Source organism: Bacillus rossius, chromosome 18, assembly GCF_032445375.1.
Source record: "Bacillus rossius redtenbacheri isolate Brsri chromosome 18, Brsri_v3, whole genome shotgun sequence".
Classification (NCBI taxonomy): domain Eukaryota; kingdom Metazoa; phylum Arthropoda; class Insecta; order Phasmatodea; family Bacillidae; genus Bacillus; species Bacillus rossius.
Window position 1 is genome coordinate 6,305,857 of NC_086345.1, and position 242,717 is coordinate 6,548,573.

At 37.7% G+C, this 242,717-nt stretch overlaps 3 protein-coding genes across 13 annotated transcripts; all 3 read left to right on the plus strand.

Moving 5' to 3' along the window:
- Window positions 1-6,874: 6,874 nt before the first annotated feature.
- On the plus strand, window positions 6,875-83,500 carry LOC134541407 (ATP-dependent RNA helicase p62-like). 8 transcript variants are annotated; one of them, XM_063384836.1, is made up of 14 exons: window positions 6,875-6,964; window positions 7,105-7,153; window positions 20,275-20,388; window positions 23,492-23,680; window positions 31,303-31,428; window positions 34,450-34,561; window positions 35,600-35,788; window positions 42,644-42,823; window positions 43,291-43,463; window positions 46,941-47,051; window positions 56,936-56,997; window positions 59,689-59,748; window positions 77,587-77,838; window positions 82,700-83,500. In XM_063384836.1, coding segments are annotated over exons 2-14 (1,641 nt in total). In that variant the 5' UTR covers window positions 6,875-6,964; window positions 7,105-7,151; the 3' UTR covers window positions 82,771-83,500. The 8 variants fall into 8 exon arrangements, with proteins under 8 accessions (XP_063240906.1, XP_063240911.1, XP_063240909.1 ...); XM_063384839.1 differs by lacking the exon at window positions 20,275-20,388 and having other exon boundaries at window positions 6,897-6,964; XM_063384840.1 differs by lacking the exons at window positions 77,587-77,838; window positions 82,700-83,500 and adding an exon at window positions 71,059-77,496 and having other exon boundaries at window positions 6,914-6,964.
- A 9,496-nt stretch (window positions 83,501-92,996) lies between these two features.
- LOC134541405 (uncharacterized) lies at window positions 92,997-157,163 on the plus strand. Of its 4 annotated transcripts, none has more exons than XM_063384828.1 (12): window positions 92,997-93,106; window positions 93,235-93,318; window positions 106,062-106,265; window positions 121,146-121,271; window positions 121,367-121,667; window positions 123,011-123,190; window positions 126,701-126,873; window positions 126,962-127,072; window positions 128,332-128,396; window positions 128,488-128,547; window positions 135,527-135,760; window positions 154,336-157,163. In XM_063384828.1, exons 2-12 carry the CDS (start codon window positions 93,290-93,292, stop codon window positions 154,959-154,961), a joined length of 2,109 nt encoding a protein of 702 aa, XP_063240898.1. In that variant the 5' UTR covers window positions 92,997-93,106; window positions 93,235-93,289; the 3' UTR covers window positions 154,962-157,163. The 4 variants fall into 4 exon arrangements, with proteins under 4 accessions (XP_063240898.1, XP_063240899.1, XP_063240900.1 ...); XM_063384829.1 differs by having other exon boundaries at window positions 128,335-128,396; XM_063384830.1 differs by lacking the exon at window positions 106,062-106,265.
- A 9,551-nt stretch (window positions 157,164-166,714) lies between these two features.
- LOC134541406 (uncharacterized) lies at window positions 166,715-207,357 on the plus strand. The gene is made up of 10 exons (XM_063384833.1): window positions 166,715-166,765; window positions 166,912-166,964; window positions 178,810-179,058; window positions 192,952-193,558; window positions 199,781-199,953; window positions 201,474-201,584; window positions 201,667-201,728; window positions 201,819-201,878; window positions 204,299-204,532; window positions 205,612-207,357. Coding segments are annotated over exons 2-10 (1,821 nt in total). The 5' UTR covers window positions 166,715-166,765; window positions 166,912-166,962; the 3' UTR covers window positions 205,935-207,357.
- Window positions 207,358-242,717: the final 35,360 nt, after the last annotated feature.

Sequence of the window (242,717 nt, forward strand, 5' to 3'; positions counted from 1 at the left end):
AAAACAAAAGAAAAGGATACACATGCGACTAAAATGGCACACTTTGTCGAAAAGGACACATACTCATCATGAAACAACCTGCCACACTGATTAAAATTCAATATTTTGCATTATGCACTTTTAACGCAATCATTCTCCTCATGATGTTTAGTAACCTTTCTTTACATAAATTCCTTGCTGCAATAACTACATGTACAATCTTTCCACAATGCTGTAGGAATCGATCCAGAAACCATATTAGCTTCGATGACTGTGGCCAGATGCATATTCAAATATTATGCCGTCGTCCGGGTTCTCGTGTTCGGGACTCGGCATGGTTACTAGCGGGAAGGCTGGTGTTTAATGATAGTGTATCCAGGAGGGCGCCAGGCTAGCTTTGCATCTAACCAAGAGTTGGGTCGTTGGGTGCGAATGCCCCTGCGTGGCCCGCTAGTACCGTCGACAGTGGTCGTGGTTGGAGGGATCCCTGGCTATTGACACGTTACGGGCCCTGCACAGCATAGCATGCTGATTCCTGACTGGGTTAGGGAAGCTCACACAATAACGTACACGGGTTCGGTTTTTGCACTGTCGTATACACATCGCGCACGGAGTGTGCGGAGTAGACGTTTAATTAAATTGAACAGTTACACTTGCAGTTTACAGTTACACGTTGCACATTGAATTTCCCTACAAAAGTTACACTAAATTGACACTGGGCGCTCTGATGCGCCGTCACTTATCTTAAATCCTCATGCCAGTCAAGGTTGAGGGGGGAGGTCGATTGGAGGGGACCGGGTACACACGGGGAGTTTAATAAACGAAAAGGGTTTGGATTATGACTATAGTTATCAGTAGTGAATCTCAGTGGAGACAAAAGATGAGGACTCCCCGTGGGACGCACGTCCACCCCGGTCCGCGAGTCGCTCGGTACTGGCGTTTGCCCTTGGCACGAGGGAAGGGCTCGGCATTCTCTCTTGCCAAAGTTTCTAAGGTTCTGTTATTCGGAAATTATTAAACTAACAATAGATTGAAAGTGGCTCTAAATTCATACATTAAATAATAAAAATTAACCTAGTTTGCAGATGATCTCTAATAATTAGATTTAACAAGTTTACATTAATTAAGTATGAAAAATACGAGTCACACCAGAGACTGTTCGTCACTTGTTGACTGCTCCGGTGGAAAATGATACACAAAAAACGGGGAGGTCATATTTACTTTACACAATACTCTAATTAATTTAGGCAGAAGGCCGCAAGGGGAACACTCACAAATGTATTGACGTAAATTCATACGTGAGTGACCCGGGAAATCCTACGTCGCACTTCCCTTGAACGGGGTTTTTAATAAAAAGTGATGTTACCGTTAATGTGTGTCTGAATTATCATGAACTGGGGTCGAGGTAGCTGAATAATTAGGGGGTGGTCTTTGATTCTACCTGTTGCACCGGTGTTCGCCTGACTCGGGTGGGCCATGGCTATGGGTGTGTTCCGTTAGCGGGGTCAAATACTGGAAGTTGCAGGTCGGGCTTTGGGGTGGCCTTCAGTCGGACGACGTCAATTACATTGAAGTCATATATTTAAATAGTTATTTATATAATCCCCTAGCGAAAGTTAAAATATTTGCATTTGGGGGAAAATTCGTGATCAAGTATTTCTTCTTTTCACCTACAGATGCCGCATCATGTAATGACTCAGAAAGTGGTCATGCTTTAAAAATAAATATTTTAATCCAGTAATAATAACTTAACATGTATAATAATACAAGTATCAAACATTCATAAGCAAGTGTTTTGTAATAGCAGTTGCTGTTTAATTGCAGATGTGGGATGCTCTCTCACAGTCGCAATAGAAGGAGGCTCTGCTAGGCTTCAAGGGAAATAGGAAGTGTCATGCATGATAGTGTTTCCCAGCTATAATTAGCACAGTTATTGACTGAATGATAAATATTTTTTGTTCAAATGCTACTTGATTGAGATATTAAAATTTATTATTTGGTAACAGTTGTTTACAAACCAAACTTGTATCCCTCCATCCATATCAAGTCTGATATAGATAAATAATATCCATGGAGAAGTGATGACTCAAGAATAACTAGAAGCATGCTGAGAAAAACACCAAAAGTCTTACAATCTTATACTCTTGGATGTACCTATATTTTAATGATTTGACGCCGTCCCCGTTGCCTGTCCTGGAAATTATGCTAATTAAATTACGTGACGGGAAATTTGGTCTCGAGGGCGGGGTTCTTTGCTTCGTGGCTGCAGGCAGGGACGCGTCTACAAAGGGCCCCCCGGGCTGTTATGGCCACCCAGGACGCCGTACTTATGAAAATAACACACGTGAAATTAATTGATTTATTAATGAAGCAAACGTTACAATCCTCCACGTCGCACAAGGCCCTGCACGTGACTGGCCGTATCATCGTCGACCTCCACTCCGCCTAAACGGCCCTCGATTGGCGGTACTGGTTAGTGTCTAACGTTATACCGGAGACTAGCACGTCGAGGGGTGCAGGTTACCCTGAGAGCTACGGAGACGATGACTCGTGAGAGCGGCAAATCTAGTGCTCAGCACGTGGTAGTCCGTACGATGCGTAGCACGGAAGATACATTAATGACTAAACGGGAAATTCCACATAACACTGAATTACAACACTAAAGTCACGACGAGCAAGTTCCAGGCTCGGGGTGGTTTCAGCCCCTCTGTTCAGGGGAATTATGTAATTCGAGGCTCGTCCTCATGGTGGCGTGGGCCACGTTAAACTGGGAACGGGCGCGGCGGAACCCGATGTGGTATCTCGTCCGCGACTGTTGCACATCCCAGGGAATGATGCGTTCTGAAGTTCAAGTTTCGTGTTAGGCGCTATGCCGCCCCGCGTGGGCAATGTCCAAGTTCTCCGTAGGGAGTTAGAATGGCATGAAGCGCAGGCACCTCGGCTGGTTACCTAAAGCATTATCAATTACGTAGCACACGTGAAAGACTCTTAGTCGAGTCGCACATTTTAATTAAGGACCGTACGAAATATCGTACGGCCGGTTAGGGCCGACCATGGAGCTGTAGAAAAGACGATTCAGTAATATTACCTATGGACGTTACATGTGGAATCTGGCGCGAAAGTTGGATGCTCCCCGTGCGCGGGGCTGCCGGCCCTGGTGAGTGCTGGAAGGCTACTGACGACTCTCCCAGGCAACCGGGTCAGGGAGGGGAGGAAAACCCGCGGGAAAACGACGGAGCGCGGGAAGATGATGCCGGCCAGTTTTGTGAACGGAAATATTTTACAATATCATTAATTAAATAACAAGAATTATTAGGCTCATTAAAAGTTTTAGTTTGTGTTTGTTAATTTAATTACATATGCACTGGATACCATATGTGCATCGCCACACCCAGCCGGGTGCTTTGTGCATCTAGCCGGCCGTGACATGTCACGCCGTTCGAGGCACTGCACTACGCTGCATGCGCGGGCGTGTTCGGCGCACTGACACTGGTTCAGGTGTTGAGGGCACATAATGGCCTGTGCTCTCAGAGGGAGCACCGACGGCGGCATCAGATTACAATTGCAGCCACTGTACCAGAACACTCTACTAAGTGCCGCGATCCATGCGACCTCTTTACAGTACAAAACCCGACCTAAAGTCTATAGGCTTGCCCTAAAATGCATCCATATTCCAACATAACTTTTCTACTAACATCCATGCTGGAGGGCCCACAGAACTGTGGAAAGACTCACGGTGCCATAGTAGGATATAGGAGCCCAACAGGGGAAAAAATGGAAGCATAAGATTCACACCCACAAATTACGAAGCGCGAACATTTCCGAAGTTCACCAAAATTTGCCACTCACTCATGCTACTCTGTCGTCATATGGGCTGTCTCGAGGTTGACGTGACTGATCGTTTGTGCCCGGTGAATTCTCAAGGGGTGTTCCTGGCCACATGACTGGAGACAGCAGTGATGGGTTGCTATTGAAAGAAAGTAACTCCAAAATGACGCTTATTTTTTACAAGAGAGGTAACACTTTACGTGATGCTACCCCAGCACTCAGCCCATATCGTGTCGGTGCTGGGACACGTCTGCGTTCTTATGACATGCAAGCATTACAGTTACGACTAAAGCAGGGGTGCGGCAGTGATAATGAGTGTCTATTTGTTGTGTTGCGTGAAGGTCCGCGGGTTATGATATGAGGATACAGTCTTATTGACACATCATGTCCGTGATGTAGAACACTGCAAACATTTGACGTTGACCCAAGTCTCTCCCCTGCTCATAAAGACCGTTATGCTGCGCCAACCCCTGATCCACCCCTGCCCCATGCAGTGTGTAAGTGTTATTGTGTTTAATTTTTAAATAAAACATTATGATGGGACAACATGAAAATACCTATATGTAATGAACTCTAGTGTTATTTATGTAATATTGACGTCGACCCAGGTGTCTCCCCGGCTCCTTCAGGCCGTTATGCCTCGCCAGCGCCATCTCTTGAGTGTGTTGTGCGACGCAAGTGTCGGTGATGTGCGACGTATGTTTGCTTTACAGGATATGACGTATTATTTTATTGTAAATATATTTTTGTTTTACGTTTTTGTACATATTTTTGCTTATATTTTATTTTAATTAATTTTGTATTGAAGGGTTTTGTATTTTGAAAGTTTTTAATTGTTCACCGGGCGCCAAGGCCGCGGCTTCCGCCTGTGACCAATCAGCGTGTTCCGCGGGCGCGCGGAGAAGGGGGGAGACGCGGGCGCTGAGGCGCGGCAGAAGAGTGGGAGGGCAGTCGTGGACCCGGCACGAGAGGCGACGGACGTCTTGGGGACGTCGCTCCGGGACGGTGAGGCAAGCGGGCGCTGTATTTGCAGAGCCACTAGACTTTTGCTGTGCGGAGACTTTTTCATAAACTTTGCAGTCGAGCTTGTCGTTGAGCAGCTACGGTCGCGAGTTTTCGTTTTACTTTTCGCACACGTGTGTTCTGTTGTCAATTCGGGCGAGTTGCGATTCTTTGTTTCATCCTGGTCATTCGCAGTCTTAGGTTCTGTGTTATTTTTCTTTTAATTTCTTTCTGGCCTGTGCAGAATACAGTCAGACAGACATCCTATCACGCGCGGGTCTTAAGGAGTATATTCTTTACCGTGGGAGTGATAGTCATCACGGGCGGGACGTCCCGTAATTTTCTTAACTGGATCAGTGCGCGGAACCGGGTTTCGACCCACCTCGAATTAGTCACAGGCGGAAACGTGGCAGCCCCATGTAAAGTGTTCGGGGTCTTGTACATAAAGGACCATCAAACTTTATTAGAATTGTTTTCATTTAATCTCTGGAGACTAAGTTCCTCGGCCACGCGGCCTGAACCCCCTCTCTACCGAACCCTGAGTAGCCGGCAGTACAGCAGCATTGTCAGGAACTAGTCGACCAGACCACGACAATATTATGTTTGTAATAATAATTAGATGTTTTTCATAAATATGTCAAATATTTACACAACATTGTCCACCAGGCGACGAAGCCGAGGCCAACACCCGGAAGCAACCGGGCGCTGCTCGTGTCGCGGGGTGGGGGAAGGACGGGCGGACGAGGGGCGACGTGCGGCAGGGGAGGCAGTGGGTGTCTGGCTACAGGACAACGCGGACGTGCGAAGAGGAACGGGTCGGAGAGCAGAGACTGGTGAGACCCAGCATGTTGAGTGGGGAGACCAGCGAACATTTTAGCACAACCAGGCATCTATTCGCCAGGCCAAAATGACGAGGGACCATTGAGACGAGTTCAGGACCTGCGAGACATACGCGAGTAGACTGTGCCGAGGGCGACGTAGAGTCAGGACTCCATGTGGTACATCGCGAATTATATCTGTAATTATTCATAATTGTAAATAAGGGTTTCAGTGTTAGGACTTTTTGTGTACAATCGGGCATGTCACCACAGCAGTGTGACGGACATAACACCTCAGTTGCCAACATAGTAACATAACTGCATACCGACTATCAACGAGAGGGAACAATAGCTAGTCTATCTTATGAACATATCACTGGACCACGGGGGCAGCCCACACTAGGCATCTGCCCACCAAAACACGTGCAGCCGAGCATCACTCTGCGGGTGCATGGGTGTTGTGCCTCAGGTAGCCCCATGTAAAAGACTGTGTGAGGAGTTAACTAAAAATTGTACCCGAATCTACAAACTTTTACTGGTAGTGTGGATAGGAGTTTTTTTTTTTCCCCCGCCACAAGGTCTGAACCCCGACCCTAGTACTGAGCGTGGACAAGCATCGCATGGGGGGTGAGATCTGCAACTACGAAAAGTATTAGGGTTTCATGTATGTGATTTAGTATTAGCTTCAGAGACTTTTTTCAACATGGAAACATCCACGGCGTCACTCGGGAAGAGACCTTCACTAGCAACGTAATCAGTGCTGCCACTGGAAGGGGCTGCATTCGTGCAGAGACATCTATCCAATAACAGAAATGGTGAGGAGTATGATAGTACTCTGTACCTCGTGCCAGGGCTATAATTTATCCGTGAATTTTTCATTTCATTTAATACGGTGTCCTGGGAAGCTCTAACAACCCAGGGAGTCCTACAGTCGACACTCCTCTGCCTACAGTCACGTGGCTGAACCGAACCCTGACACCCACTTATTTTCCTTATGGACTTGCAATTTACTACAGGGAGGCAGACAGAGTGGTGTCAATACAATTTTTGAAAGTGTGACACAGCCGTAAGTTCGTGTGCTTTTTTGTAAATATATCTGAGATAGTTATTCTATGAACTGATTTTTATAGTGACTTATATTTTTATTTTCTCTAGAGTCAGAAATCTCAAATATATATTGTTATAGTTTCTTTGTTTTAATATATAAATATTTTTTTTATATATTATACCGAAGGCAAAGGTTGATGACATCACCGGATATTGTAGTGAGGTATTGACGGAAAATAACCTTCCTTTCTTTCTTTGTGAGTGACCCTGCCGAATCGTGGCTGCCATTGGTGAATAAATAGGAATTTTCTAGAAAAATATAGATTTTTCCGCTATATTTTAGTAATAATTCATTTTTTTTGTGTTTCTGTGTTTTAAAGTGTACTTGACTGTTCTCCTAAATTAACGTATACTGTTCTATTTCCTATAGGTGCCACGTGAAGCCGAGTTCGCCTGACGTAACCCATAATTACCACAATGTAAGTTACAATGGATTTTATATTAGATGTATCTTTTGGCGAGTGAGTGTGCTAGTTAAGTTACTTACAGTGATCCAAATTTTTGGCCTAATCATAGCAATCTTTGTGAGCGTTGATGGGAAGTTGAATAAAGTAACAACGGCTCCGGCATTTGGAGTTTACCTTGCCACGTCCTTCAGAAGCGTGTAACTTTAAATGGTTAAGGGCTTACAGTCAGTTTCTTGTATTTCAATATGACAGCATTCTAGACTGGGTAATATTGTGATGCCGGGCTATATATTTTTGTTACGTACTTGTACTAATAAATTATTAAGCTATTTGTGTACGTACACGAGTAATAAACCAAACAAATTCGAGTGTAAAGTTATAGTGCTGTGTGATAAGTTTTGTATCTTTAATCATATGGTGGCCTGTGTTGAAGACCCTGTCACAATTAATTTAATACATATTAACAAAATGATAGTCCAAGAGTATGGAAGTACACTAGGCGCAATATAACTCCGAGCTTGAGCTACGTCGCACATGTGGAGTAGGGACTGCAACACGTGTGGGGGGTCGGGTGGATGAGGAGGGGGTATAAGCAGATACGGCGACCTTGCAAAGCAGGTAGAGAAAAGCAGAAAACTGACAACTTAACCACGGACGTTCATACTACCTCAGTTCTTTAAAGCCACTGACTGTTCCATCCGAAGAGTCTGATGTGTAAACGTATCTGCTGTCACTGTTTGCATCACCTAACTGAACAATCACTTTATCAATTTCAATGTCAAAACGCACATCCTTATCCCAGAATTCATTCTCGAGTGTCTTGACGTGATTGCAAATCGGTATTCAATCTTATGGACCCATTCGGTTAAATATCTCCTCGCAAAGTTGTTTCACATTTGCCAAATTGCAAGTAACATTTCTTGAAGCGACTTCTCCTTTAACTTTAGCCCAGATGCTTTCTATCGGACTCAAATCCGGATGATAAGGGGGCAGACGAAGTAATGTGTGGCCACTATTTACCAATAGTCTGTCTGCCGAGTACTGCACTTGCGAAGGTTTGTGCTTCTTTATGAGATTATACAAGTTTGGTTTGAGCATGTCGCTAGTAAACGAAATATTCTCCTTAACCACTGCTGCATTTCCGATTTTGTCGAGCTGGAGGTAGGCGTTTTATTTATTTTTAAATTGTGATAGGGAGCATTATCTATCACAACAACGCTGTTTGGTGGAAGATTTGGTATTAATGATCGGTGAGCCATTTTTCATAATTATCTTTATTCATGTTTTTGTGATAATCCCCTGTTGCCTGATGCGACTTCCACATTGCAAGAGCATTTGGGATAAAACCTTTTTCGCCACCTGCGTGAATCATTATTAATCTTTGACCCTTCGCAACAGGCATTAGTAAACCATTTAAGGACATATCACTCCACATTTTATTTTTTGCATGAGACGACAATATGTACGACTCATCCATGTATATAATTGTGCGTTCATCGTTTCTATATTGACGCATACTCTTGAGATATTCTATAGGTTTTTGCAGAATATCTGATTTTTCTATTAAAAGTAAGCGCTGCGATTTGGTTTTCTGCCACCTGAAACCTAGCTTCTTCAAAGTCGTCCTTAAGGTTGTATTGCTATCTTGGTAATTTATGTCATTTTTTAGTTTACGTCGTACAGTTTCGACAGTGCACACATTTTTCAAGTAAGTAAAAATTGTACACCGTACGTCGTACCACAGCTTCATCAAAGGTGTCAAGTTCGTGTTTACATGTTTTCTTTCGCTTCTTGTTGGGCGTCTCGAAAGATGTTCCTTCACCAGCTTCATTCCTCTTAGCCTCCCTTTTAATTGTTTGTACAGTCGTGAGAGACACACCCGTCGCCTTAGCTGTTCTCAGCTGTGCTTTCTCTAGTGAAATGGAGGGTTCCTGCAATTGCGCTTCATTTTTCATAAACTGCAGAACGTTATAGACGATTTCCCGTGTCTGCGAGTGCTGTTTTAAACTCTTAACTTGACAACACTGGAGGCATTTTATGTATAAAGTTGTAATTTACTGAAGTACTGCACTACATAATATGTAACACTGGCTCTGAACAAAAGTGACACACTACATGCACACAAACCTCAGATCCAAACTGTAAACGAAAACGTTTAGTAAGTACCACGGATGTGTTAACGAACGTATTCGTCGGATATCACCGAAGGACTAAGTTTTCTTTCACTCTGTGCAGTAGCGTGTAGCCCCGGTTATCAAGTTACGCATTATCGCTCGCCGCGCCACGTCTGCCTTCCCCAATGTCGTGACTCACATACACACTTCGATTTTCTAACCGTCACCCAGGCTCGGAGTTATGTTGCATCTACTGTAAACACAGATTTCACTCCCAATTTAAATATAAATCCTTATTTTTTTCTCTGACGCGATCAATAATAATTTTTTCATTACCTACCTCACAGTATAAAACCAGACAGATATCAGGATCTAGGCTGTCACTGAATTCTGTGGGCTCAGGTCTGGGGCCCTTTATTACATTTATACATTTTAATACTATATCGTCTAAATTGCATTTCCATGTGGTGATATTCATATAAAAAAATATTTAAAGATTTTCATGAGAATTTTTTAGAGAAGGAAGGTGATGATGACTTACAAGAAAGTAAGGTTAGCCTATTTGTTTCACAATACTTTAGAGTCATTCCATAAATCAACCAATGAAAAATTAATTTAGAAACTTCATGTTTCAGATTTATATGATTTTTTGTATTTTGATAAGAAGAACTTAATACATTATAAATCCATTTTTTATATATATATATATATATATCTTGAGTAGTTTTTTCGTATTAAATTTTTGAAAAAATGCCAAACTAGCCAATTTTAGCAATGTTTTGGATCACACAAATACCTGTATATTTCCAACGAATGGCGCTAGAAGGCTGTTGGACAGCTCATTTTAAATGTAATTGAATGGGCTTCAATTTTATATGTAACTTGACCAATGTCAGAAGAAAAAAAAATATTTTTAATTGTTTTCAAATTTTTAATATTGAATTTCTAAAAAAAACACCATTTTCGATTATTTTTTAAAAAAAAGTATGTTATTCCTACATAGGTATATCGGTTAGATTTGTACCAAATTCAAGGTGGAGAATCGATGGGATCATGAGTAAATAAAAATGAGACGTTTAGTAGGTGCTTAAGGGGGCATGGTAGATAAATAAATGTGTTAAGCGTCAGTTGGACGTTATAGGTTTTTGGAAGACAACATTGAAAAACTGCAAAACAACAATCCTACATAATTTTATTTGTTAACTTTATTAGCAGATGTCCCAAAATGACAATTCTCGAGCGTTGTTTCTTCCACAGCAATTAAATGTTCGAAGTTACCGAGGCAGAATTTTCGGCTTCAAGTAACCTTCAGTTTTTAATTAATGCATTTAGCTCTTGTTTAGATACCATGCCGCCTTAAGAAATAGTTGCAGCAAGGAAGAGTACCATAATTATTTTACTTCAAATTTTGACTTAGTAAAGTAATCAAATTGTATTGTTATAGACTAAAAAAATTTTTACAAAATATAAAACACGGATAATGAATCTTACCTTACATTCATCCAGTGTTCTTTGATTAAACATTTGATCAATATGATATTACAAAGCACTTGATCTTGCTGAACAGATGTAGCCTAAATTCAAAGCACATTATCTTGCTTAAAGGATGTAGCCTAAGTTATAACTGACAAAACATATAATTGCTTATGAAAAATTCTGTTTAGTATATATTTAATTATTTACAGTTTTCACTTAAGTTGTGGCATACTTCGTTCAAGCAGGCGTGATGTCTCTACAATCTCTTCTTTAGTGAGTGTAAAAGTTCTCCCAGTTGCTGTACAAGGTTCAACCTTTTTAAGAAGATCTTCAGTTCTAATGTCTAGTATATCGGCTCTTGGTGCTGGATAATAAAAGGAAGCAGCAGGTCCTTTGGGATGTAAAAAACTGACTTTAACTTCATTATTCTCATTATTTTTTGCCAATATACATGCAAGCCACCAAAAGTTATCATATTTCACAGTAACAAACCCAGATTCTACATCTTCCAACATTGGCGACATGCCTTCTGGTGATACAGGAGCTTCTATTTTTTTCTCTGTACTTAAAGAATACAGCTTTGATTCCATTTGTGATTCAGATATAGGTATTATAGCATGGATTTTGTGTGTTCCTTTGACAGTCATTGTGCCCTCAAAACGTTTTGACAATCTTTTTTGGTTCTCATTATGGTCATCAATGGTGCAGTACTTAAATTTTATTCCTGAAATGTTACTTCTTGCAAAATCATACAGCTGCAGTGGTGTCATGAATTTTTCATTATATGGTCTCTGTAAACTAGCTTTAGTTGCAAGTCTTTTCACAGTGCCTCCAAGACCATCGCAAGCACTTTTCCCAAATGATGACATAATTTAGGTGTTTTACTGCACCACTATCTTTGTAGTAAACTACAAAGGAATGAAGTGTTGCTTGGCTGTTAGTCCAATGGTAAGACTGCAATTCATCCTGTAGTACAAAAGAATAATTTTCAGCGAAGTCACACGTAACAAGGACTTCTCTTTCTTTCAAGTTTGATTTGGTTTCATTATAAAACTGCTTCTGCACAAGAGAAATGAATGAGTGGGTTTTCAATTTTAACAAGGCTCCAATGAACTCTTCTATAAATTCATCTTTATCTTTGATGAGTGTCTAATGTGGCTCTGTCTACAGACAACCATTGTTTGTATGTTATATGATCAACCATTTCATCTTCAAACTTAAGGATCAGAAAATTTTTCAGTTTTTCTGTCCCAGGGCATTCTTTACAAATACTGAAATAACAATTAGGTGATGGAGGATTACACATGATTTTGTAGAAGCAGTTCTGGTAATTTTGCAATGTTTCTTCATCTCCATCTAATACAAAGTTGTTCATTTTTGGATGCAGTCATCATCAACTTGACATTTTGATGAATAAGGCACACACAAACTGTATGGGTTCCACTCTTCCCTGCTAATGCAGTTTTGTGGCCTCAACTCGCAAAATTTTGAAAAGCCAATACAATTTGTTGGGTATTCCCCTTTAAACACATTATACATTTCATTAAGATTGATCAAAATCAGCCGCTTTTGCAGGTGAGTTTTTTGTTCTTCGTCCTTCCGAAGTGCAACAACATCTTTCTTTCCAGGCATTATCCTGCTGATATCATCCCTATTATAAAAGTTGGTGACAAGCTGAACTGTTTCTGGATTTAATGTTTTCCCTGGTTTAGGGTTGGGGCTTGAGAGACAACCTTTTTCTTTCACTAGTTTCTTCACGGCTCCAGACACATAATCGCTAACTCCAAACTTATTTACAATTCTTTTTCGAGTCCAGCTTTGAGGCAATACTGATAGAATCATCATTTTTTCACTTCTACTAGTGAGTTGAGAAAACTTTAGTTTTAACTGACTAATAATCTCAGATTCATCCTTTTGGTTTTGTGATTTTTCAGTATAACATTCTGTTTGAGGCCCAATTAATATCTTCTCAAATGTTGCTTTAACTTGTTCAAGTTTTTGTTTAGTGTAAGAATGACTTTTAAGTTTCTGTTTCTTGATCGGGGATTCTCCTACCAGCTCCAATGATTTATTTAAAAACTCTAATGATGAATCAGTATTTATATAATTACTGTCTTGTTTACTACTACTATCTGACATTACAACGTCCTCATCATTACTGCTTTCATGGTTTGAGTCTAAACATTTTTTAAACTGCTTGTTCAGTTTTATTCTACGCCCATCACAAATTTTTATTCCTTCCTCGACATCTTCAAATCCTAAGGAACACATCCAATTAGTTACATTTCTTAGCTCACCTGACTGATTATATCCTTTTTGTTTGAAAGGATTACAACACTTCACTGAAAACACTACCCAATTTATCTTTTCATCTTGATTAGTCATGGCGAAGTAAAACACAACACAGACTGCAACCACTAAACCTAACCTAACATAACCTAAACAGTACTTTTAGTGAAATGGACAAACTCAGCCACTCTTAGAGGAGTTTTGGAATAAAGAATAACTTTTATATAACTCTGCAAGGCCAGGAATTAATTGGCTCAGTATTTTCAAACTGCAAAATTGCATACCTACCTACTCTAAAGTAAGGTGTCAAAAACAAATATAGGCTACACAATTCATGACTAAACAAAAGAGCCTCATTAAATATCCAGTTATATAAAAAAACACATAGGTAGATAAAGAACATTGTTGTGCAGCAGCATGGAAATCAGTGCAGCCACGAATTTAAACACAAATTTCCATTGCTAGTCATTTAAAAAATGTTATTGGCCTTACCTGAGTATTTAGCAGACTTAGCACAGTCTACATTTCTTCTAAATTTTATTTAATCATGATCCCATCCCACCTTGAAATTTGGCACAAATCTAACCAATATGTAGGAATAACATACTTTTTTTTTAAAAAATTGAAAATGGTGTTTTTTGTTTTAGAAATTCAATATTAAAAATTTTGAAAACAAAAATATTTTTTTCTGAAGTTGGTCATGTTACATATCAAATTGAAGCCCATTCAATGAACTTTAAAATTAGCTGTCAAACAGTCTTCTAGCCCCATTGGTTGGACACCTACAAGTATTTGAGTGATCAAAAACATTGCTAAAATTGGCTATTTTTGCAAGTTTCAAAAATTTATGTAAAAAAACTACTCGAAAAAAAATTAAAAAAAAATAGATTTATAATGTATTTAGTTGATATTACTAATATACAAAAAAAAAACATGAAAATCTAAGGTGTAGAGGTAAAGGCCTCTGGTTGATTTCATATGGAATGACCCTTAACCATCCTTGGCTTGTAAAATTGTGATATTAATTTACATAAATGCCCATCTATTGCAATATACACAAACTGGCTTTATTGAATGTTGTAGCTGCAAATATCGTCAAAATCTGTATGTGTATATATTAAATGGTTTTTTCAACATTAACATTTTGAGGAAGTAATTTACAGTTTGTTCACAAGTCACATTAAAAATTACTTATTTAGCTCTGAATGTGAATGACATTCTGATGATTTTACACATGAATCGTGCAATAAGTGTCTGCTGACAGTCCCCTGGTTATAGCGATAAGTATTTAATATTAAGCACTAGTTGATAGCATGCAAGCAATTTAATAAGGGCAGTGTAAAATTTATTCTAGTAGTTCCACAACATTCTTACAGCGCAGTGCCGTATCTCTCACCATTGGGTGTGAGCCAGCCACCAGATCATAGGACCTGCTAGAGTTGTTTATCTGAAGTTGCTCTTTTATTGCGAGCTTCATTTTTTGTTCGTGCTTTGCCACCTACATGTCCCTATTTTTTATTGAACCAGTAACTTTCTGCAGGCAAGACTGGATTATGAAGTATTTATATTTTTAAAAATTTATTAGTTTGGTGATTATGTGGTTGGTTGAAATGTTTGTTGTATGCTTAAATTCATACTGAAGAGAAGTTTTGAAAAATATATAGTGCTAGTCCTTAATATGAGAAGTAAGCAAAATGCAGGATATTGTAAATTTTTGATTACTATGTAGTAACTTTCCAGTTATGTTACGGTCTATCTAAATGGTATATTTATAATTGAGTAAATTAATTCACACATTCGCATAGACAAGCGTTTCAAATTAATAAATTAAAAATTTTATTTTTTTAACTTATGACCCTATTAAGTTTAAAAATGTACAACCAATGAGAATACAAAGAAAAATATGTAACCTATTTATTATTCCTGAAAAAATGTGATAAATAGGAATTACTGTTGTTATTACACCATGTAAAATGGTAACCAAGCAAGATTCAATTTTTATTGTGCAACAGTGAAAACAACTTTGCTAAACCAGATTGTGGGTTTCGGAGAATGTTCTCATTATTGCTTTATGTAAGTGTTGAACCTCATGGTTTCGTTTATTAGAAACTAAGCTACTTGTAAAATAAATCAATTCCAGTTCATCTGTTACTTTGTTTTTTGAATGATCTGTCAAACGATATATACGGATGTTTAATACTTGTTATAATTAAGTATTGAATTCCGTTAAAAAATTTGTTGAAAAATATTTACACGGTGTAAAATACTTGAATGTATAACCATTAAAATAATGTTGCAAATAATTATATTCTCCGAATTCATCCGAAGGTTTTTACATTTTGATTCAAAATTACAAATCAAAAAGTGCCAGTTAAAAAAGAACCATGTTTGTAAACTAGTATTTACCTTAATACAATATCCAATATAAAAAATCTTAACTTTAATTGCTGAAAGTGATGGTATCAGGTATCCAATTTTATCCCTTGATTCTAATGTCATGAACCTGTATATTTTGATCCTGTGGTACATGATATGTGCTGATTGATTTTGTTTTCTGCATATTTTAACGCTAATAAAATGATTTTTCATAATCACTCATTAGTTGCTTCCAAATTTATAAGACTGCATAACCGTATTTTTGCGTGACTGCAATAGCATTTATGTAGTCCATTTATGATAATATATTTGCGCCATTTCTAAGCTTGAACTACTAATTTCAGGCTGCCTAGGTTTTCTTTTGCTACATGTGATCACTCCCACGTGTCTGGAAGATTGGCGTGATTTCTTTTTTCGATACAAGGTGGTTCAGGTTTACCCTAGCTGCAGTCTTCTTGAAGGCTAATGCATTATTTGAGTAATAACTTGGCTATTACTGGAGGACAAAATGTATTGGATTTATTTAAGAAGTTTGACTCCAAACATTTGTATATTTTTGGTACTTTACAATTGAGCCACTTTTGGCATGGCCCAAGGTTGTCTAAACTAATACAAAGGTTCTAAATATGCTTTTTATTTTCTCCCCACACCATATCAACACTAGATGGACAGTAAGATACAGCTATAAAACGGTGGGTAAAGTAGTCCTAAGTATACTTCCTGAAAAGGTTATAGGAGTATCACTGTATAATAATGGTGTGTTGATTGTGTTAGCCTTGACTGCTGTCATAATGCTTGAGTCACGGTAAACGTTGAACACTGCTATGCTAGACACGTGAATATTGTATTTAAAGGGCCAGGAATTTTTTTATTCAAATTTTTTTTATTCCAAGTCAATATTGTTCATAATTCACTAAACTGAGAATGGAAAACCAATTAGGTTGAGAAACGGTCTTAGTCCAGCCATAATGTACAGACATTAAGCATCTTTTTCTTTTTGAAAACGGTCTCAGCTACGCTAACAGCACACAACAGTAACTATATTAACGTTATTGGTGATGTTTATAATAATATTAGCCCATTCCTTGACCTGAAAATACAATTAACATTTACCTGGACTCTAGCATGTCGGTAGCCAAATTACCGCACAGGCGAATGTAAAATGGTTAATTACACGTGAACTTCTTGAAAATATATGAATGTGCCTCGATAGAATCATAAATATTAAAACAAACTTTTTTTTTTTGTGATGCACCTCTCTCAGCAATGGTTAAAATTTGGGGTTTATTGGTCGTGTGTTCTTTTTAAATTTTTAATACGTATAGTGGCTGAAGGAAACTTGGAATGAGAGAAAACCCACTGTCATGTTGGAATTAAAATAGTGTGAAGCAGAGAAAGCAATTTAACAGCAAAAATCACTACTGTGAATGTACGGTTTTTACCCGTAGGACAACCAAAAGTTGTATGTAAAAATTTATTCCTGTTACATATATGCACCAAATATAAAACCAGCCATTATGTTTGAGGAAAGTTTGTTTGGTTTAAATTTAAGATTAAATTGTAAAAATTACTTGTCTGTAAACATGTTTCAGAGATTTCATCGCAAATGAATTCAGTTTACAAAACTTTAATACTCCAATCCCTCAATAAACAACTGTGTTTCTATAAAAATGTTCGAAAATAAATTTCTCACTGGCGTTTCTGCCACCCCAGTGATGCAGTGTAAATAGAAATTATTTCTAATTGGGAAGTATGGCGTCTGTAATATTGTAATTCTAACATCATTCAGCAATGTAAATGGTTTTTCCCATTTGCTCTATCCATTATAACATTATTGGTGTTGACATACCAAGTTCCCATTGTGTGTGTATAAAACTCACGATTATGCAGGTTGTATGTATATAGAAACTCTTAATATCTTTTTTTCACTAGTAATGTTTATTGATTTTTTTGTGAAAGGTTACCAAAAAAAAATTATTTTTTTTAATTGTATCTCAGTTCTATTAAGCTGTGACCTTCGTCATTTACTTTCAGCATTTATTAGAACAATCTTAAGTGAGAAATAAGTTATCAGTTATGCATAAATTTTAACTTAAAAATTGAAAATGGCAAACTACGTGAATTATCATAACACCATTTAACTCTATCATTGAATAGAAATACTTAAAAATAAAATTTTCAGAATTTTATTTTCATTTAGCACATTTTAGTGCCTAGTCCAATACATTAGCACTAGCACTCTTTTATCGATTACAAATATATGTTTCATTTCTTACAATTGAACACATATAATTTCTTTGTCCCACGTCGCCAGGTTAACGACTTAACACCATTTAGTTCATGGTACTAATGTTGGATCGATTTAAACAGGGTGTCTACATTCTGAGTCAAAGTTTGAATTAGCAAGGGATTTTACTTAAAGTATTGGAAAAGTCACGTGAATTGCCCGGTGAATGTCATGCTCTAGTCTGTATTTACCTGTAGCGTGAAAGCAAATTGTGCTGGGGTGTTGGTATAACTTGCCACAGACCTGATCATTGTTATTGTGGCTGGCCATGTGAAGTCAGTCGAGCATGTGAGAGGGGTTAATGGCCATCAGCCTTGATTTTAGAGAAAAGCGGGAAATATGCATGAATTGCTGTTGTCGGGAAGAAACCTGGAATTATGATTGAATTACTTTTTGTCGCCGGGAATTTCATTATCACTCTGGCAGACAATGTCAGCTAGTTTTACAGGTTATGTCAAACCTAAACTTTTGGTGAATTAGAATTTTATTTGAAATTAAGAAAAGACCAGTAGTAGTTTTTACTGTTTGCTGATTGGTGACAGTTCTGCTTTTGTCAACACTTTGATTAATTTTAATAAACACTGCCATATTGAAAATTGGCTGTGTTATCTTACAGGTTTTAGGTGTATATGTAGAGTGAATATGATTTTAAATACATGCAAAGTGCATCCAACTTGTCAAGACGTTGCTTACGAGACGTTAATTTTACCAAATATTTTTTTTCTATTGATTGAATTTCTTATACAGCTTCCAACCAAATTTATGGTATAAATGATTCCATAAATGCCCAGCATATTTTTTCCTGTTTTAGTTTGTACAGACAAGCTACATACAACATTGGAAAATAGTTATAGTTTTTGAAAATTTTAATTTTGCCAAAATGCTGTTCAGAAGAGTTATTCTTATTTCTCTGCATGTCAATAGTGTTAAGTTATGGTTTTGTGTGGGGAAAATGTAAGAGAATTTATTTCCTATCACAAATTGTTTTTTCATACTTCACTGTCTCTTATCAGTACCGATAAAAAAATTTTTTTTTTACCATTTACATTTCAAGCTTTGTTTTGCCAGCTAAAACTATTTATTTAATTGAAAGCCATGGTACAATTGGGTGGTCCTCAGATGTAACCCTAGCTGATTCTGAAATTGTATGTACGAGACGTCACTCTGTACGTGTCGAGACGTCACTCTGTACGTGTCGAGATGGCCAACTGGTCATCAGCAAGCGGGCAGGGTGTGTGGATTCCATTCTCCATTGTTTCGTTATGTCATGAATGACATATGGCAAATCAAAGGTTTATCCAATGTACAAAGATGCAGTAAACACTGTTCGGGTTCATTGAAAATATGCATTACACTGAAATAAAACATATTAACAAGCAAAGTATGTTGTTAAAACATGCTCACTCACAAACTTTGGCTGGCTGAAAATGTGTTTGAAAGCATAAATTAGAGGGTTATTCACTTTTTTATTCTTTAATCATGTTGTATTTAATTTTGTTTAAATGTGTAGGTCTAATTAATTATAAAATGTGCCACAATTAGTTAAGGAAATGGCAATTTTATGAAAGCTTCTATTCACAAATAGAAATATGCAAGTGTTTGATGAGCACATGTAAATGTACATAGCCAATGTTTGCTTTATTCGAAAACTCAGATCTGGATTTAGAGCAGTAGCGTAACAAATTTTTGAATAGTTTTCTTGAGTGGTTCTTGCCTACCATTGATATCTTTTTGAAAAATAGCTTATGTTTCAGTAATTAGCAAATAAAGGCACTTAAGAAATTTTATCTGCCACATGACTCCATATTAATCATTTTTGGTTAGGTACGTAGTTTAGGAACTATCAGGGGGGTTCCCCCCCCCCCCCCCCTCTTTCAAAGGTTCAGGCAGCTTGGAAACAATTATAAAATTGTTTATGCGGTCTTTTGATGGAATATAAGTGTAGGGCTTGTGTCGTTCGTACATAACTTTATATCAGCATTTTAAATTGGAAAACTTAATTTTGTTCCTTGAAAACCTGGAAATTTGCATGAAATTCAAAATCAAAGTTTGGTGGCCACCCTGATGTAGAAATATTGCATAGCTTACAACTTATCAGATTTTGGCGAGCACAAAAAATATTCCGCAGTATTTTGCTATGTCTGTTTTATTCTTTATAGTGTGTCAATAGCATTGTTGTGCTAAATTGAACTAGTACATTTTACCGTTCGTTAGTGCTGCCTAATAAGTGTTTAGAGTTTTCTACCTCTAACTGTCCAGTTACAAAATCTCACAGTGTTATTTATTACGGGAACAGAAAAACTTGATAACCTCTTCTGGAATATTCTTTGTGTCCAACAGTGTTTCGTATGAAAAATCCTGCTCAATTAGCGGTTGTCTGGGGGTTTTGCCCGTCCATTAGCATATCACCTGTTGTCTTATAACGAATTGGGTCAAGCCCTATCCGTTCCATTTATCACGTTGGTTGTCTGGATTTTGTCTGCAATGATACAGTTAATGTTGCATGGGAGTTGGTGTAGTGGCAGTATGCTGTTTTCTGAATGTGACTTGCGTACGTGCTGGTCTCTGACGTGACCGTGTTGTGTTAACAGGATCTATCCTGTCACGCGGCGGGCCCTGTCCGGAGTTAGGCTGGTCACTGGTTGCATTAATTGTAATGTTGTGCGGGCTGCGAGCGCGGCTGTTTCTCGGCGACACTATTGCATGTACGTCAACACTTCACATACCTTACCGATTACCATTTGTGCTGCATCCCTAACCGATGCAGCCTTCAGTTCCGGTGGCTTTCCTAATAATATTTGTGCCAACGTAATATGATGTATCAAATTATTTTTTTGGGCTATCATTTGTTTGCCGTAAAAAAAAAAACATTCTGTTTCAGTAACATTTTCACCCGCTCCAGTAAATAACTTGTCAAAAATAAGTATAGTGTAGGCAGCACTGGCTGACTAAGCCACCGACAGTCTGTTACTTTTCTGCTAAAACTTTTGCACAAAAGGCTGCATCGGTGATTTTTAGCATCTTTGCAACTGTCTGTGAGGTCAAGGAAAACGGCTGACATCAGTCAAGTTGCCGTTTTCGAGGACCCTGTTTGAAGGGTCTTCAGGGAGTTAATTCTGAAGCAGTAACTTGATCATTGTTGTTCTTCCGTACAAACAAATAACCATGCACTAGTGTGCACCAACTTCTGGGAAATATAAATAACAGCTTGAGACTGCCCTTTTATATCGTGGGAAAATTATCTCTGAAAAGGATTTTGCGTTCTAACTTTAAAAATATAATATTGCATCCATTTTGTGTAACATTTGCATGTGTTAAATGTAATACATGCATCATTAGTGATAATCATAGTGTAGTTAATTTATATTTAAATATTTATTGATTCTGCATATCTTGGCGTTTATTGTAACCTGAGCATGTCTGACTCATAAAATTAAAAATTTGGTTTGAAAATTCACATTTTCTTGGCATACAAACTGGAAAACCTATGCTGTTAAAAAAATTTGTTACATGTCTAATATTGGTTGTGGAATTTCCTGTTTGGCCACTATATCCTAATTTATGATATTGCTTTTTCTCCAATAATAAATTCTGAATTTTTCTGTTATTTTGCTAATTTTCTGAGATTGTCAACCTCTTTTGTGAAATATTTAATTAAGGTAGAACCTTGATTAATTGGGCGAAGGTCAGCATGGATAAGCAAAAATCACGAATAATAGAATTCAAACATATTTAGGTTATACGATGCAGCAAAAGTTTGTGAGCAATTATACAAAAATGTGTAAGTAATACTAACACTGATAATTAATTTATATATATAGATTAAATTATTTGTAAGGACTTAAAGAGACAGTTTAAAAAAAATATTAATTATTTACAATTTGATATGCATACGTACGTGCAATTTAACGAATAACTTTCTTTGAATCAACAAACTGTACTAGTATTTCTTACTGGCAATTCTGGTTTGGTTTTTTTTTTTTTTCTAGTTTTATTTTTAGTTTTACTTCTTTCTTGTCCCTTCCCAATTGAATTACTCTTAATTTTTAATTTTTTTTATTCCCTTTCTTTCTTGTGTTCCTGTATGCTAGTTTAGTAGCTTAGTCTAATTGTTTAACTTTTCCATTTTCTCATTTGAAGTTATTATCTCAGTCTCTGTGAACACTGCATGAGTGAAATTCATCATTCATAGTATTTGTTTTCCATTTTAATTTATTTTAAACCATATGTTATATTTAGTATTGAAAAATTAAGTTCAATAGTAGATTTCAGCTTGGTAGATCATTCTATAGAATAGCATGTATATATAGTTTTTTTTTTTTTTTTTTTATGTTGTGTCTTGTCAGTTGGGGTCATATAACTTGGAAAAGTCACGGAATTTCGGTATTCCGAGATTGAAGCAACCCTTCTTATAAATGGAGATTATAATAACTTAATAAAGATTGGGTGGGAGACGTAGTAGTAAGGTATATGTATTAAAATAGGGTTGTAGCACACACCGGGCCGAGGCGTGTCTGACTGGTCCACAGGGGACTCTGAACGCCCATCCCTCTATTTCCATGGCACAGCTACTACATGTACTGGTAGATGTGAATGTGTGAGGGTACATCAACTTGTGGAGGTGTCTTCGGTGGTCTGACCACTTGTTGTCAGATCCCAACCTCTAATTTCCACACAGTTGCTTGGCTTCGGGGCTGTGGCAGCGTCGAAGCTGTGATCCAGAAGCCTAGCAACTCCGGGCAATGCTTGTGATCTTTATTATAGTTGTTTACTGTCTTGATGTATGGTGTATGAGATAGGCTACGATCATGGTATCTAGTGGCTTGTGATAAATAAGTTGCAAACTAATTTGTTCCGGGAGTCATGTGGCAGGCCTTTGCAGGTGCGCCAATTCGCAAACTGCTGTGATCACTACATAAGTTGGCACACTACATTGTAGCTGCCGTTTTCCTTTTGTGCAAATGTCAGACAACATAAACCTTGTCGAAAGATGGCTAATATGCCTCGAGCTCTTTTGTTATGTTTCACAACACAACCCAACTACTTGGCAACAAAAATAAATATTTAGTGTGAGCTTATTTGCTTCCATTTAAAATTACTTCCTCTGGTTCTATTCGTACATCTGTTTTGGTGTAATTTTTGGATTTTGCAATTGGGGCTGCCGCAGTGAAATATGCTTTCTTTCCTCGATCATCCACTCGGAATTACCTTGTGCTGACGTCTGCATGCCACGAACATCACGAACATGTTCCGTAACAAACATTAGTAATGTGTCGTGAAGTCTCCCCAGCAGCCTTTTGGTAGCCTGAATTTGGTTTCTGATGCCCCACTTAAAGTTTGTAGTATCATGTTAAATATAATAATGGTTTTATCTTTGAAATATTTGTGCAATGGGAGTGCATGACTTGATGTAAGTTTTTGGATATACTCCATTGCTTAGACCTTTTTCTGTTGAAGAAAAACTATAAAATAAATAAATAAAAATACCCAAAAAGGACAAAAAACACAAAATTAAGCAAAAAAATGCTATTTTTAAAAAAATTTTTATATAGTTTTTCTTCAACAGAAAAAGGTCTTAGCAATGGTGTATGTCCAAAAACTTACATCAAGTTAAATAATAATGGTTACCGTCATCTTCAATCTTTTGGAAATTATCTCTGTGAGTGTTTAACCTAAATATAGACATTTTCCTTTTAAAAGTATGTTTATGGTATTACATTTGCTGGTGTGTAGTTCTGCTTAGTAGTTACTTGTGTGGTATGCGAAAGCAGAGAGATATCTCTAGTGTGTGTTGGTGGTGTGTGGCAGGTCGTCCCGTGGTGGCAGTCGCTTCGGCAGCAGGTGGGGCGGGGGCGGTGGAGGGGGTGGTGGAGGGGGAGGGGGCGGCAGGAGAGGAGACGACTTCGGACAGGACCTGGCGGCCCAGACGTGGAACATCAGCTCGCTGCGTCCCTTCCTCAAGGACTTCTACGTGCCCCACAGGAACGTGCTCAAGAGGTGAGTTGCAGCACCTGGATGTTTCCATGAGTGGTCCGTTGAAATGTTACTTTTTTTTTTTTTTTTTTTTTTTGGGCTTAGCGTGCATTTGTCAGCGCACACAATTTTATTTTTTATTATCTTTGAAAGATTTGTGCAATGGAAGTGCATGACTTGATGTAAGCTTTTGGACATACACCATTGCTAAGCACATGTATGTCAGTAGAAGAAAACTACAAAAAACCAAAAGACAAAACACACAAAATTAAGCAAAAATTGCTGTTGTCAACAGGATATATACACCGCATAATATTCCATAACAGGAATATGGTCAACAAACAAAGAAAAATGGACTAAGGGAACAAAAAAAAACACAAATGATGAATTGAACCCCAAAAAAAATTCAGCACAACAGTTGAAACAAGACAAAAACACAAGATGTGAAGGGGGTAGTGTAAAGTTAAATCCAAGTTTGTTGGGTTGCAACCCTTGTCCCACGGCCGCCGTCTTGGAAAAAGAGGTTCAAATGATTTTTACGGTTTATCTACCAAACTATGGGTCTCGCAAAAAAAAATTAGTTAACATTTTTTGTTGAAAATAAAATTATCTACAACTTGTCCAGTACCTTTTAGTCGTAGAACCATAAATAAAAAAGTTATAAGCGAAAATCCAAAAACATTTGAGGAAAAAAAATCTATTTGTCGATATAACTTTTTTTCTAATCATTTTACAAAAACATATCAGACCATTTTTATAGATGGTGTTTTAAGGAGCAATTTTTATTAAAAACATTTTTAAATTTATTTATTAGTTAAATATGAATATAAATAATAATGATTTGCCAAAATCTAAAATCAAACCAATTACTAGAAATCTTAAGTATTTACAAGCCAACATTTAGCATTAAAATTATATTTGTATTTAGATATCTGTGGTAAGAGATGTTTGTTATCCAGATAATTTTACACAAAACTGGAAGATTTTCAGACTTGATTTACTCTCACATTAACTCACAAATTAATTTAAACCTTTTGATACAAACGGAACCAAATAAAACATAAGTTTTTCTTTCTTTATCTTGTGATGACTCGCTTAAAAGAGTTGGGTAAGACCCACGCTACAGTGTACCAACTGTTATAAACAAAAAAGATTGTTTAAACATTATCTACCAATCTGAAAGAAAAAAAAATATATTGTGTAACACCTATCTAAAATTATGTAAATAAATAATGGAAATGAAGTGGCGGGGTGGTTCCAGAAATATTTCCGCCTCATACATTTTTAACTGGAATTAATATAGTATGCTGGGTTTAGTGTTATAATTATATGTGCATGTATGTCTACAAAGAAAAAAAGGAAGTATTCTCACCAATGAAGCTCACCACTGGTAGTTTGTAGGTTTGTGGACACAGACACCCAGCTCAAGTGGAGTTGATGCCGTGTGGCTCGGGTGTTGCGTGCTCAGGGTGGCCAGCCAACCGGGAAATCGGGAAATACGGGAAATAGCCAGGATTTCTTAAAAAAAACCAGGAATACCTGGAATCAACCAGGAATTTTTATTAGAACCGGGAATTTTTTTTATGAAGTAACGATCACAATAACATACGGCTGTTAAATGAGAACGTTCACCACCCGTCGAAGCAAGACAGTGTGCTCGTGTGCTATATTTTGTGAAAGTTAATTTGTTCATATTGCATTTAAAAACTTTTGTAGTACGTAAGAAACCGTTAACAATTCAGACTTCCATACTTATTATGTTTCTGTATTCAAAAGCAACAGCATTTTGGCTGAAAATGTTGTTGTAGGATGGTAGTAATTTCTCGCACGGCATGTTGGTAGCACTAGTTTTGTATGTATATTTGTTTTTACTTTGCGCTCATGTTGTTGCGTCACGGTATCACGGATACTTTTCTCGAGTTTTTTTTAAAAGTTTAGTTGTGCGGGACGTTGTTTTGAATCTTTTAATCTAACATGTAATTGGCGCAGACTATCAAAATGTTAACGAGTTCGGTCACCACATACAATGACAAATGTACGGAAGAGTTTGAATGGGTGGAGAAAGATCCAAAGTGCGGGACAAACGCTATTTGCAATTTCTGTATTGTTAAAATCTATATCGGTAGCATGGATGGGAAGAACAGCATTAGCCAGCTACGCAAGAGGGGCAAAACACGTGCGTTTGGTGCAAGTAATTTTTGTGACGTGAGATTATAAATTTTTTGTTGGTGGTGGGTTTTGTTTTAAGCAAGTTCATTGATTTAATTTTTAAGCCTATAGTTAAGTTGTCTATTGTTTAACGGCAATAAAACATCATATTGTGTGTGCTTTGTGTAACAAAAATGCAAATTGTATGCAAATATTGATAAAAACCACCCTTGAAAAAAACCTGGAAAAAACAAGGAATTTTATTATCCCAGAAGAGTGGCCACCCTGGTGCTCTATAGCTAGAGACTGGAAAAATTCGCTAATTCATTTCGCGATAGGCTAAAATACAAATAGTTATACCTCAGTGCTGCCTCTGCTATTGGCTCACAACTCACCTGGATGACTGGGCCAATGAGAAACGCCCCAACAAAGCTTTATCGAATCACAGGCTGCTACGTTGGGACGTCTCACGAGACAGCAGCCAATGAGTGGGTGACATTTGACAGAGTGTTCGTAGAACTGTGGAGTTCATCCTGTAGGTCACTGAACCCGCGAATTTTTCCGGTCCCTATCTAGAGCGCAAATCGGGCTGATCCAGTGGAGATTGTGAATGCACATACATCCCTCTATTTCCATGGCACAGCTACTACATGTACTGGTAGATGTGAATGTGTGAGGGTACATCAACTTGTGGAGGTGTCTTCGGTGGTCTGACCACCTGTTGTCAGATCCCAACCTCTAATTTCCACACAGTGTTTGCTGTTCTGGCAAAATGTTTAGTGTTTCGAGCTTAATATGACCATATTTGTTGCCTGTGAAGCAAGGCTTCGCTTGTTTGGCCTCATTTTTGTGTTTATTATTCTTACCGATTTATTACTGTGCATAATTTTTCATTATGAAGCTGAATCTTCCCTGTATTTTTTCACTAACATATTGTGCACACGTGTGTTATAGGTTATTACACTTTTTACATAAGTTTATGTTATTGAATGTCATGTTTTTAACTTAAATTTTTTTGGATAACTGTCAAAATTAGAGCTGGAAGGGATATGGAGTTTTGGGCGGGGAAAAAATTTTTCCTACGGGGAACAGGTTGGCATTGGAATTATTTGATGTTACTACAAGTTTCAATAATTTGTACTTTTTATTGTCTAGTAATTATACATTAATGTGTACAGGTGATTTTTAATTGGTGCAAAATACCACGAATTAATGCTTCACCGCTTACACAGTCGTGGTTGCAGGTGTGATTGTCTCACACCCCCACAAAAGCATGCATTTCAAACCTGTCATGTCACTGTCACATCCTTGGTTCAGGAGTGGCATAAGTGACGCAGTCTTCAGGCAGTAGCTGTCAGAAGGGCTGGGGGTTACAGGGGTAGCATTATGTAACCGCCGCACAGCAGTGCATATGGAGGTTTTCCGAAAAAATTAAAACTTTTAGGTGCATGAAAAATTTAGTAGAGACCTTTTTCATTCATAATTAAATTTGCAATTAGTTTTATTAAATTCAATTTTTTCTCTACGGTGCACTGTTTTTAATATGCTTGAAAGTCGTGGAATCAAAATTTTTAATGTGAGCCTTTTTTTTTTTTTTTTTGTTGGAATTCGTAATAAAGGTTAAAAAGAATTTCATTTCAACTTCAAATCATTACAAATCACTTTATTTTTCAAGTTTTGTCATGAGGGATCATTCATTAATCACGTGAGGTTCGAAAGGGAGGGGGGGGGGGTCGAGAAAAATCACGAAATATCACAAGGGGGAGGGGGGTGTAGAGAGATATCACGTGTATTTATTTTTTCGTGCGATTTTTACCAAACCAAAAAGCGACGCGTGACCTTGACTCGTAGCCAGGCAACAATATCCCCGCACGCCGCAACATGAACCACCCGGCTCGGCTTGCCAGTCGCCAGTAAGACTGTGATTTTGGCGCAGATTACATGCGTAAATCACATATAAGCCTTTCCTTTATTATTTTTATGCCAGTGAGAATAAACACCTGCAACCTTAATGTGTGTCTGGACAGTTTTATCACTGTACTTAATTTTCCAGAATTAAATTAGATTACATATACTTAAATTTAAAGATATTCTGAAATTTTTAAAAATATTTTGTACCAAAAAAATACACGTGATTTATTTGGGGGTGGGGGGGGGGGAAGTAGTCTGAAACCTCACCACAAATCACTAGGGGGGAAGGGGGTTAAAAATTTGCTAAAAAAAAAACACGTGATTAATGGATGACCCCTGAACACAAAATTTTCAGGTGTCTAGTATTAACAGAAGGGAAGCATGTCCAAGAGCGAGTGGTATCGCTTTGGTTTGCTGGCTGGCCGGTAGGCTATTTAACGCACACTTGTCACAGTTCCTCGAAAAGGGGTTGTAACAATGGGATTTTCTGTATCTCAATGTCTTTTGTTCTGGTACAGCGCCAATTATTATTAATGAACGCCTCAAATGTGATACACTGGACTTTGTGCTGTGCATACATCTTGTATCTTAATCAGGGTGTCTACAGGTCACGAAAGTCACGAAAAAGTCCGGAAATTAATGTAAAAAGTGTAAAAAGTCACGAAACTTTAATAAAACTGACTTTTTTTTAAAATTGTTTTTGTTTATGTTTCGTACGGACAGACAAATTTAATGTACAGGTCTACCAACTATACATGTATTCGTAGTAGCATTTATGTGGGGTAATACCGTTGGGTAATACTCAGAAAGTGACTTTTTGCTGTTGGTTAACATGAACAATTTCAATTGGCTCTTCGACTTTCTTGGCTGTTACACTTTGTGCACTGGCCTTTGCTGTTACAAGATAGCGTAGTACATGGCTGTTCATCCGTGTGGGAAATTAACCACATGATTGAACGTCTCCGTGTACTAGGAAGCTGTATTTTTAACTGTGATACTAAAATACTTTTAACGAGCGAAGTTAGGTTTTTTGTTTGTAAAGTAAGCTAGAACTAAGCGTGTACAACTATTCGAAACAGCATACAGTGATGTGCCAGTGCGGTATTTGGCTTTATGACTAAACTTGAGACACATCACAAAAGCAATCTGTGTATTTTAGTGCTGTAAGTGTTACAAATCAAATCACGACGAATAATTTAACATGAAATTATGTACATACGACGTTATGATTAACACATTTGGCCTCTGCTTTATTATTATTATTGTTGGCGGCAGAAATTACAATCTGGCTAGGTAAGTTACGTTTGTTGACATTGTTAATGTTTATTTACTCTTTATTATGGTAATTATTTATGCGAAAGTGGAAGCAAGCGTTTAAACTCGCGTGAGTTTTAAACTTGTAAACAAACATTTTTTTTTATTTAACGAAACGTGACTTGACCATACATCAACCAATGCCATAATTTTCCGAGTTATACCCCTTTTATTTCAGTTTTACACATTAAATTTTCCTTGTATTTTACAAACAAATATGTAGTGATATTTCAGTTATATATAGGCCTATATGCATGTGTGTGCTACGAAAATATATTTTCTCTCTTTCATCATACATGTTTAGGATAATTATATTTTATTAAGACATTTTCTATAATATAAACACATGTACATTCCCGCCAAATTAGCATTAAACAAGCATTTGTGTTGAAAATATCTTCCAGATTGTGTGTATTATGAAATGTCTCGTGGGTGTTTCTGTGTGTAGTGGATAAATTGTGATTATAAAAATGCCTGGTAAATGTAGTTTTCGAAACAGCTGGTATGGACTGCCATATGCAGTCACCTGTAAGTTGTGGCTGAGACGCAATGAAACTGATACGAATAGAGCATTTTGCTGCATCTGCAGAACAAACTTTGATATTGGTCATGGAGGTGTCAACTCGGTTAAGACACATGAAAAGGGTAAATGTCATATTCAGTTAGTGAATGACTTGAGTTCAGGCAAACAATCCCTAATAACTAGTAGGCTTAAGCTTAAGTCAAATTTTTGTAGTAATGTGACAGATACTATGCCTAAACCATCATGTTGTGGGCTTGATGCATCAGATTCAAGTTTAGTTGAATCAGATTGAAACAAAAATTGCTGCGTACACTTTTACGCAAAAAATTATGTTTAGTGGTCACTAAGGTCCTGAAAAAGTCCTGAAATTGGTTTGCCAGATATCTGTAGATACCGTGTTAATACTTTGATTATTTAGTTTAAAAGTGGGATTGATTCGTTTTCAAGATAGGTTGACGTTTATATCATACCTGGTTTTACGTAACTTTTCTTTATTACTTGTGACTTATAAAAGTGGTATTTTATTAAGCTGAGAAAATCTTTCTTCCTGGAGATCAAAGTGGTATTTTATTAAGCTGAGAAAATCTTTCTTCCTGGAGATCTTTATAACAAATGTGAAAAATAATATGGAAGTTTAAATAACCTCTAGTTTGTTTACTTTTTAAGTTTTGGTAATTTTATAGTAGGCCGAGAAGAAATTGTCGGTGGTATGAGAAAATATGTTGCAATGTGTTTCACTTGTGTTTAGCTCTGTCCCTTTGTGTTTGCTTAGGTTGTTAATACAGTAACTTACACTTCATGAAGGTTCTACCCTGGTTATGCCTAAAAGCCAAAATCTTAGGAATTGGTGTATTGCTTTTACACATACACAAACCACCCCATTTTTACCTTTGATGATTTAACAACAGGTTTTTTGGTTCAATTTTCAATTTTACGAAAGTTATAGAGTTTATAGTGTGTATATTTAATCTGTATTTTGAAAGAAGAGCCTCTTTTCCAAATTAAAAAAAAATAAAACGGCTTGTTTATTTCTGTCCCCCTCCCCCTTATTTTTTTCTTTCAAACTTTTTTCTAAAAGGGCACTGTGATGCTTCAAGTAGTTCACTGTTATGAGTGATTATGTTTAGGTAGCTATATTAAGAATACTTAAAAATAGTGCAGAATATTGGTTAGGTTATTCTGTAATATGATTATTAATTATGTATTTTAAATTTACTTAAGGTATGTAACTATCCTAACCAGTCATCCTTACTATCTTGTAGTATTTTTAATATTGCTAACCTAATCAATTGTGTACATCATTTCGCAGAAATAATTTGTGTTGCAAGTTAAGCTACCATTCACACAGTGTCATAGTACTTTTAATATACCTATCCTAACCTCTACTTACCTGTAATCTTTTCATGAAGTATTATAAACACTCATTTCAAGGTAAATTTTTTACAACTATTTTTTGCACTGCTTCTGGTCAATTGTATTTAATGTTTTCTGGGGTCCTTACATATGATTGTATGATCTGTATGAAAAAGTGTCTGATGACATTTTGTGTATTTGTTCTTCTTTGCTGTGAAGTTATTCACTCATTATCACTAGATGCTTAATACAGATTTTACAATCTGAACAGTATTTTTTACGTGCTAAGACTATTTTAAAGTAAAATAATTCAAAAATTGTATAGTGGTTTTGGCTAGGACTTTGCGAACAGTTTGTCATTAGGTAGGTGACGATGTTGGATTGTGTGTTGTTTAAGACATCCGCACGATGTAGAAGACTACAGAGCTGAACGGCAGATCACGGTCAAGGGTAAAGACGTGCCCAATCCCATCCAGGAGTTTGCTGAAGGCAACTTTCCTGACTACGTCATGAAGGGAATACAGTAAGTCCAACATCACTAGTGCAGCAGAATTTAAATTTGTGATTTCTAAAGGTTTCACAGATAACTACTTTATGGAAGCACAGGAGTGTGTGTGCGCATAGGCTTCTGCAATTTTTTTTTTAAATTGAATATCATAGTATTTATGAATATTTAATATTTTTCTAATTAAATTTTTAAGTTGACAAGATTTCAAGGAAACTTATCCAAATAGTGCTACTTTTGGATTTTACATAAAACCATAATAAAGAGGTGTAGAGGGAAGAGGAAAGAGTAAGTTTTAATTTGAAATTTATTATGTTGGCGCAACGAATTATTAGAAGTAGTCAAATTATAACGACACTCGCAAAAATTAAAAAAAAAATCACTTGTATGTGATGTTTAATACAAATAACCTTTTTTCGTAATATGTCGAATCATTCTAAAACATGTGCAAACCGTTGTTTACAATACAAAGTGGTAAAATGTGCACAATGTCATCTTATGGTTGAGATAAGCTTCACAACTCGCTTGTCCTTCCAAAACACTACTCGGACATCACCATCTTGACGGAACACAATTTCTCCCTTTTTTAAATTGTTGGCGGTAGCAACAAGATCTTTGGGAGCACCACGGTTCTGACGAAGTGTTCCACGTGTGTGTGTGTGTGTTGACACCCAAAAGCCTTTTACTCAGACCTACACTATTGTAATAATTGTCCATGAAGAGACAATAACCTTTGCCTTTCAGGTCTCCCAAAACGTCAATCACTATTTCAGGAATAGTTTTGCCATCACCTGAATATGAGTAACAATATGAGTAACTGAAAATGAGTAACAATACCCACTGTCAGCCTCGCACAAAATATAGAGTTTTATGCCTTACTTGTCGGGTTTGTTTGCCCTCATCGATTGAGAGCATTTTATTGGGTGTGTATACTGAGCGAAATTTGTTTGCAAACAAATCAGTCACAGGTTGAATTTTGGTCAGTTTATTGGATGAATCTGCATTACTGTTGTCACTGAAGTGCAGAAATTTCAGAATTTGAAGAAACCTATTCAAACTAATTACATTACCAAAAAAAAAAAATGGTGAATGGTAAATTTCCCTCGTAGTCCAGTAGTCTGTTATTTTTTGTTTTTCGACTTGGCCCATCAACAACAAGAGGCCCAAAAACTGCCACATTTCTGTTTCTGTTACTGGTGTCCAGTTTTTGAAAAAGAATTAGTGGTTATGGTGCCCTGCACAAGAAACTGCTGTTCATAATATGAATTTGTTTGCGTGACAAACAACTCAATCAACTCGTCCGTGAAAAAAAGTTTGAGGTAACCAAAAGGTCTCGGAGGGGGCAAGTTGCCATTATTTAGGGGCTCTGGAGGAGTGATTTTTACATCACTCACTCTTGTAAATGGGATGTTCACAGGAAGTTTATCTGTTTTAGTCCAATTATCTGATGTGGAGCTGATTTTTGAAGTACTTTTTTTAACTTGTTTACTTTTTTTCGTGACTTGCGCGGCACTTGACGTACCGGGAACATCACTTTCATATTTTGACAATTCTGATGAACTTTCAGACTCTGTATTTTTCGTGAATTCGTAATCAAAAAGTTTGGGGTCACAATATGTTTCAAGTAAATACACTTTTCGTCTCTTTTTTGCGTACCATGATTTCTCTATGATTTTGGGGGGAAACTTTGAAACTGATCCAAGTTTTGTGTAGTTAATGTTGATGTAACACAAATAGTGTATTATTATTAACTGATGTGGCTAGCAGATTAAAAAAAATACTAATGTGAATTTTATCATGATACCCGGACAAACAAATTTGAAATTTTTACACTCGAAGCTTGAAATTATTTTTTGCGAATATTCAATTTGACCTTAAATAACAACACTTCGTAATAACAAATATTCTTTTCCTGAATATTTGACATGAGTTTGTCATATACCAGCATTCATGGGTGGGGTTAAATTATTTGAGCTATATAATTGACCTTGATGTTTTAATGGGACTTCATAATCAAAAATATGAACAATAAGTGATGTTTTAAACATATGCATCAAGAATTCAAAGTTGTAAAGGGGGGTGGGGGTTCTTCATTGTCTCACAAAATAATAAATGATTCAAAACACAGAATGTTTGTCATTTCAAACTTGAAAACCAAATACTATTTTATTTATTTCACCACAGCAAATACTGTGGTCACACAAACTAGAAAATACTCAACACCACAAAACATGCCCAATCCATGGTGATGGCCATCAAAAAAAAGTTAATGGCATAGTTTCAACACTGTATAAATCAGTAGTCACATTCAATCTAACACCATGTGCCACAGTAGCAGCTTCCTTGCAATATGTATTTGTGATCAAACAGACTTTGTGACAAAAAAAATTTAAAACTTAAATAATGGTTTATGATGCCTCATGAAATTCACAGAAATTATTTTTATAATATTACTGAACCAAAATACAATTTACCTGGCTGTGTTATCAATAAAGACTTGAATTTCTATGGTTTAAATATGTAAATAGGAGCTTATTTAACCACAAAAATGTTATCATATTACTGAACCAAGGTAAAATTTACCTGGCTGTGTTAGCAATGTAAACTCTTGAATTTCCAGGGTTTAAATATGTAAATAGATTATTTAACCACTTATTTGGTAATGCAGCATTTTAAAAAAGAAATAATGTTTCTTTGTGAAATTGATTGCATTGGATTTCACTGTATTTTTCTGTTTAAAAAAAAGGCAAATAGGAGCTCAAATGAAATATTGTATGGTAGTTCAGGTTAGGTAAAAGATAGGTTAGCTGAATGATTCAAGACAGAATTTTTTTATTTCATAATTTAAAAATTCTAGTGGTATTCTAATTCTTAATCTTACTATTCAAATTGGAACTTCATGTTCGCAAATAACTTGGTGTTCATAAACTGATATTCGCACAGTATTATTTGTTTAGGGATGCACTTGCAAGTTAATTATCAGTTAGGGGTTATTTTGATGAGCTACGCTGAAGGTGTCTGCGCATGGTTGTGTTTCAGAGCTGCAGGGTTCGACACTCCCACGCCGATCCAGGCTCAGGGCTGGCCCATTGCTCTGAGCGGCCAGAACATGGTCGGCATCGCACAGACGGGCTCTGGGAAGACCTTGGCTGTGAGTCGGCCGAGTGCATGTGCTGGGTGGGGTGGGAAACTTGGTTTGGGAAAATTTCAAAAATACAGTAAACATGCTTAAGAAAATAATGGAAGAATCAAACAAAGTGTGCTTCTAGAGCAGGAAAACTCATTAAAAGGACAATTGGGTCAAAGAGTGTAGGTTCTGAAAATATGCAGTGCCTAGTAAGTCAATGGAGGATTACAGTTTACTTGTTGGGATAGGAAATTTCAGCAAACCGCAAAATGTATTCCATTCTACGTAAAATGTGAATTACTATAAGAACTGTTGTATGCCAAATATTACTTTAAAAAGGGCTAATTTTTACATTTAATAACCTTATTCTTCCATTTTGGTCATTAACGGCAGCTAAGTAAGCTGTATTTTAATTCAGCAATACTAAGACTCTGTTTCTGCGACTTTTCGAGACAGGACGTCTGCTCATTGATAAGTGTGGCATTAATGCTGCTACTGTGTGCATGGTGTTATATTCATCATGGCGAAGTACCCCGAAAAATGGTTAGCTGAAAAATTTGACAATAAACTGTTAGATTTTTATTATTTAAAATTTAGACAATTTTTGTGGAAAACCCAAAAGTTTTGCACTTTAATACAGCTGTTTCCACTAGTTAATAGACGCTTTCTGGAGAAAATATTGTGTGATATGTCAGAAAAAAAAATTCCTAAACAAAGTTTTTCAAGTTTGTCATGTAGATTATATTTTCTTTTAGTTATTACATCTATAAATTAACACTTTGTGTAGATGTGCACTGCATATGCTAAATGATAGTTGATCAACTGCTTCATTTAGTTCATAACATGTGTCTTAATGATTTAATTTAAAACAGTATATTTTTTTTATTATAAAATTTGATGATAGTTAAAATGAAACGCCAACAGGGTTGTGTGGTGGTGGGTGAAGGCAGAGCGTGTCTCATGCAGACAGGGCTGTGCAGTGGTAGTGGTGGGTGAAGGCAGAGCGTGTCTCGCGCAGACAGGGCTGTGTGGGTGAAGGCGGGGCGTGCCGGGCTGTTGCAGTACATCCTGCCGGCCATCGTGCACATCAACCACCAGGAGCACCTCTCGTCGGGCGACGGGCCCATCGCGCTGGTGCTGGCGCCCACCCGGGAGCTGGCCCAGCAGATACTCGTGGTGGCCAAGGAGTTCGGGTCCACGTCGCGCGTGCGCAGCACTTGCGTGTTCGGAGGCGCGCCCAAGCACTCGCAGGTACCTTACAGCGTGTGGTTTCTATGGATCTTATCCAAGATATTACAGGTTTAAAATGCAGGGACATGGCGTTTGGGGCCGGTATATATAAAGACATCCTGCAGTATATTCGGTATAACGATTGCGCCGGGGCGGGTCGCACGCCGCCTGCTGAGCCGCAGCTTCTGCATGCGGGTGAGGTTCTGATTGATCTGGTGGATGGCCGTCAGCTTCGCTCGCTCCCGCAGCCTCCCGGGGAAGGCTGACCTTGCGACACACGGCGCCCGGCAGTTACTTTCTGAGGTTCCTGCAAGTTGCTTAGTGTGAATAGTGCAGTGCTCGGAAGAGAAGAAACAAAACTGTCACGTTGGCCAGCCTGCCTGAAAGTTGAGGAATTTTTCGGTTTTAACGGGTAGTCCCACCTAGCGCCCGGAAGTGACGAGTTTTCTACGGTCAGTTGTTTTTGTTATTGTTACCTAATGGTAGTAAAAATGTCATGTCGAGTGCAATCAATTAAAATTGTGCAATCGTCGGTTGGTTTTTTTGGTATAATGCCGCGCCATATTGTTGGTGAACAAACACAAGTTGTAACTTAACCAGTTGTTACAACTGGTAAGGAGCCTCAGTATGTGACTGCGGCGACTGCAGTGTCGGCCGGAACTCTGGTGAATCATTTGTTCGAGATCTTGTAAATGAGCATGTTATTATGAACACCTGTGTAACTTTACTACTGTAAAATAACATTTAGTACCGTAATCACTCACATAATGTCCGCAGTAATTTTACCACATTTATGGCCAAAAAAATGGGGTGCTGGCATTATGCGAAGATAAATACAAAAATACAAAATTTTGTGTCTTATTCATGGAACGCACAATTTCCCGCACCTTTACTTGAACCATTTCATACGAAACAGCACAGGCATTACTTCTTAATTCACGTATATAGTTTAAAACTTTAACTTCAAGTTCTGGGAACTTCCCAGCCTTGGGTCCGCGAAACGCACGCCGTGTTGCATTTGTTGACTGCAACTGTTCTTTTATTTTCCGCCACTGACGAACACTTTTTTTTTTCGTGCACTTCAAACTCCCTTTCAGCAGCCCTGTTCCCATGCTCTTCAGCATAACGAACAACTGTTAATTTAAACCGCGCAGTGAAGGATTTATATTTACTAGGGATGGGATTTTCGAATCTTGGATTCGTCGAATATACCGAATCCTATGGATTCGAGGATTCGTAGGATTCGAGGTGGGATTCGAAGTGGGTTTTTAAGAGTTTTAGGTAGTAATTGAAAAATTTTAGTGCTGGCCGAAGTTCGAAAATTTCGAACCGAACCGAACCCTTACGTTCGGTTCGGTTCCAAACCTCTTAAAATATTTTCGAAAAACCGAACGTTCGTTTAAAAAAAAAAAAAAAAACATACGTTTTTATAATTTTCTAAATCCCATTTGAGACCATTCACAAAACACAACAAAATTCAATTAGTTGTAATATTCAGACTTTTATCGCATAATCGTCGCCTCAACAGTTTCAAGCGCAGACAAAATAAAAATAAAAATTATTAATCGTCGCATAACTCGCATAGTTTTTTTACTTTAGATAATTTTGTATGCATTTCTCGTACTACGTAATATAAACTATCGTACAAATGCCAAAGGTATTGTATATTATACCTTTAACTATAGTGCATGTACGAGAAGTGTTGTAAAATCAGCAAAGATTACGTACCCCATACGTTAAACTAAAGCGCATGTACGAGAACACTCGTATTTCGGTAAAACTAACGTGATCAAGTTAACACAAGACAAATGCGGTAGAAAATGATTACGTAAATTAGGTACATATTTTAAATTACTGGGATGTATTTATTTTCTTTGGCCTTTTTGGTTATAACAGTCATGTACTGAAAATATTAATTTAATCTTGTTTATTAAAAGTACTGGTCCAGTAAATTTTACAGTACGGTACTAAGTTGACTAGCGTAGTCGCGGCAGCCATCATTATTTCTCGTGTTTTCTTTTTTCCAACGCAAATTTCTATAACCACACTTCTTACGTTACGTTTACAATATAATTGTTCTTGAGGTGATTTGCGATGAGCAGGCTTACGTCGTTTAAGTTTTCCAAATGGAGAAAAGATAATGACGACCCAGATGACCCAGAACCACCCCAAAAAATGTCTAAAGTTTCTTCTGACGAGCAGCATTCTTCCAAGAAAACAGCAACTGCAGTCAGCGGGTTTTGTAATGTAGATACAGTAGAACCCTGTTATAATGAATCTGAAGGGAGTAGTTTATATGTTCACTATAGAGGGGAAACTTTATATCTGGGAAAACTTTTATATTGGCAATACATACTCAAAAGCATAATCTTAACTACACATAGCCCTAAGCCAAGAAAAGAACGAATGAAAATACTCAAAGCAACAATTTTAAGAGCAAATGCAGATATTATTTTTAATACACTACACATGTACAAACTTTCTATTAATGGTTCTTTGACATCGGCATATTTTCCTTTTTTCAAGCATTTAATACTCTGTGACGTATTCGCAGCTTGAGAAAGAAAATTGTTCATCTTGTTTAATATTGTACTTAATGTGGATTTTGCAATTCCCAGTTCCTTTGATATTAACACGTGCAGGAAAGTGGTGTTGGAGTCTACCTTTTTAATAATGTCCAGTTTATCTCGCACAGATAATGCCTTACGTTTTTTAACGCGTTTTTCACCCTTTTTTATTTGTACGTATTTCTTATTGAAGCTCATTTGCAGCTTAATAACAAGAAATTCTTTTTACCGTCAAAAGTAAATAAACGAAAAATAACGAGCCTGGCACATCAAAGATCACTACGTATCATTTAGTATCACAGTTGCTAAAGCTGGAACGAAAATTTCTCACTTTCTATGGAAAAATTTAGTCCACAGAGTTCTATCTAGTGGTAGTCTTACGAACCTTACTCGATCAAAATGTCCGAAACGTGAACGATAAAAATGAGACGTAAAAATATTGAATTTGCTGCTATAATGTACATACGTATTTGTGTGGCGGTAATTTATGTTTAATTTTGATAACTTATTAAATGTACACGCGTTCGCTCATTCTTTAACTATGCAGGGAAAACTATTATTTTCACCAAACTGAGCACCATTTCTGGCTACACGTAGCCTACCGAGGCCACTCGATTACGACTTGTTTATAATATGAACAGTGGACAATCCAGTAGCATATTGCGGAGAAAAACGTTAGTGTGATCCAGAATAGATGTTTTGTGAAAATACTTGTAATTATATGAAAATATTTGAGATAAATGTGCATTATGTCGGCAAAATTTGTTCGTGGTACACGGGAAAACGTATCAACATTGACAAAAGTTGTGCGCTATATCCAATAAATTAATACATAACCTCACATCATTTTGCCGGGACCGAGACGGAAATTCACAATAAACGGGAATTCATTATAGGCGGGTTCACTATAAACGGGTTCTACTGTAGTTAACTTAATTCACATTCGACTTTTTTTAAATGTCCTATTAAAAAGTTTTACTTATTAAAAATGTTAGGTTATGTCTACCACAAAAATATGTTATGTGGCCTTATGCTGAATGTTCGTCATCTTTATAATAATATATTTTTTTAAATGAAGGTTGGTGTACACTGAAAAAGGAAGATAGTCTTTTGGAAATTTAGATGGAACTTCTTCATGAATTAAAAGTATATGATTTTCTCTAAACTGTTTTCTTTCCTTCATTATTTTTTGTATAAACTTTACTTATAAAATGTTTTGCAATGTTTTAATAAAGCTAAGCTATATAATGTTTTAATTTTACATATGACTGGAGAACCTTTCTTTCTCACCATTCAGTTAAAGACCAAAATGCTGGTGGTCGGTTCATTTTAATTCAAAACAATTATTTCTGTATGAGGTTCGGTTCGGCACGGTTCAAAATTTTTTTGCTATGGTTCGGTTCGAAACCAGAGAACTGAGGTTCATCCAGCTCTAGAAAATTGTATACTTAAACTATATTTTAAAGGTAACGGAAATAGCGCAAACATATATAAACTACGCTGTATTTTGTCAATTAGCATAACTACTCGATCATTTCCAACCTTCAATGATATAACATTGCAGAAAAAAACGTAACTTTTTTTTAAATAGTGTCTGTTATGCAAACATATTTTATTGAAAACATAGGAAGGATTAATTTAACAGAGAATTAGACAGATGAAAACTTACATGTGTGGTTTTTGAGGTTATTTGTCTCTATTTTATATCAGGCGTATACACTATGCACTTATTTTATAATTTTTATAAATACACATGTGCTTTTTTTTAATACATAGGCCTATGTATTTTTTTAAAATAAATGTGTGATTTTTTTAATAACGTGAAGTTTAGTGTGGGACTGGGATTCGAGATTCGATGACAAACACTGAGGATTCGAACAAGGATTCGGATTCGACCAAAATGTGGATTCGTCCCATCCCTAATATTTACCCATTCTGTACTCTACACTACAAAACTCGACGCGAAACTCATGCCTTGAACTTGCGTGCGTGTTGGTCAGCTGTATTTACCATTACCGTGCTTTGTTCAGTTCAACGAATTTCCCCACCCTTTCAGGACAGCTCAAGGTCACGGCTTTGTTTACAGAGCCGTCAACTTTCCATTCGTACTGCGTCCTTTAGGGGTGGCCAAAGTTGTGTTGCCCGCCGTAGACGACTGGTGCGGACATTATGCAAATTTTTAATTTTTCTTTTAAGGATATATAAATAAAGGGTGCGGACATTACGCGAGTGAATACGGTAAATACCTGTTCAAAAATTTTTGAGCGAAAACTCAATGCAAGAGCAGCACTGTAGGAGGGTCAGTCATTTCTACCGTCACAGCCTCAATATTCCTCGGCGAGAATCGCTCCCATAATTAACGTACTTGTAATCGCTTTTTCATTTTTATTTCTTAATTGACCAATGTTACCGTATTTACCCACATGTGGGTCACGTATTTTATGCTGATTTTTAGTATAAAAAAATGTACTGCGGCCCATATGCAAATTTTGTGTTTAGAAGATATATTTTACTGTATGGTTGAATATGTGCGTAAATAATTAACCTTTGTTTTTAATATACATAACTCCAAGGGTCAGTGCAAGCTATTTAATCACATCATCTCCACAGTCGCGTGAACTTCCATGAACAGGCAGTTGTAAATATGCCGTGTCTGCCGCCTGATGGGTCGAGAAGAGGGGAAAATCTGAAAATAAACCAGCCTGGAAGGGAGCACGTGTGTGCGTGTAAGGCCATATGGCACGTTGATGGTTTTCCCTCCATCTCTTCTTCCTGAATGTTCCGTGAACTGGCACCCACTCAATTAACGTTTCTGTCTCTACGCACAGGAGGCCCGGTAGGGCTCGCTGCACTCCGGCTGTGACCTTCGATTGTGATGCGGGGTTGAGCTATTTTCATTTTCAAAACAAAAGATATGGGTGTTACTTTTTGTATTTTTATAAATTCTTTTTTACCATCCATCCCACCAAAATAGTGTAATGTTAACATTCTGCATCTACAATAAAATAATTTGTGATAAGTTTGACTATCGATAGATGCGCAATCAAACTTAAATTAATATTACCTAAGTATGTACAGTAGAACCTCGATGATACGTTCCGGTTTCATACATTTTCCCGTGTCATACACCGATTAATTTTGGTCCCGCCGAAAGTACTATATTTACAATGGTTTACTTTCCCGGAACATACACTTATAAAATCATTAATTTCCCGTTTCATACGTTTTTACGAAGCGGAAAAGTCCTAAAATTCACAAATTATTTTGTCATATTCCTCCTGATAAACTATGTTTTAATGCTTTTATTTTGAAAAACGTTCACTGTTTACCTTTGCAAACGTAAGAAAATAACTTTATCGCACCATAGATATGGATAGTATCAGGAAGACTGTGCACTTCGCTAGTAGCATCTATGGCCAGCACCAAACGAGACTAGTGGCGCAAACTAGCAATGATTATGAAAATGGTGCAAGCGCTTTACCAAGGCTTGGATCTCATATTTTGTGCATTCATTAATCTTTGAACTGAATATACCCGTTTGTTATTGTTTTCTTACGATCGGATTGTTTTGTATTTTACGTTTCTCAAGTTAAAATTTTATTGAAAATTGTTCTGTTGCATAAAGTTGCTTGTAAAATGAAACAAACAAGCAAAAAGTTCAGATTTTCTTTTTACATTAGCCTAATTTTTTTTATTTCTAATTTAGGCTTGGTAACGTTTTTCCCCTCCAAGAAAGGACTTCATACAATTTTGTAATATCACTGTTTCTCATGCCAGCTGATTATGGACTGTATTTTACATTTCTGGTGGTTTTATTATATGTATATATAATGATGAATTTATATCTTTCATTAATATAATGCAATTATTTACACATTATGTATTTAATTTAATCTGACGTGCTGGTATGCTAGATTGAAAAGAAAAAAAAATTATTATTGCCATTCCCTTTTCATACACTTTCCCGTATCATACACCATTTTTGTGCCCTCCGTTGAAAAGTGTATGACAGGGGTTCTACTGTACTTGGTTCAAATCTTTGTAAGTAAATAATGAATATTATCAAGTTTCAAAATTTTCTAAAAAAAAAAAAAAAAAATTGTGCTTTGAATTAAGGTTGGGTGAAGTCTGTTAATTTCACTTGCTTTTTTGTCATTGTATATATTTACTTCCATTTCATTGTTTTGCTGTGTATAGCCGTACTGTTTGTGTTTTGGTTGTAATCTTGTCCGTGCAGATTGTCTAAGTGTCGGAGTAGCGGTGGGGAGCTGCGCGGAGGCTCACGGGGGTTGTGTTGGTCCGCCGGCAGATGAGGGATCTCCGGCAAGGGGTGGAGATATGCATCGCCACGCCCGGCCGCCTGATCGACATGCTCAAGACCAAGGTGACGAACCTGCGTCGCTGCACCTACCTGGTGCTGGACGAGGCGGACCGCATGCTGGACATGGGCTTCGAGCCGCAGATACGCAAGATCATCGGCCAGATCAGGGTGAGCTTCGACTGCGACCACCACAGTATTGTGATCTCATTGTGAGCTTGGAACGAAATATTCAAAGGAAAAACTTTCACGAGTTAGCAACGCATGCATGTTGTATTTAATTTTACACCGTAATCCATGTACAATATTTACCAGACTGACTTAGCACTCCTAATATTTATTCAGACCATAACCAGAAATATTTGTTTAAAGTAATCCTAGCGCTAAACCTTGAAAGAAAACGTGTGACTGTTTCAAGATCCTGTGTAATGTTTATGATGGACTTTGGTAATTATTCAAAACTATTGATCACCTCGAGATTTTATGAATGGTAAATGTTTAATTTCCAGCCTAGTTTATTTTGTGTTACAGTTCCTGGTGTTCTGCATTCTGCAGTTCTTGTTTCCGATAGTTTTCTCGTTGTTACTGAAGTGTACTCGTATGTCGTGCTTGCTGATGTGGCGTGTGGTGGTGTGCAGCCGGACAGGCAGGTGCTGATGTGGTCCGCCACGTGGCCCAAAGAGGTGCGCAAGATGGCGGAGGACTTCTTGAAGGAGTACTCGCAGATCAACGTCGGCTCGCTGGAGCTGTGTGCCAACCACAACATCGTCCAGATTGTCGACGTGTGCCAGGAGCACGAGAAGGAAGAGAAGTACGTCTGCTGTTTCAACCGTTGTGCTCAATTTTTTTGGATTCAATATTTCTGTGTCATCATTTGTTGGGATTTTTCGTTCTCTTAGTACATTTTTTTTTTTTTTCTTTGTTTTGTGGACCATATTCCTGTTACGGAATATTTTGTGGTGTTTATATCCTTGTTGACAACAGCAATTTTTTTGCTTAATTTCGTGGGTTTTTTTTTCTTTCTTTCAGCAGAAAAAGTTTTTAGCAATGGCTAGGGCCTGGAAAATTTCGGTGTTTTCAATATGCAAAAAGCGGTACTTTCAAATTAGAAAAGCGGTGGTTTAAAGTCTGTATTTTCGTTATGCAATGGAAATTTTACCGGTATTTTAAATGTTGACTAAATTGTGCAGTTATTGAATATAATAGTTTATATATTTAATAAACAATCCATGTACACTAGGAATAGACTAATATGCATAATAACAGCCAATTAAATCCAAAACAGTTACACAAAACAGACACGTTGCTATAGATGTTTGCAACTACAATTTTTTTTTTTTTTTTTTTTTTTGCCAATGCCACATGCTTAGCCGACTTTAGGTGTTTGTCAATGAAATCTTTTCTATCCCATGAAACTTTACAGTTGCAAAATTTGCACATCACTGTGCTATTGTCAGTACAATAAAACCCATGTTTCTGATACTGATATGCTCGTATTTAATGGAGTGGAGGAACACGGGGTTGCCACTTGAACAAACCCCAGCGCACAAATGAGAAGAAACTTAGTGTGAACTATACCCCAGATCAATTTTGAGCATCAAAACCATACACGAACACGGCTTATGTAAAAATAAGGTAATTATGCTGAAACACAAGACTTGGGTTAAAGGATACTTTAACCTTGTGTGGATCAAGTAGAAAACATTCGGCTATAAACGAAAGAAATAAGAACAATGCTATCCTGAAATGCTGTGACATGTTTTTGGAGTAGATAATCACAACGACAGACCGACAGGATGCGCTCCCACCCTTGCCGTCAGCGATGTTTATTTTGACAGCTCAAGCAATTATCTTTTCCAGGTCCCTTCGCAGCGTAAAAAAAAAAAGAGAGAAAAAACACGCTGACAGTTTCTCACGCAGAAGGTTGAAATAAGGGAGGGAATGTGTTGAAATGTTAGCTGTTTAAAAAAGGGGGGGGGGGTTGTTTTTACATGGTTTGTGTCTCTGGGAGGGATGAGCCTTAAAGAATTAGCAGGGGATGGGAGAGGTAAGCGTCGCGTCACGTCACGTATGACGTCAAGCCGCCGGGCGGGTAAGATAACATGACAGCTGAGAGGGGCTTTTCGTGCGATAGTGGAGGCGCCGAGCTCGTCTAGACACTGCCGCGTGGCCAGTCTAGAGGGGTGGTATCTATTTTTAGACGTCTTTTGTATGCCTGGCTGCTTACAGTACAGCTCTCGCCAAGATAAACGTGAACGCATAGAGCCCAACAAAGTGTAACAGACTTGTTTTTCAGCCGATTTTACTCAAATTTTCGACTTTCTCTGCTTAAATTTTTCATGTTTTCTCAAAAAACGGTCATATAAACGGAATGGACGCATCAGAGGGGCTCGCATCGGCGGGATTCTACTGTAATGGTACTTTTCGGGGATATATTCGCAGTATAATATAGAAATGTTGTGGTTTTCGTGAATGTACTTACTTTTCGCGTTTTCATGCGAAATTCGCGCGAATTTTCGCAAAATTCGCGATCGCGAAAAATTCCAGGCGCAATGGCGTATGTCCAAAAACTTACATCAAGTCAGCATTTTGTCATCATTGGTAGTCACAAGTATAAATAGTTTGTTGTCTGCTGCAATTTATAAATGAAAATTTTATGTTTTTTTTAACTCAACGAGCACTTTCTTGCAAATGGAAGATTTATTTTTACAATGTGTAATTATTCTTAATATTAGAGTTGGGCATATCGATATTTGGAATCAGAAAACTTGATTCTAAAGTTAAGAGGAGGATTTGTACCCTTTAAGGAATCATATCATATTTAGAGTGGTAGGTCATAAGAATTTTCATAAATTAGGATTTAAAAAAGATTTAAAGTACAGTCAAACCTCTATCTATCGTTTTTCAGGGGACCAACAAAAAAATTCAGTAGATGCGGACATTCAATAGATGTGGACTTCACTCTTAGATTTTGAAAAAAAATATTTCAACCTCAAAATTAGTGTCAGAAATATATCAGTTACTTGTCATTAAAGTTTAATCATTTGAAAAAAATAAAAATGGAAGCATTTTACTTAATTCAATTTACACAATTCAATTTACACTTGCAAAAAAAAAACATACACACAATAAACCTACATGGAAATTAAAGTCTTTTTCAATACCTGAAGTCTGAAATGTTTACTCATGCCATCAAATATAGATGTGTACTGAAGAAGCTGATTTTGCCAATATTTAGTTGAATCGGCATTTCTGCCTACTTCCGATATGCTTGTTAATTTTCGGCCGATATTACTGAAAAAACGTGAGAGACTGCCATAACCTAAAAATCCACGAGTACCCTTTTCACTTTTCGTAGTAGTACTGCATTCTTTCAGATTGCATTATTTCTTCGCAACATGTGCTAACCGTACATATAAATATTTAACATGCTTTTTTTTCAGTAATGTTCTTTAATTTTAATATGTCTTAAATAAATACGTACATTACCATCACGGTAAATATACATTTCGGTTGTTACGGTAACTATAGTGCAAATGTGGTAGCTATCGTGCTTCTGTAGTATTATGGTATCAACAAAGAATCTGTAGTTCTTTTTATGGTAATTATCGTAAGATAACAATTGGGTTTGTACTGTAGTTATGGTACATCATCCATATTTTTTCGTAGTTTGTTGTTCATTTGTCTTTTCTTCATGTTTACGTGCTCCATTACTCGGCTGCAGATTTAAGGTGATTTTTACTTATACAATCGTTACTGTTTTTATGACGGTTTCTGTCTAAGAAATGGTTATTTCTGCAAAATATTTATGGTTAAACGATCATTTATTATAATTTATAGTGACGGGACCACATATTTTGTACGATCAATGCGGACAAAACGATAATTCGAACATCGGTACAAGCGGACTTTTTTAACCTTAGTTGTATGGCAATTTTGGCGGGACCGTAGAAAGTATACGATAAACACGGACAATCGATACATGCGAGTTCGATAGATAGAGGTTTGACTGTAATTTGATTATTGCCACAATTGCAAAATTTTCTGTCCAGTAAGCTGACAATGTTTACGCAACTAGCATTTTTGACCATAGAGGAAAAATTGCAAGTTTTTTGTTGATTTTTATTAATTTGCTTAGCTGTCCTTGTCTTATCTTTTGTCATCTAAAGCTCTTGTTGGGCTTTTTTGTAAGAGCAGCTTGTACTTGCATACCTTGTTGGATGGTGGAGATTTAAGTGTTCAGTGTAGGGAGGGTTTTATTAATGCATTTTGTGTGAAAATGTTTCAGGCTGGGTAAACTTATTCAAGAAATTTCATCAGAACGAGATGCCAAAACCATTATATTTGTGGGAACCAAGAGGAAAGTTGAACTAATCACGAAGCTGTTATGCAGATATGGGTACGTAGTCACTGCAGTAATGTCTCACAGGAACGAACTTTGCGAAAGCAAAATACAAAATGGATGATTACTAAAAAATTATATTGTCCTTTAAATAATTACCTTTTTAATACAACCCAATGCAAATTGAATTATGTACACTTCACTCTGTTACAGCTTAAGCATGTCAATTTTTGAACACTGCCATAACTGTTGAAAATTACTGGGAATGCATGACAGGCCACTTGCTGGTTAAAAAATATTTTTATATATATATTTTTTTATTTAGTGCATAATATTGAGACCTGGAAAAAGTATTGCTTGAAGTATTTGCAAACAATTACTAAACCCTATTAATTATGTAAAAATGACTTTCAAAGTAATGTAATTATGTTTATGGGTGTGTGGCTCAGATTTCTTTGTGAATGATTTTATTCTAGAATTTTTTTATCCTGTCATAAATATGTGAATTTTTAGTTTTTAACTGCTGGGTTTTTTTATCGTAGAACCTGTACTTAGTCGCGGGTGCAATGGAGTGACTAGCTGTAGCACGTCCGTCTGGTTTGGCAACAGTGGAAGGCAGAGATGGTGTCGCCATTTGTTGGCTAGTGTTTTAAAAAAAAAATTCTCACCTGTTTCTACGTTTTTATGCATCAAAACTGCCGTGTGGGTTCTCAAGTTGTTCCGTGGCAGACAGTGCCAAGCTGGTAAGACAGATAACCAAATTGTGCCCTCATGTTGGCATAGCAATCGTAACCAAAAGTCTTATGTTCAGTCCTCTCACCCTCACTCGCAAAGCCTTGGGGGCCATGGCAAGGTGAAGGTTGAAGATGTTTATTTAAACCCCTCTCTCTCATTTCTCCATTATTAAGTGTATGTTTCTGTCGCTCCCTGTTATTGAGAAACCTAGTAGAGAAAAAGACTGATTCAACAGTTATTAGCTAACTTAAATTTACCACAAACAGATTCAAAATTACATTAGAACTGTCGTTCAAATGACAAGGCTTTATACCATATTAACTCCGAAATAATTTGGTTAATTTTACCAAAACTGCAGTGGGTGTCTCGTTATAGTTCCAAACTTTTATCTTGCCATTGAGAACAGCTTAGTTGAACTACGCATAGCTAGAGCCAAGATTTTATGGTGTTATGAAAAAGGACTTTTCGTCATTAAGAATTGTGGATTTCGTCTTTATCGTCATAAAAAATTAAAACACATGTAATAACATGTACACACCTAGCAGAGCTTCCTTGATCAATTGCTTCAATAATTCGTGGTTAGAGACTTAAAATATGCATATTAAACAATACTATGTTGAGAGTACATAAAAAATTAATAACTAAAATATTCAGTATTCTTATGCAGGTAAGTACTGTTCCTGAGTTCAGGAGAGAGTCTAAATTAATTGAAATATAAACTACAGTTAAACTTTTGTTCTATAAATGCAATATAATTAAGCTCAGGAAAAAGCCACCATTGTCAGCAGTTCAGCATTCTCTGGTTTTAGAGATCTTCTTCTGTCACTTACAACTACAGAATACTTAGAAAAAGATCTTTCTGAGTCCACATTCGTTGCAGGTATCCATATTAACTTAAAAGCAGCAGCTGCAAATTCAGGATAATCCGCTTTCATTTTACATAGTATGTCCACCATGTCTATATAGTTCACATGCGGTTTCTTCTGCTCTTGGGAAACCAGGTTTTGGAGTGTTATGTAGCCTGTTGCTACAGAGGTCTTCTGCACCTTGCAAAGGAAAGGTAGGTTCCCAATATGTTTCTGGAATTCTTTTTCCTCCACACGAATGTTTCCTACATTTTGAGGATTCATTAGCGCGCTGATTCCCAGAAATAGTTGACGAGATGGATCAGTGTTCACCAGATCAATCAGTTTTATAAGACTGAGTTTAGCTGTGTTCTTGAACTGCTCTTTAAGGGCTGCAGAGTTGACAGTTTTCATTTCAGCCAAAATGTCTTCAACATTTTCAGGAAATATTCCCTTAGCCAAGACATCAAGAGTAGTTTGCAGTTTTCTCAATTTTGTGCACAACTGATGAGCAGTAGGATACTTTGTTCCTTCAAGAAAATTAATTAGCTCTACAAAGGTGTTACAGTTTTGAGCCACAAATGTAAGAGTGGCCTCAAGACATTGTAACTCTTCCTTCTGGAGTCCCTTGATATATTTAACACCAGAGTTATCTTCGCTAAGCTGCTCAAAGAATTCCACAATGTCGTGCAGATGGAGTGCGAGGTATGATACAGATTCAAACCATGTGTTCCAACGTGTAACAACTGGCATGGGGAATAACTTGACCAGAGCCTTGTTTTCTCCATGTTTCTGGAGAAGAAATTGAAGGTATGCATGCCTCCTCTTTCTGGTGTTAAGAAAGGCCATCTTTACCTTACAAACGAAGAGGTTCAGTTCTTCCAAGTTGTTTTGCCAGATCTGCCCAACAATGTTTACTTTATGGGCCCAACATTGTATGTGGTACATGTGGTCACCAAATACACCTTCAAGGGTGCCAGCAGATTTTGTCATGTACCTGGCACTATCTGTAACATACGCAATTATGTTTTCTTCCTTGACTTCATATTTGGAGCATACATCAATCACTGCCCGAGAACAACAAACAGCATTTGCTGCATCAAGGACACAAGAAGCCCCTAAGATAACATCTTGTTCAGCACCTGGTTTCAGAATTTTAAACAAGATGTTGAAAACACAATTATTACTCTTGTCAGTGGTTTCATCTGCGAGTATGACCACATCTTGCCCCAAGAGCTATTGCTTGATTTCCACTTCTTTTTTCTCTCTAAGTAGGGGAATGTACTTTTTCCTCATCCAATCCGCTGTTGGAAGATCACCAGCACCACTTACATGCTTCTGCATCCATGCAGTCAACTTGCTGTTGTCAAGTTTCTCAAGAGGAATACCTGCAGCTACAAAGGCTTCAACAGTTTCGAGAACAAAATCTTCCTTTTGTTTTTTTGCGCATATTTTCGCCACTCCTGCTTCTGGGATAGAAAGCTGTCGTTTCAAAGTGCATGGAGATCGTTTAGCTTTTACATGTTTGTCGCTAATTATGTGCTTGTTTACCGTGTCCTTACGTTCATGCTCCAAACGGCAATTACAACATTTACAGAAAAGTATTTTTCCGTCACTGACATATAATCCCTCATTCTTAAACTTGTCAGCACGTGATGCCGCAGTAGCTTTCATTTATGCACGTCATTTGTAAACAAAGCCCGGAGGTACCAAAAACTAGTATTTACTGAAGTTGTAGCGAAAAAATAAACCGCGGGAAGCCTACTTTTTACAGGCGAGAGAGCCATATACTCAACCCGAAGTAAAAGTTAGGTTATGTCAGGTCAGTGAAATAAATGTTTTTATTTATTTTCCGGAAGGGTTGGGTAGGTAAGCGTTATTTAAAATATTTAATGATCGTAAAATAAATAAATCCTTGCAATATGGTGCTTTTTCATTAGCGATCTGAAAACTTCGATTATGTTACGATTTTGGCTCTCTCGCCTGTGAAGTGTGAAATGAAAATGAAGGCTTGACGGTAAACTGCTTATTCAACAAGCACACAAAATTGTGTTACAGTGAAATTTCATTAAATATCAAGTGATCATTAAATATCAATATTCGCTTTCATTTTATTTTCATACGTATTTATTTAATGAATGCAGTTTTTGTTCACGTGTATTTTTCAAAGGATACAGCAAACAAGGCGCTGAGATTTTTCACGTTGTTGTGTTTGTTAACTTGTTAATTTTAGTTTACGATCGTCAGTTGTTAATATTGCGTGATCTCTAGTGGCTAGATGAGTTTTAAAAACCCTAACCTAACTCTGATAACGATCTTTTTTTTGTTCGTGAAATCGTCAATTTTTGTGATATATTGTAATTTTTTAAGATGAATTATTAACGTATTAAATAACCACCACACTGCAGTTGGATGACGACCATTTCTTCTACAAACAGATACGGAATTTTTGTCAATCAACCAATAGTCGGTAGTTAACGATTTAAATCAATATTGAGGTGTTTATTTGTGGTTAGAAAACATTTCACATTTTTCGCGGTTTGGGATGAATTTCGCGTGAAAATTCGCGATTTCGCATAAAACCATATAATCTTGGCTCTACGCATAGCCTGTAAACTGTCACTTGTGCCTCTTTAGTCCAGGGATTCCTTAATCTCTGCTCAGGCGTGACAGACGAGAGACTAACATGTGAAAGGGGAGGTTATTTTTTCATAAAATCTCAATTTTCTCAAAATTTGTAACAAACTGGTTATTTTGTTGTATGGCTTTCTATCCTGTTTATAAATAACACAAAAACACATTGTGCTAAAAAAAAATCCTTAATTAGGTATTTTGAAGATTTTTTTATTATACTTAAATTCTTTTTATAAAACTTTACTTTTTTAAAGAAAAGTAACATCGTTAGTAGAAAAGGACGTTACCAAAATATTTTTGGATGAATGTTGCCACCACTGTATTTTCCCGCTTGTGATTCGCACATTTTATGGGATGTGTTACCTGTGTGTAAATAAATTACTGTGTTGGTTTTTGTATGTATAGCATCAAGAGTAATATAAATTGTTTAATTAAAATATCAGAGCAGTGCTTAAAAAGCATTATGAAAGGTGCCATTGTGCTATGTCTGTCCGGCTGGGTGTCAGTTCTCCCGACCCTCGTAAATGTCAAACTGGCGCTGTACACTAACTTCACGTGTCGTATTGTAACTGGTTTTTAAGACTCGGCTGTGATATTTTTTTTTTTTCTTTCAAATGCAACATTCCTTGGCAAAACCGCAGCGATTATTGGTGCTTTGAAAGCTACACTCCAGCTCCTGCACAAATTTCTAAATTCCTCGCTGACTGTAGCAAGTGTTGGGATATGTGGTACAGTGGTAGGAGAGATGGGTAGAGAAGGGGGTGCAAGTTTGCTGCCTCACTCCCTTCCACACAGTAAAGCAGCACATCAAGCAGACAAGAGGACGGAAGGTCAACGCCAGCACCTTATTTCTAGAGTCCCGATTATATGGTGAATCGCGATAAAACGAAATAACATCGAAAAACACATTAATGTGCGACAAAACACCGAAAAACACTTCAACACACGACAAAACACGAAAATAGGCAACATTCAGTAGCTATTATTATTTATTTAACATAAACTTCTCGTTTCCGTAGCATCATTATGGCAGGAATCAACTCGGCATGTTTTGAATTCCATTCTAGACCACTATAAAATGAAATACAGGTTGTATGTACAATGTCCGTGCTTTGTTTTGATTCTTCACTTCATAGAGTCCATAGATATATTCAATGCAAAGACGTGAAACATAGATTAGGCGGACAAAATCCCGGAGCATGTTCCAATAAGAATGGTATACTAGTATACTTGGCGACACTGCAACAGTACTCTAGCCATAGAGTTTTCACACATTATGCAAACATGTTAATCTATGAAAAGGAAAAAAAAACGTTATGTTATTTTAAATACAACAAAGGCAGTTTCGTGAAATAACTGAAGAATTCAGGGTATGTGCGATGCCGAAGCCGAAAGTATCACCTAGTGACAGAGCAGTAGAATTTAAAAGTGACAGGTTTTATTTGTGTGACGGTAATTTAATGTGTAGGTACTGTAACTGTAGACTAGAACATGAGCGCTATGATACTCTTGTAAAACACGTGGCAAGCGAGAAACACAAGAAGGCAAAAGTGAGTCTGAATTCTAGTTCGAAACGACAGATATCAATAGCAGAATCAGTGGAGATTGGGAAGAAATTTAAGAATGAAAAAGAAGAGTTTGTAGCAAAAACTACGTATGCATTTCTTTCAGCAAACATTCCAGTTGAGAAGCTGGACCATCCCAAACTTCGTGAATGGTTTGGTGAATATGTAAAAGGTGGTGGTGACTTACCTACAGCCGACTGGCTGCGCAAAAAGTATATACCCACAATTGCAGAACAGAAACGTCAAGATATTAAGGCAGCAATCACCAACAAACCAATTGCAGTTTTAAGTGGCGAAACTACTGACAGGGGTGGTCGCTGTGTTTTCAACGTTGTCTTCAAAACACTAGAGCCATCCACAACACAGGCTGTTTTCCTTGCTGCATCTGTTGTATTAGACTGTGCTGATTCCTCTTCATGTGCTCGTGCTATTGTTGACACTCTTCAAATGTATGAAGTGGATTACGCTCTTGTATCAGCATTTGTAACTGACTCTGCCAGGTACATGACCAAATGTGCCAAGACTCTTGAAGGATTGTTTGGTGACAATTTCAAACATGTGCAGTGCTGGGCTCACAAGATTCATCTGGTAGGGGTTATGTGGCAAACACATCTTGAAGAGCTCAACACGACTGTAGTAAAGGTGAAAAATGCTTTCTTAAATACCAGAAAGCTAAAGCATCAATACCTAGAATTTCTCAAAACAAAATACCCTGCCGATCCTACAAAACAAAAGTTGTTTCCACAACCTGTTGTAACCAGGTGGAATACATGGTTTGAAGCAGCTGTGTATTTGAATGTACATTTCAAAGACATTGTCGAATTCTTTGAAAAGTTCAGTGAGCACAACAGTGGAATAAAATTTCTAAATAAAATGTCTGCAGAAGATTTAGCTATCGTTCAAGTTCAGGCAATGTTTGTGGCAGACAACTGTGCACATCTGACTGAACTGATTGTCTACCTTGAAGGCTCATCCTACCCTACAGCTCATATGCTAGCTTCCAAAATTAAGAACCTTCAAAATAAGTTTGATCTCCTGAGCAAGGGTATTTTCTCATCTTCTGTAAATGAAAGTATAAGTAATTTATCCACTGTTGAGCAAGCAAAGCTGACACTGCATCTAAAGCTGACAGCCCAGAAATGTGAAAACAAACTGTCTGAACTTGTTCTAAATGACCCCTCAAGGAAAACATTTGAAGCAATTGATGGACTCTTCAATCCACGAAACATAAGCAGGATGAATATACACACTTCAGACTTTAGTCAGCACATCCAAAACTTGCCTAAGATGTCTCAACTTCCCACTGATGTGTTTATGGAAGGGTATCAAGTGTTCAAGAAAATAATTGAAGAGGAGCTTTCAAACCCAGAAAACAAATGTGTTGATATTACCAAAATTTTGTGTTCCTTGAAAGGTGACTATAGTGACTTTTCCAATGCAGGACTGAAGGCAGTCTGGTTCCCTACATCTAATGTTGATTGCGAACGTTCATTTTCAAAGTATTCATTAGTTGTTAGTGATCGTAGGCAGCATCTTAAACCAGAAAATGCTGAAAGTCTGACAATGCTTACATTTCAGTAAATGTAAATGGATAGTGATAAGCACAGAAAAAATACATCTTTTTGAGTTGCTGTTTTTGTATTGAGTATTGTTGTATATTGCTGTTTCTTGTAAGTTATAAAATGCTGGTTTTATTTAGTTTTGTTAATAAACTATGGTTTTTAACTTTTACTAAAAATAAAACCGATAACACCGAAATCTCATTTTTAAAACGAAATTGATCAAAAAATAACACCATAAAATCGGGACTCTACTTATTTCATATGCACCAATAAGCTGAGACACAGAACAGACTTAACTTGTATGTATGGAATTCTACTGTAGACAGATATATGAGTGACCCATATTTGAGGATGACCCAAATACAGGTGCAGCACACACGCAGGGGCGACCCTTCTGCTGGGAATATGGTAATAACTAGGGACCCCCAGAAAATGGTAAATAAAACTGGCTCATTTCGGTGTAAAAAAACGACAAAAGTGGTGCAAAAAATCGGTGTATAAATAAGCAAGCGGTGCTAAAAATCTGTGTAAAAATTTGGTGAGATACATTAAATTAAAATTGAAATTGGCAAACGAGGATTGTTTTGCTTCAAATTTTTTTAAATTTTAATATTAAACATAAAATGCACTCAGTTGGCAAACACTAAAAAGTTTTTAGTGTTTCTAGTTTTCTTCTTGGTCTTGACTCCTTTACAGCAACGCTGTGTTCCCCTAGCCTGTTCTATTCCTTCTGTTTCTAACCAAATGTTGGTTTTTTTAAAAATTGTGTTGTAATATTACTATGTTTTGAAATTTAAATAATCTATGGCATGAATAAGAAGAAAAGTAATTATAATTATTAATTACAGGAACAATAGTATTACAATTCATTAATTTAAGAAGATAATGAAGTGGAGAGACTGTACAATCCATTAAATATGTAACATATTTTGAGCTGAAAAACTTGGAACAGTCAAGCACTTTATCACAACAAAATATTAACATTGATCTTATTTTAAGAGTCGATATAGGTACCATAAACAAGAGAAAATACAGATAAACAAAAATTATGATTTCTTATGTACAAATTCAACACTTGATTTAAAAATAATTAATGTGTGCATTATAAAACCTTTTTACATATTGCACTACAAGTACTGCTACACTGAAATAAAATTATCCTAGTTATGTTTCCTCCCAAAAAATTGAGTTAAAAGTATTTTCAACATCTGTTTTGCAGTACCGGTAGTCGACGTTGATGCCGCACATTATTTTTTTTTTTTTTTATGAGTTGCGTTAGAAACGTGTTTTAGGCATGTGTCTCAACGCATCCAGTCCACACGAACGTTGCAAAACTTACACATTATCATCATCTTATCCTTAACATCAAATATATAAAATCGTTCCTGCTTCATCTCTCGTTCTCGATCGAAAACCGTAACTATTTTCGGCATCTTAACACAAAAATAAGCACTACTAACTAGATGCTTGGAAATTAATACCGAGCAACCGAGACGTCATAAAAAAACACTACTGCAAGCTGCACCGTAAAAACATTTATGCCGTAGTGGCACGCACACGAAAAAATATTGTGTTCGGCCAGAATGAAACTATTATGTATGCGTAAATATTGTGTTCGCTTCTGTGCTCTAGAATTTTTGAGAACTAATACCAACTACACGAAAATTGTGTTCGTAACGCTGCTACATAGCGGCAACGTAAATATACACGTTTGACGCCATGTTGGAACTACTATTGATTTCGTTACGCGATATCAATACAATCGATAGTAAGATTATTTACAGTATCCGACCAATGTAAACATTCTTGGTAACGGAAATTACGTGGATTTCGCACAAAGTTTCGTGTTTTGTGAAAAAAATAGCAGATTTCATGAAAACTGTGAAATAGTGCCCAATTTCGCGGTATTTTGTGTATTGCGCGGTTCACCATTTTCTGGGGTCCCTAGTAATAACATTTGAGACTGTAGACAATGTAGAAGTGGATAAATTTGATATTGTTGGTGTTTTGTTTCCTTTCGTGCAGTTTTTGCTGGGGTCCTAAAACTATTAACATAAACCATTAATGAATCTCTGATTGCTACGATGAATTTTTATAAATTAATTGAAATTGGCAGTGTTGTGTATTGGCTTTTAGCAGACTTTTTTTTTTTTCGTTAAACCGGAACATTAAAGCTATTATTAAATACATTTTTATTACATAAATTTAGCTGGATCGTTAAAATGAAATTCATTAACCAGGAAAATTACCATAGTACACTAATTTCGTACAAACCAATTATCATTTGTGTAGCTAATTTTTTTTATTTTCTTTTAACTGGCATTCATTAAGAAAAATTTTTACTGAAATGAAAATGTGTTGTGAGTATTTAAGTTTTAAATATTTACATCTCTGTGTATGGGGGGGGGGGGGCCATCAGTTTTCTATAATATTGTTTATTAGCACATGCTAATGCTTGATTACCTTCAAAGTTTTGGTTAGTAATAATGTGAAATTTCAAAGCCTTTTATTAGAATGAGTTTTATATATATGTGTGTGTGTGTGGTTGTAAGGAGGTTGTAGGGCTGATTTTATCTTACAATAAATTGTTTTCATTGCAGCTACCCTGCTGTGTGCATGCATGGAGACAAGACACAAATTGAGAGAGACCGTGTTCTAAACCGTAAGTATTTGTATATTATTTGTACTGTTTATATATATATATATACATACATACACACACACACACAATAGATCCTTATTTGCACGTACCCAGGAGTTTTGAATTCCCATAGTTTACTTTTTCTTGCACAGTTCAGCAACTGATAAGACTACACTCAAAATAATATTTCAGACAACACTATGATAAAGTTGTGAGATGAGAGAAAGATGAAATTCAAAACCCGGTAGCTGTGAGTATCAGTCCTGATGCACTTCAAAGAGCATCTTTTTTTCTTTTCTTTCCTTTTTAGGGCCCATTCAGGCGAGAGTTTTCGGGATGTTGAAAGGTGACCCGCCTGTCTTCTACTTGCATAGTTTGGGCAAAATTGGTGAGCTCCCGCTCGGACCCTCCCCTTGTATCACGGGTGCTAGGTAATTCTTAAGGAGAACCACTTTCCTGTATAAAATTAATTTAAATGTCCCAAATTTCCATCCCACCTTTAACCCATTTGCTCACTTTATTTTTCACTACAAACGCGGCCCTTTTACACCAATTAATTTAGTCCAAAATCACAAAAATTATCATGAGAAAAATTACTGGTTAAAAATAGTTTTGATTACAACATATTAAAATTTATTTTAAGAACCACTTATTTCAGAACTGTGCATTGATTAAATAAACATATCAAACTATAATTAAGATTCAATAATTGGTTTTTGTATGATAAATCTCAAAACATTCTGGCACGTGAAGTGCAACCACACAGCGCTTGCATTCCCACTGTGTTTCGCTCCTTTTATTATGAGCACTGCACACAACACAACGTCTGGATGGGTTTTGCTTGCCAGGATTCGGTGGAATGAATCTTGGGAAATGAGCCCAGTGGGCAGCTTGAAGCCTCATTGGAGTGTCACCCGCAGATCTGCGTCCCCGCCGTTGATAGTGTGGCAAAGTCAGTGATGCCATCAGTTCTTCCATGACATCAATTCTGAATGCACTGTACTTGGCCTTTTTTCCAGTAACTGACATCCACAGCAAATATGTGTTGTAAAGAGCCATGTCCATTACATAAAAGAAAACTTTTTTGTAACCTTTTACATACCACCGCATGATGGGAAAGGATGCTAACTGTTGGTCCTGCTTATCTACACCTCCCATCCAAGTATTGTAGTTGATTACAACTCTCGGCTTCATGACAGCCATCTTTGTTTTCCTGTCTACCTTTTTGTCAATCCACTTTACAACCCTCATACTTTCACTGTACCTGATCATACTTTTCCCTCTGTGCAACTTCTTTTTGAATTCAGTATCTTTAGGCATGTTTTTTCTGTTATGCCTAACAGTGCCAACAGCATTAGTTCCATAATTATGTAACTCTTCAAAAAGTTTTGACGAACTGTACCAGTTATCCACAGTGTGTGACCAACCCCTTGATATGGTTCCATTAGCTTCATAACAATAGCTTCACTGGCTAGTGTAGCTTGTTTGCCTTCTGTTTTCCCTGTGTAAATAGAAAAGGAAAAACAGTACCCAGTTTTTGAGTCACAAAGTTTGTATATTTTTATTCCAAACCTAGCTCGCTTTGAAGGGTTATATTGTACAAAACACAAACGGCCTCGAAATTTCATCAGGGACTCGTCCAATGGAAGGTTTTTCCCTGGACAATTTAGCTCAGGAAATTTTTTCCTGGAATAATCTAGCACTGGTGCTATTTTACACAAACGATCATGTTTGTTCAGAGCATTGTTGTTTTGGAAGTGAAGATACCTGGAGATGTCCAGAAACCTCTTCAAAGACATAACTTCACGAATGCCTGGTGTACGAGTCATACCTTTGCCACTCCAATATGAATGAATGCTGTGTTTTTTTGCTTGTGCCATCATAACACACAAAGTGAAGTATGCTTGTATTTCGTCATAAGTGGTGGGAAACCAATTAGAATTTGGTTTTACTGCAATGCACTCTGTGGCATAGTCATTGGTTTCAGTGCAGATTGACTGCCACAAATCATGATCAAACACTAACCGAAAACAGTCTAATTTTGTAGGGTTTGGTGGAAAATTGTGGGTGAGTAAAGCCACTGGATTTACAACAACATTACTGTGAAATGGTATTTTAGTTATAATTTTATTACCTTTTTCGTTGGACCATTCGCGAGAACCGATAGGCGCAGATGTGTCAGATTTTGACAGATTGTCGCCTTGGCCGCACTCTTCTAATTCAGAAATGTTCCCTGATGAAGAATAACTACTTTCACTGTCACTATCACTATTATTTGACATTTCCACAACATCAGAATCACTTTCATCCACCGCATTGCTAATGTTATCAAAAATCTGCTTACGTTTTGATCACATTGTCACGTGTCACCAAATGTCATCACAAAAACACGTGCGTGAATAAAAACAAATATATTTGTTTACAGCAAAGATTAGAATAAGACAACCACCAAAGCAAAGAATAATACTTAGGAAAGAGAGTAAACACGCATTCTAGTGAAAATTCGAAAAACTAAATTTGTAAAAAAAGTTTACAAATGCTATGGATTTTGGACGTGTCAGACCGACTCGTGCACGAAGGTCATTTAGGAATGCGACGGCTGACAGACCGATCTGTGCACGAATGGGTTAAGGAAAGGTGTTTTCTTGTTTCACCCCGAGAGAATGTGCCGTGTAATGGGTGCTTGCACGGGACGTGTGGGTTGTGTTGCAGAGTTCCGGGAGGGAAGAGCGCCGATCCTGGTGGCGACTGACGTGGCGGCGCGCGGACTGGGTGAGTGCTCGCCGTGCGCGCGTCAAGTTGCGGTGGGGACGAGGGGAGAGTCCCAGACTGTCCGTGCCGAGCCACACTGCCATATTTGCTCATGCCTTCCCGGCCACGCCAGGCTGCATTTTCTCCAGTTCTTACCGTCTGTAGCGCGCGCCGAGCTAAACTTTATGGAGGCTACATTTTCTCCAGTTTACCGTCACATTGGCTGTTCAGTAGTGCGCGCCGAGCTAAACTATGAATGTACAGTGAAGTTTTTTTTTAATTACTACATTCCTGATGCCTTTAATGGTCTTCGAATACTGCTATCTTTGGACTATCGAACTCTCAGTTTAGGTTAATTAATTTCCTGGTTTAAGCATTTTCATGTGCATGTACACTTGACAAACTGTTTTTTGTTTTTTCTACTGCTATGTTTAGGCATCGCTCTTCATGTCCGATAATAAATCCTTTTATCTGTTTCATACACCAGCTCTGAAACTACAGGCAGTACAGACCTGCCTCTGGTGCCTTAGCACGGAGGGCTTTAAACTTTGAACCATCCTTAAACTTAAACTGCCTCCTAACTTCAAGGGGACTTGCTTTGTGAGGGGTGTGATGCTCGCTGTTGTTTCTAGTTCCGTGTGGCCTCTGAGCCCAAGGCTCTGAGCTAGTGCAGTCTTTGCCTCGAGCATGGGGCAGCTGTGAGATTTAAGTGGTAACAATAACATTGTGTGGTGAACAAATTAAGATAAAGGTGTATTGCAAGTCCGTTACGTACATTCCCAGTAAGTTTCATACCTAAATACTAATGGTGCGCGGGTACTTGGTATGTCGAGTTGAGTTTTAACACTTTGAGGCACACAGAAATATATTAAAAATAAATTAGAATCTATTGTGTAACTTTTAGCAGACGTGGCAAAAGGAAATTAATGCAGCCAATGTTGCTTGTTCGTGTTAGGATTGCCAGATAGCAGCACAAGGCTTACTCACGCGAGGTATTTCGGCAATAACACTGAAACATTGCAAATAGCAACATTTTTTCAAAGTGGTATCATAGAAATACCACTACAAAATAAAGGGTTAAGTATTGGACGCAAGCCTAATACCGTATTTACTTGTGTACAGCGCGCACCACGATTTTGGAACAAATTCCAAAGAAGAAGAAAAAAATTTCCCATAAATAAATTTTAATAAAATTTTGTGGTACCTGTTAAGTAATTACTTATGAAACAATGATTATTTACATTGATGTGTGGTGATGTGTCAGGAAAATACTTAAAATTAAATACTCTTCCACCTGAAAGCGAAACTTTTGTGGCATACTGTACCATCTGAAACGACAAGGGCAAGCTAACTCTGCTGTGTAGACGGAAGATAATGAAGCGCTGTATCGTCACAACTGGTACGATGGCGGGTGAAGGGAGGGAGGCAGGCAGGAATGGGACTAAAACCATCAAGTAACCTTGACAGTTGACAGGACTAAACACCACCTCTCCCATCACATCACCGTTGCTAATCTGGCGCCGAAGACTAGGTGACTCAACCTCGCGCACGTGTGTGTGTGTGTGTGAGTACGAGAGACCAGCGGGCTGATTACGAACACCATCGACGACTAGCGTTATTCTTCACGCGGTAACGAAACACGTATCGCATTTGGTGATTACGACCCACCTTGCGATATGCGTTTCGTTATTTTCCACGGTAACGCTAACCTGCGATACGAATCCATGACGTCAGAGGACAAGCAACAATTGAACAATTAATATGTTCGTCGAACAGACTATTTTGTAAGTGAATCATGACTACTTAGTGTTACTGGGAACAAAATAATCTTTTTCAATGCACAATTTCTTAAATAAAGTCTTTAAAGCTTTTTTGCTGCCTTTTTCGTAGAAGTTTGAATTAAAAATGCAGTTAAAGATTTCGCGTCGTCATTGTGGCTAACTGCGTCTTGCCATGTAAACATAAACATCGAACGAGAAGCATGTTTAAACTTCAATAGAATGAAAATGAGGCCACTCTACAGGTTACAAAATTAAAGGAACAACTAATTACCACGAACCCGTGTCTGTTTTTATTTTACCTATTATTTATATGATATGAAGAATGGAATTTAAAAAATATTTAGTCAAGTTTGGTGTGCTTGTGTAAAAACATAACCTTATACTTCAAAGTTATACATATATGTGGTTAATGATATATTTAAGTGGTTATTAGCATACCTAATAAAAACAACACTTTTTAACATATTTCCAGCGGTGAGCTTTCTAGTTTATGTAATCTAATCAGTTAAAATTTTATAAATATATTTTAATACTCGTGTGCTTTCGTGGATTTTATATACAAGTGTTTTGAAACAATGTTTCCAAGATATTAGTACCATTCGTAAATAAAAATAATTTTGCTAATATTTATATCATAGGTCACTCAAACATTTTTTACTCCCTTCGTACACTTGGTAAAGTTTAATTACAGTAAATTATTTAAATTTGTGGTTTTCTTGATTAGAGTGCACATACCGCTATTAAAGAGGACACTGTGTTGAATACTTGTGTTCTCAGTTAAAATAAGCCTTAGAGTGGCACTGGTAAAGTTACTGCTGCCCAACAGAAATCATGGTGTGGTTTATTAAGAGCCACAGAGAGTTTGCAGCCAATTTTTCTTCAAATAATGAATGTGAAGCTTGCATGTATCTGTGGATTTAACTGGCAAAGAGGCTTAACAAACGTTTAGGGACATTAAAAACCATTACCATTGGCAAAATATTAGTTTTCTTATTATTTTTTTTCTTTAGTGAATATAGCGTTACAATTTTTATCTAAGCAGCAGCCTTCAATTACAATGGAGAAGATATGGGCTACTTTTTGTATTTTCATTTTTTGAAGTCTGTTTTAAACTCTTCTGTATGTTAGGTTGCATATTATAAGGATAAAATTAGGCCCATAATGTTTCAATTTAAAAAGATTGACATTTTAAACAGTTATTATGGAACAGTTCTTGAAAATTTGCAGTGTAAGAACAGTTTTTTTTATAATCTGAGGATATGAAAGTTCATTGCTATGTTTTTTTTTTAATTGTTGTTTAATTTAATCTCACCAATGACTTAAACAAGTGAAACTAAGTACTGTGTAATTAGAGTAAGTACTGAGTAAACAACTTTGTTTTCAAGATGGCATTCAAGTTGGTTAATGATCCAACATGTATGTAAATTATTAATATGCTGCAATTATTTTAAAAACTGTCTTGAAATATTCAATAATTTTAATTCTCCCTCCCCCCCTCTTTACCATTAAGATAAATTAATAGATTACTTTTCTCAGCAAGTTTAGAAATTAATGGTTTAATATGTAAAATAATATTTAGTTTGAACAATTTCTGATGTACATGCATACCAATTATTTAATCCATTTTTTTTAAATTCAGTAATGGATCAACATGATATATGCTGCAATAAAAAGAGCAGCTTAAGCAATAGCAGCTAAGATAACAGCTGGCAATATTATCCAAGTTATATTTCTGAGCAGCCTTGACCAGAGAATTATCCAAATCTTCGGTACAGCATCATCATTGGGAATGATGTAGATTCTAGAAGGTGGTTTTGTCCCTCAACCTCTGGTAGGCATTATATTGTGGTAGTCATGCATTTTGTTTATCCTATAATTTTCCAAATATATATTTGAAAATTAAATATATATTTTTTTCAATACTGGTATGCTTCCAGTTTTGTTGTTTGAGATTGGTGTAGTGGGTTTAAAATTAGAGTGGTGAAAATTAAGTAGTTAAGATACCTGAAAGTTGACAAGAGAGAAAATGGAGGTGTGCTACATTTAAAATGAAACAAAAAAATGACTTGCATGAACATGGAAGTGTTAATAGTTCATATTTAAAAAAAAAATTAAAGTTGTTCTACTCAGAAGTGTATGCAGAATTTTGTTACGAGGGAGGAAGGGGGATGGGGAGGAGGAAAGTGGTATAGAAGCACTTAGCCTGCTGTTGGCTTTAATTTTTTTTTGGGGGGGGGGGGGGGGGGAATATAAATTTTTCTTTTAGGTTTTTGGGGGAGGCATATATTCCTCTTCCCCCTGCATATACCCCTGGTAGGTTCATTATTAAAACAAGACCTCTTATATACCTTGTGTTTTCATAAGATAGCCAAGAAACCTTAGTTTTTTATGCATATTTGTTATAATGGCCATCAGTCACAATCAATTACATATTAATTTACTGTATTAGTCTTTTATTTAAGTTAAATTTTACTTAATATAGTTAAATAAGCTGTTCTAAGGCTTCATCACATATTTTAAGAAACATTTGATTTGATCTCTAAATACTAGGTCAAAAATTGCTTCTGGTTAAACTTTTATAAAAATTGCTTATTTTAATATTTACACACATCTAAGCACAGATTTAATGGTTATTGGTTATTCTGGTGATAAATATAAAGATAAGAACAGTGAGTGATGATAACAATTCATAAGATGCAGAGTGTTGACTGGGGAGGTGCAAGGAATGGAGCTGTACCAAACTTTATCGCAAGATGAATCATACTAAGTCAATATTTGTTCCTGAATTATCTAGCTAAATGCAATGTGTGTCATTTAATTTGTTTGTACTTGTCTCAGTCTCAATAAACATACCTACATTGATTCTAAACTTACAATAATAAAAATTAGTTCAAAATATTTTTTTTATATTCATCCACATGAAACAATGTCTATACTGTATACAAATGGGCTCACTGGCAACAACAAGCAGTTGTACCTGCTGGAACTTGCATTGATAGTCAGCTAGTCTAATGAAATTCTTCCATGTTAAATCTTGTTTACACAAAAAAAAAGTAAAGAATGGTTATATACAAGCATTGTGAAATCTTTGACTGGAAAAACCTTGATAATACTTTTAGTCAGCATACTTTATAGAATGTGTACTTTGTTATTAGCACCTCCTTTATTATAACTCTGCCTCTATGATACCTAGTGTAACCTATACAATTCATACTGGTAATGATCAATAGTACAATTTAAAAATAATAAAAAAAAAAGATCAGTTGAGCAGCATTCAAGAAAGATAGCTGGCAGCTGATAAATAACATTAAAGAAAGAATGCTGGCAGCTGATGAGAAGCATTGGGAATATGTGCTTCTGAAATGGCAACCAGCAATTTGATTAAAAATGCATCAAAGAACTTAAAGAAAAGTTAAAAGGCATGCTGGAGGCATGTGCTAAAATTGCCAATTATGAGAAAATATTGTGTTAAGAAATCATTTTTTGTATACAAGATTCCTTACAGACATGTGCATTGATTTTTTTTATTGGACAGGCTATTAATAGTTAATATTAATAATTGTTTAATTATAACCATCCATGGAAAAAAATTGAGATATTAAATAATACACTCTTTGTTAATATTTTTCGTTTAAAACCAAAACAAAGTCTGAAATTGCAAAATTTTAAATTAATAAACTTGTAAACATGAAGCAGCACACAAGCAATTTACCATGCATGAGATTTACTTGAAATAACAACCTATCATTAAATGATTAATAGTATCTATTTTTTTACACACACAAAAAAAACAATGGTTCAAAAAAGCCACTGCCAACTCTCTCAGGACAATGAGATCATCTGCTGAAACCAGAAAACAAAAAGTTAACATGTGTTTAATATAATATCCAAGTTATACTCAAAAGTAACATGGAAATGAGTGAACACTTATTTTCACAATTTCTTTAATAAATGCAACAAACTTGATAACAAAGTATTTATTAAATTGCATAGCTCGTTTCTTCATGTTTCTTCATTTTCTAAGGTTTTCCAACTGCTATGAGGGTGCAATCTGGCAATTCGAAGGGATTTTGATTGTTTCTTAACAATCTTCTCTGCCTTCTCCTCCAGTTCGATAGCTAGCAGAAAGGCAGCAAAGGCCATTGTGTAGAACCTGAAATATTTTCAAACATTAACTAAATTAGTGTAATATAGTTTGGTAGGCTACTAATTGTTAACAAGAGGGCCTGATTAATAAAAATAATTTTTAAGATGGTATTATTGAGCTAATATTCCTTGATGTAACACATAACTGCATTCATTTTTCTTTAATTTCTAAAAACAATTTTAACTTTTCGACTTCTTTTCCAACAATTCTCCATGAGTGTGTTGTAATTTTTCAAGCAGTTAAACTAGAAATATGCCATGTTAATAGCTTGTTAGGTTAGGTAAATCAAAAAATTTAGACATGAGAATGATTGGTTGGCTTAAGTAAGCTACATTAAAAATACTGTGTGATTTTGTGAACTGTTTTTTAAGTTATGATACCAACAAAAATAATAGGTATAAACTGTAGTGTGGTTGGTTAGGTTAGAATTAGCTGTGTTACAATATATAATTCTTAAAAACTGTTAAAATGAGTTCACAGTATATTTAATATAACTACCATAACCTAATAAATTGTCTACACTACTTTCAAGTATTTGTAGTTAACCTAATCAAACCAGCCATTCCCACCATTAAGTTTGTTAGATGAATTAAAAATAACAAAAAAATAGTGTGGGTCTGTGTGAATGGTTAGTTAAGTTAGGTTAGTTACATTAATTGTACTACAAAATATGTGTGGATGGTTGGTTAGGTGAGGTAAGCTTAATTTTCTATTAGTAAAACAATGTTACAGTATTGATAGCCTATGTTAATTATTGGAATTAATGTCTGAAAACTAATAAATAATTTTAAAAAAACATATGGACAAGTAGCTTTTCACCAGATTTACCTCATTATACAATATTTAAAATGTAGCTAACCTAACCAACTGTAGACATGAATAGGTTTGCAGTATTTGAAGTGTAGCTAACCACACATAACCAACAATTTAAACAGTAAACAACTTGAAATATCTCAACAGAAATAAGTATCAAGGTTAATAATAGGAACTCAAAATTACCATTTTCATAAACTTATTTTTATAATAAAGCCTCGCCTCCCCTACATAAAAGCTCGAAATGTTATTTAATAGAATCATCCTGTTTAAGGAGGGGAATTCATGAATAAATTATTCATCAAGTTATTTGTTTTATGATCAGCCCCACTTGTTAACAATTACCAATGTTAACACACTTAGGTAATAGAGCCAATATGTAAATGAATGAGCACAAATGAAAAATGTCTTGCACAATTGAACACACAAGGAGGCCGGAAATAGCTTTCTGAAACTAAATAGAGAAATATACAATTTACTGTCTGAAGTCTACAAGCACACAGATTAAACAAAAATGCATGTTGAGCAAATACCCAAACACAAAATATACATAAACAGCCTATTTGAACTATTTATAGCTATGTTGAGTTCATAACATGCGTGTAAATAATATCGCTCTTTAGGTTAGGATTAATTTGATAAGCTATGACACAGCATTTATTAATATTCTTCTTACCTACTTTGATCGTATTTAAACCACTTCATAATTATTCCACACAAACTATGCATTGAAAACAATGATTTCATGGTACAATTAATAAACAGAAATAGCATGTTAAGAATAATGTTCGCGTGTTAAATATACACACGCTAACCTAAAACAATTGTTTACGTTTAACTTCATCGCTTTACATCGTACTCGACTATATTTAAAACAATAATGTGCGATTATAATGACGTTTTTAGGACAGGAGGACATTATTTTTAAGAGTAATTATATCACTTACCTCACATTCGCTTCGTATCACCACTTGAAATGCTCGTGATATATAACGTAGCTCCGGTGCGATAAATATCACTTGAAAAGTGCGCTCGTAATCAAAGTTTCGATATATACCGCCACAATGTCATCAATATTCGAAGTTTAACGAAACAGGATGTGTTCGTAATCACGTTGCTGGTTCCTGCGATATTCTTCGCAAACCTTCGTTATTTATCGCAACTTATAACGCAAAGTGTGTGCTCGTAATCAGCCTGCAGGTTGTGAATGTGTGTGTGTGTGAAAGAGAGGCCTTGTTGCTTGTGTGTATGTGTGGGGGCTGGCCAGAAAGAAAACACACCCGGCAGTTAACGATTACCACTCCTCCTTCCCGCCCACCCCTCAACTTTTTTTTTTCCGTGTATAGCGCGCATCCTTGATTTTTTTTCTTTACTTGAGGGAAAAAAGGGTGCGCTATACACGAGTATATACGGTATTAAAGCTCAAAAAATTTTAGTGGTTTACTGTTTGGCCTAAGAAATATAACACATTCATAAAACATACTTTAATACAAACTCCACGAAATATAGGATTCTATACTACTAATTGTGAAGCTCGTACAACATTACCATTTTATCATTAACCGTGTAAGTTATTAAGTATTGAATTTGATAGCAATGGTGGCTGATTATACATAATCTTGTACTGCATTTATGATTTTTGTTTGGACGTATTTGTGGTCATTTAGCACATCGTCGTTTTATTTATATTTACCTAAACTGCAAATGCAAAAAAAAATTGATTGCTTCTATGCAAGTGCAATACTCAAATTTTTGTAGATATTGCTGCAGGAACAGCTGTTACATAAAATGGGCTTTGAAAATCTTTTTCCGCATAAATATTATTTATACCAAGCGTATTTAGAAAGAAATAAAGGTACAAATATGTGTCTATTTTACCATCTGCCTACCTGAAAATATTAATAAGCGCGTGTAAAGATAAATGGGTGAGTAAATTACGTTGTAACACCATAGTTACCGTACAAACACAATAGTTAACATAAAAGAACTATAGTTACTGTAGAAGCACCACAGCTACAACAGATGTACAGTAGTAGAGCTGTAGCAAACCGTATGTATTCGGTATTGAGTAACGGGTGCACTATCCAGTAACGAGTAACGAAACGTTACACGCGGCTGCATTTCGTTACTCGCATTTTTCGTATGTTTTACGCATGCTCACGCATTTTCAATGAATTTACGTTACAAAGAACAATGTTCGTTTATTAAGTAAAGTATAATTTGGAAATTCGTCCAAGTTTTTTACTGTTTATTAAAGGTATTATGTGTGTAGACAAAGTTTGAGATTGGAACAGAAACAACGTAAGAAAGTATTTTTTTACAAATTAGAAATATGTATGTTTTTGTTTTTTATTATCGCGTATTTTCACTTGGTTTTTTATCTAGTGCTAACTGCATAACAGCATATGGCTCTTACCTACAGTATTTATATTTACCAAATAATTTTACAACTTTATATTTCAAAGTAAAATAGGCATTTTCATTACAAAATATTTGTAAGTAACTTTTTCATATTAATTAAAACAATAGAATTAATTCTTTCAAATTTTATTATGAAACAAAAGACTGAAATATTTTTATCCAGTTGTTCTGCTGTTAAAGACTAAAATTTAGGATGTTTATTTGGAACAAAAATTGTTTTTATGAAATATTGTTAATATTCTATTTATTATTATTTACGCGACAATTTATTATTATTCATGCGGCATCATACTGTATGCGTATGCAATACGACTCGATTCGTTGCTATAACATAGCATGTTATATGGTATCAGAAGTAACGAGTAACGTAATTTTTTTTGCACAGACACTATAACTTTATTGCAGTTTTTAATATTCAAGTGTATGTATGTATATATGTGTGTGTATATATATAATAAAGCCGCTCTAATGAGATTTAATTGTTCTTCGTTAACACTCGATAGTGAGTAAAAAATACCATCATGAGATACTTTGTACCATGTGTACTTTTGTGCCATTATTTTCTAATGAGCTTAACGGGAGCATAACAAAGAAATTTCTACTACTTGACTCGAAAATACTCATGTTTTCACATGGCTTGAAATTAAAATATGATATTCGTGCACCTCTTACTATTCTCTCGACACCCTTAATTAGAAATTTTTAATTTCCAAAATAAAATGCATTTTAAAAAAGATTATGGTGACTAGTTTTACCATTCCAACCTCAATGTGTGTTTTAATCTGTTTCAAGAAAAGGGGCAACATTCATGTAATATAATGAGCAGTTTGTAAATCTTGAGTTCTTCTAAAGCTCTGCAACCGTGGGACCTGTTTGTGGGACCGGTAGTACTTCTTAACCTACCCTCAGATGATCCCTGAAAGAGTCATTAGCCACTCCTGGCATTTCTGTCACTGGCTGACTTTGGGTACCCACAGACGTGTGTTTGCATTTTGTGTGTGCTAGCTTGCCATACCTTTTGATATTTACAACTTTCCTATCTAACTGATTTTGTCGGAACTACTTCAGGGGAAAACTGTTTCTAAGTGAAAATAAGAGCACCTCTGAACATAGGTTTAGAACATTTTCATAATAACTTGATAATATGCAAGACTTAACTAAAAATTACAGGTTTAGAAACCGAAGATTTGTTGTTCTACAGTTAACTTTAATGCGTGAAGTAAAACTAAATTTTTATCTTTACATTTTCACATTTTTTGAGTGCATTTCTTTATTAATTTTGTTATTCAGTAGATTTGTAATAAATATATCATTTCTGAAACATAATTTTCTCAAGGAAATTTTTCTAGTTTCAATATTAATTTGGTGTTAACCCTTGTAGCCATAATTATTTGGCTTCAACCACATTTATAGTAGTAGATGGGAATTTATACCATTTTTTTGTCTTGTTAAATACAGAGTTTTATCGCATAATCGTCACACCGTTATTTTAGGACGTCAATTTCAAGGGAAAAAATTATTACATAAATGTTGCATCATATTTTTGGTACTGTTGTTACAGTCTGAGAACTTTGTTTAGGTAGTATATGTGACAATAAAGCACCGTGCAACAGCATTGTTTTCAAAATGGTCAGGAATTTTGGTGCTTATAATGGGAAAATGCAGTAATTACAATATCCATTTAAGATGTACCTGCGCACTTAAGTAAACATACTTTCCATGAATAGGTTTTGTGTTTATGAATAGCTTTACCTTGAAGAAAAAATACATTTTTTTCGCATAAAAATCACACCCCTACTTTTCAAACTTGATTTTAGTATAAAATGTGCTACGATTGGGCGATACAACACTGTAATGCCTCATAAAGGTCTTCCTGCAGTTTTTTACCTTCGTGTAATTACAACAACTATTTGCTTATTCAGCTTGTTTATGTAAAAATACTTTTGTTGAGTCTTTTTTACTATTACATATTTATGTTTCCTGTAATAACTACACTGGTTAGTAGGATTTGGTATTCATTTAGCTACCAATTTAATACTAACTACAAAATTATTTCTTACTGGAGAAAAATGTTAGCATTGAGTGAATATGGTGTGCATTAAATTGTAAAGTGTTGCCATTGGAACGGAGATCTTTTTAAACAGTCTGGGTTGTTGTTGTTTGTTTCAGAGGCACATGCGCGATGACAGTAGTTGCACTCAGGTTCAGTACAGTCAGTTTAAAATGACAAGTGCAACTTCTGGCAGTGCCTCTGCTCAATGTTGTAACTCCTGACACAACGACGCTTGACGCGTCAGCTGTCAGCTCTCAGCTCTCCCCTATAGCTGCTGGAGACCGTCCTCCAGCCAACCCCCACCAACTTGACTAATACTTGGTACACCCCTGTGCGTGCCTTAGCGAGGTGAGCATCTCTTCTGTGTGCATGTTCTGCATTGGTCTGTCTTTGTGTGCGTGCAGTTGGCCCAAACTGTGCTTTCTGCCATTCGTGAGGTGCATGGTTAGTTGAAGTATACACCCCACTGTCTTATTTTAAAAACAAAAAATTATCTATTTATGTTGTAGATTTGTGTTTGCAACACTTTCTACTGTATGCCTATATTTTTAACATTTACTCATCATATGGGAGGATTTGATGTTGCCCTATATAACCAGTTTCGATGTACTTCTTTCTAAGGGTGGATTGATCTATATATAATACAGTGAAAGTCCGTTGTAGCGAATACGGTCTATAACGTAAAGTCCGCTATAACGATAATTGCCATCGGCGCCGTCAGTTTTGCATATGCTGCGTAGGATAAAAATTTCTGAAATAACGAATGCAGCGTGGGCTCATTTTTGCTATAGCGATAGATTACACACTTGTAATTTTGCTCTAAAACAATGAGAAAACAACAATTTCCTTAATAAATGAGAAACAGCTTCGCACAATTCCACGCGTCCGGCAAATGAAACAACACGCATGATGTGGCCGTCTTGGCAACACTGCACAAGGTAGGGCCCCTCAGCGAGCATAGCTTGCCTCGCGGCGACAGGGCCCCGCTGCGAGCATTACTTATTTAGCATCACGCCGACTTTAGCCCGTAAATGAGCATAACTCGTATCGTAAGCATTGCGTTAGGTGTAGTTACGGGGAGTTGACGAACACGGAACTTGTCGAGCTCGTCTCTTCTAATCAAAATGAAGCGGCGTCTGAAGATGATGACAATAATGACGACAAACCAAATGACGTGTCTGTTCCGTCGAAAACGTCAATGATGGAGGCACTTTATACAATCAGTCGTTTTTATCAGCATACAAATGCTTCAACGAATGTTTTGATGAACTTCCAAGAGGTCCAGTCGTTTATTTTGTCAGAAAGTCTAGTGAAATCGAGGCAAACGAAAATTGATTCGTTTTTTTAAAAAGTGGTTTTTAATTTTGTGTTACTGACCAATTGTCGGAAAAATTATTTTATATAATTTGTATGGTTGTCCAACGTAATTAAAGATTTTTTAAAAAAAATTTTTGTGTTTGACATTTTTCATGGGTGTCAACGTGAGTAATAATGTGACAAATTTTAAAATAAATTTCACTACATCTTTGAGTTTACATATTGTTAGTAAGTAATTCAAAACTCCGCAAATATGCACCCGATATCATCAGCTTAGCGCACACGTCTCCAGACAAACCAGCTGCGGTCAAAGCGACAGGAAGCGGCCGGCATGTCCTTGCGTGACCCCGCCCGCCCGTCTCCGTGTAAACAAACAGCTGTGCGCTTAGCCACGATGTGCATGACGGCCTTATCACGGCCACGCGGTCTCGTAATTCGCAGTCGGCAAGTTCTGATATAGCTTAAAATGTTATTTTAGTAAGTTGTATGTATATTTCCTTTACTTTTGTGTGAATTTACACAGTAAAAACAAGCGAGAAAATAAAATGTTTTAAAAATGCTACAAAAATAAGATTTTTTTAAATTTTGGCTATAACGAAAATTCGCTATAACTTAAACTTTTGGCGCCGTTATATATTTACGTTATAAGGGACTTTTACTGTATATATATAATATAATATAATATAATTTTTGTGGGACCGGGGGTGTTCTGCTTGGTGGCATGTCCAACTGTGGCTAGCTTCTATTGCTTGAATGGAAAAGGGTAGTTGTAATTAGTCAGTGGTTAGCCTGTTGCTTGTATTGTGAACAAGTTGTAACTAGAATGTCGTAAAACTCTACGTATTAGACGTGTACAATGAACATTACACACACATTCAATTTACTTTTATTTTCAGATTGGCTGACACGCTGAAACTTAAGCTGTCTGGCGATTAGTAAAACCTCACCTCTACTAAAATTCAAGTCAAGTTTATTGTACTGGTATGGACGAATCTCTCTAATTTTAACTCCATGCGAATTTTGGAATGTGCGACTAGCATAAAATCATGTACAAATATTTTACAAACACTTCTTAGGGTAATTTCATGTTTACATTTTCACGGTTTTCTGAAAGTATGATTAATTTTACATAGTTGCAAACCCAAAAATGAGGTACTTTCATTCTATAATTTACAATTAGGAATCATTTAGGAATCCAAAAGATTTAGCACATCTTTGATACTCTAATTTACATGTCATGTACAGTCTTAATGACATTATGCTCCGCGGTCCAAGCAACAGTGCCTTAATTTTTAACTTCTGAATGTGCATTGAGTCATTTATGGTAAACTGTTCATTTATTTACACTTAGCATGCATTACATTTCCTGCTATGCGGATGGTAAACAATTTGCGTGATTAGCGTTTACCTTTTTTTATCGCATAATCGTTGCACAGATATTTCAGGGCGTCAAAATTTGAATAAAACAATCTCGCATAAACGTCGCATTATGTTTTTGGTCCCGCTATTAGATTCAGAGCGCTTTGTATTGGTATTTTTTCCGTTTAAAACAATGTATTTTAAAGTAGAAAACTAATATTTATTCGGACATTACCAATTATTTAACGGAAATAAACAGTTGTCTGAAGTGTAAATTTTCTTTTAAAGAAGTTTTAAAAGTTATAACCTTTGACTGCGTCGCTGCGGTGTACCGCTTTAAAAATGTAGCCAGCGCTAGTTGGCATCATTCATGTTTGGTTATGTTGCTTCCCGTATAGAGTGCGCACACGTCGTCGAATATTGATTTCTCGCTGATTGCATGCAACGTGCGCTCTCTGTCAAGTGCCGAGTTAACTACATTTGATGGCCAGCACTCTTTCGTGATAGTGTGTACTATGACGATAGTTATGCGTTAGTTCAGGCTTGCATTCGAGTCGCAGATTAGGGTATGTTATTCTATTGAAGTTGAAGAAAGGTTTGATGCATGACTTATTAATTCCAATTGTTTGGCGTGCTTTTGTATACTCTACTTTTTAAATAAACGTACTTTCCATGAATGGGTTTTGTTTTTATGAATATCTTTACCTAACAGAAAACTTTATTTTAGTATAAAATGTGCGACGATTATGCGGTAAAACACTGTATATTTTATGTTTGTTTCTCTTAATGACTACGTACTTAACCAATAACGTTCATGTGCGGGTGTGTAGGTTATCTTGAGAAATTTTCTTACTACAGCGGATTTGTTACATTCCATGTTGGCCCAGCCAGGCAACCAAGAATAGTGACAAATTTATGATACTAGAAAAAATTTTTCCTTTGATATATAATGATTTTGTAAAAACAATTGAGGGTATTTTCACCAACAAAGAGAAATTGTTTTCTTTGCTTTTTGCCATACAAAAGTTTTTTAGCTATACTAATATATAAATCCGTAGCATCTGAATGTACATTTTAGTAATTTTACCAATTTTTCATGATATAGTCATTTTATGACTTGCTGATCCCAATTCTGCAATTTTTAAAAATATTGTTTGACTGTATGTATGCATGCATGTGTATGCACTTAACAACTCAAAAATGGCTAGACCGATCATCCTGAAATTTAGAATACAGTAAGATCATGCAGTTGCGCAAATAATAGACTGGTTATATATCATGTCAATAAATCATTTAGAAACAATCAAAAAATAATAATATTATATTCATAATTTTTCTTTGTTTCCCAACATTTTGAATAAACATCTGTTTGTCAACTGTTTATATGACAAAAAAGACCTACAGACTTGAACTTTGGGACAATTGTTCCTCATGCTCATAAAAATCCACCACTAAGCTTTTTCCCCCCCTCCCCCCCCCCCCCCCCCTTCCCCCCCGAAAATCAACTCTAAAGTTGCGACCAGTTTATGAGATAAAAATAGTTCAGTTTGTTAATTACAGTAGAACCCCGATTTTGCGAACACGGATTTAACAAAAACAGCGATTTAACGTAAAGGTTTTCAGGAACCATCAAAAAACACCAATTTATTAAAATAATAATATAGATTTCCAAAAGATGAAAGTAAATAGTAATGGAATCTTATTAAAAATTACACTATGTGGTGTCAGTAATAGAATGGAGGTACTATATATTAATATGTGCCTTTGCATCATCTGTCCAAATACGAAAAAATAAAAAAAAATTGTTCAAATTAAAAACTCAGGGTGCTGTAACTGAATTGCGTAGGTGCGTGCCATTGCGCGCGCCTGGATAGATAGGCTGTCCGCGACACATGACGTCATGAAGGGTTTCTTTGTCCGCATCCCCCTCCCACTCTTCTATGCCTGGCTTGACTCACCACGTTATCTTCCAAATACGCCCGCATAGTAACAGTGCTAGCCAATAATCACACGTTTCCAAATATTCCCTTTCCCATCCTCCAGGTTTTTTCAACTTGTGACCACGTCACACCAATACACCATTATAATTATTCTCTAGAGGTGTAAAAGTAACGAAAAAAAGCATCCCTATATGTATTCGTTACTATTAACAATTAGTACTCGTTACTATCGTATCACGTTACATTACTCGTTACTTCTGATACCGCATAACATGCTATGTTAAGTTGCAGCAACGAATTGAGTCGTATTGCGTACGCGTACAGTATGACGTCGCGTAAATAATAATAAATAGAATATAAACAATTAACAATATTTGATAATTAACAGTTTTTGTTAACCAAGAAACAATTAAATCATTAGAATGGCTTTTTTATACTATCTCTTTTAAGATAAGAACAAAAAACGTGGAAATTCGCGATGATAGAAAACAAAAACATACATATTTCTAATTTGTAAAAAATACTTTCTTACGTTGTTTCTGTTCCAATCTCAAACACACACAATACCTTTAATAAACAGTAAAAAAACTTGGACGACGAATTTCCAAATTATACTTTACTTAATAAACAAACATCGTTCTTTGTAACGCGAATCCAACGAATATGCGCGCGCTTGCGTAAAACATACGAAAAATGCGAGTAACAAGATGCAGCCGTGTGTAACGTTTCGTTAATCGTTACTAGATGGCGCACCTGTTACTCAGTACCGAATACATACGGTTTGCTACAGCTCTATTATTCTCAGTAAGAGCTTTGTGCGCGGTGTTTTAGTTTTTGGAATACGTTTTTTATAAGTGCTGCGCAGCTCAGCGAACAAAGAGAGTCAGCCGGCGGCTACGCCGCGCCGTAACAGCAGCTTGACCGAGTACAATGACCGTTCTCCGCGTACGGCACGCTATTGACGGAAATTTTCCATGAATTTGCGGCCATTTTTTATTATTTTTTACTGTGACGCAATGTGTATGTAGCTCGTATTTGTTATAAACGCTGCAGGTTGCAACTGTATTTTAATAAACTTTAACGTATTTCTTACACTTTACATATTTTTAAACTTTTTGTATTTTATGCCTCATTTTTCACGGTTTCTGAAAATCTGTATGTACGACCGAGGTGTACTTACGAACCGGGGGCCGTACGAGCGAGATTAAAAGACGTTGAAGATGTAAAGTTGACGAAGTCTGAGATAGCACGGCAGCACAAGATATCAGCGTCGACCCTGTCTACGATATGGAAACGTAGGGACGCGATTATGAGTGCGGGGGTCATTGAAAATCGGTAAATCAGATTTAACGAAACATCGATTTAGAGTAAACATTTTCGGTAACCATAGCACTTTGTTAAATCGGGGTTCTACTGTATAAGACTTACAAACTTGAATTTTGGTTCCTTACACTTAAAAAAATCCTCCACACTGGTATTAGACGTCTATGCCAGAGAGAGTTCAAAAAGTTTTAAAGCTTTGGCATCGCTGGTGCTAGGAGGCGAGATGTGGAATGTTTGGAAATATGGAGGGGGGAAATACAGGGAAGGGTGGACAGCAGGCGAGAGCCAAAATCGTGCAAATCTAAGTTATTACATCAGTAGCAAACAGTGAGGGTAGTGCGTCCAAAAACAACTATTTTTTAGAAGGGAGGGATGTCCAATTCCTAATGCAGTAGAGCACTTGCCAATAGAAACTCTAACTAATTCCTGGTAGATTACCTTCAGTTTAACAAACATATTTCACTGTTCCTCATAACCTCAAAAAAAAGAATAGAGTATTTTCCAGTAGTTACTCCAAATATGTTGGTTTAGGCATTTTCGTTTGAAGAATAATGTTCCCTGCCACGTAGCTTATGTGTTCGCTTGCTGGTTCTAATGTATACATAAACAAGAAAACAACTAGTTAATTACGTATTAGTATTTTAGTGTTGTGTTCGCAGTGTGAAACGTGTTGCTCAGGTATGCGATTGTTCCCTTGCCTTGCAGACGTGGACGGGATCAAGTTTGTGATAAACTTTGACTTCCCGAACTCGTCGGAGGACTACATCCACCGCATCGGGCGCACGGGCAGGAACCAGGCGTCGGGCACGTCCTACGCCTTCTTCACGCGGGGCGACAGCCGGCAGGCCAAGGACCTGGTGGGGGTGCTGCGCGAGGCCAACCAGACGGTCAACCCCAAGCTGGAGGAGCTGGCGAGGTTCGGCGGGGGAGGCGGCGGCGGCGGCGGCCGATACAGGGGTAACTTACAGTCGTGACCATCTTGTCAATTGTTGCAGGCAGATTGATGTAAAGTTCTGTGAACGGTTACTACCGTATTGGTCCGAAAATAGGCTGACCCCTTCTACAGCACACTCAAAATCAGGGGAAAAACGAATTTTAACTAACTAAAATGTTTATCAGCAGCATATTACCACAGTAAAACTTCAACTAAGTTAGTATTTGTTGAACTGACAAAGTGTGTTATTCTTACTTACCAAAATATTTGATGAGAGTTGGTATTTACATAAGCATAGGCCTATTATTAAAATATAGAAATTGCAAATACAGATCCGGGGTACATGTTCAAAGAGCTGGATTCAGAGAATTTTACATCAATCTACCTGCAACAATTGACAAGATGGTCACTTACAAATGGACGGTCTCCGGGTAAAAGGTGACAAGTCGAGAATTCACTTTTTGCAGGAGAAACAAAAAACTCTTAGATAAAAATTGAATTTAAATACTTAAATATTTCTTGCATTATTCTTTTATTCACCAACATATTTACCAACACAGTTGCCAATGATTAAAAATGCATTACATATTCTAAGTATACTTATGAGTTTGAGTGACGTGTTCTCTAAAAAAAATCACCAAAATGTGACTTGTTACCTTTTTACCCGGAGACCGTCCAAATTATCTTGTCAGTTGTTGCAGGTAGATTGATAAGTTCTGTGAATGATTACTATATCATACTGATTAAAACTTTGATTTGTGTCTGTAGCACGATCTGGCCAAAAGCAGTCTTTCCATTCCTGTTCCTTAACGAAAGAATGTCCCTAGAGATTTTGTCGTCCAAGTATGAACTAAATGAGAACCAGAGTATCACCCGGTCCTGCGCCACATGTATGGAGCCTGAATTTCTAATAATAGATCCTGTACTTGCAGAAAAAATCTGGTTAAAACTTATCGTGTGAAATTGTCCTCCTTAAGCACTCGTGAAATGGTTTTTTGAAAGCTGTCGCACAGTGCGATCTGTCATGTGTTACACTTCTTGGTCCGTTGTTAGTCTGCTAGATTACTTGCTTTTCTCAGTTCCTCACAACTGTTTTAGCCACATATTCAAAGTTTTTTTCTTGTGAATGCAAATGTAGGTACTTCACTGCAACAAAACATTTTCAGTTCAGCATACCACAACACAGGGGAGCCTTGTTGAATGGACCAGATCTTAGGACACGTCACCTCACGCTAGTCCGGCAGTCTCACTCCCGCTCATGTGGGTTTTAAGAATCTGTCACACTAAAACTTAAACTAGTTTCTTTGAGGATACGTTCGAAATGTTATACGCTGAGATGGTAATGAAGATCCAGAACCTTAAATCAGAGTGGAGGATTTGAAACTGTAACTGTGGACACAGTTCAGAAGGCATGGCAGGGGATTGAACAGTTTAGACATCACCAGAGCTACGAATAGCGCACACATTGTAGGGTACTAAGCTGTGGTCTATAACTTTATTCTTTACTGAACATTTTATAAGATGCTATAAGTGTATTTCATTTAACACTGGTTCTGTAATACTGGCCATCATTCTCGAATATCCTGTATTTTGTGCCACAGATATGTGGTAAATATTACAAGAATGTAACATTTTGTTATAAATTATCATAAATATAAATCCTGAATTTATTTTAGCTTTGAAAATATCAATTTTTTTGCAAAATTGGTGTAGGTTTTAGATTATTTAATGGCTGCTTTTGCTTGTCACTTAATAAAAGAAAAGATTGTGCTAGTTATTTTGTAGTTTTATATGTATTTGCAGTAACGTAATTTCAGCCTTTTGTAGCTGTTGTTAAATAAACTATGTAGACATTCAAAGAATTGATTCTCGACATCTGATGCCTGTTGCAATGCAGACGAAACTTTGGTACAATCTACCACTTGCACATGACTCGGCCTCGTATTTCAAGATGATTAACCTGGTTTAGCCAGGGGCACATGCAGATAGTTGTTATGACTCGGCCGTGCACGTCATGTTGGTAACTTCATTTGTTAGTGAGTCATTTCTATTAGATTGGGGATATTATTGTACGGTTGTCACCATATCCCTTTTGCATGTGACGTTTCATCGCATGTTTGTGACACTGGAAAGCCGGGTTTTACTCTACTGTGTGATTTCCTTGTACTCCATGGTAGTTTTATTAAAACTATTTGACAGTGTGATGATCATAAAAACACCAAGCCTGTGCGAATATTTGAATTTTCAAATACGAATACCGCGTTTTCAAAATTGATTTTAGAATAAAATGTGCGATCAGATAAAGGAAATAACGTTTAAAAACGTCTTTATAAGAAAATTTACACGTCAAACTTCGTATTTTTCCGTTAATTTATTAAGTGGTAATATTAGATTTCTACTTTAAAATACATTGTTTTATATGGAAAATATACCTACACAAAGCGCTCAGCATCTACTAGTGGGGCCAAAAACATCATGTGATGTTTACGCGAGAAGTTTTTTTATCCCAATTTTGACAGCCTAAAATATGGTTGCGACGATTACGCGTGTGCGACCATTATGCCATATTACGCGGTAATTAACTATTTGTACTACAGTGTTTTTTTTTTTTTTTTTTCTCATAATTTTGGCAGTTTTATACAAAAATCAAATTTTAAAAGTAGGGGGGCAACTTGTGTGGAAAAATAAAATTTTGTTAGGTAAAGATATTAATTAAAACAAAACCCATTCATGGAAAGTACGTTTATTCAAAAAGTAGAGTATACAAAAGTACGCCAAACAATTTAAATTATTAAGTCATGCAACACAAACCTTTCTTCAACTTTCAATAGATAAACAAAAGCTGTGACCCGAACGCAAGCCACTTGAATCTCTGACGTGAACTAACACGTAACTATTGTCATAGTACACAATTACCACAAAAGAGTGCGTGCTATTAAATAGGGCTGTGCGAATGTGACTTTTTCAATGTGAATCAAATAATTGCAAATATTTGCGAATAGTGAATAATTTGCGAATATTTTCTAATTAAGTTCTAAGTATGAATCTGAATAATTACAGTTAAAATTTGGCATATTATAAATTGTTGTTTAAAAGAGTAATGTTCTTTAGCTTTATATACATTTTTATTACTCAAGTAACATGTAAATTTTTATGTCTCTTCTAATGTTTTAGTAATAAAACACAATCAGTGGTATAGACATGTCTTCATCAAAAGCCAAGCCTACACCTTGCCATTAACATTACGTAAATTGCAGTGCAAAAAGACCGGATCCAGGCATTGCCTCTTGGAAGTGACAATGTTCCCAGAAGCAGAAAAAGAACGTTCTGAACTTCACTTCTTATTCTGAAAATTAAAAACGGCAAAAAATGTTTATGAACGAAAACAGATCTTCGGTGTATGTTTTATTTTCCGCAATAAATAGTCAAGCAATTACCAATCAATATATCGAATAGTTTTTATTACAACTGCTCGTAAGCATGGTCAATATTTCGTTCTCAAAGTCTTTTGGAATCAAATGTGTCAAGGCAAAATAATTTTTAATGAATTTTGTTTATCGTGTCTTTTTAATTTTATCTAATTATTTACGTAACATTTTCGGTAGTTTAAAAAGCGATTGCGCTGGAGCAATTCTAGCAACACAATTCTCTGGCCATGGGCCGCTCTGCTGGCCATGACCACAAACGGACACGTTTTATTTTTTGCTGTAGCCATGATGGCAGCTGTGTTTACTTTACTATCGTTAAAAAAAAATTGTCTAGATTTGTATTAGTAAAATTAATAGAATGGTGTCCAAAGAGTATGTGTGCATTAGTTTTTAAAGGTTATTATTGAAAGCTGATGTGCTGGCATTCTTTTAAATAGTTTTACACTTCTATATGGTACATGGCTCACCCAAAAATTCTGCTAAGGACAACTGGATATATTAAATTAATTATGCTACACATCACGTAAAGTTTGTATTTAAATCGTAAGCATTTATGATAATTTTCACGCTACATTGGCTTTAACTGTTATCAGCATGCCCATTTACCTAACCTAAAATTTGATGTAAGAAAAGGTCCGCTTACAGTTCTTTTTTCTTCCATTAAGTCTCTCGGGAAAATGATTTTTCGAGGTTCGACATATTATTGTATCACATGTTTTGTCAAACAAAAGTAATATTTCGAAAACTTTCGAATAATTGAAATTTTCAAATACCTAATTTGGTTTCGAATGTGAATCGAATCAAATATTTGATTTGCACGAATATTTGCAATTTCGAGTATTTGCACACCCCTACTATTAAATGTAGTTCACTCGGCACTCAACAGAGATCGCACGTTGCATGCAATCTGCGAGAAATCAATATTTGACTACGTGTGTGCGCTCTATACGGGAAGCAACATAACCAAACATGAATGATGCCAACAAGCGCTGGCTACATTTTTATAAGCGGTACACCGCGGTGACGCAGACAAACAGGTTTCAACATGAAAGTGATACATTTTGTATATTCATATCGGAGACTAATTGTTAGAGACCTGAAAAATTCGCGGTTTTGATGGCTTTCAGGATAGAGTGCACATACCCCTGTACACTCTGGCAAATAACGCAAGTTCATTGGCTGCCGACTTGTAAGTCGTCTCAGCTGGTTTGTCTGTGATTCAAGCCTTTGGTTGAGGGTTTATAACTGGTTGAGATTCGTCCAGATGAACAGCAAAATTATCTAAGAGGTATATGTGTTTGACTTCACCGAATGAATCCGCGAATTTTGCAGGTCTCTACTTATTGGTCATACATTAAACTTAGTTTTATAAATGAATAATGTGTTTTCTAACTTAGTTTAATGCCTCTTTTTTGGAGGTTGATGAGAAATTGTTAACCTCACCTTTTTTCTTCAGGTGGTAGCCGTTATGGATATGGCAGTGGCGGCGGGCAAGAGAACAGATTTGGCAACCATAGACGTTTCTGAAGAAATTATGGTTATGATTTGTAAAACAACTAAGTGTTTATACTGTCTGTGATGTAATTTTGTAAGAGCTGAAGTTCTTGGCAAAGCAGTATTTTGCTGATGTGTAGTTATTTGGCAACATCTCATTCCAATTTTAGTTAATGTTAAAGAACACTCAATTCTTTTTAATGGTGAATTGTGGACACAATTATTTATTACTGTAACATTATCTTACTTTTTTCTTTGCTTTTTTTATTATTAGGTTTTTGTAAAATTAATTTACAACTTGCAAGAAATTTGGTTTCTATGACAGCACTATGTACTGCTATTGTTTACATATATAACTTAAATAATTGTTTGGATGTGATTATATGTGGCGAAGAAAGAAAAATTGTTTATTAAATTTTCATAGAAACTTTGAATAAACCATACTGTGCTGTGTATGTTCGCTATTTAATAGCCATCTGTGAATGTTCAAAATTCAAATTTTTCTGAGAATTTAATACTATTCCAAGTTTATTGAAGGTGTTGCATTTCTGTATTGTATAAAAATGTCTTCACCTGCACTTTTCAATATATTAATATGCCCAATCTATTAATTACCCATGGTTCATATAAATGTCTGCATGGTGAATCGCGGAATGGTTGGATTGCAGATGGCAGTATGATATGTTATGGTGAAATTTTTTGAAGGTTGAAAACAAGTGGACAATAGTGTGCACTTATATTAAAAGGAAAAAAAAAACCTGAACTTGCAGTTTTTACTATTAAAATGTGAAAAACTATTGTACACATATTTATATTTTCCCCCACTGTTATTGTAATCTCATTATAAACTACTTAATTTTGAAGTGTTATTTTTATATTCCTACTAGATGTTTTACTTGTATTTATCAGTATAGAGGAGTACTTTCATTATTAAAATATGGAATTTTTTTTTTCTAAGTATGTTGTAATTAGACTTTACTGTTTCTATTCAAGAATATTTTGGCATTTGAATTAAATTTCAACTTTAAAATATTCTCGGTTCCACAGGTCGTTAAATTTGCTGCTAATTTTACTGTAGGTGGGAAATTGTTCTTCGTACGGGTTTGTGACACTGAATAATTGTTCCTCTGCTAGAGAATTCAAAAAAAAAAAATTGTGATCATTTTTGTTTGCATGTAATTTGACGTGTGTCGCACAAGTCATAATTCAATATACATAATAGGTATTTTAACTTGTAAAAGTGTTACAGTTTAACATCTTATCTAGAAGAATTGTTTCTTTATCACTGATTTGTTACCAGCTTTGCTTGTGTTTTTATTTTATAATAAATAATAATTTAAATGCAAACCTATTCTGTCTGTTTGATCTAGGAATGGTTTGACACTAGTTCTCGGTTGCTGCCGTTCTCAGCATTCCAACTGGCACCGAGTGTGGCCAGTATCTGTCGAATAGTAAAAACACCTCAAGAAAACAGTTTTTCACAAACACCAATCTAGAATGGCTGAAGGGGATGGTTCACCCACTGAAAATCGTCACCCAGATCTTATATTTGTTGATATATTATTGTAGAGGGTGTCGAACTCTATATCTCCTCTCTCTCTCCCCCCCCCCCCCCACCCCCCCACCCTCCATCACTCAGCTGGTCTATGTAGACTAGGTAGTTTGGGTGTAGGAAACAATCTTTCGGATAAAGAGGATGTATATTGCTCCAATCTCTCTTAGGACAAATACGTGTTTAAAAGCCTTCACTTTCCTCCTCCCCCTCCCCCTTCCCCTTCAAACTGGACGCAGACCTTTTCGAGTGGCAGCGTTGCCAATTGTACCGGTTTTCCCCTCGCCCCCCTCAAGCCGTCAGCTCGGAGGGTTGGACGGCCTGTGCTCCCACAAATCTCCAAGCACTCTCATGCAAGCAGTGTGTATACATTGGAAACAAAACTCTTCCTAGTGGATTTTAAAATTTTATATAAATTATTTCATCAAAATGTAATAGAATTGCTAGAATTATTTATTGTTTGTAATTTTCTTGTTACGTGTCGGCTGTGTGTAAGGATTTTTATTTTTTGCATCTTAAAATTTCGGAAAAATCCAATGGGGGAAATGATTAAAATTCATTAACAATGACAAGTAAGCTCGAATTCAATTTTTACAAAACTAAATTTTTTATATCACAAAGTTAAAAATTCATACAATCGCAAACATTTTAATATTAATCCACATCTGTTTTCTTTATAGTTAATTGGACTTAACAGACATGTGTCTTAATCTATATTTATTACTTGATGAGTTACTTCGTTGTATTAGAGAAATGGATAACTATAGCATTAATCAAAAATACATTGTCCAGCAGAATTATAGGGACCAATAATTTGAAGCGTTGATGAACAAGCGCTGTGCTGATAGCTAGACTACTGGCGTTTATAAACAAGTAACGAAAAATATCAGGTTAGCGTAGTGCTTCTAACTACAATATGAATATGAAAGTATTACAGCAAATTTTTACTGCTGTGTTTAAGAATTGAAAGAAGATGAATACAACAGATATTTTCTAGCAATGAAAGTATATAAGGGTATACTTAAAAGTTGCATATCTGGATCTGTCGCTAATATAATTGTTTTAATTTGTCAATAAACCTTAAGAAGTAACAAACACAAGTTATGCACTACTGAAAATAAAATACAGATGTTACTTCTAACCACTTTTACACAAAATACTGTGTTTTATCGCATAAGCGTAGCACATTTTATACTAAAATCAAGTTTGAAAAGTATGGTTGCGATGTTTATGTGCAAAATATTTTTGGTTAGATAATGTTATTGATAAAAACAGAACCCATTCATGGGAAGTACATTTATTTAAAAAAAGAGGAGTATACAAAAGCACACCAAACAATTTATATATTAAGTCATGCAACAAAAACCTTTCTTCAACTTAAAATAGAGAAACAAAATCTGTGATCCGAATGCAAGCCACTTGAATATGTGACGTGAACTATCACCATAGTACATGCTTACCATGAAAGAGTGCGGGCTATCGAAATGTAGTTAACTCGGCACTCGACAGAGAGCATGCGTTGCAAGCAATCTGCGAGATATCAGTATCGATATTAGACTACTTGTGCGCGCTCTATATGGACAGCAACATAACCAAACACGAATGATGCCAACTAGCGTTAGTTACATGTTTATAAACAGTACACTGCGGCGACGCAGTCGATCAGATAAATGTTAAAACGTTTAAAAACGTCTTCAAAATAAAATTTACACACCAGACAACTTGGTATTTCCGTTAATTAAATGTAAGTGGGTGGCTATGCCCGAATAAATATTTGATTTCTACTTTTAAATACATAGTTTTATACAGAAAAAATACCTACACAAATCGCTCGGAATCTAAATAGCGGGACCAAAAACATCTACGTTAATGTGAGGTTTTTTTTAATCCAAATTTTGACGCCCAAAAACGTTGATGCTACAGTTATGCAATAAAACGGTATATAAGTACGTACAAACATGGAGCAATTAACATGTTTTTCTCTGATTTAGTGGATTATTATTTATTTTAATAATCTATAAGCCAACAGACAATTTTGTATTCAACAGTACACCGCATATTTATTCCAATTACAGAATAAATACAATAAGTAATAAAATGTTATAATCACCTTTTTAAAAATGTTAAGTTTTGTATCATTAATACTGGTTTTGTGCTGTGTAATTTGCATGGTAATATAAACTGTTAAACTCAAAAGTATCACGGATGAAAAGTAAATTCCCTGTACAGTTACTTTGAATGTGAGCACAGAGTTCTGCCTTTTTGAAGGGGGAAAAATTACATCTCCACAAAATAAATTTAACTTTAACTGTTGTGCTTACTTTTTTCTATTGGCTTTGAAATGTATTCTGGCTCTCTCGCTTGCTCTTCTCTACTCGTTCAGTAACAATTTTTGATGTCATGAACTAGATGATAGCTGAAATATTTGTTATGTTTAAAGTTGAATATAAACAAACTGATTTTTTTTTTTTTTTTTTTAAGGAAGAGACTATTAAAGCTGGGTTTACGATTGATTTACTTAACAATTATAACTTAACTACATTTACCAGTTTATGATTGACATGGAAGTCGTTAATTCCAACCAATCACAGCACAAAACACATGGTCGGCTATTGTTCGAAATGGAGAAGCAGGTTTGAAATAGGTTATTGACAAATGGGATATCTATTTTTCGAAATGGCTGATGATTGCAAATGACAAATATACGAATTCTAACCCAAAATACTGCCTCGCTCGGTCCAATAATAAGACATAAACTTCCGGTTGAAAGATTCCGGTTTGTTGTGATTGGTTGCTTCCCTTAAGTCTTAACGAAAAATATAAAATATAACAATTTCTGTTAAGTCTTAAGTCATCATATGGTTCGCACACAACCCGTCAAAATTCACACTGATTTTTATTTAAAATGTTTTGTCCTTTACTGTGCTATTTTTATTTGCAAAACCTTTCAAGATCACACCAGTGAAATATTCTGGAATAAGTACTAATTCAACAAGATTGACTTAAAAATAATAAAGAAAACAGTACATCACTTCATAAGAGTAAATCAAAAGTACAGCATGCATAGGACTCTAATATCGCCTGATGTAAAATTATGCTAAAACAATGTTATGGTTCTCTGTGAAACACCTGAAAACCAACTAGATGCTCATGAACCAGTCAAGAGAATATCCAGGTGTAGAGGGAGATGAATTTAACCCTCTTTCCTCAAGAAGTGGGATAGAAATTAAAACTAGGGGCAAGGAGCCATAGTTCAGAGAAAATGAGTAAGTAATCAAACACTTGTTTGAAAAATATTGTTTTAATGAATTATTTTTTGTTATTTCTTATTGAATGAGACTATGGACTTCAGCCCATCAAAGACGAATTCCGAAAAATGCCTCCTCCCTCCCTACTTGTGTATGACCTGGATATGCAGTTGATACCACTGAAATAATTGAGCATAAATCTCTTCTTCTGGATTTTCGAATGGCATGCGCACTGTTCTCGGTTTGAAAGTATTTACTTGTGGAATTAATAGCATGAGTTAGCCAATCTAGGCGTTGCGTCTCAATAATTAATGTAAATAAAAATAATTAGAGTGAAAAATTGATACGTTTTCGTCATTATGAAATAAAGTCCTGCTTTTTGTTAAAGTAGTCCACTGTGGTGAAATTCCCTGTTGTACATTTACTTGTGTAATTGGGTTTTTTCTGCTGTTGAAATATTTGCAGAAATATTCGTTTTCTGTATGAAGAAATCAACACTAAGATATTTATTTTGCTTATTGCTGCGGTAAGAATTTTGTCTCTGACTATTGCAAATATTCGTACATATTGCGTGCACTGTGTCAAAACTACAAGCTATTTTAAACCAAAATATCTACAACGAGACATTGCTAAAGGCCTACGCCCACGAGCGACTCAGTGGCGTGAACAAGCCACCGTGTGGCGCCACTCGGTGGCCCGTGGGGAAGCCTTCTTTTCACAGACGAGAGAGCCAAACGCCCGATCATGCATCTTCGGGTTTTTTTTGTTCATTGTAAATAAATATGGCGGTGTTGTTAAAAGGAAAGACCGTAAACAAGGCAACGGTATTTATCTATAGACCGCCATATTTTTTGTTTACCATGTGTCCGTGAATGTTTATTTTGGACAACTCATGAAAACTAATGGTCAATTAGGTTAGGTTAGCTAAATTATAAATACTTAAAAATATTGTGGACGATCGATTTGGTTAGGATAGCTTGACATCGTACCGACCGAAGGCCCTCAGCCCGCAGTACTGGCTCCTGCTGACGGAACGAACCCTCCACCCAGATGAGACGAGCGGTGTAACCTTGGCGCACGGAGGGAGTGTCCTCCCCTCCGCACGCCAACCCATGGGGCAGTTCTGATCAGCTCGAGGCCCGGAGCGGACGTGCGCAAACCGTGGGGAGCCTTCAAGTTTTGTCTCTCTGATTCTTCACGACTGGTAACTATAGTCATCACCAAATACCTTTTTCAACGCAATTCCCCACGCGACGCCGGGTCGGTTTTTTTTTCTACGGTGCAGGGATTAACCCGGCCGTCGCTACTTTCCAAGTCAAGCCACCGAGTCTAGGGGACACGCTGGGGCCGATTGACCCACTAACGGTTAGACGACAGAGCTAGCCTGGCGCCCTCCCGGAAAACATCCCAATTTTCACGTACAGCTCCTTAGACTCGCCGTGGGAATCGCACCCGAAACCCCGGCTGATGGCAAGCTACATTAAAGATACTGTGAAATCATGTAAACGGTTGCCTAACACTGGATAGCTACATATTAAAAAGTTATTTGCTGAGCAACCATAAAAGGATTTTACAGTATTTTTAATGTAGCTATACTTACCTAATATAACCAACCATCCACAATGTTTTAAAGTATTTATAATGTAGCTAACCTATCCTAATCGACCGCAAAATTTAATGCCACACTGGTTTATACATTGAGATTGTATGACGTATGAGTAAGTTTTCCGCCGTCCGGGATCTCGTGTTCGAGACCTGCCGTGTATCCTAGCGGGAAACTGGTCCTTATTGAAATTGTGTTCCGCGAGGGCGCCAGGCTAGCTCGGCGTCTAACCAAATTCGGGTTTCGTGGGTGCGTGGCCCACTAGGACCGTCGGCGAAGTTCGTGGTTGGAGGGGCCCCTAGCTGGTATCACATCACAGGCCCTGTGCAGCATAATACACTGATTCCTAGCTGGGATAGGGAGACTCAATACAATAACAAACACGAAATCGAGATTTATGCTGTCGCTGACATGTCGTGCATGGAGGGTGCGGAGTGGTCGTTTAATCAGGTGAACGATTAAAGTCGCAATTACACTTACATTACACTTGCATGGCATACAAGGAATTACCCTACAAAAATACACTTGGTTAAAAAATAGTGCTCTGACACACAGTTTTTAGTTTAAGCCCTCGTGCCAACTGTGGTTAAGGGGGAGGTTGATTGGAGACGGCCAATCCCGGAAATTGCTAATTTGGCAGCGCTCGTGTTCACCTGTGTGAGTCGCGGCCGCAGTTAAATTAGATGCAAACAGTGGCGTAGCTAAGGTGACTGGCGCCCCTGGCCAGACTTGAAAATGGCGCCCCCTCTTGGATTAAAACAGAGGGGGGGAGCATTCAGTAACCGCGAAACCGTCGCACAGCGCCCCCCCCCCCCCCTGCTCTGGCGCCCCTGGCGGGGGCCATCCCTGCCACCCGCCTGCTACACCTCTGAATGCAAAGCTTTACACGTAGCTGTCGTCGGTGCCTGTGAACTCGACATTTAATAGAAGTTCATTGGTAGTGGGAGTCGGCCCGTGCCGTAAGGTGAACTACCCCGCGTAATGTCTCATGCGGGGAGTTTAAAGTTAAGCAGCTGGGTTAGGCCCTACATCGTAAAAGAACCGGGGACGCACGGGGAGTTTGCGTAAACGAGAAAATAGTCTTAGGTTGATGACTATAATTACCAGAAATACTTCTCAGTTTGAAACCAAGGATGATGGCTCCCCGTGGAACACACGTCCGCCCCGGTCCGCGAGTCGCTTTGTACTGGTGTTTGCCCTTGGCGCGAGGGAACGTCTCAGCGTTCTCTCGCGCCAAAGTTGCTAAAGTTCCGTTATTCGGAATTTATTTCAATAATAATAAGCTGAGAGCAGTTCTAAATTCATGCATTAATTATTCTTCATTAATCTGATTGGCAGATGGTCTTTAATAATTACGGTTAGTTAATTTGTGGAAATTAAGTTTAAATGTTCAGAGTCACACCAGAGACTGTTCGTCGCTTGCTGACTGCTCCAGTGGCTAGTTATACAAGAAATACGGGGAGGTAATATTTACGTTAACACAACACTATAATTAATTAAGGCTGAAGGCCGCAAAGGAGGCAATCACAAACTCATTATGGCAAGTTCACATGTGAGTGATTCGGGCACTCCTGCATCGCACTTTCCTTGGGCGAGGGTTTTAATTAATACTTTAGTTACTATTAAATTATATCTGATTGTTAATTAACTGGGGTCAAGGTGTTTAATTAATTAGACACGGTCCTTGATTCTACCTTGGCATCGGATGCTCGCCTGACTCGGGTGGGCCATGACTAGGGGTATTTTCTGTTAGCGGGGTCGGATACTGGCGGGTGCAGGTCGGGCTTTGGGTGACCCAGTGCTAAGTCAGACTTCATTCAGCAGGCACACCCTGGGTCTCAAATACAAGACTGTGGGTGATGACACATTAGATGAATTTCCTAAATCATATATAGCACGATTCTGAATTCAAGAGACAAATTTAAGCTGCAGGTTTATCACGACCAATTAAGTTTAATCATATTGCACTTACTGTGTAATATAGGCTTCCCACGATGATACATCTTTGAAGTTGTAGCTGGTGAACACTTTTTTTTATAAGTAATAATGAAAGTATTGACGTGTCCCGGCAACAGCATCTGGTGCTGGAGTGGCGTGAGGTGGGGCGAAAGGCCCGCTGGTAGGCTGGCAGCTGCTCCTTGACTCTCGGATGTTGGCACTTTCCTGCCCTTTCCTGGGCCAGGAGTAGAGGAGGGGTGGAGTCAGGTACAGTGCGAGGAAGGAGCGTTAGTTGGAGCCCTAGAGCAAGCTCCCGAAGGCTGCTCCAGGGAGAGGGGGAAGTGGGGATCCTAGAGCGAGCTCCCAAGGGCCGCTCCAGGGGAGGAGAGTATAGAGCAAGCTCCCGAAGGCCGCTCCAGATGGAGGAGAGAAGAGATTCTAGAGCGAGCTCCCGAAGGCTGCTCCAGAGGAAGGAAGGGGAGAGAGAGGAAAAGGAGAGCAGAAAGCATTAATCCAAATTCCCAATTCCTGATTTATTTCCCCCAGATTTCTCTGGGGTAGGGATGTCTAACTAGGTAATTTTTTTTCCTAACCTAAATTATAACTAAGTGTGTTTGGGAGGGGTCTGGATTAGGGACAGACTCTAAGTGCATCTCAGGCCGAAGCCTATACGCTCTAATCATGCAGGGGTTAGCCATGCGGGAGAGGGTGCGTGCATCGTGTGCTAGGAGGGGATTGGCCAGCCATGGCAGCAATTGGCACCATGACTAACTCCCCTCACTGACTATTCTAGACTATAACTAGATAAGTTGGGCCCAGGTAAAACCTGCATAGACACAGGGAAAACCCTGGGCACTTACATGCAGGATGCAAAATTTCATGCATTAATTACATGCGGGTTGGCTACGGGAATAGAAGGATGGCTCAGGAAGAAGAGTTGAAAATAAATACTAAGCAAGGGCGGGCACTTGGTCATTTCTGTCCGTCTACCTAGGAATTTTTTTCCTAACCTAAATTAAAACTAAGTGCATTTGGGAGGGGTCTGGGTTAGGGAGAGACTCTAAGTGCGTCTCAGGCCGAAGCCTATACACTCTAATCATGCAGGGGTTAGCCATGCGGGAGAGGGGGCATGCATCGTGTGCTAGGAGGGGAATTGGCCAGCCATGGCAGCAATTGGCGCCATGACTAACTCCCCTCACTGACTATTCTAAGTTAAAACTAGATAAGTTGGGTCCAGGTAAAACCTGCATAGACACAGGGAAAATCCTGGGCACTTACATGCGGGATGCAAAAAATTCGTGCATTATTGGCAAGCAGGTTGAGTACGGGAAACAGAAGGATGGTTCAGGATGAAGAGTTGGGACAGAGTAGAAAGGAGTCTACCATGCGGGGGGTTGGGGGCTTGCACATTGCTGTGTGAATATACCATTATCTTACCAATGATTTACAATAAAACTATTGTTTAGCACTAACTTCTAAGATGTTTACCAGCATTGGGACATACTTTTGACCATAAGTTGAATGTTTATATTTTTTCCTTCGTTAATATTTTGTCATTTTGTATCAAATGTTTGTCGGGCGATTCCAAACTTTTACTTGAAAGAAATTAAGTTTCTTTCTTGTGATCAACTGCTCAATATCTTCACCATTTTGGGCTCTACGAATATTCCAGATATTTCTTCTCTCTGTCGCATTTTATCTACGCTGAAATAATATATATCTATTTTTAAGTTTTTATTACAGATTATAATATTTTCTGATTTATAAATTGTTTAAAGATTTATTGTTTATTTTTAAAATTTATTATATTTGAGTAGTTGTCTAGTTTTTTCACTAAAATTATAATGTTTACAATTATTTGCGTGTTGTCATGTAGTGCCATCTATTGCTTGTAGTGTAAGCTGTTATCCTTTTTATTGATTGGTTGCATTTCAGAATTTTTTCTTTCTTGTTGAGTTCTCATAAAATCAAGTAAAAGTAGAATCGCCATTATCGTTTTGTTCACCGGTGGTCTGGGTGTGTTTTGTGGTGTGTAGAAATATATAAATGAGTTCCATATTTAGCGTTTTAATTTGCGCAAGTGAACCTGTTTAACGATACTTTTTAATTTGGCAGTTGAGAAATTGGGCACTAAGAAAAATCGTTTTATTTTTCAGATTGGTGGCAAGTGACAGTTGACCAAAAAACAAAACGTGGAAATTCAGCTGTACAATGTACAGCAACAGTTTTGCCAATCAAATGTACGTATGCAGTTTATTGTCGCCCATATTTAGTTGACATTAGTAGATGTGAAGTTTAGATAATGGATTTGACGGGCCGCTAAGTATACAGTATACAGTTGCAATTATGCACCGCTCTAGGTTTGGTAATCTGGGTTATTATGTTTAGACATGCGTTTTGAGACTGCGTGATTTTAAACGGTTCCTGCAAGTTTCGTAACTATTAAGAATTCTGTGTTTTGACGGCGATTGTCATATTGTTGTCATATTATATAACAGCAGTATTGTTTTATTTATGCATTTAAATTGCCTACATCTTAGTTTTCGGACTATGGGGGCCTACGAATGTGTCTCATACCGGCATTTCATCACCGCCCAAACTATGGAGAGAATGGAAGTAAACCAAATTAAAATGAATTATGATACCCTAGCCATAACACTGCCACACACTAAACAAACAAAAACCACACAAGGAGAAAAACACAGAAATTTTGGAATTATGTATGACGTTAAGGTAAAAGATTCTGTAGTTAATGACCAAAATGTTTTGGGGATTTTGTTGGTTAAAAATATCCAATTAGAATTTGCTGACAATTTCTTATATATTAAATTTGAAACTACAGTAAGAATTTCATTTTAAATGCTATCTACAGACACACAGGCACATAATTGTTGTTAGTGCTACTGGCTAATTAATCATTTGCATAAGGCCGGGGCATAATCATCTGAGCATTATGCTTGGATAGTTATTATAATAATTAGCAGTTAAATGATACAAAACTACCATAGTGGTCTGATTACAAAGGATTTAAAATTTAATTACATTCCTTTGTTTTATGCAGTTTTAGCCTTTGCAAAATTAATATTGCTCTAGTTAGTGTGTAATATTTAGGAAAAAATAGTATTTACAAAATTAAATCATTGAAATAAAGGAATTTTAAAATAAAAGATTTTCTCTGTTTTGGAAAATATGCATTTATCTATGTATGTAGATTTAATTCCACACTGCAATTATAATAAAATAACATAGGCTGTATCCGAATACCTAGGGATGCGTCCATTAAGTTCACGTCCCTACATCCCTAAACAAATGCACCCACAATTTGAAGGATACATTCTAAAGGATGTACAATATCCGAATAGTTATACAGCTAGCACTGCCTGTTGGTTTGTCATTGTACTAATGTGGATTGGCCTTTTATATTCATGTCATCTAATGGTGGGCAAGTTAAACGTAAATGAACATTCAAATTTCTAAACAATTTCGGATGATTTAAATTATTGTTGGGAACTGAAATATAGAAGAAAATTTGAATCGGGCACATGTTGTTCCTACAAATCAAATTAATTTACTGTTTATGTGAATTATGTTAACATATACTTATAATATAAACATTTATAAATACCATAGTTACATTTTACGTGTTTATCTTCAAGTTAAAAATGCATTTTGATTAACTATCTCGTATCACACTCTCGTTTTCAAAGGGTATTGTTCACAATAACAAAGCTAAGGGATGTATGGACGTATCAGTGGATGTGAGAGTCGCATCCCTTAAAATCTCGAAATATGGACGCATGAGAGGATGCATCGACATCCCTTGTGAGAATTCGGATACAACTCAAAGATGGCCGCGTCCATTACGATGCACTATCTATGGATCCCTTAGCTAAGGGATCCATTAGGCCTTTATTCGGATACAGCTACAGTGTTTGGCACTTGTGAACACACACTATTTCTTATTAATTACATAAAGTTCTCAAATTATGTGGGTCATTCCGTCAGTAAAGTATTTCGTACTGGTTATTCTATATGTAATTATATTCTAAGGGGTGTATTCATGGTTTTCCTTGGTGATTATAAAAGCTATATACTAAGTGTAAATTTCAAGCTTTTGACATGATGATAAATACTATTGTTAACTACATGGATTAATCAAATGTAACCTTCAAGTATGAGACACGTGTAGTCAATCACTGTTTTCAAGAGGACAAGTTTTACTTAAACTTTAGCTACCAATCCCAGCGTGATATTAATTTATTATATGTATGTATACTATATTCATGGATTATATATAATACATGAATATCACTGAGGAGGAACACAGAGAAAACATCCAATAATAAATCAGAATTAATTTTTCTGTTTGTCATGTACAGGGGAATTCTGCCTTGTACGGGACATATACCTACATTAGTAAGATTGTGCTAAGAAAAATTTTTTGTATTGATTGAAATTAAGTTATTGCTAAAATAAAATTAACACAACCTGATATAGACATAAGTTAAACAAAATTGGTTAGGTGAAACAAATTAATGTAGTAAGGTCTACCTGTCTATGCTCCTAAAAAAAATTAAAAGTTAATACTGAAACAGAGTGGCTTTTTTTTATAAAGGAAAGAAAAAACCTATTACGTGGTTTTCACACACTTCAATGAATTTCCCCTGAAGGGATGGTTTCGTAATTCCTAATAGTTTGTGAAAAATAATAGTTTATAGCTTACCTTACTATACCAACATTGGACTTCCGTGGCTTTGTGGCATGAAAAGTAAATAAAAACAGGAATTATGTTATTCAAGTAGGTACTAGAGACGTCCCTAAATTTACCCTGAAAACATTGTTTCTTAATTCCTTATGGTCATGGAAAATAAGTTTAAAGCTTACATTACATATCGCACTGCTGCCACTGTTGATTGTTTACCAGAGTTCATGTATCTCTTTGTTTAGCACAATTGCAGCCAACAATGGAGAATGAAAAATACGCTAATTCTTTCATTTCATAAATCAAAGTTAATCCCTGGATCCTGATGGCATGATCCTGTTGGCTTGATCCTGTAGTACATTGCCACCAATGCCATCTACTACCTACACTTAAACCATTAGAAGTTGCAAAGTAATTTAGGTAAATGTTCTGTTGTGTTTCTGGTTCAATATTTGTGTTGGAACACAGAATATAAGTTTTGCAATTCCCAACACAAAAAACAGCTGCAGTAAATAAAAGAACACTTGGACAAGTCCACAAAGCACTTTGTATTTCATTTGGATACAACTGAAAGACAGTGCGAAATCAACCTGGAGAAACACGCTTTGTACTGTGTCCTTCAAAACCGATTACTTTTGAGGAATTTTTAGCCTTTACTCTCTGAACTCTTCCTATTTCTTTCATAATGTTCTTGGTCAGCCTTGTCTGTCTTTGCCCATAATTTTCTTCTTATTATTTCTTAATTCTGCACTCTTATGGTATTTCCCTCAATTTTTCAACTGAAAAGTACTTCTCTTCTCAGATTTCATATTTGGCACTGACAACCAACAAATGCTATTATTACACACATCAGTTAAAAAATAAATATATATTATATATATGTGATAAAGATAGGTAAATATGTTGCAGATTTTGGCTAAAAATTAATATTATTCTAATGTCCCATATGAGATATGTTTATAACAAAAAAAGTTGTTGGTTTAGATGTAATAAAAACATACAGAAATTGGGTACATATCTTAGATCACAGCTTTCCTGCAAAATAAAAATAAAATTACGCAAATACCATTTTGCAACACTAGAGATGTTCTTGTATTTACCTTGAAAACAGCATTAATAAATTCCTACTGGTTCCTGAGAAATTGCAGTTTTTATCTCGCATTTCAAAACCTGTGCATTGCTGCTGCCACTACCATTAATTGTTTATATGTATCTTTTTTTTTATGAACTTAATTCAAATATTGTGAATGGTCTATTGCTACATTAAAAACACTTTAAAACATTGTAGACTGTTGGTTGGGTTAGTGTATAGCTGCATTAAAAAAAAAAACTAAAATATTTATTATGGTTGCTTAAGAATTATCAGTTTAAGATGTGGCTGTCCTGACCTAACCAACCATTCACATTAATTTACAGTATTTTTAATGTAGCTATACTAACCCAACAAACCATCCACAGTATTTTTTTACGTCGCTAACGTATCCTATGAATCATTCGTCTCTATGCAATTCAAAGCACTACCTTAAATGAAATGTAAAAGAAATACTGTAAATTCAAATGGCATTTGGACAAACATCATATTAACTACATTTATTACAAAGCAGTACTTGTTGACAGGAGTTCTCCAAAGTAAACACACAAACCCGTATGAGTAAACAATAAATGGTGGTGACACCGTCCATGCACACGTATTGTAAGTTGAAAGTGTGATATATCAAGAGCTATTACGTATTTATTAATGCTGTTTTAAGGTTTGGAAAATGGTATTTTTGTAATTTTATTTGAACTTTGCGGAAAAGACGCGGCATGAGATATTTACCAAAAAATTGTTTTGTTAGCTGCATTGTAATACAGTTAAGACTTTATTAGGAAGATGTAATAATTTGTTCCCGATGAAACACAAAACAATCTACGTTTGTCACGTATGGGACATCTTCCAACAGAATTGAAAATTTATTTTTGTAGTTATATGATTTTATTAAATAATTCTAAACAAAAACACGCATGTCCACACCCTTTTTTTTTTAACTTAAATAAAAAATATACCTTCATTTAAGTGTATATACTTACCAAAGAACCTGAAACTAGAAACATTTGAATGGCAGGCACCTTGGGATCAGTAAAACAACTGTCCAGTGTGAAGCAAGTAAAAAAATAAACATTTTTGTCTAATATTATACTTTTAAAACTTTTTTACATAATATTCTGTCAACCAGGACTATTATTTTTTTAAATTCATAAAATTTCAATTTTCTTGGATTGGGATTTCTGATTGATGAAAACGTATTACAGTTTTAGATTTGAACCTAGAGCGAACTCTGTACTTAGTACTAGTACATGGCTTTTGGAAATGCTTATCACAATGTATGTTTGTAGCTATTCAGGATGAATGACGTACTTTAATTTGAGTATTTTTAGATTGGATATGTTTCGCTTGCAGTTGGGCTTTTCATCCGGTGGCAATAAGTCCTCCCCTTTCAATCACTTACCCCTCCCCCCCATATTCCTTTTAGTCTTCTCCACAGATCCCTTGCATCTCTCACCCCTAGCATCTCTTCATCCAGCCCATTCCATTCCCGCTCTGTCCTCCCTAGGAAGGAGTATGTAGTGGTAGTGAAATGCTAATGTTGACAGTGTCTTTGGGCCTTTATAAGTACAAATCATATCATCACTGACCCACCATAAGGTAATTAACATTGTGGCTGAAACCTATCTTTCAGTTGTGGATTGTAGAATATGTTTGTTACATAGGGAGTGGCTTGCTGGAGACTCGTAACGTAGGCTGCATGGGTGAATATCCGGTACTGAGTTTACGGGCGTAAACAAATTTGCATGAAATTTTTTTTTCTCTAGGCTTAGTAATTTTTATAAGTTAAGTTGCAAAGAAAAATCTGTAAAGTGACTTAAAATAGTTTTAATTACCTATTGTATGACATTGTAGTAAAACTTCATTTTTATTCATTGAAACCGGAGCTGATCTTGGATGATAGACGTCCGGGTTTCCAGTAGGTTTGGGGAGTCAGTATGACAATGTACATTCAGAAAATAATCTGTATTGAACAATCCTCCATTACCTTATACCCTACGCAATTGTCTGCAAACATTTTCATCTTGCCTTCCATTTCATCTATATTGTTGATTATTATTGTGATAAACAGATGCCCGAGCATTCCTGACATCACTTCCCCTTTTCATACCTTTCGTCTTCCACACTATCTGAAAAATGTCTTCAAAAAGATTTTTTAGTGTTCAGCAAGAGTTTATATTCCACCATCCTGAATGCCAACAGCAGCTCTGGAGAGAAAAGCCAGAAGCTTTCAGGGTTAGTTTACCTTGCGCCACTATGATGCGCTAGTGGCAAATCATGGCACACACGTATTTAGTGAACAACAGAGTCAGGAATTATGTTAACAGGTTAAGTAATATCTCTAATAATAGAAAACATTAAGTTTATCCTTTTTAAATTCTTATTAGAATTTGAAATATATCTCCTATATCAATAAAATTACCTATATTTTGTTAATGCCTACATAAGGAAAAAAAAATGTGCTCAAGCACTATTATGTAAACAGTGCAGCATGTGAATTTTAAAATTTTAATTTTAGGTTGTTAAATCTCTAAATGTTGTTCAACATCTATTTAAATAGGTTTCTAATGTATTTAGATACGTATTAGTACTGTAAAATAATTTTAACTTGTATTGTCTTGATTAAAATGGTAGTCTGCAATCACATGTACCTAATTGGAAAACAATTTTTTTTGATTAGCGCTCTGGTTTACTGGAACGAATTAGGGTGTTACTTTGAGGGTCGGGTGTTACAGTGTTCGTCTAGAGCAGTGGATCCCAATTTGTTTGTGGCCAGGGAACCCTAAGATCAACTTATCTTTTGGTGGAACCCCAACTCCTTCAAATAAGGTTTTATGACAATAATATTGTGCCATTCGTCCTGACTCACGGAACCCCTGTGACCCTTTGGGAACTGCTGTTCTAAACTGGAATTTTTTTTTCCCAACCCTGCTATTTCTGCACGCTGCGAAATAACTGGGAATAGGCTAGGACATTGCCAGGACTTGAAATTTTTAATTTATCATAAATATTTACATTTTTGCAAATTTAAATAAAAAATAAATAGTTAAGTAGCTTTGTCACACTACATACAGTCACATATAAAATAAAGAACTTGTATGGTTTCTGCATGCATTTGAAAGTGAGTGCAGAGCCTGAGTAGATAATACGTAATTTAAAAAACATTACTTTACTATACTTAACTAAAATTTAAAACAAAATATTTAAGTCCTTTTAAAGCCCATATACAAGTTAAATTTTTTCAGTTATTTTTTGAACCTATATTTTTATGAAAATGAAAAATGCTTTAAAGTGTGCCTTTATAATATTTAGTGTTAAAAAAAAATTACCACACTGTATTTGAAGTGATACTTAATTTATTTAAAGTTTTTTTAGAGGCGTGCTGCCAATAAAGTTGTGCTCGTGAATAAAAGTGAGTAGTAAATCTTGTGGGAGTCATTGTCGGCCTTAGCACTTTAATATTTGTTTGACATAGAGCACCTGTTTAGTAGTTTAACTTATATTTTAATTTATAAAGGTTTTGATGAAGCTGAAGCTGAAGCTGCTACATTCAATGTATTTTCATGTGCATAGCTTCGACTACCATATACGTATGTACTTGTTAAACGTAGCACTCGTTGCCACCTCTGAGACATTTATATAAATAATATTTTATGATAATTTCATGTCTGTGCACATATGCCACGTCTGTTTAACGTATTCAAGTAATTGAAATATGAAATAGTTACCAAGAGCATCAAAACTAGGCCTCACAATAAAATAATAGTTTCTCAACAAAAAATTTTGGCGAATGGTAGGATCATCACTTTAATTCCGAAGGGAGAGTACGTGTTCTTTGGACGTCTGTGATGAGACAAAGAGAGTGATTTTGATACACCAAGAAATGTCAACCATATAGCTAGCTAGGCGAGCCCATAAGGCCCTATATTTCTCTATGTAGTTCTGCCAATAAACAAATTAGCATTTATTATTCCTAATATTTCAGTGAAGTAGGTAAATCACTTTACTGTTGAGGAAAACTTGTCTTCCCGATCAAAACCTTTCAACAAATTAATGACTGAAAATACTGTATGTAAGAAAACTGTATTTGACTTTTTACTTAAACTGTGCGGCTGCTGATAGTGAAGTTGCTAGTGCTGGAGTGTGAACACGAAGCTATTGCTTCAGCCAGTTGGTAGTGGACAAAGATGGAGCAAACGAACAGTACGCCCTCAGTGTGACGGAGAGGAGGCCCTATAACGCTATCGCAGCGATGAGTGACAGGTGTACTCGGTGTACACAACCATGATGCAGGAGAGACTGGTTGGGGGAGAGTGTACAATATATCTTTATTATTTTAAAAATATGTATATTTAAAGTTCAAATCATGAAAATTGAAACTTTCAATTTAAGATTGGTGTAGTTGTATAGTGGGTATTGTATTGGCAGTATCGTTTCATTTTGATTTAATTTAGTTTGGTTCTCGTATACATAATTGGATGGTTTGGTATTCCCTTTTGAACTATACCTCAATCAAACACTCATTCTTTTATTAATTACACCTTTTCAGAGCTTGTCAGGCCATAGTGTCATCCATTCTTTCTCCTAGCACTGTTACTCCTTGATATGCGAGCTAAGTTAAAAATACAAAATTTTTCTTTCAGTAATGAGAAAGAGTTCAGTTCAAAACGTTTTCGGGCAAGATGTTTCCCGTGTGTGTGGCAGTCGCGATTCCTACAGGAACTCACACTGGAGACTAGAAGCTTGTTGACATTAGCTGTGTTGTCTTCAAAGTTTATGACTCAGGACTTCTAATTTATCTGTCCTATGCAGACATTGTTGGTGAGCTCTTCCCACGTACAGGAGTTTACAGCTGCCCACAGTTCCTGATCTTTGGTTGTAGTTGTAGAATTCTATCCAGCTGTAGCTCTACTGCCCAGCTGTAGCTCTACTGCCCAGCTGTAACTCTACTGTCCAGCTGTAGCTCTACTGCCCAGCTGTAACTCTACTGTCCAGCTGTAGCTCTACTGCCCAGCTGTAACTCTACCGTCCAGCTGTAGCTCTACTCCCCAGCTGTAGCTCTACTGACCAGCTGTAGCTCTACCGCCCAGCCGTAGCTCTACCGCCCAGCCGTAGCTCTACCGCCCAGCCGTAGCTCTACCGCCCAGCCGTAGCTCTACCGCCCAGCCGTAACTCTACCGTCCAGCCGTAGCTCTACCGCCCAGCCGTAACTCTACCGTCCAGCCGTAGCTCTACTGCCCATCCGTAACTCTACCTTCCAGCCGTAGCTCTACCGCCCAGCCGTAGCTCTACCGCCCAGCCGTAGCTCTACCGCCCAGCCGTAGCTCTACCGCCCAGCCGTAGCTCTACCGCCCAGCCGTAGCTCTACCGCCCAGAATGCCATATGAGGACTCCCCAGAGGTTCTAAAGACTACAATTCTCATCTCTACCCTGTTCCAGAACTACTTAAATTATATCTGGAAGTGTGTGAACTGTAAGGCCAGTATACCATCATCAATCACTACAAAACCATTCTCTATGTGATCTGTTAGTCATACCTGAGTTATTTATATGAGTCATAATTTTAATGTTATTGTAAAAGCATTTATATAAAATTACTATTTAAAGTCTTGATGTAGTAATATCCAAAAATATTTAAGTGTATTGTGAATGCATGTCTATTCAGCAAAGAATCAAATCTATGCAGAGTATATTAACACATGAAGTAGTGACTTTGATGCGTTCATTATGTTCAAGAAATAAAACTCTCACACTAGCCTACTATTTTACATAATTTAAAATGATAACTCCTATTCAAATCATCATTCTTTCATAGATACTATCTAAGTACTAACTCAACAGAACTTGTTACTGGGGTTAGTATCGTATATCTGTGGCTAAAATACAGCCCGGCATAGCATAGCAATGGTAACAAGGCTGTCCCCCACCGTAGAACACTATGACCCTCATGCAATGTTATCTATACGTCAGCTGCAGTTAAAATTTGCATTTAAATAATTCACTGTTCTACTATATTTAGAGAGATACAATGTTGTCACCATTGAATTCTTAATTATATTAAGGTTTGACAAATTTTGCTACATCATATTTAAGTTGGTAGAACATAATGCCTGAAAATTGTGACTAAACTAAAACTTAACTCGGCAAATATGAAAAAAAAAAAAATTAATAATGGAAATTTTGTTCATGTACCAAACTTTGTGCTTGCAAAATCTTCAATTTGGCATTTTTTTAATGTAAGTCCTGTCATAAAAAACTGACATTGCTTGCATTTAAGTTTAACTTGTAAATTCCTTTACCGCCATTTGGCTGGTTTGGACGTGAACCCAGCCCTCAAACGTGCCTAAGATGATGTACGTACTTGAATGCAGCACCTGACCAATGAACGCTGTGTCTCATTTGGAATGTTTTTGTTTTATGAAGAAGCTGCTAATCTAGAAAATCGCCCAATTGGAATTTTAAACAAGTTATAATAAGATGCTATCTGGAAAGGAAAATGCAGTTAATGTTGGTTTACAAAAAAAATCACGTTGGAAATGTGCTCGTGAAATGTAACCCGCCAGACAACGTCGCAGTGTTGCTACGTGGTGGCCCAGGTCTACAGCTGGAATCCTCCCGACAATCTGAACACCAGTGGCTCGGTTGGGGCCGGTTTTTGAAATATGTTGAACCATTGAAAGCTGGACTTACGACCTTTCACTGTACCAAAATAATTATGGCGCATATCTTCCCTTATTCAACAGCATTATTGTCTGTGGTGAGCTATTGTAATTTTCATTGGTGTATGCACATTTTTATTTGAACGGCTTTATTGTAGTGCTTCGCATTGCTTTATTGATTATGCTTCTTTGCTAGGTATGAGGTGTTACAACATGTGGGTACAGTATTGAATTTTTACAACCATTTTGTAGTTTTACTTTGGTTCACACATTATTTAAATTTTCTGTGTATGCATATGACCTCTTCTGAAAAGATATATGAAACTCATTTGATACTGTTTCTACTGCAACAGTTCTTCCATGCCTTTCTCTCTCTCTCTCTTTCTCTCTCGCTCTCTCTCCCTCTCTCTCCCTCCCCCCCCCATCTTTATATTCCACCCCATTCGTTTTTCATGTCTTATATAATTTAAAAAAAATATTGTTATATTAAGAAACCTTTATTATGTCCATATAATGAAAATTTAATTGTAAGTCTTACTGATGTTTTATAATTCTTAAACTGTTTGCTTGAATATAGTAACTAATCCTCGTTTCAATATATATTTGGCCTCAGTATCTGGTCCTAATTTTTTTTTTCCAGATAATATTGAAGAATATATACATAAATAATTGAATGAAGCATTAAAACACACTTTCAAATATTTCGGAGAATTCATTAACTTTACAAAAAATGTTCCTGAAATGACAGTTTTTAGGGAAGGCTCTGTTTAAAAGCAATATTACAAAAAAATTAATGAATTATATGCATTTCCCTATTTAAGTATTATATAACACAGAATTAGTAACAGTATGAAGTAATCATTATACCTTTTAATATTTTTTTATCATAAAACCAATCTTGAAATATGCCACCTTGGTGATTTTAAGCCATATGTACCTATTTATACTGTAAGACTGCTTAAATACGGTTCTACAGTCAGTTGCATAAGTTCCTATAATTTTGGATGCAAACAATTGGAATATTAATATAGATGATATCTGGTGAATGGTTCTGTAGGAGAAAGCTCACAATCTAATCTTGGATCACAGCCAGTGTTGGGGGGGGGGGGGGGGGGGGTGGTCATGGCACCATAGCTAAATGTTAACCTTAAGTAGTTGTATAATTGTAACAAACTAACAATGGTAAATTACTTGTAAAATAATCTACAGACTGTTGTTAAAAATAGTGGTACAAATGTTAGGGGAGAAGTCAACGCAATTAGATTATCACAAGTCATCTACAGCGTATTCTCGGAACTCAACCTTGGAAGTGTTCTGGGGGGCGGTGTGTCCTGTGTTACAAAGTGACGAAGTTTGCAAACTAGCCCCTTTTGGAAAGATGTTGGTGTAATTGCTGAAAGGTTCTCACATTTGATACGCTTCTTGTTGGAAAACGTTCTCGGTACAGTGTTTGTGCTTTTCTTGCATTGTTATCCACAAACCCAACGCGCATGTCGGACTTCTGTGATTTGTGTGCGCATCCATCGTTGAGACTGATCCGCACAGTTGTATTGTTAGCTAGAAAGCATCCTCTAGCATTTCACAGTTCAGTTCCTAGTACACATTGTATGGTGACTTGTGCTTGCCTAGCTATGTTCTATCACTACCTTATTGCGGTACTATAATTTTCGAAACACTATAAATCTTGGTGGCTTGGCGTCAGTGCATTTTAGCAACTACGTAAGATAAATTAGAGCTTTATATGTACATATTTAAATGTTTTATATTTGGATAGGTTAAAGTGCAGTTATTTAAGTCACTATTTCAAACAATGGACTTTCGACACAGTAACCGGATCTGCACAGTTGTATTGTTAGCTAGAAAGCATCCTCTAGCATTTCACAGTTCAGTTCCTAGTACACATTGTATGGTGACTTGTGCTTGCCTAGCTATGTTCTATCACTACCTTATTGCGGTACTATAATTTTCGAAACACTATAAATCTTGGTGGCTTGGCGTCAGTGCATTTTAGCAACTACGTAAGATAAATTAAAGCTTTATATGTACATATTTAAATGTTTTATATTTGGATAGGTTAAAGTGCAGTTATTTAAGTCACTATTTCAAACAATGGACTTTCGACACAGTAACCGGATCTGGACAGGTCATTCTGACAGAAAACGTGAAGTCAGGGATTCATTCAACCGCCAACTTCACATGTTCTGTTAAGAGATGGACTTGCCTGGATGCAGTTAGTGTGTTAGGTCTGTAAGAGTTGATGCAGTGTGCTAGACGTAGGTGGTGGGGGGTGCAATTTAGCAACCACGTAAGTTAAATTAAAGCTTTATTTGTATTTAAATGTTTTATATTTGGATAGGTTAAAGTGCAGTTACTTAAGTCAGTATTTCAAACAATGGACTTTTGACACAGAAACCGGATCTGGACAGGTCATTCTGGCAGAAAACGTGAAGTCAGAGATTCACATGTTCTGTTGAAAGGTTGACTTGTCTGGATGCAGTGTGGGGGGTGCTAGCGAGGCTCGTGGCCCTGTTCCAGGTACCGGGGGGCTAACCGGGAGCAGATGGGGTCTAAGAATAGGTACTGGAGGAGCCAGCAGGCTCAGAGCGAAGTAGTGGACCAGAAGCCCGGGAGCAAGGGCAGGCAGCCGGGCGAGAACCTCAGGAAGCCCCACTGGGACTCGGGCAGTCTGCAGCCGTTCCTCAAGAACTTTTACGTTCCGCACGCAAACATTCTCGGCAGGTGTGTGACCGCTCTCTCCACCTCCTGTCGGTACACGTGGGGGTCACGAACAAGCCGTTCCTGTCCATCTCTGAAAAGATTTTAGCTTTTTAACTAAAAATCTGCCCATTTCTGCTAATAGTATATCTGTTTTGTATGATGTTTAATTTTGGTAATTTTAATCTATAAAAAAATACCCTGTGATATAAATAAATGTTGAAAGGTCTGGAATTTGGTTTAGGAGGTATTGTAGACACCCTGGCTGTTGCCTGAATGGAAAAAAAAACCGCTGAACATTCGGAAGTGTTCGTTCAGTTTGAATGCACAGTAAGAGTGTGCAGTTGGAGCATGGTGGCATACTGCTTCCGTCCCAAAGTCCCGTTTCGGAGGTCTTGGGTTTGAGTCCCGGCTGGGCCATCCTGATTGTTCTCATGTGGTTGCTTGAAGTCTCTCCAGGCAAGTGCTCGGTTTGGTTCCTTAATAAATGTGATAGCATATTTTTCGCCTAATATTTCTAGTTGTCTCTTATTTCCGCCTAGTTCTCTATAAAACATAAAGATCTATACAGACACAAACTTTGTAGAATTTTCTTATCTTAATGTCAAAATATTGATTTTTACCAAAAAAAATATTATGTTACTAAAACAGATTAGGTGTGAAATCTCATTTTTTTGTAAAAAAAAAAATAATTCCAATCATAAGTATTTTTGTCAACACAAACTCAATAAGGATGTACAGTAATAATAAACTAAATATGTTATTGCAAAGGATTTGATAATAACTTGTGTTGTTGGGAATGTCCTATTTGTACATCTTAGTATCTTTATAAATCCTTAAGTTCTTTTATTATTACTTTGCACTTAAGTATCCTTTTTTTTAGTAGTGTTTTGAAATTCCTAAATAATCTATTTTAGCATGTTCTTTATCTACCAAGCATTGCTTTGTGAACACTCGAATATTGTTTTTCCTGAGGGGTCCACTACCCAAGGTTATTAGAGAGAGGTTGCCTCGATCACTTGCGCATCGTTCTGCGCATCGCGTCACTTGCAGACCCGGCTCGGCTTGCCAGCCCATCCGCTCCTATCAGCTACTTAGTTTACAAGCACATCTGCTCGTAATAACGAGTCAAACTACAGCGTAATGCAGGGAGAGTTATTGTTGTGAGGAGTTTAATTGAGAGTGCGTGTGTTATAAAATGTTGGTGTTGCTTATATCATAAGTGCACATGTGCTTCGTTAATTATAACTAGCAGGCAAAACGCCAAGAACACGAATTTAAAGTGAATTTGTTTTGTTTGGCTAAACGCTGTTGACAATTTGTATTTAAAAATTACAATGCCAGGTACGCGATGTACAGTGGCTGTGTGTACAAATAGTTTGGTAAAAACAAAATCTTTACCTGAAACAAATCATATAAAATAATCATCGATTCCCACGTGATGATCATCTGTTGAAAGTTTGGGTTCAGAAATGCCGACGTGATTGTGAGTGGAATCCAAAAACAACTTACATATGTTCAGATCACTTTACAGATGATGATTACGAGCACGATTTGAAAGCTGAGTTGTTAAATACATGCGCTAAAAGACGTCTTAAACTAAATGCTGTACCTTCATTAAAACTTGGAATTCCAACACCTGTAGAAACATTGGAAAGTCGTGTGCGCCGAGAAGACCGAGTTAAATGCAGGGAAAATAAAAAAAAATGTTATGTAAATTAATCATAGTTTCAAATGAAAATGTGAGGAAGAAACCTGTTCTTGTAGTCAGTTAAAGCATTCAAAGTCTTGTTCTAACAATGACTCTGTTGAAATGCTTAGGAAGAAAATCCAAATTCTTAAACAAAATTTGTTTCTTGCCGAAAGAAAGTCAATTTTAAATTTGGAAGTCATGAAAAAACTCAAAAAAGAAAACGTAAATCTTAAAAACAAACAAAAAAACGTTCTTCGTTAGAGTTCCGCATGCGAAATATTCTTTCAAGTGTTCTTTCAAAAAATTAAATTGACATTACTTTCGTTGAAAAAAAGAGTAAACTGGACCAATGAGGAAATAGCTCTCGCTTTAACTTTGCGTTATTTCAGTAAGCGATGTTATTTATTTTTAAAACAGAAACTTAACTTCCCATTGCCTAGACTTTCAACTCTTCAACGATGGGCATCTTCATTTGACATGAGAAAAGGTATCCTAGTAACCATGTTTGAATTTTTGAATGTAGCACGTTCTTTGTTGCTAGACTTCGAACGCATTGTTGTTCTTTCATTTGACGAAGTAAAAGTGAAGAAAACGCTCCAGTATGATGCAAAAGAGGATGAAACGATTACACGAAAAACTGCTCTATTCATGTTAGAAATTTATTTTTAAATATAACTTCAGTTTATTTATATTGCAAACATTCCCAAAACGTTTTAATGAGCTATGGCTACTTTTATTAAACACTAAGAAATTGATATTCAATTATTTCAAACATTATAATCTTGCTGAAAAATAAATACAAATAAACCATTTTGTTTACTAGTTACATGTTAATTATATTAATTTTTAAAAATGGATTCATCATTGATATTTTGAAAATTTTTACTGTCACTGAAAAAATATGTTGAAATAATAATTCATCCTTGTTTTCAGTCACAGCATGTTGTCATTTGAAAAGCATATCAAAACGATTATAATTAACAGTAATCAACAAAGCATAAATGAAATACTATAAGTATTGCGTATCAGACATGTGAAACGAGCCGAGCTGATAAGAGAAAGCCGTCAGTCAGCGGGTGTAGTATTACGGCTGGGAATGCGGGGCTGCAGATGACGTCAGAGCGGAGTGTCGGGCTGTCTACATTGTTCTTATGGGATCGAGACAACCTCTCTCTACTAGCCTTGTCCACTACCAGGGTACACACACACGGTGTGCAGAGCTTCAGAGTAAATCACGTTATTACTGTCCAAGATATCCTAATGGTGTCTGTTTACATCAAAACATTCATGAAAACTCTTGAGAGTGAATAATTAGTTACTTTTCTGGATTTCATTTGTAAAAATTTATTTTTAGGAGCATCAAAATGGCTAACAGTCGGTTTTCAGAATAATTTTTTAGGTGTGAGACCTTTGTTACAGATTTTTGAAGCACTCCGCAGAGATTTGGAATATAACTTAGTGTTCATTTCTCTGCTATACAATGTTATGGTTAAGCTGAAGTCTGGTAGTTGTCCTATGCACGACGAGAAGACTTACAATCACGCCACACTAACACACTTCTGTCTAGACGGGTCCCGTAAGTGCTGTCTGTGTGGTGTACAGATTTTTTTTGGTCAATATTCCACCAATAAGAAAGGACAGTACACCATCTGGGCTTGAACTCTGTGCCATACAGCTTCAGTAGTTTGATAATTGTGAGTTTTTATTTATTTTATAAGTTTTCTTGATTATTTTAACGTTAACTTGCCTGCCTGTTGTAATATCAATTTTTTTTTAATGCCAAACGGCACATTTTCTTGTTTTGCAAACTCTTTTTCATTTTTTATTTTTCGTGAGAATGATTGGTATGTGCACTGCCAGCCACTGTTGGCAGCAACTGAACATTGGCCGTGCTGGTGACGTGTGTGTCAGGTAGGAGAGGAACAGTTGCCTGTGTGCCGACCTTGATGTGCAGACTGAGTGAGCCATACACACTGTGGGAGGGGAGGCAATCAGACTTCATCTATTCTAATACGTATTATAAAGCTGAAGAGTTTGTTTGTTTGTTTGTTTGGTTGTTTGTTTGATCGCGCTAATCTCAGGAACCACTGGTCCGATTTTAAAAATTCTTTCAGTGTTGGATAGTACGTTTATCGAGGAAGGCTGTAGGCTATATTATATTATCAATAACATTATGGATCCTTACTAAGAGTCCAATTTAGAATCAAATGCGTTGGAGGGGGTTAGATACAACATGCAGTACACGTACAAAGTGTGTGTTGACAATGCCGCAGGCGCTATAAGTTTATTTCCTATTGCCTATTAACATTGTTGCCACGCACTAGATGCCTTATCATTCTTAATTTTCCCATACAAGTAAAAAACACCCGTGTGATATTAACAACGAAGCAATCAGTACCCTCATATAGAATACATAGATAGTGTGAGGTATATATGTAGATATAAAGACATAAATACAGATAGAGAGATACATAGATATATATAGGACTATAGATGTAGATAGAGATAAATATATATTTAGTGACATGGATAGATTATTTGTATATGTGTAACTACTTCAAACAAAACTGAATGAGGCATTGCAATGCATGCAGAGCATTAGCTAGATAATGGAATCTTTTCAATGTTAGTAATCCCTTATTTTTCAGTTTTTTTTTTCTATATTGCTTTATAGAGTCTAGATTACATACAGACCAGGTAAATAACTATACACTGGCAGAACGTCTGTCGGGATCTGAAAGTGATATTAATTATTTTGCACACTTGACATTCAAATTAAGAAGACAATTACTAACTACATCTGATCTCTAAACAGTTCCCCTTCACCCTGTGTTCAGCCCGGGCAATACTGGGTACTGCAGCTAGTAGTATATAAAGGTAGCATCGGAAATATTGAAGTGACTGATTGATTTCAGTGATGCTGACACAGGTAACATAGCAAAACATTTAACAGCCTGAAATAACTCTATTATACTAATTTCACTATTCACTAAATAAGTTGATTCTTTTATTAACTGCAGACTGATCAACTAAAATTTTTTTAATTCTTTGCTGCAACCAAGGTTGATTTTTTTTTTTAATGGGAAATACAGTGCTGGCAATTATAATGAATTTTTTGTGATTACAAATTTAGATGTCCCGTTTCGGAATTAAGCTACGGCCACACAGAGCGCTATGTTCGCGATGTTCGCTACGCGATCACAATATAGCCAGCTGCATCTCAGGTGCCACTGGCCACACAAAACTGTGTTCGCTATGTGCGCTATGTTGGCGACGTCGCCAGGTGTTTGGTTCTTGGCTATTTTTCTAAAACGTCGCTGACTTCGCGCATGCGCAGATAAACAAAAACATCTGTTTTCGCGCGGAATTTGGCTGTAGGTACCCACTTCAGTGTTTACATTATTAGTATAATGTCAACGGAAAATTTTATTGAAGAAGTAAGAAAATATCCATGTTTATAGAACAAATCAATAGAAGATTATAGAAAGCAGAACATGCGTGATAATGCCTGGGATTTGATTTCCAAAGAGGTTAATAAACCAGGTTAGGTGTAATTGCAATTTATTAGTTATTCAGTTAATGATCAAATTAAATTTCTGCTCCAATGCTTTTCCTGTAATTTAAATTCTTCTTCTCAATTTTATTCTTGATTAGCAATAATAAGCTATCAAACTGAATTGTATTTATTCTAAAGTTTTCAATAAATTTGGCCTCGTCCGCACGCAACTGCTTCATTAAATGATGAAATTCACCAAATTCATTTCTTTTGAGATTCACTTCATGAAACCATTTCTTTTTTCGTTTGCATACTGTGAGAGCCAACAGAATATCATCCTCGTCGGAATCATCACTCGAATCCCACGGCATGCGCCTCGCCGACATCGCAAACTACACTATTCTGTGTGGCCACCTCGCGCAGCAAACATAGCGTAACTTTCTGTGTGGCCGAAGCTTTAGAGTGGTTTTATTTATTACGTTAATGTAGAAACTTGATGACATGTCTGAAATTTTATGTCAGAAATATTGTGTGAATTAGTGTTTCGTACAATACATCTCCTAAAATAGTTTTTATAGATTTACAAATATCAAGTGTGTTGCAAACTTTGCAGTTTTTAAATTATTGAACAGAGCTTGTTTCTGTATAGGAGTTATTGTTAATTATTTTGTTGAGTAGCTTAGTAATCTGGTTTGTTTTATGCATGTTTTATTGTATGCATAGTTGTGATTACTGGTAGGTTGTTCCTTGTAGTTGGCAGAATTTGGGAATGACAATTTTATTAATTTTTGGGCATGCTTAGAAATAGTCACAGGGCAATACATATTTTTAACTTATGCCTACTATCTTTACAGCGACAGTGCTGCCAAGTACGTATTACTGATGTTATGTAATTATTACTGATCTAGTTATCTAGTTGCGTAATTATGGAGTGTTATTATTTACTATGGAAATAGGAAAAACTTAATGACACTTCTGAAATACAGCGTAAACCATCATATTGTACAGTAAATATATCTCACATAACTAAAAGGTAAAAACATTTTGAAAGTAGCCTACTTAACATAAATATAAATCTTGAAACTTATTTTTAATTTTTTAAATGTTAAGTGGTTTATAAAACTATATAATTTTTTTACTATTTAATGAATGGGTTTGGCTAGTTACAACTAAAGAATGAGTGATAATTTTTTTATAGTAGTATTTGGAATCAACTTGAATCGTGTTTATTTCAAGCGTGTTTGTTTTTTACTGCATGGCATTTGGCAGCACTGCAGTGATCAGTGCAGACCTATTGTTCACCAGCAGATGTACACCTCAGAGAATCAGGAATGCAGTAGCATTAACAAGCTCAGCTAACGCACTTCCCACTCTTGTATACAGAACATAGCATTTCCACATTGGGTCAAGAGTAGACAATCACTCCTTTTTTTATTATTATTTAATTTTTTTAATTTTTTCTTGTAAAAAATTTGGTTTTATAAATGTCTGCAAGGAACTTAAATAATTAGTTCAAACAGCCCACCTGGAGTAGGCCTGGAAGAAGAAAAGAAAGGGTCAGTTAAAGAAAATGAAACACGGATGTGACAGTATTACCGATGGTAATGTCCTTGTTGCTGTGATGGCGGATGACAGACTGGGCAGTGGTCAGGTTGTAGTGGCGACATGAAGATCCTGAATTACCGTTAGGTCATAAATTATTGGTGTATGAGAGAACTAACAACAATACAAAAATACTTCCAGCTCTTAATACCAAGTGACAATTAATAATTATGTATTCCGAATGGTAGTGTATAATGTTGCCTTCCCTAGAGATTAATTTGAGGGGCTTTTAGACCAGTAGCAATTGAAAACAAATCAGAGTGAAAGGCATGCTATAAAGTGTAAGAAGAAAAAAATTACAATTTAAATTAAATTTAAGTTGTGTATGCAGACTCACATTATCTACCTGCATTTTAGTGGATTGTGAAGTTAACATAACTATAACAAGGATGTCTGAAAGAAATAAAAGTTCAGAAGTAATTCTGGTTTGTTACTCTTTTAATGATTATTAGGCCTTTTTGACTGGTTTAAACAAATTTGCAAGCAGTGAAAACAAATAGCGAAGTCTTATTCTCTAGGAAAATCGTAGAAGAAAAACTTACCAGGTGCACATGATTTTCTTAGAAGATTACGTGCTGTAACTTATTGTAGTTGAAAAAAAAATGATGGGTAGTCCTTTTAAGTCGTTCCATGTGAAATCAACCAATAAAAAAATTAATTTGGGCCTTACCCCTTTAGATTTGGTAGTTATATCCATAGAAAAGTTGAAAAATACAAAAATTTAAATTTTTTGGACTATAGTTTTGTATTAATGTTATTAAAAAAATGTAAACAGCTAGGTTAGCTCAGTACCACGATGAGACCGTTTACGAAATTTCGATGGATTATCAGGACTGTCAACATCTTGTTCACATACTTTGAGACACTTTTCAAAATTAATTTTAAATATTCTACCGTTAATACCTGTAGGTGACTTATCTTTTGTGTTCTACCAAGCAAAGTAAACTCTAAATTAATTACTAACCCAGGTATTATATTTTAATGCAAGATTCAAGAGTGAGTTTGGTTACTTTCCTCATGCAAGGTTTTACAAGATTTTGCAAAAGTTAATTAAATTAATCAAAATCATTTCGTTTTGCTGTTCCTGCATGCAATTAACTTGGCGAATATTATGATTTTTAAGTGAACATGAAATAATGTAGGATTTTCAAGTGATAATGTTTTGATAATAGTGTGTGTAGTTTTAAGAAATTGTCTTGTGATATGTCGTCCATTCTCTTCACGTAATGAATGATCTAAAGTAATGTTATGAATGCCATTCATTCCTTTTGTCTTTCCGTGATCCAGTGTGTCTGGTTAAAACTGAATACATGTGCCCTTCCTCTTTGCTAACTAATGTGGCTTAATTGGCATGAAAGCATAGTAAAAATTAAAGATTATATTTATTTAAATTTCTGTAAGTGTCGTACACACATTTCAAATATTATGCAGCATTCCTTAGTTTTATGTGGTAGACGTGTTGCTGTAGTTAAATTACATTTCATCACAAGTGAAACATACATGTGAAATGTTGTTCAAATATTCCTAAAGATTATTGATCTTATAAAATGCTATTTAACTTTTTAGAAAATAGTTTGTTAAATTTTAGCAGGTTTTTAAAAATCTCAATTAAATGAATTAAAAACTCTGAACTTCTATGAACAACCAAAAACTTTATCCATATCCAGTTTTAGATTATTAAAATTTTCCACTGAATTATACCTTGCTTATACTCTATTCTAAATAAAATTCTATAAACATACAATTTTTCGTGTAATACAAGACCAGCTAGTGACATAGATGAAACAAAAAATGTTTTGATAATTTGTTTAGAAAATCCAACAATAGCAGTGGTATATTTACGGGTGTCGCTGGAGATATTTTTTCCAGACAAAAAAGTAGTTCTCATCAAACATCAAAGCAGCCATGTTTTGAACCTTCTTTGACAGCCTAAATACTGCACCAAATAACTTTTAATTCCAGCTATACATTCACTGACACCTTGAGCACAAAAGTCTGTGCACACTGAGTTCTCCCATGCCACCCGAACTCCTATCATATGTGAACTCTGGTGGACTTCAATGTTCAATGTGACTGAATAAGCATGACGTCTAAATCCACCTGTAGTCCGCTTTTGCAACATTTAAAAAATTGATACCGCACATAAACAGTCTCTATAAAAACTCGGAACAGGATCCCAGTTCATGTATGTTCAAATATTATTCATATTGTGTATCATTAAAGTAATTTTAAACATATATATGCTGAAAAATCAAATGGTAAACATGTATTGAGCGCCAGAAAATAGTATTAAGCTGTGTCCGTATAGTATATTGTGTAACTAAACACGACCTGAGACGTGGAATACAAAGTTAATATGTTGTTGGTGCGCATATTTTCTTGTCAGCATTATTTTGTTCTGTACAGAATTCTGAAGTGAATTTGGCTTGCACTTTTTCTTCAGAAAGTAAGTTGAAAATTTATATGTAGTTAACCCTTTCACTGCTATTGACGAGGGTAGGAGCTCACTATGGTGTTGTGTGTAGGTGTTGCACCCTCTGTGCTGAACTAATTTTTTATGAAATCATAAAATTGAGATCCTTCTGTTTGATCGCACTGGCAAAGTTAACATTTTATTTTATATATATAAATTTTATTTTTGGAATTTTATTATTTTCAATTACATTTTTTTAATTTATTTAAATTTTATAATTTTCAATTTTTTATTTATTTTTTTATTTTAATAATATTTTATTTTCTTATGTTATCTTTTATATAGGGACATATGTACATAAAATAAACCATAAATCTTAAAAATTTGCTTTTGTTTGGTATATCTCAAATCAAGGCACAATACATAGTGAAGCATCACAGGTCTTGCAGCAGTACCGAGTTTCCTTACGTTTCTTGTTCTTTGTGCATACTATACATTTCCTTGTTGGATTTTTCTTAGAGGTCATCTCTTATACTGATGGGAAATGTCTTACGACTAGTCTGGTTGGATGTTTTGTTTGATCGCCTGCCACTTTGAACAGTTTTTCTCCCTTTTGAATGTTTTTCGAGAATTTCTCTTATGAGAGCAAGCTGAAATTGGGTTATTGGTACATTTTTCCCTGTCACCGTTTTGTACAGAATAGTAAAAATACGATCCTCTTCAAAGAAACAAAAACATGATCAACTGGTAACAAACAATTTTGAATAACTAGTGGGCCTTCAGTTTACTCGTGAACAATTCAAAACAGCGTGAGTTTCGTCATTTCTGCGACCAAACAAGGTATACACAATAAGGTGTGAAAATATTTCCCGAGCTCGAAAAATACTAGGTAGTGATGTAAGTGCTATCTATGTTTGAACAAAAAAATAACTGTCCGAGTTATAAAGTACAAACCCAACACGATCGACTACAGTTCTCTGGAGCATGCACACGCGATGCGACACGTACACACTCTGTTGGGAAAGAAAACAGTTACAGTATCTATAATCTGAAACCTCAAATGCAGTCCACGAAGATCGATAAACACGACATAAGTTACAGAAACAGCCACTAGATAGTGTTGGTTTATAGACGTACTTATACGTCTGTAGCAGTGAAAGCGAAAGTTGCGAGACGAATATAGTCGTCCTTCGCACAGGCAATGCTATTTAGATAGGACGGATATATTCGTCCTTAGCACACACAGGAAACAATTTACGTACGAATATATTTGTCTGTAGCAGTGAAAGGGTTAAGTTATTGCAATTAAAAAAAGAAAAAGTTATGTATATGAGTAAAAGTATTACATTTTTTCATCTTATTATTCCTGGTTTTAGAAAACAATCTATTAGTAAGATGTGATTTTTCGTTGTGGTCCGGAAGATTTTAATAAATTTCTGACTTCATAAAAAAAAATTCATCACTTAACTATTGTTTTGAAAGTAAAAATGTTGAAGAAATTTTATGATTTTTAGTAGTTTTCGATGTTTGAAACCTCGAGCTATTAGTTGATTTTTGTTGACATCATTTTTTGTAATGAATGTATTTCTCTTAAATTATGTATTGTGTATTTAAAAAAAATCACTTTTAAACAAAGAATTTGTTTGCAATTCATGAGTATATTCTGAAGAGCAACACTAATCTTAAATTATCAAATTAACATACACTGTCGAAAAGCAAGCAAGGCGATACGATGGTGTATGTAGTTGTAGGCAGTCCCCCACCTTGCCGTGACCTTGTTCGCAGATGATGCAGCAACTGGACTCCAGTGCCTTCCCCTCCAACCCTCCCTTTCAGCCTCCCCCTTGCTTCTTCCCCTTCTCCCGAGACTGCAGTAGGTTCTAAGTACATCTTGCGGTGACTTCTAACACACGCACTTATACGCACACTTGGATAGAACCAGGTGTTAGAGGAAGGGAGGTAGTGGCACATTGGCCTTGGATGATGTCAGTCCTTAGTCTGAATATTATCTTTAACCCCAACTTTAAGAATCGGATATCGTGGTGCTTCAAAGAGCTCTTAGCTGGTGTGTTCCTAAAATTGATCTTGTTATACATTTAGGTATCCAAACTATCTGGGCTAAGTGCAGTGGTATTCTGTACTTGGGCCTTAATCGAGCCACTCGTGTTCAGATTCCAGCCACCAGGTCGCAGTACAGCGCTGCTGTGGCTCATTGTCACTGTCTGTTTTAGTCTCCTTTTTTCCTTAGCGGGCTACAGTTATAGAATGATTTTTGGAAGAACTGATCTGAATCCCGGGTGCAACGTATTAAGAGAATTTTTTTAATAGTTACATCTGATCTGTTATCGGGCACATCTATACGTTTTTAATTAGCTCAATTCTAAAAAAAATTGGTATAGTAGTGTGAGATTGTTGCAATTATTTTGTGAATGGTTGGTCTCCTGCATTTCATTCCAATTTTATTATTAGCTCCACCAAGAACCTTCCCAAAGGTGTGCCTGCCCATGATTAGTTTTAATATTGTGGTACCTCGTTTGAATTATACAAAATTAATATTACAGGTGTTTGAAATTATCATCTTGGGTGTACCTCAATTGAAATAATTGGAAACAAATTTAAATGTGACCACTTTTAATGTTTTGAGCAAAAAATGAAATTTAATCTCAACCAGTATACTATAATTATATAAATATCAGTCTGTCATAAATTGACTGCTAAGATACTTTAATAGTTACTAAGGAAAATTAGGGTAATGTTTACCAATCCCTCATTTCGCACACATATTCAGATTTCGCAAATTAATTTACTACAGTGTTAATGTTACTGCTCCAGCCTTGAATAAAGAATGTCTGTAAATTTCAGTTAGCACGAAATTACCACAGGCAAAAAAAAAAGTCTGGCATGACGTCACGAGGTCTGCTTCAACTCTAAACAACATGTGTACCATGGCATACAGTTAAAAGATGGTGGGGAGCGGTTTAACCTATGCAAGGGGGGAAGAGATGTGCGCACAGGTCAGACTATGCTATTTGCTGTTGTACAAACATCAGCTACAGCTAGTTCAGTTGTGGCTATTGGGTGTAAAGGACCCAATGTTTTTAGGTCTGTGCATATGGTGCCCGGTTGTACCTTTGTCGCCCAGCTACAGACCAGGCCGTGATCAACTTCAGTCTAGCCATTAGGAGCGGAATAGAATAAACAAACTTCTGCCAGTACTGGTAGATGCGCAAGCAGCTGTAGTTATAATCATGGCTTCATTAAAAGTATGAATGTTTGTTTGTTCTTTGGGTGTTCCTAAACCATTCATCTGATTGCTATGAAACTTTGTACACTTAATGCATCGTTCATTTGTTCTCTATGAAATTTTGCACACCTTACCTATGAAACATGATGAAGGTTACTGCATAGCTCCCAAATTTTAAAAATGAAAAGAAAAAAATTGGTTGTCTGTAAAGTTGGTTTACGGACGATAGTTTAACGTGACAGTCATAACAAAACATTGATGAAATGATTGCATACTTTCATGAATAAAATTGAATCATTTTTATTGAATTATCACTATTTTGTATGGAAACAAAGAAGGAATGAAATGAAATCTACAATTTAATTGATAAATTTACTTTTATTTGCACTTATTAATTCAAATATGTTTATTACTTTAACGAAGAGATTATTTTAACTATAACTTTTATACATGTTTGCTATTTAACATCTTCCAATCTGTGTTATTCTGTTAAGGATAGGACGATGATAGGAAAAGTAGGAAACGAATGGGAGTGTTTCAAGTTTAATGTGCCTCGAAAAAGTCAAATCGATGGTTGTTCCAATCGATTGGAAGAGAGATAGATGCGGCGCAAGCGTACAATGAGCGTAACGGGACACTTTCGTGCGTGCAGTCGGCGTTCATCGATTTATTAAGACGTCACGTCAAAAATATTATATGGTTATGTTTAACACTTAATAATTTAGAAAAAATCTACTGATAATATTGTTTTAAACAAACATTGTTCACCTGTGTGATTGTCAAAGAAAAAATCATTCTATCTTCTACAGCATTTTGTATGTGGCAGCTTTAGATTTCTTAAATAACTGTTGTTGAAATTCTTGCTCATTACTCTTTTGCACTGAAATATGTCACTACTACTGGATATAGCTTAGAATCTTCATTGCTGCCATCCGTAGCCATAGAAAATGTAATATTTTTCCAAATACTGGTAAATAATTTTGGACACTGCAAAAAAAGGAGCTTATTTTACTTGAGCTGCATTCTCACACAGCATTTCTTTTGTGTCTAGTTGGTCCTTTATGAACATTTAAATCCTTACTGCAAGATCATACACAAATAGTACGAAGGGCAAGATTACTTTCATTTCTTGAACGAGACGCCTGTGAAAACAGTTTGCTATTACATCACAAAAACACTTGGTTATATGTTTTCTTTTTCAGCTTGCTGACTATATATACAAGTATGTGTGTTGTGTGTGTATATATGTGTGTATGTATGTGTGTTGTGTGTGTATATATGTGTGTATGTATGTGTGTTGTGTGTGTATATATGTGTGTATGTATGTGTGTTGTGTGTGTATATATGTGTGTATGTATGTGTGTGTGTGTGTGTATTCACACACACACACAATTAGATACAGAAACAAAACTGAACAGCTGATTCACATGGAAAGGTTATTAAATGAATGATGCAATGAAAAAAATCATGGGCTTTACAGGAATTGGTGTGAACCAAGGTATAATATACAGAAAGGCACTTTTAATGTTTGAATAATGCCTGTGGCGATTTCGTGCTTACTGAAATTTACAGAGAAGCTATTCAAGACTGGGGCAGTAAAATTAACATCGCTCTAATTGAATTTGCGCAATCTGAAAACATACTAAGTGAGGGATTAGTGTATAGTATTTGTTTTGTAGACTTTGTGAGTAATGTTCAAATAATCAGATCACCTGAAGTTCTTGCAGTTTTTTGCATGATGCTCGCTCAAATCATTGTTGGGTTTTATAATTCTCCTCAAATATAATTGGGTGATGTCTTGATTTCAATTAATGTTTATTGTATAAAAACTTAGTCTTAAAGTAAAATTGGAGTATTTATTTAACAAAATAAATTATCAGTTCATGATACGGTAATGGAAGCGAGTCTAGCATCGTTGATGATTCTGTTACTATCCATTTTCCACTCGTGTTCTAAACAGCTTTTCTCCTAGACAAATTTTACAAATACTTAAACAAAATAAAATTTAGCTTTACATTCTCCTATAGCAAATATGAACATAGATTTCAGTATTTCTCTGCGCAATTAATTACGGATAAAATTAAACTTGATATCTTTAAGAAATGAATCAAAATAAATAATACAATTTATTGAAGTCAGTAGTACCCTGACAATATCTGTTGGAATAACAACTTGAAGAGAGATATCAACCAAATATGAAATATGGTTTCAAAAGTTTTCTTGACAATAGTTTGTGCGGTAGTCATTCCCAAAAATGAATTATATGCTTATAAATTAACAGGAGAAAATATTTGTAGCAGCCAGTCACAAATTATTTCTGGCATTCAGTTTCATTATTGGGCTTTTAACAAAGGAAAAAATTTTAAATCTAAATGATAAAAAAAATTTATGTCTGAACTGTTGAAACCAGGATAGTGTTGGTCGAGTGTCGAGGGATGTGTGTCGTGTGTGCGCAGGTCGGTGGAGGAGATAGACAAGTACCGGAACAGCAAGGCCATCACCGTCAAGGGAAACAACGTCCCTCATCCGAACCAGTTCTTCGAGGAGGGCAACTTCCCGGACTACGTGATGCAGGAGATCCTGTAAGAGACGAGTGTTGTTGCCGTGTGGTGTGGTGTCGGCGAGAGAGGGTCGTCGCTGACGCCCCGGGGGGGCTGGGGCCGGGGCCTGCCCGCAGGAAGCAGGGGTTCGCGGAGCCCACGGCCATCCAGGCCCAGAGCTGGCCCATCGTGCTGAGCGGGCGCGACCTGGTGGGCATCGCGCAGACGGGCTCAGGCAAGACGCTGGCCTACGTGCTGCCCGCCACGGTGCACATCAACAACCAGCAGCGTCTCGGCTGGGGCGAGGGCCCCATCGTGCTGATCCTGGCGCCCACGCGCGAGCTGGCCCAGCAGATACAGACCGTGGCGCGGGACTTCGGCTCCTCCTCGCTCATCCGCAACACCTGCGTCTTCGGCGGCGCCCCCAAGGGCCCGCAGGTCTGTCCCCTCTGTTTCTATACACCAGCTATGTTGGTACGAATGTTTGTGAAAGATACCCTAAAAACCAAACATTGGAGGCCCTGGTTCAATCCCTACGGCAGTTGACCCTCCAAATATATTTTTAATTGATAGTATATACATGTAGGAATGTTCCCTCCACAAAATATTTTTTTTTCCTACATTAGAATCACTGACTCGTTTTTATAAATCCACTTGTTTTTATACATCTTTCACTACTGCGTATTATTCTCGCAGAACCTGTATTAATGTGCTGTTGCACAGTTGTGTGTTTGGCATAGTGTATAGCTTTGAGGTTGTAATTACTAGCAAAAGAATTTTGGTTTTTTGGAACCTGAAATGAAGTGTGCCACTTTTTTGACACAATCGCAAATTACAAGTAGATAATTGTAAATCTGTTAAAAACTAAGAGGTAAATTCCATGTGGAGTATACAAGAGCACGCCAAACAATTTATATTAATAATTCACTAAACAAAAACCTTTCTTCAACTTTAAATAGAAAAACCAAAACTCTAACGCGAACGCAAGCCACTTGAATCGGTGTATTGTAGTACACACTTGCCACGAAAGAGTGCGGGCCGTTAAATGTAGTTAACTCGGCACCTGACAGATAGCGCGTGTTGCATCCAATCGGTGAGATGTCGATATTCGACTGCGTGTGCGCTCTATACGGGAAGCAACATAACCAAACATGAATTATGCGCTGGCTACATTTTTATAAGCGGTACGCCGCGGTAACGCAGACAATAAGATAAAGAAAATAACGTTTAAAAATTCTTTAAAAGAAAATTTACACGTCAGACAAATTCGTATTTCCGTTAATTAAATAAATAAATGGTAATGACCGAATTAAATTTTAGATTTCTACTTTAAAATACTTTTTTTTTATACGGAAAATATACCTACACAAAGCGCTTGGCATCTACTATTGCCACCAAAAAGATCATGCGAGTTTACGCGAGAAGTTTTTTTATCCCGATTTTGACGGCCTAAAATATGGGTGCGATGATTACGCGGGTGCGACGATTATGCGTTAAATGAGGGTACATCATTAAAATGTTTAAACAATGTCAAGTGCTAATTTTGTATTTCCTTATATCAAATGCTTCCAGGCTGCGTGTGTGTGTGTTTTTTTTTTTTTTTTGTTGTTCCCTTGAGAAATTCTGTAACAGGGTTCTGCTGTCTATATAGTAGCAAAGCCTTAAATTAACCTTCATATATTTACTGGCAATCCACATTTTGAGTACAATTATTGCTGTCAATTCTGTTTTGCAGGGTAGAGGGTAGTTAGGTAGGTATTTGAAAACTTTGGTGCTTGCAGGCCAGAGACCTGGAGCGTGGTGTGGAGATCGTAATTGCGACTCCTGGACGGCTGATTGATTTCCTGGAGAGAGGCATTACTAATCTCCGGCGCTGCACCTACTTGGTCCTGGACGAAGCAGACAGAATGCTGGATATGGGTTTCGAACCACAGATTCGCAAAATTATCGAGCAGATTCGGGTGAGTAATGTTTGTTACATGTAATTGTACGTGGCCAAAGTTAGAGATTAATTTGCAGAGGTCTTTGCATTAACTAGTGTAGCTGGAGGCAGTGGTATTTGCAAGGTCAGGTGGTATCCATTGCAGATACCTCCCCCCATCCTTATTTTTACAGACATTAACTTAATTTAAGAAGTAAAAATAAGTGGTGTTTTCTGGTTTATTTACTTAACGTTGTAAGTATATTTCCCAGCTGTATTTTCTGCAAATTTTGAAATTTCATCTGCTCAATTGACTAGATGTCTTTAGCTAGAGAGCTGAGCAAGCCTTCAGGGCCCCGTCTACCCGGGCACACACACAGTGCGCAGAGCTTCAGGAAAATCAACGCGATTTCAAACTACTCAAGATATCCGAGTGGGGTCTGCTTATGAAAAGCATTTAAGAGGTCACTGAAGGCCAAAAAGTACTTTTGATTTCGGATTAAGTTTTTAAACTTTATTTTTAGAAGAGTTAAAATGGCTAAAACGCATATTTTCAGAGTAATTTTTAGGTGTAAAACAACCAGTACAGATTCTTGAAACCACTTAAGGGACTTGCATTACACTTTTAACTTCATTTCTCGACCATATGTTACGGTCACCGCTCATATGCATGACGAGAAGACTGCGCGCTAGTCCAGAGGTGACACCGCGCTAGAAATACCATCGAGCGTTAAGTTTATCACCCCGCATCACTAACACATACACCACTGAAAAGGCGGGCCCCTTAAAGTGGATCTAAGATAACTTATTAATTTTCATTCAGAAAACATTTTCTCAGGTAATGTTAACAACAATCCTAAGGCTGAAGTCAGATTTGGTACAGAATCAGAAAGTTTGTATTGAACTACAAACTCTTAAAATCTTAAAGACCATTCCAGAGAAATTTCTTTTGAAACTTTGGCAGCTTCTTACTTGTTTAATCTCTCTGTGCAAACCATCTTGTAAAAATTCTTATACTCAAAGACCAAGTTTTGTATTAACTGTGGAAGATTGTGCTCTAAATTTTTGATCTGGTTTTTAGGCTAGAGAACTGAGAGACAAGTTGATACATTTTCCATGTCTTTGCAGCAAGTTTGATTTCTTAATAAAACCTCTTAATGCGTTCCAACAAATATCTTTAAATTCTTCATTCACATGAGTAGTTCCTTTTGAGTCTTTACTCCAGGCATCATTATTTTTCTTTCTGATACTTATTCTTTTTTAAAGGAATGCCCATCTCATCAAGTGTTCGCTGCAAACTGTATTCCACCATCTCATAGAAAAATCATTTATGCTTCTCTGGTTTTGACAGTTTATGAGGGATCATAGTGTTCTTCTATAGCATTAACAATCTCCTTAAAGTGAAACCCTGATTATCCGTTTTCCAATGGACCATGAGTAAAAAACGGATAATCCAGGAAATCCTACAATGTGGGAACACATTATAAAGTTATCAAATGCACAATGTATGTACTATTGCAAAAACTTTCAGTGAATCAGTTAGGTATTTCCATAAATTGACACCAGCAGCACACTATATACACTATCAATAGGGGCCTGTTCTTTTCGCGATCGCGATTAGACGACGATAAATGCGAAATCACTGTTAAATACAGAGTTTACGCGAAATCGCCATAACACAGCGTTTTTACACAAAATTTTGTATTAAAACGCGAAATCGCGGTGTTTTTACGCGAAATTTAAATACTGGTTAAAAGACTTGTCTCGTCAATGGTAAACAAACACCGCAACATAGCCGCCAAACGTTAATCATAAATGCACTAAAGCAAACAAAAGCTTACACACGCTCATGTTATAATGTTAAACCCAAAAATATACTGTAAAAATACGCAAATCTACTGCGTTTATTTTCCTTTCCGGCAAGACAAACAGGCGAAGTTTTAAAGCGTACGCACACCGCTCGGGGCACTGACGTCAGCTTGGAACAGCGACACCGGATAAATACAAAAGCAAGCAGATGATTGGGCGAACTGTGTTTGGAACAGCCTTATGTGAGTGGCCATATCACGTCAGCCGGGGGCGCTGGCATATAGTTGGAACAGCGTCGTAGTATCAAGAGAAATTATAAGATGAGTTTTCAACGGCATTTATAATTTCTAAACGCTCTTTAATGGTTTTAACCTCTTTTGTAGACCAATACATATCAATGAACCTTTACAAATTTCACACGTGCATTAGAGTTAAATGCGTAAAGCTAATTTACCGTAAACAAAGAAAATCTCGCGCATATACGGCCGGCCACGGAAACGCTAGGATGAACAATTTCGTCTATGTTTCTCGCAGGATTACGTGTTTACGTTGGGCTAGTATGTACAGTTATTGACCACGGTTATATTGTTGTGTCGATTATCGCACAAAGCAAGAACTATCGTGCGAGCGTTAGCTTTCGTCTGTTGTTTTATCGAAGTTGGTGAACTTGTTAGCAACAGCGTCATGCTCACTTTATTCGTTTTCTTTTAGTAATGGTCGCCATATGTAAATATTGGTATTGCGTGTCGTGTGGACACGCATAAACTGGAATATTTCTCGGGAATTTGAATGAGAAATCGGTAAAAAGCCTGTAAAGTTCAACCCGTTAAACCGGGTTAAAAAATATTCGTAAACGATGGAAACGGGATTTATTTAACATTGTTCTTGCGGGATTTTTTCGGGACCACGGACAATGAACAATAAAACCGGGAAATTCTACAATGCGGGAACGAATAAACGAGGTTTCACTGTATATACAAATTCTACAGTTTCGTAGTGAGTTTTCCATCTTGTATCTGAAAGTCTGTTGACTGTAACTCCAGCCTTATTTAAAAGGATTGTCGTGTGTGGAAACTGAGAAAAAGTAATACAGACTTTCTAACGTCCCAAGAAAGATCGGAGGTATAACAGTGCCTCTACAATGGCTGGAGTAGAGCTATCAGGAAAGATAACTCTTGACATATCAGAAGACGTTATAAATGCAGTTAGAGGATTGCATAGTCATTTAAAAAAGAAAGGGCTGTGAGCTAGATTTTTAAAATTATTTCTGTCATCGTTGTATACGCTGCAGATAGACTAAGATGCATGCTCTTAGAGTTTAGCACTGTTTAGTTTCCTGAGGTTGTGAGACACTAATCCTGCAAAACTCTGGTCATATTAGTGTGTGTAGTAGCGGTAGTTATCGCAATTTAAGTAGAAATACATCAGAAAGTAATGTGAACTCGCCACAACCCTGCACTTGTTTGTAAACAGTGAGAAGCACATGTAGTGAGTGTGGTTTGTGTACAGATGTATTACAAAAGTAAAAATTAACTTCTCAGATTTTTTTTTTTAGTGCAGAATAACATTTCTCTCCCCTGTGAAAAAAAATTTGGTGCTTGACTATCACAAGCAGGCAGTTTTGTCCGTCGCTGCTTCCTAATCCCTTGTGATCAGTGTTGGTTGACAGTGATGTGGTTGGCATGTTACTTGTCGCTGTGAAAGGAGCGGCAGCCGCGTGATTGGTGGCGTGGTGTTGCAGCCCGATCGCCAGGTGCTGATGTGGTCGGCGACGTGGCCCAAGGAAGTGCAGGCTCTCGCCGAAGACTTTTTGACAGATTACATTCAGGTAAACATTGGGTCACTGCAACTTGCTGCCAATCATAACATCATTCAGATTGTGGACGTGTGTCAAGAACACGAGAAGGAGGAGAAGTACGTATTCTTTCCGCCAGCCAGAGTTTTGCCTTGACGCCGCCGAGTGTCCGAGGTGTTGTCACACGTGAACTTGTTTGTTCTCCAGGCTGTCGAAACTTCTCAGAGAAATTGGAGCAGACAAGGGGAATAAAACGATAATCTTCGTAGAAACAAAGAAGAAAGTTGATGACATCACCAAGGCAATTCGTCGTGAAGGGTGTGTAGTATTATCATCATGTTCTGTTAATTTTCCTTTAATTTAAATTTTGGATTGGAACATACATTAAGTATATTTTTGCTGTAATGTATTCACTGTTACGTGTATTGTGACAGTAGTACTTTGAGGCTGCCAAATGAACATTTTTCTGCAACATGTGACAATTGCTGTGTGGTTTCTACTGGGAAACTTGAGAAAAATGACTTCAGTTTCGGGCAATAAAATGTAGCACTTGGCCATTTCATGTTATACTTCATTAGATACTTACTTAATTCTTGTTATTGTAGTAGTATTTGACATTGATATTTGTGGAACCGTAATTCCAAACAATTACTATTGTCTGCAACCCCTGCCCCCGCCACCCGCATCCCCAACAACCACCCCCACCCCCACCACCCCAACCACCATCCCAACAATACCACTCCGAACCATCTCCCCCCCAACAACAACCACCACCACCACCATCCCAAACTTCACCACCAACAACCCCCTCCCCCCAACAACAAACCCCCAACCAACAAACCCCCCCCCAACCAACAACCCCCCCAACCAACAACCCTCCCAAACCAACACCCCCCCCCCCAACCAACAACCCCCCAACCAACAACAAACCCCCAACCAACAACCCCCCCAACCAACAACCCCCCCACAACCAACAACCCCCCACAACCAACAACCCCCCCAACCAACAACCCCAACCACCACCCCCTACAACCCCCCCCCCCCGAACAACCCCCCAACAACCCCCCCCCCCCCCCCAAAAAAAAAAAACCCCAACAACCCCCCCCCCAACCACCACCACCACGAACAACCCCCCCAGCCACTACCAACTACTACTACTACTACTACTACTACTTTATAATTTATTGTCAAACCAGATGCTGTTTTGTAAAATGTTATTTGTACTGAACTGAATACAGAGAAGCACTATTGAAATAGAAGTTTTGAGAATAGTGAGATGGCACAGCTGTATAGTTTTGACTGGATTTATAGCCTTGGGGGGGGCTTATTGTTAAATCTCGGTCTGACACTGTGGTTTCTCGAGCTCTTGCCAGGCTAACGCTGGGCTTGTTCCTTTCAATGGGCCGTAGCCAATGTTCCTGAATTCTGGTTGTAAGTAAGTGTATTTGAGTCGGGCAGTACATGTGCTCAGAACAGCCAGTGTATGTAGTGTATGCACTTGGTGGTTTATTGTTAGGTAATATGTACTCATGTGCCTCCTTCATTCATGAATTTTGGGTCTTTTTTTTTTTTGTTAGCAGTTTTCCAGCAATCAGCATTCATGGTGACAAATCTCAACCAGAGAGAGATTATGTTCTCACAGGTAAATAGCACAAGTAATTAATTTGTGTGGGGTTTTCCACTGTTGATTTGTGAGCAGTTAATTATTTACATTTTTTTTTTTTTTTTTACAGATTTTAGAAATGGCAAGTCATCTATCCTGGTTGCAACAGATGTAGCAGCAAGAGGTCTTGGTAAGTTGTAAGATGTGTAATATTTAATTACAACCTTAAATTTTTTTTGTCTCCCATTTAATTTTAATCTATTTTTGTTTTTCATAGTGTGACAAAACCACCACAGGAACCAGTCTCCACTTTTTGTATTTATTTTTTATTTAATGTCAGGTTTTTTCTATGCCATCATACTATCTGGTAGAGTGATGCATCTAGGTAATTTGCTACTATGCCCACTGATATGCTGCGAATTGGCAGTTACTAGTAACGATCTTAAGTTTTTTTATTTGTTTTTGTTTGTTGAATTATCTTTTAATAGAAATTAAAAATACAAGGTTTTACTTAAGTAAATTAAAACGTGGAATCTGCAATATGTAGTGAATCTGACAGCACCGAAATTATATTGTTTAGCTGGTTGAGATAGTCTTCACTGTGAAAAGAACTTAGTGTTTGTTGTATTTACAAATTCATGTTAAGTGTGGAACTTTATTAAGCTTGATAACTTCTTTAAATTCATGCCTGTTTCATTAAGAGGACATGCTTTAAGATCTTGCTTCATCAATATGTATTTTATTGTTTATATTGTGTACAATGCAATTGACCAATATTCTAATGATTCTTGAATTCTCTATACTACAGAGACCATTAAGTTTCGCCATATATACTGTTTACTAAAATTTATTTTACTATTCATTCTAGAGGTCTCTTGAAGTAAATTTCGTGTCTACTGACGTCTGTTGTGATAAAATAGAGTTAACACTTAGACTTATCTATAATTACACAGTTTATTGATTCTTTGATTTCTGTTTATTTTGCAACAGAACTTTTGTATATCTTAAAATGTGCCTGATATAATTCCTGACTATTAGTAAGCTAAACCAGTACAATTCTTAATGGTAGACATAATATGGTTGTTATAATATATTAAATTACACTTCTCCGGGGTTATGACTTGTCATCTAAGTATATATGTGCATACTGAATTATGTATGTCCCTATATGTGTATTGAAATCCTATGTTTATTACAACCAATTTTTATACATTTTGTAACTTCTAGTTTAAACAATATAGTTATTATTGATCTATTATCCTGAATAGTAATCCCTATTAATGAATTTGTATATTAATTGGTTATTATAGAATGTAATCAGGGCTAGATTTTAAGGAATATTTTATCCTGCCCAACGGACAGGTGTAATCGAAAATTTGCCTGTCCGCCATTCAATTTGCCTGTCCGCTGTGTTACCCAAATAAAAAAAAAATTCAAAGTCGCTGAAAAAGTGAGAAAAAGGGATTTTTGCTATATTTTGCACCTATTTTTATCACACACTTAACATCCTTATTTAATCATAATTTTCAGACGAGTCTCTGTCTGAGTCACTGCACGAATTACTTTGCTGATTCTCTCTTGAACATCTTCGATAAGGAGGCTGAAAGGGTCGACATTTTCTCTGAGCATTATGATACCAGAGATTTATTGCTGGTGCTGGATCAAACTCACTTTCAGAAGGTGACTGTATTTGAACACGCATGAGGGCAGACAGTGTATCATCATTTAGACAGTTTCGCCAGTCTGTCTTTATAGACTTCAGTCTTTACAGACTTGAGCAGCCCGTAACAAAAACTGATCCAGATGATTTTTAATGCGTTTCGCAGACTTTGCAAAATATTTGTATTGTTTCTGTGTCGTAACGAAGCCAAAGAAACTCGGAACACCAAGACGTTGAAAAAGGTACAGGACCGGGTGATTTTTCATATTTAACATTATATTCTGACTTGTCCTCATCCGTTTTTCTTTTCTTTTCTGGTGGTTTTAAAGTACCAGTAATGAAATTCCACATTGTGTAACGCAGTTAATTAAATACTTAAACAATCGCCGTGACAAGATAAACTGTAAAAGATTACTGTGTCCTCTGTAAACAAGTAATGTTTATTTTTTGATGCAACAGTTGACAGGCGAATTTTCAAGCAGTCGCAGTCACTGCGGCCACTGTCAGCTGCATCTGGAGTACGCCGTGAAATGTTAACCACGCGAAAACGCTTTTCTGTTAACAAACTATGTTAAAGTAGAGCAAGGAATTAGTAAAGTCACGACTTATAAAGACAATAAATTTTTAAAAAATTATATTTTGAAAGTATACAACGGTAAATTACGTAATTGTTGGCTGCACTGCAACAAAATTAATATTAAAACATGGCAACCAAAACAAACATCATCGGTGTGAGACGTTTTGCATCTCTAGCATATGAATACGACTATGTTATGTGAATCATGACGTGAACGTAAGATTTTAAGAATTATGATTCAGAAGATTTCAGCACGGTTTGTACATAACCTAATTTTTTTCCCGCGGTATACAATAGCCAGAGTCGTCGGTCACAAAAGAGCAGCCATTATTGTTTATTTATAGATATTGTCAAAGACGTTTTATTTGCGGTCGTGGTCGCATAAATGTTATTAATCACCTCTGCTGCATTAGTGCTGCGAATAACCTCGGCGTCACAAGTTGCACCTGTCCACCGGACAGTTGCCTTTTTTATTTTGCCTGCCCGGACGAGATTTTGCCTGTCCCGGGCAGGCGGACAGGCGCTAAAATCGAGCTCTGAATGTAATATTTTTCTGTTTCATGTTTTACCATAGTGAAGTGCAAATTAAGACACTAGTTAGAGTAATTCATTGATTATTCCTTCTCACATTGTTGATGTTCTTAGAAGGTATACTGTACTTAACTGCAGAAGGGTTGCTGCTGCGTACATATAATTTTGGGCATAAAAATCTTAACATTTTCCCCATACGGGTCACACTCGAATATGGGTCGCACCATATATCTGTCTCCAGTAGAATACAAGTAGTCTTGATGGTTCTTGTCTCAGCTTATTGCCACTTCAGGAACACAGCACTGATGTTCATTCTCGGTTCTTCTCTTCCCTCTCCATCTTTTATGGTCACCTCTCACCCTCCCTCCCCCCAAATCCCTAGCACTAACAAAAAATTGGTTGTCTGTAAAGTCGGTTTACGGACGATAGTTTAACGTGACGTCATAACAAAAAATAGATGAAATGATTGCGTACTTTTCTGAATAAAATTGAATCATTTTTATTGAATTATCACTAGTTTGTATAGATACATAGAAGGAGTGAAATGAAATCTACAATTTAATTGATAAATTAACTTTTATTTGCACTCATTAACTCAAATATGTTTATTACGTTAACGAAGAGATTATTTTAACTTTAACTTTTATACATGTTTGCTATTTAACTTCTTCCAATCTGTGTTATTCTGTTAAGGATAGGACGATGATAGAAAAAGTAGGAAACGAATGGGAGTGTTTCAAGTTTAATGTGCCTTGAAAAAGTCAAATCGAGGGGGGGGGGGGGGGGGGCGCAAGCGGGGCATACGCCCCGAGCGCAAAGCTGTGGGGGCACCGAAATCACTTGCATTGTAATTCCTACTGCAACTGGTAACTGGTAAAAAGTTTTTTAACTTGCATTCCAGGAATGTCTAATCTGATTTACAATACAACATCTCAACATATTTATTTTAAAATACTCTGAGAAAAATGTTAAGTTCATCATTAACATAAAAAATTGTAAAGGGAGAAGTTAGAAATTTTTAATGCGTCCTCTATACGAATACAGTACAATGTTGTCAGAAAGGGTGGTACCACTGGCTGTGAGGAAGAGCATCCTCTATTTGCTATGATGATATCATCAAAATCTTTGCTGCAAAAAGGTCTCGCAAGTTGAATTTGAATCTTTAAAAAATATTTATGACGACAATTTAATGAACAAGTCTAGTGATTATACGGACTACTTTATGGACATAGTGGGTTCATGCATGGAAGTTACAGTATCACAGAAACTGTTACATGTAGGTACGGAAAATGCCATTTTTCCGTGGTGTGGTATGTACTTAAAAAGAGGGGGGGGGGGGGGGCATGAATCCATTCATGCCCCGGGTGCCAGAGATTCTAGTTGCGGACCTGGGCTAGAGGGGCCCTCCAGTTCTCGTTTATGTGTACAGTCTGGTGTTTTTAGCAAATTTCAAATATAAGCTTCTCTGTAAATATTTTATCAAGTCGGATATAAGTGGAACTAATTGTGCCGGAAATTAGGCATTTCGTCACCTTTTTTTAAATTGTTTCTATAATTTTAAAATTTTTTGGGGTTTTCTTATTTTTTTAAATTTATCTGGTTGTTAATGGGGGTGATTTACTTTTTGTTAGGCCGGTGTACGCCACGGATTTAAACTTTGTGCCAGTGGACCGAAGCCCCTTCCCAGGGGGCCAATCTGATATTTTGCTGTCTAATGTGGACATGGTCAGCCCGGTTGAAATTTCTCTCGCCTGCAGTCACGTCCCGAGTTTGTAATTTTAATTCCCTGCATGACCAAAACTGCATAGAGCAGCTTCTGGGCTGCAAGCGGCTACTTCTCAGAGAGCTGCTGAGAGTATTAAGTCTTTTCACGAACGCGTATCCCATGGACGGTTGTTCCCAGCTTCGTTGCGCCTTTTGTTTCCCCCACCCTTCCCCCGTAGTTCTGAGAAATCCAGGAGCAGTGACCTGACATGAACTTAGCCAAGAGACCTAAAGAGACCTCCACGAAACCTAGCGGCAGAAAAAAGCAACTTCACCCATGGTGGCCAGCGAGCTGAGACTACGCTCGTGACACCTGGCGGCGAGTCACCGCCTCCGTTAGTTCCCCTTTACGCCACCAGAGCGCAGCGCTGTTACGCCTTATGGCCCTATGCTTCTTCCTCCCGACCTGTAGAAGTCGATTGTTGGTTGCTTCCGGTCCTGCCGGTAGAGACCGCAGCAGTCGCCCTTTGGCGCGAACTACTGAAGTCGTGCGTACAACCACTCTGGCACCTTCGGAAGTTTTCGGCCTAGAACCGAACCTCCCCACTCCTTTGACCCAGGGCCTCACCGCCCGATTTAATTAGGAGCTTTATCCGCCATCGTGGCACTCAGTCCTTTGATCGCGGCTACTGACCATGTCTTCTCGACGTCCTCTGCGCTAGGAGGTTTTTCGCGGGAATTGCGATTTTGGGTGCAGAAGAGATGTAGTCAGTTGATCTGTGGGATGTGATCCCATTTGTTCAGTAGTCGGTCAGTAGTAGTAATTAGTTCAAGTCATGTCTCTAATTTTTAAGTTTTAGTATTTTTTTATTTTTTTTTCTAAATTTTCGATTTCGTTCGCGCATCCGCGTCTTCTCGGTCCGCGGCATCCTGATGTCGGCGCGAGACACCTAGTGAGCTCCGAACTCTATACCCTGTTTGGTGAGTAATCCGGCCTTCTCCCCCACATTCCCGTTGGTTGGCCTTTTGTGCCGACGGTGTAGGACTGTCTGGAAGCAGGTCTAATTCGTTTTGAATTTGATTTGGGTTTCAGACAGGGTCGAAGTGCTGGAGAGACAAATTGCTCCCAGCTCGTGGTCCTGCACCTCCACTGCGGGTCACGTTAGAAGAGATGTTTCCGCGACCCGACGTTATCTTTTGAAGACCCGGGTGGTAATGTAAAATCAACATCCCCCCCCCACTTTCTAGCTACGAACTACATTAATCGAATGAATAGCCTACCAGCGAACAGTGCTTTCCTCAAGAATATGTAGAATCAATAAAAATAATAATCGATGTAATAATTGGACAAATCAAATTTTGGTGTGATACTTATAAATTTTTGTTTATGTAATTGTTTGTTGGTAAAGTTGAGTATGTGTTGTTATACTAATATAGGGCCGGCCCTTTCTCGAAAAACTAAAGTATATTGTTAAGATCATTAATTGGGAAACTTATAAATGCCAAATCAAATGGAAAACGGAATTCATTATTTGCATTTTTAAATAAAACGGGGAACCTATAGACCAAGCTACTTGTGTAGTGTTAATTTATTTATGATATACCTTCTTCCCGTAAACGATCCACCAGCTCCCCAGTTGCTTGTGTCAGGGAGTTCCAAATTGTCTTGTTCTCCACCTCGTGCCACCTCTGGTCAATAAACTTATATTTCTTACCTAGCAAGTTTCCAAGGCTCTTTTTAATTAATTTAAAATAATTCAATTTTGAGGCACGAGGGGCGTTACATAATTAAAGTGTAATTAATGTCATGTTATAATTATACATGGCCCATTGTTTAGTAAACATGTCTTTTTCACTAAACAAAATTAATTTTTTACTCAAGAATTTCGCCAGAATTTCAGTCTCTGTCATCCAAGAATTTTAGTACTTGCTATTAAGTAAATTTCTGAATTCAGTTATGCTTTATAAACTGTTGAAATCAAAATGGTGTCATTGTATTTTTCTCTCTCTCTCTCTCTCCCTCTCTCGACTTCCCCCCCCCCCCCCCCCCCTCTTTTGGGTGAAGAAAAATTATAAAAAATGAATAGTTAACAAACCAAAATTAATTAATAACATTAAGAATTAAATGCACGCATGATGAAAAATAATTAATTCTGTTAATAAAAATAAAATAATTTTTGTAAGTAGAGCCAGTACTTTACGACATATGTTTTCCTTTCACCTGCTTGTCTAATACTACTTTGTAATCAAAACACTTATCTATATTCGTTCCTTAAAACTACTGCAAACAAATCCTTTTATTAACGTTGCTAAAGACGATTTCAAGTGCCCATTAGTTTACAACTTTAAAGTAAACACAGTAGTAATTAAAGAACCTTTTGGACCCACAAACAGCTGGTTAGCTCTTGAGTCCACATTAGAGGTTAACGGAGGGCTTAACTAAAACCTGTTAAAAGTGTTCGTTCAAGAAACAAGTATTTTATTAAATTAATGATACCTGTAATTAAAATTATTGCACTGTGATTTCTATGCCTGAAAATGAATACTCATGTTGTCTAATTTTTTTAAAATTTTAATTAAACTAGTTACTGTTGCTGTATTTATTTTTTAGCAATTGATTGTTCAAAAAATAAGTAATGTTTATGTTGGCAGTCAAAAAAAATTTTGTTGGCAGTCAAAAAAAAATTTTTCTTTCAGATGTTGAGGATGTGAAGTATGTCATCAACTTTGACTACCCAAACACATCAGAAGATTACATCCATCGCATTGGACGCACTGGGCGTTGCAATTTGACAGGAACAGCCTATGCATTCTTCACGCCAAACAACGCGCGCCAGGCCAAAGACTTGATAGCAGTGCTGGAAGAAGCTGAGCAGAAGATAAATCCCAAACTGGTTGAAATGGCTAACTTGGCTAAGAACTCTTTTGGAGGTAAGTGCTGATGAGAAATAGCTTAGTCTCCAGGTCTAACGCAATAAGTTGGCACCAGTAATGTCACAAGCTTTCTTTTAACGTGTTACGTAGTAATTTGTTGGTTGATTTTTTTTGACCTGTTTCTAGTGATGACAAATTGTCAAGTGCAGCAATTATTTTTAGCATGTTAGTATTTTCATGTGGCTTTACCGATATATTGAAACAGTGTATGTATGTTACTAAAGTCACAAAACAGTAATGAAACGTATTCACCGGTCTCGAAAAACACAACAAAAAAAATATCCCTAAATAAACGTGCATATTGTTTTTTGACGCTTCACTTCAGGTTGTTGCACAATAAACAACGTATTTAGCCATTTAGCCGCAGAAGGGTTGCCCCTGCGTGTGAGTCGTAAAAATTAATTTTCTCTGTAAGGGTCACATCATATGTCTGTCTTGAGTAGAATTCCATGGATACGAGTGATTGGCACATAAGAAATATTGCACGGTTGTTGACCCTCTGTCCTTTGTTTACTATGGCAGTGGTTAGGTGGCAGTCTTGCACCCACTTCTATATCTCCCCAAAACATACTTATGATCCAATTCCCGCACTTCTAACAAAAAGAAAAAGACATGCGAAGACTCCTTATTTTTTATCATTGTTTCCTTTTTTCTTTTTTTTTTCTTTTTAATTTTTTTTCAAACCATACCCTTGCCGTAGAGAGAGAACAGGCGGCAAGCTACTCTATGTCAGTTCATCTATAAAAAGTAGCACGCACATTACCAGCAAACTTGTGGTGCGGATTCCAATTTCATATTCCTGTGCTAATTTTCTCGTGGTTCTCAAAACAATTGCTGTACGCACATGTTTTTATATTGTAGGCGGGACCTTTGTATATTCTGTTATGTCTACAATATTCTAGCGTAGACATTTTATTATTCCTATTTCTTTTATTTTAGAAATCATAAAGTTTCAAAAAAAACTTCTAAAGATATGTTGAAATGTTTGGGTAAATCTTTTTTAATGTATAAGCAAACTTATTAAGCAGACATTTAGACACAGTTGCGCTTATCTAAGCTAGTATAGTTTGAAACTCTTAAAACATTACGTCTTAATTCTATACTATGTATATAGTAATAGAAAACACATTAAAATAATTAAAAATATATTAAGAACATTAATTATTTGAATGCTAAGATAACTATAAACGAACTATAATGAGTTATAATTAACAAAATTTTAGTGACAGTTGATGACTGACTACAGATTTTCAAATAATAAAATATGGGATATTTAAAATTATAAATTATTAAACAATTATTAAAATGGTTTCGGAAACTATTGGTGACAATAAATAATAAAAGACGTGCCATAAGCATCACGATTCGATTTTAAAAAGCGCGCTTATACGCAGATATATATATAATTTTATATATGTATGTATATATGTGTGTGTATATATATGTATGTGTGTGTGTGTATATATATATATATATATAATTATAATTATATATTAGCTTTTACCCGCGGCTTCGCTCGCGTAATCTCCTTAAATAATTATCAAAGATCATTGCAAAAAAATAAAATATGGTAATTGTTTTTTTATTGCGTGACTGGAATCATCAGTATTTAAAAATTCTAACATACAATTTATCTTAATAAACTGTCTACAAGCTTTATTGAAATATGTTTAACTATTACAAGAAAAAAATAATTTTAAATTCTACCATTTTAAAAAGTTCAAAGTATTAACAAAGATTATATAAAGAAGTATTCTGCCCCCATTATGTGATCCAAAAACTTGTTCCATTACATAGTCGAGGAGCATCTAAATTTTGTATAAGTGTAACTTGTACATTTAGTTTCATTTGAAGTGTACGTGAGGGTACACCCGAAAGTTCAAGTGAATTTAAAAACTCCGCGGGATATGAAGTGCTCTGTTCTGTATTCATGATTGTATCTATTAACAAATACTCTTTCAATTCCCCTTGAACCTCTTTTAAAATATAAGTGTAAATTTTATTAACGATATAAATTTTTTGGCACCAATATTGCTCTTGCGTACAACCACCGATCACTATTCAAATTTTGCTGCAAGTCCGGGAAAACTTGAGTAATTAGATCCACATAATTTTCACTAAATTACAAAATTCTATTGAAAGTAAAACATAACCTTCAGCAAAAGTGTCCAAAAACAATCACCGATGAAAATAAACAGAAACCTAACTTCAAAAAAAAAGTAAATTATTGCTTGGTGGTGACAGAAAAATAAAATTGAATAGTTGATTGACCGCCGGTATTATATTATTAAATTGGCGAATTATTTCATTTATTTATTGAAACGCCAGATGGCGTTGAATTTCATTAAAATTACTCAAACTCACAATCGGACGTTCATACATAGAATACCAATATCAATTTTTTTGCCCTTCAGAAAAAAAATACTGTTTTTTTTTTTTTTAATATGTAAAGTGTTCTCTGTCCTTGACTATACCCTCGAAAATATGCGCACAAAATTTCATGATGATCGGTTGTGTAGTTTCCGCGTGAAAGTGAAACAAAAAAAAACTAACTCACATCTTCATTTATAATATTAGTAAGGATAACTATAGAACGCTCGATACTCGACGGCCAAAGACGAAAAATACTCGCTAACGCGTGAAATAATAAAAAGAGAGGTCAAATGGTTCCGTCTCACTCGCACTGGCTAGTCACGACCGAGAGGCCTGAGAATAGCCGAAGACCCTTCGTTTGTGTTTAGTTCACACGTACACTAGCCCCACTTTTACAATTAACAGCTTTACTACTTTCTTTCCAATATTTCTCGCTCATGTTTGCAAATACGCAGATGGACCTGGGAACCTTTTTTATGTATTTTTTAATGCTCCACAACTTTTGTTTGAAACCCTTTTCTCCAAAGTCCAATTTCAAAAAAATTAGCACCATTCGATTCAGCGTCCTCGAATTACCCTTATATCAAGTTTTCAGGTCTGCTGGTAAAAAGTGCTTACTTTGCCTCTTGTTGACTGGCCTATTATGGGAACGAACTAATAGACAGTGTCTAAATCAAAAGCTTGTCATATAATTATACGAGGGTTATTTTTTTTCAACCTCCGATCGGCTGTAATAAAAAAACGGGAATGAATTGTGAAATTATTTTAATGTCAAAAGAAACGTACATCTTTACTCTATTTTTCCACATAATCACCGTGCAGATTGAGGCATTTGTCGTACCGATGCACCAGCTTTCCAATACCCTCTGCATAAAATGATGCCTCCTGCCTATTCAGCCACGTTTTACAGTGCCCTGCAGTGTGATTACAGTTTCATTTCTCCATGGCATGCCCATTAATCAATACCCTAATCGCTCGTACACGATTCGACACGTCTCGTAGTGTTTACCCCCTTCCACCAACCATGTGGAGCGGCCAACTCACACCTCAGTTGAAGATGGGAAGTGTTTGATCCTTACAGTCCGGATTTGGCACCGAGTGACTATCACCTTTTCCCCACGTTGAAAAAGTGGCTTGGAGGACGACGCTTCAACACCAATGATGAACTGCAGAGCACTGTTAAAACGTGGCTAAATAGGCAGGAGGCATCATTTTATGCAGAGGGTATTGGAAAGCTGGTGCATCGGTACGACAAATGCCTCAATCTGCACGGTAATTATGTGGAAAAAGAGAGTAAAGATGTATGTTTCTTTTGACATTAAAATAATTTCCCAATTCATTCCCATTTTTTTATTACAGCCGATCGGAGGTTGAAAAAAAAATAACCCTCGTATGTAACCTATTTGTTTACGGTATTCAATAATGAGTAGGTTCAAGTAAAATTATTTAACTTAAATAATTTCAGATATATTTACAGCAACTCACATACTTTTTTTTTTTCCCAAGCTTTTAGCACTGCTTTTGTGTTTTTAAGTGAATTTTAACACCGCTTTTGCTAATTTTTAATGACGAAATCTGAAAATTTTATTTACCACTTTCAGGGGGCCCTCCCCATAGGTATGGCATTTATATTTTTCCAGCAATTTATTTTTCTCATTCTCAATCTGACGAACCAAACCCATTTTTTTCATTTACTTAACTACTGGCACCCACACTGTTTCCAGCGTTTACTGTTTAAATGAGCGGATAAAAAGCCTACATAACTCACATCTTGTTCAGGGGTTACGTCTACACCCGCTGCATGATGATTTGCCAGCAGCAATCCCTGTTTTCCCAACTTACATAATTAGCTCACCGCCATTGTGCAGGAAACCAAAACTACAAGCACTGCGTGGAACTTAATTTTTCCTGAATGATTGTTTATATTGTGTTTTGCTCACACACTTAAGAATCTAAAGTCAGAGGTGGTAATGTGGCCTTTTCTTTGAGCCGTTTGGACAAGTTACTGCAGTGAATTTGGAGAGACCCAACCCTGGTCGTGTGTGGAGACGTACCTCATAACCAGGTATAGCAGTTTGTGAGCCACAGCATAAAATGTACGACCCATGAATATGATACAAATAATTGGAGTGATTATCTCTGAAAAGGATTTCCCTTATGACATTAAAATTGGAAAGTTTAGATGATAAAAGATAAATTTTGTGTTATGTTGAATTTTGCTTATGTTTAAAAATTACGCAGTGATATAAAAATGTAAAAAAAAAAAAAAAAAAAAGGTCCTGAAGAAAAAGTCCTGAAATATTTGCAGATTTATACATACTAGGGATGTGCCGATTCATGAAAAAAACCGATTCCGATTTGAACTGCCGATTCAAAGATTGGCCGATTCCGATTTATTCAGATTCCGATTATTTAATTAATTTCTGGTAAACATTTGGTACAATATATTTTTTGTAATATTTAATAGTATATGAAACTTATCTGTTAATGTAGATACATCATTTGAAGGCGAGACTTTTATTTATTTCAATTTTTCTTGTTTTACCCCAAATTATCCCTCCTCCCACATTTTACTACTTATAATGAAATTATTTAGTCCTTGCAGTGACATTTTTTAAATTGGCCTGGGTTGAATAGGCCTACAAAATATCAGTGTCTGCAGCATAGGAAAATAAATTAGATCTATGTAAAACACTATTTCCAATTATTTTTATTTTAAAATAGGTTGGAAAAATCTCATTTTCTAGATAATTACCAACTACCTAAAATTAATTCTTTATTTTGAAAACTAAATCAGTAAGTGTATCCGAACACTGTAAGATTCTTTTTCAGGAACATCAGCTTTTGAAGAGTTTGTGGCTGCAGTCTGTTACGTTTCTTGTCTGCTATATCCCCAGCAACACTAAACAGTCTCTCAGAGTTGACAGTGCTCGGAGGAATACCCAAGAACTTCCGTGCGACTGATCTTAGTTTCAAGTGTTGAGAATGATGCCAGTAGTTAAAAATGTCAGCACTAATTGACAAATTTGGTTCACTGAGATATTGAGTCAATTCATTTTCTGCAGCTTGACTTGGGGAAGGTTGATGACTGGAAATGTCAGATGCACTCATAAGCTCTTCGCAAATTGCCCACAAAGAAGCTTCTTCGACACTAGTGCCTGCAGTGTTTACTTCAGTTGCTTTGGGCTTTGGAATGTTGTCATTCAAACCAGTACATGTAATTGTCATTGCTTTTAAGAGCTCCTCTTTTACTAGTTTCACTGTATTCTCCTCTTGAAATGGTCTGCAACAAATAAGAAATGAGGTCATATACACCAGTTAGTCTAAAGTTTTAGATGCATTTAAAGGTTTGGATGTTTGTACAGCCTAGTTTTTCAGTTGCTGATAAATCTGAAATGACATGAATATGATGTAGTATCCACTTGCAACTGCATTATTTCAGCATGATTTCCACATGGGAAAACTGGGAGTCACCCAACCAGGAATCGAACCTGCATCTATGTTAATGGGAAGCAAGCCTATTATCTCTTTGACCACAACTGCCCCATGTACATGTCAGCAATAGGCCTACTTCAAAGGAATTGTTTGCATGTCAAGAATCACAAATAAAGGAAAGACTATTTGTCATCCTTACCTAATTTTGTAACGAGGATCAACAGCAGTTGCTATCAAGTAGAATGGGTCATCTTTAATATGACCAAATCTTGTATCAAGTGATCTTTTAATATCTCTCGCTATACAACCCAATCCTTGAATTGTTAAAAACTTCTCTGCTGCACACTTTAGGCTTGTACAGTAAAACCTCCATTAACGAATATTCTATTTAACGAAAAAACCCATACAACGAAATAAAATTTTGGTCCCGCCGAACTGCCATAAGATCAATGTTGTTTTAACCTCTAAATACCGAATTTTATTTGTTCCGAAATAGTGAAATTCCCTTTACAACGAACTGCCGCTTTTGAAAAACACGCAAAAATAAACATCTCCTACAAGACATCCACTATTTTTTTTTTTGCATTCACTGCTAAAAAAAAATACGTGCGTATAACCGTAAAATAATATGCACACATGTACTTTATTCAAAATGGCGGGTACATTTAGCGCTAGTGGCGGAAACCTCTCGTACCATCGCTCTGGCAAGACGAACTAGTATATTTTGCGTTTCTATGGTTAAAGATGCGCACACGCAAATATTTTTAACTATGGTATCTATGAGTATAATTTACGTTTTTTTCAGTTTTCACTGTTGTTTGTTTATTTCCACATGTAGTTACGGAAATCAACACGGTACTACTGTAAAATGAATTCTAATTCTAAAAAGCGGCGACAGATTGACGTTAAAATAAAATTAGAAATTTTAAATGCAGTTGATGAAGGTGGGAAAAAAAGTGATATAGCTTAATGTTTCGACATCCCGGCGTCTACACTTTTCGACCATATTATCCAACCGGGAACAGATCGAAAACAACGCTTCTCTGGTAGGAACAATTCGAAAACTTTTGAAAGTATGTAAAAATGATGATTTGGACAAGATACTTTTTGACTGGCTAATGGAGGCTAGGGCATCTAACATCAACGTCTTAAGGCCGATTTTACAATAAAAGGCACGCCAGGAAGCACTGGGGATGGGAATTGATAATTTCCAAGCATCAAATGGTTGGCCATTAAGCAAGTGTATTCTATGTCCTTTTTCATGTTTAATTCCTCATATCATAGTAAACAGTCAGAAAGACAGTTCTAGCCATTTATGTGAAGCTTTATGATGACTAGAAATATATTGTGCCAAACCTCCATTTAACAAACCCCTTTACAACAAACACAACAAATTTTGGTCCCTTGAGATTTGTTAAATAGAGGTTTCACTGTAATAATAGGTATTACATCTCCGAGTGTAGCTTTAGATGAGCTGAGAGAATGTGTTGCCTCATCAAATAACTTAAGGATCTTTACCAAATTTTCTGCAAGCACCCAGTCACTGTTGGTTAATTCTACATTCAAACTGATTGAGGCAGTGGCCACTGCAATAGCAGTGCGTTGCACGCACAGCCTCTGCAGCATGTGGAATGTGGAGTTCCAATGCGTGGGTTCATCTTGGATCAGTTCATGTTGAGGAAGTCCCAAGGATACTTGTGTCTGCCTCAGAACTTTGGAAGAATAGTTGAATGATGGAAGTGGGTCACTATTTTTTTTGCAATTTGACACAAGGTTCGAGACAGAACTCTTGATGAAACAACTGTCTTTCAATACAAGTTGAAGTGTATGTATGTTGCATGTTAAACCCTTAACAGGTGAATGTGTTGATGAAAGGGCCAACTTCATGTTCGCAGCACCATCCGTTACTATGGCAACTATTTTGTTGGAGAGCCCCCACTTATAAAACACAGTTTCCCAGTTTTCTACAACCAATGCTGCAGTATGTGAGGCACCTTCAAAAAGAATCACCTCCAGAGCCAGTTCTGTGAGTGCCCAGTCTTCTTTAATGAAATGGGCTGTAACACTAAGGTAGTCTTGTCCTCGGACAGATGTCCAAAGATCACTAGTTACTGCGATGTTTTCTGCACTTGCTAATTCATTCATGACTTGACACTTCAATTTCTAATACATATCTGGTATCACAGTATTTGCCAGATGCTGCCTTGTTACCATATGGTATCTTGGCTCTAGATGGGAAATTAATCTGCGAAAACCGATATCTTCAACAACAGAAAATGGTTGACTGTCAGTGCAGACCATTTCTGCTATTTTTTTGGTTATTGCCTTACTCCTGGGATCATCACTGCCAAACGTTTTTGTTTTGTTTATGATGGCCATCAATGTTGGTTGCCTTAGAACTCCAGGTGATGAAGCTGAAGCAGTTTTTACTACTTCTTTCTGTAAATTTATTCCTGGAGCTGAAGTTACAGTGGAACTTGAAGATGAAAGGGAAAATGATATGTGTGCACTACTACCAGCACTGAAACTGGGGACGCCAGGATCATCTTCACTTTGTGAACTTGATATAGGCTTAGTGTGCGACACAACACGGTTTTTAACAATGACGATGTCATGTTTCCTTCGCAAGTGATTTTGAAGATTTGTGGTACTGAATGTTCGTTTGTTTTTTCCACCTCTCTTAATACAACATTCGCACGAATTACAAATCGCGATCGACTCGTCAGTTGCTTTAACGGAAAAATAATTCCAAACAATACTCTTTGCCATCACATTTACTAATTATAACCAAACATTCAAACAGCAACTCACATTGGAAGCTTTCTATATAGATTTGACGTGAATTGTTTACGTTCGGAAGATGAATTTTATAAGTTTAGCACACTAAATGGTTTCGCCGCTAGATAGCAGTGTTGTTCAATCCAAGCACCACATTCATTTGTTTTAATATTTAATGCTTACATGGCGGTCTCTTGCATATTAATTTCAAAGTGAGAGAGTAATTTGTGTGTAACTTGTCAGTTCATATTAAATTCAGAATAAGAAAAGCCTAAATTTTATCTTGTAGTAGAATTAACCTTAACATCGCTTAAAAAAAAAACATAGTACCAACACATCTGCAAGAAATTACCGTTAAACTAATAGTTTTTCTTCACGTACGCAAAAGCAACAAAAAAAGTTCTAGAATTCTTATATTCTTAATGGAAAAAAATGTTCATTACAATTTCCGCAATCAAAACGCATTCAACTAAATACCAAAAAAAAAACTAACGTATTTGACTTACCATCGCGTTTACCTCCCATTCTCACCACTACAGCCGGGCATTTTTTTTTTTTAATTTTTTTTTTTTCCAAAATAAAAAAGTAAAGATATACTGCTGCTATGCCAGCGCACCTAGCGACAGAACTTTTTCCCGTGCCAAACTCGCCCATTAGACAATCCGTTTTCTTCCTAACCTGTAGTAGAATTAACCTTAATTGCACGCAAGAAACGACAGATTAAAATGTGTGAAATTCGTGAAATTAGTTTTATTTAAAATGAAATATTTTTTGTATTAATTTTTAGTGTACATAATTATACGCGATCATTGCAGTACAGGTTTTTTTTACCGCTGGTTAAAATAACATCGTTCGGCATTATGAGGTTTTGGTAATTGTTTGAGTGTTTCCGTTAATATAAATCTGGGTATCGTAGTGAAGTATGTACTGAACTTTAATTAAAAAATTATCTGTATAAACTAAATCTATAAATTATAATCGGAATCGGAATAAATCGGTCGTTTTCCGATTCTTTGAGAATCGGTGATTTACCTGAAATCGCCCGGTTCCGATCTCTTGCCGATGCATCGGTAACATCCCTAATACACACACTGTGAAATGCCTTAATCTTGCGCTGCGTGGCCCGGTGCACCTGTAGTCGGCACCCATCGTACTGCTCGCGTTTCAGTAGTTTCCGGCTGCCAGTGTTTCCAGCTTTCTCAGTTTGTTATTCCTGCTTCCTGTGGGATGTAGTTAAAACATTTCTTGGACACATTCTTTCGTGGTTTAATGGAGACTTATGCTCCTCTGTATTATTTTCGTTCTATAGGGCAGCTAGTTACAACTGGTTTCAAGTATAAGTGTTCTGTATATTAGTACTCCGCTGCCACTATATAAACATTCAATAATCCGGCAAAATCACATTTGTGGCTTGACATTAAAAAAAAATATATTTTTAATTTTTTATGGTATATTCATGAAATAGGGATTAAATAAGCTCATATTTACTTTTTTAAAACCTAGGTATTAATGCAATTACGTTATAACAGCAATATTAGAATCACATTTTCAGCTAATTTCCTTTAAAATCCGGACCCATTATGTATGTTTAGTTATTGTATTTCAAAGTTTTTGATTCATTGTGGAAATATACTGCATGTAAGCTACTACTGTATCGCATGGTGGTAGATCAATTGCAACTATTGATTTATACGTTATTGCAACTAACGAGTTTACTTTTAATGGCCATCGCAAAGGAGTGTCCGTATTTTGTGTTATAGTTTGTGGTTGTTGGCACTTATTTTTTTCCCGTGCTGGTACGTTTGACAAAACAAATTCAAATATAGGTAGTTTGTTTTCAAGTTTGAAATGTCAAAAATAGTTTGATTTTTAATTGTCCACTCAATTTTTTCCACTACTGTTTTGCTAGACATAGTCAAGTAACTTTGAATACTTGTTGCGTATTAAAATTCAAGTACACCTATCCCTCACTTAACACGTCTTCAGATTGCACGGATTTATTTAGCACGATGTTAATTTTACTGCCCCAGTCTTGAATAGCATGTATGTAAATTTCAGTTAGCACGAAATCTCCACAGGCAAATAAAAAAGTCTGGCATAACCCCACTGATTCTGCTGCAACTCGGTAAACAACAGATGTGCCGTGGCCTACAGTTAGCAAACAAAGGGGGGAAGAGATGCGCGCGCAGGTCTGACTACGCTATCGGCTGTTGTACAAACATCAGCTATGGCAAGTTAAATTGCGGCTATGGAGTGTAAAAGACCAAATGTTTTACGTCTGCGCGTATGCCGCCATGCCGTACCGTTGTCGCTTGGCCACAGACCGGGCCGTGAACTCAGTCTAGCCAGTGGCAGGGAATCCACTGAAACAAAAGCAACGTCTGCCCATTCAGCTGCCGGTAACTACGTGCTTGATCACTCATAATGCATTGTGTTCAAGTATTTGAGGCAACACTAGAAGTATTACGGCGGCGCGCAGATTGACATGAAGGCCACGCTTATGATTGTCGCGCTTTAGTTTTAACCAAGTCAACTGTGTAGTGTGCACAATATTCTTGTAAAGACGTTATTAAACTTTATAACCTTTATCTGTTAGTCTGCGTTGCCGCAGTGTACCGTTTATAAAAAGGTAGCCAGCGCTAGTGGCATCAGTCATGTTTGGCTATGTTGCTTCCCGTATAAAGCGCGCACATGTAGTAGAATATTGATATTGATATCTCGCCGATTGCATGCAACGCACACTCTGTGTCTTGTGCCGAATTAACTACCTTTGATAGCCCGCACTATTTTGTGGAGTGTACTATGACTATAGTTATGTTATGCGTTAGTTCAGGCTCGCATTTGGGTCACAATTTTGTTCTATTTAAAGTTGAACAAAGATTTTTGTTGCATGACTTATTAATTTAAATTGTTTGGCGTGCTTTTTTATATTCTACTTTTTAAATAAATGTACTCTCCATGAATGGGTTATGTTTTTATGAATAACTTTACCTAACAACAAATTTTTTTCGCATAAAAATTGCACCCTTTCTTTTTAAACGTGATCTCATTATAAATTATGCAAACATTATTGGATAAGACATGGTAAGCACTTTAATTTTTGAAAAATTAAAATGTAATTATACGGACAGTAATATCAGTTTCACTGTCGGTAAAGGATGGTTTGGAAAGTTACGCGACGTGAGTTGAAGGTCACGCCTGGGCGGGCAAGTCAGCCAGCAGACTGACTATTAAGTACATAACCACGTATCACCCGTTACGTGGTGTCGTATTTATCATACAAAGTGCGATAGGAGGCGTATAAATATTAATGGTGTGACATATTTATAGTCGAGTGTTATTCTATGCATTTATATTACGTAAAGTATATTTTCCTAGACAATTTTGGAACACATTAATTAAATTAGCCTTGCTATTTATTAAAACTAATGCTTCAGAATACGCAATTTTGAATAACATGAACATTTTTAGGTACAAATTAGTCGTGCTAAGTGAGGGATAGGTGTATTGTTCATGTTTTTGATCATGCAGTCCCGTGATATCATCTAAACTTTGTATTTATATCCCACAAATGACTTACTCAACAGTGTTGTTGGTGTATGGCAAACTGAGGTATGCTGTCAGGGTGGCCACCCAACTGGGAAAATTGGGAAATCTCAAATTAGCAGTGAATTTTTTTTGTGCAGGAAAATCTGTGAAAAACCTGTGAATTTTTGGAAGCCATTGGGAATTATCTGTCTAGCAAGTTGAAAAGATCTTAATTTAAAAACTGCTCGTCATTGCTACAAACTGCATCACTTATACCATTTTTGAATTCTGTTTATTGGCAACCCTCAGCATTTGAAATGCACAACAGTTGGTTCATTCACAACAGTCGCATAAGGTAGCAGAACGAATTGTGGCCACAACTAAAAATATGTACTCTTAGACATATTAAACACATAATAAACATTTATTTCATATTACTTACTAGTATTAGAGGAAAATATAAAAGTGTCTACCATCTTAGATCACATAAACAAAGAACACGGGGGGGGTTGTTTATTATGTTATGAACACTGTAATTGACACATTTTAAATATATAGTTACTATCAATCTTGATGACACTTAGACATTGCGACTGCACCGCCCTTGGAGAAACTCACAAACTAAAAACACTTCCTCCTTGTCACTGTATGAAATTTTTGGAATGCTACTGAGCAATTCTCAAAACCCCTGTAGTACAAACCCCGTTAGTGGACTAACAAGACAAAGGGCCAATCCTGTGGTCCAAGACATATGCATGGAACTGTATTACAATTAGGGAATCAAAAAGTTAATAAATAGGTATGACCATTCAGATTGTTAACTCTAACAAGTATTCCTTTAAGGCTGGGCTTCAACTTATTGTCAGCGACAATAGATTATAAAACAGAAACTGAGAAATTAATCCAGAAATATTTCTGTAAAATATGCTTTATGTTATTCCATTTTTAAATTTTACCATGTATAAATTATTTTAGACGTCTATGTAAAACAAAAATTTTATTAAAAATTTTAATTTAATGTAAAAATAAATTTACGTTAAAAGTAGTACTAAATTAGAATTTCTGAGTTTCGGTGACGCTTTTGCCCACTCACCGATGGACTGCCATTGTGATTATACACACGTCTTATATTTACTATAATGTGACTGAAAAATGTTATATAATTAACGTTTATTTTTATTTAATAGTAATGAATAGTATTAAAAATGTATATTATTGTCATGTTATAATTGCATGACTGACATCTAACAGGTGCACAAGTTAGTATATTTAGAAGTATTATTTCTGTGACAAAACAACTTATGTAATTAATTAATGTTGATTACATCGCATCACTGCAAGTCACTTTTGGAGAAAGAACTAATATCGTGGAACAATTAGGGAATCAAAAAGTTAATAAATAGGTATGACCATTCAGATTGTTAACTCTAACAAGTATTCCTTTAAGGCTGGGCTTCAACCAAATTCACTCCGGCCGCGGGATAGATATTTACATGCAAAACAAATTCCCGCGCGATTTCCACAATTTTTGTGATAACGGCGTCAAACAAAAACCATGTTGTAGATTTTGAAGACCTTAACAGCGCTATAGCTTCAAAAGTTTTAATTTTTTATTTCAAGATGGTGATATCATGTGATATAATATTCAAGGAATCATAGTTTTCAGGCTATTAATTTGATCGCTTAAACAGCTATATCGGTGAACATGTTATGACGTAAAATACTATACATATATACATTCTTTAATTTTTATTTTTATGAATGCACTAATTTCTTAGCATTACCTCTGTCTGCGATCTCTCGCTCTCAGCTCCACCCCAGCACTATCTGGTGACCATGATTCACAACCCCGACCTTGAAGCTTGCCCTTAAAGAACATGTAAATGCAACGGCTCGGCGCGAAATAAACATTAATAGCATCACAAAATACAAGGGGGGGCCAAAAAAACTGGACTGAGAGAATGCTGCCATTCTTAGACGTAGTAGAGAGTTCTCCCGCTAGATGGGGTTAGTAGATGCCTTCACTAAACAGCTGCTAGACAGCATCAGTTGTAGGTTAACGTTTGATCGTAGTATTGTTTTTCTCTTAATGTTCTCGTGTTCCACCAGCGAAGTTGGTATGGCAGATTTAAAAGAACAAAGATATTGTGTTTGAAATTTTGTTTCCTGCTTGAAAAATCTGCAACGGAATCTTACCAAATACTTAGTCTTTCAAGGAGGATGCTATGAACCGCACACAAGTTTTCGAGTGGTTTGGACGCTTTAAACGTGGTTAGATGAGTGTTGAATACCATGTTAGTTCTGGGCGCCCTTCAACATCTCAAAATGGTGAAAACTTTGAAAAAATCAAGGATTTTCGTTTAAGATTAACGAAATTTCGGAAGAGACAGGAGTGAGTTGGAGCTCGTGTCAGAGAATCTTGATTGAGGATTTGCAAGTGAGACGTGTTGCCGCTAAATTTGTTACTCTCCTTCTCAAACAGGATAAAAAAATATTTGATTGAATTTGAGCCAGGACTTGAAAAAAATTATTGAAATTGATCCAAACGTTTTGACCAGTCATTACAGGTGATGAGAGTTGGGGTTACGGGTATGACCCAGAAACCAAGAAGTGTCAAGCCAGTGGAAGAAAAAAGAAGACAATTGAGGTCGAATGTTAATACGATTATCATTGCCTTTTTTGATGTTCGTGTAATTGTGCACCGGGAATTTGTTCCCCCTGGCCAGACTATTTCCCAGCACTTTTATTTGGAAGTTTTGAGACGTTTGCGAGAGGATGTGCGGAGGAAACGCCCGGAACTTTGGCAATCAGGTGACTTTCAATTTGCTAAAACTTTTGACTTTGTAGAACCTCTATTAATCGCGACAGTGCAGGGGAAGAGTGTCAGGCAGCATCGGCTACCAGCAGTCGGGCTGCTTCACACTTCAGCAACCAGGCTGTCCTTAGAAGAGATAACAAGATGTCAACAAGGTTTCACCTTGAGTGTTGTATATTTTTGTGTATTGTTAATATGGACTGTAAAATGAAGTACACTCCGTAAACACAGCTGTCGCACAGTTTTGCTGAATCCTTTTACAGGTATATTGCTGCAGCAAATCAGTAGGCAAGTCCTATATATCGTAAGCCGGGAGACACATGATTTTCTCAAGAGCATGGAAGCATAAGTGAGATTTAATAGTGAAAAGTGAAGAAACATGCGGTACGAGGCGTACTTGATGAAGTTCTGTTTCTATGAACAATACATGTAATAAATACGCTATTTCTGTACATTTCAAAATGTTAGTACTGCCAAAATCCAAGCTGTACATCCAGTGACCTTGTTTCAGACGTAATAATAACAAACTTGCAGTCACTGTTGATTCCAAGCCGTCGCAGCGTGCCGAAGTGTGTCTTGAGGTGTACAGTCTGGTCACAATCGGATAAAAATCGCGGTTAAGTCGCAAATCGGATGGTAGTCGCGGATAAGTGGGGTTCTATTGTATTTGTTTTTGTTTAGTAACTGGATAAGGGCTCTATTTGCATATGTCACTAGCAGTTCTAACTGTCTTATGGATATTAAGAAAAAAATAAAAAATTTGGCTGGTAAAACAGGGGTGGCACCTGGACTTTTGAAACTCTAGTTTGTTGGACACCCTGACGAACTGTAGTAAGCCTAGGATAACAGGATCTCAAATATGAGGCAACCCCACCTGATAACCTCATCACTAAGGTGACTTTAAATTTAATGATATTTTTTTTGTGACTTAAAATGCAAAATTATTCTAAAAAAAATATGAAATTCAATTTTGGACAAGTTCACACATTTAATAATTTGTATTTGAATTAAATAACATGATACATATTTTTATGCTCTAAAATATATATTAAAATTTTTATAATTCTTTAAATAGTTGTAATCTGCAAGGTTATCATTTATAAAGAGGGGTTTTTTTTTTTTTTTTTTCATGAAAATTTTGTGAGGTTGATTAAATTGGGAATAGCTGTATTCATAAAGCCATAATGTACTGTGTGCCTATTAGTAGGGGTAGTCAAATTTCGTTAATGACGAAGTCGCGAAATTTTAAAAAAATCACTTGCACATGATGTGTAATACAAATAACATTACTTGGTCGTGATAAGACGTTAATATACTGCATTTCGTTTTAACGAAATTTGCTGTGATGCGCGAAATCTGTAGTTTTTCATGAAATATGACGAAATTGCGATATTTGCGCGAAATTAACCTAATCCCGTTGAATCATTCTGGAATCTGCACAAAATGTTTATTATTCCAAGAGGTTATAATGTGAGGTGCCATTTTTGCTTTTGTTTTTCTCTAGCACCCATAGAGTAGTGTGTGGCAATAAACATTATCACTTTAGCTACTGGTGGACAAATCACAGATGGCGTTGGTAGTTAAGAGTGTCAAAATGTTCTATGATTTTATTTTCACGAGTGCGTGTCTGCCGAGTTAAAGTTCTTTATTTCCGAGTGGATGCAAAATGTATCTCTTCCACATTCTATGATCGTTTTCCGTTAAAGTTTTTGTGGCATGTTGGTTATATTACCGTGGTCACTGTGAATAAACGTATAAAATTCCGAAAGTTGTGTTTTTTCGAAAGAAAATAATATGACGACGAAGGATTTTACGTGTTCAGTAAAGAAAAAGGCATCATGATGTGCAAGTCGACTGGAAAAGGAAAGACACGTGTGAAAAACACTGTAAATTTTGAGCATCGCACAAGGTGAACAAAGATAGGTGTCAAGCATCGGGTTCTGGAACTAAGCGTCAAGTTACTCTAGAATCATATATTTCACGAATGAAAATTATTACATCCAGAAGTACACCTACTCAGTCTCTGTCGTCACACACGTTCCTACGAGACGTAGAAGGCCATAAAACGACAAAAATCACATTATTTTGCAGACCACAAATGCATCTGGTGACGCCATCGTCGATAGGCCTTAACTCACCCTTTGTTCCTTTCTCTGAATCGGCCAAACACAGTCCAGAAAAATAGCGTCCCTTCCATATTAGCCAATAAAATCATAACTTTCAAAATGCTAATTGTTGTATCTGGGCGTCGAGCCGAGGCGACTGTTTATTTTCGTAGTTGTCATGGCAACGCACGAAAATAAATGCCGGCCAAGAGTGCCAACATATACATGAACAAATACTGCACACACAGTTGAGGCGGTGAAAAATGTAAACAAATTTTAAAAAAAAACAATACTCTGTACTGTTGAATAAGTACAGTGTTTTGGTGGGGACTAGTTTGCAGGAAATATATAATAGCTGATTTTCAGAGATAGTCGAAATGGACTTGAGCCACTAACATTTATGATCAGTTTCCGATTTTTTTGTATGTAATCTTGAGAATTTTAATTACAAATGCAGCGTGCTAAATTTTAGATGTACATGAGGCGCTTTAAAACATTGTTTTTGATAAATTTTGACCAAATAAAACAATAATTCCATCAATATCTATAAAATTATAATGACGAAGTAGTTATTTTTTCTAACTAAACAATTTTTTTTTCCACCAAAATTTTGCACCGAAATAACTCTTTTTATTCACCGAAATAGGCCTTTTTTATTTACTATTTTTCATTGGCCCTACCTATTAAGTATACTGATATAATTATACAGTAAACTCTCAATTATCCAGGCCCAATTTATCTGGTGATTAATTAGTTATGAACAATGGCATCGCTCCAGCGCATTTCTTCTCTTGCACGTTCTGTATTTTTAACCACCCTGTTATCGTGTAAAATAGCTGTTGGTCCGACCCTTGGAGTCACCCACCCGCTCAGATGTCACAGTTGTCACACTTGAAACCCAAGGGAAGCCCTGATTGCCTCTTCACGTCTCCAGTCGGTCTTTGTTTGGTTAACTGTGTCAGTGTGATCGTACATCTCTCCAGCTATTTTAGATTTCAGTTAACTAGCAATGTATGAGGAGGCGAGAGAAATTAAATACAAGGAAGGGGTGTCTGTTGCCTCCAGCAGACGGAGAAAGACTGGCGAGACAGCGCTGAGACACGGTACACAAAAGACTTTACTTGTGCTCAGGATTCTAGTGAAGACAAAAAAACATTTAGTGCAGCCCAAATTCGAGGGCAAGCCTTACACTGAAACACATTTTTACACACACACACACACACACACACACACACACACACACACACTTACTTTTTTCCCTTTTTTCTTTTTCAAATTTCATTTATCCTGACATTGTTAGGTCCTAACACAGAAGATCGGGAGTTTACCGTACTATTTATCACCTAAAATATTATTGTTTTGTTATCATCAGCAGACATTATCTAAAGCAACTTTTCGACTCATTTTGGTTTTGTGCAAATAGCTGTTCCATTTTGATTTGGGATGGCAAAGTAACAGTTGCACGTGCGCAGTAAAACACTAGGTCTACGGTGGGTCCGGGACAGCGGCCACGGTGACGGGCGGGCGGTGTGTTGCAGGCCGTAACCGCTGGAACAGCCGCAACAAGGAGGGCGGCAGCGGGCAGGCGCACGCGAAGGCCAGCGGCTCGCCCACCTGGAGCCAGGGCTCGCAGGGCGCGCGCTTCGCGGGCGTGAACGGCAGCGTGCGCGGCCAGGAGGCGTACAGGGGCGGCGGCAGCGGCGGGGGGTACCACTACGGCCAGCAGGGCGGCTACCAGCAGCAGGGAGGCTACGGCCAGCAGGGCGGCCACTACCAGCAGCAGGGGGGCAGTCCCGCGGGGCGCGCCTACGCCGGCCAGGGCATGGGGGGAGGCTACCAGGGCCACCAGGGCCACCAGGGCCACCAGGGCCAGAGGTTCAACAGGGGCAACCAGGGCTACGCGGGGGGTGGCAGCGGGGGCTCTGCCCAGCAGCACTCGCCACACCACGGCATGTACTCGGTGCCGCCGCCCTTCGTGCTGCAGCCGACCACCGAGGCCAGCATGCAGAGCATCCTCAACAGCAAGTTCTTCCAGTCGAGCCGCCCGCCGCCGACCAACCCCTGTGCCTACCAGAACATGGCCGCCAACCCCTTCGGGCAGTACCACCAGCCGGTGCCGCCGTATGCCTACGGCTACGGCCAGCCCGCGGCCGTACAACAGTAAGCCCCCGACCCAGCCTCCCCTTGCTGCGGCCTCAACAGCGGTCGTCTCTGCTTGCCTGCGTGTATCGTTTGGTTCTTTCTTTCATTACTCATTCGTGTAGCTTGTAGTTTCCTAAATATCTATCTTTCATTTTTTCATTATGGAAATTCGTACTGTAGTGAGCATTCACTTGCATTATATATACATAACCATAATTATATTGGTGTGGGAGTTGAACTTCCTCTGTGTTTATTTTTTTTTCATAGAATTCCTGTTCAGATGACCACATTCCACTGTTTTCATTTCTCGTCGATTAACTGTTTGTAGGATTACATAATATTTCTGTATGCTGTTGAGATGCACGAAACGTTCAGAAGGGGGGGTGGGTTGGGGGCAAACACCTTGTTTTATGTAATAGTAATTAATGTATAAGGCCACATCCTGGTACTAGCAAAGAACACAGATATTTGTATAATAATGTACATAGGAATGAGAAAATTTTTATATACATTTTGAATTCGAGGAAGGGCGTCATCCTTCTTGGAAATGTATATCTTTCTGACTCGAATGAGCTCTGGGTTCTTTGCAGCACCACGTATGATATCTTAAAAAAAGCGTCATCGGAAATTATCTGAAGCGCTACGATTATTTATTTGTTCCATGTGCTGCATGCGGTGACAATGCTTTAGTATTGTTGAGTTTTGTATTTTTTACTGAAAAGTTTGTCTTTTGATGTTCCTTAACCCCCTACAAAGATCTGTCCACCGTCAAGGGTCGTGTACATAGTAGTTTTAAAAGAAATTCAAAATAATGTGTGTAAATTTTACGAACCAAACCTTACGGTTTGAAATTCACACACTTGTACTGTGATATATACGTATTATATAGAATATTTATAACATTAAGTTGCAGTGTCCAAGAGAAAGGTCGGTAGAACCATCCTAACAACGATGCACAGTATTCTCATAAGGATAGGAATAATTGCGTAGTTTTATAGCGTGTGATATTTTTCTTAAGACTGACTGTAATTGTATTTGTATTCTGCATCTTCAAAAGATGTGCGGAAGTTAACAACACTTCACTCGGCATGTTTTCAAAATGAAACTGATTTTTTTATTATTGTGTTGATAGTTTCTGTTATGTTTGTAATTGTGAGTGAAATTTGCTGGGTGGACAATTGTATTAGTTTATAATTTTTTGTGTACGTTAATGGTTTTTAGAGATGCGGATAGACGATCTCTCTGCCAACCTTTCTCATGGTAGTGGCAAGCATTTCAACTGGAGTACAGTCTGCTAAAGGTTGTCAGTGAGCAGTGAGCGTGTGCCTACGGGGCACAGTGTTCAACACTTCAGTATGTAGATAGATTATTTTACTAAATTGGCAGTGCGACTGCTGGTTTCTGACCACGAGCATAGTAATTGCGACCCTTGTGAAAGTGATAGATTAATGCATCTTCCCGGGAGTCGAGGAAGTAGCCGACTCTTCTGTAGGTTTCCTTAAAGTGCATTTCTCGTATGTAATACAGTATTATGAAGAACTGTGTAAGGCAGTGTGTTGTATTGTGTAAAAAATCTTTCAGACTTGGAATTGGAAGATATTTCTCATTTCAAGAAACTGGCTTATTTTGTATACAGCATTGAAATGTGACGTAATTCCATTGAGAGTTAATACAAATTTCTGGTTTTAGTGAGATGCTATTTAGTTTTGGATTAAAATATTGCTAGTAACCTTTCTGCTTGGTGTGAATGCGAAATAAATTAGAAAAAGTTATTAGGAAGTCAGGTATATACCGGTAAGTCTGACAGGTTTATTTTGTTCTTGGTGTGTACTAGTTCTTATCTATTTAAATGTGTACTTTGTCTTAAGTTTCTTGACATTTTGTAATGAATGTAATTTTGGCTTGAATTTTAAAAATTCAAATTCGTGCAAACTATGCAGTTTGGAAGTATATTACAAATACTTGAATAATAAATCATACCTAATTATAATGTGTTATTTATTTTCTTAAGGTCATGTAACTTCTCATTTGCTTGGTGTTTGTAATGCAGTTGTTAAATGTGTGTCCATGCTTTTGGGTTTTTTTTTTTTTTTTGGAGGGGTTTGTTTTTAAATTGTATTGCTTAATTATGTTTTGAGTAGTATGAGCATCTAAATTGTAAAATATTTAATTAGTGTTTTGTGCACTTACTTCAAGTAAAACATGTTGAAGATTGCAAATATAATGTTTGTGTTCATGTTTTTATCATTGAATAACTCCCTCCAATAGCTTAATTTTCTAATTGATGATTTAGTTTTTGACTTAAACTACTCATGATATTTAATAAACTTGTCCACTGAAAAAATAGTAAAATGTGATTGTAACTAAAGTAATAGTTTGCAACGTGTGTTCAACCTACATTCGCTGCCTGCACACTCAGCCCTGTGCAGGATAGGTCTTTAATGTTACATAGTTATGCTCTTCCACTTTCACAATACTATAAAAAAAAAATACTAAAAAATAAATTTTGAAGCGAAAAATGATATTAACAGAGAAAAAGTTTAATGTTGTGCTTATAAGTTAACATTTAAACTACAAAAAACACTCAACCCTCAATTACATTTCTGCATTTATTTTCTACTAGCTATGGTACCTGGCTTCCCGTGGGCAGATAGTTTATTTAGGCAGGTAGGCCAATATTTTTAATAAGGGAGCTATTGCCACAGCTATGCATCATTTAATTTAAAATATCAACTTGTGGTCTGAATAGTGAATATTCAGCGGCTCTCAGCTGCAAGATACTCTGCATTAAAACACTGGACAAACACAGAAACAAAACAGTCAAAATGAGTAGAAATATTAACTGATCGACAAATCCAACCCAACTGCGAGCAACCGGTACAATGGCTGTTGCCTCAGACATGCAGAAGGTATCAACATTGCAAAAGCTCGTTACCGTGGATGTAAATAAAACTCGGATAATTACACTGCAGATCCATTCCACAGGAATCATGCCTTTTCCCAGGATACAAAAAGCCTATTTCACACACTGGCCCAAAAACACTGCAAAAAAAAATCATGTTCATCCGCTTTGCTCCGTTACTGCTTGAAAAGACAAATCGACAAATGAACTTTCACATTTATAATATTAATAGGGTTTGCAATTCTCTCTCTTGGCATAACAGCACAGTTTTGTAAAATAGTCTAATGCTTTATTTTTTTTTTTTTTTTCCGTGGAAAACTCTTAAACTTTCTCTCTTACGACTGTTTCAGAAACTTGTTTTTGAACTCTAGCACTTAGCACTAGTTTGTTAATTCTAATGTTAAGTACTTAAACATTGGCATAAATTTTTACTATCCCTTAAAGTATTGTGCCATTCAAAATATATTTTATAAAATGCTGTTGGATAAAGAGTTAAGTTTCTTGAAATAAATCCACAAACTTGATTATTCTTTAAAAACTATTCAGTTTTCAAAAATTGACTACTATTAAATTAGAAAAGTGGCATTTATAAAAGAAAAGATTTTTTTTATGCAGACATTCTGATGTGTAATATTTTGGAATTATATACATGGGGGATACAGAGCTGCCAACCATTACGGATTTTCCGTAATTATTACGGATTTTAACCCCGAATTACGGAATTACGGAACATCGCTAGTTTATTACGGAAACGAGGCTTTGTGCTGCATGGTAACGGAAAAATTTACGTTTCTGCTGTGCGTGTTTCGTGAACGCTGTTTGAATACTTCGGTTGGTTGCTCAAATAACGGAACTAGTAAGTGTGCGCATGTACGATGTACTGTCGAAATAAGTAAATTAATTCTCGTGTTTTCAAATAATAATGGGATGGTATTACGTCCGTTGTACGATACAACTAGTACATATCCTCGGACTTATCGTTTGAAGGCTACTTACATCACGATAATTTTTGTACGGTACTTTGGCTAACCTGTGTTGTATTAATTTATTTCTTGAAAGCCATTTTTTTCATCATAGTGTTTTTGTCCGGTTTTTGTCGTGTCTACAGACGTGAAAATTTTTTTATTTTTTTCGATAGTGTTGTGTTCTTCAGTGCCGGTTGTAGAAATGAAGCGTGTGACAGAATAATGTGCATCTGTGGGAAAAAACACGCAAGACTTCAGAACTTTCCACTTAAATATTCAAAAGAATGGCCATGATTGTCGTTTTCAAATGTTTGGAACGCCACGGTTTTGTAATGTATGCGCGTGTGACTTTTCGATTGCACATGGTGAAAGGGATGACTGTAGACGGCATATTGAATCAAAGAAACATGCAGAACATTTTAAAGCCGTGACTAGCAATAAATCTATATTTTCGTTTTTTCGCTACATCTGAAGAAACGAAAGTAACGAACGCAGTTATTGTTTACAAGTCCTTGTGTTTGTCTTGTTTGTTTACATGACATTTCTTATCGAACCAGGATAAAAGAAGCAAATAAAAAGACAGTTGTTTTAAAGTTTAACTTTGAATACATTGAATTGAAGATTCAAAATATCCAGTAAAATTATTAATATTTCTTACATATTCAGATGATTGTATTGTTCAAATAGATTTTTTTATGTATTAATTTGCATTGTATTCATATTTTTCTTTTTCTTTTGCATATTATTGTCGTTGTTTTATCTTGTGAGTGTGTTATAATGCCCCAGGAAAAATTTATCGTGCATGATTTACGCGTACTTTTTTCATATACCTAATTGCCATTACTGATGGGTGTGATTTGAGGTTGGCAGCTCTGGGGATATCAAAAAAGTAGCTTACGTTTCGGAATAAAAAAAATCTGACACTACTATTATTCACATTTGATAGTCTAACTCTTAAGCTACTTTTCAACATGATCCCTGTTCAAATTGAGGCATTTATTGTAGTGGTGCACCACTTTGCTGATGCCATCATAGAATTCGGCCGTCTGAGACTTCAACCACCTGTTGATTCCTTCCTGCAGTTCCACATTCTTATCGAAACATACCCGGTTTGCTAGCCAGGTTTTTGTGTGTGGAAACTGTGGTGGTCACTTGGCACTTGATTGGGACGATACAGATGACTCTTTAACACTTTCCATCCAAAACAATCCAATAGCTCCGGTGTTTGATTGGCAGAGTGCCGGTGTGCATTGTTTTGCAATAAATATCAGTTAAACTCTGCATTCTCTGACAAGTCATTTTAGATCAATCACTTAAATTTTTTTTTATGTTTCACAATACCTTTCAGAGTTTATTGTTGCGTGTTCGAGAAAATTGACAAGAGGTACAACTTTCATGTCCCAAAAAATGGTTGCCATGATTGTTCTTGATGACAATTGTGCTGTTTATCTTAATTTTCCGGCACAAAATATGAATTCTTAAGTTTAAATTTTCATTTTTAAAGAAGGGAACCAAAAAATATGTTGCATATTTAATTTAATTTTGATTCCATTACTGTAATCTCTGACGTAATCTTGTGCAACCCAGTGCACCTGTGCTTGTTCGCAGGCCCGATTAGATACTTTTGCTGACGATTGGTTATTGCAGCATCTCGGCCGCAGTTTGCATCACGTTTTCTCCCTGTAACAGTATGACTTTTCGTGTTAGCGAAGACTACCCCAAGCCCACCGCTAGCACCTTTCATTTCTCGGAGGCAAGCATAGGTAAGCTGTTTGGCAGCACATCGAGGAGCATATTGCAGTCCTCGGGACGGTCCACACGACTTTTCTCAGGCGACATATCAAGTTTTGACCCCCCCCCCCCCCCCCCCTTCCGTGGCTTCTTGGGAACTTAAACCCGGAGCATCGACCTCCAGTGAACCTGCGCAGGGTACGCACTTTGCCCTCCACAGGCGCCACGACGCTGCCACTCGGCCAGCCTGCCGCCACAGTAACAAGGCGACACCTGCACACAGGCTGCCGGGGCTAGGGGTGCCAAACTGCGGCGGGGTCTATCGTGGGCTAGGCCGGGCTTCTCTGGGTGGTGGGGGGAGGGGGGTTTGTCGTCGTCCCTCCGAAGGTCATAAAGCCCGGCCTCCACCCGCCAGTATTAAACCCCGCTAACGGAACGCACCCCTAGCCCATGTCACGTGAGTCGAGCGAGCCGTTGACGCCGGTGAGTGCTTTCACAGATTACGTCCAAATGCCAACACCACCAAACAGTTCTCATGCATCATAAATTGCTGTGAGTAATTAAGCGATTTTTAATTAACAGAACTACCCGTAATAGTGAAAGTGCGTTGTAGGGTTGCAGCGATTTTCCCCGTGAGAAACTGCAATTAATAAACGTCCCTTGCGGCCTTCCGCCAATAATTAACCACAGTGTTAATCAACCTAATTTACCTCCCTGTTTTTATATGCAAATAGCCACTGGAGAAGTCAACAAGTGACAGTCAGTCTCCAGCTTTGACTTTTTATTTTCGAATATAATTAATCTATTGTTATGTATTATTATAGGCCTTCAGCCAACTAATTCAGACAGATGTCATTAAGATACGAGTGTCCTATAAATAATGACTAATTATAATTATAAAATTGGAATAACGGCACATTATAAAGTTAGGCGCGTCATGATGCTTCCTCCCCTCCCAAGCCAGCACAAAGCGACAGTAGAGTTTTACTCACGGGCTGGGGCGAATGTGTGATCCCGTGGGGAGACTTCAACTTTTGTACTACTGATTCTTCATTCTGGTAACTATCATAATTCACTAAAACCTCTTTCCTCTCCCCCAATGGCGTAGCCAGGATTTGTGTATGGGGGGGGGTGTTAAGAAGCATCCCAAGTATTAAAGCGGCGGGTCCGGGGGTCCTCCCCCGGGAAAATTTGGATTTTAAGGTGTAAAATAGTGCTATTTTAGCAGTTTTCAGTACTTATATTTGAATATTGTAATGGTAAAAATTTTATTAATTTTAATATGAAATTTGTTTGAGTGATGAATAAGAAATGAATTAAAGATTTAAGGCTGGGGGGGGGGGGGGGGGTTGAACCCCTAAACACCTCCCCCCCCCCCCCCCCCCCGGCTGCGCCACTGCTCTCCCGCGTGCCCCAGTGGCCTTTTCCGGTGCAGGTATTATCCCGGCCGCTTTAATTTTTGCTCGTCGCGGAACAACGGTTCGCGACGCAGTCACCTTACGGTCCGGGCCGACTCCCGCGAACAGAACTTGGTGTAATTCGTCGAGCATACGCCTGCCGACTGCAAGCTTAAAGACTTTGCCCCTTAATATTATCTTTGTGAGCCCGGGCACGAAGCTATCTACAGTTCATCACGGGAGTGACCGTTAATCCACCCAAACTCTTCGTCGACCCACAAACCAATGTAGGGATCTTGTTTGCAAGTGCCGCAACGTAACATCCATATAATACGTAATTAATTATCAGTGCGAGTGTATGTAGTGCCAACATACTGTTTGTCCAGTGTAACTTTCCCCCCATCCACACTATGTGAGATGCGAAATTAAAAAACCAGCACTTAAGGGCGCGGTTACACGGGAGTCTGAACTACTTCAGGTGAACATGTTCAGCTGTTGAGTGCGGTTACACACAGTCTGAACATGTATTGTTCGAGGCCATTTCCCATTTAACTTAGGGCGCGGTTACACGGGAGTCTGAACTACTTCAGGTGAACATGTTCAGCTGTTGAGTGCGGTTACACACAGTCTGAACATGTTTCGTTCGAGGCCATTTCCCATTTAACTTAAACAGGTTGGCAAAGTAGTTCAGATCGACATATCTTCTACATTAGCCTCTGATTGGCTGTTTAGAATATAAACAGTCTTTTGCAGAAATTCAAGATGGAAAGTGTTTCTGGCACAAGTTCGAGTAATATTTTACCGAATGCAACAAAAAAAATCAACAGATAATTATATATATATATTTATATTTATATAAATTGATCCTAATTTTCTTAAAACTGAGATAGGTACTCTCGCTCAAAAAAAAATAAATAAGTTTAAAAATTTTACTGTGCATGTTGTTTGAATACCCGATTTGTAAAAAAAAAAAAATATTGAGCAATATAAAACACATTCCAATTGTGCTGATAATGCTGTATAAACAAGTGAGAAAATCACGCGTTTTCTGGATACAATTACAAAATAGAGATCAACAACACAGTCATTCGTTGACAGTAGACAATCGGTATTAGAGCTAAACACACTTTTCAGGAACTACAGTGTAACCGTACACTTTCGCGTTTGTAAACGTGTTTACTTAAACATGTTCACCTGAAGTAGTTCAGGGTCCCGTGTAACCGCGCCCTTAAACAGGTTGACAAAGTAGTTCAGATCGACATATCTTCTATATTAGCCTCTGATTGGCTGTTTAGAATATAAACAGTCCTTTGCAGAAATTCAAGATGGAAAGTGTTCCTGGCACAAGTGACAGTATATTTTACCTAATGCAACAAAAAAAATCAACAGGTTGACGTCCCTCGGCTTTAGGTCCCTGATTCCCCATTTACGTGATTGTCCTATTAAGCCCGTACTGCTCTCGTCGGTGAGGTGTGGGTCCAGGCCAACGTGACTGGGACCGGGTAATGCGGGACCTGGAGGGAGAGTTAGGTGAGGAGGGATAGTGGTAGGCTGTTCCAAGGATAACTCGGCACTGACGATTTCACGAGCCTCGTTTATTGAAGTTTTAGAACCTGCCGCAGCCTGGCGGAACCGTCGCGGAGCAAGCGCCCTTCCCGCGGTGACCCGGACTCCCGCAAGACCGTACTGTCCATTAACATGTCCCGTCACAGAGTGGGAATTTTCCCACGTAATACTGATCCCGATTAAGGTTACTCCACGAAGAAGCGCAACACGCGTGCGGTCCGTTACGTAACGTTTCGTAAAGACGACGAAGGTTCAGTGACCCGTAATTGCGCGTTCGCGTTCTGGAACTCTCGACAGGTAACGTACCTAACTCGAAAAACTCGTAAACTCAGTTAGATGAACGACTCGCGGAGGCAGCTCGGCTGCCGCGACAATCCGTGAACTTAAACGTACGACTGGCCACGAGCTCGGGGTACATGCCTCGCGAGCAGCGCGGAGTGGCGTACACGTCTGTCTCTGCTCGAGCCCTCAACACGACTGCCCTTCCCCGCCCGCCAGCGGGCTGGAGCCCGCGGGCTGCGGGGGAGGGGAGTAGAAATCGGCCGGCGTGGGAGAGGTCCTGCCCCGCGGCGCGCCAGGCTGCAATTACATACTAGCACGGCGAAACACTTGAGAAAATCACAGAATATTTACACAACTAAACGAAACATTAATCAAAAGCAAATTTACAGAATTAATAAATTACGATTACATTATTTACGTACTTGTTGATGCCCGTGACCATTTGGGAAAAATATACAAACACAGAATTATCTATTACACAAAAAAGGCTCACAGGCACGCTAGGGCGCACGCAGGTGCGTCCCTGGCCGTCGCACTTCACCGATGTTGCACTGGGGAAACAAGGGAGGTCGTTGACGAGGCATAACGGTCTGAAGGAGCCGAGGAGACACTTGGGTCGACGTCAAGGTAATTATATATACTTTTTTTAAATTGATACTGACCTTAATTATCTTAAAAATTAAAACTGTCGCTCAAACAGTAATAAAAAATAAGTTTAAAAAATTTTACTGTGCATGTTGTTCGAATTCCCGATTCGATAAAAGTATAGAGCAATATGAAAACACATTCCATTTCTGCTGATAATACTGTATAAACAAGTGAGAATCCCGCGTTTTCTGGATACAAAATAGAGATCAACAACACAGTCATTCGTTGACAGTAGACAATCGGTTTTAGAGCTGAACACACTTTTCAGCAACTACCGTGTAACCGTACACTTTCGCGTTTGTAAACGTGTTTACTTAAACATGTTCACCTGAAGTAGTTCAGTGTCCCGTGTAACCGCGCCCTTAAACACCGTTTCTTTATTTTGCAAATGCCTCCTGAACAATTAGGAAACAGTCCTCTATACTGTTTAGGGCCAGTGCGTATTAGAAGTAGGAACTCCCTCCCACCATCAACAGCCGTCGATCCTAGTGGAACACGCAGGGGCAAAAACCCACGACCACCTCGGTTAATCCTTGAATTAACCTGTCGCCAGCCGGAGATTTCCTTTAGAGCCACTGAAAACCACTAGGACCGCCCCGGGTCTCGATCCCGAGACCGCGGGTGACGGCAAACTATTAACTGTGAGAAATTAATAGGTAAGCAACTAATTATGTTAACCATACAACAAAATAAAGAAAATAATTATTAACAATAAAAAGAGTAATATTTAGACTCTTCGTTTTTATTTCTTCAAATACAATCCATTTTTTCTACTTCCTCTTGTTAGAAGTAAGTTTTTAAACGATGTTTCTCCATTGTGTACCTTTGAGTTAACTGTAGTGTCATTGGCCCACCCAATGCAGCTTCCTAGGCTTTTATAACCAAATAAAAATATATCTCTCTTAATAACACAAGAGCAGTAACACCATGACAGCCACCATCATCTCAGTCTGCAGTTTGGCCTGGATAGCTGCTTACCACACTTGGCAAGAATAAGGTACTTACATAATTATTGATATGGAGGGGCAATACCTGTGCAGCATGCTGTGAACATAGTACTGGACGAATACACTGACTTCCTAGTCAGGTGCGAGATGAAATCTGAGCCACAGAGGGGCGACACCGACAGATATGCGATCATAAAATGCGCGGGGGCACAGTGCAGCGGACAGCAGGGAGAGTGTGCCATTTGCCATGACTATGGTATCCTGAAGCACTGCACCTGAATATACTTGAGGGAATTCCTAAACTTCTGCGATGGTCTGTTCATGTGCAATGTCAGGCAACCAGTTTAAGGGATGAACGATCGGTACACAGTTTCCACGCTTTGGGCAGACCATTTATGCTACCTGAATTCGCGGGACAATCACACGAGCACATGCATGTGTTCCTGTAGGTCTGCTGGAACAGATTGGCACAGCATAATGTCCCGTTAGATGAGTGGGTAGGACGAGTGAGACAGCAGGTGAGGAGAGTCACGCAGATATGGTGGGTACAGACAGCGAGTACCAAATGAAGTGGGATCGGTTCGCGACAGCATTGGAAGTCCAGCGTTACTTTAAGTACCTACCTTATGTAGAAATGAGTTCTGTATAAGTTTGTAGGGTACTAGCAGATTTTAGTGCAACACACACCAAGTCATCACAAAAACTTTATTGTAATCTCTATGACACTTAGATGCTTACTCTAGTTTTCTGTTTCCTTTGACAAAAAATATGGTAGTGCCGGTAGTGCTGAGTGGCATACCAAAATTTTTCAGAGAAAAGAACCACTCCCAGTGTTTCAGAATGCCGAAGCTTCATGTTAAAAATAATTTTACTAGTTAGGGTCCCATTTTTTTTTTTACTTTTTGCATAAGTGAATATTTTTTTTGTTTTAGCTTAGGGTGGATAACATATGTAAAACCACTTCATTTAATTACCAATAAGCAGTTTTAGTTTTTTTATATTAATTCCTGCCTTAGTTTTATTTAAATAGTTTTCCTATTTCTAAATTCAGTACCTAAGTTACTAAGGTCATTTTGATAACATAACCATTCAGGCAACTCATGTCCTAAACACACGGCCCTAACTGTTTATAACTACGTTTAGTTATCATTCTTCGGAAAAAGCTTAATTTCCTTCACTACAGTAATTAAACAATATGTAGTGGCGTCAGCTGACTACAGTGTAAATAGGAAAGTGGCCTATATCTGCTTGTGCTGCTACCTTTTGATTGAAGTGAAGAAGAATATACTCTTGTACTATTGACGGAAATGTTAATATTGATTTTTTTTGTGGCGAAGTGAGCTGTCAAAATTCTGCAAGGTCTCTTTCGCCATCTTGACTGCATTGAGGTGAATCTTTTCGCGAATTTTCCAGTTTTTAATTGTTATTTTCTTATTTAAGTTGTAAAAAATATTTGTTAAATACTTTGAGTAGTTTAATTTATTATGATTATTGTGTTTGTATGGTTTTCCTGACTTTGTTTCCAATGTTTCAGGTTTTGTATCATCTGTGTTCAGATCCTCGTTTGCACATCAGCTGTAAGGAAATGTAAGTTTTTTGCCCATAGCTCTATCTTTAATTTGTTTGAAGTTTTTTTGAATGTTTAGTTAATGGTTTTAGGGTATACTGATTGTTACACCAGAATATTCTAGATACGGTAGTACATGGAATCCAGGCAGCAAAAAAAATAATTTATGTAAGGTATGCGAAGCCCAATCTGAATGTATTTTAAAGTATTTACTTTTACGTACTTGCCCCTGTTCTGATATCCCAAGGGTTGTCCGAATAGGAATTTCGGTAAGAAAGTATACGAATCTGTTGACTACTACCGTAGTTAAGTGTTGAGAATCGTCGCCATTTTGACATCCGCTATAGGTTATATTAAATATTACATTAATTTGAATACTAGTTAAAATCATTTTTACTTTACATGTTACTGTAGACAGTTTATAAGTTTAAGGAATAAATAATTGAACATGTTGAATACGTTTCATAAAGAAAATGTAAACTTTTACACTAATAAAATGAATTTTTTTTTAAGTCGACTGGAATGCTTATAATTGTAGGGTACTGTGTATTTAGAAGCCAAGTTTTACGTAAAAATAGAGGGTAGTAGTATTGATAACGGTGCTGAAGTACATTTATATGGGACAAGCATGGGAATGTGAAGGCATTCTAATGCCTGTTTTGCACAAAATTTTTCTTTATTTAATAAATTTTTGGGTATCATATTCTGTACTCGGTAATTTTCTATCTGTGCAGCTTTCACGTAAAAAAAAATTTCAATCTGGTTTTTGAAACACACTACTTATCCTGTAATCAGCGTTTCTTCATTTATATTGAGAAATTATTGTTTGTAGTTCACATTAAATAGCCTTTGCAGTTAAGCTGCAGTCTCAATGTGCTTCAATTGCATTGCTTATTCTGTGGTTTTCCATGCGTATGAATGTATGTTATTGTAATGCCAGGTGATGTAAATAACTATAGAAAAATTACGTGATTCCCTATTGTGCATCGAAACCCAAGTGTCAACCCTTGACACAGGTTTTTTGTTTAGCATCTTTGAGGCCTGAAGTGCTTGCTTACTTGCGACATCATGTAACCTGATACATAAGAAGAATTGTCATTGTGTGTACCAAACCTAATACCTAATTTTTTATATTTTAGGTTACATGCCATCGCATGTAGCAAGCCTGTGCTTCGCACCTCCATAACGCTAAAAAAATCCTGTCTAGGGTTGACGCTTGGGTTTGAATGTCACATGTGTTACAATATCCAAATCCAATAGGTTACAATATCCAGTTGGTCACCAACATTCAAATATTTTGGTTTTGCTAGATGAACAAAGTAACTAGATTAAAAAAATAAATATCTGGTCGTTAGTTTTTTCATAAAAGTGGTGACTGTTGGAAATCACCCTTTATCTGTAGCTTGATGTATATTTTTTTGTGGATTGCCTACAATATGTAGCTTTATTGAGGTGTAAATTTATGTTAATCAGAATTTTTTTTTTTGTCGAATTGTGACAGTTGAAGAGTCGCTGGGTGGGATTATTTACGCTGTGTTGGCATAGCTGCCAACTTATACGATTTTCCCGTACAATGTACAATTTTGCGCCCTAATGTACGATTGTACTATTGGTGTAAATTATTGTACGATTTCCAAGCTTTTTCCAATTTTTGTCTCATTTGGGTGATTCGTAACAGTAAATCTATACTGATGTCATACAATTACGGTATCGAACATGCGACATGCGGTATCAAGATCGTACACAACAGAAGACGTTTAGTAGATAATAAATAAAGCTCGTAATACTGTATTTTCGGAACTAGCATACTCCATTTGTAGTAGTTATGCAATATTTTCACTACAGCGTACCGTAATATTCACTCATTGTACGAACGTAACCTTGAACGCCATTGGCAGTGGAAAATTACCGTGTTTGCTACTGGGAGAAGCTACACATACGCGTACGGGAATTGTTTGTTTTCAAGCATGCGCGGAAATTTGCGGTAAAAATGGCGAGTAAACAGAAAAAGAAATCTTATAACCAAGTATTTTTAGATTGTTATAGTAAAGAAATTCCGTGGGTTAGGCGTTCAAAAACTGGCGTCAATTATGCTTTCTGTGCTTATTGCTCGTGTGAAATAAATATTTCGCACGGGGGTAGAAATGACTTGAAAGTTCACGAAGGAACAGTGAAACACACAAGGAATGCTTCACTTGGAAGTTCAACCAACATTAGTAATTTTTTTAGTGTTCAAAGTGACGATTTTAGTGTTATTCGAGCAGAATGTTATTTCACATAATTTATTCTGGAACATAACCTGCCGGTGTCAGTAGCAGATCATGCTGGACCTTTGTTGAGAAAAATGTTTCCCTGGAGCGAAGAATCTAAGAAATACAGTTGTGGACGCACCAAAACCACTGCAATAATTGCAGAAATGGCAAGTGAGCGTCAAAATGTTACAGCAGGTATGTTGAAAAAAGTTCCATTTTCAATTGCTACAGATGGGAGCAACAATGATTCTAAGCTTTACCCAGTTGTAGTGACCTATTTTAGTGAGAAAGATTCTCAAATCAAAATGGATTTGCTTGAAATTGTACCATTAGAGGGTGCTGCAACTGGGAAAAACATCGGGAAAATGTTACTCAACAGTTTAGAAAAGCATTCCATTCCTGTTAGAAATTGCATTGCCCTAGGTTCCGATAATGCATCGGTCATGATTGGCCACAAAAATGGTGTAGCCGCAGAACTTCAGCAACATAATGAAAATATTATTGTTTTGGGATGTGCATGCCATTTACTGCACTTAGCAGCACAAAAGGGTTCCACAGGGCTTCATGTTCGTGTAGATGAAATCCTTGTTGATATTTACTACTATTTGCATAAAAGTGCTAAACGTAAAGAGCAGCTCAAGAATTTGCAAATCCTCTGTGACAAAAAATCAAAGAAATTCTTGAAACATGTCTCCACTAGGTGGCTATCCCTGGGAGAGTGTATCGGTAGGTTAATAGATTTGTGGCAACCCTTAATTTGGTTTTATAAAGAAGAAGTAGATAGTAAGCTTGAATGTATAAAAGGTTCTTTACATTTGTACAAAATCCCTAAGAAGTTGCCAGGTAAAGTCGAAGAAAGTTCTTGCAGAGCTTCAGATGAAAACAGAAATGCAGGCTTGTGTTCAGGTGAAAGTTCCTTAAAAAGAACTTCAACTTCAGATAACTTTTGTTATGGCAAGAAGATCAAGCAGTCATGTGAACCAGTAGAGCAAAAAACCATTCCAATTTTGTCACGTCAAGAGAGAGTTTTCATGTTTCTCACTGATGACCTAAATAAAGCAGTTTGTTATTTTTTGTGGCATGTTATTCCTGTTTTTGATAAGACAAATGTTATCCTGCAATTAAATTTCCCTTGAAAAATGAAATTTTAAAGCATGCTGAAGTGGTTAATGTGAAAAATATTGAGAGCTCATCATTTTCTTCAGTGAAGTATTTTGTGGACATGTTTCCTGCTGTTCTACTTGTCAAGGATGGGGAGACACGTGAAGAGGCACTAGACATTCTTCAACAACAGTTTTGTTCTTTGCAGGTGGACAATGACATCCCACTGGATTCAGTGGAGAGAATAGACAAGTTGTGGTCTTACATAGGGAAAATAGGTAGTGGTGTTGGTGTTCCTAAGTATGACAGTTGCTCATGCAATGCTATCAGTGTTGGTTATTCCACATAGCAATGCTGAGTGTGAGAGGGTTTTTAGCAGCATTAAAAAAAATAGGACCACTTTCAGAGCTTCAATGTCAGACAAAGTTTTAAACAATATATTGTTGGCAAAACGTACTAACAGCATTTGTTATGAACAAGTCTTAGATGAAACTTTTCTCAAGAAAGCTAAATCTGCCACACATGTATCCCTGCTGCAGAAAAAATAAATAACGTATTCAAGCACCATGATATGTATCCAGTTACATGCACTTAGAATCATTAAAAAAAAGGTATGTTTCCAAAACCAAATTATTACCATCTTGTTTTTTACAGTTTTTTTCGTGAACATTATATGTGCAAAACAAAATAATTTTTGCCGCGCCTGTATTACGTATAAAAATTGCCTCTCAATGATTGTACTATAATTGTACTATTTTCTTTTGTAAATTGTACTAATTGCTTTTCTGTAAGGTTGGCAGGTATGTGTTGGATTTTACAGTTGATGTCCTATATCCTGTCTTTTGAATGCAATTGATTTTATTCAGAACCTTATCCTATACTGAAATATCACAAGGTCATTATTAATCCTGGATTGAAAGTTGGATGTTCTCCTAACCTCAATAATATCAATACCATCCATCAGCATCAGTGAATATTATATCTAGTTAACATCCACTTAAAGACTACAAATTATACTTGTAAAATGTATTACTTTGTTTTTAAGACTGGTAGAAATTGTTACCAAATTGCAAGCGCATGTAAGTTACCAGTAGCTTTATAAAACAGGTTGATATTACACCTATCCCTCATTTAGCATGACTAATTTGTTCCAAAAAATGCTTGTGTTATTTAAAATCGGGTATTCTGAAGCATTAGTTTCCGTAAATAGCAAGGCTAATTTATTTAATGTGTTCCAAAATTGTGCTGGAAATAATACTTTACGTAATATAAATGCGTTGAATAACACTCGACTATAAATATGTCACACCATTTATCTTTATATGCCTCCCATCTAATACTTTGTATGAAAAATACGACACCGCGTAACAGGAGATAACGTGGTTATGTACTTTATCATCAGTCGGCTGGCTGACTTGCCCGCCTGGACGTGACATTCAACGTGTACCGTTCCAAACCATCCTACTGATATTACTGTCCGAATAATTACATTTGAATTTTTCAAAAATTAAAAGTGCTTATTCGTGTATCACCGCTTGGTTCACACCAATCCTGTCAGGCCAATTATTTTTTTTTTTTTTCATAAATGGCATGATCATGTCATTAGGATCAAGGGATAAACTTGGATGTGGGATACAGAATAACTACCCAACTTGTAACTGTAAACGTTCATCTATGTTGTATGTGCATAAATCTCTTTTGCTGTGAGCATGAAGTGAAAATGTTTGTCATTGTGTAGAACGTTTGTTAAATTAGGAATGCTATCTATTCCCCAAAGTGCTTAGGAATTCTCATCATACAGATGTGCATTCCGTGCTGAACCAATCAACTCTTCCAGAAACACCAGCCAACAAATAGATGCTTCCACTTAGCAAACAAATGCCAAATAATAGCAAACAATTCATTTGGACATTGCTTGCTTCCATAAAACTATGCCTGCAGTACTTCATATTGTACAAGTTTTAATTCAAATACAAGTAATATAAAATGTTTCTTTATATTTGCAGTGACATTCACAACAGAAATATATATAAAACTGTTTTCGTAATTATTATGAAAATGCATTTAACTCGACTAGTATCAAAACGAAAACGTAAATGTGATGATGTAAGCACTTGGACTGAAAAACTTAAGTGGGTAATTGAAATCTCACAATCTTTCACTCCTGTCTTATCACAAGCACCACAGTGGTTAGCAGGCCTAAATGTATTTTTAGGCAGAAGCCACTAGTCTAGAATATTGTCCTAATTTTTAACATAGCTAAACACTACATCCTTAAACATATGATTATCAATATTCCTACCTCACCTCGTAGCAATATTACAGTCTTTAAACCTTATTTTCCTTGACAAATTCAGTGTTAAAACATGATTCAAATAGAATGTTAAAAGTATCAAATAAAGCCAATATTTTGAAGTTATACTTCAGGAGCCTGCACCATCAGGGTTACCCTTGACCGGGATAATCTGGAAAATGGAGAACTCAGCGAGTTGAAAAGGTGTCTTCAAAATCTGGAAAACACATGAAAATTGTCAGTGTTTATTACCAAACTGCATTATTATTAATTCATGTGTTGAATATCTACCTGTTATCATTAATTAAATGCAAGTACCATTACCAATGAACCAACTGTGTATTGTGCTGCCAATTATCGTTTTTTTGGGAAAAAATTTAAATTTGAATTTTGAAACATAATTTTACCAGTAATTTTATAACTAAACTTAAAAAAATTTTCTGCTCTCTGCACACTGCCACTTAATCTTTGTCAGGCTAGCCTCCCTATTCTGTTCCCAGCGCTAGATCTGATTTTTGCAGAGTCTTTGCGAGCCAGCTTGTGTCTCGTCTTATCCCTGCTTTGATGCATGCCGGTCGCCTGTGCTTCCCCTCCGAGCCGTGATCAAGACGGCTTATCCCTGTGTTTTCCCAGGGCCCTGTTTTTCTTGGAGATCTCCCGAGGCAAGCACCTCAAGGCACATTTGCGAGCCGTTCTACCAAACCCTCGGTCACGCTTCTGGCCTGAGTAGAGCCTCGTTCCCACGGTCATCACAGTTTCCACAACCCCCCACCCCACCCCCCCAGGCTTTCCTGAGAACACTGCCCAGAGCACTGACCGGTCCTTAACCCCGGGCGACCTGTCTCAAGGTCTGAACATCGTCTCTGCGCTCTTGTGGCGAAATTAGCAACTCATCTGAGCAGTGGTCAAGCTCAGCCTGCCCCCTGGCGACTCACGCCACAAGTTCTTTTGTGAGCCTCCAGATAGCTCCACCAGTCTCCTCCATAAGCCCCCTGATTAGTCGATTTGTGTTCTGTTTTTGCCATCCACTCTGAGATCTTCGGAATCTTTGGGCCCAGTAGCCGGAAACCCCCCCCCCCCCCCTTTCTTTAGATATCAAGCTCGTGTTTTAATTAAGTGTCGGGGCTGTGCACAATAAATGTTAACCTTTTTTTTTTGTTTTATCAAGTTTCTCTGACATTTTACTGAGAATTTGTACGCCTCAGATGTGAAGCGTAGGTCCAGGTAGTCTGCTGGCCCACCCCAAGACTTAGGATTTGTTTCCCGTGTATCTGCGCACTTGGAAGACAGTCGCTAGGGTGAATTCGCTATTGGTGAAGGCACGGAACAGTGAGTAACGATCAGAGGAAGTGAAGTGATTGTTTGCTGCAGGATCTACGATCGTAGAAATAACATGTGATAATTGTGTCGTTTGAGAAGAATACAAGTGGAAATTTATATTGAACATTTTAATTTGGTAATTATCATGAACAGTTTCAAACCAAATAATCGTCTTAAACCTAACACACCACTGCCTGAAACAGTAGTAGAAAGTTGTCAAGAGTTTGTTTGTGCAAGAACAGTCATCTTAGCCAGGCACGATTGTGACTTGTTACAAAATTACATTACTATACAATTAAAATAAAAAGTATAAATTAAATTAAGTTGTAAACATCAAACAGCAGAGGAAGTTCAAAATTGAAATGCTAATGTACATTCTTCTATACTTTCATTAAGTAGCTTGTCTTGTAGATGTTCTGTAGGTCTTCTACAAAACTATATATATCAACGATAAATCAATTGCGTTCTAAACAATGACTTATTTACATCTGAACTTCAGAATAGAGGGTCAAAGAACAAATTTGCTATCCCCTACCATCAATGGTTTGTTTCCCAAATAGCAATTACTTTCTGAAATAATATGTACACAAATATATAAAATGAAATTTCTAGAGTTGTTCCGATACCATATTTTACGATACCAATACCCCGATATCAGTGTTTTTTTATTTTATATTTTTACATGCCAATATTGTTGTAAAAAAATAAAAAAAATGAATCCAAATTTAAAAAATACTTTTCTTTTTACTACACCATTTAAAATAACAAAGTAATTGAAATATGTTTGCACAGTATTAGAAAGATGGCAAGCTAAAGTAAATCTGAGGCCCATTTTATACACACATTCATTTACTTCAGATAGCGCAAATTTTGTTTCAAGAACACTAATTGGTTTACATGTTCAGGAAGCAATAGACTGCGGTGATCTGTAACAAGTCCAGCTTGCGAAAAGACTAGTTCAGAGAAGACTGAACCAGCTGGTACAGCAAGCCAGAATTTGGCCAATCTCTTGAGATTCTTGTATGGTGAAGAACCCCGGAAACTAGCCGGGGATGTATCATAGCTGACAGGTAGTCATTCAGTTCACTCTCAACACTGGTTTCACCTACTGCGAATCTTTTGTTTCTGGCCTTCTGACTTACCAGTCTTTTGTTTACCTAGAAAATAAAGCAATGGACATTAAAAATCGACTCTTATACAAGAAATTTTTATTAAACTTCCTGAACCATTAAAATTTATGTTACTAACCTGCAAAAGAGAGCGTTGATGATTTTCTGTTACTTTTTCACATTCATTGTTATCATCATATCATCATCATCATCGCTTTGACTGTTCTTGGAACTAGCAGTAGGTTCAATGAGAGAAATTTCTTCAGAAATCAGTTCTCTGCACTTTCTCAAAGTGTTGTCAATATCATCATCGAAGAAACTGGATTTGTACCTAGGATTCAGCACTGTTGCCAAAATATTAGCCTTGGAGTCAAAATTGTGGAAACCGCCTTACCAGCTCTGAATGTAGGTCATTCAATAAACCTGTCACATTCTGTTTTTCCAGTTCTTCTTGCAAGTCAAGTAAAACTGATTTCAGGCCATGAATCAAAGACCAAATATCAGCTATAGATGTGTCTTGTTTACTGATCTCATTTGTGAACTGAGCAAAATGAGTTAGAATTGTTAGGACATTGCCAGCCAAGACCCAGTCTGATGGTTGCAAGTTTGTAACTTGTGGGAATTTATTTGCTACAACTGAAACAATAAAAAAGTTATCTTACGATAAGGTACATTTAGGGCTTGTTTAAGCATTTTGTAAATATGGAAAAATGGGATAAAATGAAATGAAAATACACTAACCTGCAACTGCATCTTTCTACTCAACAAGCCACTGTAGCATAAGAAATGCTGAATCCCATCTATTGGGTTCATCTTGTAATAAGAATTTGGTTTTTGACCCAATGATAACTGCGCTGAATTCAAGGCCTTCATTCCAGATGTTGAATGCTTAAAAAACCCAACAAGTTGTCTTGCCATTTTGAGAAGCTTTCGTACATTTGGATGGTTCAAAACTGCTTGATTGACAACCTAAAACAAAAATAAATGGTAAATAAGCCTACATAAAGTGAAGAAAATTACTAGTAGAATAGCCTAACATGAAACTGATCCAATAAGTTTCAAAAATTAAGTTCAGCAGATTGATAGGAAATCTCTACAATAAATTTAGTAACATAACTAATAGTTAACTTAGGCTACCAGCTGGATTGAATGAGCTGAACAACCCATATGCACAACATTGAGTTTTGCTACTGCTGCAACCATGTTCGCAGCATTGTCAGTGACTACTGCTTTCACCTTAGTTGAGATATTCCACTGTGCAAAAGCAGTTCTCATGTTCTCAGATATCAATTGGGCCATGTGTGTAGCACCTTCAAATGGCATCACTTCCAAGAGCAAATGATACTTTTTGAAGTCAGGGTCATGGAAGTGTGCAGTAATGGAGATGTAATCCCTATTTCCTACAGATGTTCATAGGTCTGAGGTGATGCATACTTCATTTGCTCTAGTCAAAATCTGACTTATTTTTGCTTTTGCTTCTTCGTATATTTCAGGTATCAAAGAATTGGCAAAAAGTTTTCTACCTGGAATGTCATATTTTGGACATATCTTGTTCATCAACACTTTAAAACCCTCACTTTCCACAAATCTATATGGTAGTTTGTTCAAGCAAAGCATTTCTGCAATTGCTCTGCTTATTTCTTTCGCCCATTTGTCATTTTTCTCATACTTGCAATTTTTATTGTAAGTATCTATTAAGGTAAGTTGTTTACTACTGCTACTTTGTTCAGGAATACTCTGACTGGTAGATGCAAACGAAACACTTCTGTGTTTTTTTGACTCCAAGCTTTCAGCTTTAACACATTTTGATGTGCATCACAAACACAATGTTTCAATTGCTTGGTAAGATTTGATGTCGTGAAACTACTATTTTCCTTACCACCCCGAGACACGATTTTACCACAGTGGTTGCATTTCGCTTTACTTATCTGTCAAGTCTTTAGAGAAGTATTTCCACACACTAGACATTTTTTTTTTTACCAGTTAATAATAACTCATAGCTGCTAAATTAAAAAAAAGCAAGACACGTGATTGCAATCCTAAAAACGGTACTAGTCGAAAACACTAAACACTCGTGAAACCATAATAACATAAACAAAACAGTATTTTTTATTCTTTAAGCATTGGAAAAATGTCAGTGTAATGAAACATATCAGTCGCACCACAGGTTTTTGTTGGCATGCAAAAATGTTCACGGAATAGTTCTTTGCTTAGTCACGAGATGTCGCAGTACCTTAACTGGAACAATATCGATCGTATCACGTGTTTTTGTCGGAAACTTCTCCTTGCAGATGCGAGATGTCGAAACTTGTATGCTTCAGCATTGCTGTACCTGGTGATATTATCATTGGTGTGTTGTAGCAGTTGCTTTTGTTTGTTATTATTCCTGTGTTGTGCAGCGTGAGTGCCAGACAGGCAGGCTATAAAGATAAGATAACGATAACATGAGGTATTCACTGCCGGCAATGGTCTATTAGTAAGCAAAGATAGCTCCTGGTTTATTTCTTATCGGACCAACTGGTAAAAAAATATTGCTGATATGTATTGATAATTATTAAAAGGCCATTTGTATTTTTTGTATCCCGATACTAATGTATCGGCCCGATACCAATGTATCGGCCCGATACCAATGTATCGGCCCGATACCATGCCCCATACAAGTACATTAAAAAAAGTTAAGTATCGGCCGGTACCGATACTAAGTATCGGTATCGGAACAACTCTAGAAATTTCGGTAGAATGCAGCTGGGTATTGACTAAAATAATATTTTTTTACTTGAAATGTATGACCCTAATTTAATTAACTGCAATTACAATAACTAAGGAAAAAATTCTCTACAATTTGCTTTTTGAATTTTGTAGCTCACCTTTGAATTAAAAAGTGGGTTTTACTTTTTTTTTAATTTATAAAGTAAATATAATTAGTGATAAAATTAAATGCTATGGCTGAAAATTCAGATGGACACTATGCTTGAATTAAATATGTTTTTGAGAGATATTTGTAGACTATAGAATTGAACTAACACACCAAAATATTTTTTTTGTGAATTAACTATTTAACACTGTTCTTTTATTGAGGTAATTTGTGATATTACAAATAGTTTGTACCTCTTGGCAGTGGTGAAGGTGATGAATTAAAAGGGTCCTTAAAAACTCCTTAATTTTTGATTGCTTTCACAAGAGGGTACGGACTATGATGAGGTTTATGTAATTGTTTTTAAAACCTGATCTTGAAATCACTGCCTCAAATGGAGGGCTGCAGTTGGCCAGATGGACATAAATGATTACGGCCAGCATGTGAACCTGCACAGCGAAGTCACTCATGACTAACCATGTTGCATTGTGTCGCAAGAAAACATGTACGTAGATATTGAAGGTGCTGAAATAAAGCTGTTTTAAAGTAATTTTTTTGTACCTGAAGAAATGCAGTTACAATATACAATTTATTTATTTATTTTATTTATTTATATTCCATTGAGCCTTCTTTTGGTAGAAACCATAAGGCTATGGAACATGTCATTTAGTACATATTTACAGTTAATACATATACATAACAGTTTTACATGTACCTACACAGTTTTAAATACACATACATATCTATTTAGTTTTACATACATATAACTTTGAAGTAAAAAACAAAGATTAATAAAAATTTTCAGATAATGTGAATTACAAATATTACAGAATTATTATAATATTAAAACATATACAATGAAATTTGGAGATGTGGAAGTTTAAAATGTAGCAATGCTGCAACTGTGATGTGGGGCTGTGTGATGGCTGATTGCAGGGTGTTCCAAGGAGGCAGCGGGTTCCGAGGCAATGACCGCAGGGGCGGAGCCGGCGGCGGTGCTGGCGGCGGTGGCTTCAGGGGCCGGCCGGGCTCCTCCGGGGGCCGGTTCGGCGGGGGCGACGACTGGCGAGGGGCCAACGGCAAGAGCCAGCCGGGGGGCAGCCTCAGCAAGCCCAACTGGGACATGAGCAGCCTGCGGCCCATCGCCAAAAACTTCTACGTCCCCCACTACAACGTCCTGAACAGGTGCTGTTACCCGACACAACTGCTTACCTTTTTATTTTCAATCCCTCGTGTATGTCGCAAAGACTTGGAAATATCAGGGTGGCAACCCGACCTGGAAAATTAAGAAACCTGAAATTAGCTGGGAATTTTTTTGGTGCCAGAAAACCCACGAGAAACCCGATAATTTTTGAAAAGTCATTGGGAATAATTTGTCTAGCAAAATTAAAATAACTGCTCATCGTGCCTACGAAATGTGTCGTGTGCCATTTTTGAGTGCAAACCTCTGCAGCGGGTGTGAGGAATGTGACATGTCTTTAAGATAGTCCTGCGAGTTGCCAGCGACTAAGGCCACCCCCACCTGATGCCCATAATCTGCTATAACTTCTGTTATACAAATGGGTGTAAAATTGTGCATGAAAGTTTTGTATAGCAGAAGAGAAGAAATAATTCTCAACTCCATACACATGATACCTGGAATGCTGATGCATTTGCTGACTGAAGCAAGCATATCAGGGTAGGATAAAAATGTTGTCAATTTAACCAAATACTGAAAAAAAAAAATGCAAATTGCTGCTGTTTATATTATAAATAATGTATACTTATGAATGGTGTTTTTATATTTTTCTTCGATATTTCATTTACAATAAAAATATATAAAAATTGGTTTAGTATTTAAAAACATGCAGAGCAATTTTGAAATTAATGTAAATGTGTTTTTTATTGGTAGGTTAGTTTAAAAAGTAGTAATATAAAATTGAAAGGATGCAAGAAAAATTGGGTTTGCTTTAATGTAGTTTATTTATGATATACTCATAATCAGGGCTAGATTTCAAGGAATATTTTAACCTGCCCAACAGACAGGTGTAATCGAAAATTTGCCTGTCCGCCATCCAATTTGCCTGTCCGCTGTTTTACCCAAATAAAAAAAAATTCAAAGTCGCTGAAAAAGTGTGAAAAAAGGATTTTTGCTATATTTTGCACCTATTTTTATCACACACTTAACATCCTTATTTAATCATAATTTTCAGACGAGTCTCTGTCTGAGTCACTGCACGAATAACTTTGCTGATTCTCTCTTGAACATCTTCGATAAGGAGGCTGAAAGGGTCGACGTTTTCTCTGAACATTATGATACCAGAGATTTATTGCTGGTGCTGGATCAAACTCACTTTCAGAAGGTGACTGTATTTGAACACGCATGAGGGCAGACAGTGTATCATCATTTAGACAGTTTCGCCAGTCTGTCTTTATAGACTTCATGAGCGAGAACCCTCGCTCACAATCTGCAGTGTGAGCTGGCAGGGATAGCACAAGATCAATGAGAGAGAGTACATTTTCATACTCAGTGTGGTATTTGAGATTGATATCACTCCAATTTGCTTTGGTTACTGGGTTATACAGCTGGTAAACTGTGGTCTTTAGACTTGTCCATTCCAACTCAATCATTTCACACTTTACTCCATTATTCACAAGGGAGGCAGAAAAAAAGTGTATCAACCTAACGATGCAAGTGTCACCAAACTCTGGCTGAATGCTTGTAGGCCACGTTTTAAAACTACACAAATTTGTAGCAGTCAGTAATTCACAGAGTCCAGTTTTCTTATCTCCAAGGCGAGATTCTAAATTTTCAACAATTGCATATTTATAACAGCTGTTTTCTTGGGTGTCTGCAAAGGAGCTCCTTTCAACTGCTTAGCTTCATCTTCAATTAATTTGTTGCATGCACGGAGATGAAAGCCATCTTTGTCACAGAGCTTCTGCAACATGGTGATAGTATCAAACAGTGACTTTTGTGTTTCTGCTACAGTCAAATAAGGATGTTGCAAAAGTTGTGAAAAGTAACTCAAAATGGAGGTTACATCGCAAAAGAAGTGAATATACTGAAAAAATTCCAAATTGTCCAGTGCATCGTCAATAAATTTGCATGAACCAGCAGTTGATGCATTACTAGAGGCACTGGAAAATCGTAAAAACGATATAGGCGCGAATAAAAGCGACAAAATGGTTTATCGACGAATAAACACTGCAATCCCGTTTTTAGAAGAAAGAATTAAAATTTCAAGTAATATTAAAATTTCCAGTAAATTTTAGGTTTACCTAACTCATACAATAAAGAACATTCTTTATTTTATCCATCTTCTTACCGTGTTTCAAGATTACCTAATAAACGGTGACGATGGCGAGCCATGTAAACAATCAACACAATCTATGAATCTTGTAAATAACACGAAAAACAATTTAAATACGCATAGGCTTGCGTGGAAACTTGGTTAACGGCAAACGTAACGTACGACCCAAACAAATGTAAACGGTTAAAGAGAGACGTTTATTTACGCGCATGAATATTTTCACGGGAAAGAAAGTGAAAACATTGAAGCGGCCATGTTTGCAAACGTGTGCGTGCTATTAACACAAGCAATCAAATTATTTACTGTTAAATGACAACAACTAAAATATAAAAATGCATTAATTTAAGTTTACAACCACGCAGCTTAGATTTGGCAACTACAAAAAAAATTACGAAAATCTACTTCAGTCAAATTCATTAGCACTTTAACGGGAAAAAAAGATGGCAGCAATGTAGCTCTATGCTTTTGTCACTCGTTTGTTGGACGTACCTAGTGTTTTCCTTATTCCCTAACCCGAAAAACAAGCGGTAATCTGTGAAACTAAAATATTGCGCTGCTATTCACAATAAAATTAAGGTTATTAAAGTCGGTTTTCTGTATCGCGTTCGCGTGCAATGCAGTTAGAACTATAAAATATGTATGTGTGTGTGTGTGTGTATATATATAATTACCATTATGGGACGGACAAAATCTGTTACGTTGCATTCACGTGCAGAGTAATACAAGTCGCACCATTTCTATGTTAGTGACACTAACATACTTATATGCAAAGCTTGCAACATCCGCATAAACTGGGAGAAGAATTAAAATTAATGCTATATAAATGCTATATGGCAAAATATAAATGCTACAATCAGCCATTATAAACGCTATTTTCCAGTGCCTCTATGCATTTCACGTTGATTCCTGGCGTAAATTTTCTGCAGTGAGGATGAGTGCAGGAACAATTTTGAGCCTCCAACTCTGGTAGGTACGCAGAACTTGATTCTCAGAGTTTCACAATATTTTTTCAAGATCGTGGAAGAATGCATATAATTTCTTCAAGAAATGTTCCACTTTGAGATTCAATGGTGTTTCAGAAAGTGCAGCCTTCAATGCGAGTTCAAGACTGTGTGCTAGACAATGTGGCTGAATTGATTGCTTCAATTTGGTACTAACTCCATTATGCAATCCTCGCATCACTGCTGCACCATCACTTGCAAAGCCTACCAAATGCAGCTTTAAATCTGAAATGGTGAACCCACAATACTCATTTAAAACACACAATATGCAGTCATAAATCAAGGCTGCATTAGGCCTTTCTACATGTTTTAACACTACAAACTTACAATTTTCTTTAACAGCAATCCTTACATAAACAATGACCTGTTCTTGTACAGCACTGTCTGTAGACTCATCACTAGGGCCTGGAATTTTTCGCGATCGCGAATTTTGCGAAAATTCGCATGAAAACGTGAAAAGTAAGTACATTCGTGAAAATCACAACATTTCTATATTACACTGCGAATATATCCCCGAAAAGTACCATTACAGTAGAATCCCGCCGAGGCGACCCCCCTCTGATGCGTCCATTCCGTTTATACGACCGTTTTTTTTTGAGAAACGGTGAAAAATTTGAGCAGAGAAAGTCGAAAATTTGAGTAAAATCGGCTGAAAAACAAGTCTGTTACACTTTGTTGGGCGCTAAGTGTTCACGTTCTTGGCGAGAGCTGTACTGTAAGCAGGCAGGCATACAAAAGACGGCTAAAAATAGATACCACCCCTCTAGACTGGCCACGCGGCAGTGTCTAGCCGAGCTCGGCGCCTCCACTATCGCACGAAAAGCCATCTCAGCTGTCACTTTATCTTTCCCGCCCGGCGGCTTGACGTCATAGCGACGCTTACCTCTCCCATCCCCTGCTAATTCTTCAAGGCTCATCCCTCCCAGAGCCACAGACATTGTAAAAACAACCCCCCCCCCCCCCTTCTTTTTAACAGCTAACATTTCAACACATTCCCTCCCTTGTTTCAACCTTCTGCGTAAGAAACTGTCAGCATTCTCCTCTCCTCCCACCCCGTGTGCAAAAAAAGCCAGGTTGTATAGTCTATTCTCGGTAAAATAAATATTTTTATGGGCTTATACGACTGTCCTTCGCCGTTGATAAATACTTTATAAGTTTAAGTTATTATGCTACAATTTGTTTATTAGTCACAGCAGTTTCTGCTGAAAAATCACTAATACCTCGAATTTTATTGAATAGAAAAATTTAGCAGAGCTGTAAATATATTTATTTTACTGCATAGTTACTTTTCCATCTGCATTCTGTGTTTTTTTTTTTTTTTTACGTTGTGAAGGGACGTGGAAAATATAATTGCTTGAGCTGTCAAAATAAACATCGCTGACGGCAAGGCCGGGAGCGTATCCTGTCGGTCTGTCGCTGTGATTATCTACTCCAAAAACGTGTCACAGCATTTCAGGATAGCATTGTTCACACTAAGTTTCTTCTCATTTGTGCGCCGGGGTTTGTTCAAGTGGCAACCCCGTGTTCCTCCACTCCATTATGCCAATACCGTATTTATTGAATGCAAGCAAACTCAAACTTTTGCACTCAATGAAAAATAAAAATAATATGATGCCGAATTCTAAACTACCGTGCACACTTGGCCGGATATGAGAACGTGTTTATTGTATTTTGCGAAAAGTGTATAAAATATATCAAAGCAAAAGAATAACCTAATATCTTGTATTTATCCAAGTTGCATCGTATATGGTAAAATGTAACGGTCCAGGTTAGCCAACATAGCTTCTACTAACTTCTCACGTAAGCGAATGCTTCCTTACCGAAGATCATACATTTCCCAGACAGTGAGAAGTTTTATTCTGTGTAAAGCTAAACACATACGTTAGCGGCTAACGAATTTATCTTACCGTAGTTGTTTATTTTGTGTAACTTCGTAAATAGCAAGAGAATAAGCAAATAAAGATTTTGCAGGTACAAAATTAGTCCGCGCAGCGAGACTGGGAGTGTGCGGGCATGCGTGACTATCATGCAGCCAGCATCTGTTGTTGACGTCACGAGCCGCGACAGTGTTCCCAACGTAGTGACATTCCACTGCTGATATTTATTCGCGCGCCAAGTTTAGTTGATTGTTTTCGTAACAGCCTGTATGTAGTATGTTGCAACATATTTCTGTCTATAGTTTGAAAATGCCGAATAATACTTTGAGTGCTCGAGACCGAGCATCAGTATCAGAAACATGGGTTTTATTGTACTGACAATAGCACAGTGAAGTGCAAATTTTGCAACTGTAAAGTTTCATGGGAAAGAAAAGATTACATTGACAAACACCTAAAGTCGGCTAAGCATGTGGCATCGGCAGCCGGAAAAAAAGAAAATTTGTAGTTGCAAACATCTATGGCAACGTGTCTGTTTTGTGTAACTGTTTTGGATTTAATTGGCTGTTATTATGCATATTAGTCTATTCCTAGTATACATGGATTGTTTATTAAATATGTAAACTATTATATTCAATAACTGCACTATTTAGTCAACATTTAAAATACTGGTAAAATTTCCATTGCATAATGAAAATACCGACTTTAAACAACCGCTTTTCTAATTTGAAAGTACCGCTTTTTGCATACTGAAAACACAGAAATTTTCCAGGCCATACTAATAACTAGTAGGCTTAAGCTTAAGTCAAATGTTTGTAGTGATGTGACAACTAGGCCTAAACCTTCATGTTGTGGGCTTGATGCATCTTATTCAAGTTTACTTGAATCAGATTGAAAAAAAAATTGCTGCATACAGTTTTACGCAAAAAATTACGTTTAGTGGTCACTAAGGTCCTGAAAAAGTCCTGAAATTGGTTTGCCAGATATCTGTAGATACCCTGATACCGTATTTATGCAGATATAGGCCGCACCTTTTTTCCAAAATTATGATCCCAAAAATTAGGGTGCGGCCTATTAGTGAGATAAAAATTAAAAAAACCTTTTTTCCCAAAAAAATTTTTAAATTTGTCAATATACAATTGATTAAACTAATTTTCAATGCATGAAAGTCTAAAGTATAAACAAATAAGTACTTACATGTAATAAAAAATAGACACGACTCACCTACAATGTAAACAAAGAATGGGCCGCTGCCGATCGTCCCTAACCTCTCGTGATGCACCATAGCAGCGGGCTGGCAACTGCCGCTCACAAAATAGTTTTCTTGAACATTAGGTAAAGTAGTATTTACAATTGTAAATACCCCACCTTTTTTTTAACAAAGTTTGGAGCTGAAAATAAAGTAGGTCCGGGTGTTTACGCGTAGATGTCATTATTTGCGTGTGTTTTTTTTTTATGCAAATATTTTGACTAGAGATGCATTACTACTGTGAGTTTATAAAAGAAACCATTAAACGTTATAAACTTACTTGGAAGTAAAGTAAATAAGCTATAGAAGCAGACCTGCAAGTCCGCTTTGTTTACAAGTGCCGTGCACAGTGCGCTACTGAGTGCCAGGCGAATGTTGTTGCCAGCGTCTGATGCGCGCGCAACTACCTAGGTAGCATCTAGGCTCTAACAGGCGGAGTGTGGGGTAAGGTGGTGATTGCGATGTTGCCAAGTGAGTGTTGCCGTAAATAATTTTTAAAATCTGCAGTTGTTGAATAACTACAATACTAGACACCTGCGAGTACTCGAAATTCGAGTTTCGAGTCGAGTTTTTTAGTAATACTCGAACTCGAGCTCGTGGCTTTTCAACAACTCGAAATTCGAGCGAGCTTTTCTTGCACTGTAGCTATAAAAAAAAAGACTCTCATTATATCGGAATAAAAGTCTTACAACACTATTATCCTTTACTTTATAATGTAACATGATCGACCGTTTACATGAACACATCATTTTTACGTACCCGGGATTTACGAATTTCCGTGATTAATTTTTTTTACTTCTTTAATTTTCCGCATAGCATTAATGTATCACTTTCCTGCTTTATGCGGAAGTATTTCCCGCTTTATGCGGAAACATTTCCCGCATTTTACTGTAAAAAGCGTTTAAATTGTCCGGGGTCTCATCATTTACGCCATTAAATGTGTGATATAAAGTCCCGTTTAAAATTTTTATGAAAGTTCCTGCCAGTTATGGCGCACGTAAATATAAATATGAAGAAAAGACAAATGAACAACAACTTACGAAGAAATATGGATGATGTACCATAACTACAGTACAATTCCAATAGTTATCTTAAGATAATTACCATAAAAAGAACAAGATTCTTTGTAGATACCATAACTACTGCAGAAGCATGATAGTTACCACATTTGCACTATAGTTACCGTAATAACCGAGATGTGTATTTACCGTGATGGTAATGTATTTATTTAGGACATATTAAAATTAAAGAACATTATTGAAAAAAAAAAGATGTTAAATCTTGATTTGTACGGTTGGCACATGTTGCTAAGAAATAATGTGATCTGAAAGAATGCAGTACTACTACGAAAAGTGAAAGGGGTACTCGTGGATTTTTAGGTTATGGCAGTCTCTTTCGTTTTTCAGTAATATCGGCCGAAAATTAACAAGAGTATTGGAAGTTGGCAGAAATGCCGATTCAACTAAATATTGGCAAAATCGGCTTCTTCAGTACAGCTCTACATTTGATGATATGAGTAAACATATTTCAGACTACAGGACATTGAAAAAGACTTTAATTTCCATGTAGGTTTATTGTGCGTAAGTTTTTTTTGCATGTTTAAATTGAATTAAGTAAAATGCTTCTATTTTTATTACTTTAAATTGATTAAACTTAATGACAAGTTACAGATATTTGACACTAATTTTGAGGTTAAACAATTTGGTAAATATGTAGAGTAACGGTATATGCGGAAAAAAAATGCTAAAAATCCGAAAATACTTTTATTCTATGCTCTTTCACTTCCTCTTTTCAAATCAACCGGCGGAGATAAGAAATTCCAAATACTTTAGGAGATATCCAATTTTTTAATTTTGAACATGTAGAGTAGCGGTATTTGCGAAAAAAAAATTCTAAAAATCCGAAATTACTTTTATTATATGCTATTTCACTTCCTCTTTTCATTAAAACCGGCGGAGATAAGAAATTCCAAATACTTTAGGAGATATAGAATTTTTTAATTTTGCAATACAACACCTGTACAACCATTAGACTGACGCCATTTTTGTTAATTTGCCGTGTGTTCGTGAATGCGTAATAAATAAAATTGTCGATTAGGTCAGGTCAGTTACATTATTAATACTTTCAAACTAAGCGGACATAAAAAATAATGTGAATTAATTTCAATGGTTCTTTAGTTTTAAAGTATTTATAATGTAACTGACCTGACCTAACAAACCTGGACAAATGATGAACATTAACAACTCACGTAAAATATTTTTGTTACTTATTACTTGCGCAACAATATCCAAATAAATAAGACTTTAAAATTAGAAACGTTAAAAACCCACCTAAGTTGGAGGCGGGTACATTTCCTTTGCCATTAGAAGGAAATAATGTAGTCGTTCACCTACGTCGCGATAACTCCGACGGAACATTAATAAATAAATAAATAATCACGTATTGGTTCATTTGAATACTGGCCAATCACGGAACTGTCACGTGACAAAATTGTCCAATAAGAAACATAATAGATACTCGTAAACCAGAAACAATGTTGATCGCCGCATGAATACCCAGGTATTGTGATGAAAATTAAAAAATTCGATATTCCTAAAGTATTTGGAATTTCTTATCTCCGCCGGTTGATTTGAAAAGAGGAAGTGAAAGAGCATAGAATAAAAGTATTTTCGGAATTTTAGCATTTTTTTCCCGCTTATACCGCGACTCTACATATTTACCAAGAATTTTACTAAAGCATTCCAGCCACACAGGTTGCCAGCGAGAGACGCTTCTCTTCTGCTGTAAACACCATCTCTAATCGTAGAGCTAATTTAACTCCTGAACGTGCAGAACAAATTATTTTTCTGCATGATAGATTGAAGAACAGAATTTAATACTCTATGACAATCTCTCTCAGAATTTTTGTGCCGAAAAGTGGAAATGTTGAAACAATGTGAATGTACTTTTCAAACAACATGATTTTTGGTGCTCAGTTAGTTGAAGCTCAGTAAGGACTCCAGAAAAATTGACAAGGATGAAATTATTCCAAAGATATGTTACATTTACACAAACATATACGTACTTGTAAACTGTGGTTATGTTAGTTGGATGATATCAGTTACTAATGAACCAATGGAAACAGGTTAGATTCAATGGAAAACATGTTTTTTTTCCTAGCAGTGCAAATTATAAAAGCACTCTGTAAATAGTTACCCAAAATTAATAAGCCCACTTCATTTTAATACTTTATTCAAACATTATACCTACTAAGTTTAAGGTAAAAATAATTTCCCAAAAGTGTAACTGTATCACAAAAGCTCAAGCTTCGAGAACTTTCAAGTAGGCTCGCTCGAGCTTGGCTCAAAGTAAAATTCTTAGGCTCGCAGACCTCTAATGTAGGTCTATCTATTTAGTAGGCTAACAATGATAATGGTTTCTTTTTTTATTTCCATATTTTTCTCAAAAGTTCTCACATTTCATTACTTCATCACAGTAAATTTATGTGCAATAAACTTAAAAAAAAAACTCGAACTCGACTCGATACTCGCGAGTATTTTAGCAAACTCGCTCGAGCTCGACTTGAAGTGAAAATCTTCTGCTCGCAGACGCCTATACAATACCTACTATAAAGCACAGTGCACATGCTTCTCTTTTTGTATCACCCATCTTCTCACGTTCTTCTCGTCCACTCCAAATCTCCTTCCCGCCTCTCTCCTGTGCATACTGTACCACTTTCAGTTTGAAGTTAGCCTTGTAACTAGCTCTGTCTTTTCCCATCTCCGACACACGCAAAATATAAATAAATATATGTAAATGAAAATAAATATAAATATTAAACTTTGTAAAAATATGACTGAAATTTCCAGTACACGTTTACGTAGGTAGCTATGCAGCACGACTCTCGTAAACAACGGTGGTAATTACCGGTACGTGGAAACAAGGATGAACAGGGGGGGGGGGGGAACTACAAGGTCAACAAAGTCCGCTGCCTGTGTATGGCTACCAAAGCCATGGAGGCGGGGCGGGGGAGGAGGAGGATAAACTATACACAGGATGCAGACAAGGTCAAACTCCGCTGTTGCCAGCACGCTCTTATCGATGGCGCGCAGTTGCCACGATCGCTCTGTGAATAGGTACGTACTTCGTGATTGCCGCTCATCAGCATTTCAGTGCGGCCTCTTTTTGAGATATTAATTTGTTCTAAGACTTTAATCAAAAATTTAGGGTGCGGCCTATATCTGCATAAATACGGTAAATCGTAAGTAAAAAGTATTGTTGATGAATTTTAAACCCAAAAAGTTATACAAAATATTTTGCTAAATGGTCCCCAAAAGGTCACTAAAATAATTTCCGCAGAGTCTGTAGACACCCTGTTAATCGTCAGTCGGCTGGCTGACTTGCCCGCCTGGGCGTGACCTTCAACTCACGTCGCGTACTTTTCCAAACTATCCTTTACTGGCAGTGAAACTGATATTACTGTCCGTATAATTACATTTTAATTTTTTAAAAATTAAAGTGCTTATTCGCGTATCACCACCTGGTTCACACCAATCCTGTCAGGCCATTGATTATTTTTTTTTCATTGCAACATTAATTTAACAACCTTTTCCACGTGAATCATCTGTTCTTTTCTGTTCCGATATCTAATAAATATACCCGCTAGTACAACCAACAGCATCAGACTTATATGAACGTTTGATAAGAGTCCTTATTTCGTATTATTGTGTGCACAGTTGACTTGCTTAAACCTTAAGTGCGACCAACATGAGCGTGGCCTTCATGACAATCTGCACGCTGTAATACTTCTAGTTTTGTCTCAAATGCTTGAACACTGTGCATTATGAGTGATCAAGCACGTACAGTTACCGGCAGCTGAGTGGGCAGATGTTGCTTTTGTTTGAGTGAATTCCCTGCCACTGGCTAGACTGAGTTGACGGCCCGGTTTGTGGCCAGGCGATTACGGTATGGCACGGCGGCATACGCGTGGACCTAAAACATTTAGTCCTTTACACTCCATAGGAATAATTTAACTTCCATAGCTGATGTTTGTACAGCAGCCAATAGCGTAGACAGACCTATGCGTGCATCTCTTCCCCCCTTGTTTGGCTAAGTGTATCCCACGGCACATCTGTTGTTTACAGAAGTTGAAACAGACTTTGTGGCGTCGTGCTCGACATTTTTTTTATTTTTGCCTGCCGAGATTTCGTGCTAACTGAAATTTACAGATGTGCTATTCAAGACTGGGGCAGAAAAATTCACATCGTGCTAAATGAATCTGGGTACAGTAAAACCTTTTTGTTGCGACCCCATTTATTGCGACCACCTCTCTATTACAACCCGATTTCGAGTAACCGTGAAAAATTGCCAAAAATCCGAAGAAAATCGTACAGAAAATAAGTTTCTTGTGGTGAGTAGTGTGTTACTGCGTTTCTCTTGCCGAGTGCTGTACTGCTGTAGGCAGCGCATATCTAAAAAAATAGATACCACTTCCTGTCGACCGCTGTCAGCGCTTGACAACCCCCATCCCACGTCCCTTTGCCGGCAGGGTGCAGATAAAGGTTTTTGTGGCAACGTGTTTACGTTTAGCTTTTTGCGAGTGTCTAGTGTGGTACGCAGTTAAGGCAAAGAAAGCCACCTGCTGGATTTCTCTTGATTTTGATTACTATCGGTTGACAATACACAGCGACCGACTGGATGTACTCCCGCCTCGACTTGTTTTAACTGCCGCAGCGATGTTTATTTTGACAGCTCGTGCAATTATCTTTTCCTGTGGGTTGATAGAAAAAGGTCGCTTCACCCAGCATAAAAAAAAGGCTACACCACTTATCCCCACGCAGGAAACACACTGGCTGCCGTCTGTCTCCCCCGCATTTATCTTTCTTCTAACATTCCACGTCTCGCCTCTCGCGCGAGCAATAACGCAGCGACCACGCATTGGGCCGTTTTATGCTTTGTTTGGTGACAGCAGCTTGATTTTATTCGGTATATTCTTTTTCATAGGACCCTTGCTATTAAAATACATTTATATTTAAGTTTGGAAGCTTGTAAATTCTTTGTCAGAGATGACTGAACTCGAACTTGGTGTGAAAAGTGACATATTTTGACCCCTCCCTCGCCGTTCATAATAGCCCAATTTTACGGGAGAAGGGAGGGTGAAATGAGCATTTTCTCACTGAAGGTTTTTCAAAGGGGAGCGAGGTTGTGGTGTTATAAGGGAGGACACTAGATGGTTTGTGTGTCTGGGAGGGATGAGCTAGCCTTGAAGAATGTTACCGAGCGGGGAGGGAGGGGTGAGCTTATGCATTATGCATCTTTGGTTTGGTAATGCATTATTATACCTATCACGATAGTTTCCAGGACTGTCGGTAAATTTAGTATGCTAATATATTTTTTTGCGCACTTGCCAAATGTTAGACCAGTCGATGCGCGTCTGTTAAACTTAATTTCTTTACACTCTCAGTATCAGTATGTCAGTGGTGACGCATACGCGGTACTGGCGTGATGAGTGCGGACGTGTGCAACTACCCCGGTATAAGGGGAGTTGGCCACATTCTACATGAGGGTCTGCTTTCTTGATGACTTAGCTCATGGGTACAGCAGAAAATTAGAACACGTTCTATTACGGTTATGACTAAGACTTCAGGTGTGAAAACTTATACTGGAAGAATGCTGGAATGTTACCTACACGAGAGCAGGCGTGCTAACAGTAGATAGGTATGGAAACTGCTAAGGAAATGGGTGTCGTGTGTGGCTGACTTTAGCGGTAGGAAAGTTTCAATACAGTTTTTGTTTTATTCTTTTCTCGTGTACTTTTATTTTTACATCTGAGTATTTTAACTGGTGGTAGTTAAGAATAAACGAAAGCCACGACCGACCAAAAACTATTAAGTTGATTTGTGAGCGTCATGGGGAAATAAAACCAAAAATAATGTTGAAAGTGGAAGAATCTAGTCTAGCTGATGGTGCCATAATTCTTTGTTTTTGTATGTCTTATTAAGAAAGCTTTTCAGTGGTATCATACGAAATGTAGATACATGGTTTATTAAGATTTTACCATTACAGTTAGTTTTTAGATACATACTTTGTTCTACAGTTAATATTAAATGATTTTTAGTGAATAGTGAAAAAATTAGGATGGACAAGTAGGGAGGTGCTTGTACAACTTATTTTTGTGCAGATTACATGAACAAAAGGTTTCCTATGAAGTATTTAAAGCTAGGAACAGTTTTTATAGCATTCAATTAACAAAAATTGGTTTATGAATCAATTGGAGTGTAATTTTAATTTTGCCTTTATGGTTTGCTGTATTATTTCAACCAAGTTTTGTAAAATTTCTTGTTGATTGCTTTTGTTGTTTAACCAAGAGCTACTAACTTAGTTCAGGAAAAACACTTTTTATCGAAGAATTAATATAGTTCTACAGGAGTATTACGTATTAGTATTAAATATTAAATTGTTGATTTGGTTTCAGCTCTGATGCAGCTAACATCGTTAGCCAAGTGACATACCTGTATTTTTATTAATGTAGTAACATTTTATGAAATTTCTTAGTAAATCTTAAAAGTGTGTCACCTGAATGTGAACCTGTTTAAAGAATTTATTTAAAAAATGTATTGATATTTTCTTTAAGAATAAGTTTATTGTATTGGGCTAGTGAGCAAGTGTAAGGTGTTGTGCAGGCAACCGAACATCGTGGAGGACTACAGGAACAGCAGGGAGATCACGGTGCGAGGCGACAACGCTCCGTCTCCGCTGCTGCAGTTCAACGAGACCAACTTCCCTGACTACCTGATGGAGGAGATCCGCAAGAACGGGTTCTCGGAGCCCACGTCGATCCAGGCGCAGGGCTGGCCCATCGCGCTGAGCGGCCGGGACATGGTGGGCATCGCCCAGACGGGCTCGGGCAAGACGCTGGCCTACATGCTGCCCGCCACGGTGCACATCAACCACCAGGAGAAGCTGTCCCGGGGCGACGGCCCCATCGCGCTGGTGCTGGCGCCCACGCGTGAGCTGGCCCAGCAGATACAGACGGTGGCGCGCGACTTCGGCTCGTCGTCCTTCATCCGCAACACCTGCGTCTTCGGCGGCGCCCCCAAGGGCCCGCAGTGCCGCGACCTGGAGCGCGGCGTGGAGATAGTGATCGCCACGCCCGGCCGCCTCATCGACATGCTGGAGCGGGGCGTGACGAACCTGCGGCGCTGCACCTACCTGGTGCTGGATGAGGCAGACCGCATGCTCGACATGGGCTTCGAACCCCAGATTCGCAAGATTCTGGAGCAGATCAGGGTGAGTCCACACCTCCCACCTTGAAGTCTTCTTTTCCCGGTTCTGCACCTCTTGGGCGTGGGAGGTAGACTCCCTTGCCCTCTCCCTTAATTAGCTGAGTTTCCACCATCCGAGGCTTTGCTTTATTTTCTGCAATAATTAATGGGTAAATGTGCCAGGGTTGTTAGCCCTAACACGCATACCTGCCGGTAGTTTTGTTGGTTATGGGAAATCCATGAGAAAACTGTTAACTTTTGAAAGTCATGCTATTTACTGGCAAACTCCATAATAGATGTGAGGTATGCTGCACTTGTTAAACTAATAACATTGGGTTGCCATTTGCTTCACCAAATGGGGAGGAAGTCTCTATTAGACCACGTAGAAGCCATTTAGCCCCAAGTAGCACAGTTGGTTCTTGTGTCACTAGATGCTATTATATACGGTAAAACCTCGATTCTACGTACACTCTCGGTTCTCCAAAATTTGTCCATACGACCGAGTTGTACGTACGAACCAGTGAGGCCAAATCACGTCCATTTGTGGTTACTCCTGCCCCCCCCCAACCCCCCACCCCGTCCTTTTTCCCTCTGCTGCCGCGGGAAATGAATTGCTGTTGCTGTGAAGGTTACGTACATGTGCCTTTGGCAAACAAGTAAGGTTTTTTACATGATTGTTTATTATGCTGATGTATTTTCAATCAAAATGATATCCTATTCATGCAGAAACAACACTTGAGCTAATCAAACATAAAAATAAAAAAGACTCAACACTATGTCTAGGCCAAATATACAGCTTAAGAAGGCAGTGTCGTACGTCCCATTTTTACATTTTTTATATTTTATATCAATAAAATAATAATTAACATGTAACATATTTGCTGAAATAAAAAAAATACATTGGGTTCTTTATAAATGTAGATAAGATCAGCTAGTAGGCCTAAAAACATTGTGAAAAACGTAACGTTTATAGTCGGCAATGAGCATTACATCGCACTGCAAGGCCATGGCGAAATACTGGTACATGAGAGACATAATCTTACAAAATAAAATGAGCGGAGTCTTGTAACACAGTTGACGCATATTTTTTAACCATTTCTTTCTGGGGATCGTAAAAAGTAATCATTGGTATCAAGACATCAAGATGAACGTAAACTTGAACATGTCACGGCAGCGAGAAAAATGGTGCGTATACCAATAAACTGGTATTAGAACTGGACAAAACTGGAACACGGGAGGTGGAGCTTTTATTTTTTTCCGCTACGCTCGCTTCTATTGGCTGGCTGCTGATGGAAGGTCACGGGAACCACACATAACTTAGAAAGTCACAACTTAGAACTGTCATAACTTAGAAAACTTGGAAAAATCCATGTAACTTAGAAACACACAACTTAGAAACATCATAACATATAAATACACAACTTAGAACTGTCATAACTTAGAAACATGCAACGCAGAACCACATAACTTATAAACGTCATAATGTAGAAAGTCACAACTTAGAAATATCATAACGTAGAAACACACAACTTATATCTGTCATAACTTAGAAATGCGTAACTTAGAAACACACAACTTAGAAATGTCATAATGTAGAAAGTCACAACTTAGAACTATCACAACTTAGAAACACTTGACTTAGAACCACTTGACTTAGAACCACTTGACTTAGAACTGTCATAACTTAGAAACACAACGCAGAACCACACAACTTAGAAATGTCATAATGTAGAAAGTCACAACTTAGAACTATCACAACTTAGGACGATCATAACTTAGAAACACGCAATGCAGCACCACACAACTTAGGAACTTCATAACGTAGAAAGTCGCAACTTAGAAACACACAACTTAGAACTTCACAACTTAGAAACATCATAACATATAAATACACAACTTAGAACTGTCATAACTTAGAAACATGCAATGCAGAACCACATAACTTAGAAACTTCATAATGTAGAAAGTCACAACTTAGAACTATCACCACTTAAAAACACAACTTAGAACTGTCGACTTAGAAACACGCAACACAGAATCACACAACTTAGAACTTCATAATGTAGAAAGTCACAACTTAGAACTATTACAACTTAGAAACACACAACTTAGAATTGTCATAACTTAAACACAACTTAGAAACATCATAACGTAGAATGTCATAACTTAAAATATTCTAAGTTTTTTTTTTTTTTTAAGTTGTGTGTTTCTAAGTTATGACAGCACCCCGAAGGTCACAAGTCTGGGCGGAGCGTAGAGTGAGTACCGTATTTACTCGTGTATAGCGCGCCCTCGTGTATAGCGCGCACCACGATTTTTGCAACAAATTCCAAAGAAGAAAAAAATTTGAAATTTTTTTTTCCCATAAATAAATTTTACTAACATTTTGTGGTACCTGATTATTTAAATTGATGTGTGGTGATGCGTCAGGAAAATACTTAAACTCTGCTGTGTAGACGGAAGATAATGAAGCGCTGTATCGTCACAACTGGTACGTGGGCGGGAGGAAGGGAGGCAGGCAGGAATGTGACACGGAGTAGCGCACGTGTGTGTGTGTGAGAGAGAGAGAGAGACCAGGTTGTGTGTGTGCGTGTGTGTGTGAAAGAGAGGCCTTGTTGCTTGTGCGTATGTGTGGGGGCTGGCCAGAAACGTCACCCGTCACCCGGCAGTTAACGACTTCCACTCCTCCCCGCCTCCCCCCCCCAAAAATTTTTTTTCCCGTGTATAGCGCGCATCCTTATTTTTTTCCTTTACTTGAGGGGAAAAAAGGGCGCGCTATACACGAGTATATACGGTAATCTTCTGTGACAAAGCCACTTTTCATCTCTCAGGAAGAGTCAACCGACACAACACACAAATATGGGGGACAGAGAATCCACATGCAACTCTCGAACACGTCAGAGATTCGCCAAAAGTTAACGTGTTCTGTGCCATGTCCAACAAGACAGTTTATGGCCCCTTCTTCGCTGAGAGAACTGTCCCTGGTATCACCTACCTCGACATGCTGCAATTGTGGCTTATGCCACAACTTGAAGCTGATAGCAGGGACTTCAACTTCCAACAAGATGGTGCTCCACTTCATTACCACAATGTGGTACGAGATTATCTGAATGAGACGTTGCCACATCGCTGGATGGGCCGTGGGGCGGCCGCTGACCAAGTGCTACTCCCGTGGCCACCACGATCACCGGACTTGACACCTTGCGATTTATTCTTGTGGGGATACATCAAGGATAGTGTTTATGTTCCACCTCTACCACAGAACCTTGACGAATTGAGACACCGCATCGTAGCAGCTGCTCTTACCATCACTCCTGATATTCTGGGTCGGGTATGGGCAGAATTGGACTATCGATTAGATGTGTGTCGTGTGACGCAAGGTGGACACATAGAACATTTATAACTAGTGAAAAAAAACTTTAAAAGTTTTTCTTTCACGTGGTATATAATTTGTTACATAATTCTTAGCCATTTCACTATACCAATTTTTTTAAAATGTTTCACGGACTTTATAATTAGCCTGTATATTGTTACATGCATGCTAAGAGTCAAGGCCGCAGCGCGTCGGGTACCTGAGGGGGCCTTCCAGCGAGTCTGGCTAGTGGCCCCCACATGGGCGCTGACGTCACGCATGCCCGGCCGGATTACAAGGGTTTTGCTAACCGTCCCACTCCGCTCTCGCTCAAAAGTCCCACCTCAAACTACCGTGTTTTATCGCACAATGGTCGCACGCACGTATACGTCGCAACCATATTTTAGGCTGTCAAAATTTGGATTAAAAAACTTCTCTCGTAAATGTCGTATGATGTTTTTGGTCCCGCTAGTAGATGCCGAGCGCTTTGTGTAGGTATCTTTTCCGTATAAAACGATGTATTTTAAAGTAGAAATCTAATATTTGTTCGGTCATTACCACTTAATAAATTAACTGAAAAATACAAAGTTGTTTGACGTGTAAATTTTCTTATAAAGACGTTTTTAAACATTATTTCCTTTATCTTATTGTCTGCGTTACCGCGGCGTACCGCTTATAAAAATGTAGCCAGCGCATCATTCTTGTTTGGTTATGTTGCTTCCTGTATAGAGCACGCGCACGTAGTCTAATATCGATATCTTGCCGAGTGCATACAACGCGCGCTCTCTGTCAGGTGCCGAGTTAACTACATTTGATAACCCGCATTCTTTTGTGGCAAGTGTGTACTACGACACGTTAGTTCACGTCAGATTCAAGTGGCTTGCGTTCACGTTTGAGTTTTGGTTTTTCTATTTAAAGTTGAAGAAAGGTTTTTGTTTAAGGAATTATTAATATAGATTGTTTGACGTGCTCTTGTATACTCCACCTTTTTTTTAAATAAACATACTTTCCATGAACGGGTTTTGTTTTTATGAATAATTTTACCGAACAAAAATTTTTTACCCCTCTACATTTCAAACTTGATTTTAGAATAAAATGTGCGATGATTATACGAGAAAACACGGTATTGTCGTTGACACTTTTAAGAATTCTGCGGGCCTACAGAGGATGCCGCCGTGCTTAGAGAACGTGGAAGTGCGACATTGGCGAAGAGGGTGAGACCCCCTTGAGAGTGGCGCGATGAGCGACTGAGTGGCGTGTGGCTGTGTGTATGTGGTCAGGTGCGAGGAAGGGTTGAATCACTGCCCAGCCTAGCTCCAGTGAGGAGTGCGAAATGTGGACCTGGACAGATATTGAGTGACTTGCGAATAAACATTTATATGTTAAAGTGATGATCAGATTTTTTAAGTACAGTTATTTATTAGTAATTTATAAAACTGAAATAAAACTCAATTGGGATATCCCTTACGAACCTAGTTGTTCCCACATAAGTTCGTAACAATGTTATCTGTGCATCCCACTGCCGCTCCAATGCTACGGTAATAATCTGCCGTCCAGCACCATAATTTTGGGTATAGTTTATATAAAAATCTAAACACACTCCCTATAGTGTATCATAATATTTGATGCCATTTACTATATATAGTTCAGCATACCATATTATCATGCACTTGCATCTATTTGTTTTATGATTAAAGTAACAATTAAATAAGAGTTTGTGGATGTTTATGAATAGATAACTAAATTTTAAATTCAAAACCATTTACAGATAAGTTTGTGAGTGAGTTAGTAGTCAAAATACCTTTTAAAACATTTTCAACTTTCATTAAAATAGTTGTGTCTAAAGTGTAACTGTCACACTTTTATCCATTAGCTCCGTGAAGCTAGTAGAGGGATTTACTTCACTATCTGTTTTGTTAAAAACATTTTCCCAACCGGTATAAAAACATTACTTTCCCACTTATGTGAAAAACATTTCCCACAAATAACGTTGCAACAGCACTGCATTTAATTGCAAACCATCGGAAAAGTGTAGACATAAGAATAAAAGTTAAAAGTGAATAGTGGGAAGTTTATTATATGTTACTGCATGTGGCCATGGCAGCTTTGTTGCCATTGTAGACAACCTGCATTTCCTTGTGCCACAAGCTATGTCCAATACTTGGTGTAATGAACATGAAAATTATTTTTGGCTTTATATCTCAACTTTTCCCCTATTTTTAAATTTCCTGCTTTATATATTTTTTATTCTGGTTGAAATGTGTAAACTTTAGATTCTATTGTAATTTCAACAAGGATGCTTTGGCAATTACTGCTTTTTTTTCCCCAAGGAAATGTGCAGGGTTGTAGAATGTAGAGATGACCAACATTTATGATTAGCGGTTAATGTTTTTTTATGTATTTGAAAGTATTCATCAGTGAGTGAAGTGGTTTTGACAAAATAGACCAAAATTGTTTGACGAGTCATATTTGGTAGCAGTTACCACGGGCAGGGCTGTAACTAGAGTCTCTGGCACCCGGGGCATGAATGGATTCATGCCCCCTCCCCCCCCCCCCCTTCTTTTTTTTGGGCACATACCACACCATTAAAGCGGGGGGTCCGGGGGTCCTCCCACGGAAAAATGGTGCTGTTTAAGCATTTTCCATACCTACATGTAACAGTTTCTGTGCTACTGTACCTCCCGCCATGTCCATAAAGTAGTCGGTATAATCACTAGACTTGTTCATTAAATATATGTTGAGACGTTATATTGTAAATCAGATTAGACATTCCTGGCATGCAAGTTAAAAAACTTTTTACCAGTTAGCAGTTGTAGTAGGAATTACAATGCAAGTGATTTCGGCACCCCCACAGCTTTGCGGCCCTGACCACGGGTGTGTTGTGGGTGTGTGCAGCCGGACCGGCAGACGCTGATGTGGTCCGCGACGTGGCCCAAGGAGGTGCGCAACCTGGCAGAGGAGTTCCTCAACAACTACATCCAGGTGAACATCGGCTCGCTGCAGCTGTCGGCCAACCACAACATCATGCAGATCGTCGACGTGTGCCAGGAGCACGAGAAGGAGAGCAAGTGAGTGTTAGAGTAACATCAACAATGCCGTTTTTTATTGCGTACTCGTTTTACATTTTATCCTAAAATCAAGTTTGGAAAGTTCGGGTGTTACTTTTGTGGGAGAAAAAGCGCTGTTGCATGGTAATTAATGTTTATTTAAAAATAGTTTTGTACAAAACATGCCAAACAATTAAAATTGATTAGTCATTCAATAAAAACATTTTTTTTATCAAGTAACTTAAATCTATGGCTCAAAGGTTGTACGATAGATATTGTGACATGCTGGGCTGGCATTCGGCTTGAGGAGGGGAATCTAAAAATAACCAGCAAGTTTGTGTGTGTGTGTGTGTGTGCATTATTTATCTTCGACGTGTGTGCTAGTTTTTATAAGAGAAACTGACGAAGGGTAACTTGTTGCCTTTTATTTCTATTCTGTTAGAGGACTGTTTTAAAAAAAAATAAGATGGCGATAGCAGGGGAAGGGATGCACATCTGTCTTGTTATTAGGTTGGGTCTTAAAGCAGTAGGGGAGAGGCAGAGAGAGATAAGTGGACTGGCCTCACTCCCTTCTGCACAGTAATAACGCAGCACAGAAAGCAGACTGTCTACTGCAGACATTATGGTGCGACTCATATTCTAGGGTGACCCGTACGGGGGATAAGTTGTATTTTTATGACCCAAATTATAGCTGTGACCCATTCGCAGAGGCGACTCTTCTGCTGGTAAATATGGTAAAATATGCTACTCATGCACTTATACACAACCACACATGCATATATATTGTCCAGCTGACTGCAGTGTTGTTGTGTGTATGTGATGGTGTTTAAGAAAGACTTGAGTATCATGCCTGTCTCAACTGATACGTCCCTCCTGGAGGACTGTTGTAGCTTGACTACACCGCGCTACGCGTGCTTGTCTGTGTGAAGGAGGGCTAAGAAAGCCTGTGTCTGATGCTATTAGCTCAGGCTGATACATCCCTCCTAGAGAAACTGTGGTGGGTTGATGACTATCTCGAGTGTAGAGAAGTGAACTCGGGAATACTCAGAACCACACATTCTCAGTTGTAGTCTTGTAACTGTGTATCCTTGCCATATAAATGTGTACTTTAGTTTTTTTATTTGGGCTTGCTAGTTGCTTGATGGAGACAAGAAAGAGGTAGGGAGGAATCGATATTGCTGCAGTTGCTATGCTCACTGTGTTCACGATGTTTGCTACACAAGTAAAATATTGCCAGCTGCACTAAGCTGTGTTTGTTATGTTGGCAATCCTGGCGACATAGCGAGTGTTTTCTTCTCGGCACAGACTAACCAAAATATCTATAGCAAGATGTAAATTTTTCCAGCCCCTAGACATTCGCTCATCTGCTTGTATCCGAGGCCTTACGAGCAAGTTTCTCCAGTATAAAGCCTATGCTTTTACCACTCTCACGTTCTTGCATATCTGTATTTTATTAGTCCAGCTTTGAATTACTTCGTACTGGGCTCTTAACTGTTTCCGGTCAGAAGCCGTAAGTTAAGATACTGCTAATGTGTTTGCAGGTTGAATACCTTGCTGCATGAAATCGGAAGCGAGCCGGGAGCTAAGACCATTATTTTCGTGGAGACAAAGAGGAAAGTGGAGGATATCACTCGCAGTATTAGGAGGTTTGGGTGAGTACATTATAAATTGTAATTAATGTTGTGACAGGAAGTACGATTGTGTTGCTTACGGAGTGGTGGGTTTGCACTTCAGGTACCCCGCTGTGTGCATGCACGGGGACAAGTCCCAGCAAGAGAGAGACTACGTGCTACGAGGTGAGTTTTGAGACTGGGAAATGTTGTTGTTTTGAAATGCCAGTGAGATCAGAGTAGATGATGATGATGGTGGTGGTGCGTGTGTCACAGAGTTCCGGAACGGCGTCAGCTCGATCCTGGTGGCGACGGACGTGGCGGCGCGCGGACTAGGTCAGTGTCACGCCGGCCGGCGCGTAGGTAGAGGCTGATAGGTATTGACAGACGTGAGTATGGTACAAGCTGCGTTTGGGATGTGAGCTGGGATTATAGGCAATGCAGCGGCATAGTTGCGTAGTTGTCCAGACTGGTTAACTGTCGAGCGCTGCTGGGCGGGTCTACACGCGCTTCAGCCAACCACGGCCCTCGGTCTGCGAGTGGAGGTGAGAGGGCAGGGAGTTGGTGTGTGCATCCATCTGCCATCTGGATGTTCCTTGTGCTAACATTACCTCAGGTGACGTTTTTACAACTCTTCCGTGCAAGGTCCTTTAAAGCTATTTAAAAGGAATTTTCTAGCATTAGCCTTTATATGGCCAAATTTAGTTTTGTTAACTGTTTACTTCAACTTCATAACCAACACCAACTCCACTAACTAATACCTCCATGGATCTTCACATCGTGTGTGCCGGTTATGCAGAGTTTTGTTGCCAGCCATTTCTTAATTTTGGTTTTCAGTGACATTTTGATGCCTCAGCATGCTTACTATTTCTGTCTATTACAAGAATTTGACTTAATAATTGATTTATTATTCATTTATTTTAAAAAAAAATTATTTTTAAGTGTGCATAAAATTAAATTAACTGTTGACATTCTAAACATGTCTTCATCTACCATTTGTTTGACATGGAGATTGGTGAAGAGCAATTCAAAACTGTAAATTCAGATTCTTGAAGATATGAACATGGAACAATTAATGTGTGTTAAGTTGCAGAGGGGATGGAATAGATTAAAATGTTATAATTTTTACATTAATAATAATGGCAATTCATGATTAATATCTTTTGATATCTTTGCATTAGGTTTTAAATTAAATAGCAGGTTGAAGTAAACTACATTTTTGTTTAATGGGAGTCACATTTTTAGAATTGTATGGCGAGAGAATTTTGGACTGGTTTTAGAGTTATTTGGACAGTGCATAGAGTCTGAATTTACTGTAAATTGACAGTGTTCTGGAATAGTTGAAGTTGCAAGTGATGAGGTGAGTAAAGTAGTGGAAATGTACGATGTTCTCAAGTTGTGAGCATTGTGCAGTTGCTGTGTTGCTGAAAAGTGAAGTGGTTGGTAAATGGTTGGCACTGACAGTGTAGACATTACTGCCAGCACAAGAGCAGATGATAGTGTTTGTGACGTCAGTGGTGCTATGATTAATCAGTCTGGTTTGTTTCTGTTCTGTTTCAGAGGCACATGCGAGATGATTTAGTTAAGCGTTGTGTAACATCTGGCATTGCCTCTGCGTCACGGACCACGGAGCGTGGCCGAGTGGATACAAGGAACTATCGCTGCACCAGCTGTAAAAGCTAATTCTGAAGTACATATCCCAATGCTAACTTTCAGTGCATTTCAATATATTTTGCAATAATTTTCATAGCATTTACAGTTGCAATGTGAACTAGGAATGGGTTAATTCCATATTCTCTACTTCAGGTTTTCATCCTGTCGTGAATGAAACTACAGAAGTTTCTTTTGCAAAGTTCAATCAAAATTTTAATTGTGTTTTTGTAGCTGGTAAAATTTAAAACTGTCCAAATATAAACATCAAGTGACTTGACAATCTCTGATTTTGTGTTATGCTAAAATTTGATCCTCCCTTGTACCCTGATCTTTGATTGGCCCTTTTTCTTTTCTTCCAGATATTTTATCGAAAATTAAAACTAACTGTGAAATGCAAACAGTAACAGTTGGTCAAGCTGCTTGGGATGTTATAACATGGTTGCTGACTTCCCAAGGAAAATGAGTGGAATGAATTGTCATAAAATTAACATTCTGGATTTTGAGGAAATAATCTATTTCTATTCAACTAAAAACCTGAGAAATCAGTTGGCCATGAAACCATTTGACCCATTCCTATTATTGCACAATTAGTTTAAGAGAATTTGATATCAATTCTTAAATAAGGTATGTTAATTTGCACTGAAGGTTTTTGTACTACTTGGTTTGTCATAGTTGTTAGATTGTGAAAGGTTAATTAACTTGCATTTCTAGCTGATGTTTGGTTCTGGTCGGTAAGCATGTGTGTGTTCTCTCGTGAAAGATTTTGTTTTGGTTCCTGGGTCCGGATTGTTCCTCTGCGGTAAGTAATGAATTCTCTGTCTTGCTTGCACAATTCCTACTGGGGAGGCAATTCACAGTACACAAGTTTATTGCTTTATTAACTTTTTTATTTATATATATGTAATTTATTGTCACAAGATATTGTTTTATACATATATAATTTTTTATATACATATGAAGGCAACATGTGTTTTAAATTGGGCATAAGGAGTACAGTAATGTGTAATTTATCGAGAGCATTAGAAGATTTGTAGGTAAATTGTGCGAGCAGGTACAGCTGGTGCCTCATGGTTGTTTCTACTAAAGAACTGTTTGTTTGTTAGATGTGGAAGGAATCAAGTTTGTGATAAACTTTGACTACCCGAACTCGTCGGAGGACTACATCCACCGCATCGGGCGCACGGGCAGGAACCAGGCGTCGGGCACGTCCTACGCCTTCTTCACGCCGTCCAATGGCAGGCAAGCACGCGACCTCGTGAACGTGCTGCAGGAGGCCAACCAGGCCGTCAGCCCCAAGCTGCAGGAGCTGGCCAATCGCGGGGGCTTCGGCGGCAAGGGTGAGCCTGGCTCCGCCTCCCTTGTGGATTCCGTTGATATCCAAGAATTCAGAGTTTCCCGTATAGGAACAAACTTGAGAACTGAATTTTTATTTTATAAAGGCCATCAAATCAATTTGTCACTGCTTCAAATAAGAATTTTTCGTCTATTTGGTTGATAACACAGCTGATCAGCCGATAAGTTCTTAATCAGGTGATATGGGGTATTTCTGACTACTGGTCTTTACGCCATGTAATTTGTGCTCTTATCAGGCTATTTTGATTGATCAGGATTTTACAACAAAAAAAAAATTGTGTTCAGTCAGCGTCCACCCAGTGATCTGGAAGTCATTTGTTGTCAAATAATCTTTTTAGGCCCGTGATATTTTTTCATTGCACCATTCATGAACCTTTTCCATGAGAATCATCTGTTCATTTCTGTTCCGGTATTTAATGTCAAGTGTATTCCCACTGGTACAACCAACAGCATCTAAAGTGCGACCAACATAAGTATGGTCTTCATGACATTCTGCAAGCCATAGTAATTCTAGTTTGGTCTCAAATACTTGAACACGATGCATCATGCTCCCACATGATTCCACTATGATTCCAACTGCAGGTGTTTGCGCACGTACAGTTACCAGCAGACGAATGGGCAGACGTTGCATGAGTTTGTGCGTGAGAGTTCCCTGTCATTGGCTTGAGTTCATCACGGCCCGATCGGTGGCCGGGCGACAACGGTACGGCATTGCCATAGCTGATGTTTGTACAACAGTGGATAGCGTATTCAGACCTGCGTGCGCATATCTTCCTCCATCGTATGGCCAACTGTATGTCACTGCACATCTGTTTGCAGAGTTCAATCATAATTAGAACCGTCATGCCCGACGGGTTTTTTTTTGCCTATGGCGATTTTGTTGTAACTGAAATTTACAGACGTGCTATTCAAGACTGGGGCGGTAAAATTAACATGTGGCTAAATGAATTTGCGATATCTGAAGACATGCTAAGTGATGTACTCAGTGCTGATGAATCATCAGCCAAGCCTGTCTGAACAAGCTGTTCTCCCGTGGCAACTGCTTGCGTGCCCTTGTTCCCAGGCAACGGCTGGGGCAACCGCTTCAACAGGGACGGAGGCTTCGGCGGCGGAGCGCGGCGCTGGGGCGGGGCGAGCGGTGGGGGTGGCAGCGGCGGGCGCGAGGGGGCGGGCAGGGACGGGGGCCGGAGCCGGCCGTCGCGCTTCTCGTCGGCCGCCGGCGACGACATGAAGCTGGCCAGCACGCTGGTGCAGAACATGTACAACCCCACGGCCGCCAGCAGCAGCCTGGTGCGGCAGTTCCTGCAGCAGCCGCCGCCCCCTCCCCCCGCCCAGCACAACTTCAGCGCGTACGGCTACGGCCAGAGCCAGGCCGTGCAGCAGTGAGGGCCGCGCCAGTATTATCTCGAGCACTGCTCCTTCGTTCCTCGACTGTTGCGCCGCGCCCGTGCCCGCGTCTGTGATAGACTCGTTTCACTTGCATTTCTCTGTTCGTGTTGTGTGTGCTGTTTTTATTACATGCTGATGCGAGCAGATTTCTTTTTTTATTTGTGCAGAACTACTTTTCAAATTGTATGTAGATTAAATCCCAATGCAAAATTTAGATTTTTATTCAGGATGTCCAGATTAGCTTAAAACTTAATCCACTTTTGTGGTAGTCTTAATGGCTTTGCACATTTTATTTGAATTTAAAGTTAAAATTTTCCTAATTTTGCTTTTCATTCACCATTACTGTTAACTAAGAAAGCTTACCATCATTTTACTGTTATCAGCCATTTGTTTTAGAAATGAGTTGTTAACGTTTGATCTGAGCGGCAGAGTTGAACAAATTGATGTTAAGACTTTACGTTTTGAGTTTTTCTAAAGTCATTGTACTTTTATTTTGTTATTTTTTGTTTTTAAAGAAAAGCCATTGTGTGGGTGTATATAAAGACTGTTGCAAAAAATTTGGTACCAAATACAATCTTATCTATTTACTTTGTGTTTTTGATTTTGGTGTAACCAATTGCCCATCTAACCATGTTCACATACCCATTAATAGTTTCAGACATGCTAATTAGGTATTTTGGCTTGAAGCTGAACTCTTAGTGGAGAATGTTGTCTTATGTATTCCTTTTAATGGGCAAGAAAGGCAAGCTTGGTACACCCCCATGTAATATTTGCTTTTTGATTGTACCCTTTTGTTTACGAGGTTACCTTTGAATTGGTAAAGTAATAGCAGTTAACCTTTATTCATTTTAGTTCTGCACGTGGAAAAGTAGTCCCTGCACTACAGATGTAGCTACAGCTGATGCAGCCTTCTTTGCATATAGTAACTTAAATGAAATATAACAGGAAAGTGTAATTGCTTCATGTGAACTGTTGGTTAACAAACATTATTTCTCTTGTGCATTTGTTTGTGTGGCATCGCGACCGTAGTCAAGCTGCTAAGGGGTTTGCAATGTGTGTTGAAAGGTTGTCTAGGCTGGGGAACAGTGCTCTATTTAATCCTGTCATTTTCATTGTGTTAGTGACATTTTAACATCCGTATGGGGTAATATCTGTGTTCCCATAGAATCACAGCTCAGTATAAGTGATGTATATGCACATTATCCTTAAGGATTTTTGTTTTGAATTTCAGCACTGCTTGGGAATTCAATAATTTAAGTGGCATTATTTATGTGACTAGGTTTGGTTTCTACAAATAAGTTTGTTATTAGTTTGCATTCTGTTTTTTGTCTCAAGTCCGCAGGAGCTGTAGACGTGTTCTTGATTGCCTGAAGAATCACTTGTAACTTACATTCTTTCAAATAAACAAATTGGTGTTTCATTGACAATGTTTCCATGCAAATGCATTTGGTTAAGAAAGATTATTTTTACATTGTTTAGATGTTATTTCTGTCCTAGTTTAGCATCAATGAACGCTGCACTCTGAGTCTGTAGCGTGTGAAATTGTCAGCACCTAAGTGCAGAGCTGCTTAGTCCGGCCTTGAATCGGTCAAAATTTTGCTCTCATTGAATAAAAAAAAAATGGTGATCTTGGGGAACCTACAGTTTTGGAGCTAACAGAATAGACAGTATCGGTGCTGGAAGTCATGAATATTTAGTTTTCAGTGGCCTTTTACAGGCTACCTTTGTTTTAAACCTAACTTAAGTAATATTTCAAAATTATGATTGAATCACCTCTTAAGTTGCCATGAAAACTATTCATTGGAGGCCCTCATAAAAACCGGGGTGGAATTTACCATTGCATGGAGTCACATAGGCTGCTGTTGTCCCAAGCTCTGTGTACAATGGCTGGAGACCTGAAACTGGCGTTATTTTTGGCCAAAAGTGGTATTATTTTTGCCAAAAAGTGGTGTTACCGTATTTAATCGCATAATGTCCGCTTGAAATTGAATTTTTTGAAATCCGCATAAAGTCCGCACCAGACAGCAACCTTGGCCACCCCTGAAAGGCACAGTTCCGGGATGGAAAATTACCGACGCTGTCAACAATGCTTTGACCTAGAGTTCATTTCTCTGGAGTGGTCGCTGAGAGGGTTTTTTTAGCGTGGTGAAACAGTCCGGACTCAGAAACTCGCATTCCACTGTGCAGCTGCCTGCGACGTCACGCGAGTTTCAAGGGGATGGGCTACATATAGCACAAGCCAGTACACGTCAGCTCACACTACGTCACAAAGTAGGGGAGGAAGCAGAAAAGTGGTGGGGGTACATGCGCACGGTTTTTTTATACACACAGTGGGCAAGGGACAGGGAGGGAGGCTCGCCAGCGCCGGCTAATGCAGACATTAGACATCTGCCCCATGCCGTCAGTGGCCATCTCAATGAAAGATTAAAAAAATGTGTTTTCACGCAAAGTGTTTATTTTGTTGTAGGCTGGCTGCGGCTTCTGAACGTAAGAGCGCACACGCGAGTGAGAGAACAAAAAAAAATGAGTGGCGTCTTCCACTAATCGCCGGCACCCAATTATCTTGTCACCTGTCACATTTCTCACGTCCGCTGCGTAGGGTCACCAGTCACCAGCGCTCTGCTAGTAAACTAATTACAGTAGAACCCTGTTATAATGAATCTGAAGGGAGTAGTTTATATGTTCACTATAGAGGGGAAACTTTATATCTGGGAAAACTTTTCTATTGGCTATACATACTCAATAGCAAAATCTTAACTACACATAGGCCTAAGACAAGAAAAGAATGAATGAAAATACTCAAAGCAACAGTTTTATGAGCAAATGCAGATATTATTTTTAATGCACTATACATGTACACACTTTCTATTAATGGTTTTTCAACATCTGCGTATTTTCCTTTTTTCAGGCGTTTAATAGGTACTCTGTGACGTATTCGCAGCTTGAGAAAGAAGATTGTTCAGCTTGTTGAATATTGTACTTAATGTGGATGTAATTCCCAGTTCCTTTGCTATTAACACGTGCGGGACAGTGGGGTTTAAGTCTGTCTACCTTTTCAATAATGTCCAGTTTATCTCTTACAGATAATGCCTTACGTTTTTTTACCGCCTTTTTCACCTTTTTTTATGTACGTATTTCTTATTGAAGCACATTTGCAGCTTAATAAAACAAAATTCTTTTTACCGTCAAAAGTAAATAAATGAAAAATAACGCGTCTGGAGCATCAGAGATCACTACGTATCATTTAGTATCGCAGTTGCTAAAGCTGGAACGAAATTTTCTCACTTTCTATGGAAAAATTTAGTCCACAGAGTTCTATCTAGTGGTAGTCTTATGAACCTTACTCGATCAAAATGTCCGAAACGTGAACGATAAAAATAATACGTAAAAATATTGAATTTGCTGCTATAATGTACATACGTATTTGTGTGGCGGTAATTTATTTTTAATTTTGATAACATATTAAATGTACACGCGTTCGCCCATTCTTTATGCAGGGAAAACAATTTTTTATTTTCATCAAACTGATCACCATTTCTGGCTACACGTAGCATACCGAGGCCACTCGAATACGACTTGTTTATAAGATGAACAGTAGACAATCGAGTAGCGTATTGTGGAGAAAAACTTCAATGTGATCCAGAATAGACGTTTTGTGAAAAAACTTGTAATTATATGAAAATATAGAGATAAATGTGCATTATGTCGGCAAAGTTTGTTTGTGGTACGCGGGAAAACGTATCAACATTGACAAAAGTTGTGCGCTATATCCAATAAATTAATACATAACCTCACGTCATTTTGCCGGGACTGAGACGAAAATTCACAATAAACGGGAATTCATTATAGGCGGGTTCACTATAAACCGGTTCTACTGTATGAGAGAATTTTTTTACTCTACACAAAACTTAAAATTTTGAGGAAAATTTTTTTTTCTCGGACTTCATTTCATAATGTCCGCACCCCATTTTTTGGTCAAAAATGTAGCCTAATTACTGCGGACATTATGCGAGTAAATACTGTATTTTTTTATCTGGATAATTAAATTAAATAGTTGTAACTGTATAGGCTTAATATTTGCTACGTAATTAATTTTCTTTGGCATAGCTTATAATTATCCTAATTTAAACACACTCTTTACATTTGCTTATACTATAAGTACATAACAAAGAAAACATGAAATTTCCGGTTGTACATAAAAATTGCTCAGCACTAACTGTGAAACTTCCTTACAGAAATTTTTTAGGCTTAACATAACTGTTGCATAAAATTCTTTTAAAAAAAAAATCGTCAAAGGAGAGCATTGTAAATACGTTAATATTGTCTTTTAAGTTCTGCCGTCTATCTGAAACAATATTGTAGTGACTCAACAAACTCTCACTCCATGTTATTTGTAGGCATCCATATTGATTTAAGCACAGCTGAAGCAAACTGTTGACAGTCAGTTGTCAGTGCAGTGAGAATTTTCACTACATCAACAACTTCACCAGCTCTGCACAGTGGCTGCTGCATCTTTTAGGGACTGGTACCCTTTAAAAAGGTCAACACTGTCTATCATCTTCAGGTCAGCAATGGATTTTAGTTGTGTAACTATGTTTTCAGTTTTGTTAAGCAGAATGTTCTTAGGGTTGAAAAGCTGGTTCAATGACCTGTAAACATGTGCACAAGGATCACTGTTCATGAGTGTCTGCAGTTTGTTCATGCACAGTGTTGTGGCTTTTTGGCAGTTGTGCTTCACATGTGCAATGTCAGTGGTGTTCAAATTTTTGAGGAGACTACTGTTTTCAAAAGTATTGGAAAATATACCCTTTGCTGCACAGTCCAAACCTTTTTGTATATTTTCCAGATCCCCATACAGAGTATGTGATGTAGGGTACTTAGACCCTTCAAGTTTCGTTAGTAGATCCATTATTTCAGAAGCATGCTGCTGTACAAAAATATGTACACTGCTAAAAGTACGGATACTTCTTTGAAAGCATGATCAGATACTCAATTCCTGCATTGTTAGTTTCCTGTAAGTCACTCTTTCTGAAAAAGTTAATAATTTCCAAAAAATATTCAGCCAGGTAGAACACTGCACGAAACCATGAATTCCAACGAGTATTGACTGGCATTGGAAACAGTTTACTTGGTTTCACAGTTCCTTCTTGCAAATATTGGTGTTTCCTCTTGCGAGTGTTAAAAAGGCAGACTTCTTCACTACGACATAGTTTACCCCAACAAGTTCACATGACAACAGTGGCGCAGCGTGGGTGGGGCGGAGGGGGCGGCCCGCCCCGGGCGGCAGCCCGCGGGGGCGGGTCGCCGGTGAAGCGGGTTGAGATCTGATCTATGATTCATTCATTACATGTGTCAGACACACTTTAATGTTCCATTTTTATCTAACATTTTGCGCACCAACTATTTTTTAATATTTATTTAAAAGAAAAACTGCGAAATCACTGACAGCTCTTTATAACGTTTGTTTGTTTACATAGGAACGGCAACATCGCATCGCGCCGCGCCGCCCGGCGCGCGCGAGCAGAGTTGAGCGGCACTCCTTATTATGTTCATTACTCATACAAAATCTTATGTTTCACGCGTCGGCCCGTGTCGATGCCTCTCTTTCGCACTCATTGAATTTAGTACTACGCATTGTACTGTAAAGTTTGACCTTAACCCAGGGAAAACCAAACAACTTCCACAAACCGGGACACAGTAAAACTCCTATATTGCCCCGTACCGCGAGCGCAGGTAAACCCAAAAAAATATTAAAACCCAAACTAATAGCAGGCTTAAAAAATACTAATAAGGTTGCGAACAGTGAGAGGAGGCAGCAAGTTAAAAAGACACAAAATTTATATGACAACATTTAATATATATATATATATATATATCATAAAATCGTTTCATCACAAATCGGTGCATCCATCATAAAATACATACCCTATTACTACTTATAAAAAATAGCTATATAATAATACTAAAAAAATACTTTAACAATTCCCCTGAAAAATTATAATTTGATCATATACTTCGGAGCTCCGAAAATTAAATATAATTACCAAAAAGGCGTTAAAAATATATAAGAACATAACTCCGATAGACTATCAAACTTGACTATATTGTCGATTGAACAAGAATTGGCTGCTAATATTGATTTTGACAAAGTTATTTCTGACTTCGCTGCTCATAAGGCCCGTAGAATCCGCTTGTAAAACCGCTCATCCTATTTTAACTTCAATAAAAGGTACCTCATTGCGTGTGAAATTTAATTTTAATTAAGCACCTATAGAATGGGGGCGGCAAAATGGGTTTCCCGCCCCAGGCGCCGAGATGGCACGCTACGCCACTGCATGACAACACATTTCCTACTAGGGCAACTTTGTGGGCCCAGCACTGAATATGGAGTAGGTGATCTCCATACAGAACTTGCAAGCTGTTGACACACTTTGTCATGTAGCGAGCTGAGTCTGTAACCAAACCTCTGATGTTTTTGTATGAAATTGCATACTTATTTACACATTCTGAAATAACTTGTGCACATGTGGTCGCATCCGCTTTTGCAAGAAAATTAACTGAAGCTACTACTACTGTGCCATCTACTACCTCCCTCTATAACTCAGGTTAGGTTATGAGTGAAAGGCAGGACAACACTGAAAGCCAGTGGACCAAAGGTTCTATGAAGTGCTTTGATGTAAGGTTAGTTGAGACAAAAATTGGCTGGCTGGTCATGCACACTTACACAATTGGGGTAGTTAATTAATAATAAAATAATTTCAGGTTAATAACTTATTTCAAGAATAAATTATATTATTTTGCTTATACACCTTACATAATCTCAGTTGAGTATGATAATTAACGTAATAATTTTAAAATTATAATTTAGATATACTTATATTTTATATTTTTAGCAAGGGCCCCTCTATCACAAAGGTGAATCAACGAAAAGACTTTTATGATAAACATATCTTAAATTTTTTTGTTACACAATTTCTCTTTCTATAATTATTACTTGTTACATAATTTTTCTTTCTCTTATTATTATATTTAAATTTTGTCGTTACGTTGTTCCAAAAAAAAACATTTCAACTTGATGCGTAGTAAACTTTATGCTAAAATGTCAGATGTGACAGTCAAAAAAAAAAAAAAAAAAGATTTTCACATGGTTTATTTTTGAAGGTTAGTAGAGCATGCCAAAAAATAAAATTTGATGCCAGCTTTTCTGATTGATGCAGTCACTGCATGGCTTCAGGGCCGATGAGGACAGGCCTCATACACCACAGCACAAGGTAGATTCAAGTGAACCGCATGGCCGGTACCGTCGACCGCTAAGAACACGATAAATATATATTTTATGATATCCGAAGTTACAACCATTACCAGACGTTCTTAATAAATAGATCTGAAAAACTCACCACTTAGGGCCGGTTTCACCAGTCGAGTTGAAAATCCCGATAATGTTATCGAGATAAAAAGTTAATCTTCCATTTCTATCTCGATAAAGTTATATGTGTTTCACCACTTATCTTTCTCTGAGAAAATCGAGATAAGTTTAACTGGATCTTCTGAAATTATCGCGATTTTCTGTTTGTAAACACCTTTTGTTATCAAAGTTTGGCTAGAAATTTCGTAGGCTACTATGGCGAGCCAAGGCTGTAATTTGTCAAAGAAGCAGAGAAATAAAAATACATCGCAGCAGGAGAAATACATTCTTTTAGATTTATTAACTGAACATTTCAATATCATTGAAAATAAAAAAACAGATGGTGTTTCACAGCAACAAAAAATGAAGCAGTGGCAAATACTTGCAGATACTTTCAATTGTATGTCTGGAGAACATCACAGGACTGCAGAAAATTTAAAAGTGGTGTGGGAGAATCTCAAAAAGCACACGCGAAAGACTTCTGCTGATCAACGAGTTCAAGTATTAACTGGAACAGGTAATATATTTTTTGTCTGTATATCCTGGTACATTATATTTAGGTACAGCAATAAATATTGTATGCATTTTTATCCATAATGCAATTTTACGAAGTGTAAACATGTGCAATAACAATTTTTTTAGTTACTTGAATTAATTGTAATATATTAAAGAGGTATCTTGGGTGGAGTTGGAATCAGAACTATAACCTTTGCACTGTCAAGAAGACACTTCGCACTATACCACCAGTGGATATGAAATATACACCACATAACTAAATTAATTCTGTATTTTTTCAGGTGGAGGTCCTTCAAAAACAGTTAGTAAGGATCCCATTTGTGAGAGAGTGCAGAGCCTAATCAAACTGACTATCGATGGTGCCAAGAATCCCTTCGATTCAGATGCAATAACATTACCATTTGATGCATCAAATAGGCCTACTGATGAGGATGACAGCATTCAACTGGATGTCGGAGCAGAAGTGGATGTTTCTTTCGTGGAGACGGCAGAGACAGTTAGTAGGCCTACACTTCACAAAGGGTTGAGGACCAACCCGAACATGCCCAAAGACTTCACCTTCGGCCAACTTCGGGACTTTGTTTTTCTTTTAACAAGACGCGCGGGAATTTTGATTAGTGAAGGCCCACCGCCCATACTTAAGGACAGAGGCTATTCCTATCTTGCAGAATCTCGTCACTGTTCAACTATGTAACAGAACTTAACTGAATTCAACATGTTTCAGGATAATTATATTTAGTGTTGTATCTATAGCATGTTTCAATTGTTTTTCATGGAAAATTCAAAATCACCATTATATATTTACAGCTTAAAAATTTTATTTTCTTTCCGGGAGGGTGCCAGGCTAACTTATGCAGCTGTTTGGTGGGTCGTCGGCCCCAGCTTTGTTCATTAGGATCGTGGCAGTGGTTGAATTACTAACTAGAGAAGTAGTATCACACTCCTCAGGCAGCATGGTTGGCTGATGCCTAACTTAGGTAAGGGGGCACTGGAAATCACTGTCAATTTGTTCTCGCATTTATTGGCATGCTATGCATTGCGGTGTTTCACTATGCGTTATACCTTATACTTTACCCTGACAAAAGTTACTGATTGCTTCATTATGTGCTTACGTTACATCTAACAGCAGTCTTATTGGGGATTTGCATGGAGTCGGCCATAACCGTAAGTTTTTGAATTACGACTCGAACAGGCTGTACGAGCCGTGAATCTACAAGTGCTTTAATGTCTTTGTTTGGGCCAGCAGACATATGCACGGCTACATTAAATTAAAACGCTTACCTCTGGAGTCAGCGAGTTCCATAATTGTCGACCCTGCGGCGTGGTCACGTGGCAGGGTTAAATCTAAGGCGGTTGGGATAAGCCCGGCTCCGCAAAGATGACCCAGGGATGTGTGGGTAACGAGAGAAAAAAGATTTAGAGGTGAGAAAGTCTATAAAACATTTACCACAATATTTCAAGACATGTGTGTGAAAATGCTGAGAGTTAATATTGTGGTCATTCACTAAAAACTGGTTTCATTATATTTGTGAGGTTCATACTGTGCAGCTATACTGCATGACTATTAAGTAAATTATATAAACAATTATTTTATGCACAAATTACTACATTATGTTTCTCACCATAAAAGTAATTGTCCATAAAGGTACATACTGAGGTTGTTTAAAACAATAGCATGTTATGAGACTTTGTAGTGTCACCTGATGGTATAATGTAAAGAGGAAATATTACTGTGTAAGCTGTGTGTTGGTAATGCTCAGTATAGAAATTCAGTAATGTATGAGACATTTGCAGCCTAGATTGTCACTAAAGAATATTTTTTTTATGAAAAAAACAAACATAAATATTAAATTTTTTTTGTGTCCACAGTAATCTCTTTCCATTGTATTATTTTATCCGTAACATTCCTGTATAAAAAACCCTATCATTGTAGCTTTCCTAATTGTTCGTTGGTTTACTTGATATGTACCAACACAGTGGGTGAATGTATCTTGAAAGTGATACCACATAAAAGGTTACATGTTACATTTAAATTTATATGTTCACTTTATAAAAAAAAATTCATTTATGTGCTGTGGAATGAAAAAAACGAAGACACATTGAATATTTAAACACTAATATTTTAAAGGCATAAAATCTTGCACTTTCTTTCTTGTACATACTAATAACTACAATGTGTTTTAAAGATAACTGACATGTCAAAAGGTAAAATTATTTATTATGAACGTTCAGCAAAAATGTTTACACTTTTCTTTCCTTTAAATGACAGCATTATTTTTTCCATATGAATCACCCAAGTTTGGTAAGTTTTGAAGATAGACAATCATGAAATATAAGGTTGTAAAAAATACTCTTTATTTCTCCAAAAAAATTATTTCACTTTCTTAGTTACTAACAATTAACCGGCAATGAAATAAAATTCTAAGTGAAATAAAAAAAGCACTATTATAACAAAAATTCACAAAATAATTCATTTTCATTGAATGTCCAAAGAATTTAATCTACAAGAAAAAATGTTCTAATGTCTTCACATGCCAGCATTAAACAGAAAATAATTCTTCCTTTCTACGGAGTGTCCAAAGAGTTTAATGTTTCAGCTCATTTTCTAATTTCCTTACATACCTGCAACAAACAGAAACAATTACAAGTACTGAGAATGTAGAGAATAAGTCATATAAATGGCAATCTGGAGACAAAGTCCATAACAGAAACTGTAGAGCAATAAAGTAATACATAGTATTTAACAGAAACTATATAGCAGAAAAATAATATTCATGGCAACATGATACACACCAGATGGTCAACACATTTCATTTGGTAAGTATATGTATAATTTGATAAGCTCAATAGTTTTGGTAGGCCTATCTTATTTAAATGTATACTGTTCTTCATGTATTCACAGCTTTCAATATTTTTTTTTTGTTTTTAATATTTGTCAAACATTCAGTTACATAAAAAATTGGAAATATCGTATACCTACATCACAAAGAGTGTTTGGGTGATTTAATGCAATGGCAAAATTAGCACCTACACACATTAATTAAAAAAAAAACTACTACTGCTTATAAATACAAATGGTAACAAAAGTTAACAGCACTTAGCTCTTAATGTTTCTCAGGTAGATGTATAGAATATAAACGTGTGGTGATTGTAGTAGTGACTGCATTTTGCGATACTGTATGCTGCAACACTAAGTGAGATTAATGGCAGAACAGTAAATATTTTTTGTGTAAACTTAAGACAAGCAGCCAGAAAAGTAGGTGGTTTATTTTTATGATTTTATAAAATGTTATAGTAATTAAGTAGTAGTGTTTTGTGTTCATTGTAATTTTACAGTTTATCAGATTTTTTGCAAACAAGAAAATAAAAATTACAAAATACCTTTTGCTTCCTGAAATGCTTTGGAATCATTTTGTAAGACAGCACTGTGTTACATCAAGCAGTCTACCAATAGTTTTATAGTTTTAACATTCATGATTGCGATATCGCAAGTGCCGCCATGTGCGAGTCCCTGCTGTGCTTGCAAAAAGCTTGCTTCAATAAAAACAAGGGCCTCATAATCAGATTTTGTCACATATGGAGTTATGTGTTTCTTGCTGCAAGTATTGCTCTCTTGGGTAATGACTGAAAAACATATCAGGAAGTTAAAAAAAAAGTTATAATTTTTACTCTTCTTACTTTTGTTGATTAAAACAAACTTAATAAAATCTTGTGCAGTTTTAAAAACGATAAACAACTTAAAGTACCTCAACATTCTCTTGGGAAATATTTCGATACATGTCAGGATGTGAGAAAAAGTTTTTCAGAATTTTTTCTTTATTCATTTAAAAGCCGCAAAACAATACAATTACTCTGTGCATTTTATTTGCTGTTAGGAGAGAGGTGGGTAATAATCTTACGTTGTGGCTTTTCCACAAACTAAAAAGAAATTAGACAAAAACTTTTTTTGACACTAGTCATAGCCCTGAATTTATCCTGAAAACAGACTTTAAATTTCTACAGGTTAGCAAGTAATCAGAGTTTAAAGCTTACATTATAATACCTGTGCATTCACACATACCTGTACGTTCTTAAAGTACAAACACTGGGAAAAAAACTTTTGGACGGAGGACATCCATATGCTTCTGTTACATCAGATATATATCTTGAGAAATAATAATGAAATGTAATATATCTTCAGTATGGTGTTCTATTATACTAGTACAGGTAGGGCTTGTTCTTAAGTATAGAATATGATACCACAGGTAAAATATATACTGTAGTAGGTATGTTCTAAATCTAGAATAAGCATGGCCATAGCATAAAATACGTTACCAGAAAGCTAGTTTAATACACAAACATATTTTGTGCAAAACAAGCATTAGAATACTCCCAAACTAAAACCCCCATATAATCATGCTAGTCACATAATAATGCAGAAATGGTAATGACATAAATGTGCCATGTTAATGTCATCATTAATGTGATAATGATATTGTGATACATACTTGTCCCGAAAGTGAAATTGGTAAAAGTTCCGTATAACATATTCAAATTCATCCCTTGATCCAGAAGGCATGATCTTGTATACATTGTTCCTGTGGTACATTTTGCTTGATGTTTTGATTTGGTACATTGAAAGAACATGGGCATACTAACTTGTGTTATTACAATTTATATATGAATGTAAAACAGTTACACAAGAAATTATTTCACAACACCTGAGATAATTTGTTTGTCTTGTGATGTTCTAGTATTTGTTATGTCCATACTCTTTCGACGTAACAAATTAAAACAGCAAGCATCTTGTACCACAAAACCAAGGGATCAATTTGGACACGTGATACGAAAAAAATTACGTCAACCTAGGCTAAACTTTAAAACCTGTAGAGAGAAAATATGAACTAAATGATGATACATATCTCTTAATTTACACGCAAATCTGAAAGTTAGTTAAAGTTCAGTTATCCAAGTTTTTCACTTGATCCCGAGGTACATGATGCTTGCTGAAAGATCCTGAACATTACGAATACTTGTAATATAACAGTGAATAATAATCTTAAGATTATTACTAAATATGCACTTTCTTTCTATGAATTAAACACTTAACCTCACAATTATTATTAATAAGTGTTTTTGATATCCACCAACATGGTCGTGCTGTTATGAAAATAAAAACAAAGTCACGAAGTTGGCCAAAGGTGAAGTCTTCGGGCATGTTCGGGTTGGTCCTCAACCATAGAGTAAATAAAGTACTAGTACAGAGTGGACACTCAATGCTATTGCAGTTCTACGGTTTTTTTATTCAGAAATGCTCTAGGGACAGCCTAAGTTTCACCCCCATAGATCGACATGCACGAACAGTTCCGAAGTATGTCGCTCGATCGGGTAACTTCGGTAGTAGAAAAGCGCGGGCTATAGCTACAGGAGTTCGCTTCGAGCCTTGGCCGAGGACGGACGCGTCAAGCGGAGCTGCGAGATTCCAGGAACAGCCTGTTTACTCGCGCACAGGCCAGGTGGTATTCCCAGGTTTTTTCTAAGAAGTGTAAGCGTGCAAAACAACCCGGGTTGTAGCTAACCCTACAGCCTAGCCACAACCCGGCTTAACCCGGGTGCGTGGTCAGTGGGTGTTAGTGCGTTTTAGGGTGTAACTAGCGACATGACTGACCAGTTAAGTGACGAGCAGGTGATGCAGGAGTGCATCGATGTGCCCCTGCCGAGCGACGACGAACCAGAAATGTCTAGCGACGACGGCTTTACAACAGTCGTCTCAAAAAAACAAAAAACGGGAGGAAAGGACGAAAGACTGCGCCCCCCACTGACGAACCCCGTGATCGCCAGACAGCAGGCCGAGCGACTTCGCAAGCAGCCCGTCAGAAGGGCAAACAACTCGGCCAATCAAACGGCCGCCAACACGCCCGCAGGTTCGAGCCCTGCCCCGCCAAACCCTGCCCCTCAGGCAAAGAAAATGCAGGTGAAACCCCTGTATGTATTTGTTGATTCTGGCCACAGCTACCCGGCCATTAAAACAGTGCTGGATGCAGCACTGCAGGAGCGCTGGTCGTGCGTCAGTCGCGGCCATGACCAGCTCATGATTCACACTGCCACCGTGGAGGAGTACCACAGGGCAGTGCGTGCACTGGAGCAGGCCGGAGTGCAACACTCTGTGCTGCTGCAACGGGACGAGATCCCGAACAAGTTTGTGTTTTGTCGAGTGCATAGCAGCACCGACAAACAATTCATTCAGGCCGAGTTCGCCGCAATGGGTCTTCCAGTGCAGAACTTCTGGTTTCTGTACAACAGGCAGACAAGGCAGCCTATAAATAAGTTAGTCGTAGAGCTCCCGAAGGCCGTAAATCCAGAAAGGATTTACGGCCTGAAGTCATTCGGAGGCCTCAGCATTCGTGTTGAGGACTATCGACACCCCAAAGGCCCCCTCCAATGTGGCAACTGTCAGAGGTTTGGCCACCCCGCAAAAGGCTGCAGAGCCTCCCCTGTGTGCCGATGGTGCAGCCAAGGGCACAAAACCGAGGTTTGCCCCCAGGGAGGTGACAGGACGAAGGCAAAGTGCGCGCGATGTGAAGGCCCGCATTGCGCCAATTACAGAGGCTGCATGGCCTACAAGAGGGAGAACTGGCGTCACCTCCCGCAACAGGAGCGGAAAGACAGAGAGCTGCAGTCCAAACGCGCCTTGCGCGAAAACAAGCGAGCAACAGCCGCGGCTCAAGTCCGCCCGCCCCCACAACAAGCCGGCCCCTCAGGCTACTGCCCCCAGCCCCCAAGGCAGCCGTGGCGAGCCCCGAGCTACCCCGCCCCCCCGCAATGGCAGAGCCCTAACCAATATTCAGTGCTGAGCGATAGGCATGAACTGGAGTATCCTGTCTTGGCAAACCCACCCAGACCTAGAGGCCAGTCCCTGCCCCAGAGGCCCCCGAAGAAACACCATTCGGGGCACAAAAACGGTAAAGGCCGGGCGCAAGGTCAAGTGATGGATCAGCCAGGTACTAAGGCGCCACCCAACTCCACCCCTCCCCCCAGTGATTCCAAGAAAGTCGCGCCTGGGCAACAACAAGCCAGCCCATTGCAGACTGACTCACCAACAGTAATGCCAACTGCTTCACCGCAGCTAAATCCCGCGGAGAAGCCAGCGATGGACGCGAGCGACTTTCTGAAGCTCGTAGGCCAATCGGATGCCATTACACAGGACCCTAACCTGGCACACGTCCTGGAACCAATGTGCATTTTAATGGCTATTTGGTGTAATCCGTCCAAGTCAATAGAGGACAAAATAAAAGCCACCACGGGCTTCGTGACAGCATTAGCGGCCAGCTTTAATGCTGCACACCCTTAATTTAGGTTCTGCCATTAATACTACCCCTGTAGACAGTAGATTAAGTACCATCCTTTACTGGAATGCGCGAGGAATTAGTAATAAAATAATCGAATTTACCGATCATTTAATTAAACATAATATTAGAATCGCGGCGATAAACGAAACACACTTAATTCCAGCAGATCGTCTAACTATCTTAAATTACACTATTTATAGGCGCGACCGCGATACCAGAAGTGGAGGGGTTGCCCTACTAATCCACAGAAGTATACAACATAGTGAATTTCATTTACCTGAATTTAATAAATTAGAAGCTGTGGCAATTACTTTTAAAGGCAATAAACAACAAATTGTGCTTATTTCGATGTATGCACCACCGGGCAGGTCACTAACTGAAAACGAGCTGGACATCTTATATGGCTCAGCTCCCACATTCCTAGCAGTCGGCGATATTAATGCCAAACATAAAGACTGGAACTGTCGGAGCAATACAGCCAATGGCCTACTGCTGCAAAGACACGAGTCTAACAAAAATTATCAAATACATGCTCCCTCAGAGCCCACTCACGATAGCGGAGTACTAAGGCACAACCCCGATATTTTAGATATTGCATTAAATAAGAGAGTTCAAACGGGATTCGAACTCAGAGTCTTTCACGAAATGTCGTCTGACCACTTTCCAGTACATCTACTATTCGATGACGTGGCCACTGACATCAGTCCTCCGAGAAAAATTAAAGACTACAAGAAAGCCGACTGGAGAGGCTTTCAGACGTATTTAGTCGATAATTTGCCTGCAGCCGATGCTGCCAACTTCAAAACAAAAGATAACATCGAATCAGCAGTCACTGAACTTACAGTTAAAATTCAAACTGCAATTAACTCGTGCATCCCAGAAAAGGTGGTTAGATTTAAGCAAGATGAACTGCCGGTGTATATTAGGGATTTAATTTCTCAGAAAAATAGATTAAGGCGCGAATATACTCGACGTAGGCAGCGCGACATTAAAGCGAGAATTAATGAATTACAGAAAATAATTTCCGATGAAATAACTCTATGGAGGAGCAGCCAATGGGAGACGAAAGTCTCTCAGCTACAGGTGCAAGATGGTAGCACCTGGAGTATGACAAAGCGATTCCTTCATAAGATAGATAAAATACCTCCGCTAAAAACACGCACTGGGTTCGCTTTTACACCGACAGACAAAGCACAAGCCTTCGCGAATACCCTTGAATTAGCCTTTCAACCTAATATCGAACCCTGTGACCCGCAATTTAATGCCAGAATATACAGAGACCTTACAATCAAACTTAATCAGCCTTTAACCTCAAAACCTTACTTAACTCAATCTCAGGAAGTTAAACAGGCTATCAGGCGTATGAAACCATGTAAGGCACCGGGAAACGATGGCATTCAGGCAGTAGTCCTTAAGAAACTGCCCGATGAAATTTTGGAATACCTAGCTCAATTAATAAATGGAATACTTAAACTACAGTATTTTCCATCGCAGTGGAAAGAAGCGAATGTGATAGTTTTTCATAAATCCGGAAAAGATAAGACACTGCCCCAAAATTATAGGCCCATTAGTCTGCTGAGTACATTGTCAAAAGTAGCTGAATGCATAATTCTACAGCGACTAAATACTCACATTAAAGAAAATGACGTACTGCCGGACGAACAATTTGGTTTTCGCAGCGCGCATTCAACAACGCATCAACTGGTCCGAATGACAGAACAAATAATAACTGCGTTCAATCAGAATAGCTATAATCTCGCAGCGTTTTTGGACATAGAAAAAGCCTTTGATAGAGTACTTCATGAAGGCTTAATTTATAAATTATATAAAACTGGCTTCCCCGATTGTTATATTAAATTACTGGCCTCGTATTTAGAAAATAGATCGTTTAGAGTCACGACAGAAGGAGCACAGTCCGATTTAAAAATAATTAAAGCAGGAGTCCCACAAGGCAGCATCTTGGGGCCGGTTTTATTCAATATTTATATCCACGATATGCCTAAGCCCGCACACCGATCAGTTCAGTTTGGCTGCTACGCGGACGATACGGTATTGTTTAGCAGATCTAGTATTCTAGAACTCGCAGCAGACAGATTACAAACCGCGTTAAATTCAATAGAACAGTGGTGCACAAAATGGCGAATTAAGGTAAACCCTACTAAATCAGAAGCTATAGTTTTTACGCGTAAACATCTCCCGCCACTTGAAGATAGACCACGACTAACACTTTTCAATGAGCAAATTCCTCACAAAAATGTGGTTAAATATTTAGGCGTACACATGGATAGGAAACTACTATGGCGCGATCACATAGAGGCGAAAAGAAAAACAGCTTTCACTAGGCTCATGACCCTCTACCCCGTCATGAGCAGACGTTTAGGTAGCTCTGTTAAAAACGGAATAATAATTTATAACGCACTAATAAAACCAATAATCACGTATGCAGCGCCGGTGTGGGCAACAGCAGCGGAATCTCACTTAATCAAGCTACAGAGAATTCAGAATAAGAGTATTCGTATTGCGACAGATGCGCCTGTGTATTGCCCCGTAAGGGCTATGCACAGAGAGCTCAAACTCGAACTTTTAAAACATTATTATTTCCGAACTGCGCAAAAATTCTATGATAAATGTGCCATAAGCAGAAACCCATATATTTCATCACTGGGCGAACAAGATCCAGAGTTGCATGGAAAATATAAAATGCCAAATTCAATCTTGGCTCACAGACCTCCGTAGTGTGCTGTGGCTGGCTGAGCGATCGGCCAATCAGTCTCCCGCGAGTTGAAACTTAAATTATAGACATTAACGAATAATTTGCTTATTCAAAATGGTCCGAAGCACGCAGGTGTAGGTTCGGCTCCCGGGAGTTCACTGCCTGTTGTGTTAGGGCTGACTCCCTATGTACGATGGGCATGGCCCGCCTGGCAGGCTTCACCTCCAGTGCCGGTTGTGTTTCTGAAAGACATGGGATTTTGAATTACAAGCTTGCAACAATGCCAGAATGCGAATAGGTCTTGACTTAATTCACCTGTAACTTTATACACCGACAGTTCCTCTATATTTAACTAGTAGTATAGTAGTAGATATTAGAGATTTGTAAATTAGTAATAAGTCCTAGATACTAAGTAATAGTCATCAAAAATATATATTTCTAAAATAATAATAAAAAAATCTAAAAAAAAAATATATATATATTTTTAGTTCTTATTTTAGTTTTATCTTAAGCACTGCACGTCCATCCCTGAGTTGGGTGTTTGCATATTTCGTAACGAAATGCCTAGTTTGTAAGTCATTTATCTTTTTTCTGTTTTAGTTTCTTAGTTTTTTAGGTGCTGACTGGCGGCGGAGTGAGTGGTCAGTGCAACCACTCACCACCAGGGGCGCTTGCGTCCCTGGTCACTAAATCCAGTCCTGGATAAAAAGCAAAGCGGACTACGAGTCCAAGTTCCCAACCCCCGCATGGTAGACTCTTTTCTACTCTGTCCAACACTTCATCCAGACCATCCTCTGTCTCCTGTAAACTCCTACACGTAATGCATGCCAATTTGCATCCCGCATGAATGTGCCCAGGGTTTTCCCTGTGTCTATGCAGGTTTTACCTGGGCCCAACCTATCTCTAGTTATAGTCTAGATTTAAGAGTGAGGGGAGTTAGTCATGGCGCCAATCGCTGCCATGGCTGGCCAATCCCCTCCTAGCACATGATGCATGCGACCCTCTCCTTGCATGGCTAATCCCAGCATGACTAGGCGTATAGGCTTCGGCCTGAGACGCACCTAGGTCCCTCCCTAACCCGGACCCCTCCAAAATACACTTAGTTTTAGTTAGGTTAGGAAAAAAAAAAAAAAAAAATCGCTATAGCTACAGCTTTTGAACGTGAACAATGATATCGTTTTTTGATCTAGCAAGAGATAAATTGCAAAATTGTACTAAAAGTGATAAAGATAACACTATTCCGGGATATGTAGACAGTGAAATCGGTTATAACAATTTCTTTGATGCCTTAAAAAGTGCAGGTTACTTGTTCTGTTAGAAGTAGTGCAGCACAGGAGCAATTCAAAATATTAGATTTAAATTTTCTATAGAAGACGAAGCAAGCAACATTAAAATGTTTATCTTGCTTGCTTCAAATCCTCAACCCTTATATCTGTCAATGAAGGAAATTAATTGAGCTTTCAGCTTGGTGACCTCTAGATCATTACAAAAAAATGAATGGCTATAAAATGCTAATGATATGACAGAATGGATGGGTGAAGTAACGTAAGAACTCTGAGAAAACCAACTAACCACTGCAATGTTTGCTATGTTCCCCACTATCAAAAGATCCATTAATGACCCTGTTGAGAATCAAACCCAGATCACTTTGGTGACAGAAAAGTGAGCACTTAAAAACAGAGACCTAATGTTTGCCTCTAATGACCACATTTATAAGACCACAAACCTAATGCTTATTACCTTTTCCACCATTAATTTAATTACCTTACCTTTACAGATCTTAAGCAGCAGGTAATGACCAGTATACTGAATGAAGTCTTTGAGATTAAGGGCTTATGTGTAGGAATGTTTGCAATTTTTGAAACAGCCCTTTTCGGAATTTTATTATTCTACTACTGTTAAAAGTCTCTTCTCTACAAATTTGCTTTGTTCTCTGTTACTAATTATTATTAATGTAGGGCATCCTCCATCCATTGCATACCTTTAGTGAACATATTAACATATTATATTTTTATTCTCCTCGCTGGTTCTGTACGTTCAACTACAGCTGATTCAGTTGTCTCTTTATATTTTTAATTATTTATTTGTTTATTTATTTCCATAGTTTTCCATGGCAAACAATGCAAAACTTCAATGCCGTTTATCCAAAAATTGGAAGTATATCATATTTTGAAGGTTTGCTATGTAACAAATCATTAGGTACGGTATTTAAAAATTTATTGTAATGTTTAAATTCAAGAAAAGTTTTCTGATGTATGTTCTGAGAAAAAGAAACATTTATGGAAGCTTACTGTAACACCAAAAATGAAGTATGATGTTACTGATATCATTTGTGTTTGATTTAATTAATTATTAGTGTTAAAAGTGCATTTGCAGTGCTAATTTCTGATCCCGTTCACATACAAGCATAAGTGTGATAACTAAAATGAAGTATGGCAATTTAAGAGTTAAATGTTATGTTTAATCTCTTTCCCTAACGGTTTGATGAATATTTTAAGTGCAAATGTGCAGTTTGTAGTTCTTATGTTAGATCTAATTCATATTATACAGGCTAACGTGCATTGTTTTATGAAGAATAGTGTTGTAACAAACTGTCAGATTAAATTGTTTTGTTCCAAAATAGAGCAATGCTCTTTGGAACATTGCAGAAAATAAAATTTTAAGAATTACAAAGTCTAGCACAAATATTAATGTAAATCAGCTCCAAGACTTAAGTTGTAAATGTGAAATTAGGCCTATGTGATTGACGTCGTCTGGCCGACGACCACCCCAGAGCCCGACCTGCACCCGCCAGTATACGCTCCCGCTAACGGAACACACCCCTGGCCATGGCCCACCCGAGTCAGGCGACCCGAACAGCAATCAAAGACAAAGCCGCGGAAACCTGAGTAGACAAGAGAAGAACCGTACCCATTCCTCCTAAAACATTAAATTAGGATTTTAGCGACAATAAAATCTCTTCCAGACACACCCGTTTGGAGTCTAGCGTAATGAGGTCACGCCTGGCGCGAGAGAGGCCGAGCCTCCCTCGGACGCCATGCCAGTTCGGCAGTTCAGCGCAGCTCACGGACCGGGGCGGACCTACGTCCCACGGAGAGGCAACATCCTTTGTCTACATCGAAAGTAACGTCCGGTAAATATAGTCACTAATTAACAGAACCCCTTTTATTACTTAACCTCTCCGTGAGTACCCGGTCCCTTTTTTCGGTCCAGGACCTAATCCGGCCGCATCAATTTAAAGACACCCCGCACCACACTTGGTCAGCGGGGCTGCTCTTCAGTATACGGCACGGGCCGCCTCCCGCAACTTACAGAACTTTATTTAAGGTCACGCGCACGGCGCTGACCACAAACCCGCAAGGGAACTTGGACAAACTTAATTGCGGTGTGTGTTTCACCACAGTGGGCACAACACCCGCGCCGAGACATTTGCATACGGGATTGGCCGTCTCCAATCGTCCACCCCCTTAATTCAGTGTATTTTTGTGTCCCGTACTTTGTATTGTTAACTTACGTTACCCGAGTAACGAGTGCCACGTAATTTGTGCGCGCCCCCTTAATTCAGTGTATTTTTGTGTCCCGTACTTTGTATTGCTAACTTACGTTACCCGAGTAACGAGTGCAACGTAACTTGTGCGCACCCCCTTAATTCAGTGTATTTTGTGTCCCGCCTTTGTGTTACGAAATTACGTTACCTGTGTAACCAGTGAGACGTATGAGACGTAACAGCGTCCGAGGCCACGTAACGCGGAGCACAAACCATACGGCGCCACGGAATAACGAGTAAACCCCCCCCGGGGACCTCTGTAGAGTGTTGTATTGTGTACGACTCGTTCCTATGAATAAAAGGTACGACACCACCACCTCAACTCCACGCCTCTTATTTAAAATCATCTCACGCAACACCGCCGCCGGCCCTAGTGGGCCACGCAGGGGCACATACATCCACGACCCCCAAACTCACGACTAGAACCGAGCTAGTCTGGCGCCCACCCGGACAATACGTAGCAAGAACCGCCTTTTCCCACTAGGAGCCACACCGGGACTCGAGCCCGAGACCCCGGACGACGGCATTTGGCGCCCGCTGCGTGGGGCAGAAAATAACGTGAAAAATTTTTTTTTTTTTCCCCCTTCTGGACATTTTCGAGATAAATTCACCAACAGGCGACAGCGGAGACACGAAACAGCCATTTTGGACACAGGAAGGGTCGAAGGCCAGACAGACCGGCGCGACGAGGCAAGCGGACAAAGGACACTCCAACCACCCTCACCCCCGCACGTCATCACGGCGAGGCGAGCAACGGAGCGACGTCACCACCCCCACTCCGCGCGGACCGTTTTCGCCTCCTCTTTGTGCGGCTGTCCGGGCACCTGCCCCCACCTCGCCACCCCTCTTCACGCTCTCCGCTTCGGGCAACCATCCTGATACCCCCACTCCGCGCGGACCGTTTTCGCCTCCGTTTTGTGCGGCTGTCCGGGCACCTGCCCAGCCGGAGAACGCGACCCCGCGCACAGACTTGCACAGCGCGCACAGAGCCGCGAGTGAAAAACACGCATCGACACAGCTGAACACGCACGATAACAGGAGCACCAAGTGCGCAGAGATGGATGCGGACAGATGCATCGGGTGTTACCACCCCTGCCCGAGTGGGTACTTATACGGCAGGACCGCCGCTGGGTACGAGTGCGGCTATTGTGAAGAGTACCGCACATACGGGATGACGATGTGTGGAAGCCGGTCGTGTCCCGGAGGAAGTAGCGGGGGCTACCACTGCGACGAATGTGACAGCCTGTGGCATCGTGACTGCACCAACGAGCGTGACGGGACTTTGAAGCATGAGTCCTTCACGTTCACGTGCACGCGATGTACCGCAGAACGAGCCACCCAGGTGCAGTACAGGGCAGCGACGCTAATAATTCCTCCCCGACGATACGCCGTGACGATCCACGACATTCGGACACCACCCACGCCGACGCACGACGTACCACGAACGCACGTCCCGACGACATCCGCACCGTCACATACCATGTTCCCACCACCTACCGTCCCGACGCCGACGCTCGGCTTCCTGACGCCAGCAATCCCGCTCCCACCGCCTCCTGTCCCGGAGCCACCAACCTCGACGTCCCTTGTAGACCTGACGCCTCCCGAACCAAGTCTGGAAACACCGTCACCAGCAGGTCCACGCTTCATCGACCTGACGCCACTCACGCCGACGCACTACGCCTCACCAAGGACGCCTTCCGTCCCGACGCCGACGCTCGTCAACCCCTCGCCGCCAATCCTGCTCCCTCCACCCCCGGGCCCAAAGCCACCAGCCTCAACACCCCTCGCAGACCAGACGCCACTCAACATGACTGAGACGACGCTGGACCCGCCGAAGCCGACCGAACGACGCATGACGCCGACCGTCCCACCGCAGTCTGTCACGACGTCACGAACCCACCTCGTGTCGGAGACAACTCACGACGCCGGGATGGCCTCGCCACCGCACCTGACCACCGTCACCGTGCCGCGAAGGACCATTCCGACGCAACCCGCATCGTCTCCGACACACGCCTCATCCGGGACGCCACCAGACTCGACAACGACACGTCGCGCCACACCGTCGCCACCGCCTAGCTTCAACGTCATGCAGCCGGCCTCACTGCCACATGAGTACGCGGTCTCAAAACAGCAGCTGGACAAGGCAACGCCCAGGGCCACGACGCCGAGACGCCTGTGCGAGGCCCCGCCGCCTGGATTCGCCCCGCGGTGCCCGCCTGGCTTCGAGGCTCAGGCGCCACGACGCCGCCCCTCGGCCGGCCTGCCACAGCAGCCGCCGAGGCGACGCGCGCTCAAGTCGCCACGACGCCACACCTCGGCCGGCCTGCCACAGCAGCCGCCTAGGCGACGCGCGCTCAAGTCGCCAGAGGCGCCACGACGCCACCCCTCGGCCGGCCTGCCACAGCAGCCGCCGAGGCGACGCGCACTCTGCGCTCCAGAGGCGCCACGACGCCGCCCCTCGGTCAGCCTGCCACAGCAGCCGCCGAGGCGACGCGCGCTCAAGTCGCCACAGGCGCCGCGCCACAACACCGTGACGTCACCGCGGCTACCGGGTCGCCTGAGCTCCCTGCATCTGCCTGACGCAATGCAGGTCGACGCCACGGCACCTGGACGCCCGACCGCCCCACCACCGCACGTGACCGTCACTCGGCCGATGACACCTGTCATCCGTCTGGCAAGACGAGCCGCGAAACGCCCGCATGTCAGCAAGGCTGAGCCGGGCCGTGCCGAGCGCCGCCCGCGCTTGCTGCCCGCCTGCCGAGAGCCACCTGACCTTGGTCGCCGCCGCCCCTGCCGGCCGGCACCCTGGCCACCACCGCACCGCCGCTCGCTGCGAGACACCGCAGCCACACTCGGGACCACTGTCAACCCCCGAGAACGAGTCCGGGGAGGTGCTTAGGGCACAACCGCACAACGACCACGCCGACACCACCCTCATGATGATGGAACTGGACGACGGGGACGAGGAGGCCTCTACTCCAAACCCGCCCGGCACACCGGAACGGGAGAGGAGGCTGTACCCATCCACGCCGTACCAGACGCTGAGGGCCAACGTCAACAGGCCACCTCGACGAGTCGACCCCCGGATGTTCGGCGTGGGACGGCCCGGGACAGGTGCTCGGGCCCTACCAACTGCGGCCACCGAGAGCGCCACCCGGGTGGAGCTGTTGCCGGAGCTAGGAGGCGCCACGACGCCGCCCCCGGCACGCCTGCCACGACGGCAACCGGGGCGGCGCGCACGCTGGCCCAGTCGGCCACGTTCACCAGGTCCAGTGCGCTGACCCTATCAGCCGCTGACTCCGCCCAGGCGCCACGACGCCGCCCCCGGCACGCCTGCCACGACGGCAACCGGGGCGGCGCGCACGTTGGCCCAGTTGGCCACAATCACCAGGTCCAGTGCGCTGACCCTATCAGCCGCTGACCCCGCCCAGGCGCCACGACGCCGCCCCCGGCACGCCTGCCACGACGGCAACCGGGGCGGCGCGCACGTTGGCCCAGTCGGCCACGTTCACCAGGTCCAGTGTGCTGACCCTATCAGCCGCTGACCCCGCCCAGGCGCCACGACGCCGCCCCCGGCACGCCTGCCACGACGGCAACCGGGGCGGCGCGCACGCTGGCCCAGTCGGCCACGTTCACCAGGTCCAGTGCGCTGACCCTATCAGCCGCTGACCCCACCCAGGCGCCACGACGCCGCCCCCGGCACGCCTGCCACGACGGCAACCGGGGCGGCGCGCACGTTGGCCCAGTCGGCCACAATCACCAGGTCCAGTGCGCTGACCCTATCAGCCGCTGACCCCGCCCAGGCGCCACGACGCCGCCCCCGGCACGCCTGCCACGACGGCAACCGGGGCGGCGCGCACGCTGGCCCAGTCGGCCTTGATCACCAGGTCCAGTACGCGGAGCCAACCAGCTGCTGAGCCGCGAACCACGCCGGGATGGAGTGGCCGGAGCTAGGGGTGGCCCCATGTTAGCGGGACCATAAGCGGCGCAAGGTCGGGCTTCACAGGGGGGGGGGGGCGTTTGACGTCGTCTGGCCGACGACCACCCCAGAGCCCGACCTGCACCCGCCAGTATACGCTCCCGCATATGAACACACCCCTGGCCATGGCCCACCCGAGTCAGGCGACCCGAACAGCAATCAAAGACAAAGCCGCGGAAACCTGAGTAGACAAGAGAAGAACCGTACCCATTCCTCCTAAAACATTAAATTAGGATTTTAGCGACAATAAAATCTCTTCCAGACACACCCGTTTGGAGTCTAGCGTAATGAGGTCACGCCTGGCGCGAGAGAGGCCGAGCCTCCCTCGGACGCCATGCCAGTTCGGCAGTTCAGCGCAGCTCACGGACCGGGGCGGACCTACGTCCCACGGAGAGGCAACATCCTTTGTCTACATCGAAAGTAACGTCCGGTAAATATAGTCACTAATTAACAGAACCCCTTTTATTACTTAACCTCTCCGTGAGTACCCGGTCCCTTTTTTCGGTCCAGGACCTAATCCGGCCGCATCAATTTAAAGACACCCCGCACCACACTTGGTCAGCGGGGCTGCTCTTCAGTATACGGCACGGGCCGCCTCCCGCAACTTACAGAACTTTATTTAAGGTCACGCGCACGGCGCTGACCACAAACCCGCAAGGGAACTTGGACAAACTTAATTGCGGTGTGTGTTTCACCACAGTGGGCACAACACCCGCGCCGAGACATTTGCATACGGGATTGGCCGTCTCCAATCGTCCACCCCCTTAATTCAGTGTATTTTTGTGTCCCGTACTTTGTATTGTTAACTTACGTTACCCGAGTAACGAGTGCCACGTAATTTGTGCGCGCCCCCTTAATTCAGTGTATTTTTGTGTCCCGTACTTTGTATTGCTAACTTACGTTACCCGAGTAACGAGTGCAACGTAACTTGTGCGCACCCCCTTAATTCAGTGTATTTTGTGTCCCGCCTTTGTGTTACGAAATTACGTTACCTGTGTAACCAGTGAGACGTATGAGACGTAACAGCGTCCGAGGCCACGTAACGCGGAGCACAAACCATACGGCGCCACGGAATAACGAGTAAACCCCCCCCGGGGACCTCTGTAGAGTGTTGTATTGTGTACGACTCGTTCCTATGAATAAAAGGTACGACACCACCACCTCAACTCCACGCCTCTTATTTAAAATCATCTCACGCAACACCGCCGCCGGCCCTAGTGGGCCACGCAGGGGCACATACATCCACGACCCCCAAACTCACGACTAGAACCGAGCTAGTCTGGCGCCCACCCGGACAATACGTAGCAAGAACCGCCTTTTCCCACTAGGAGCCACACCGGGACTCGAGCCCGAGAACCCGGACGACAGCATGATTACAATCTTATGGCATTAAAGGTCTAGTAAGCCTACCTACATTTGTATTTTAAATAATCCAAGTTCATAAACATTTAAAGAAATTGCTGCAAATATTTCAGTTCAATGAACTGATTCAAATAATAAATTATAGGTTGAAAGATAATCTAGTAATGAAGCCAATAGTATTATTAATTAAAATCTTGTCTGTAATCTCAGAAGTCAGAGAAGTTGAACCTTCATGCAAAACCCAGAGCTGGTAGGCAATAATTTTTTTAATTTACTAATCATTTTCGGGATTTTTTTTTATCAAAGATTGATTAATTTACATTGATTGATACCAAACATATACAAGAACTTCAGAATACAGATTTTCCTTCATATCGAAATATTGTTATTTAAAAAAAATTATTTTCTTTTATTGATAATACACTTATTGGAATTGGCTCTAGAATATAATAGTGAATAATCTGTACTTGTCTATGATTTGTTTTTTTTATGTAAGTGTATAGTGTTTTTTTTTAATGGTTGTTGGCTAGTGTTATGTATGTATGTGCACTATATGCAAATGGTAGTTCTGATAGTATATGTTCATAATAACTAATATACTGATATCAGACTAGCTCAAAATTGGTCTTATTGTACATATATGAATACTTTATAAGATATGTATTGAAATATTATTTGAGTTAAGGAAAATTGTTACTGTAGAGTGTAGATGATTGATTGATTATTGAAAAAAAATTCCTTCTCAACCATTAATAATTTTTACTGCTTTTTATTAATCTTCATAAAAATTCACAAGTCACTATGGTTACCATCTTCCAGCCACAAAACAAATATTATCAGTAATTTTAAAATACATCAATAAATATTATCAGTGATTTTAAAATACATCAAATAAACTCGCTGCATTCATGAAATCATTGTTTATTTACATTGGCCAGCCAAACAGTAGATAAAAAAAAGCTGTTCTCCACAAGCCTGAAACAAAAAAGAAATCAAACTGATAAATAAATGTATCAAAGAAAAAAGTTATGCATACGAGAATGATAAATTAATTTCAAAACCATTTTAGTTAGAAATTTGATACTTTCAATATTTTGGTAAATTCTCATTTATGTACTACAATTAACATTTTTCTTTGTCCTTTCAAACAGATATTTTTTTCCAAATACTTTTTGACAAAAACTCATTTATGTGAAAAAAATTATATGAAAAACATAATTCTATTGCTCTTGTGCCCATTATTGCAGAAAAACTAGGTATTTAACAATCCAAGTAACTACACAATTTCAGAAGTATGTTTCTCAGGGCCTCAAGTGATGTAATTGCTTGTTATTAGCTTAAGCAAATCTAGGCTTTGACTCAAGCAAAATGTTTACAAGTTGAATTAATTTCACGTAATGCATGTCACATAAGCAGTTTTTTTTTTTTTTTTAAGTATCTAACCAAAGTCTTCGGGGAGAGTATTAGTAGGTAGGTTACCAAAATTTGTAAGATTCTATATATATATCCTATATGGTCATATTTTAGTCGTATCAACAAAATGCCTACACGAGAATAGATGTCAGCATGTTATTTTGCAGCAATCGATGGCATTACTTCATAGTACAGTTGTGAAATCACTACAAAATGTGTCGGATGTATATTGCAATGATTTACAATTATTATCGGTAATCGCATAACTGCAGAGTTCAGAGGGTGTTAGAAAATTAAAATATACCACACATTGTTTTTTTTTGTTTCTAATAATATTAGTTTATATTCCTACAAAGATGGATTCAGAAATTTCCTAGAGTAACAACTTTTCCACACAAACCAAATTTGATAAATAGTAATTCTTAGTACTATGTACTTCACCAAATAAATTATTTTTAAAGTCTAGGTAAAACTTACCTAAAGAATAATTGCTTACACCATTTTACAGTAGTTATGAAGAAGTTACCTTTCCCTAACCATTTTCATGATTTAACAGCACTTATGTAACTAACCTAACCAAGTATTGCAACTGTGAACTACAGTATAACCCTGTAATTGTTTTCAAGTGAGCATGCGGAAAAAAACATAAGCAGTCGATGGAAATTTAGCCATTCCAGTGTTTTAACGTTTTACCAATGGACTCATTAAGAAAATATAATGTTAAAAACCATTGATCAGTACCCTTGATGCTTGAATTTGCTTAACCAATCCAACAATTATACAACTTCGTTGTGCATCAATAAAGTAAATCAATCATCAATACAGTAAACGTCTTCGATTATACTGCGCTAATTCCGAAAGATATTTTTAAAAAATTGAAATAAATTGTTTAACAGTAGTTTAATGTTAAAGCAGGTAAGTATAAACAATACAAAATTTGTAAAATCATGTGAATGGTTGGTTAGCTAAATTTAAAAAAAGGTAATTTTCTTTTGTTGCTGCTTATCCATAAATTAAATTATAAAATTTTGAAAATACCTTTTCAGACACTAAAAACCTTCCTCTATTAAAACTGTAAACAGTTTTTCTTAATTCCTACTGGTTTTCAAGAAATCACATTTTGCAGGTCACACTAGATAGCTTATGCAGTGAAGCAGCTGTCGCCATTTTTCCCTCTAATTGCATTGCAGATCCTGTGGTTTTCCATATATATAAGAATGTATTTATTTTTTATTTGAATATTATAACCTAATGAAACATAAATAATAGTTTTAAAAAAGTTACGAGTCTCTAATGTGTATCCAAACCAAAACGCCAACCCTTGACAGGGATTTTTTATAGCAGTATGGAGGCGCAAAGCGCAGATTAGTTACCTGCAATAGCACGTAACCTGACATATAAAAGGAATCATTTGTTACAAAATGAAAATTTATTTTATATGTCAGGTTATGTGTTGTCTCACGTAAAAAATCAGAATTTTGCACCTATAAACTGCTAAAAAATATCGCTCTCAAGGACTGATGCTTTGGGTTTGGAATGCACAATAAGGAGTCACATAACTTTTTTAATGTGTTAATTTACGTTTCTGCATTGCAATATCCAAATAAAAAATATACAATTTGTGTATAAAAAAAAACAGGATCTGCAACTCAATTAAAGAACAACATGGTGACAGGCCCTTTACTGCACAGGTAATGTAATGTAACCTATAAACAGTGATTTCTCAAAACCCAGTCTGAATTTAGAAAAACTTTTTCAGAGTAAATACAGGTACATATTTAAAGTTTAAAAAAAAGTGTCCAAAGTTTATTTTGCATACAAAAAGCAGCAACGTGAGATGATAAATTAAAAAATCACTGTAAAATGTATATTGGTTGGTTAGATTAGGTTAGTAACATCCAACCGTTCAATTGATTTTACAGAATTTTTAATTGGCGCTATCCGAAGCTAACCAAATGTAAATTCCACTGTACTTAGAATCACTGTACGTATAATGTTACTAACCTAACAAATTTCACTGTATTTTTAATCCTGCTAACCCAAGGGCAGTATCTCAATATTACAGATTTGTAATAAATAATCCTAACCTATCCACATGTTAAACATGATAAACTACTTGCAGTATCAAACAACCCTCATAGAGAATAATAATTTTAAACATGTCAGGAAGAAAAAACACTTTAGGAATTTATAATTTTCCCTGCAATACCCCAAATTATATTAAGTGCACTCACCTGAATGTAATTCAGCTCTGGTAAAAATTATTTTAAAATATTTTTACTTAAATGCGGTTAACTGCTACACACCAACAGAAAACATTTCTTATGATTTTATACGTTGTGCGCTCATGAACATAAGATGAAATCTCCACACGCTACCTAAAATTTAAAAAGATAAGCCTATAGTGTACAAAAATTTATATAAGAAATGATTACTTGCCAAGAATAACACAAGCAATGTTAACTTGTAAACGGACAAAACTAATTTCCTAACAAATCAAACAGAAATAGCTCAATAACTTACCTGAAAATCTCATAATTAGTAACAAGGAAATATTTGTGTACATTTGTTTTACTCTTAAAAAAATATAAAATAACATTGGTCAACAATTTTTTGATCAATAATGCAATGTTTGTTTTGAACGTACAGATAAAAAAAATAAAAAACAAACCCGAACATGTACGAACCAGCCCGAAGGGCATGTCGATCTATGGGGGTGAAACTTAGGCTGTCCATGCTCTAGTTACTATACAAAAACGCAAACTTGACAAACATTAAAACGAAGTTGAAGTGGCTTAAAACCGAGATAAAATACCTTCTGGACTAAGACTTACGTTTAAAATTATAAATAAATTTTAATTTAAATACAACATTGATCGTAGAAAGTACAATTTGCAGTTAATACGCTTAAAACACTAATTTGAATGGTAGGGAAATTTTCAGCTTCAACTGAATGTTGGCGAGCTTGTGACTTTTTTCGTGCACGCATTAATATTTATTAAAATATTGATTTTATTTTTTTTTCCCTTATATGCAAATCATTTAACTAAATATCGGTAAACGTAACATATAATGATTTAGGAGAACAATATTTTTAAAACAATAAGTAAATTTCTTACCTTCGGGACAGTGTTTGCCTTAACCTCATTTTGGTTAAAAATGTTTTGTTTACGTATCATAACATTTGTTAAAATGCATAACATGTAACATATTTTCGGATTATATTAAATTGCTGCCTTTTTTTTTTTATGTCCAAGAAACAATTTCTGTTCTAGTAGAATCACGTTGATTGAAGTTAAGGTTAGGATTTTCGTAGGTACCTACCGAATTGCATTACAAATTGCAAACAAAACTAATGCATAAAAAAACGTGCAGAAATATTTAATCATTAACACAGGCAATGTGTATTTCTGGTAAAATTTAACTGCCTAAGATGTACAATTTTCCCACAAAAACTGAAATAAAGCTGTTACCAATGGCATCTAATTCTTTATGGATTAGGTGAAAGTACAAATCTTTCTCGTATCTTCACTTCTTGAAGACAGGTGTATATCAATTGTTAAGGAAAAAAAACACTTTAATTTCAACATAAAAATTAAAAAGACACTTCATTTTATTGCAACCCTCACCTGGGTAATTGTTCCGTATCACGTATCCAAGTTTATTCCTTGATCCTGTTGGCATGATCATGTATGATTTATCCGGTGGCACATGATGCTTGCTGTTTTAATTAATGTTAAAACAGCAAGCATCATTACCACAGGATCATGCCGATTAGTATCAAGGGATAGACTTGGATACACAATACAAAATTTTTACCCACACCTCCCTCTCGACCTAAAAATAAAATTCATACAAAACATTTAGACTAATTAAAGTACATAAGCAGCAAGTTTGAGCAGAATTTGAGACTCATTGACATTTAGAACAGTACCTAAATATTAAGGTATTGTGTGCTTGTCCTCAATGTGCGACTACACACTACCTAAAAAGAGGAAATTCTGTAGGGCATGAAAACAAAACGCTCATCACTATTTTAATTACACAAAACTTTTATTTTGTTTCGTTTTAATAATTTACACATACCTAGTTTCGTCAAGCGGAAACTTAAAGTAAAGTTAATTATTATTATATCTTCTCTTGTACCAGTAGATAACACAACACGTAGCCGAATCAGGCATGTTTAATAACAGTGATTTATAAATTAGTTCATGAAAACATTGATATTATTTAACGAGATTACTATTTCAACATGATTGAAACAAAATTTCCTTAGAAATTTTTTATTAAACCTAATATTGCTTAATTCAACGCCGACGCCATTAATTAAGGTGTTCTTGGATAAACAAGTGATTCAACATGCCAACGAAAACTTGTTTATTTTATTTTAAGTAAATATATTATTTTCATTTCAACAATACCAATTTATGCCATAAATTTGATAAAATGTTAAAATAAATGTAATAATTATTTATTCATCGTGGTATTTTGATTATAATTTTTGTGCTCAGATGTTGGATAAAGTTGTATAGCAACTAGAAAAATGCGATTGCTATGCCCTATGAAGTGTCGGGAAGCCTACATTTCACAAAGGGTTGAGGACCACCCCGAACATGCCCGAAGACTTCACCTTCGGCCAACTTCGGGACTTTGTTTTTATTTTCATAACAGCACGACCATGTTGGTGGATATCAAAAACACTTATTAATAATAATTGTGAGGTTAAGTGTTTAATTCATAGAAAGAAAGTGCATATTTAGTAATAATCTTAAGATTATTATTCACTGTTATATTACAAGTATTCGTAATGTTCAGGATCTTTCAGCAAGCATCATGTACCTCGGGATCAAGTGAAAAACTTGGATAACTGAACTTTAACTAACTTTCAGATTTGCGTGTAAATTAAGAGATATGTATCATCATTTAGTTCATATTTTCTCTCTACAGGTTTTAAAGTTTAGCCTAGGTTGACGTAATTTTTTTCGTATCACGTGTCCAAATTGATCCCTTGGTTTTGTGGTACAAGATGCTTGCTGTTTTAATTTGTTACGTCGAAAGAGTATGGACATAACAAATACTAGAACATCACAAGACAAACAAATTATCTCAGGTGTTGTGAAATAATTTCTTGTGTAACTGTTTTACATTCATATATAAATTGTAATAACACAAGTTAGTATGCCCATGTTCTTTCAATGTACCAAATCAAAACATCAAGCAAAATGTACCACAGGAACAATGTATACAAGATCATGCCTTCTGGATCAAGGGATGAATTTGAATATGTTATACGGAACTTTTACCAATTTCACTTTCGGGACAAGTATGTATCACAATATCATTATCACATTAATGATGACATTAACATGGCACATTTATGTCATTACCATTTCTGCATTATTATGTGACTAGCATGATTATATGGGGGTTTTAGTTTGGGAGTATTCTAATGCTTGTTTTGCACAAAATATGTTTGTGTATTAAACTAGCTTTCTGGTAACGTATTTTATGCTATGGCCATGCTTATTCTAGATTTAGAACATACCTACTACAGTATATATTTTACCTGTGGTATCATATTCTATACTTAAGAACAAGCCCTACCTGTACTAGTATAATAGAACACCATACTGAAGATATATTACATTTCATTATTATTTCTCAAGATATATATCTGATGTAACAGAAGCATATGGATGTCCTCCGTCCAAAAGTTTTTTTCCCAGTGTTTGTACTTTAAGAACGTACAGGTATGTGTGAATGCACAGGTATTATAATGTAAGCTTTAAACTCTGATTACTTGCTAACCTGTAGAAATTTAAAGTCTGTTTTCAGGATAAATTCAGGGCTATGACTAGTGTCAAAAAAAGTTTTTGTCTAATTTCTTTTTAGTTTGTGGAAAAGCCACAACGTAAGATTATTACCCACCTCTCTCCTAACAGCAAATAAAATGCACAGAGTAATTGTATTGTTTTGCGGCTTTTAAATGAATAAAGAAAAAATTCTGAAAAACTTTTTCTCACATCCTGACATGTATCGAAATATTTCCCAAGAGAATGTTGAGGTACTTTAAGTTGTTTATCGTTTTTAAAACTGCACAAGATTTTATTAAGTTTGTTTTAATCAACAAAAGTAAGAAGAGTAAAAATTATAACTTTTTTTTTTTACTTCCTGATATGTTTTTCAGTCATTACCCAAGAGAGCAATACTTGCAGCAAGAAACACATAACTCCATATGTGACAAAATCTGATTATGAGGCCCTTGTTTTTATTGAAGCAAGCTTTTTGCAAGCACAGCAGGGACTCGCACATGGCGGCACTTGCGATATCGCAATCATGAATGTTAAAACTATAAAACTATTGGTAGACTGCTTGATGTAACACAGTGCTGTCTTACAAAATGATTCCAAAGCATTTCAGGAAGCAAAAGGTATTTTGTAATTTTTATTTTCTTGTTTGCAAAAAATCTGATAAACTGTAAAATTACAATGAACACAAAACACTACTACTTAATTACTTTAAAATTTTATAAAATCATAACAATAAACCACCTACTTTTCTGGCTGCTTGTCTTAAGTTTACACAAAAAATATTTACTGTTCTGCCATTAATCTCGCTTAGTGTTGCAGCATACAGTATCGCAAAATGCAGTCACTATTACAATCACCACACGTTTATATTCTATACATCTACCTGAGAAACATTAAGAGCTAAGTGCTGTTAACTTTTGTTACCATTTGTATTTATAAGCAGTAGTAGTTTTTTTTTTAATTAATGTGTGTAGGTGCTAATTTTGCCATTGCATTAAATCACCCAAACACTCTTTGTGATGTAGGTATACGATATTTCCAATTTTTTATGTAACTGAATGTTTGACAAATATTAAAAACAAAAAAAAAATATTGAAAGCTGTGAATACATGAAGAACAGTATACATTTAAATAAGATAGGCCTACCAAAACTATTGAGCTTATCAAATTATACATATACTTACCAAATGAAATGTGTTGACCATCTGGTGTGTATCATGTTGCCATGAATATTATTTTTCTGCTATATAGTTTCTGTTAAATACTATGTATTACTTTATTGCTCTACAGTTTCTGTTATGGACTTTGTCTCCAGATTGCCATTTATATGACTTATTCTCTACATTCTCAGTACTTGTAATTGTTTCTGTTTGTTGCAGGTATGTAAGGAAATTAGAAAATGAGCTGAAACATTAAACTCTTTGGACACTCCGTAGAAAGGAAGAATTATTTTCTGTTTAATGCTGGCATGTGAAGACATTAGAACATTTTTTCTTGTAGATTAAATTCTTTGGACATTCAATGAAAATGAATTATTTTGTGAATTTTTGTTATAATAGTGCTTTTTTTATTTCACTTAGAATTTTATTTCATTGCCGGTTAATTGTTAGTAACTAAGAAAGTGAAATAAATTTTTTTTTTGGAGAAATAAAGAGTATTTTTTACAACCTTATATTTCATGATTGTCTATCTTCAAAACTTACCAAACTTGGGTGATTCATATGGAAAAAATAATGCTGTCATTTAAAGGAAAGAAAAGTGTAAACATTTTTGCTGAACGTTCATAATAAATAATTTTACCTTTTGACATGTCAGTTATCTTTAAAACACATTGTAGTTATTAGTATGTACAAGAAAGAAAGTGCAAGATTTTATGCCTTTAAAATATTAGTGTTTAAATATTCAATGTGTCTTCGTTTTATTCATTCCACAGCACATAAATGAATTTTTTTTATAAAGTGAACATATAAATTTAAATGTAACATGTAACCTTTTATGTGGTATCGCTTTCAAGATACATTCACCCACTGTGTTGGTACATATCAAGTAAACCAACGAACAATTAGGAAAGCTACAATGATAGGGTTTTTTATACAGGAATGTTACGGATAAAATAATACAATGGAAAGAGATTACTGTGGACACAAAAAAAATTTAATATTTATGTTTGTTTTTTTCATAAAAAAAAAATTCTTTAGTGACAATCTAGGCTGCAAATGTCTCATACATTACTGAATTTCTATACTGAGCATTACCAACACAGAGCTTACACAGTAATATTTCCTCTTTACATTATACCATCAGGTGACACTACAAAGTCTCATAACATGCTATTGTTTTAAACAACCTCAGTATGTACCTTTATGGACAATTACTTTTATGGTGAGAAACATAATGTAGTAATTTGTGCATAAAATAATTGTTTATATAATTTACTTAATAGTCATGCAGTATAGCTGCACAGTATGAACCTCACAAATATAATGAAACCAGTTTTTAGTGAATGACCACAATATTAACTCTCAGCATTTTCACACACATGTCTTGAAATATTGTGGTAAATGTTTTATAGACTTTCTCACCTCTAAATCTTTTTTCTCTCGTTACCCACACATCCCTGGGTCATCTTTGCGGAGCCGGGCTTATCCCAACCGCCTTAGATTTAACCCTGCCACGTGACCACGCCGCAGGGTCGACAATTATGGAA

Coding starts and splice junctions, on each gene's coding strand:
- LOC134541405 (XM_063384828.1), top strand. CDS start 93,290: ATGTACAGCAACAGTTTTGCCAATCAAAT. Junction 121,272..121,366: donor TACGTGATGCAGGAGATCCT/GTAAGAGACGAG, acceptor GCCTGCCCGCAG/GAAGCAGGGGTTCGCGGAGC. Junction 128,397..128,487: donor GAGAGATTATGTTCTCACAG/GTAAATAGCACA, acceptor TTTTTTTTACAG/ATTTTAGAAATGGCAAGTCA.
- LOC134541406 (XM_063384833.1), top strand. Junction 201,879..204,298: donor CGTGGCGGCGCGCGGACTAG/GTCAGTGTCACG, acceptor TTTGTTTGTTAG/ATGTGGAAGGAATCAAGTTT. Junction 204,533..205,611: donor CGGGGGCTTCGGCGGCAAGG/GTGAGCCTGGCT, acceptor CCTTGTTCCCAG/GCAACGGCTGGGGCAACCGC.
- LOC134541407 (XM_063384834.1), top strand. Junction 34,562..35,599: donor GCTCTGGGAAGACCTTGGCT/GTGAGTCGGCCG, acceptor GGGCTGTTGCAG/TACATCCTGCCGGCCATCGT. Junction 42,824..43,290: donor AGATCATCGGCCAGATCAGG/GTGAGCTTCGAC, acceptor GGTGGTGTGCAG/CCGGACAGGCAGGTGCTGAT.